Here is a 280,903-nt window from a genome sequence, read left to right on the forward strand (position 1 = left end):
CTAATCTAGTATCGGACAAACAGCAACACTGAATTTTCACTGATGGCCACTAGATGGTAATGAAGAGCAGACATCAGCTGTTGACAGGAAACTCTCAGAGAGCACAATACAGTTGTATTTTTCTTTAATTGATTTTTAAATTAAAGTATTTACAAAAATAAAAACAAACATTTAAGTCTAGTAAACAATCTTACAGTAACAGCTTCCTCAGAAGTATACACGTTTTTGTTTAGTTATAAATATAGCATACAATTTCAGTCCACATTAGTGGATAAAAAACGGTAATAAAAAACTAAGTATCAAGTTCTTTCAAGTGAAAACATAGAAATGCAACATGCCACAAAACTTAAATTAGCACATTTGTAAAGAGCAGCTCAATTTCTTTGAGTTTTGGGTCCCAGTGCTTCCAGCCACTCCAGCACAGTGTCCAGTTCACCCACTGCCTTCTGTGCTGCCCTGTTTGCTTGTAGCTGCTCAGCAGAAAGAGGAACAAGGGAAAAGTGAAAGAGTTAGATAAGAAAATAGATCTGAAAACAACACGTGTGTCTTTCAAGCAGGTGATACTCTTATCATATAAACTCAGATTTTATTCACAATAGAACACAGAAATAATATCAAAGGTTTAAGCTGAGAAAAAAATGAACTGATTTTGAATCTGAAGGTAACAACACACGTCGAAAAAGTCGAGACAGGGGCAACAAAAGGCTGAGAAAGTCAATAGAGGAACATTTTGCAACTAATTAAATTTATTGGCAGCATGTCAGTAGCGTGACTGGGTATAAAACGGGCCTCTTAGAGTGGCAGAGTTTCTCACAGCTAAAGATGGACAAAGATGAAACTATCTGCAAAAACATCGGCTAATTGTTGAATAATTTCAGAATAAAGTAAAACTGCTTTGATTATCTCGTCATCTGCAGGACACCAAGAATATAATATCATCAAAAGACTCAGAGAATCTATTGTGAATAAAATTTAGTTTACAAGATTTAGAAATCATTGCAGTTTTTGGCTGTTTTATTTGAAGTGAGTTATAGATTTAGGTATTTTCTCTGTGTGCTGTGTTTCTGTATAGTAACCCATTTGTGTTTGTTTCTTGTTGAAATCCAAGACAAAAAGTAACATTAATAAAGATATTATTGACATACAACAAAGTTTCACAGCTCACAACTTTTCCCTAACTAACTAGGTCATATTAGGAAAATTACAACAACTGATGTTGGGGCTTATTATTGAGCGTCTAAGACAGGAAGTCATTTTAGATTTTATTGTGTGTCTTACCTTGATAAACTCAGCATGCACTGAATCAATTGTTCTCTGGGTTTCTTCTCCACATTGGCAATGCTATACACAGAAAAGCACAATTATCATTACAATCTATGACAGCTTTTCATTAAAAGAAGAAGAAGAAGCACATTTTGAGACTGGAGAGCAAACTTACACATTTATGGATGTCTCTTCTGATGCTCACGAAAGCGTTGGCCAGAGCGCTGGAGCAGCGTTGTTGTTGTGGCTCAGATGAGGCATAGTTGCTGAACACTCTCTCAACATAGAAACGCAACACAAGACGCAGGAAACAGCATGTCTGACCGTCCTGAGGGGGACATGGCGAAAGTCAGATTCTAGCACCTTTCACAACCTATCTTCAGAATCCATATTCTGGTGATAGAGACTTAATATGTGGAAGACACTTGTCAAAAAAAGGGAAGCAAAAGTAAATCTAAAAAGCAAATCATCATGACTGAGTGGCAACACAACGCAAGAGCTCACCTGAACATTTTTCATCAGTGATCTATCCAGAAGTTTCATTCCGATCTCGTTGTCTTCTGAAATCTATCACAAAAGAAAAAGAAAAACAAAGGATCAGTTACAACGACTTTCTGCCACTTTAATCTGACGTTACACTTGTGCAAGCTCTTGCCAGAGGTTTTGATTGCATGACTGAACTCACCGCATTTGATCGTATGTGTGCGTAGTATTTGCGCAGCTCGTGTGTGTGAACACTGACAGAGCAGCTGTCCAGATGCAGAGTTCGGCTCTCAGCAGGTTCAGTCAGACAGCTGAGCAGCAGGAGGAGGAGGAAGGAAGCAGAGCAGCCGATAAGCATCTTCATCCTGATGATGGCGATCTGGTGAGAAAGCTAACAGAAGCGTTTCGGTTTGTAAGAATTGTGTATTGTGTAAAATTGTTGATTGTTGATTAATTTAGGAAAAAGGTTCATCACTGTTTCCTCAGATCATCAAAACAGATAAAAAACTTCAAATCCACAAATTAAAAAATACTTTATGAGCATTTATAGATTCATAAATGGATATTGGATCATTTAAAAAAAACTGTTTATAAACTACCAATATCCAGAATAAAGGAAACACTATGTCAAGTCCATCAGCTGCCATCATCATTGCCTGGAGAAGTATCACCTGTATTCAGACTCACCTGTGCGTGTGTCACTCAGAGGGAGAGTTCTGGTGAAGCTGTGTCTCTGGGCCCCCATCCTGTGTCCTCTTATAGTGTGGAGTAAGGGGATTTTTCTTTTCACCAGGTATTGAACAGGTTAAACATGCATGGGACTCCACAGGTGCATGCATGTGAATGGGTTTACAGGAGGAGGAAGTCTGGTGCAATTAAAGGAACTCCCGGTCATGTTTCAGTCTCTGATTGGAAGAATGGAAAAAAGAATTATTGCTGATTTCCTCCTCTTTGATGAGTAGTGCTGTCTTTGTGAAGAAAAACTTTCACTCTCAGTGATGCGTAATGTAAATAATGAATGAGTAATCATTGTTGCTAGATTAGAGTTTCATCATTTAAACTGAAGCTGCTGCAGCTTCCGCATTAAGACGTCACTCCCTGAATCATTTGCCTTACGAGCTTTTAAAGTCTGTGTTGTTTTAATGTGATTAATTTGTAAAAGGAAGTGTTTTGTGGCAATATCATTTTATTTCTTGTCTCTTTTAGATTTCAGATTGATTGGTATAGCTACTTCCAAATGTTGCATAACACTCTGGGTGTATACTGGAAATAAAGCCTCTCATTGACTTTTGTCTTTTTACTCGAAGGGCATTCTGACATCACTTCAGTCAACAGGTCCTGATTGGAAATACCTACCAGACCTGCTCGCCAGCCTGTTTTACCAGGGTGCTTTTGAAGTCTTCTAAAACTTCATTTGCAGCGGTAGGAAGCAAGAAAACCCAATGAAACTAGGAATAACCTGTAAATGAAGTCAATTAGAGCCAGTTAAAAAGCCTCGCATGCTTCTCTATTGTATTCTCAATTCCACCAGAGTTGCAGTCCTGCAGTACTACCTCTTTAATACAGAGCCTCGGGAACAAAGTGACTTTTTTTTACACTGAAACCGGAAACACAAAAAATTGACAAAATTGCCATCGTAGCCACTGTCAGTTTCTCTCAACCTTTTTTGAACAGTTATTCATTGAAAAAAGCTGAAATGTCAGCATGTTTCATTGAAATCGTTTTTAGACATCTTAAAAGGTAAAATCATCAAGCATTTTAGAAACAAGTGGATATTAAATATTTTCTTGCTAAGGTATCTTATGATGTATCTAATGAAAGTTTGGCTTAATCCGGTCATTCTTACATGCACATAGTTACTTCTGTTCGCGCAGTGTTGTGCAATTTTGCAGCCTTTAGTCACTTCTGCTTTCTTACATGTTAAACTGTCACAGTCAATAAACACAAAATGAAAAACCCTTTAATTCATTTGCGATTTAAACAAACACGCATGTCTTTGGACTGGGGGTGGAAATCAGAGCACCCACAAAAACACCACCCAGACCACAGGGTCAACATGGAAAGTGGTTCTCAAACTGCGGGGAAGGCCCCCACTGTTAGGACACAAAGGTACTCCCGGGGCCTCAGAAAATCAGGCAACAAAACAGTGAAGTGAAACTAAATGGAATGATTTTTTTTTTTAAATGAAGCATGAACCAAAGCAGTTTGCTAATGCTATTGTGATGATGTTTCATTTCTTTCTGAAAAGTTTGGTTGTCATATTTTTCATTTTACCAAATGTTTCCAGAGCCAGGCCCTTCAGGCTAGTTCAGCACGCAAACTTCTTTTTTTCAAAAGTCATGTTGTCCTAACTCGTTTAGCATGTGGTTAACTGCTGCCTTGCTAAATAAACAAGGGCCTCTCATGAAAAAATGTTTTCTGGATGCTAGCATATGTTACTTCAGTACCTGTGTATACTGTTCAGCATTAACGTGAGCTTGTGTACTAATGTACTACATCATAAATGCTGTCTTTTCGATGAGCTCAGGCTCACAGGACGTGGCACCATTTCTGGATCTTTTTCTTTGAATGTTGCAGCTTTAACTTGTATTTGTGACTCAAGCGTCAAACTGTGTTCAGTAACGGTGAGGCCATTCAGTGATTTACACAACTAGGTTCTTGTCTCTTTTTATTATGTCACCCTGAGAAACAAATCTTCAGATTATCTGAAATTTTACATTTAGAAATTGTTATTCTCAAATAGCCATGTATATATGAGTTTAAAATGAAGCCAGCGAGGAAGTGCACAAACCTTTGGTTCCTGCCACTTGAAGTTAGCTGCGAGAGGAAGTCGTGATGATAAAAAGCCAAACTTTAAAGCATTAAAAAAAGGCATTTTTAAGACCTGGTGGAAAAAGAAATGTATATAAATACCCACCTGGATTATTGAGTCAAGACTTTGGGTGGGTTCATTGACAGGTGTCCCAGCACAAGTAGCTGTGGCCCTTTAGCATCTACTAGACCTCACCTCTGCTAATTCAAGTCACTGGTATAGACCTCTCCCATGTTGGTGCTTCTGGAGCCTTTAATGGTCTTAAATGAGTAACTTGTATTCCTCTGTGGTGCAGACCAACACAGAATTTTGTGCTTCAGTTTTGGTGAGTCAATTATTAGTTTTTTACTTAGCACTAATTTGCCAAACCAAGCTTCACCTATATTTCAAATATGTTAACTTCAGTCTCCAAACAACCAACATGGCGTCAGCCAAAATGCCGACCTTGACGTTATGGTGCTACATCCGTCTTTTACGGTTCTTGCACACTTTCACAGACAGGCAACGCCCTTACCTCTAGCTTCTTTGGAATGTTCCTTTTATACCTTTTATGCTTTTTATTTGTTCTTGTTTCTAATGTCTCTGTAAAGCACTTTGAATCACCTTGTTGTTGAATTGTGCTATACAAATAAACTTGCCTTGCCTTGCCTTGCCTTATACCTGGTCAGTTACTAACATGTTGCTTTTATCCAAAGGCTCATATTATTGTGAAACAGGTCGGGTTGGTGTCGACTAAGCAGAGAGAGCAGTGAGGCATATTAGAAAAGAGAAATGAGGAAGAAAACTACATTTTTTATTTCAAACATCAAGCATTTTCAGATGATCAAGGAGAACTTTTATTTTCCATTGTTTGTACAAAGCTTCTTTATACAGAAGAATATTATACAAAAGATTAGGGATAACAAGAATAAAATGACATTTTTACAAAGAGTATCTTGAAAATCACAGGCACATTTGAAACTATTTTAACTACATGGAGCTAGTTATTTAAAGCTGGTTATCTCTTTTAACTTACACTGCATATTTATTCATTGCCTCTGACGGCTGCCCCACTCTGTTGACCTATTCTTGTGAACTTAACTACCGTTTATGTCTGTAGCATGTCTGTAAATGTCCCTGTGTTTTCAGGCTTTGCTCAAGCTATATTTTTCACTTTTTTCTTTACATGAAGTTTTGTAAACAAAAAACACTGATAAACTGCAACTACTGCAGAAACCTAACTCTAAATGTCAGCATAGCCACAGTTTATGCTGATTTGTAGTTTAATGTTGGGACTGTCCAAAAAATGGCAATAGTTAAATTTGTCATCACAATTAAAAAAGTTTGAACCATCCAAGTTTTGCAGTTATTTGCAGTCCCTCTCTCAGTATTACAGTTCCACAGCGTCTACTGCTGATAAACACCATACTTTGCAATGAAATGCACCTAGTACAAAGTGAGTCTATGTTTTCATGTGTGTGTGTGTGTGTGTGTGTGTGTGTGTGTGTGTGTGTGTGTGTGTCAGTAGTACTGTGCAAAAGTCTTGAGCCACCCCTCATTTCTTGTTGTTTTGGAGCCAGACTTTCTTTTAATTCTTTATAGCAGTGAGCAACAATTCTCCAAGATCTTAAAATCTTTTAAAAGTTTTTCTGAAAGTTATATTCAGAAGAAATAGGTCAAATAATCCAGCAAAGATCTGAAACATGACCTAAGAGATGCATCTGACCCTTCAGTTCGTTTACTGTTCACTGAAGCCTCATAAGAAATGGAAGAGTGGCTGTTAAGAAGTAAAATGGAGAAAATGTTAAGGTATGTCAAATTACACAAGAACTGGACCAAATATCAGTCCCAACGGGTCTTCTTTGAAACAAAAATTTGAATTTTTTAGTTCAAATTATAGTCAATAAGAAAGATGTAACACAGTTTGTGACTGCAGCCAAACATGGCCGAGGCCCTGTCATGGCTTGTGGCTACATTTCAGCGAGTGGTGTTGGGGATCTTGTCAAATCAATTGACATCAATACTACAGAAATGTACGGTCAGATTTTGATCCACCACGTGGTACCTTCTGCAAAGTATCTGATTAGAAGAAGCTTCAACTTTCAGTATGACAACGATCCCAAACACACTGCCAGAGCAGTAAAAGATACCAGGACAGAAAAACACCCAATTAAACACTGTCAGTCTTGGATTGGCCTCTCCAGATCCCAGACCTCAAAATTGCTGAAGCAGTGTGGGATCCTCTTGATAGGGAAGAGAACAAAAGGCAGCCAACATTCAAGGAAGAGCTTTGAATGTCTTTTAAGAAGCCCGGACAACAATTTCTGGAGACCACTTAAAGAAATGAGAAGAAAGCACATTTTTCACACTTTCCTAGCAAAATATAAAGAAATGCTGCGTAGCTCAAGACTTTTGCACAGTACTGCATGTGCAAGCCCCCATGCCTTTAGGCATGGTTTTCCTAAATGACAATAGAGTGAAGGAGCCTGAAGCACATGATGACATCCAGAGGGATGGGAGGGTTCAGGTGATTTCCATCCAAACGGAGATACCTGAAAACAACAGAGCAGGTATCTAATATGTCATTGGGATTTTAACTCTTTGAACTTGGCATTTCCAGACAAAATTCTTTTGTTCTTGTTTACTTCCTGTTAACACACAGGTCACGCAGCTCAGACAAGTTCATTATTTAGGTTAGTGCTGAGACACGCATTATGACATAATGTGAAATACCTTAGCTTGGGAACCTGGCTCATATCACTCGGGTCAGCTTGCACGCTGTATGGGCAGATCTGGGTGCCATTGATGTCTGTCAGGAAAATACACAGTCATGAAGATCTAGTCTTCAAGTGCTCACATGTGCATATAAATAAGAAAATATGCTATTTTAGATTTGACAGTTTTGTTTTTTTATTGTATAATTTATTTCATTATAGCAATTTACATACAGGAAGAGCAGGGTATAGCCTGATAATAGTCTGAGAAGATAATTATCTTAAATATTATGCATAATGTGAATTTTTTTATTTAAACATGCAATGCTTAGCATACATTTTCAGAAGAAATCTTTATTTTTTATGATGTTTTAACTTAGAAAATAGCATGAGAAATGTTTTTAGGAATATAAAAAAAAGGATACAAAAAAGACAGAAATATGAGTGTGTTTAAATGATACTGAAGTGGGTATATTTGAGAAAAAAACAAACACACCTTTAAACAGAGCTCAACTGTAAAATTGATTATACTTTATTGCAAAACACAAGTAGGTAAGTATTTTAAATCACATCACATCTGATTTTTCTCTGTAATGTGACACATACTCAGACATATAAGCGTTTCAAGTTGAAAATGTGCTGTTGTGTTACAGAGTCCACTAATATTAATGCATTTCTAACTGTGTAGTTATATGTAGTTATAACCCACAAAACAAAACAAAACCCAGCAGCATCCTTCTCTCACCCCAACCGGTCGCAGCAGATGGCCGCCCCTCCCTGAGCCTGGTTCTGCCGGAGGTTTCTTCATGTTAAAGGGAGTTTTTCCTTCCCACTGTCGCCAAAGTGCTTGCTCATAGGGGGGTCATATGATTGTTGGGTTTTTCTCTGTATCTATGAAGCGCCTTGAGGCGACTTTTGTTGTGATTTGGCGCTATATAAATAAAATTGAATTGAATTGAATTGAATTAACGGTCTGGAAGAAGATTGCATTGTGTAAGCCCTTAAATTATTGCATCAAAATAACTAAGAAACATATTTTTTAAAATAATTCCAAATACAATTGAACAGGAGGACACATCTCGTCATGATAATTAACTTCAGTGGAAGTTGAAAAAAAAAATGGCCTGAAGCCAAAGTAGTTTTGTAGTCATGACGCAGAAACAGGTATAACAGAATACCCTGAAAAAATACTTTCGGTTTGTGTTGCACGCTGATCAAATTACAGCTGTAGTGTCAACAGACTACACTGATCTGTCTTCATTAAAGTCGGCATAGGACACAAGACAATTGGGTATAATTAACCAAGATAATTTACAGCGGTTAATGCATAGGTTAAAAAGGGGGGGTTGAATCTACGACATATTATTTGTTTAGTTGCTACACCACCAGATCCAAACAGAAACAGGGAGACATGGACAACACTAAGACCACATTGAACTGAGAAGCTAAGGTGACCTGACACAGCTGCAAGTTGCTGGAAGTTACATGAAGAGCCCTGACATTCAGCCCAAGTTGAGACAAACTGTGGTTATGCTCCCTGATGTGAAGGCCTTGCTTTAGCACAGTGATGACCACTCACTGGGACAGACGTGGCTGCTGGTTACTTACTCTCAATGCTGTTGTGGTCGAGATGCAGGTGCTCCAGGTGACCGTTGAACAAAGGAATCGAAGCGAGCTGGTTGTGGGACAGTTGCAAGTCTAGCAGGCTGGAGACATTGAACACATTCTTGGGAACTCCTTTATCACTCAGCTGGTTGTAGTTCAGCCTCACAAAAGCCAGGTGAGCATGGTTGTCAAAGTAGTTTCTGAAAAAAGACAATAATAAAGATTCTTAGTGGGAATAATCAACTTTGGGACAATGCGTGCACCGTATACTTGCTTTGGGATGTCATCGATACGGTTCCTATCCAAGAAAAGCTGCACGAGGCTGGTTGGTATACTAGTAGGCATCTTCTTCAGCGTGTTATGAGCCAGGTTGAGCTGCACCAGGTTCGTAAGGCCCTTAAAGCTGTTCTTACCCAGGCCACTGTCACTCAGCTGACAGAAAAGACATCACATATTTGCTCCACAAACGCTAGAGATTTAGTTCTCCATACATGTCTAGATAGCACAGTGTTGTAACAGTGAGGTTCACCTGGTTGTGATACAGATCGAGCATAGTCAGGCTCCCCATGTTGTTGAAGGCCCCAGGTGGGATCTTGGAAATACGATTCCTACTAAGGCGGAGCTGTTCCAGAGTTTCTGGGAGGCCTGAAGGGACTTCATTAAGCTGGTTTCGTTGGGCGTAGAGATACAGAAGTGCTGGAAGCTTTTCAAACACCTGCGTGAGAGATAGATGCAAAGCAACCGTAGTAAAGTGATTCTATTTCTTTAAATCCTGAGCATTTATAGAGGTGAACTCCCTGACCTGCTTATCTATCTGATGAATACGGTTGTTTGCTAGATTGATCCAGCGGACCTCAGAGGCGTTGAGGAAGGGCTCTGAGGTTATCTCAGAGATGTAATTGTTCTGGAGATACAGGTAGTGAGTCCTGGATGGGATTGCTGGGATTACACGAATGTTCCGGTTCTCGCAGTTGAGCGCATTCGGGTAGCTTGGGGCGCAAAAACACTCCCGGGGGCAGTCAGGAAAGATGGAAGGTGGGCCCAGGATGGGTGGGGGGAAATCTGTTGGTTCCTTGGGCTCAGGCTGGGGTGGTACAGTTGGGAGACGAGCAGGAGGCTTTCTGGGGGTAGCTGGGCGCCTGGTGGGCTTCTTTGGCCGAGGCCTCTGTGTGAACACTGCCCCCAGTAGGAGGAGCAGAGTCAGTGCAGACAGGAGTCTTGCACCAGCCTTCATTGTCCTAGGAAAAGCATAAAGTGTAAGTAGTGATTTCTACTGACTCTGCAGTAATCAAAGTGAAAGGCATTAAGTTAAGGAAGAAAGATGCTTCAAAAAAACAAAAAGAAAAACTAAATAGTTTAATTCAGTACAATATGTCCTTTTGTGTCTGTGAAGGTTCTCAGTCATCCAGGTCATTGTAGTCTAAGGAGCTTGGAAAGAAAAGTGTCTGGACTTCTTTAAGTTGCTTGAAGACGTTTCACCTCTCATCCGAGAAGCTTCTTCAGTTCTAAGGTCAAATGGCGGAGAGTCCCAGATTTAAACCCAGTGGGAGTATCCCCCCAAAGCGGGACAAAAGGGCCCCCTGATGATCCTCTACCTAATCACATGAGCCAAGGTGTGAAAACGGGTGTGGGTCACAATCAGCCAGGGTTTCAGGTGAGCTCATTGTGAGCTGGGATGTCATGCTTTCTCCAAGCATACACAGTCTTTCGAGGATGCCAATGTTAACATCTTGGACAGAGAGGACAGATGGTTTGAAAGAGGAGTGAAAGAAGCCATGGATGTCCACTGTGAGCGACCATCTTTGAACAGAGGCGGTGGTTTGCGACACCAACTGTCTGCCAGCTATAATCCAGTTTTGAGTTCCCTCCCCAGACGTCTTAACGCCCATCCTGGGCCATCTGACCTCAGGAAATCGCATGATAGGGTGGGGCCAGGTTTCACAATGAGCTCACCCGAAACCCTGGCTGATTGTGACCCACACCCATTTTCACACCTTGGCTCATGTGATTAGGTAGAGGATTATCAGGGGGCCCTTTTGTCCCTCTTTGGGGGGAAACTCCCACTAGGTTTAAATCTGGGACTCCCCACCATTTGACCTTAGAACTGAAGAAGCTTCTTGGATGAGAGGTGAAACGTCTTCAAGCAACTTAAAGAAGTTCAGATGCTTTTCTTTCCAAGCTCCTTAGAATATGTCCTTTTGGTGCTTCTTTCTCCATGTGGGTGTAATGACTCAGCTGTGTACAAACCCTCCTTTTTTCCTACAAGGCTACGTGCAATGCAGGGCATTCATCTTATCTCTGATTTTACTAAAAATATCCGTTAGTTTGTATTTCCCTTTGGAAAGATTCCACTTTAAAGCTGGTTACTGTTCGACCCATTTTAAGAGGTAGTTTTCAGGGTTGAACTGAGTGAAACAGCATTACCAAGGCCTACATGAAGCAATGCTCACCTGACTCTATAAAAACATTGAGGTTTAATTTTATATACCAAGATTGTCCCCAGCCTACCTTAAGTATTGCTTCCACACTTCTATTGCAGTTTAAACTAATGTAAGATGGACATGTGTAGCTCGGTAACGTAATCTGTGTTTGAAGAGGTGGGATCATCTGAGGAGGAGCCATACATCCTTAATTTGATTAAATTCAAGAGAATGTAGGGCAGATACTAATACAGGAAATGAGCGCTTATGAAAGGATAAAGGCACTATTGTAAGCATGGGTCGAGAGGGGGGAGGTGTGTAGAGAAAGCAAGCCTGCAAGGTTAAAATATGTCAACAAAAGGGAGGCGCACTGGAATGAAGCTCTCATGAACTCAATATGTATTTACAGCATTTTATAATCAGTGTGTGTTTAAAATTTCACACCAGGAGGATTTGTTTTGTGTGTGCATGAGGAATTTTCCAAAGTTGCTTTGAAAAAGGAATTTCCATTTTGTATAGTTCATCACATTGATCATACAAGGAGTCATCTTAGGCACACCTATGAGCTTGCATTTCACAATGAGAGGACAGGGGAGGTGATTTTTACATGTTCTGTAACTGACGGGGTTTAAGAATATATAACAACTGTGAGCAAATCGGTTTAGCTACAGTGCTATGAAAAAGTATTTACCCCCACGCCCCATTTGTCACACTTGCATGTTTCAGATTATAAAACACATTTCAACATTAGACTCAAATAACCAGAGTAAATGCAAAATGCAGTTTTTAAATGATGATTGCATCTATTAAGGGAAAACAAAAAATAGCCAAACCTACCTGGCCTGGGAAAATATTCTGTGGACTAACAGGACTCGTTGCATCTGGTGTAAAACTAACATAGCCAAAAGTACATCATACCACCAGTCAAATATGGTGGTGTGATAGTCTGGGACTGCTTTGCTGCTGGACGACTTGCCGTAATTGATGGAACCATGATTCCTGCTCTCTACCAGAAAGTCCCGAAGAAGGTCCAGCTATCCGTTTGTGCCCTGAAGCTTAACCTCACTCGGGTTATTAAGCAGCACAATAGTCCAAAACACACCACAAGATCCACCTCTGAATGGCTCAGAAAAGTACAAAAAAAATGAAGATTTAGACCCTTGAATGTGTCTGGAACAATTCTGAAAAGAAGAGTGTGCTAAAATTACTCCACAGCAACGTAAGAGCATCATTGTCAGTTAGGGAAGGGAATCGAGAACCAGTTCTTGCAGAGAACTAGTTCCCAGTAGTTCAGTTTCTTGGAATTGTTGGTTTGCTTGCCTGTGGATCACTGTTATCAGTTGTAGCACTCAAACAACAATCAGCTGATTATCAGCTGATCTAAGTTCACATGCAGGAGGAGGAAAACAGTGGCACAGTCTGCAGCGTGGATATGGACTTTACTTTCAATTCATTGCATAATAGGACGAGAGCACGATGTTACAGTAGACAGAAACAGCTGCATTATGCTGCTAACACAGCTTCAGGTTTTTGCAAGCACCTGTACAGACAGCATGCTAATACTAAGCTAGCCAAAAACACAGAGAGATGTTATGAGTATATGCCCAAGCCCAGGAGTCAGACCCTTAACTTCAACAGGTAAAAAAAAATGATGAGCAGTTTTTACCTGTTCATGTTTCTACAGTAGAATCACTGTGGCAATCACTTTAAAGTCTCTTTTTGCTTGTGTTGTGTTGTCAGCATTGTGTTTGTGTTCATATGTCTGTCCTCATTAGGATCAAGATTTGCATTGGTGTGTAGGACTGTAGCCTGAAGGTGTATCTTGTTAAATGTTAATTATGAGGCAAAGCTTTTCAGCTCATTTTATGAAAAAAAAAAGAAAAAGTAACGAGTAAGTAACTAAGTAATGTACTGCATCACCTTTAATGAAAGTGTTCTGTGTAATATTTGTAATATTTACTTTTTTGAGTAATGACCCACCACTGAACACAACAAGGGGGAGAAATAACTCCACAACATGCACAAACATTTGACAAAGCACAAAGCAATTCATTTGCATGAATGTAATATTGACATGATGGTTAGAGATGGTGGTGACTCTCAAAACAAAGCCAGTGAGATCCCAGTGAGAATCGATAAGTAATACTAATAATGGAATCAGTTAATTCTTCTCAGTTCCCATCCCTGCCATCAGTTATGTTTGATTGCAGTTCTTGCTGCCAAGGGAGGCACAGCCAGTTATTAAAATTTGGGGGGCAATTACTTTTTCGCAGAGGGCCAGGTAGGTGTGGATAACTTTTTCTCTTATTGAGAGAAGCCATCATTTAAAAACTGTATTTTGGTATTAAAATCTGTTTGATGATCTGAAACATGAAAATGTGACAAATATGCAAAAACATTAATAAATCAGGAGGGAGAGGGATACTTTTTCTGTATGTGGACAATGAAATTATGTCACACTGAGACTGAAACACACACATACACGCTGTTGTTTGGCTTATCATTCCAGGTATTTACCCTTCAGTGAATCTAATTCACGTTTCAAAGTGAAATGATCTTTTTCAGGCCATGGTAACTATGGCTAAATCGTTATCCTCTATATCATGAGCAAAGGCCTGCAAATAAGTAAGATAAGATAAGATAAGATAGAACTTTATTAATCCCTCGGGTGGGTTCCTCTGGGAAATTGGGTTTCCAAAAGCACAGCACCGACAGAAGTTACAGTTACAGAATGTTATACACACACACACACACACACACACACACACACACACACACACACACACACACATATAAATACAGAGACAAATATAAATAAAATATACGAAGGGGATAAATAGAATAAATAGGAATAAAAATAAAAATACAAGTGAATTGCACATTTCAAGTATTGAGGTCTATTTGCACCATTTACTATTTACAAAAGTATTGCACAAAGGTATTGCACAGTGAGGTGAAGAGGCACTACAGCTTAGTTGTTCCCCCCTCCTTTGTCCTCCTGTTTCTCCTCCCTCTCCCCCCCAGAGAGGAGTTAAACAGTCTGATGGCGTGTGGGACAAAGGAGTTTTTAAGTCTGTTAGTTCTTGTCTTGGGGAGAAGCAACCTGTCACTGAACAGACTCTTCTGGTTGTTAATGGCCGTGTGCAGTATCACAAAGTATCACAAAGATTTAGAAAAACAAACTCTCATCACAGAGGCACCATTTGTTTCCAGTGCTCTTTCTCTTTGCCTTTGATCAGTTTGATATAAATCATGGCGCAGGAATGAGCCTCATATCTAAAATGCTTGAAATAACAAATCTGAACATTTCTCTGACAGCATTCCCTGGCACTGCCCTTCATTTTCCCTCTCAGAGCCTTGCAACCCCTCGTTTAAATCCAGAGCCAGATTTCCTTCCTGTCGTTCTGCTGTTATGACCAGAAGTTTGGCAAACAATTAAAGACTCAATATCCACAATGGCTGATTCACCAGTTTGTTATTTATGACCTCAATGAGTTAATCTGATCGTTATCAGCATGAGAACTATACTTAGGATGGTAGGACAGAGATCACTGCTAGTACATGACACAAACACTCTGTTGCAAAGCTTTAAAACAAACAAAATCTACTGTGACTTTGAACTGGATCTGCATATTTTAAACATCAGAGACTTTTGTCTTACTGGACTTGATGAAAACCATGTGGACCTACTAAGTGGTGGTATTACGTTCTCAACAGCTGTTTGCAAGGTTAAAAACATATATCCAAGTACTGGTGAGATAAAAGTTAAACATTACTAAAAAATAACACAATCTTACGTTACTGCTGATATTTTTCATGTGCAGCTATTAAACAGTTTGCTTTATATATATATTTAAAGTTTAGAATTATTTGGTTAAAGGAAAAGTAGAAAGTCTTAGGAATTAGTGTGAGTTTTAGGTTATATCTCAAAAATTTTCAGTTTCATAACGCCCTTTTCATCACTGATGATGAGCTCTTTCCAACCTTTTTTTTTTGGCAGAACAGCCCGTCGTTCCTTTACCAAAAAAAGAAAGAAAGAAAAAAACTAGTGTTTCATAAAACCACTTTTTAAAAAAAGTCATGATGAAAAGTTACATCATCCCCAGTCGACTTCACTCATCTGAGTCCTGTAACTGTGACTAAGCACAATAATCACAAAGGTTATGCCAAGATTTTCTCTAACATCTAGTGTATATTATATATATACATGTACAGATGTTTTCCATACATTTAGAAATACGAAAACTCCAACTAAGTGTGCTCTTTGATGCTCTAATAAAACATGAGAAATTTATTAAGAAGCCAAACGACAGTAGGTATAATGTCAACATAGCTGAGAGCAGAAGAACGAACATCAGAAATCTGGAAACTTTCATCCCCGCGTCTTTGTACACATCGCCATCAGCCAGCTCCAAAGTAGCTGCTGTTTTTCTTTTCAAACTCTTCACACACTTCACAAACCTTCTTATGTCAGCACATCATGTGATTGCACATTTTTTTCAGTGCATGCTTGTTTTTAAACCATTTCCAGAACGTTCCATTTCAGCTTCTTAAACTGTTAGTTTACACCCATGTAGGAACTGCATCCATCTGAATTCACCACAGAAGAAGCCAAAAATGTATTTGTGCACCGCCTTTAAAACCCCCGGGGATCCATCTGATTGCCAAAAGTGAGCAATATGGCATTTCTTTTGTAAAAAAAACAGCAGCTAAAGCTCTTCTAGTCTGCATATTTTCACTTGCACTGCAGTTGCAGCTCTCTCCACTCACTAATGGAAAAAGATGAAATCAAGGTGAGCGTGCAGCAGCACAGAAAAGCAGCAGAGTCACAGCGTGTGGCAGCTCCCTGGAGGACAGAGTACCACTTTGTATGGCAAACTGTTTCTATAGAAACTCGGCAGCATGGCCCAGCTGTGCCCGTGCCAGGATTCCCCTTCTGTCCACAAACACTTCCCTCACTGCCTCTCCTGGCTTCTCTGTTTCACACTCACACACACACATGCACAGAACTCTGTCTGCATTCTTACCTTTACTCATCAGGTCCCTTCAGTGGAAACAACAAATAAAGGGTCTTACCTGCCTCTGGTACCTGCCCTCTTTTGTCAAGTCACAAGTTTTGTGTCTTTTCTTCTCTCTGCCTCTCTCACTCTTCTCCTATCCCTCGCTCCCTCACTCCCTCTTGCTCTTCCTCTGTTCCTCTGGTCCCTAGCCCTCCCTTCCCTCTCTCTCCCCCTCTCGCTCTCCTTTGGTGGACAAGCCTGCCTGTTGGGTTTGTTCCCTGGCTTCTTTCCCTCTGAAGGTCACAGTGGTTCTTTTTTTCACCCCCTTAGCTTGGCTCAGAGCCACAGAGGTTTAATCTTAATTCCTTCTGGTAGACCACCGGCTCTTTTATGTGTCTGAACCGTTGTACAGTTTGTTATTATTTTGTTTTTGTCAACTATATGATGAGTGTGTAGGTCTGAAAAATTAAACAACTAAATACATAAACACCAGGGCACCATGATGTGTTTGCATGCCATATTTGCGTGTTTGCAACAAGCCTTAGTTTCTGTATCTGTAGTCTTTGAGAAACAAACACTGGACCTCTGTGAGGGAAAGCCCAGCTGTAACTGCATCTCCTCTTTGTCTCCCACCCACCCCGCCATTGTTTAGATGACTGCACTCAGATCCAGTCATGTGCTTTTCATTAGAAGCATCTCTCCGCTGACTCCATGGCATCTCTTCTGTGTCAGTTAAATATCCAGGCACGCTCTTTCTTTTTTCTTCCCCCCCTTCCCTCTAGTGTAAGTACACGAAAGCAGTCTGATTTTCGAAGTCCAAATGTGGAGTGGAGGGTGATGTGATGGGGCTCTCAGGAAGTGGGGCTGGTGGCATGAAGTAGGGTCTGTGTGTGTGTGTGTGTGCATGTGTGTGTGTTTAGCTAATATGTCACCAGGGGTTTGGAGGTGGACATGTGTTTGCTACCCTGCATTCCTGCAGAGTGAGCTGCAGCTGAATGATAATGAGGTGAACATATGTGGGGATACGTCTTTAAGACACATGTACACACATGCTTCCTTTTCCCGCCGCGCTCCTGTCTCCCACTCAGTCAGTGATTATGATACAGTCGGGTCAAACATCTGGACCAGACTGTTTCCAGCTAAGGAAGGAGAGCATACTTTAACAAACAGGTCGCAAAACGGGTGTGTGTAACAAATACGTCACCCCCCCCAATCTGCTCTGCTACCATTTACATGTGAGAGTTGTTTAGTGACTCAGCTCTAATCAGCGTCAGCGACTTAATTTCTGTGTAAGAGTTTTTCTCTCTCTTTTTTTGCAGCGTTCGAGGATGACATTATTGGAAACAGCTGCTCATTAGCAGCACCAGTCCAACATTTGTTTAATGTTTCATATATCATGGAAATAACACAATAACCAAGAAGTTTACACTGAACATCCACCCATCCATTTTCTCTCTCTTAACCAATTCATGGTTGCTGGCGTGGGGGTTGGGTTGGAGCCTATCCTAGCATTCTTAGTGTGAAAGGTGGGGTACACTCGGGACAGATCGCCAGTTTGTTGCAGAGTTTAAATTGAACAAATTCTAAATTAAATTAAAGGGTTTTTCTGAATGAGGTAGCCCGCCACAAATTTCTCTTGCTGCTGTTTGGCCCTAGACCCACACTAAATGTGACAAAACTGGTCTGTGGCTGCAGTGTTCTCTACACACAGGTGGGCATCTGTGAAAAAGGGAAAAATCTGGGTGTTAACTAGTCCTAATGTTGTAGGACTAATGTACTCATACCCTGCAATAGTGCAACAGATGAGAGAAACACAACAAAGAGAAATAGCAGCATGTTAAGACATCTATGTTTTAAGTATAAGGCAGAGTCAATAATTCTTTAGCTTTTTAACTTTCACCTGACTGGTTGGACAGTAACAAGAGAGCCACGTGATCCAATCCATTTTTATTTTTATTTTTTGTAGGCACTGATGAAAAAAACAGCACCAAATCGATAGAGAATACTGCAGAAAAGAGGGGTCAGAAATAGGAGACTGCATTCTGTGAACTGATCACCATTTAAACTGTGACTGCAATAAAGATTTGACTTGAACAGAATGAGTAGGAAAACCACTTCAGTTGATTCAGTTTTATTTATATAGCACCAATGCACAACAACAGTTGTCATAAGGTGATTTGTGTTTTACGGTAAAAATCCTACAATAAAGAGAAAGAAAGAAAGAAAACCCCAACAATCGCACAACACTCCCACCACCAGCAACACCACCCACTCATGAGCAAGAATTTGGTGACAGTGGTAAGGAAAAACTCCCCTTTAACAGGAAGAAACCTCAGGGAGAGTCAGACTTGGTGAGGGGCAGTCATCTGCTCTATCCGGTTGGGGGTGATGGGAAAGAAAAGTGGGCAGAGGGAGAGAGAGAGAGACAAGTGACATCGCCCCACTTTGATGTTTGCATTTTGATTTATGTTTAATAAGCTATCTTTGACTTAAGTAAACCTCTCATGTGGCTTCATGGCACCTACAGTACAGTTGTGAAGCACGTCATTCATTATCACCTTTTGTGTCTGAAATGGTGATTCTTGTATTTGCCACAATTTCACAACTGTGCTGATGCATGCTCACCATCTAAATACTGACATGTTTAGACACCATACATCTGCATCATTTCTTCTTGTGTGTATCAGAGCTTAAGCAGCCTTTGAGGATCAAACTGTGTGGTTTTGTTTTGCATGTGGAAACTGAGTCACATGGCCTGTGGAATGTAACTGCTTGGCCTTGCAGTGTTCAAGTACAGCCAGAGCCTGCACAGAGGTGAATGGATGTTAGGGCTCTCAGTTTTTCACAGCTGAATTCAACCTGCTGGTTCGAGAAGAGGGGCGTGTATAATGCCAGACCCTTGTCTTTACAGTAGGAAATCTTTAAGCAGTACTCCTTACCAGAGGTATCACATGCTGCAGCTGTTTTCTTAGCAAATGGATAGAGTGAAGCTGGCTCAGCCCCAAAATGACTTGGTGTGTGTAATAATGTGAGAACTTTCCAAGAACGGTCTGTTCTGTCATCTAGAGAGTGATTTGGATGATTGAACTATTTGGTTTAATGGAGTTGCATATTAGTTTTAGCCAGAAATGTTCCCAGAGGAAGTCCAGTGAGAGGAATACTAATATTCTCCCAAACATTTACAGACAACTTTCTTTTTGCTGCAACAGCAAGATAATATGAAATCCCTTAGGAGAGCGTGTTTGTATATTAAGCTCTGAAGGCCACACCCTCTCTCTTATTTTCAAAGCTCTCAGTCGCTTTATGCCTTTTTTTTGGCAAATGGCAAGAGTTTATAATAAAACAGGGGTTTTGTAGAAGTCTCTGTGTTCGACTTTAAAGGATTCATGCTAAGACAAATCTGGCGTCTCTTAGATCATTTTCTGATTGCACAAATTATTTTCTAATTACTCATAAATAAACAGTGTTATTGAAACAAAGTAATGTTTATAGAAATATGAAAGAAGGATTTTGGTCATAAACGCTGAACTCTCTGTGCTAAGTGTCTTCCTTTAGGGCTTTAACAGTAAAGCATGCAGTGGCAGTCTACCCTATAGGATAAAGTCCCAGCAGCTGTTCATCAGCTGGATCCTAAATGCACACAAAGAAATCGTGTTATATTATTGATAAACTCAGTCTTTTATTGCTAGTTAGGACAAATTCTGCATGGTCACGATAAAAGTGAAATAAAACACTCTGAGCACCATCAGTCTGGGTTCCAAAAGCACCCGATGAAGCATTTCATGATCTCAAAATGTATATGAAATCATGAAATGACATGTTTTGGCTGCTGTCACACAGTAATTTCCCAAAATTGAGGTCAGATCTGGTTTATGTTATCCTATGAATCATAGTACATAATACATTAATAGAAAAAGCGGTTCACAAGTATGACGTTAAATAAAGGATCCTCCTGCGCAGTTAAGATTTCCAAATCAAAGATCACGTTGCACTCAATCAAACATAGTCAGACTTCAACTCACAGTGTTCACTCCCATTCTGAATCAGTAAGTCATGTGTTAGCGATATTTTCCTTTAAATGTGACTAAAATATTTTGTTTGTGTCGCTTCTTTGAATATTTGAGCATTACTCTAAAATACGATGTATCTTTGGAGACTTCGATACCAGAAATTTGCCCTTGGGCTGTGGTAGAAGGAGAAGCGGGGTTATATAGAAGTCTTGATTAATCTATTAACTCTGTTAATATCTACAAAATGTTTATCGTCTGCCTTGACAAGTGGCTACAGCGTGAACATGCAGTGTCCTCGTGTAATCGAGCATAGAAAAAAGTGCATGTATAAATGTGTGAAGGAGGTATGCAGGACCTGAGGCTTTGAGTGCTCATGTGGAGTAGAAAAGCTCTATATAAGAACAATTCCATTTACCGTGTACAGTTTAAGCACACACACACACACACACACACACACACACACACACACACACACACACACACACACACACACACACAAACAGTATAGATGGTAGTGGTTGATCTGCTGAATTGGAGGTTTCAAAATGATTCTCCACAAAACCAGTGGGTGATGCCAGGGTGGCTATACAGTACTAGCCCTGTGACGCATGGGTCTGATCAGGTGTAATTCACAGCTGAGGGTGTTTAAATTCCTCAGCTAAACCAGTGACAGCTTTCATAAAAACAAGCAGCACTGTTCCATAGCTGCGGTTCAAGCATGTTATTCAGTCTTATCTCTGCTTTTTCACTTAGTTTTGGTTTTATGTGAATTTTTTTCAGTGCTCCATAATTGATCGCAGCACTTTTTGACAGAAACAAAGTACCTAGCGAATAATTAAATGTCAGTGTCTATCATATACTGCGTATTTTAATAGCACTTTATTTCCTCTAAAGCACTAAAACTCTACTTTCTAGTAAGAGCTTTTCATTCCTACACGTGCAGTTTAGATTGTAAACTGTGGAGGCTTACTAAGAATTGCCTGTCTTATGAGACAGAGATAGATGGAAGCAGGTTTCTCATATTCTGACTAATGAGCGTTTCTAAGCAGGCTGAAATGACAGCTAATCAAGCTGCTGTTAGTGTCGCTTATGTCTTTCTAGCTGGCGTGCGTTAAAGCAACAACACTGTGAAAGCCGATCCTGACATTGTGCATCGGTAGCCTTCACACTGACTAACATTATGCACACTGTCTCAACATGCTAAGAAATCTAAAGCTTGACACAGCTGTCATTGCTTGGACGCTTGCTCTGCTTGAACTTGTGGGCTGGCATGAACATGCTTAACGTCTGCATTTGACACCAATTTTGAATCACAGATGGATTCATTTAGATTAAAAAAGTGTTTATGAAGTGTAAGCGTGATACCGGTGCTAGAGCTATCTGCATGTTTGCACATGGCCTTACTGTGTTGGGTACGTTGCACGTGTTTCACATGTGAGGCTGCGTAGGTTAAATGAGGAATGTCTGATACACTTCCCATAAGAGTTCAAACTCTGCTCACACATAACACACGTATATCATATTCAACCTGGACCCTAAACCTCACATTTAACACCTTTACCCACTCAGACAAAGCAACCTCAACCCCCATTCCACCTACTGTCTCCCGTAATGTTTAGTCAAGACGATAATGAAAGTATCATTTAGGTAAATAAACAGGAAAACCACAATTGCTAAGTTTAATCTGAGTTGTACTGCATTACTAGTTGCCCAAACATGGGTCTCAGACAGGCGTAGGGATTGTGAGAAAACCTCAGGACCCCGAGTTATAAACAATACCTTTCAGTAATATGACAACTTTGAGGACTCTGATCAGTATAAATGCAATAAATCCATTAGAGCACACATTTTTCTGAAGCATCTTAAAAACAAAATAAATAAATAAAATACGCTGAGACTAAAATGCAAATTTGGCATTTGTTCGAGCAATGTGCTATTACTCATTTCTTTGGCTGAAGCTTCCAGGCTCACTAACAGAAACTTTATGAACATTATGCATTTCCCTCCATTTTGCTGAGGCTCATTACTGTAAGCTTATGGCCATTCCTATTTGTGAAAGTGTCTCAGTAAAAAGTAATTGCTGCCATAAGTAACAGAAGAAATTCTTACTGCGCTACATGCAATAGGAGGGACCCTTTAAGGAAGGACAAGACAGCACAATCAGCATCTGTGTGCAGTTTTATGTGTGTGTGTCTGTGTGTAATGAGAGGGCTGGAGGTCTTAGTCCTGCTTGTAAACAGGCCTGTAAATGTAACTAACGGCTTCCTCAGTCATCTCGCCAAAACCACCAGACCCATGCAAGTCTGCACTGGATTCCAAGCTACCATCTGTGCCTAGCAACAGACTCTTCACACAGCTGGGCGGTTCCCATCAGCTTTATATATAATTACTCTATTAGTCACTATAGGGGGCTGGCACATGAGCACATTCATAATTTTTCCTTAACTGTTTAATACAGATTTAAGGAAAAGTGGCTTTATGGGGGAATTGTGGGCAGAGACACAATTACCCAATTCACTATCCTGCAAGTACTTCACACACAACCTGCAGCGCAGCTATGGACACACAAGTCAGCCAGTCTTTTACCTTGAAGATAAATAAAGACAGAGATGCTGATATTTTGGCAACAATCCGGTTAATTCATTGCCACCAATCTCTGGCTTTTTCCGATTAAATATGGGGTTAATTCACTTCTCCAAAGCATCCCCTCACTGTTAAGACAAGACAAACAGGGAAGAGCTGTGAAACAAGTAGAAGAACATGTGACAGGATTTGTAACTTACCCCAAGATCTTTCAGATGAACTGGAAAGTCATTCATAAGCCAGAACTAATGGCCCAGTGAGTATTTAACCTTACTGATGTGCTGCTTTCTGAATGCACCGTGGCATGGCACTATAACTTAGTCAGCTATGTTAAACTGGCATTTAAATAACCCATAGCTTCTCTTCTTTCCTCATTCTCTTGTAGATGTGGACACAGCCACAGGAGGAGCTTTTACCTCATTTTCATCAGTTTGACAAAAAAAAGTATAACTTCAACAGAGGTACTTTCTAATTAGTTTATATTTTTATTTCTTTTTTTTTTTTAAATTCAGTTTAGTTTCAGATTCCAGAATGGATTTTCTTCTTTTACTTTCATTTTTATTGTTGTAAAATGTTTAGTTTTAGTTAATTTTTTTTATTACTATCAGCATTAGTTTTAGTCTTTTTATTTATTATTGTATGGAGGGCATATGCCAGAGGCAATATTTTTGAAACTCAGTACAGGTATTACAATAAAAACACTGAACTTTTTCAAAAGCAGATGACTCTGTTTGCAAGAGACGTCCATGAAACCTTCATCAGTGAGACATTTTTATTGATTTGTTTAAGTAGTTTAAGCGTTTTGCATTTTCAAAATTTAGCTAAAATGGTATTTCATATCTATCTATCTAATCTTATTTTTAGTTTAGTTTCAGTTAACCATAATAGCAATCGCGTGCAATGAACTGTGGTCTGAGCTGTCAGCTACAACACAGCAAGTGTTTAAATATTATCTGAAGAAGCAAGACAACATCCTGCGCTAATGCATTGCCATTTCTACCCACAGTTTCACCGCAACAACAAATAACAATAAGAGATAACATTAGTTTCCACATTGTTCACACATTAGCAAAAAGCCCCGTTATTACACTTCCTGCACACTTGATGCAACGCTGTCATTTATTTGAGTTTTTGACTGTGGAGTCCGATGACTCGAGTTCAATATTCACTCTCCTCGGCCAAATACGGGAGGGAGAAGTGTGCGTTTTTGGTGCTAATTTCTCAACTATTTCCGGTGTTCAGTTGTCATCTGTCTCTCTGTTGTTTGGCACTGAGAACGTGGTGTAATATGGGTTAGAGCCAGTGACAATGAACTAATACAGAAAAATCTGTGACTATAAAATCAACACAAACAATGTCATAAAACTCTGTAGCACTTTGAGAAATCTTGCTCCAAGGCTTCGGAGTCTGTTCCTACATTAACATATTTTTCTTAGCAGCTCAAAATCAAGAAGGAGAACAGATCAGGAAGCAGCTGGGAACCATCCAGAAATATTTGCGATGGTAAAACAGATCATTGACGGCAGTGAATTAAATCGGAGATTCAAAGAGGCGAGTTTTTCCAACACCTGACGGGACAGTTTTGCGGGCAGGGGGATGTGATATGTGAAGCGTCCTGAGCTCTGCAGTTCTTTATGTTGCTGTTATGACACCACAGGGAACTTCATAGCAGATTGTTTTGACTGGTGGTTTCCAAGGCACAGTTTAGTTCAGAGGAGAGGAATGGTGAGAGCCTTAACGATTTCACCAGCCAGAGTTTTGTTCTGCTGTAAAGATAATACTCCTGACTATGAATAAAGTCTAAACAAACATGAGCTTTCAGTCTCTTTACAAAATTTAATACTTATTCAAACATGAAACCGAAAAAAATGAATACACAGAGCTGCTTTCGTATTTTTCCAGATCCATTATGCAATCTTTCCACTTTGTTTAGGTCATCTTTTGAGCAAATCTGTGAGTCTGGAAGTAGAAAAGGCAAAAATTACACATTATTTTGCAGTGAAGGACATTTGCCACGTCAGTGACTTGCAGTCAGTGCACCAACAACAGCACCTTCAGTCGCTGATTCTTCTCTCAGTGGTGTTTCAAGCAGCCTTTAGGGCGTTAACTCGTGTCATCTGGCTCCACAGTGAGCTCTTCTGTATCTGGCAATCTCACAAACCAACACCTGCATCTAAGAAGGTGCAGGTGTTGGTTTAGAGACACTATTAATGGCTCACTCTAACAAAATATGCACCATATTTTAAATGTGGTTCCCCTTAAATTGCAGTTTCTTCCAATAAATACGTGGCTTATTTATGATCATCATGCTTCATGGTTCGGAAAATGAGGAATACATTAGAGGTCTGGTTTAAGTGTGGGAGGGCGAGTGATTTACAGAAAAAATAAGCTAAAAAAAGTAAAGATTATTACCGCAGTCGCTCTCCATAGGTCATTAGTGCAACCATGTTATTACATCTGCCAAGGAGGTTGCAGTATGTACAATACCATTTTGTCAGGTTACAAGCAAGAAGTTAAGGGAGAGGTGGAGCGTGGGCAAAAGAGGAAGCCTTTAATTCCTGTTGTCAGTGCATTAGGCACTCTAATCACGCACAGTGATTGCATAAAAAAGATATTTAACAATACACTGATTTTCCACTCTTTATTATTAGCACATTAGCAAATTCGTCATAGCTAATCATAGCTGCCAGATATGAAGTTAGGTGATACGTCACCAAGATCTCTATCAAAATCAGCTTTGATACACAGACTCAGAACCACATCTTAAAAACTCTTTATATCACCCACCATTTTTGCGGTATGAAGGAATATGTCAGAAAACAGTCGATTATTGGGTTCAGTGATGGTGTGCTCTCTCTGACTGCCTTTCAAGTTAAGACCTGTAAATACAGTGAACTGTATTATTCATATTATAATTATAATGCTTTATTTCCAAAGGTGAATCTAAGGTTATCTTATCACAGAGCCACCATGTTTACACAGGGAGGAGATTGGGCTAGATGGATGGGTCAGGTATGGCCATAGCAAGTCCTACATGTTTAAACCCAACTTTTGTGACAACAAAAAGAGGTAAAAAGATCAATATATTTTCTGCTGATTGTAGAACTGCTGACATCTTTAAAGTTTCACAGAAGATAAGATTATTTGACCTCCTCCTATGTTAACAGTATATATGTGGAAATTTGGGGAAATAAAGCTTTGATTTTTTTATAACAGAACGATGAGAGGACTGATGTCCCTTTAAATATGTTGATGAACTACGAAGCAAAAACAAGGGAAACAAGTGGAGACTATTAGCACAGCTCTGAAAAGACTGTTACTCAAAATAAGGAGGTGATCAAGCACGTTTCTGAAAATGTTAAACTGTTACTTTAAGACAGCATGATGTGGTTTTGTATTGTGTTTACAGTCCCTCAACAGCAACACAGAACCAGCAAGCTTTTTGCTTCACTTTGTCTCCTTCCACCATGACTTCATACGTAGCCAGCAGACTGCCGGCTGGTTGTCACTGGAACAAATTTGTACACTCTTTTATGGTTGATGCTCATCCCTCAAAGGAAGTCTGTGTGAGTGACTCCTGACTCTGGTAAAAGTGGGTCCAGACATTGGACAAGTATGTTCAGACCATCAAAAACATGCAGCGTTTGGAAGAAATTGCATCACTGGGAAAATATGGTAGTGGATTTAGTGAGAAAAAGAAAAACCCAAGTACTGTTTTTAAAGTTCTGAGTATCTGTATTTAAGTATTATAAACTTTAATAATGATTAAATGTTCATTTTATTCGCTTAAAGAAATCATGTCGTGTGCTGTTTTTGTTTTTTGGTCAAATCTAGTTCAGGTTTTCAAATCTTTGCTTATGCTAAGCGAATCTTTCCCGCTTATTTTACTGAATTAAATTGAATTTTCTTAAACTGATGACGCACCTATCTCAGAAATGATCTGTGTCACAATGATTGGAAAATGAGGGAAATTACGATTATGAGAGTTCTACCTGACTCTTATTAGAAAATACTTTTCCTTTATCTTAGATTATTAGTAATAGTTGTATTAATATTTGATAATAGTCAGCAGTATATAATTCACTGGGGAAATACCAAAATCGCAATTATACATACATTCAGTGCTGATTTGAGTCGATGGCCTTGTGTTTATCTTTACAAATGTAACTCCCACACAGTTCTCAGTATTCACTGCAGTCTGTGACAGAACTAGAAAATGAAAAGTATTATTGCACCCACTTTGTCAGTGCAAATAGAACACCAGCTGCCTCGAGACACTAGTTTTACACCTATCGGCATCTTTACATCTTTTCTTTCGCCTCACTGAAATCTATGCCAGTCAAGGTTATTCACCACCACCAGCTCTGATCAGCTGATTAGACGCATAATAAACAGGGAAATGACAACAGAGTGCAGAAATGTTGTGCACAAGTGGCAGTCTAATTGCAATAAGTACTTTCGAGGTATCGAGAAACAGCCCAAGGACTGTGGTCTTCACTGCATTTGTATTCTGTGTTTTCCTCATTAGGCTTTATTAGGTCTGACATCACTGTGGGGAGATTGAAAAGTTTAAATAGACAGTTTGTAGTTATTACATTGCTGACATGATGTAGCTGCATAAAAATTAAATCACAAATTTTATACATACTGAGTTTTTATTTTTTGCTTGTATATTTGAAAAAAAGACAGGTACGCATGTGATGTATATGTATATGTATATATTTTTTTATTTTATTTATCATGGAAATCAGTTGTTGACTTGAGATTTAAAGAATCTAACAATAAAGAGGTTTACAAAGTCAAAGCATGCTTCATGTTCATTTTCCACCCAGCTCCACATGGTGTGGTGTGGCTGTTAAACAGGGTGCAGCTAGCTGAGTCAGATCCGCTCCTGGGAAAGCTACTGAATTTTGCCATTCATACGTGCTTCCTTTGCCCAAGGGCAGCTCAGTTTAACCAGAGCACATCGTTCAGTAAACTCAAAAATGAGATGGGTTGTCACTGTTCCTATTCACTAATAACAAACAGATGTTTAAAACCTGATGATTCAGAACTTGGAAAAGAGAGAAAGCCACGAGGCTGCAGTGGCAGTATAAGAAAGGGTTTGATCAGAACCTCTGTCATTACCAATAAATAACACTGGTTTAGGGTTAAGTTCAAGCTTTGCTATCTTTTGAAGCTCAGTTTTCCTCTAACCACCACCACCTGGCTGCGTATCTACATATTTGAACACATAATCAGACTCTTCTCTGGTTTTAAGCTTTAAAGCTGGGCTGTTAGAGTTCACATTATGGATATTGAAATGCTGAGTCGTGGTTGGAGGTTTGATGGGTTGACAGTTACATAGAGCACCCCTGTGTTGGTTTTGTGTTCAAAAAGTAGAGTCAGACGTAAATGCGTTGAAGCACTCGCAGGCAGAACACCCAGTCAGGAGGCAGCTGATGGTAGGATATTTTGTTTCCATCCAATCGTAGAAACTTCATCTTGGAGTAAGACTGAGGTCCCACCTCTCTGCAGAAACTGGTCACATTGAACTCTGTGGTGAACAGACAGAAAGGTATTTTTATTTTCATAATCTCTATTCACCAGAGTCACAACCATGTGATTAATGCTGTCTTGCCAAGACATTATAGGTACCAAGCCAGTCTGGAGAGCTCTAGTTTCACATCATGTGCCACGTGTTTGTCACGTTCAGAGATCAAAGTTGAACTGTGCAATCTGCAGAAATCCGTCCTCTTCCCATAGAGTCTGCATTTACCATCTTACAGGTGCTGCAGTAAAGATGTAGACAGAGGAAACCACAACACCCTCTTCATATTTCTCTGAGCCATTTCAGTAGTAAAAAGTCTTTCAGGCCAGAGCGTGCGCTTTGGCAGCCAAAGACTGCAGTAGCAGTCAGGCTGCTTGCTAGACGATGAGGTGTATGTTATTGTGGAAGTATTTTGCTGTCTGTCTGTCTCGCTGGTACACAGCCCCACTGTCTGCTGCATCACACATTCAGAAATGAGAGCAAACTTGAACAGCTAAACCAAAACTGCGTGCCAGTTCTCTGCCGCTAAATGGTCATGTGAGTCAGGTTTTGGCTGAAAAGTCAAAAAAATCAAACTGATGGGGAGCAGACGGAGAGAGAGGAAAGCGGAGACTGAAGAGGGGAACAGCATGTGCTTCTGGCTCATCTGGCACTCTTACCTTCGAATCCATCACAGATGTTGCCATAGCACTCCCTTCACTTGTTTTTCACTAGCTCCACTTTCCACACGTCTAACCAATTAATATCCCCTCGTCTATTCTTACCTCCACCCTCCTTTCTCTCCTTTTCTTTCCTTGTCTCTCCTTCTGTCCCTCTGCCTTCATACTTGCCTCACCATCCAAACCCAGCCCCTCCCATGTCTGCATACAGCAAGGAGAGCCGCCCATTTTTAAACGGGATGGGCTGTGAAAGCTTTCCACATTTCTTCTCTATTACAGCAGGGCTTTGTGTTGTTGAATGGTAACATGTATGAAATATTAGGAGACGTGAAGTCAGTAACACCTCTACAATGTCTGTGCATGCTTTGCTGAACGTATAGTCCTCACCTTGTATTTTATTGGCCTCCAGGTAGAGGTACTGGAGGGTGGTGGGGACTGTGGGAATAGCAGTGAGTTTGTTATATGAAAGGTCCAGCTCCACCAAGCTGGAGTGGTTAAAGACCTGCGAGTGGACCTCACGGTTCTGCAGGCCACAGTGACTTAGGCGTAGATACTTAAGGTTGAGAAATCCCTCAAAACTGTCCACATCCAGTCCAGTGAGAGAGTTGTTTGACAGATAGAGCTGCTCAACGGAGGAAGGTAAGTGCCTGGGAATGGTTGAAAATGAATTCCCGCTGAGGTCCAACAGGTTCAGACTGATCAGACCTACATGACAGAAGTGATGCACACACACACAAACATGCAAAACATAACACCGATGCTAAAATAGATTTTAGGACAAAACATTTCCTAGTGAGATGAACACGTAAAAATATTCTTATCTTTCCTGGCAGTGTTTAGGTACAATACAATTTCTTTTAATTACCGAGTTGTTTTTCTGTTTGTTTTTTTGTCAGCAGTATCAGGCTGAGCTCTCTCTTATTTTCCAGCCATACGTGTTTAAAGTAAAGTGTGCATGAACAAACAAAAGGAAATGACACATTACGCTACCTCTGAGGTCTCCCTCTGTGATGGTATTCAGTCTGTTTCCCTGCAGCAGCAGCAGTGTTAGGCTATGCAAGTTCTGGAAAGCTTCTGGGTTGATGCTGCTGATTTGGTTGTAGGCCAGTCGCAGCTGTTTGAGTCCAGCTGGTAAAGCGCTGGGCACTGAACTCAGGTGGTTGTGGTTAGCAAAGAAGTACCACAGCTGGGTCTGGCTCTGCAAAGAGTCCTGCGTCAGGTTGTCGCTCTCCAGTTGGTTGTTGTCCAGAATGAGCCATCGAAGCCCAGTAACGTTGGCCAGCACGGAAGAGGACAGGGTTGAGATGTTGTTGCCCTGATAAGAATGCAATTCACTACCTGAGGAATTTTGTCATTTAATACTGATGAAAAGCATATAGAATATATTGTAGTGGAAACTGAGGAGAAACCTCAGTTGGTTTCCACTAGACCACTTTAAGATAACACATGCACACAGTGTTTGTCCTACCTGTAGAAACAGGTATTGAGTTCTGTCGGGCAGGCTGTCAGGGATGTGTGCTAAAGCTCTCTGGTCACAATAGAGTGCTGTGGGCCACTGGATGGGGCAGTCACACTCTTCAGGGCAGAGCTGCGGATTATTAGCCCGGAACCAGGCTGGATCCATTCGCCCCTGCAGACTCAGCACACTGGGCTCACCTAGCAGGCGGTTAATCCACAGAGGAACGCCTCCATAGTCCATATCAGCTACAAATGTGCCTGAAGCAGACTGAAAACCACTCAACAGAAACAGGAGGCCAGAGCACAAAAGAGCCATGGACATGGCTGGGGGGATGTGTGATGCTGTAAATGAAACATTAAGAAAAACCTGAACACCATCATAGATTTGACAAGTAGTTTTACAAGTCATGATCTGTACGACTGCTTAGAAAGGAACAATATGTCCATAAGCCAAACCTGTAAGTGTTAATTTTGAATGGTCTGCCAGGCATAAGAGCTCCATCATAGATTATAGGAGGAGGAGCTTCAACTATATAAGCTCCAAAGCATCTTTTTTTTTCACAATCATGTGAAAAAGAAAGTTTTCAAAGGACTCTATGCAGTAATCTGAAAAACTGAGCACACTCCATGAATCAGTAGCATTTTCTGTATGACCTCATGAGTCTCTCACAGTGTTGTTTACAGTGTTGCTTCAGTTCACTAAGATTTGCATGCATTAATTTATGCGGAGCTCTTGTGAGGTCCTGCCGCAGCATTTCAAGCTGAGGTCTGGACTTTTACTGCACCATTGCAACACTTTGGTTCTTTTCTATTTTGGGTGTTCTGTTGTAGATTTGCTGGTGTGCTTTGGATCATCATCCTGTTAAATGACCCAATTTGGGCCAGGCCTTAGCTGTCGGACAGATGGTCTCATGTTTGCTAGGTGCCCAATCCCTGTGGTTGCAAAACAAGTCCACATCATAAACCCTTCATGAGGTGTTTGTGCTGATATTTTGTGTCTGGTTTTTGCTGAATGCAGTGGTGGACTTTATGGCTAAACATCTACACGTTGGTGCTGTCTGCCAAAATGACATTGTTGCATAAATCCCTTCCAAAGAAACCTTGTTCAGTGTTTTTTTTGTTTTTTAATTTTGCAGTCATGAACTTTAGCATTTCACATACTAAGTCTGACATGTAGCTCTTGAGATTTTTGGAAGTTCTCCAACTATTGCAAGGTCAAATCGGGATGTGATGTGAACGTTACTTCCTAAACTGCACTGTTTTTATGAAGAGCCTCAAGGAGCCACTGGTGTGACAGTTCATGTTTAATCTTGTTCTATCTGTCTCTCTTAAATTCACCAAATTAATAGAAGTGTGTGAGTGTAAACCTCCTGAGTGTTTCTTTAAAAAGACTTGGACATGGAATGAATGAAATACCAATACTTGTTCACGTACTTAAGAATTTAGGTATCTGTGTTTTACTGGAATATTTGTTTTTCTGACACCTTTTTACTTTTATTTCGTTTGTAACAGAAATATCTCTACTGTTGGTATCCTTCACGGGTGCTTATTGCATATGAAGAAATGGGGGAAAAAAACAAAAACAAAAAAACAACATAATTTATGCATCTTTTACAGCACTGTATTCGGGGGATAATGTGGGTCGGAATGATCTAGACAGCATATCTGGTGTTGATATTTATATGCTGTGATCACAGTACCTCAGTATCATGAGCCTCACTTAAGATCAAGGAGCATAAATGGAGTAACATGGCAGTTATTTTGAAACGTAATTTTTCTATCAACTCAACAAACATCAGCAAATTTGATCTATATTTTGTGTTATTTAAAAGTTGCATGAACACACTGGGCAGTTTAGTGCAGGCTACGCTGGTTAGTGATGCATTGTGTTGCAGAGCAGCCATGGTGTTCATGGTCAGTGTTAAGGTATAACAAGGGTAGTAAACAGTAAATTGAACTGATGAAATTAACTCACTAATTTTCACCTTTACATCAGTTTTGTAGCATCTAGGGTTGGAAATCAGCCTCAATAGTTTGTGAAACATCTGCTGATATCTTGATGAACTCGGTTGTGTAAATCCACAAAAGTAGCAGCAACACTAAGCTAATCACAGTCTGCACACAAAGAAATTCTACTGGAGATCACAACATGAATTATTGTGATTTGTTTCTAAATGATTGTTTTCTCAGGTTCCACCACTGCAACTTAGCTTAGGGTTCCCACACCCACTGAATCCCACTTTAACTCTTGACTTTACTCATTTTTCTGTTTACACATGAAAGCAAAGTCACCCATCTACAATGAAGGCAAGAGCAAACAGAGCTAGTGTTTAAGCACATTCATTAGAATTAAAAGTTAGGTTGAAATAAAGTTTAAATTCCTATTTAATAATATCATTTTATTATTATCCTTATACAGCAGGAGCTTCAGTTTCCTTCGCAAAAATTAGCTGGCAGAAATATCGTCAACCTCAACTATTTTCATGTACTTTGATTATATTTCAAAGCCAGTACTTTTTCAATTTTACTTGAGTAAAGAAGCTCAATCAGTGCTTCTGCTGGAGTAAAATTATTTTTTAATGCATGCATCTGTACTTGTACTCAAGTGAAGCATGTGCTTCACTTCAATCTCTGATTACTGTTTAGTAATGTTCAATGTGAAAATGAATTACTTTTATCCAACTGAAGCTTCAAAAGTTAAACATAAATTTCTGTTTGAAATCGTCTGTGTGAATATTTTTCTTGCAGGATGAAATAAACTAAAATAGAATAAAATGAATGAAAAAGTATGTGACACGGTTTTCAGTCACCACGTGTGCAGATTGTTGCTTTTGCTTGCACATTTCTTCGAATTTAAACTGATTAAATCTGAGACAGAAGAACAAATTTTCCTACCTTCATATAAAGTGCACAAGAGGACAAACACACACACACACATATGCAGACACACCTACACATGCATGCGCAATTACACATCAAGTTACCGTATAAGATAGCAATTTGTAAGAAATGTTTGCAACATCAGGAAGTTTGACTTGATCTGCATGGTTGCAATGTTGCATTTGCATTCCACCCTTAGAGTCTTACAGTGCAGCATTGCCAAGAGATTTACTGTAACTAAACAAACACACAGTCTGATTTTCATCATTTCCAGTTTTGCCTTCAATGCAGAAAGAGGAAATGGGGTAAACTAGAAACTAACCACAAACTTACCTGTTTGTTTAGGAGATACAAACGGAGACGGGTTGTCCTAAATCCTCAGTGATGAAACCCTTGGGATCTTTGAATGAGTGTGTGTCCGGATGTGTGCATGTGTATATGTTTTCAGGCTACCGGCGGCATGTGCCCCGTCTGACACATTCCTCTGCTTCAAACGCTACCAGACCTCCTTCATAAACTTCCCACACTCACTTCTTCCATTCCTCTTGTATTAGCCCGCAGTAACAACGGTACATTTAGTGGAAACGTGTTTGCCTGCAGAGACGCACAAAAAGATCTGAGAAGGTACGCTAAAGAAGCACAAGGAGGGGGGAAATGAGAGGAAACTGGATTTGAATTGATCAGCATGCAAATTGTATATGTTATTGTTCCTCGAAAGAGAGTGTTTGTGTGTGTGTGCGTGTGTGCGTGTGTGTGTGTGTGTGGTGGTGGGGGTACAGTATGTGATCGGTCTAGAGGCAATTAAGCTACAAAGTACCTGGGGAGCCAAAGAGACCATTCTGTGTGTGCCTATGCGCGTGTGTGTGTAAATGTGTGTGTGTGTGTGTGTGTTTGAAGGAAAGAGCTTCTTGAAAACAGCTGACCAAAAGAGAAGAAAACGATCCCACATTCCTTTCCAGCAATATATTACTGCTGTGCTGAGAAAGAAGAGGCAGTGGGGAAGAAGCAGGCAAAATGATCTCCTGATCACATCATGCAAAGAGCTCCCTCTAGGATAAACCAGGGAGAATCACAATCCTTCATGTGGGCTTCAAAATGTATTAGAGGGGATGGATCATTTCACTTTAACCATGGAGAATTACAAGAACATGTTCTTTAACCAAAAACACCTCATCCAAACTTTATTTTGACTGTGTGGACAAGTGTAACAGATTTTAAGTGTTCATTCCGGTCACACCATTGTAAGCTTTTATTAAGTATAAATTACAATTAGCGACAAGACCAGTGGAAACGACGCTAGGTAGGAATACGACCGTCCACGTTCACTCTGCACTCAGCAGAAACTATCTATGATCGGAAGTGTTTGCCACGCAGCTGCTCTGAAAAGACCACAGCCACACAAGCACGATCAGTTTTGCCTCCTTACGACTTCCACTCAAGATGAAGGATTACATTTTGACACACCTCAGAGGAGAAACCCTGCTGAAAATGGTGCACAAGGAGGTGATTTTGAATGCGTTATTATAAAACCCTGGGTTCTAAGTTTTCTGCTGTTAATGTTTCGATCACATTTTGTGGATTACAGATGTTCACCTACCTATATTCACCTTTATTCTTTATTGCCTTTCATTTGTTTTTATATTTAGCTAGTCATTAGTGTTTCACTATTTGTCCCTGTTAATGTTGATATTTATTTACTATTGAGTGGTGGCTTTAATTTTATTCACTGTGTTTTAAAGTTTAAAAATCTTGTTTGCAGCTCTTTATGGACTCAGTATATTCCTCGGATTTCTGTTCTTGTCATTTTTGTTACTTTTGACATGCAGGTTGGTTCTAGTTAGTTCCCTTCTGTGTTCCTTGGTGTCCCAATGACATCAGCATTTGTCTTTTGTCTTCCCATATTGCCCTATCTGGTCCTTCTGTTTTCCTGTGTCGAAGCAGTTTTGTCTCCCCGTTCAGCTATGTCTCCCTTGCTGTTTCATTTTTTCATTTCCTCTGTCTTTGTGTTTGCGTTTGTATTCTATCTCTTGTTTCAGTTTTCATGCTTCTCCAGCGTCCCCCGTGCCTTCTTGTCAAGTCTTTGAATCTGTGAATCTGTGTTTATTTATTTCCTGTTTTATTTTGTTAGTCTCCCGTCTCTTGTGCCATGTGTGTAATTTTGCTTCCCTTGTCTTGCTTCCCCAATGAGTTCCAGCGGTGTTCCCTGGTGTTTCCCATCTTCCTAATTACCTGGTGTGTATTTATTGTCTCAGTCCTGTCTGTTTGTTGTTGTGTCTTCTCCACATGGTATGTGTTTCCTTGCACCGTGCTCCCTGTGTTTTTCTCCTAGAGTTTTGCTGTAAAGTAAAGCTGAGTTCGAAGTCTTATCTTCTAAGTCCTACACTGGGGTCCACTTCCTGCCTTCCAAACTGTGACAATAACACTGTGTAATCACAGTGCAAACATCCCCCCCCCAAAAAAAAAACCCCCAAAAAAACACAAGTTCAGCATATTTTTTAAATCTCCTTTCTTTTAGAAGAGTAGAAATGCTCACATTTCCATTTACACTCATTATATTTTAAGGATTCATGTGAGTATTTTTAAGTACTGACAATGGCTTTAATAAGATTAAATAGTAAGTGTTTTGAAATTTCACCTTGCTTAATGAAGTGCTCTTAAACTAGATACAAATAATGTCACACATTATTCATCATAATCCTAGATTATTATTATTGTTACTATCACTATTATTCAGACTGTATCACAGTTTTTTATGATGTGATGCAATGAGACAGTCAGATCAACAGTTGTCTGTTGTTTACAGTAGGATCATTACACGATTATTTATGAAACCACTGACAAAAGGTATAATGTCATCGTAGAAGTGTGACTCACTGGGAGTCTCTTGTTCAATTTCCTCATTAATGAGTCATTGTCTTTTGTCCCTGCCAGCTACCGTCCTGTTTGTGAGTAAATGTACGTTACCATGTCTGCGTAAGTCTCAAGGGGACTGAATGTACAATACAACACTGTGACTGATGTTTTTTGAACGTTTTCACTTTCTTCATTCTAAACTCGTAATGTTTTTTAACCTAGGTTGTGCAATTGTTTAACACTGTCTGCTTTACATGTTTATTTTAAAAGTGTTATCAGCTGACCAGAGCATAGTTTGAGCTGGAAGTTGTGATTCTGCTTTCCTCTTTCTCACCTTTCTCTTGGATTGTCTTCAACAGCTTCCTGAACACATCCTTAAATTTCCTATCACTTACACTAGAGGGCTCTCTTTCCTCACATATCAAAAGCACACATACCGCATTAATTCCACTAAATCAAATATAGGCCTATTTGAAAGATGTGATTTATTAGCAATGTGAAAAAAATAACCAACTCAAAGACTTCAGATGAATTATGATGTGGCAAAAACTCCTGGTTGTTCTTATAAGACATGTAACTTTCTTTTGGAGACATATTCTTTCTTTTAGTGTTACAATTTCCCCGCAGGTTTATGGGCCAAAGCACAGTGTTGGACTCCAGATGTTGCAGCTGGAGTCCAAGATGCAGGCAGCTATGCTGAGTCACCAGGACACCGTTCAGTGCAGATTCAACGCCTCTGTTCTCAGTGTAACTCAAAAAGATTTAACACTGGTTGAAAAAAAATTATGCCAAGATGTTAAGAAGTTAAATGTTTTTTGTTGGTTCTTTTTCTTTTTTTTTTTCTTCTATTTTTGCTCAAGCCCGTAATTATAACATACTTCCTTAAAGAGCTGTGCGTTTTATCCATATGAGAAAAGGCTGAGGATCCCGACATGGTGTAAATTTAAACATCTGTTTGTGATTTATGGTTTATGTGGAAGTGTGTGTGCATGCATGTATCTATATGTGTGTATGTGTGTGTATACATCTGCTTTCTATTGCATGGTTTTGCTGCCCCTGTGCCCTAGGGTGCCATGGTTCAAGTTACCTTAAGGAGTCCCTTTGTCCAAGTAGACCATAACACCTTGAAATTGAGAGTATTTTTATTAAGTGTAAATTTCCTTCAGTTATTATTTTATGCAGCATTTGGAACTGTGTGGAGGACAAGTTAGAAGCAGCTATATTTGGAGTGGAGTGCAGGGAGTGAGGAGATCAGGGATGCTTGAGAAGAGCTATTAATGCTGCTCGTGTGAGTGTGTGTATCATTAGGGATGAGGTGAAGCATGTAAAAGTTAAGGTTAGCGTCCAGGAAATGAGAAACACAGAGATGTGCAAACTATGCAGTTTAAGAAAAAAATGCATCACAAGTAGCAGTGAATTCTGTAGTGAATCTTTTATCGTCTCTACTGTTTTATTATCTTCTTCCATACTTTCTTTTTCAGGAACCCTAACATCACGTCTTATCAATTAAACACAGGATTTTTTTAAATTAGTGCAAATTTATGAGGGCCGCATGAATCTCTACCTCAGCCAGCAGGGAGAACATCTGACTGCCATACATATGTAACGGAGCACTTTGGCTCATTTTAAGCAACGTGCTGCAAACAAACTGCGTTTTTCCTGTTTGACTTCATGCTGGAGATAAAAGAAGTTAGTGTGTTGTCCGTGTGTATTTTTGCAGTTACTTCTGCCTGGCGTTTGGCTTGTCTGATATCTCTTTGTCAGTGTTTTGGTTTCTTGGTATTTCTTTGGTTTTTTGCACAAGAAGAAATTAGCAGGCATTCACAGTCTGCGCTAGAAGGGTTAAGTTCTAGCTCAGTGCCGCTCATGACCCAGTTTGGGGACGGGGGGACATGGGTGGGGGTTGGACATGTTGCTCCTCAAAGTCCAGATTACCCTTTTACTTTGAAGACCTTGAGTCATTTCCCTCACTTTCAAGGGTAGCTGCTGGTAACCTTGAGAATGTGTCACACCGTGGCACAGAAAGGTTATCTTTGTCTCATGCATGCACACAAAAGTCACACAACTTTATCTGCCTAACAATCTCATAAAAGCAGATTTCAGTATTTCAAGAGTTATTAACCTTATAACCTCATGTTAGGGTTTGACTGTTAATTATCGGTCTCTTGGTTCACTTCACAGGTGTTGAACACAACTCCTCAGATGTTTTAAGAGAAATATTTAAAATCAAATAAATACTAAAACATTTTACAGGAACAAATATGACTGCTTAAACATTTTGCCAATGCTACATCTGTCTGTGGATGCCTGCAGACAAAAAAGAAAGAGGGAAGAAACTTTTGGCTTAGATGTAATGCAATGTGGACATCTGGTCACCCTTTTCTTCCCTTTTTTTGATTCATAAAGCTTTTTACTGTCAGATGTCGGATGCAATGGCTACAGGAAGAACAGCCAACAGACTCTGGATGAGTCTCTAAAAGCTACATAAATGGATTGCAAAATTATCATTTTGGGAAATATGTTGACTTAAAAAGAGTCAGACTGAATGTGACAACATGTACAGATTGTTCAATAGTTGCTATGTTAGATGTGATACAAAACAAAGCTTATTCCTTGACTTGTTGCATTTATGGAGGTTGCTCGCTCTCATGACAGCCAGCTTAGTCAATTTACGTCTGTCGTTACAACAAATCACTGGTTCCACTCATGAACACGGAGGCCAGATTATATGTTGCTAGAAAACATCTAAATGAGTCGGCATCTGATTGTTAAGTGATGACGTGACGAATCCTACTTCCGGGCCTAAAGTAGTCTGCGTTTAATATGGCTTTTGTGTTGTTAACATGTTTAATGTTATGTATTTTCTTCTATTTAATGTTAAAAAGCTCCTAAAACAGTCAGTGATCACTGTTGACCTCCCTCGGCTTTTATTACCGCTAATCATTTATTTAAGCTCAGTTTTTAAAACCTTAGGATGTAACTACAGCCCAGCCCATGCACCACAGTGTTGCCAACTTAGCGACTTTGTCGCTATATTTAGCGAGTTTTCAGACCCCTTAGCGACTTTTTCTCTAAAAAAAAGTCGCTAAAAAAAGACGTGAAAGCGCGTATCGCTTTTACTCTCAACAAGCAGCGGGTGCTGTAACGCAGTCAGTTCTTCTTCTACTCTTATGCTGTTTTGTGGATCACAAGGTTTAGAACTACTTATAAACACACACACAAAGTAACTCCACCAGAGTGCCTATTTCGGGTCACTTTTGCCGGTCCAAGCCCAGGTAAAGGAGCAGGGTTGGAATTGTGACATTAAAAAAAACAATAATTGCTAAAAGAAATTTAATTTGTAGTTCTAAATAAACTCTAAATGCATTTAGGACGTTTTTTACTCACTTTATGTCTCTTCCACGAGGTTATTTCTCTCTCCAACAACATAGGTTACAGGTACATTAGCATGACCAATTATGCAAATTAGGCGATGACGTCATTTAGCGACTTCTAGCGACTTTTAGGACAACCAATCCGGTTGTTCAGTGATGACACGACGAATCCTACTTCCAGGCCTAAAGTAGTCTGCGTTTAATATGGCTTTTGTGTTGTTAACATGTTTAATGTTATGTATTTTCTTCTATTTGATCTCAAAAACCTCCTAAAACAGTCAGTGATCACTGTTGACCTCCCTCGGCTTTTATTACTGCTAATCATTTATTTAAGCTCAGTTTTTAAAACCTTAGGATGTAACTACAGCCCAGCCCATGCAGCAGTATATGAATGACTAACCTTGTATTATGGATGGATTATCTCAGTTGTTCTCCTGGCTGAAGTTTGGTCCTTTTACAGCATCCTGCCATGCGATTACATTTGTTCCTGACCACCGAGAACACTCACGTTAACTTTTATCGAGTGGGGAAAAAAAGTTAGCTTGTTTATATTATGCTAACATAGCTGTGTCGCTAGCGGTCACGTAGCACATCATTATATACCAGCTAGCCCAACTTCAGTAACCCTACAAATGTCACTGCTTTTTAGTTTTCTGTCTTCATTTATGCTGGAAGTGATAACAGAGCTGTACTTTTTAATTTGTTTCCAAAACCCTGCAGTCAGGACATGCTATATTGTATTTAGATAGAAGCTAGCGAGCTAACTCCCTGCTAACTTCTAACTCCGTTAAATGTCATAAATTTCGTTTTCATGGATGCCCGGATGTTAAACTCAATTGTTACACCTGGTAGAGCAGAACGCTGATCATTTTATTCAAGATGAAAGACTTTAGACAGTTTCAACTCTCAGTAATGCCATAGTGATCGTTTGATATATGGACCTGCAGCGGAGTTTAGGTCCAGACACGGCTAGTGACATCAGACTGAACAACCGGATAGCTCTGCAAACAAATCTATGGACAGATGAGACTATGATTAAGATCATTATCAGAATGATGGAAGGAGAAAAATCTGAAGAAGGAAATAATAGCTCATCACCCAAATCATACCACATTATATGTCAAACATGGCGGAGGCAGCGTTATAACGTCGATATAGCTACCAGTGGAACTGGGTCACTAGTTTTTATTGCTCATGTGACTGCTAATATAAGCAGCAGAATAATTTTGAAGTATACAACGCTATACTCTCAACTCAGATTGCGTCAAATTCTGCAAAACTGATTGGACAGAGCTCCACAGTGCAAATGGATAATGACCTGAAGCAAGCTGCAAGAAAAAACTTCATGCAAATCATCTGAAAAACCCTCCAAAGTAAAACTGAAAGCACGTTGACTGTGCGATCCAGTGTGGTGGTGAGCAGAGGCAAAACTACAGATATTTTGTCTTTCTCCCAACAAATATTGGACCTAACTGTTTATATTTTCATGTGTTTCCAAAAAATCTTTCCCTTCATATAGTTAAAGCTCAGAGATTTCATCACCATGTGTAAATATAATATTTTAGTGAAAAATTATAGATCTTCCAAGCTTACATCAAAGGAGGAGAGAAAAAGCGGGATAGAAAGAAGAGATAGAAGTTCAGAATAACCAATGATTGAAAAGATGTCGAGAGGGCAGAAAATGAGTAGAAACACTGGTTCTTATGGACGCTGAGTTGGAGAACATAGAGAAGCAGGAAGAGGCCCACATTGAAACCAGACAGACAACATAAAGAGACTGTCACACATGGTTTCATTTAACCCTTTACAAGATGTAAGCTTGTTGTAGACGAGAAAGAGTTGGGTCCACCCATGTAAAAAAAAAATGAAACAAAACTTATGTAGGTCGAAGGGCATCTAGGTTCTGTCTTAAGGTTATCTTATTATGTTTAATAATGTTTAAACCAACGCCTTACACGTTACAACACAACACAGGAAAAACACTTGTCAGCACACTGAAGCAACTACGAAAGAACAAAACAATCACATGCAAGGCGTAACAAGGTTTTTACCGTGTACTGTTACAACAAAACTGACCTGTGCTGTACTTCTTTCTCTGCATCGTTTCCCCACACAGATCACAATAAAAAACCCCGCAGGTGTGTGCTGATGAAGGTATGCTTGCTTTGAGTTATTCCAGCTGTAATGATGACCTCCTAAAAAAAGCAGCAAGAAGAAAAAAACACAACCAATTATCCAGCTTTTCATTATTCCAAATTACACAGTTGGCTGGTGAGTGTCTCACCTGCTAACAGCACACCTGCGATTTTATGTTTGTAGCTGCAATAAACTACGATAACAAAACTTCCACTTTCTTTGCAGTGCTACAGCTAAAGTATATGTAATATCAAGTTCTTACTCATTTTAGTCTTTCACAGGTATTTGCATTTGCACCATATGAACCAAAGTTGGATCATTTTATCATTGCCACTTATGTATGACTTTTATTTTTCTACCCTTTATTGTGAAGAAAGAGAGGGGGTCACTCGAAATGAGGAAACGGAGGGATTGAATGTGCTGCTCGCAGATGGGAACAATCCCTCAAAGCCACTGCGTCTCACATCATTCACACTGGAGGGGGAGAAAAAAGGCTTCAGAGTGGGCTGTGGGCCATTCCCGACCAAATGCAATGGGGTGCGGGCAACTGGACAAGGGGGTGGAAGTAATCAAAAGCACAAGAACAGACAGACGGGTGTGGAGGGGGCTAGCATGACGGAATGGAGAGCAGGGAGGGGAGAAAATACTTTTCATACAGTGTGTGTCAGAGCACCCTGCAGTCCTGAGCACACTCACTCAGAGAGAGAGCGGGGGACAAGAGGGCCAGTGCCTTTGATCGGGTAGGTGTGTGTGTTTGTGTGTGCATGCAAGTGTGTGAAATCTTTTTGTTTTCTTTTAAATTGAGATTTATACAAGGCTAAATGAGAAGTAAGGGTAGAATAATTTTGGAAAAATAATCACTGAATGTTTTACCTTAATTTTTAAGGTAACAGAGTGAATATTACAAAACTGGCATTCATGGAAGGTTTAAGAAAGCCAGGAAAGGCTTTTCTGAGTTTCCCTGTGGACTAAGACCAGTAAGAATGTGACTGCCTGCAGGCAGCAATATTTCCAAATGAAGTCCATGCCTGCACTGCACCTTAAACCTAAGTAGGACAGAAGAATAACAGATTTAGTTAAAGTTGGCAGTTATACTTCTGAAAGATTTTTTTGTTCTTTTAAATGTCAAATTTCACATGTTTGAGCATTTCAAAACGTTCTAAAACATCTGTAAGATTATAAATCTCGAACATTTTGGTGATTGTGAATAACTTTTTCTATTTTTTGGCCTTTTTAATACCACTGCATGTCCCTCTGTTCTCCCTGTGTTACATTACAGTTAGGATTTGAGTGACTTCCTTCCATCATGCGTCAGGTGATTTTCCTTTTGTCTGCCCTGATTCCCCTCGTTCTCTGCCATGGATGGAACTCCTGGACAAATTACTGGCAGAGCCAAGGATACTTTTATGGCTCCCAGTATGCAGACAGAGCATACAGTGTGTCGGCGTGTCCTGACGAGTGTGACTGCCCCTCTTCCTTCCCCGTTGCTATGTACTGTAATGGGCGAGGCCTTACCACCGTGCCACCGATTCCCTCCCATATCAAATACTTGTATCTTCAACACAATGCCATCACATCTTTGCCTGACTCGGCTCTAAGCAATGCAACCAATCTGGTGTGGCTTATGTTGCATTTCAACCAGCTGACATCTGAATCAATTGGCAAGAAGGTAAACACGTAGTCATAGGCACATCCAGACACACATCACTATAAATAGCGGTACAATGGCTGACAGGTGTCTAACAGCCCGAGTCGGTTTTCTTTTATTGCTGTCTGTTCTTAATCCTCAAGTTAATTTCCTGTGTTACCTGTTTTTTTAAAGAAAAGAAGAAACCAAAAGGGGGAAAAAACATGAATAAATATTGTGGTTAGTTTTCTGTCATCATATAATAAACTTGTTATAATTTGAAACATGTATGGGTAAAGCAGTGTGATCAGCAGAGCACATGCTCACACTAAACCAGACAGCAGCTTGCTACATCAGAGCCACAAACCTTGTGGTCTACAACCCTCAGCATAAAGTCTCTTTCTCCAGTGAAACACACTGAAAAACACATCACGCACATTCACGCACTGTAACCATCAGTTTGAATGCTAGTTGAAACTTAGCCGGTCGTTTGCAAACACATAAAAAGATGTAGTGTAATATCATTTCAATATCACAACCGACAATAATGCATCTGTGCTCTGAAAAGGCCCCTTTCATCATTTTTATTGTAAAACCACCACATAATTTAGGATGATTTTTCTTTTTGGGTTTTATACCTGCTCATCTTGATCATTTTGCAGGCATTTGTGAAGCTGGGGGAACTTGAGCGTTTATATCTACAATACAATAATTTGACCAGCATTCCTTCAAACCTTCCCCTCTGCCTGAGAGACCTGAGAATGGATAACAACATGATTGAGAAGGTAAATCTTCAAAAATTCACATTCACAGCCCTCCTGTTTTAGTCCAACATCAGTTGAGACATTACGATATGCTTTACGGCTATTGCCACTTTTACCTAGGTGTCACCTGCAGACCTAGAGGGAATGGATAACCTCACTATCCTGTACCTTCATGATAATGCTCTCTCAGAGGTGGGCTCATCACTGAAGGGGCTGAACTCCCTCACACTGCTTGACCTCAGTAGCAACAAGTTGACAAAGGTAATTGTTTATCTGTTTTTTTCTAAATGCATTATTAAGCAACCAAGGTAATCTCGTTCAGAGATGTTGTGTCACTGTCCCAGGTCCCAGCTCCGCTCCCTGCATACCTGCATCAGCTCTACCTGGAGTACAATGCCATCGACTCTATACCTGAGGGATTCCTGAGCCTCTTCTCTCAGCTACAGTATTTTAGGATGTCGCATAACCTGCTAACAAATAAAGGCATCCCCGCTAACATGTTTAACGTGTCTGGGCTGGTGGAGCTGGACCTGAGCTTCAACAAACTGGAGAGAATTCCTTCAGTTAGCACCACGCTGCAATACCTTTACCTGCAAGCCAATCAGATCAAAGGTGAGAGTTTCTTTGAAGAAATCATTTTTTTAATCGTCATGCTCTACATTACCATGCAGTTTTCTACCTTTAAGCCAGTTTTGTTGATTTCGTAATAAGAAAGTTCATGATCGTATATGTACTGCCACTTAGATTAAACGAGAACAAAAAGTTGTTTGCTGGATTTTGAGAAATGAGATGTTGGGCATGTCTTTTCCTGGGGTGATTTATACAGTTATACTGCCATTTTACAGTTTTGCATGAAAGTGAACTCATCGCTGTCTCCACTCTTTCTCTTGCCTGTAGAGTTTACTGTGGGTAGCTTCTGCAGTGTTGTGGACGTGACAAATTTCTCCAGACTCTTAATGGTGCGACTGGATGGAAACGAGCTCAGTCTTGTGGACATCCCCACCGACGTGAGCCATTGTCTGCGCCAGGTTCTCGACATTGAGATCTAAGCATGTGCACAACGCAGTCTGTGGCTCAGTTCACCACATGCACCTACGGAAGGACTATTTTTTTAAAAAAAAAAAAAAAGGTTACAGCAGATATAAGTTGATATCTACAGCAGGTAGTGAGTTAGTTATTAGTGATTGCAGAGAGCATCACTGTGAGCTTTACTAGAAATTCCTCCAGTTAAGAAAGAAAGAAAGAAAGAAAGAATGAAAGCCTGTTTTTTCTCGTGTATTGAAATTTCAGATTTACAAGGATAAAACGCCTTTAATCACAAAAAAACAACAGAACCTGAATGAAATTCAGGAATGGTTCTCTGACCTTCATCCTATTTACAGCATACTGTGCTGTAATGATTCTTCCTCCACGTGTCTTAATGCATGCGCAATCATCCATGTAGGGAAATCTCAAAAAGTTGATTTTGTTCATGTGGACGTAGCATTTTTAGTGGGAGAAACATTTTGTCACTCATTCAAGTGACTTCTTCAGTCTCATCTGGACGTAGCGTCACCAACCTGTTTATAAGGTTGGGGACGCTACGTCCAGATGAATAGAATCAACTTTTCGGGACTTCCTCCATGTGTTTTATTGCTTTGTATAATAAGGTGCTAAATAACGGTTTGTATACTGTGAAATATATAATTTCAAATATAGATCATATGTAGAATACTAAAACATTATTATGGTGTCTACTGCATGAGAATATGTTATTGCACTTGGTTATATTAGTTTATCTTTCTGAGAGAAAAATGCTGTGACAGCTTGATTCTGTTTAAGATTGTCTTTTTGCACAGTGAAATTTTCTTAGAGAAACAGAAAATGTCTCTGTTCCATGAGAAAAAAATAATATGGATATCGTACTGTAGTAAATCAGACATGCGTGGGGCTCGTGGTCTGTGAATTAGGATCTATGTAAACATTGCATGGATTAATTATTATCCTGACAAAGGGTTTTTGTTCATGAACCCATTGCAGAATAAATAAAGTTAATAAAGATCTGTGTTATTTTTGTCCTATATTGATCAGCCAGTGATGAAATGCAATACTGAGGTGATCAGTCAAAAGTATGAACTGTCTCTCTTTGATCTGGGATCCGAGGAGAAAGTTTTTGTAGCTATTCCTCAAATGGTTCCTTATAACAACTTAAATAATAAAAACTCAAGGTTTCCCAGACTTGATCAGTTATATTCACTTCACTGTTTCACGGTGCTTTAAGTGTTGTTTTTAAATAGTGTTTCATTTACAGGATACATTTTATTTGAGATAACAGGCTGCTGAGTTGTCACATATTGCTATAACAAACTTCCTCAGTAATTGAATAGAGAGGAACACAGTAAATAGACACTCAACCAATCAAAGAAGCTTTATTCCTGCAAGCTCCACCTGCAAAGTTTGTGCTCTTTGAAAATTACTACCCGGAGCAGGAACTTTGGGGGATTAAAATAATTTACCTAGCACTTAAGTTAGATCCGGGATGCTGGGGTCGAGCCACTTCAAGGTCTCTCTCGCATTTCCTCCTGCAATTTCAAACGTGGCTGAAAAGTGTCTTTGAAGTCTTTGAATTAAAGTTTATGTTGATCTTATCTCTCAATGTTAAATTCATACTTATTTCAAAGGTTTAATAACAGACATGAGCATGAAGCGAGTATCAGTCACCAGTGAGGGTTTTTAGGGCCTGATGCAAGGTTTCTACATAGTAATAGACAGGATAAAGAGGTGTTTCATTTATAGCTTATTTACACTTTTAACCCAAGGTGCCCACAGAAACCAGTTTCCTTGAGAAACCACAAGGAGTCAAAACTCTGAAGCTGCCCAATATAACACTGAGGAAAGCTCTTAAGGGGATACTGGCACAAAGAAGAGTCATTGGATTCCTTAAAATATTTATATTTTTTTTTAATTGTACCTCATTAACCCGAATTCTTGAGACTAATTGCTCCTCTAAACAGCTAAGGCGATTTTCTCATGGCTATAGAGATATTTATCAGGCTGGTTGGCTTTACTCGAGAGGGAAACTAAGACTCTTCTTTCTTCTCACGTTTCTCTTTAGTTCCTTTTAGCTCTATCTTAATAGCCTTCCATTGCAATTTAAGTGTATGTTTTTCTTTTTACATTTATTATGTCTGCTATGTTACAAATGAATATTTTTCTGGGATGGACTTGTAATGCTGATAATGTGAACGATGACGTGCTGTTGCATCAGGGCCTAACCCTCTAAGCGTCAGCTCACCAGATGTGGGATGGTCAGAGGACACATAATGTCTAAATTTAGGATGTTTTTCCACTGTAGTCTGTGGACAAACACCACAGGATCATCATCACAGTAAAATGTATATCAAATGACTTCTGTGGTTAACTTGTGGCTAAGGGTCAGTGACCAAAATAGCAGAGAACTCATGTAAAGACCATTGCAAACAGGTACAATGAGAAAAGAGAACAACTAAAGGTCTCACACTGTCTGAGTAACTGCCACTGGGCAATAATACTGTTTGCTCACAGCTTTAAACTCACAAGCTCTGCTTTCAATAAAAGAAGGATTTGTGTATAGTTATGGTGGAGAGTAGTAATGACAACATGTGGCTCACTTCCTGTTTCTTCCTGAGTACTGAGTAATTTCGAGGACATTTCATAGGAATTGTTGGGAACTTTATGCCTTTACGTCATACAGGGAGTGCAGAATTACAGGGAGTGCAGAATTATTAGGCAAGTTGTATTTTTGAGGAATAATTTTATTATTGAACAACAACAACCATGTTCTCAATGAACCCAAAAAACTCATTAATATCAAAGCTGAATGTTTTTGGAAGTAGTTTTTAGTTTGTTTTTAGTTTTAGCTATTTTAGGGGGATATTTGTGTGTGCAGGTGACTATTACTGTGCATAATTATTAGGCTACTTAACAAAAAACAAATATATACCCATTTCAATTATTTATTTTTACCAGTGAAACCAATATAACATCTCCACATTCACAAATATACATTTCTGACATTCAAAACCACACGCTTCTTGCAACCCTGTTGACTATTTTGAATGAAACGCTTGATTGTTCGATGATCACGCTTCAGAAGCTTTGCAATTTTGAGACTGCTGCATCCCTCTGCAAGATATCTCACTATTTTTGACTTTTCTGAGCCTGTCAAGTCCTTCTTTTGACCCATTTTTCCAAAGGAAAGGACGTTGCCTAATAATTATGCACACCTGATATAGGGTGTTGATGTCATTAGACCACACCCCTTCTCATTACAGCGATGCACATCACCTAATATGCTTAGTTGGTAGTAGGCTTTCGAGCCTATACAGCTTGGAGTAAGACAACATGCATGAAGAGGATGAAGTGGACAAAATACTCATTTGCCTAATAATTCTGCACTCCCTGTAGAAAACATGAGAAGAGAGAGAAGCAGAAACAGAAGACAAATGTTGAATTTGAAGCAGAGATGTTGCTACTGCTACTGTACCCATGCACAGCTATAAATCACTATAGGAGGATTTACAGTTCTTCCACAATTTGACAGTTTGCAAAAAAGACATTTGGGGTACTAGCATGGCCACTGACAACAAGCAGTCACTCACAAAGCAAGTTAACAGATCTCTGATTAGAAATTAGCATTAGCCAAGCCAGTAACCTAACTTTGTCCTTATAAAATAGGGCGATTACTCAGAGGTGGGACCAAGTCATTGTTTTGCAAGTCTCAAGTAAGTCTCAAGTCTTTATCCTCAAGTCTCAAGTCAAGTCTCAAGTAATGTCAGGCAAGTCAGAGTTGAGTCTCAAGTCACTGGTGTAAAAGTCCGAGTCAAGTCACAAGTCTGAAATTTTGAATTTCAAGTCCTTTCGAGTCGTTAAAAAAAACGAAAAAAAGCATGTTGCAGTTATATGCTAAATGTAAATATTAGACCATGTAATTTTAAAATCTGTGTTTTTCTCAACACATGACAAAATAGTGAACTTAGAAAATATACACAAATTGTGAAATTGCACCTCTTTAAAATGCAGCTCAATTAAACCTAGCTCCAAGAATAATTTTCACCGACAGTTCTGAGATAAGCTGCATGTTATTCTTGGATGCGGTTGTAGGACCGGCTTTAAAATCGCATGACAAAAATATCATACACATTAAAAAAAACTGTATCACCAACGTAGCCTGGACAACATTTGCTAGTTAGATGAAGTCAGCTATCTCATCGTAGCATATTTATATGCATATTTATAATCATACGGTTCTTGGAGTGAGTGCATACACTCATGAAGTTTAGTAACTTCCGGTCACTGCAACAAGCCCAGGTACAGTTTACCGACGGATGGGTGCAGGACCTTGAAACGCACCGTGTAGAACGAAAGACCATCGTACATATCATAAGTTTACCAGTCTCACAAATCGTCATCATAAATACACATTCGTTAACCGTTTATTAATAGGACCTTTGAGCTCAACGGTAATTAATTAGTAGTGGAAATAATTTCTGGTAGCGTCACAGAAATGTAGCAGTGACAATAATACTGTATGCTGTAATCGTACTGGGCAATTAGTGATACAAAAAACCTGTTTTATCCTGTGAATAAAAGTATATGTTTTTGTCAATGTACCATAATAACAGAAGCGAAACGCAATATTGTGTCAGGACAATTCACTATTTATGCACAATAAATAAAGGAGCATAGCGCGACAATTTCTGTTCAGCGCCAGACTTGCTTGTAACCTATATCACCAATTATGTTAAGAAAAATGACGCATTAACTACAACAGCAGACTGACCTTTGTGGAAATGCTTGGAGCAGACTAACCTGTGAGCTGGAGTGTTCTGGGACGTTATATTTGATCTTTGAATGGCTGCAATCCAGACCATCCGTCGCCTCTTTGTTACTTCGGAAACATGGCTCGAACAATTTCTCCTCAATGACGTAATCCGATAACAACCGATCTCTTTACCCGTCGGCTTCCCGTGGCTGTCATGCGACCGGCTATTTGCAGTTAATAATACAACAGCTTCTTGACATTTTTGTGTTTCTTTTTATCGCTGTGTGACTGATTTTAATTGAAAGCCTGCGTGCGCTAGTACCGCTTGCCACGAGTTCCCAGAATCCTTTGCGGTTCTACCCGTGAATGACGTCACATTTTCAATCTCTATATAATATGCATGTTAGATTTTATATTTGGGGTAAAATATCAAGTCTTTTCAAGTAAACCGGTTCAAGTCCAATTCAAGTCCCAAGTCATTGGTGTAAAAGTCCAAGTCAAGTCACAAGTCTTAGAACATTTTTTCAAGTCAAGTCTAAAGTCATAAAATTAATGACTCGAGTCTGACTCGAGTCCAAGTCATGTGACTCGAGTCCACACCTCTGCGATTACTCACCATAATGATCTACTTTTAACGGCTGCATTTTGATGCCAAATAACAGGCTGCACAAGCAATGACCTCACTCCATCAGAATCGTTCTCTGTAGTGATTTAATTGGCTCACAGCACCTTTGGAATATTTGAATAACCATGATTTGACTGACTGGCAACTGCCTTACTATTTAAAAAGCTGAACATTTCACTGCATGCAAGAAAAGGATCCATAATTTGGTCTTGTAAAGCACAATGTCACACCATTCAAAGTGAACAAGAGGTAAGAGTGTTAGCACCTCATGTTCAGCTTGACTACCTGAACCTGAAGCATGTGAATGCTCCCAAAAGTAAGATACATAGAGATAATGCGCATTTGTTCATAATCTCTTTCTTTTGTAGCAAACTATATAGTAAAGACTGGATTATCTGAGTAAAATCTGTTGCCCTGGCAAACACAAATAATTCATTAACCATCTCCACTTGTTTAACTCCTTTGACTCATAAAACCTGTGGAAAGAAGCTTGTCTAAGTCTAAAGAATGAACAGAATGTATAGAACTTGTTGGCTTGATAATTACATTTGACCTTTGGATATGACACAAAGTTCCACTGTTATTCTGGCATCTCTGTCAAACTCCATAATCCAGCATACACAAAGCAGGGGTCACAGGCAGCAAGCCAGCAAGGTGATGAGAGCAGACAGGGAGCAGGAAAAAAAGGCAAAAATGAGGGGCGAACAAAAAGGTTTTACATTTTTAATGTTCTTAAAGAATAAACAACACCAAAAAGGTTGTAATGCAGAATAACTGCAGACACAGAGACAATCTGGCAAGTGGAATAAGGTTTTAGGTGTACCCATACTGAGCTAAGTGTTTAGTTGATAGTTGAGTGAAAATGGACAAGAAACGAGGTAACCTGGAAGTACAGCCAACTTAAAACAATAGTTATAATAATAACCTCAGAAGACAAACATACACAAGTTGTTCGCTCAGAAGTGCAGATACTTGTGTTAATAAAGATTCTGGTGAAAACGAATGGCCAAAATCTTCATCTTCATGCTTTGCGCTCATGGTCCTTGCATATGTTTTGTTTTTCTCTTTCATCTCCATGTTTTTCAACATGCACAATATGAACACCAACATGTTCAAACTGGTTTGATGTTAGGAAGGCGCACAGCAAGAAGGAGAGAGCGACAACTACTTTCAGAAGGGGTCGCCACAGTGGGCAGCTCCACGTGTTTGATTTGACCCTCCTGACACAACCCCAAAGGGAATATGTGTCCCTGGCAGGAAATGAACCATTGACTGTGTTAGGCGAAAGTGTTAGTGAAACAAAATAACTAATATCCCCAATTAGATGTATGACAATTAAGTAGTAAGCTTTATTATTTTTGCACTTAGCATTAGCAAAACCATTAGTATTATTGAACAATAATACATGAGGCCAAACCATTTCCATGCATGTGGGTCAGAACCCTACAAACAACATCTGACTGGTAGTAATAATGTATTTTATTGGTCTCGTATGTCTGCTGTATGTTTCAAATGATGTAACGTCAAAACCAGGGCCCGTTCACAGGAACATTACAAAACACTTCATTTATCTTCTGAAAATGTTATATTTGATGACCAATGATGGTTCTGTCTCGCTGGAACGAGACAATCCTACTACAACAGCAAAAAGCATTGGACACCAACCAGAGCTCTTTGATCTCGTGCACGAGAGAGAGAGAACAGTGACAGCGCCGTTCCTTCGCTTGACCCCAGTTGCTCTCGTCTGCTTCCTCGTAACACTGCTCTTTATTAAGGTACATGAATATGCATAAATTCATTATGGCGTGTTACACAGACATATATGTGAACAAAGAATACCTTGTCTGTGTGTGTGGCCCAAAAGTGACCTTGTGAAGATTTCCCACAGCTGGTGCTAGGAGCGCAGCGGTCCACCTAAACAAAGGGCTTGTCACGGTACTGGGTCGTGTGACCCAGTGTTTGAGTTTTATGTATTTTTGTATTCATTTTCAATCTAGTTCATTTCTACGTTGCTGTTCAGACCTTATTTCTTAGTTATTTCTGTCATCTCCCCTTGTACCCGGTCTCCCTGGTTCCTGCGTCTATGTTTCATGTCTATGTGGTTATGTTAAGTTCATGTCATGTTTTATCTCCATGTCTATGCCTCCGTGTTTCCTGGTTTATTTTGTAAGAGTCTGGTGTTCTTTGTTCATTGTAGTTAGTGTTACTCTCCCCTGTATTGCCATTATGTTTCATTCGAGTCAGCTGTGTTCTCATGTGTCTCCACTTCCCCTGATCACCTCATGTGTGTATTTAAGTCCTCTGTTTTCTGAATGTTGTTGTCAGGTCGTCTGTTATCTCCACCATTGTCTTAGTCATTGTTATAGTCATAGAACTTCATAGTATTTGTTTCTTAGTGTTTTTTAGTTTGCTTAGGGTTCCATGTTTAACTCGTGCTATCATCCAAATAAAGGATCGCTTTCTGTTTAAACCTGCAACTCCTCGTCCACATCTGCTTTTGGGTCCTGTTTCAAAAAACACACCGGCGCACCCCGCCGTGACAGGGCTGTTATACTTATGTGGCATTCGGTTCCACTCAAATAGGCCAAAGGGAGTACAGAACGCAGTCTTGGGCCTATCGTCTTCCCTAACTGGGACCTGATTGTAGCCACTGGTTAAATCCATGGTGGAAAACCAACGGGCACCAGTCAGTGCATCTAGGGATTCCTCAGTGCGCAGCAGGGGGAATGCATCTTTCCTCGTCTTGTTGTTCAATTGCCGATAGTCAACACACATGCGTGGGCTGCCTCCTTTTTCTTAAAAAGCACAATGGGAGAAGCATAGGGGCTGCTACTCTCTCTAATCACCTTAGCCCCTAGTAACTGGTTAATATGCTCTTTCACAACATCATACTCCGAAGGGGGGATGCGCCTCTAACGCTGCCGCACCGGGATATCATCTAAGAGCGGAATGTCATGGGAGATCAAGTTAGTGCAACCCAAGTCAGTGTCATGAGCAGAAAAGACCGAGCTCTATGTCTTAAGGAGAGACCTCACCTGTCCCTGTTCCTCTGCTGATCCTGCACAGTAGGAGTGGCGGTGTGAGATGCCATTGTGGCTACACATTAAGGGGTATTTCTGTCACACCAGCAGGCAAACTGACCACGTGAACATCCTCCAGGGTCCCCATAACGGTCCTGGGATGAAGCAAAACTGCTGTGGTCCCTACGTTAACAACTGGTATGTATACAGTACCTCTAACCACTCGAACCAATGCAGGGGACGCTTAAGTCCAGCAGGCAAGTTAACATCATTGGGTTCAAATAACACTGTGGCACCTGAATATTGCTCAGAACAGGTGGCGGCCACTATTTTCATTACACCACCCGGAATGCAACATGCTCGCTTACCTCTCACTCTCACATGGCCAGACAAATCCTGTGGGGCTCTCATACTAACATCATGGCACTTTTGCAGCGTATGCACAAGGGGTTTAGGGGCCAGACTAAACAATGCTTCACCATGTTGCCCAAAAAGCTCATGGTAACACTTCCGAATCACATTCATCCCTAATATACCCGGAACCGTAGAAGGCCCTGCACCTGGAGGATCTTTAACGATCAACACGCCACACTGTGGAATGAACTTACCACAGAGACGTGGTTCAATAATAAAAACAGACAAATTATTATTTAAACCAGCATATAAAAACACGAGCATAAATATCAATATACAAATATTCTAAAAAAAGAATTCAGAGCCAAGGCTTACCGGTGGAGGGGCGGGGATGCCGCGCACAAAAACTCCTCAAAAAGAAAAGAAAACTCGTGCGACTGTCTGTGCAGTGTCTATTTGTGTCTGTCTACACGTTGGGTGAGTGCCGAGTATTTGGTTGTGCATATGGGCTGGGAATGCACGTTTGTGTCCGCGTGTGCCTGTTCGTCTGTGTCTATATGTCAGGTTGGGTCTTAGACTCAACCTCTCTGGGTACATCTCAGGCCCTCTAAAGTACGGAGGCCTATCTCCCCTCACCACACTCCCTGCCGGTGGCTGATGCCCTCAGACGTTGGTGTGTTGGTGGTCCTTGTCGTCTGGGGCTGGGCGCTCATGTATGTACCGGCTCACTCCTGGTGGCCGATTGGCGGGGCCGGGCGCCTGTGGCCCGGCTGGGCTCCTTCCAGGGGGTGGGATGCCCTCAGGCCTCTGGGCCTGAAGCTCGGTCCTCTCTGGCACAGCTGGCTGCCGGCAGAGCCCGCGGGCCTTTGCTCCGTAGCTGCGGGGTGACCCCTTGTTTGGGGCTCTACTCAGCTCTTCCCAGGAGGGTGGCACGGTTCCCCCCCCTTTGGTGGTCCTCCTCGGGTCCTTGTACTCTGGGGCCTCTGGATATCTGGGGCCTGGATCTCCTCCATACCTGCTTCATACCCTGGTGGACGGGGCTATGGCTCCCCACACTCCCTAGCAGATCGTTACATGGAGAAACCTTTGGAATACAAGCATGCTGATCCACACAGGTATGCACACAGGTGTACACACGGGTGTTCACAGACGCGGACTACAGCTTTCTTGGCTGCTGCCTCAAAGCACATTGTGCGCTGTCTATCTTGCGTGCGGCACAATATCGTTTAATATTTAGTATCTACTATTATCTACTGCTAGTGTTACGGGTCCCAGATGTGAAGACCACAATAACAAAAAGAATACAAATCTGTAAAAATAAAGGTAGAGTCTCAGAGAAAGAATCACAGGAGCACTCGTGTCTTTTCCCGAATTGCATCTCTTATTTCAGATCAACAAATATAATTTACATCCAGTGCTTTCACTTGTCAGATATGCTCAATAACTGTAAAAGGTAAATAAAAGGCATTTGGCAAATATATGCATCTATGGTCATTACATTTCTCCAGTTTACACTGTTAACCACACTATTCCTTCACTCATTTACATCAGCAGTGCAGATACCATATAATGCCTTAACTGTCTTATTGCTCTCTCACATATAGGGCAAACTCAAAATAGCTTATCCACAAATCCGATATACAGTGGGGCAAAAAAGTATTTAGTCAGCCACCGATTGTGCAAGTTCCCCCACCTAAAATGATGACAGAGGTCAGTAATTTGCACCAGAGGTACACTTCAACTGTGAGAGACAGAATGTGAAAAAAAAAATCCATGAATCCACATGGTAGGATTTGTAAAGAATTTATTCTTAAATCAGGGTGGAAAATAAGTATTTGGTCAATAACAAAAATACAACTCAATACTTTGTAACATAACCTTTGCTGGCAATAACAGAGGTCAAACGTTTACTATAGGTCTTTACCAGGTTTGCACACACAGTAGCTGGTATTTTGGCCCATTCCTCCATGCAGATCTTCTCGAGAGCAGTGATGTTTTGGGGCTGTCGCCGAGCAACACGGACTTTCAACTCCCGCCACAGATTTTCTATGGGGTTGAGGTCTGGAGACTGGCTAGGCCACTCCAGGACTTTCAAATGCTTCTTACGGAGCCACTCCTTTGTTGCCCGGGCGGTGTGTTTTGGATCATTGTCATGTTGGAAGACCCAGCCCCGTTTCATCTTCAAAGTTCTCACTGATGGAAGGAGGTTTTGGCTCAAAATCTCACGATACATGGCCCCATTCATTCTGTCCTTAACACGGATCAGTCGTCCTGTCCCCTTGGCAGAAAAACAGCCCCATAGCATGATGTTTCCACCCCCATGCTTCACAGTAGGTATGGTGTTCTTGGGATGCAACTCAGTATTCGTCTTCCTCCAAACACGACGAGTTGAGTTTATACCAAAAAGTTCTACTTTGGTTTCATCTGACCACATGACATTCTCCCAATCCTCTGCTGTATCATCCATGTGCTCTCTGGCAAACTTCAGACGGGCCTGGACATGCACTGGCTTCAGCAGCAGAACACGTCTGGCACTGCGGGATTTGATTCCCTGCCGTTGTAGTGTGTTACTGATGGTGACCTTTGTTACTTTGGTCCCAGCTCTCTGCAGGTCATTCACCAGGTCCCCCCATGTGGTTCTGGGATCTTTGCTCACCGTTCTCATGATCATTTTGACCCCACGGGATGAGATCTTGCGTGGAGCCCCAGATCGAGGGAGATTATCAGTGGTCTTGTATGTCTTCCATTTTCTGATGATTGCTCCCACCGCTGCGGTGCCGTGCTTCAGTAATTTTCAACTAAACCCCACTTGAGGTTACATCAGCGGTGTCAACATAACTCTCAGTAAACACCGAAGTAGAACAAGGCACAAAACCCTCATACACTGTATTTTTAAGACGATACTGACCTGTAAAAATAAAGGTAGAGTCTCAGAGAAAGAATCACAGGAGCACTCGTGTCTTTTCCCGAATTGCATCTGAGAGGACAGGAAGTTGGTCCGCTCTAGGCAACCGCGGGCGAACGACTACAGTGTCAACAGTTCCGCTTATTATTTCTCACTTTTACTCTCCTCAATTGTTATGAACTACACGTAATGAATGTAATAATGAAATAATAATGGATTGGATTTATATAGCGCTTTTCAAGGCACCCAAAGCGCTTTACAATGCCACTATTCATTCACTCTCACATTCATACACTGGTGGAGGCAAGCTACAGTTGTAGCCACAGCTGCCCTGGGGCAGACTGACAGAAGCGAGGCTGCCATATCGCGCCATCGGCCCCTCTGGCCAAGACCAGTAGGCAAGTAGGGTAAAGTGTCTTGCCCAGGGACACAACGACCAGGACAGAGAGCCCTGGGATTGAACCGGCGACCTTCCGGTTACATGTGCGATTCCCAACCCCCTGAGCCACGGTCGCCCATGTAAAATAATAATTGTCTTAATTGCTGACATATGTTTTTCTTAAAAATAATAAAATTTACCAAAATGTGGTAGCACATTTGTGTTCACCACACGCTCCCCAACAGCAAAAGTGGCTCCTGCCACTTAACTTGAATTATAAAAAAAACCTTTAAACTAACAAAGTCTCTTTACAGAAGTCCCTGGAATATTCCTCTTGCCCAGGTGTCCTTAGACTTCAGGCATTCTTCTTCCTGAGATTTCTGTTCGATTCAATAGCAAGGAACAACATATGAAACAGGTAAGTAAGGGCTAAGGGTGAGGGGAGAGGGGTAGGGGGGCTGGGAGTAGAGAAGAGGGTAGTAGAGGGAAGGATATGGAGAAGGCTGGACGTTGATGGTGTTCACCGCAGGATGAGCCTGATAGGCTGGTTGACCCAAGGATGGGTAGGTGAAGAATGTGGTGGGACGTCTCTGCCTGCTGGACTGCCTAGGATGAGATGGTGGCTCCGGATGGATGTCATCCCCTGGCTCCACCCTGGGTTCCGGCTCTGGGTCAGGAACCTCTACTGGATCAGGACTGGACTCAGTGACGTCAACTTCTTCTTGAACCTGAGGCATCTCCTGATTGTCACTTAGTTGAGGTAGGTCTGGGTCTCTTAACACAATTAGATCCTCTTCCGGAACCATGGCACTTTTTTTTCTAGGTTGGACATGAGCCCTTAAGACTTGTCCTAGTTCACTTGGACCGGAGCTCCTGTGTGACTGGAGAATGGCCCCCTCGAGGGTATCTGGGTACACCAAGCCAGTACAATGGCTCACCCTCTTCCGAGTCAGTTGTGTCAGGGTTCGGCTCTGGTGTCATTGGTCTTCCGGTGGACTTCTTGTTTCTCTTGTGTGGTCTTGTAGCCTGACTTTGGATAATGTCCACTGGCAAGTCATTTACTTGTAACAACAAGTTCCTGTGCAAGGTGCGAACAGGACGGCCTCCCGCCTCTGGACTCACTTTGTAGACGGGGTTGTCGCCCACTTGCTCCCTCACAATGTAGACCGTTTGCTCCCAGTAGGGTCTCAGTTTGCCAGGGCCCCCCCTTTCACTCAGGTTTCGTACCAGTACTCTGTCTCCTGCCTGTAGCATTACTCCTTTGCATCTTTTGTCATAGCTTGCTTTGCCTTTGGAACTTGACTGTTGACTGTTTGCATTTGCAATGCGGTATGCTTCTGTCATCTTCCCTTTCCATCTTTCTGCATACCCATGTGGTGTCTCAGTGTTGTTTTCTGCCATGAGACCAAAGAGAAGGTCTACTGGAAGACGAGGGTGTCGACCATACAAGAGGTAGTACGGAGAGAAGCCAGTCGATTCATGCTTGGTACAGTTGTAAGCATGGATAACATGGGGTAGATGTTCCTTCCAATTTTGTTTCTCCTTTTCTCCCAGTGTACGCAGCATCTGTAACAGGGTGCGATTCAGTCTTTCAGTAGGGTTGCATTGGGGATGGTAGGGGGATGTCCTTGAGTGACCAACACCTGCGAGTTCTCTTAGGGACTTGAATAACTGATTCTCCAACTCGCGACCCTGGTCGTGGTGGAGCTTGGAGGGGTAGCCGAATTTGGGAATGTAGTCATTGAAGGGGCGGTCTGCCGCGGTCTTTGCGGCCTTATTCTTGGTGGGATACGCTTGTGCGAACCTGGTAAAATGGTCTACAACAACCAGTATATATTCAAACCCACCTTTACAAGACTCTAAGTGCAGGAAGTCAATGCAAACAAGCTCAAGAGGGGAGCTGGATGTTATGCTACCCATGGGTGCTCTCTCGTGTGTCGTTGGCTTCTTCTGCTTGATGCACTGACACTTCCTTGTGACGTACTCTTCAATTTCTCTCTTCATGAAAGGCCAATAGAACCGCTCTCGAGCCAGGTTCAAGACTTTCTCCACGCCGACATGGCCCATGTTGTTGTGGAGGTGTGTGAGAGCTACCTGTCTGTAGAGAGTAGGTAGGACCAGCTGCTTGCGTCCTGTAGTCTTTCTATAGAGAAGGTCATTCTCCATGTGCAGCCGACTCCACTCTCTCAACAGTCTCTTTGTGTTAGTGTCAGCCTTGTCATCTTCTGTTGGTCTTATGTCCTTCTCTACCATGTCAATGACTTTTCCGATTGCTGGATCTGCTCTCTGCGATTGTACAAGTTGGTCATGACTGATTGACTGTAGGGGTTCTTTGACGGGTAGGTTTGGTGCGGTGAGGTTAAGGGCTGCAATCCATGCTACGTCTCCTTGCTTCGCTCTTCTGCTCCCTTCCCAAACTGCACATACGGCTTCCTCCGACAGTTCCTCTGAGCACTCTCCCATGAACCTCTCAATGTCAAGTGGGCAACGTGACAGCACATCTGCATCAATGTTTACTTTTCCCGGCCGGTATTTGATGTCGAAGTGGAAATCTGCCAATTGTCCGACCCAACGGTGTCCAACTGCGTTGAGCTTTGCTGTGCTGAGGGCATATGTCAAGGGATTGTTATCTGTAAAAATGGTGAAATGTGGAGCATAGTAGAGGTAATCCTTAAACTTGTCACAAACTGCCCACTTGAGGGCGAGAAACTCTAGTTTTCCGCTGTGGAAGTGGTAGTTTTGTTCAGCAGGTGTGAGCGTGCGAGACCCGTACCCAATCACTCTCATCTTGCCTTGTTGGTTCTGATATAGGACGGCACCAAGGCCCCTCTGGGATGCGTCCGTGTGCAATATAAAAGGGCGGGTGAAATCAGGGTACGCTAACACTGGTGGTTGAGTGAGCATGTCGATCAAGCGCTCAAGGATCTCTTGGTGTTCTTTGTTCCACTGTATCAGGGCTCGAGAAGGCTGCTGAGTGTGTTTTGCTCTGCCTCTAGTTGGCTTTGGTGGCAGTGTGTTGGACGGGACTTGGAGCAAGTCATACAACGGTTTGGCTATGCGGGAGAAGTCCTGCACATACGTCCGATAGTAGCTTAGGAATCCCAGAAGCTGCCTGACTTCTCCGACGGTCTGTGGCCTTTTGTGTTTGAGTGCCTGTACTGCCTCTGTATCTTTGGGGTCCACCTTTACTCCATCTGCAGATACCAATCGGCCAACATAGCGAACGTCTTTACGGAACAGCTCACACTTCTCGGGTTTTAGCTTTACACCATGCCGTTGTAGGGCTTGGAGGACTTTCTGTAGCACTTGGACATGTTCGTCAAACGACTTGGAAAAACAAAGCACGTCGTCAAGGTAAGGGATACAGCACTCGTCTCTGAGGGTGTCAAGCATTTCTTCCATGCTCCGTTGGAAGGCTGCTGGGGCATTAGACAGTCCAAAGGGTATCCTCACCCATTCATAGAGGCCCCACGGGGTAGTGAATGCCGTCAGGTACCTTGAGCCTTCTGCGATGAAACCTTGATGATAAGCTTTACCCTGATCCAGGATCGAGAACCAGCTGTAACCACCTAGCGAGTCTGTGAGATCCTGGATCCGGGGAAGTGGGTGTCGGTCTGGCACAGTCTTGTTGTTTAAGAGATGGTAATCGATGCACAAACGTAAAGACCCATCCTTCTTCCTTACGCAAATGACTGGAGCAGCATACGGCGACTGTGACTTCACTACCCATCCCTTGACAATCGGCTCTTGAATATACTCCTTTACTTCCCTGTAGAGGGGTTTAGGGATAGAAGCATAGGCCCTCTGGACTGGTGTATCATCTTTGAGCCTGATTTCCATTTGTAGTGAAGGGATACAGCCTATGTCTGTGCTGCTACGAGAGAACGCCTCACACTCTTCCCTTAACACCTTTTCAACTGACTTCTGTTGGTCCGGACTCAGGTGGCTAAAATCAACTGGGGGTAGCCATGACTCAGTGGACAGTTCAGAAACAGGGGTGGCTGCGCTTACCTCAGCTATGGTGATGGGGCTCTGTGTGGGTTGAGTCAGCTCTGATGTGTTTGTGGGTCGGTCTGCCTCAATAACTTTAGCGACATGTTGAATAGTACCCAGGGCTGTTCTCTTCGGTAGAATTATTTCGTGTTTGGAGTGGTTAGAGATGGGGACCTTAACAAATGGCCTTTGAGGGTTGTTGATCTCCAGGAGCCCTTCCCCAACACTCAGGTGTCTCAAGGCAGTGTTCTCGTCGGGTTCGTACAGCACCAGGGGGTCACAAATGTCAAAACTTTGGGGTACTCTGCACCACATTTGGACTGCTTTTCCAGCAGGAATGGTCACATTGCTCTTCCCAATTCTCACTGTGGCTGGGTCACATTCTGCTCTTTGTGGTACTTGTATGAAGTTTACCATAGCCATCACTTGCTCTTCGTCTGTACCAAAAGCTTTGCGTAGGAGACTATACAATAAAGCACTGGCCTCTCGGTCTGACTCTTGTGTTTGGATAATGGCGCCAAGCACGTTCGCTCCCAGGAGGGGCTGAGGGAGTGACAGCTTACTGACAAGGAAAGGGGCTTGCACAGTAAGATTGGGATCTTCGTGACCAGCAAGAGTGACTGTAAGTTCAACCCACCCATCATAAGGAACTGCTTGTCCGTTAACCGCATAAACTTCAAGTCCATCATTTAACAGCTCTTGGAGGGGTCTCACCTGATAGTTAGGAATAAACCGCTGAACCCACTGTCTGTCCACTAAACTCACTTGTGAGCCAGAATCAAATAACACTGTCACTGGATAGCCACCAATCAAACACTTGAGGAGGCTTTTCTTTCCAACTAGGGGGACTTTACAGCTGTTTGGTGTTAAACTTTGGCAAGAGGTTACCTGTTGCTTTCTCTGGTCTCGCTTTGGCTGCCTTCTTTTTAGCTTACTGCGACGTCTTGCACACTCAGTAGTAAGCTGTGCAGAGGAAGACCTTACTGGCTGGGACTGTGACTTTGCGCCGGCCTCTGGCTGTCCCTCAACAGAGACCGATTCCAGTTTCCCTGAGTTTTGGTCTGCTTTAAACATCCCACCGCTCGGTGTCCTGACTCGCAGCATACAAAGCAATGACTACAGTCCTGCAAGTTCTGTTCAGTACACTTTGGACAAAGGAACGCTTTCTTTTGAGGAGGTCTGTTGGGGTTGGCTGGGGTTTGGAAAAGCGGGTTGGGAGGTGGTTGTGGGGACAGCTGGCAAGGCTTTGCCTCCTGTTGTTTAATTAGGCTGGCGACCATGTTAGTTAGAGTCTCTACTTGGGCGGCAAGTTGTTTGATTGTTGGTGAGGATTGTTCTTTGGCTATCTTGTCGTTTGCTTCGATCCCAGCACTTTGGGCTTGTGCACTCTTTTGGCGGGCGACTTGGCCTAACCTTCGCAGCAGAGTGAAGCTGACCCCCCACCCACTTGAAACGTAAAGGCAAATAGGCGGAGCGGTTAGTGCTACGTTTGTGCAGATTTGTGCAGGTAAAATTAGCGTTTGTGCTGCTACGGTTTCCGAGATATTAAACTTTATTTTATAGGTCATTCAAAGGTCACCATCCCCCCAGACTGCTCCAAAACGGGCCAAAATGGTCTACTTTTTTAGTGCTACGTTTGTGCTGATTTGTGCAGGTAAAATTAGCGTTTGTGCTGCTACAGTATCTGAGATATTAAAAGTTATATTTTTTGCTGATGACATCACCATCCCCCCAGACTGCTCCAAAACAAACCAAAATGGTCTACTTTTTTAGTGCTACGTTTGTGCAGATTTGTGCAGGTAAAATTAGCGTTTGTGCTGCTACGGTTTCCGAGATATTAAACTTTATTTTATAGGTCATTCAAAGGTCACCATCCCCCCAGACTGCTCCAAAACGGGCCAAAATGGTCTACTTTTTTAGTGCTACGTTTGTGCTGGTTTGTGCAGGTAAAATTAGCATTTGTGCTGCTTCTGTTTTAAAGATATTAATGAAAATGTAAAGGTCAACCAGCCCCCCCACATTACCCAAATCCAACAAAAGTGGTATCAAACGTTTGTGCTACGTTTGTGCTGGTTTGTGCTGCAAAGATTTTCGTTTGTGCTGCTATCATTTTAAAGATATTAATAACAATTTCTAGAGGTCATCAGAGGTCAACCAGCCCCCCCACATTAATTAAATCAAACAAAATGGGTGTCAATCAACTGTGCTACGTTTGTGCTGGTTTGTGCTGCTAAAATTTTCGTTTGTGCTGCTTCTGTTTTAAAGATATTAATGAAAATGTAAAGGTCAAAAGGTCAACCAGCCCCCCCACATTACCCAAATCCAATAAAAGTGGTATCAAACGTTTGTGCTACGTTTGTGCTGGTTTGTGCTGCAGAAATTTTTGTTTGTGCCGTTATTATTTTAAAGATATTAACAAAAATTTCTAGAGGTCAACCAGCCCCCCCATATTAATGGAATCAAACAAAATGGATGTCAAACGTTTGTGCTGGTTTGTGCTGCAAAAATGTTTGTTTGTGCTGCTAACATTTTAAAATGTTTAATAAAATAACGTCTTGATGCGTGCTTAATCATCCAGGTAAGTAAATCCCAAAAGGTTGATTCTGTTCATCTGGACATTTTCAGTTGGAGAAACGTTTCGTCACTCATCCAAGTGAATCTCGAATAATCTGATGTCAGGGCCTTTACAGTTAAATTGGAGCACCACACACACATATTTGCTTGTTAAATGGAGTTTACCAAGTTTAAATACATCCCGCGGGCTGGCGAGCTCTCGCGGTAACTCTCGCGATAACTCGCGGTAACTCTCGCGAGACCTGGGGCTGCGCGGCTCGGCTTTACCACCGCTGCGGTGCCGTGCTTCAGTAATTTTCAACTAAACCCCACTTGAGGTTACATCAGCGGTGTCAACATAACTCTCAGTAAACACCGAAGTAGAACAAGGCACAAAACCCTCATACACTGTATTTTTAACACCACAATCAACACAAGTACTGCCAATTCAGGCTGAGGCAACAACGAAGTCAGGTGACCGAAAGGAGATAACAGGTACGCGATTCGGGGATGCTCAGATGGCCACTATTTATACTAGCGCCCCTTAATGCGCCTGACTGAAAGTGGGTTGAACCAAGACATAATATTCATCCTGCCACACTTAACCAGATACAGACTAGTTGTCCTTCCACAGTATAAATCAGTAGCAGAAGGTACGGCCTCTCTCATGACCCCAAGAGGTGTGTAAGCCAGAACACTTTACAGACTGCTAAGGATCAAACCTCTATCATTATGCAATCGATTATAAAACTCTAAGCATATATGAGTATATATTTCTAAGCATAAATGACAATCCAACAATATAAACCTTGCAACCAATGTCATAGTTATTCATAGTTGTTCTGTGTTGTTAAGAAAGTCTCCCTGTGATCTGGTTACTTTGTGTCCACAGAGCACTAGTTGGTAAAGTTACAGCTTACCGGCGTTACATATGTGCTTATACTATTAGCTTATGTGAATGAAATCAGTTTAACATCTGTGTTTTGGACTGTGTTGCATGTTGAATAATCTGAGCCATTTTTCATTCATCTCCTTTTGTCACCAGTCACCATCATGCGGGCACGCCATCTGTTATGACAAGTGACACAGACACACGCGGGTCATCCGTGCAGTCATTATGTGTAGATGTCACTGACCGAAATGAGTCCCATCCACGGTACATTACAGCAGTGGCATTAGGGTGGAGTGCTGAAGATAGAGATGCAGGCTTAGCGTCGCAACGCTGAGTCACCCACAACCTGGACGCTCGTAAACAGTGGGAGCTCCACTCTTTTTTTATTTATCAGTGTAAGCATGCTATCACTCCTCTCTACAGAAAGAAGTCATACATACTGTATTTTAGCACCATGATATTATACAGTGAACATGACTACCATCTAATAACAGCTCCACATAATTGCGTAAAGTGACCCTGACGTTATCAGACTGAGTGTCAGCAGTTGTGTCATTAATCTTAAAAAGAGGAAAACGTTCATCACTCATCTTTATGACCACTTTTTTAAGTTTAGAGTGGGAGTTGAGGTAATTGCATACAACTATCTCAGGGGGAGGGCTGAGGCAGATGATTGGAACACATCACTAGCTCCCCTTTAGAGAGGAGACTTTAAAACAGATGTAGTTAACTTCAAATTTCTTATTCTGTCCTAACAAGCAGGCGAACGAACATGAGGGAATACGGGTGGCAAAGTTTCAAGGGTTTCATCTTCAGAAATCCTGCTGTTGTCGACCAGGTAGGACTGCATAACTGACTGACCAGACTTTCACTGGATAACTTACAGCATAATAGTCTGCAGAAATAGACTGAGGAAGAAGACACTTGCCTGTATTTAAAGATCTGTATTTTGTTTTTGATGTAACTGTCACATATTTAGAAAAAAATATTTCAGCTGATAAATTAAACCACCTTTCTAGTACCGTATATAATTACTAATAACTAATAACTATTATAATGACTGATATCTTGTGTCCTGGTGTTGATTAATTAATATTTAAATTATGTACCATACCATTGTTCTACAACAGACTCTTCTTTCTAACATCTTTATTTTTTCTGAAAGTCCTGGTGCATCCAATAATTGCTTACATACGTCACAAGTTTTACAAGTTTACAAAAGTTTTGAACTTTTTAAATGAGCAGGATCCACGTGTGGACAATGGGGATGAGAATACTGAGCGTGGTAACTGGACCAGTAAGAAGGAGTACATTCTCTCTATGATCGGATATGCTGTTGGTCTGGGAAATATCTGGAGATTTCCGTATTTGGCATACAAGAATGGAGGGGGTAAATCAGCATTTATTTTCTAATCCATTATCCAAGATTCTATTTCAAAGCAACTATGTTTTTATAAGATTTGTTTTCCTCTTTACCACCAAATCCTTCATTTTGAGCAGGTGCCTTTCTTATCCCATATTTCGTGATGTTGGTGGTGGTTGGAATTCCTCTTTTCTTCTTGGAAAGTGCCTTGGGTCAATTCTGCAGCCAAGGTCCAGTTAATGTATGGAGTGCAGTGCCATTAATACAGGGTAATTTTAAGAGGTTTTTTTTTTTAAATAAAAGAAAATGTTATGAATTAATCAACATTCCAATAAATATAAATGTGCATTTTTTAATCACTAGGTTCTCTGGATTATTATTGGCTTTTCTTAAGAGCTGCTTGCAGGTCACATGAATTATGAACAGTACATTTAATGAGGCTTGTGGCCAATGCAGAGCTGTGTCACCATAAATCAGCCCTAAACTCTCCTTAATAAGGTTTTTGGTTAATGGTCAACTGTGTGACCAAAACTGACCCCAAACCCAATTTTGTTTTTTTTAATGGCAGCTTTAATGAGGATTACCAAATTGTTTTATGTTCTTCAAACAAAAAGAAGAACGCTGCAGTGTAATTAAAGAAACTGTAATAAGCAAAGTCGAGAGGACATTTTTAAATTACTACAGCAAAAAACAAAAACAGCATGCTTTTATGTATGATCAGTAAACTTAGACACACTTATTATGATTAGTTCAATCAAAAAACAGCTTTTGTCTGGTGAAGTTTCCGATAATATTTTTTTAATTTAATAGTGTCTTTTATGCCCTATCTATCCCTTCAGGTATTGGTGTTGCCATGGTTGTGGTGTCTGTAATAGTGTCTATTTATTACAACGTCATCATCGCCTACAGCCTGTACTACATGTTCGCCTCCATGCAGTGTCCTCTGCCGTGGTCCGGCTGTTCCAGCTGCGATGGCAGTAACTGCAGCACCACGCCTGAAGGTGCGTACATTATATTCTTGTATTCTTGTAAAGAGCAGCTCATTAAGTCTTCTGCTCTGTGGTATCTGCATCACCACATACACTGATTTAACATAAATTGATATCAGTCATAAAGATTATAAAGTATTTTGATGTGGTTTTAAATCTCAGTAACCTAAAATGTAAATATTCTGGAGAAATTAAAGCACCCACTACAGATCCAATCACAGGTACTTGTGTTGTGATAAATACTGATATAAGATTTATATTTTGGACACTCACAAGTCCTCTCTCTTTTTTTAGTGTCCTGTAATGTAAGCAGTGTTTTGGTTACCAACTGGACTCAGGAAAACAGCAGCTGCTCTTCGATACAGACTTCGAGTGAGCTGTACTGGGAGTAAGACTCAAACACTCGTGCACACAGGCATAAATAAAAGCACTTGTCACACTGTTTGTACAAATGCACGTCTTCTTCTTTGCAGTAATGTGGCTCTGCAGAGGTCCAGTGGTCTTGATGAAACGGGGCCAGTAGTTTGGCACTTGGCTCTCTGTCTGCTGCTGACCTCCATAATTGTTACTGCTGCGCTCATCAAAGGCATCAAATCATCAGGCAAAGTACGTCAAAATCCTCCGTGTAGATGGACTCCTGTTCCTTTGTCCAACATACAAATCCACACATCTATTTAGAATAATTTAGTTTGTGATATTAGCTGTTTAGTTTCACAAACTAACTAAAAAGTCTAATAAGCATATGATAAGTGAAGTCACTGTGGTGTTTTTTCTTATATCAGCAGGGTGTGACTCCCCCTGCTGATGACCTCATATATATCATACACATTCTCAAGGACTCAATTGCTAGATTTAAATTATGTTCATAACGTAATTTTTTAAATTATGGTCCCATCCCACTATTTTCTTCGACTTCACCAACTCAGGTGTCATAGGACAAAAGGTGCCCTAAATGTATATATATATAGGAGAACCCCAAGAGAAACTACATAGGCATCAAGACAACAAGCGAACTCCACACGTGGATTCAAAGGTGCTAATTACTGCACCGCCATGCTGCTCCAAATGTTTTTTCCCATTTAAAAAAACAAAAAATAAATAATAAAAAGACACCACATGCTTTATATTTTCTATTGTGCAGCCACGCCTCAGGCAGCTCCACACCTTGTTTCTGTTATCCAGTTTAAAAAAAACTCAGGATGGTTTTGAAACCTTTTATCAACAGTCTATAGTGCTGGTGTCCTTTTTTAGTTTTGAACGATTTTATAGTAATCTAACAAACTATTCCCTTAGTTTCATTATTAGCTGAATGTACTGAAACGGGACTGATATTCATCATCTCATCTAACTCGAAGCAACTATTAAAGTATTAAAGTGTTAAAGTATTATAAAAATTAGTAAACCAAGAACAACAAAATGACAGATTGCACTTTTCGTATGCGATGCTAAACTGTCAGTACTGAAATGCAGAAGGCCTGACAGATTTTAGAATTTAGGCTTAACAAATGTAACAAAATGCAGTCTTTTGCTTTTCCTGCAAAGTAACAAGTCTTTGTATCTCCAGGTTGTGTATTTCACTGCTACCTTCCCTTACGTGGTGATTGTGATCCTGCTGATCAGAGGTGTGACTCTAGAGGGAGCCAAAGATGGGATCGAGTTCTACATTGGTTCTCAGTCCAATCTGACCAAACTGACTGAAGTTCAGGTAGAAACTCTCACTGTTCATGTGCAAACTGTCACTGTTCATGTGCAATCCAATAAAGTCATTTGTTATCTGAGAAAAAAAACCTCTTAATGAGCTACAGTACAACTCTGTGTTTTAGGTGTGGAAAGATGCAGCAACTCAGACCTTCTACTCTCTCTCTATTGGCTGGGGTGGACTCATTGCTCTCGCTTCCTATAACAACTTTCACAACAACGTGTTCAAGGACTCGTTTGTTGTCACCCTTACTAATGCAGGTAGGGCCCTCTCTAACTAAATTCTAGAAAGAATGAAATTGTTTTTGCATTTCCTTTTATACATTTTCTGATTTGATCTCTTTCCAGGGACCAGTGTGCTTGCAGGCTTTGCCATATTTTCATTTTTGGGACATATGGCTCACGTCTACAAAACGCCAGTTTCAAAAGTGGTAAAGGAAGGTCAGACATACAACACCAACACACTCTCATCATTTGGTGTTAAATACTGCCATTCTGTCAGCTTTGTGCTTTCAGTTTTGCCTGTTTAAACAAAGAGTGTGACTAGGTTTCAGAAATTCATGGGATCCTTTACAAAGAGTGCAAGACTCATCTCATTGCTGAATATTGGCAGAATAAGCTGGATAAACCATGTTGGTTCCAAATGATGCTACCAGATGATTTTTCCCCTTTTATTTGTCTTTATGCAGGGTTTGGTCTGGCTTTCATAGCCTATCCAGATGCTCTGTCTAAGCTCCCCATCTCCCCGCTGTGGTCCATTTTGTTCTTCTTCATGCTTTTGACTGTTGGTTTGGACTCCCAGTTTGCAGGAATAGGTTCGATCTGAAGCTTCAGTTCAGTGTGATGTTTGCAGAACATTCAGCCCACTGCTGTTTGATCTACACAAACTAAAATCTCTCTTCTTGTCATTAGAGGTGATAACGACCTGCCTGCTTGACGCTTTCCCCACAGTCTTCAAATCCAAACATGTCTTATTAACTGTAACGTTATGTTCTGTCCTCTACCTCCTGGGTTTACCATGTGTCACAAGGGTAAGTCTGTCTTAGCACAACTTTCTGTGGCTGTTATAAAATAGTTAACTTGCTCAGTCTCTCTGTGTAAATGTATAATGTATAATGGTTTTGTGTGTTTTTCATGCATGTGTGTATCATAGGCAGGCATATACTGGGTAACCCTAATTGACCAGTTTATTGCCAGCTGGGTGCTGCTATTTTTGGTGCTTTTGGAGATTATTGCCATCTGCTACATTTATGGTAAGTACAACAATCTAAGTTTGTGCATATGAAAGGTGACTGATGGTCTTAAATTCCAGGATACTTATATTCTTCTTCCACCTTGCAGGGGGAAACCGTTTTATTAAAGACATTGAGATGATGATTGGAATGAAGACTTCCACATTTTGGCTGTGGTGGAGAGCATGTTGGTTCTTTATCACCCCCTGCATCGTAGTGGTGAGTACACAGTGCTGCCTTGTTTGCTGTACAAGAGAATTTAAAAGGCAAAAGCATTGTGTTAATTAAAAGTATCGACTTTTATTAACGTGCATAGGTGTACACAAATATCTTGTAGTTGTTTGTCTCTACCAGTAGTGAACTTTATGTTTTTTTTGTGACTTTTGTCTAGTTCCTCTTGATCTCGTCTCTGGTTTACTTTGAACCCCCTAACTATGGAGGTATCCCCTACCCAGACTGGGGCATGAATTTAGGCTGGTGCATGATTGCATTTGTCCTGATGTGGATCCCTGTTGCTGCTGGGTATAAGCTGATAAAGGCAAAAGGAAACCCCTGGAAGGTGTGTACTTGTGCAGTGGATTGACTGTGGATTATTCTTGTCTTTTTCTACATTTGAAAGATTGTAGTAGTTGTTGAACTGCTTGGATCTTTTTTTTCAGTCAGTCACACAAATGATTTGTGAGTATTAAAATAAATACACAGTACTAAAATTTACGCTTCTTATATTCTGCAGCGTCTGAAGTCACTGTGCTCGCCATCTGAGGAATGGCATCCCTATTTGGACGTCCATCGAGGGGAGCGCTACTCAGAAGAACGCTGCCGCCGTAGGAACAACAGCAAAATTAAAGCAGAAGTTAATCTGAATGTAATCTCCAGTTCGTGGCTATAATGAGGCTTCTCCTGCGTTTGCTCTATGAATACCTTGTTTTGAAAGTTCTGAAAGTTAAGTCATTTTTGACCTCTGGGAAGCAGAAAGCAGCCGAAATATAAACTCACAGCAGACGGCACAGAACTTACATGTAAACTTCCTGAAACCTGAGCGCTTTTTTGGGATGTATTTTTAATTTCTACAGTCTGTTTGGTAATAGTTGGATCAGCAATTTAAAAAAAAGAACTATGTCCTTCGACAGGCAGAATGGGTTTCTTTAAGAGCACAATGCAATCAAGTCACCATTGCAAACAAAGTGTGAACACTTTACTGAGCAGAATGATGTATATACTGCATAACAGCTGAGATCTAATGTTCCCAAATGAGGATGTGGACTCTTCTTACTATCTAAACATTTCTTCTTTCTTCTTTTAGAAGAAATGTCTGGGTCTTTTCCGCTGTTTTTATGACCCATTGTACACTGTATATGTCCTGCTGCAGCTTGTGTGAGTTCATGTGTTTACAGAAAAAGAGAAGACTCAATCACACAAACAAAGTTGACATGGAGAAAATATATATACCGTATATATATGTAATATATGTATTACTTGATAGGGCATTATTATCAGGTGATATTTTCTTGGCAGTTTTATGTTTTGTTTTGGGTTTTTTTTTATTTTGTTTTTTGTTTTTTTTGGTGGGGGGTAAATTATTCTTATATTAGGAGAGATTGAGTCTGTGTCATTAACTATGCTAGTCTTTAAAGCACAGTTCCTTTTCCTGTCACTTATATTCTGATATTTAAATGTAGTAAATAAAAATGCAACTGATATTTTTTACAGAATTTGTCATATTTCATAAGTAGGAAAAGGAAATAATCAGATGTTTTTATTTCAGTCTGTTTTTGTGTTTGGTTAGTTGGTTGGTTGTTTTATGTATATACACACACATATACAGTACACACATGTGTGTGTGTATGTTGAACAAAGGTGCAGGTGTATATATGTGTGTATATATATATATATATATATATATATATACATATATATGGTATATATATATAAACTGGTCCTTTGCAGACAGGTCTGTATTGTATAATCTTGCACCCTCCTTTGAAAAAATCTGACTTCCACCCTGAACAGAGACTGTGTGATTATGATGGCAACGAGCAATCATGTAAGATTTTGTCTCAGAAGCTTCTTAATCACAGTTTGCACTGATGTTTTCCATTAATAATAATACTGCTTGGGTGTGACCTGAGTGTGTCACAGTTGGGTATTTTCACATTCTCAGTGTAGCCGCTTCAAAAATTAGAAACACAAGAAATGGAAAAATGTGTCAAATGAATGCATTTTCACTTGCAAGCTACAATACAAAGCATTTTTCCCAATACCATTTCCAGTGGCTAAAAAGGAAAGAAAAAAAACACTCCAAAGCACTAATCACTAAAGCTGCTTTCTAGAAATAGGATCATGAATTACTTACAGCAGTACTAAAAACTCAAACCCACCTGCAGAATCCTTATGATACATGGAAACTGGTGAATGCTTTTCATTGCTGTGCTGATAGTATTTTCACCTGTGCCCCTGCACCTTTGTTCAACAACCCCAAAATCCACAAAGAAAACGTTTATCAAAGTTATCAAAGTTTATCTTATAACAATCCAGGAACCATTTTAGTTAGAGCTAAATTTTGTGGGTGATATCTTTCAGACAAATGCAATGACTCAGTTGCTCTCAACACATACTGTTTAAATCTAAGTATCACTGGTGAGGACCCAAACTCAAACATATCAAAACCTAATTGAAACATTTTTTTTTTAAATTCTTTTTAATTATTCACCAAATGCTCAAATGTTTCACATCAAGAAGGTGCAGGGTTTGAATGCAGTTTGGGGCCTTTCTGTGCAGAGTTTACATGCTCTCCCAGTTCCTGTGTGGGTTTTTCCAAGTGCTCCAGCAGCCTTCCACAGTACAAAAGCATGCATTGGGTTGGGTTAATTGATAACTGTAGGTGCTAATGTGAGTGTGAATGGTGGTCTGTCTTTTTGTGTCAGCTCCAGGGCACATTGGAGATCTGTCCAAAGTCTATGTTGCCTCTGCTCTGTAACCCTGAATTGGATAAGCAGAAAAAAAGGATAGATGGGTGAGTGGAAGCTTTGACAATTAAGGAACAAAGAAAATTTCTAACTATCACACATCAAAAACAATTTACATTAAAAAAAAAAACCCAAAAAACCATTCATTTTTACCTTTCTCCAAAGTACAGGGTTGGGATGGTGTTCAGGTTATCCTACTAAAATGACTGGTCATTCAAACCCAGACTATAAAGAGAAACGAAAACGCTGGTACCTCTGACGGCTGACTCTACATACTCAGTGCAGATATCCACACATTTTTATCCACTTTTCCAATTCAGGGTGGGAGTTGGTCTGGAGCCTATCTCAGCTGGGGTACATCCTAGACAGGTTTCCAGTCTGTCGCAGGGCAAACACAGGCAGACAACTATTCACGTTCACATTCACAACTAAAATTTAGAATCACCAATTAACCCAAATCACCAGTTAATGTGTTTGTTTGCATGTGTATGACTGCAAGTGTTGTTTTAATGTGGACATAATAAGAGCTGAGATATTTGAATAATCTGCTGAGAAATGATTTGTGCTGTGTTTCTAGTTTGTCTGTATCACCTGTTTTATCATCTCTGCTGGCCGTGACGTGCATCACACTGTTATTACAGCGGCTGCACGCTAAGCTTTGGTTAAGTATGTTTCTGACCTCAGCACACAAACTGAGGTCTGGTCAAGTGCCTTTAGTTTAAATCATCTTCTGGCCACTCACACTTAGTGTATTACAGCCTATGTTGCTGAAGGACTAAATAGCATACAATTGTACACCTCAGGACTTCCAGTGGATGCAAGAGGTGGTCATTTTGTGCTGTAAAATAAGTAAGATTTTGAACTTTGATTTATTGTAGTGCTAATATTCAGTGCTGTCACACCATAATAACAGAGCCATCTATGCCCCAGCTTCAGTACAATCTGTAACACTGGCAGTTAGTAATTGTAACTCCTAGTAAATAGTAAATTTTGCTGCTTTTTAAAGCTGCTGTCAAAGACGCCAGCTGCTTTGTAAAAAAAAAAAAATGCTAACAATACAAAAAAAATGACTACAACTTGTGCATCCTCCTAAATGTTACTTTTTTTGCATTAACACTGGTAACAAACAGAAATACATTGTATTTATTTTTCATAGTTTGATGCAGGCACTATACTAATAAAGACTCCAATGGAAAGCCACAAAAGAAAACAACAAATTTTAATGTAACAGTTTACCAAAAAGACTTAGAAATGAGTCACATTTGACAGTATAGGCTGAAAAACAATATAATTATGCAGTATAATTAAGGGTTTCACCTTTTCTTTTCTTTTCTTTTAACTTCAAGCAGCATCACCTACGGGCAAATCTGTCTCTGAAAGAAGTCACAGATGGTTTCGTTTCTTTGAGTCCAGACAGTCTTTTATGCAATTTGAATAAAGAAAGTGATGAACTAGTTTGTCTAAATATGACTCATATGACTGTTCTTGCTGGAAAGATGTTAACAAGCTGTAACTGGTTATGTAATTACTTTTTCGCATGTAACTAATTGTTTTTTGCAGTTTCAAAATGTTATGTTCTTTTCACTGTTAAAATAGCATATATCTATACATACGTTATATAAAATGTTTAATATACAACTACAACTTTCAGGAACTAATAAATCACCTAATATTTTGGGGAGAGTTTAATACAGTACACACACTAAACTTGTGCCAAATGTATATTTGTTTGAAATATGTTTACTGCATGAATTGATAACTTTTGCATCTCCAGGTTGTGTATTTCACAGCATCTCTCCTTATGTGTTGATTCTGTTCCAGTTGAGAGGCGTGACACTGGAGGGAGCTGAAGATGACTGAGAGTGCTACACTGGTGCCCGTTTAAGCTTGGCTAAGCTGGCTGAAGCACAGGTAGGGACCTTAATATACCCTTATACAACACAGTGGCCATGGACCATTTCTTGTGTTTTATTGTGTACAAGTTTATGCATTTGAGTGTGACGCCACATAAATTCACTGAATAACTGTTGAGACATTTGAGTCTGGGCCAAGTTTACAAAAATATCTGTTCTACTAGCAAAAACAGTTTTGTTGTTGTTCTTTTTGTTTTTGTTTTGTTTTTTAGGTCTGGATCGATGCAGCCACAAAGACCCTTTTTTTCATGTCTATTGTCTGGAGCATAGTTTCCACAACATATAACTAAGTAAGTTTATGATTCCACTATGGAAATTCCACTATATATAGGTTATATCTGTTATTAAACTAACTTTAGGCTACTGTGATATGGGTTGATAACCTCTGTTTCATACATGAAGCCACCTTAGATTTGTCTGTCTTCATCCTGGAAGCCTAAATATCTCTGATATGTGTGAAATAGAGCAAATCTCTACGGTCTCTGATGTTAATTTCATGTTAGTTTTATGCACTGTGCGTGCAGGATTTGGGTCAGTCACTTATTGTGTAGGTCTGGCTGAGCTTTATATTACCTTATTTTGGTCCATTTTGTTCTTCATGCTTTTTGACTGTTGCTTTTCATTTCCTTTATTTGTAAGAGCTAATGCCCTCAGCTTTGAACCCAGGCCTCTCCATTAGTCTGGTGACATATGGTTTGCCTGCTCTAACCAGTGAGCTAACTGGGTGCCCTTCAGTTCAAGCTTTCTTGTCATTAGAGGTGATCATCTTCTTCACCACCTCGCCTGCTGGATGCCTCTCCTGGCATTTGTAGGGATGAATGTCATTCTTGGACCTTCCATATGTAACAAGGGTACAGTCTGTCTGCTCTTTGCTGACTGATGTTATTACCCTGCTTTCCTGAAGTGTGTGTGTATTTCTGAGATAGGCAGGAATATACTGGGAAACTTTAATCAACTACTTTGTTGCTGGCTGGGTGATGCTTATCTCAGCCTATATAAATCTTAGCTGCGACGCATGAAAGGCTTTACATTTAAGAAACTAATCTTCACAAGCGGTTTTAAAGGCTTTCCTCTGTTTTTGTGCTATCTATATTTCCAGTCTAATGCAAAAATAACTAAAAAATAAATAAATAAAACTTGTTTTTCTATTACAATGTATTTTATGCAGCTTTTATCGTGTTCTGCTTGTATTTCTCTTTTGGATGCAGAAGAGTGAATAGATGAATAAATCAGTTGCTGATGTTTGAGGCTTTTTGTTATTTAAGAATAACTTGATATTGATTTATTGATTTGTGGACCCATGAAAACAACTTCACAAAACAGAGATTCAAAGATTCTTTAAATGCTTTATTTAGGTTAAATCAATGGCAGGTGTTACACAGCCATTCTCTGTGTTGGTGGGTTAGTGGATTGTTTACCCAGCTCATGGATTCATTCATTTCACTGAGAGCGGGTGCAGCATTTGCAGCTGTCATCAAACACCTGGCCGGCAGTGCAGTACTGGATGTTGGTTTGTCCTTGGTTGCACTTGTAGAATTTCTTCTTGTCGGTCGGGTCGGGGAAGAGTCCGTTCTGCTTGCCAGCACAGAAGCCAGATCCTGTGGTGCCTCCACTGGGCTGCTGGCTTGGTGCGACTGCAGGTGGGGGGTTAGGCTGAGCTTTGCAGGCTGAGGAGAAAAATTAAAGAGATTAACAAAAGGGAAAACTTTTACATGTCTATTCCCAGATGATATGTGGTTCACGCATACAAGATTAAGTTCCTAGTCCACTTTTTAGAGTGTTGATGAGTGGGTTTCGCCCCTGGCCGCAAAACATGCCGGTGAAGTCGTCCAAAGCCAAAGTCCATACCACAGCTCCACCAAAACCGTTCTGCTTCAACCACTCAGTCTGCAAAACAGAAAATAAACCAAGTGTTTAATCAGCTTAAGAAATTAAAATTAAATAATGTAAATAAATTTTTAAAAAAGATTACTTCACACCTTTGCCTGGAAGCTCTTAATATTGTCATATCCAACCCAGACTCCCTGGTTATAGGCATAGGGCACGTTCTGGGCGTTGTCCCAAGCCTGTGTGGCTCCTTCCTTCAGGAAGGTGCAGATCTGGCGGGAAGAAAAGATTTAAACTAACATGCATGAACTCTCCTGCCTAATGTATGCATTCACACAGATTAGGAAATAGACCTCGTAGTAGGCCAAGAATCCAGTCTGACGAGTGAAATGTCCAGCAGGTCCAGGTCCCCTGGCAGGAGCTCCCACAGTTGTGTTAGAGGAGGCCAGGTGGAAAGTGGGGCCAAAAGTGGGGAAACCAACTAGCAGCTTCTCAGCTGGGGCACCATTGTTCTTCCAGTAATTCATAGCATAGTCCTTAAAACAAGAGAATACAGAGCAGTTTGTCTAACTCCTCCACAATAGTTATTTTTATTAACGCAAAGCAGGAGTAAAAAAATGTTTAAGACCGAGGAATAATGACGCCTTCACTTACCACATTGTAGTAGATCATGGATCCCTGGTCACTAGGGCCCTTATAGAGAGGGCTGTTCTCTCCAACATTATGTTCCCACAAACCATGGAAGTCATAGGTCATAACATGGATGTAGTCCAGCACACTTACAAACAAACACAGGTGCTAATGTTTAGTAAAGGCTGCGTTCTGGATGACAAATGTGGAGGTATGTAATGTGTGCTCACGCTCCAATCTGGTATGCAGAGTCAATCGTCTCCTTTCGAGCAGAGACAGCAGCAGTCAGCAACAGACGAGGACGGTTTGTCTTCTTTCCCTCCTCCTCAAAGGCTCTCATCAACTCCTACAGACAGGCGAGGAACAAAAAGCAGTTACAGCTGGTACATGATTGTTTTTCTTTTAAACACTGAGAAAGCCTGAGGTCACACCGTAGGCCTGTTAAAGTATAGATCAGTCGGGTGGCTTGTTCATGTGTTGCTCTCATCGCTACAGTAACAACTGCACACATTAACATTTAAATGGCTCTCTGGGTTTGCAGTCACCCACGCTGAAACGTAAAGGATATCTGTGTGGATGTGGAAGTTATCAGAAGACCTGATAATAAAAACTGGAATCACTCAGTAGTCTAGATTAAGGGTGAAATTTCAGGAAGACAAGTGCAGCATTTTGGCAAGAGGTCATTGATGTGATGACTCACCTTCATCTCTGCATTTTGGAGATCATAATCTCTTCTTCTTTGACTTTTGATATAACAATTTCTAGCTCGCCATAACTGGCACGACAGACAGCATACCAACACAACTGACCTGTAGCAAGACCGTGAAACGCTCCTTATCCTGAGGTGGGGAGCCCCGAGAACCAGGGTACTCCTAGTCGATATCCAGACCATCAATCGTAGTGATGCAGGAAGGTGATAATACTTTTGATGAAGGTCTGACGATGGGCAGCAGTGGAAACCATGGTTGTGAACCTAGTAACAGGAAGATACGCAATTTCAACTCGAGATATAGTTTTATCTTGGCGACAGTAGTGAACCTCAGGTCATTACAACATACTTTTGGGTGCCAAGGTTCCATCCACCAATGGACAGCAGAGTCTTTAGGTTGCTGTTCCTGTGAGCAGTAACAACATCCATGTTAAACTCTCAAAATTTTCTCTGTGCTTCTGTATATAAATACCCACATATGCCTTTCAGTTTATCATCCCTATAAGCATTTGTGTGTACTGACTGGTTTTTCAAAGCCTGAAACTCTCCATAGAGTTTCTCATCGTTTCAATCGTAGGCTTTGATCATGTTGTGCTCCATTCCCGCAAAGGTGTAGATGAGATGGTCACAAAGACATGGGTCAGTGTTGGTAGGAAGATAGTTGCCTGCCCCCAGATGGCACTGTGCCCGGCTAGTAAAATAACAGGATAAGATGTACGATGTTCCTGCAAGACAAGGAATAGTTCTTACACTGTAACTGAAATGTGTCTACACACATCAGCCTAACACTGAGTGGATAAAAGACACAATTACCTAACTGCACATGTAGCAAGAGAGCCCGTCCTGCAGAGAAAGGAGATCAAAAAGGGTGAAGAAGGAGAAGGCAGGTTAACTACTCAGCATCAATTTGTATTAACCAGCTGAATAGAGATATTCTGTTTAAATGTAAGAAAGTTTTTGAAGTTCAACTTACCGGTGCAGATGAGTCTGTCCATGTTGCCTACTGTATCAGAGAAACATCAGGACACTAACGCTCTTTATATAGCCCTCACTTCTTCAACGTATGCGTAATATTTGTTAACTATAGCTGATTTGGCTAATCAGCAAATGCGGAAAACAAAAAACATATTTGTTTGCGCAACACGAGCGTTTCATGAGATTTCCAGGAAACGCTGATAACCTTCAGCATGCCTTTCGATAATGCGTTCGTAGGTTAAATCAGATCTCTTTGAAGTTACTAAAATGGGTTGTTCTGTACATCACACTCAATTTCTTAAATGTACTTTTCGCCTAAAAGGGAAAAAGTAACAGAGGCACAACCGGTCTCGCTTAAATCATTAGGAGCAAAAAATTGAGGCACTCAAGGCAGATTTGAAATAAAAAGCCTTCAGTTCAGTTAAAGAGGCACTGACACGTATCGCCATATATTTTGCCTTGCTTCCAATATCTAACTGTTTTTCGAGGGAAGCTCCTGTAAATTTCACTGAAGCACCATTTTCCAAGTACAGTTTGATAGTGGTGTTTATGTGGTTGTCCTCTCTGCTGCGCTCCTTATCATCCTCACACACGGTTCATGATCAGTTATTAATGTTGTTTTGTACTTTAGAAGGGACATACAGACTTTTTGCCCTCTTCTATACTTGGAAGTAGATCAGTTGTTTTGTAATTACAATGGCAGATTCATACAATGCCAGCCAGCTGGAGCCTTTTCGTGGGGGGGGGGGGGGGGGGGGGGGGTGTTGTTTTATACATTCTATCTAGTCTTGATTTTTTCCGACCTTGGAAATCTGCCTGCTTTTGGAGACTGGCTTTGGGCCCACACTTCACACCAACACAACAGTGTGTTCATTCCAGGTGCTCTGGTTTTTTCCTGCAGTCCAAAGACATGCATGTTCGGTTAAATGGTGATTCCACCTACTGACCTACGTTCAGTAGGTGTGATCATGATTGTGAATAGCTGTTTGTCTTTTTGTCTTAGCCCTGCACTAGACTGGCAATCTGTCCAGGGTGTACCCTGCCTCTCTGGGTACACCCTGGACAGGCTCTAGACTCTAGAGCCTGTCCATTGAAGTTGGTCTACTCTAGAGTCTAGAGTAGACCAACTGCAATGGATGGATCCTTAAGCTATTGTTTTATGCTTATAAAGCTTCATTAACAGATACTGACTTTTAGTGATTAAAGGAAAAAATGCCTTAAATATAAAGTTATCCACACATGAAACCAAAAAAATTATTCAATATGAACAGTCTTTACAAGTGTTACAAGTTATACATATGGGCCATAGCTATACTAAGTGACAAGTGGGGTGATGAGACAGGCAGTTTGCATGGCATGGATTCTGCCTTATATGAACTAAGTTTGAACTAAGTCTACTGTATGTGTCTGAGTTTGTCTCCGTTTGTTAGCCAATAATGAGCTATCTCAGGCTGAAGTAGCTCATCATTAAAGGGTATTGAAATTTCAGCCTGGACTGAAGTGGTGGATTGGCTGGCATTGTCATCCTGAGAGCCATTGCTAGGATAGAAACACAATCAACGCTGAGCCAGTATCTGAGATGTGCATCATCATACTGCAGTTTCCACACAATGCTGAGAAATATATTTTCAAAGACGCACATTATCACCTCCAAACAGCGGGTAGCCACTGCAGTTTCACCATTGCGCTATTCATTAAACTAACAGTGAAAGCTACACATTTTCCACTGATATATGTGGCTGCACCACCGTTGCTTCATTAATGGCAAGGACTGTGTATTTGATATTTTTCCAGTAAAAGAGAGAAAAACATAATTTTTTTCCCGTAAAAGTCTGAAATATCTTTTTTAGATTTTTAAAAGAGCAATAATTTATCTGACACCAGTCACCACAAGTTGTAATGGACTAGAAGAATGAGTGTATGTTTGGATAAAATGTGAAAAAAAAAATGCACCACATCGATAAGTGCGTGGGAAAAACATGAGCAGAGTATTAGATGCACTGCTTAATATCACCACCAGAGAGAGTCAATAAGCTGCGTAGCAGCTGGGTCCATTTTGTGTGAGCTGTTAAGCAACAACAGGCTGTTTATCCACTGATTGTTTCAGTTCCCTCTGCAGTGATGTCATTTGCTCTTTAAAATAGCCAGAACTTTTAAAAGTCAGAAGCACGCTGCAGGCAAAACAGGTCTCGACCCCTGAAACATCAGAGCTTTTTCTTTTTTGCTGTACAGATAAATTACATTGAACCTACTGAACTGCAAACTAAACTCTTTCCTCTCTCTCTCTGTCTCTCTCACCATGGCAACCATGCACAGGGAGCCAGGCAATGAACACAAACCTGTTGCCGTCTCCCACGCAATACACACAGCTGCATAAAGCGCACACACATACACAGACAGGCACACAGTGCTAGTTGACAGTAGAGTGACATGTGAAAATAGTGATTAATCCTGGTGGTGTTAATGTCGCTGTGTTGCACCTTCTGTTGGAGAGCAAGGACAGAGATGCTGAGCAGCTCCCATCTTCACTGGGGTTTAAAATGAAATAACTGTTAAGGTTATATTTGTATCTTCATGCCTTTGCAGCTGAGGAACTTATCAGATCATGTGAGCTTCTCAGATATGTGAGAGTGCATATTTAAAACAGAGGGAACAAATGGCGAGAACAAGACTTTTTCTTTTCAGTTTGAGCATGGACGAATGTGAAAAATGAGCAGTGACCTCCGGGGGATGTAAAAACGGAGCCAGAATGAAAGCTGCCAAAAACTGCAGTTCTTCTAATGGCCACTTGAGGCTGGCTCCAAAAGCAACTCAGTCCCGTGCTAAAATGTGCAGCTTTGCAGCAGTGCCTTCTGCTTTTTTACCCTTCTTGTTGCTGCTGCAAGTGGGATGCTTTTTGTTCAGTTTTTCATAGCTCACCCGTTTACATGTTAGTAAGAGTTAAATACAGGGGCAGGGGCACTTTGAGTGAATGGTGGATGATGGCACAGGAAGCTGTAAAACATAGCTAGTTCAAGGTCAGGCCAATGAACTCAGCCTCTTAACTGCGTCTTTGCTTTTGGTGTCTTCTGGAGTGTTTTTAAGGAAATCTAATAAATAATATGACCTGATGTGTGGTTACATGTCATGTTCAACCAAGAACCATGTTTCTTAAAGCTGTTTATCAGCCTGCAGCCGCCTTTTATTATACAGTGAGTGGTTAAAACTAGCAAATGTGTACTGAAAGAAAAAAAACAAGACGAAAATGTAAATACTGTAAAAAGTGTAAACACTGCTCTCTGGTCAGTTTTCAGAACTGATCTCATTCTCCACCCTCACCGCCTCCCCACCCACATAATTCAGGCTTTTCAACAGCCCGTTGCTATTAGATACTGCTGGGCCTATCACCATGGCAGCAAATGCTCAATAATTTTCCCTCAACTATGTTTCCGTGTGCAAGCTCTCGCACATACACAACCCTCCCACATCACATTTAGCTGTGCAGAAACGTCCTTGAGTGTTCCCAGGTCCAGTTGGGGAACAGCCCACCTGCAAACAGAATTCAGATGCTGTGACAGGATCGAGATGCTCTGCTGCACATTAGAAGATGACTTGTTTTAAAATCATTTTTCAGAAGCAGGCTGTTACAGCATGACATAACGTGTTGCTGAATTTTTTTGTGCCACCATTCGCCCTGTGCATGTGTGGTTTTTCTGACGAATCGATCTCATTTCTTCCTGAAGTTTACAGAGCGCTTGCTTCTGCTCAGATGTGCTGAGAACAAAGAGCCTGTTTTCTTAAAAATGTAAATGATGTGACTCAGGATTTCGGCTCACTGACAGCTGAAGACATACAGTACTTTCAAAATATTTGCAAGGTTGTGTCAAAACACTGTCACTACTGCTGCAGCAATGAGCCAAATTTGTATATATGCTGCCATACTTCTGTCTTTAGTGTGTGCGTGACGCAAATATATTAATTTTCCTGCACACATTTACACTTCGTCCTTGCACCTGATCTATCAAAACCATTTTACCTCCAGTGTGCTAATAAGAAACAACTGTAACAACGGCCGTGACTTGAATGTCCACATCATGTGTCCATGTCTCAGGAAGCTGATGTCAGCTCAGGGAAGATGAAATGAACAAACAGAGAAAAAGAAAGGTGAGGCAGGGAAAGGAGAATTGGGAGAGTGAGAGGAGAGTTGGTGGCGGTGGTTTGGGGTGGGGGGTTTAGGCAGAGCTGATTTTCTTTCTCCAATAAAAGCGACAACCCCTCCTTGTTGCTATGGCGACCCCCTCTCTCTCCCTTCCTTTCAGCGAGCTACCACTTATCCTTGCTGCCTTTCAGTCAGCAGGGCATGTGGGTGTGCGTGCTTTTGTGTGTTGGCTCTTGAATGAATCAAGCAAATGAAGGGGAGAGCCATTAGAGACCCAAGTCAGACTATGTGACATGCACACACACACACACACACACACACACACATGCATGAAGATATATGTACACGGACACACACACACACACACACACACACACACACACACACACACACACACGCATGAAGATATATGTACGCGGACACACACACACACACGCATGAAGATATATATATGCACACACACACACACTTACATGCGTGAATACACATGCACACACACACACACACACACACATGCATGCATTATTACACATTAGTAATCATCATTTTGCAAAAAAAAAAGCTTCATACTTTTCCGTTGGCTGACTTCTGAGTTCTTTTCTTTTTCTCACTCTTTTTTGGCACTTTCGTTATCACAGCATATTCTGCAGGAGCGACTTGCTATCATCTACTTTCTTACACAACCATCTGGCTGACTTTCAACCACAATGCACCCACTCAAATTATAATGATAAACACAGCACTATATAAATGTATTTAACTTTTACTTCCTCTTTTTTTAAAACAAGCAAATTATAAGTGATTGGAGGATAGCCTCAAATCCAACTTTCATGTCACCACTGGCTGTGTTAAAATGTACTTAGAGGTCTAATATCAGATTACAACACAGAGAAAAGCTTTGCGACTACTGTTCTAATCTTGTTACTCTTCACTTCCCACCTTTAATAACCTCTCTAAGTGCTAAAACAGAAAATGCACGTCCTCATGTTAGTTTTTAACGGCTCCCAGCAACGTTTGACCCAGCGCAGACTCAGGATGTCCCGTCCCTGAACTTTTAATATTTAAAGCATGCATCTAAAAACTGATGGATTTTGGTGTGAGTGGTCAGGGGGTAATCATTCTTCATTATATTTTCTGTAATATATATATAGTAAGTAGCTGTGCTATCTAATATACTTCCTGTAATATAATACTGTATATGGGGACTGCTATTAATCTGTGGTCTCCCAAAAGCATGATCTGACAGTAGAAGTAGTCTAAGAATCCACTAATGGATTGCCATAAATATGGATGATCCTTGCAGGATGAGATGGGTGCTCTGATCGTGCTGGTGGAATATTTGCATGTATCAGTACTGACTTTTTATTAAGTCGTGCATTTCTATTTGAACCCACTGTGTTTTGTACTCTGCATTTACACTAGTGGATATACATTAAAACTGATCTAAGTCACGCTATGTTTGGCTATGTTTTTTTTTTTTTGTCTCAGTTCTTGAAGAAACTTGTCTTTAGAAGCTAAATGCTGCTACATGTTCACCAGTTAGTCGCTAATTATGTCTGTCTGCTATTTGGTGCTTGTTAGGAAGGAAGCTGGGAGGTTTTTTTTGGCGGGTTCAGTGAAAACAGCTCCTGACAGAGACAGGAAACAAAGAAAGATAGTCATGGTCTGGAAAGAAATTGAAAAAGTGATGTCAAGAAATGTAATCTGCAAAGCTTCCAGTTTACAAAGTCTAAAATGGTTTGTCCACAATCTGGAAAAAGAGGGGCTTTCTGATTCCCTAGCTTAACTGGTAACTTAAATGATCTGCATAAACACTATACAAACACAGTATATAAACACTATTCTTAAAAACAGAAAACTCTTGAAATTTAATATGGAAACATTGTTTGTCTGGAAACGGGAAACAAGAAGACTTTTATTGAAAAATGTTTTTGATTACCTATCCATGCACCCTGACCTCCTTGCTGTTTGGACTTGGTAAGTGTTTGTCTCACCTCAGTTCTTTAATCATGTCATATTCACCCTAAAGGGTGCCCCATCAAACTCGTTTTACATCATGTGCTGCTTAAATCCCAATTTCAGCTCAAGCGGGCCAGACCAGTTAAGCTAAAGTCCAATAAACAATTTTTTTTAAAAACGCACCTGAAAATCTGATTTTACAGAAGGTTTACTAGAATTTGTTTACTTGAATTTCCTGCAGTGCACTTTCAAAAATATGTTTCAGTTTTTTCACATTATGAAGACGCGCTGCTGTAGTAATTTAAAGAAACTCATTAGCACGCTCCATTGGGCTTTCACTGTAAGAAATAAAGAAATTAATCCTCTAATTAAAAAGGTTTTTTATGTCTTTTACTGTTAAATTTAAAAAAAACTTAATTGTTATTTAATGGAATATCAACACTAAGAAATCAGTTTACTTTCTGGTGTATGACCATGTTTTGTGTCTTAATAAGAAAGATGACAGAAAAACTAAAAAAAAAAAAAAAGTGTCCCCTCCCTCTTTGAAATGCTCAGATTTTTTTAAAGCCATACCGTGGGCCAGACTGGATTCTCTGACAGGCTGATTCTGGCCCCTGGGCCTTATGTTTGACACTCCTGCTCTAGATGGTGCAACACACTAATTCTTCAGTGTCATCAGGGGGTGACCAGCCTCACTAAAGTATAGCAACATTTTTGACAGGTACAAGTACACAGCTTATAGCGCACAGCATGCATTTATACTTGTCACTCAAAACAGCAAGTGTGTGTATTTGACTTTAGACAACGCATCTGGCTGGATAATGAAAACTGCTCTCATTTTTTAACGTTATAGCTCCTTCTGTAATGAAATCTTATACTTAAACGCAGTACTGTCATGCCTGTGACTGTTTGCTGATACTCGTGCGTACCAGTGAAACCACAAATCCTGTTTACAGATTAATCCCAGTTTGACTCCTGAGGATGAGCTTTCACCTTTCCTGTTGTCGCTGGAGTCCGTGTTAATTTAAAATACATATTCTATGCCGAGATGTGATTAGGGACCAATATTAGACTCACTTAAGTCATGCTGTTTGAGCTGCATACCTCTCTGCTCATCAGCGCACTCCATTAATATGAAAGGCAGGTTTTGGTTTTCAAGTCACATTTACTGTCAGCACTCAAATGCATCTCACTGCTGTAACTGAGGGTGCTATATGCAAAAAAAGACGCCACTTCAGTCTCTGTCTGCTTTGATTTTAAACCATTTATATATGATATAATATACACTGCACACCTCATTTGTATTGCTGAAGCCTGGAACATGCTACAGAGTAAACATTTATACTCTACCCTCTTTTTTTAGTCTATAGCCATGCCAAGTATTAACATACATATACACACACATATATATACACATATATATACACATATACACATATACATATATATGTATATATATATATATATATACACATATACACACATATATGTATATACACACACATATATATGTATATACACACACATATATATATGTATATACACACACATATATATATGTATATACACACACATATATATATATATACACAAACATATATATATATATATACACACACACATATATATATACACACACACATATATATATATATATACACACATATATATATATATATACACACACACACACATATATATATATATATACACACACACATATATATATATACACACACATATATATATACACACACATATATATATATATATACACACACATATATATATATATATACACACACATATATATATATATATATATATATATAGATATATATATATATATATATATATATATATATATATATATATATATATATATATATATATATGTGTGTGTATATGTATGTTAATACTTGGCATGGCTATAGACTAAAAAAAGAGGGTAGAGTATAAATGTTTACTCTGTAGCATGTTCCAGGCTTCAGCAATACAAATGAGGTGTGCAGTGTATATTATATCATATATAAATGGTTTAAAATCAAATCAAAGCAGACAGACGTGCTAGTTAACGAGAGACACCCGGAATGGCTAACTGAAGGCCGGACGGTCCTGATCCCCAAGGACCCCAAGAAGGGACCGGTCCCCTCCAACTACCGACCAATAACCTGCCTCAGTACTACATGGAAGCTCCTGTCAGGCATCATATCAGCTAAGATGAACAGGCACATGGGTCAATACATGAGCGGGACACAGAAAGGAATTGGCAAGAATACCAGAGGCGCAAAACACCAGCTACTGGTAGACAGAACAATCAGCCGAGACTGCAAGACCAGACTGACCAACCTGTGCACTGCCTGGATTGATTACAAGAAGGCCTATGACTCAATGCCCCACAGCTGGATACTGGAATGCTTAGAATTGTACAAGATCAATGGGACCCTAAGAGCCTTCATCAGGAACTCAATGGGGATGTGGCGTACAACACTAGAGGCCAACTCCAAGCCCATAGCACAAGTCACCATCAAGTGCGGGATCTACCAAGGAGATGCTCTGTCCCCACTGCTGTTCTGCATAGGCCTGAACCCCCTCAGTGAGATCATTAACAAGACTGGCTACGGATACCGACTACAGAACGGAGCAGTTGTCAGCCACCTCCTGTACATGGATGACATCAAGCTGTATGCCAAGAGTGAACGAGACATCGATTCACTGATCCACACTACCAGGCTATACAGCAATGACATTGGAATGTCGTTCGGACTGGAGAAGTGTAGTCGGATGGTAACAAAGAGAGGGAAGGTAGTCAGAACTGAGGGGATTGAACTACCAGAAGGCAACATTGCAGACATAGAGGACAGTTACAAGTACCTGGGGATCCCGCAGGCGAATGGGAACCATGAAGAGGCCGCTAGAAAGGCTGCAACCACCAAGTACCTGCAGAGGGTCAGGCAAGTCCTGAGGAGTCAGCTGAATGGTAAGAACAAGATCCGGGCCATCAACACGTATGCCCTGCCCGTGATCAGGTACCCTGCTGGGGTAATAGGCTGGCCAAAGGAGGAGATAGAAGCCACTGACATAAAGACAAGAAAGCTCCTTACCATGCATGGAGGGTTTCACCCCAAATCCAGCACCCTGAGGCTGTACGCTAAGCGGAAGGAAGGGGGCCGGGGACTGGTGAGTGTCAGCACCACAGTCCAGGATGAGACAACGAACATCCAAGAATACATTAGGAAGATGGCCGAGTGCTCAGTGAATACCTCAGGCAGCAGAAACCCAAGAAAGAGGAGGGAGACGAGGAACCATCATGGAAGGACAGGCCCCTGCACGGTATGTACCACCGGCAGATAGAGGAGGTGGCTGATATCCAGAAATCCTACCAGTGGCTGGACAAAGCTGGACTGAAAGACAGCACAGAGGCACTAATCATGGCAGCACAAGAACAAGCTCTGAGCACAAGATCCATAGAGGCTGGGGTCTATCACACCAGGCAAGACCCCAGGTGCAGGCTGTGTAAAGATGCCCCAGAGACAATCCAGCACATAACAGCAGGGTGCAAGATGCTAGCAGGCAAGGCATACATGGAACGCCATAACCAAGTGGCCGGCATAGTGTACAGGAACATCTGTGCCGAGTATAACCTGGAAGTCCCGAGGTCAAAATGGGAGATGCCCCCAAGGGTGGTGGAGAATGACCGAGCTAAGATCCTGTGGGACTTCCAGATACAGACGGACAAAATGGTGGTGGCTAACCAACCGGACATAGTGGTGGTAGACAAACAGAAGAAGACGGCCGTAGTGATCGATGTAGCGGTTCCGAATGACAGCAATATCAGGAAGAAGGAACACGAGAAGCTGGAGAAATACCAAGGGCTCAGAGAAGAGCTCGAGAGGATGTGGAGGGTGAAGGTAACGGTGGTCCCCGTGGTAATCGGAGCACTAGGTGCGGTGACTCCCAAGCTAGGCGAGTGGCTCCAGCAGATCCCAGGAACAACATCGGAGATCTCTGTCCAGAAGAGCGCAGTCCTGGAAACAGCTAAGATACTGCGCAGGACCCTCAAGCTCCCAGGCTTCTGGTAGAGGACCCGAGCTTGAAGGATAAACCGCCCGCAGGGGCGTGCTGGGTGTTTTTTTATATATATATATATATATATATATATATATATATATATATACACACATATATATATACATATATATATATATACACACATATATATATACATATATATATATACATATATATATATATATATATATATATATATATATATATATATATATATATATATATATATATTCATACTGCAGTAAGTCTGAGAGCCTCTCAGTGTCTGCCTCCCTACTGGACTAAATTATTGTTCTTTCAGACATAAATTATCACCATAGCCACCCCCTGTCAATGTGACATTATACAGAAGCTGTTTACAGAGCCAGTTCAGAATCAGCCGTGTAAGGATCTGATACCAGAGCCATAAACACAGTAAATGATGCTTTTCTTTTCTGTCTGAATTAAAGATTTGTCCCCCCTGGTGTTTTATAACTTCCTGTGCATGACCTGACATTATAAACAGGTCTTTAATGCACACATGATGGCAGAAAACTAAAATGCAACTAGGGGCCAAAAAAAACTTCTCATCCAGAAAAAATGGAGCACATGTGGCTTTCTATCAGCTTGTGGAAAGAAAACGAGAACGAGAGAGAGTGAGGCAGGCAACAGAAAGAGAGGTGGAGAAATGAGAGGGGCAGAAGCACTGCTGCAGAACACCTCATCTCCTCTCTAGCTGGAGGGAGAGAGAGCGAGAGAGAGAGAGCGATAGAGAGAAGAGGAGAAAGATAGAAAAAGAGAGAGAGAGACTCAGTCTATGCCAATTTTCTCTTCAGCCCTTGTGATAGAGAGGGAGCTGGGGAAGTGATATTTCAGGAATCTTAAGAGCTCAACAAACGTGCGAGAGGGGGAACGACAGAAAACTCGGCATGTGAAGAATCTGCAGAAACAACGACTGAAAGCGAATGGAGAAGGGAAGAAACGACAGAGAATGAGAGAGATGTAGTCTGTGCTTCTGCTGCGGTAAGATAAAATATGTTGTATTTTCTGAGCAAACTGGACACTGTAGCACTCACAGAAGCATGTAGTTGCTCTTGCACACATGCAGCTGTGGTGGAGGCATGCATATTCACTCTGAATGAAAGCGGGATTGATTCAGTAGTCATGGGAGCAGGTGTGTGTGTGTGTGTGTGTGTGTGTGTGTGTGTGTGTGTGTGTGTGTGTGTGTGTGTGTGTGTGTGTGTGTGTGTGTGATGAAAAAGCTTGAGTGTCTCTGCAGGCAGAGAAGGAAAATAAATGATGAGTTTGTGTATATGGGTGTCTTAGTGCTGGAAAAGATTCAGCTGCAGAGCAATGCGTGTGTGTGTGTGTGTGTGTGTGTGTGTGTGTGTGTGTGTGTGTGTGTGTGTGTGTGTGTGTGTGTGTGTTTTTTAAAGTATCTGCATCCAGTACCTCTATCTCTGTCATACCACCCCTCTTTCCTGCTCTCTAAATCCTCTCTGTCTCTATTCAGCTCTGTTGCAGTGTCCCTGTGTCATATCTGCACTTACCAAGCAAGACGTATATGCAAAGACTATTTGACATGAGCATGTGTCTTTTCTTCATACAAATCACTCTTTGTCTTGCAGCTTCATTCAGTCTCTGCCTGGCTTCTCTCAAACTGGAGAGTCCAAAGGAGCCCAAAGGAGAGACGTGTTTGACTTTAACTCCCGGAGAAGCTTGAATGCGACTGATCTGATATACCCTGTCCTTTTAATCTATGTTCTTCTCCGTGAAAACTTTCAAAACACTGATTATTTGACAGTACCCTTAAAAGGAAAGGCAGCCCCTTGTAATTCAGAACCCCACATGCAAAAATTAGTTTTGTAATATGCTAAATTTTAATCTAGCATACCTCACTTTCTTTCATTGAGTTTGTGCGAACAAGTATGTGTCTACGCACATCTGCTTTTACATGTTCTTTTGCTAATTCTGCATTAGATTTAATACAAGTCTTGTTATTCAGGTAGACAAGTAAGAACTTAATTGCATGCAGATACTCGGGTGCAGAGTTTATTGCCTGTGCATCAAGCAAAACAAATACATGTGCTAACACAGTTTTCTTTAAAACTGCCGATACAAAACATTTTGTTTGCTTTTTGTGTGTCTGTGCGGGTTTTGTGAGTGCAACCATTTGCAGGAAGAATGGTAATGTGTACCATTAATTTGTTTTGGTGGGACATGGACAGATGTAATGCCAAGCTCCAAGCACATAAGCTTTATCTAACAATCCTGAAAAATACGCATCATTTTCTATTCTTTGAAGACTGGCGTGATTTGAAAGAGATTTTGAAAACTGTTGCAATAAAACTCATAAATACATAAATGGACAAATCCATAAGAGCTTCTACTGAGCCTGAGTCAATGCTTTTATTTCTATTAGGAGCAAATTTTGTAGAAAGCACCGATACCAAATAATAACTGCACTGGCATTTAAGTAATGATACAGCCAGAACAGACGACACATCAGACAATGAACTCCAGCCCTTTTTTTTGTTTTTGGCAATGTGTACTCATGACAAATGGTTATTAAAAGTAATCAGTGGGTTTTATTGTTTTGATTTTGCATCCCATGATCCTGAGCCAAGGACATAGTGTGCTCGTAGTCCCAAAAGGCAACCAGTAGCATAAGATATTCTTTGCAGGCGTGGTTAAACGGAAACTCCTCTGATTTTACAAATCGAAGTGTGTTTACAGGCCTTCAGGTGTTACACACCAGTAGTTTCACACATAAAGTCCAAATAAGCTGTACACAACCTTTTGTGCATTCAAGAAAAGCCAATCGCCTGTAGCTGGAAGAAAAAGCCTGATCATTATCTTGAAACTAGCAGCTCGAAGCTACAATAAATAGCTTTTGCACTTAAATGTTGAAGAAGAAGAAAGTATGGATTAAAAGTGGTATCTCTTCACCTGTGGTATTGATTGTGAGCATTTTTTTCACTGTCCAATTAAACTGGAGGAGCACTAATATTCTTTATGAATTAGTAGTGAGACAGCTTATGGTAAGGTGGTGCATGTACACATGTACACGGATTTTAATTCAAGTGTCAGTGCAGCTGTTTTTTGCGTTTTGTTTTTATTGCCCTTGTATAGTCGGGATACAGTTATATGTGGGGCTTAAATGTGAATCATAGGAGTGTACAGATCAATGATGAGCACTAAGAGATAAAGAGTGATAAAGAAAAGCCCACAGATTAGCGATGAACTACAGATGAAAAGCTTTTAGCACATATTGGTCCCTTTTGTTTGTTACGATACATGTATTGTGCAAGTCCCCGATAAATAAACAACAAATAGTGATTAAAAATTATTTATCCACAGTCAAAATTACAAGTCCTCACATCACGAGCCCTTTGTATACACCTATCAGCACGTTGTTCTGCTCTCCTGAAACTGCCAAAATTGCTATGAGCTTTTGAGAGCAAATGATAAAAAATGGAGGACATCAAAATTAAATGACAAATCCATTATTGAGCAGGTTGCTTGTAAAAAGATGAGAGAGTGGAGATGAAAGCGAATGGCTGATAGAAGCGTAAGAAGAGCCCCGGGAGGTGGGAACTGCTCCCGTCTCGTTAGCGTCTCAGCTCAGACACTGACTTACACTTTGCACCCACAACAATTGTTTCACAAATTTTCCATACATTTCAATAATATGGTGTTTGGATGCTTATAGCTTTCACTGTCGTCGTAACTGCTCTAAACAGAGGCAGACAATTAATTTTATTGCTTGATAGTAATTTGGCTGACAGACATCAGCTGTACATGATCTTCTGTTAAGTCAAGAGACTGAAGCCTGCAGCGGTTTTGATAGGAAAACTCTGCAACCGTGATGAAGGGGTATAAATTCATCTAAATATAAACAGTTTTATTATCACGCAGAACAGAAGTTCTTGTGTAGAACACCTTTAAGGCAGACGTAGCAGGGCTTTCATCTTTTTTAAAGTTTACTTTATGTGGCAAAGTTATAATGGCATCGTCTGGGTTTAGACCAGTAATCTGTGAGAATTGCTTTCACGTCAGTTTGGCAGTGGATGTGAAGTCTTCTGGGACAATGAAGGCATGATTGTACGACCAAAACAGGAGACGAATAGTGCTTTTGTTTTCCCCGGCAGCTATTTGTAATTTTCCCTAGGTAGCTGAAATGGTGGAAGGTGGATAAAATTGTGGAAACTCTGCTCATCAGAAGACAAAGAGCTGGGAGAAATAAGAGAAGGGGAAGAGGGCAAGTGACGGAAATGGAACGCAAAGCCTTGGACAGGCAATCACTTGATGGATTCACTCTGGAATTTAAGAGGGTTCAACAGCAGTAGTCCAACCTGTTGAATATGTTGTGCTCAATAGGACTTGGAACTAGTGATTGAGCCCACAAACCTGTCAGGAAAGTGTTGATCGAGGTCAAGTGAGCTCAGGACCATTTTACTAGAGATTTCGACACAAAATTCAGGATTCATCCTGCTGGCCAATAGAAAGATTGCAGGTTCAGGGTACTTTTGCACTGAATGTGTGGTTATCCGTTTCATAAAATACTTGGTGGCCTTTTCTGGAGTACAGTAATTTAGGAGACATGATTTGACATTCAGCTGATGTTACTTTCACTGGATCAGTGAAAGTAACATCAGTGGCCGACTTAGAGGTCAGTTTTGGCGATGTTGGAGAAAAGGTTATCCAGTGGCATCTCAATTCAAAGAACTTCCATCAAATCAATTTCTGCTGTGACCACCTCTGCTTCTTCAAAGCGCTCCATCACTCCATGGCGCTGAGATCTGCCACAGGCCTCAGTCAGAACTCTCTGACTCTATGTTTGAGGTTTCTGCCATGATGTAGATTAAAGCAATGAAAAAAAATCAGACATCTCCCTGATGGTGTTGCAAGCTGAACTAAAACTGCACATTGCCTCATTCCAGTAATTGTTGTCAATATACAGTGTATCCAAAGGAGTCATCATAACATGGGAGATTTGCAAAAATAAATCAACTATGTGGCTAGCCTTAGCTATTATAACTTAAAGGTAACTCCAGAATACTTTGTTCTGGTGAAAATAAAGATGTGAAATACCAGCCAGAGGGCGAAGTACACTGTGACGAGATATGCTTAGATCGGTATATAATATATAACATGCATATATGAATATGTAGTAATGTATTGATTAAAATGTTTGTGCGTCACGTTCATGTATGTTTGGAGCTTCCTACAACAAATCAGTGTAGTTGTTGTCTCTGCTAGAATAAATATACGGTAATGACTTTTGCTGGCTATTTTTATGCACACTGAAAGTAATTTTTCTGCGTTTTTTTAAATCTATTTGTTGTGGGGGGGTTTGTTGTTTTTGCATGTCTGCAGTTTTTTATGATTGTTAATATTGTTTGCATGGCGTACGACTGGCTACTTATTTTTACTGGTTCATTTATCACAGTGGGCAGTCACACTGTGTCAGTCAGGCAAAGCTAGTGATTAATGAAGCAATTTAAAGCTTAAGTTTGGGAGCTGATGTAGTCGTCCTCCATCAGTTGTAACAATGTTACAGACAGCAGGAAAATATTTTAGCTATACCTTGTCACCAAGGTTGTAATAAATAGTTAACTAAGGAGATATGAAAAAACATTTTACCTGAAATAAAATGTAAAAACACAAAGGAAATTTCCTCGCTCTCAGCTGCTGTCACATTTAACAACACAACCTGCCTGAAGAGGTTTTGTTTATTTACACTCAGGTTGTGTTTGTTTTGCAACATCTGTACCAAACTCCTCAGCCTTTGCCTTTGGCACATATCCTCCACATTATAGTAATTCAAGAGATTAAGCCTCTAAAACTAATGAAAGCTAAAAACACACATATAAACACACATCCACTCTGGAAAGTAATTACATCTAAAGTGAATTAAAAAAACAAAAAGTGAAAAGAAATAATAATTCTAATAATTATTATTTGAGCTTATCTCTTAGGCCTACAGCTTAGGTCATACTTTGCCTAGTTTAAAAAAAAAGTCTTTGGTGATTAAAACCAGATTTCTAGAAGCTGATATTTCTAAGGACAGCACATAATTTTTCCCACTGTAGGGTGCCTGCAGTTTTGGTCAGCTAATTACCGGCATGATGCTCTAAATGTTTGATGTGTTAGTGTGACGGTTTTGCACCATGAATACCGAGCAATAAGTCTCTTTGGTGTGTGTGTGTGTGTGTGTGTGTGTGTGTGTGTGTGTGTGTGTGTGTGTGTTTTTTAAAGTATCTGCATCCAGTACCTCTATCTCTGTCATACCACCCCTCTTTCCTGCTCTCTAAATCCTCTCTGTCTCTATTCAGCTCTGTTGCAGTGTCCCTGTGTCATATCTGCACTTGTGTGTGTGTGTGTGTGTGTGTGTGTGTGTGTGTGTGTGTGTGTGTGTGTGTGCATTACATTCACTGAGTCTTTCCCTTTATAATCTTAAATACAGAACACTGATATGAACATAAAAGAACCTTGGGGTCTTTTTAACTGTTACATAATGAATAACATTTGTGGGACGCTATGCTCTGACGGGCTCTGAATGTGAAGTACCAGCGTGAAATATTTATGTACATGCTACGTGATTTCATCATTCCTGCATATTTGCCCATTCTCCTGCCAGCTGAGATACTATTACAACAGAGCACAATCTTCTCCCTGCTTCGTCTCTTAGTTTTTAATCATCATTCTGTCCGTGTCTAACGGTAGAGTCGAGGCTAAATCTCACACTGAATAACAGACATTCTCATCTCGGACTTTTTACCCGTTCTCGTCCATCTTCTTTTCTTTATCTCCTCTCTATTCTGCTTTTAAAGTTCTGCCTGATTCTACCATGACCTTGCTATCGCACATGAGCAAAACTGTGCTATATTTAAAGTCTCACATGCAGCATTAACAGACTGTACAAAACAGTTTTTATGCTCCCTTTTCTCTGAATCCCTTTCTCTCTCTTTTGTTCTGTTTCTGACAAACAGAGATCCGCCGCACCCCGAGCTATGAGTCCTCCGCTTGTGGTCAGGATGTGAGACTGATGATGTGAAAGCAAAGGCCGTCATCAAGCTACAGCCGCTGTGCAGTCCCACTTCTACCACTGCAATCAAAGACGCACAATAACACTCTGGTTACAGTAGGGCCTCTGCAAGCTCAGCAAATGGGAAGAAACACATTTCAGCTTTTTAATTCTGTGTGAAACCACCGTTGATGTCTGTCAACATTATAGTCCCTCTTTAATTGGGTGCCACTTTGTGAATGATGACACTAAACCATCTGTCTGATATATACACATAGCTTGCGTGCCTGTTCACACTACAGATTTTCAAAAATTGCTGTCCAAATGATTGAACGCACATCTCCATAACAAACTCCTCTCCAGCTCGTCTAAATCACCTGTAAGGATTATGAGGCCGGCTTTAGTGCTTCTACAGTCACATTGTCTCTTGTGTGTGTTCGGTGGTATGTGTGTGCCCATTGTTATGGGCTCCCAACCTCCCGCACTACCATGGCATGTCTCGTGTCCCGCGAGGTGTGTGTGTCAGATCAAGCCATGGTTCTCCCTCGATTCCGTTTACCACGAAGCCCCCACTGTGGACTGCAATGATCTGCTGCTGACTAAGCTCCCATCACCAATACCCCTGGACACGCACACCTTGCACCTGCAGAGCAATCTCCTGTCAGTTCTGGACACTGCAGTGCTCCATGGACTCCCCAACCTCACCGACCTCGACCTCTCTCAGAACCGCTTCAGTCATGTCAGGACTATAACCGACCGTTTCTCCCTTCCCTCCCTTCTGTCTCTACACCTGGAGGAAAACCATCTCACTCACCTTCCTGAGGCTTCTTTTGCATCACTGCCAGCTTTGCAGGAGCTTTTTCTCAGTCACAACTACTTACATTCAATAGCACCTGGGGCCTTCATTGGTCTGGACTCGCTATTCCGTCTTCATATCAACAACAACAGACTCACCACTGTTAACCCTCAATGGTTCAAGGCTTTGCCTCGCTTGGAGGTTCTCATGCTTGGGGGTAATCCCGTCGAGTCGCTTCCTGAGCGTGGCTTTATTGCCCTGAAATCCCTCCGGAGTCTTGTCCTTGGCGGTATGGGTCTAAAAGGTTTGGCTGAAAAAGCACTAGAAGGCCTGGACAGCCTAGAGAGCCTCTCCTTCTATGATAATCTTCTGAGTAAAGTTCCAACTCAGGCCCTCAGGAGAGTACCAGGATTGAAGTTTCTTGACCTCAACAAGAACCGCATCAAACTGATTGGGACAGGAGACTTCCAAGACATGGTTCACCTGAAGGAGCTCGGTTTAAACAACATGGAGGAGCTGGTTTCCATTGATAGGGCCGCCCTGCAGAACCTTCCAGAGCTCACCAAGCTTGAGATCACAAACAACCCACGTCTGTCCTACATTCATCCACAGGCTTTCCTCAAGCTGAGCAGGCTTGAGAGTCTAATGCTCAACTCCAACTCACTGAGTGCTCTGCACCAGCACATCATGCTCTCCCTGCCAAATCTTCAAGAGGTCAGCTTACACTCCAACCCTCTGCGATGTGACTGCCTGTTTCACTGGGCAGCCAAGGAGGTTTCTCATCCCCAGAAAGACGCCGAAGCAGATGCGAAAACTCCCCGAGTAGTGCGTTTCATTCAACCCCAGGCGACCTTATGCTCAGAACCTCCAGAACTCAGAGCTCGCAGGGTGAGAGATGTGTCCTCAGGAGAGATGTCAGCCTTGTGTCTTCCCATGATTCCTGCCAGCTCTCTGCCTTCCTTCGTAGGGGTCCGTGAAGGCGGCAAACTGGTTTTGCACTGTCGAGCTCTTGCAGATCCACAGCCTGAATTATACTGGGTGACCCCCTCTGGTCTGAAACTTCATCCGGAACCGATGCATGCATCCAAAGCTTCTTCAGCTCCTCTCCCCTGCAAGAGCCGGAGGACTTCTGAAGAATTCAACCTCACATCTGAAGCCAATACCCCTCGCCAGCAGAATGAAGACAATATTCCCTGTCAGCTCCTCAAACACTACCGGGTACTGCCTGAAGGAACTCTGGAGATCAGCAAGATCAGCACCAGAGAGGCGGGATTGTATACATGTGTGGCTGAGAATGCATTAGGAGCAGATACACGCAGCGTTAATGTAGGTGTCCATAACAGAGAAAAGAGAAGAAACCGGGGGGCAGCTGCTAACCTGAAGAAGTTTCAATTACTGAGAGCAGATGCCAGGTTCGAGGTGAGAGAGATCAGAGAACATTATGCTATCCTGTCTTGGCAGAGTGGACACAACCTCCCCTCAACCCGCCTGTCCTGGCAAGCCATGTTCTCCAAGGCCCACTCGCCCACATACACCACACGCATCCTTGCTGGTACACAGAGCTTCAACCTGACTCACCTGCAGGCTGGGACATATTACAGAGTCTGTATGCATTTAGGAATCAGTGAGGGCACAAAGCATGCCAGCAGGAGATTAAGAGAGAGCAGAAAGCCTCAGTGCGTTTCATTCAGGACAAAGGATGCCCCTGAACCCCAGCCCAGCCTGCAGCTGAACCCACAGCTGACCTCCACAGCAGTCACACTACTGCTCCTCGCGATCATACTGCTGCTCGCAGGCCAGGGCTGGGACAGTGAGCCTGGTGAGGGAACAGGAAAGAACCATAATACCTCCCATCATGACATAAGGGGTTACAAAGCTCTGATCTTCAATCAAAAGGCAAAAGGAAGTGACGACCCTCAGCCAAAGCAGAGCGAAAAACTGCTACTACATCAGAACTGCTGAGATAATTGTACACACTTAAATGCAGTAACACTGACACACACACACACACACACAAAATGTCAGACACACACTTTGTTATTAAGAAGAGGGGAATCATAGATGAAAGCCGTAAAGCGAGAGAGAGATTTGTATTTATTTTATATACCGTATAAAGTATATATTGACATTGTTTCTGTGTTAAGATGTGTTGTAAATGTCTAACCCCTAACCAGGGAAATAAAACTGGACAATCAAACTCCTGCTGTACAGTGAGTGAGCACAGGAGAAACAAATGAGCCAGAGCTGCCGATGACCACTGGACCGAAAATAAACAGAGACTGATTCAAGCCAGAGACTTATATTTACCGACGGGAGCAGCTCAGACCTCCAGGGTTTTGTCATGTTTGCCGTCTATGTGTTCCACAGACTGAACTATGAGTTTCTCAAAGCAGATGAAAGTCTGCCTTAAGACTGACACTGAACAAAATCCCTGTTTTTTTTGGACTCTGTAAGTCAAAGTGATTGATGTAACAACCCTTCTGCTTAGCTTTCCAAATCTTGGACTGGGTTGTCCATCTTGCAGTACGCTACATGTACAGCATACTCATCTGGATTCCTCGCCTAACATCCTACATTCTGCTTCAAAATAAAAGTGATCTGAAAGTGATTGTGTTAAATTCTATTTTGAGCTACACACAATAAAATCTCTTTTCCATTTACTCGTTTTTACTCTTTCTTTTCATTTTCCAGACCTCAAAACAATTTCAAAAATACTGAAAATACACTATTTGATTAGGGTTCGAGGAAATACAGAAAAGTTCCTGCATCAATATCTTCTTACTGATTCATCTACAGATACAGCCCCTTCCTCATCTGCATGCAATTATCATTTCTCCACGGTAGAAATAGGTATAATAGCTCAGGATAGCTGGAACCTACCAAATTAACACAAGATGCAGTGTGTCCCCTGCTGGATAACAAGTGGAACTGAGCTAGGGTTTGCAGTGTCAGTCCCAAAAAGGCTGTCTCATTGTAAAAGTCGCAATCCTACATTTACATGTCTGTCCCTAGACTCAGGTTCTCTTTGAGTATTTTAAGTACCGCCTGCTCCAGTGACTCCAGTGTAAGAGCCTGGGCTCAGTTGTCAGCAGTGTGAATCAGATCAAGTATTTATCTTGCAAATTTATAGTTACTTCAGTGTGATAAAGTATGAGAAGTCTGTCTATGTTCATTGCAAGATCCAATCAAAATCAGCAGAGTATGTGGTCACAAATTTTTTTTACAGCGGAGTCCCTGCAGGAATATCTTTGAAGCCAAAGCATCCAATAACTCCATCAATACAATTTTACTGCTCGTAATCGCATAACCTCACCAAGAGACAAACATCGCCAATGAGTTGATGCAAGGCGAGGTGGAAGAGAGAGACTGAGCAGTCCACCTGGGGCAACTTTTACAACTTCTAATGACAATGACACCTTTAACTTGCCTCCCCCCGAGGATGCTGTGTCAAACAATTTGCAGCGACATGTCCTGTTTTATGGTAGTAATAACATTGCTTCTCTGACTTGGTGGAGCACCTTTAGGTTTATATAGCTTGGAGTATCTACTGGTCATAACTGCTTGTTGTTTCTTAGCTTACTTTGACTGGATGTTGCAGTGAACAAAGAGTTCAAACAAGAAAATCTTTAAAGCTAAAAAAAAAAAACCAATAAATCAACCAATATCATTTACCATGAATGTTACAGCCAGTCTTGCATTTTGAGAGATATTAATATGTGAATCTTAGACTACTTTTTATTATATGCTCTAATAAACTGCCCAATATTTTAATTTAGTCATATTTTATAAACACAAACCCCAGTTTCCCACCTAAAATAAAAAAACCCACTTTCATCAGTAGTTAGTTTGCATTTATTCACACAAAACATAATACATTTCTTCAATAAGGCAACACAATACTGTATATACATACAATGACTCATATGTATACCATGTTTTAAATTTATGTTACTTTGTCATTCTTTACTGTCACTACCAAGTGTAAATAAATAGTTTAGCAAGTCATGTAAAAGAGAGCCAGATGCAAAAACCTCAAAGTCAAACTGTACATCCAACGCAATGCTCCTTTACTTCCTGTAATATGTTGTCGTTGCCAACCTGTTTGAGCTGATTTCTGAACACAGCTTAATGGTCCATTTACTTTCTGAAATAAAAAAAAGTGTACGGAAGCCCAGAGAGCTCAAAATACTGCAACTTACTTTGGAGCAACTTTAGAAAATATTCATCAAATATTCAAATCTGACAGATTTAGCAAAAATAATAAAAATGATAGCAATTACTCATGCATTAGGATACACAGAGGCCGCTGCAAATACAATGAAAATCTTTTTAGGGATCATTAAATATTGATGAGCATACCGTAGCTTGTTGCTTTTGAAGGTGAAAGATGATGTTAGTGTCATTTAAGTTGTGTCACAGTTTCATATTCTGTTTATATCCAGGTTTCTGCATTTATTCTGACGGCATTTCAGCAGGTGGTTGTTTTCTCACATTGATAAATGCTGAAAAATCTTTTAGTAGTTTGCCTGCGTTCTTGCGTTTTCATTAGTTGCCTCGAATTGAACTCTTTGGCTCACCGTAACACTAACCAGCGAAATCAACCCGTTAATCCTTCAGCATCGGTCAAAAAACAACAAACAAAAAACAACAAGAAAAAATCTCAAATGTAAACCTCTTCACAAGCTGACATCATAAGAAGTTGCTGGAGTTGGTGTCCTAAATTATGTGATGTGTTTTCAGTGTGACGTGAACATGCTGAATGTACCCCACCCACTGACGTGAAGTGAAAATGCCACTGTTAGTTCCCATTCTCTTCAAGACTGACAAAATCGTACGATCAGTTACAAAAATATAATTCTACTCTGCATTAACAAATGACACAAGTAATTAGTTCTGGTTCAGAAGACAAAGTTTTGAACCAGAAACTATGTGGAAATTAGAAAATGACATCAAGCAACAATACTGTAATTATTACCACTGTGTACAAAGCACACACAATGCCGCACACTTCACTATGATATATGAGCAGTACTAGATGCCGCTCTGTTTTAGTCTCCTTCTGTGCACTTGATTGTGTTTTATGTCCTCTTGTTTTTCCTGCTTGCCTTTGCACTGCTTGATAAAAAGTTGGAAATCAAAGCTCCAAATGCTGATTAATTCATGACTTATATGTTCACACTTTTTTAACACTCTGTAGGATGAACTTTCCAAATAAAGTTCTTAATAACTGTATGTATTTACTGCATTAACAGTAAATCAATAAGCTATTTATAATAAATTATAATGGAGCTGTAGCTGATTTAAGTCAGTATGCAAGTGTTGACTAAAGTCTTTGTCACCAACTAGGAAACTGAAAACATTTTAGCAACACAGTATAACATAAGTGTTAGCCTAGATAATCCGATAGTTTCAACATAATACACACTAAATGTAAACAGTAATTGGAGGATTTATAATCCACTTTGTACAATACTGTTTGAAAGTCTTAGAGCACTCGTTTTTTTATATTGCAATATGGGAAAGAAGTGATTTAAAACCTGTGCAAACATACATGGAAATTCATCATGTAAGGCAAAAACAGGGTTTGTACAATTCTAACAAGCTTTAAAGTCAATATTTGGTATGATCACCTTTATTCTTTTACACTGTATGAAATCTCTTAGAAATTCTTACTGGTAATTTCTTTAAGTACGCTTCAGTAATAGTTCTCCAGGCTTCATGAAGGTAATTCAAAGTTCTGGTTGGATGTTGGCTGGTTTTTGTTTCATTATCTTTCACAATGATCCCACAGGGCTTTAATAATGCTGAGGTCCAGACTCTGGGTAGGCCAATCCATGACTGATAGTGTTTCACAGGGTTTTTTCCATTAAAGTTTTTTCCATCAAAGCTTTTACTGCATTGGCAGTGTGTTTGGGATCAATGTAATAATGAAAAATGAGTCAAATCAGGTACTTTCCAGATGGTACTGCATGGTGGATCAAAATCTGACGGTACTTTTCTCCACTCATGCTTCAGAATTTTTGGATAAGATCCCCAACACTTCACCCATACTCACTGTTGTGTCTTTGTTCTGACCTCAACCATATATAGTGACAAATATTTGAACCACCACTGATTTTCAGTCCAGTTCTTTGATAATTTGGCATGCCTCAACCTTTTCTCAGCTGCCGTTAAGTTGCTATTGAGGCTTCAGTGAACAGTAGATGGATCAATAGATGTGTGCGGTCTTTGCAGGACTAATTTTTTTAATCTTTATTTCTTACGGGCATGAGTTTCACACATTGTTGATCTGCTGTAGACAGTTTTGGGGTTTTTTTAGGCCTGCCCCTGCTGTTATCCAGTGTCCTTTTAAGAGCGCACACTGTACCATGCTGAAATATGCCAATTTTGGGGGCGAATAGCTTTTTGAGGATAAACATGTTTTTGATTTTTTTTGTTAAGCTGTCTGTTATATGTAGACACAATACTGGTTTATCCCTTGAGTTAGGACTTCGTTAATGTTTATGAGTAAATTATTAAAAAGTTGGTGTTAAGTGGCTTCACAAACAACAAGAAAACATTAATTTGAAAATGCTCACATGCAAGAACTGGACTGAAAATTAACAAAAAGACAAAGATAGAAAGGATGGAGAACTATTGCTCAAGACCACTTTAAAAATGACTAGCAAGTCTGGGTCCATATAAAGAAGTGAGGGATGGCTCAAGACTTTTGCACAGTATTGTAACTATTAACATATGTGGACATGAAATAGTATTAGAAGTGTGTTATATTGTGTCTATAAATAATTATTTGCTTATACAACACTTATGAACTCTTCATATGAGCAGATATATAAGCATATCTTAGTGTGTTGTAGTGTTTCATTATCAACATATGAGCGTATGATAAGGCAATGCAGTGACTATGATTGAAAAAAAGTTCACATGATTTATGTCTTTTAATTGTGTTTGATGTCAGGGCTTTGACCCCGACTTTAACAAGCAGCGTGACCTTAAATATAGAGATTTTGCCCTCAGTCTCTCAACATACAAAAACACACACAGACTTAAAAAATCTGCACACACAGACACACACTTACAGACACCTACATTTGGCAAGAAACACTTAAACAATTTCATTAATCCTTTATATGGTAGAGTACGTTCACACTGCGTAACAGGCCTATGAAAAGAGTGTAGTGGTGTGAAGAAAGAAGCAGCATCAATGCTACTCAGTTAACTGAAGCCACAACAGATATACGACTGTGTCATCATGTGTGGAGCTGAAATGGCTGGTTGAATAATTAATCACCCGACACCCTTAAGAAAAAGAAAATGCTTAAATGCAAATATTCCAACTTCCCAAATGTAACCACACGTCAGTTTTCTGGTCTTTTATAATAACATTTTTTAAATTTAGTTACACCTCACCATCTCTTTTCTATATTATCATTTGGACTCTGGAAAGCTATAATTCCTACTGATAAACGTTTTGTCCCATGTATGACAAACAAAACAAAGTGAATAAGGGAACATCGTTACACATTACCTGCTTCTGCGCTATACATCTTACATCTCAAGCTTTCTCACATGTCTAATCCTTTTTAAATTAATCCATTGCATATGAGATATATTAATATTAATAAGACCACGATGAGGAGCACGGTGTGGAAGTGATTACACTGTACTGTACATCTGTACACATGGAGTAGCAGGCAGTATCGGAGTGAACACAGTATTTAAAACTGGCTACTTCGTTCTTAGTTGCCGTGGAAACGGCAAGTGTCTCATGCTTCAAGTTGGACTAAAATGTAAACATTCATTTGTAGATTTTGATCTTTTCATCGGTGTTCATGTCCACCTTTATATGGCAAACAACAAGAAGAGAAAATCTGCAGTCTGCTTGAAACGCTCCGACAGATGAGATTCTCTCATTTCATCTCTTTCAGCTCTTCCGGGAGAACATTTCTCTACCAAACCCTGACTTCTGACCTCTCTATCAGGCGATAAAACATATCTTTCCTATCCAGCGTCACAAACAAGTAAAAGCCTCCAAGGTTCTGAAATGTTTAAAAAAAAAAAAAAAAAAAAAAAAATCAGCCTTTTCCACATATTCGCTAAATTCATCAAAAAATTGAGCATATTCGTCCTTGACAAACACATGCATGCATTGCAAACACGCACACACGCACGCACACACACATCTCAGCTGTAGTTGTAGGTGAAGTTATATGAGCTAGGCTCCTTTGGCACAGGAGGCGGCGCTTCCGGGATCGTGATGTTCTCAAGGTCGAGGAGGCGGAGCTTCATCTCCATGCTGATGAGAGTATCTAGGTCACTGCGTGTCAGGTCACTGCCCATCTCTCTGCCCAGCAGCGCACACAGCCCATCAGTCCAGATACAATACTGCACATATGGACACACAGAAACATGAAGGTGAAACACAGCCAAGTCTATATGAGGGAAAACATCCAAGGAGAGTTTTTTGGTTTTTTATATTAGCTGATTTCTGACAGCAGCTTTTAGACTTTTAGCTGAAAGTTATACAACGAACACCCGGACCAGCCTCTTACGCTACTTTTGAAATATTTTTTTTGTTTTACAATAATAAAAAAAACCTGCATTAACACCCATTTTATCACATTTTAAAGTCAATATAGACAATGTATTAGCAAACAGCTGACAGTTTACATAAGTGGCAAACACCGAACAACTTGGACTTCATTTGGAAGTGTTTCCATCCACCTGGCAAAAGTAAGTGCAATATTAACTCACATTCTGCTTTACACCAATTGCCAAGGGAAATATCTGGCTCTTTAGCTGCTGTGTTCACCAGCTGGTTGCTAACTTTATCTGTCTGCCGTTTAGTGCTGGGAAGGTAACATACAGCAAATCTGTCAGAGCTTATTCAGCTGCCTGCTGTCGCTGGAAATGAGGATGATGAGAGCTGTGAGACTAAGGCAAATCAGTAGATTTGCTGACTGTAAAACAAAGTAAAGAAGTTAATGATGCTAAAGTGTTCCACAAGGATGTGCAATTCAGGGGGAATTAAAGCTAATTCTTTCCAAGCCCGCCACACAAACAACCAGGTTTTAATAATAGAAATACTAATCAGTGCGGATTTAAGTTTTCACATGTGCCAAACAAAAGGAAGAACAGCTGTCGTGTTATCGTGCACATATGAGCTTACCTCGTATTTGTTGGGTGCAACAAAATTAAGTGTTTCATCGGGATCATAGAGGACAGAGAAGGCCAACTCCAGCACCTCCTGAGGGAATCAGCAGGTCAAACAGAGTTTCTACACCGAGCGGCAGCACAGAATTAAAGGGCAGCTATGAGACTAGAATGGCAATTAAAAAGAAAGAAAATGACACTACCTTGTTCTGTTTTAGAGCACTTTTCTCCTTCATATGAGGGCAGTCCTTCCCTGTCACCACAGACTTAATATCAGAGACGGGGACTGGGGAAAAACAGAAGAAACAAACACATAATCATATTCACCTATTAAGGTCAGCCTTGTGACGGACGCGGCGTGCTCCGCTGGTGACAGTGTCATTGTCTGTGTTATGACAGACTTATTATCAGGCAGATGGAACCACTATAGTGTCTTACTCTTGTCACTGAGTAGCTCAAAAGGCACTTCACCCTGAGGTGACTCATCCAAGTCCCCGTAGTGCAGCACTTTGTGATTCAGAGAGAGTCTGCAGAACCAAAACTTTTCTAGATAAAAGAAGGGGACAAGGTGCATAGTTTACAATCAGCGCTCATTCATAAGAGCAAAGCGATTGCTCTGATGCTGTACTGTACCTTGCCTTCGACGGTTGCCCAGTTTACGGAAGCAGCTTCCCTCGCACAGCCGGTTGAGTCGCTGTTGCTTGATGAGCTCTAAGATCTCGGGCTGAATTCTCTCCCGCAACTCACTGCAGCACAAAAACGCAAAGAACACAGTTCGGATATGATTTAAAACTCCTCAAATTCTAGCGACCACAGCCGAGTACACAAGCATCGTGGGAAAGTCCATGTTTTCGTGGGCCCAGTGGCACCTACTGTGACAAACATGGGTTTTAGGACAGAGAATGACTTAAGATTGGACAGTCAGAGCAGTGCAGCTATATGGGTCATGGGTCACTCTAAAACAGTGATCCATGCCTTTATCACAGCTCTGTCTTTGTACATTGGTGAGTGCTCCCTGTCTCGTTTCAAGCTGGTGCAACTGCTGAATTTTAACTGGAACACGGAAGAGTCAGCACATTACTCCTCTTTTATCTTCACTGCTCTGAGTTCATTTTAAAATGAAGCCTGTGCCTCCTTATTGAAGTTCAATAAGGAAGATCTGTAATCACTCATCTGCCTGCTTTCCTGGGTGTTCAGCTGCTAGTCTGTTCTTCATATCACTACCATTTTCCCACGCTATCAATCTCAATACAGACACCATTACTGCAGTCCAATCCTCTTCTTGCCGGGTCTTTCAGCCAATCAGCTTCCACTCTGTGCGTGGAGGTGTAGAGGGAACAAGCCTTTTGCAGGTGCAGCTTTCAAATTGTGGAGTTCGTTGCCACTACACATCGGACCGGCCTCTTCACTGGCCATTTTCAAATTTGCTCCTAAGACGCACCTCCTCTGCTCGGCTTCGAGCCAATTTTTTTCTCCATTTATTAAATATTTTATTATAATGTATTTTTATTCTTATGTTTAGCACTTCAGACAGTGGTTGCTGTTTTTAAAGTGCTTTATAAACAGAGTTGGCTTGTCCACCAGATAAAGACGAAAGAGATGCCTCTTCTGGGAAACACTATGCGAGTGAGGTTTACCTCCAGCACCCGCCTATTCTTGACCTTCATTTTGTCATCAGCAGCAACAATGTAAAGCTTCATGGTCATATCTTTAATGCTATCATGTTGACATGTGTCCTAAAATGTCCAAACATGTACACACAACCCAAAGAACTCAAAACTGCCTTCGCCCTGACTTTGCAGTAACGCCAAGTGCAGCAGGTGTTTCTAGGATCAGACACCACAACAGTCTGACAGACTTGCGAAGCAAAGGGGGAAAAAAAAAATTACAGCCACATTCTCAAGGCAGGTAATGAGAAAGAAAAGTAGTGTGGACACAAACTGACATGATGGGTGGAGACTGGAAATCATCCTGGCTCATTCGTTCTGACTGCCGCAGACGCAGAATCTCTGAATAGTTGAGGCCTCGCAGCTTAGTCTTCAGCTGGTCTATGGATGACGGTTTCATGGCCAGAGCTCTGGTGATCTGCTCACGGACCACTTGCATCACCTGGTGAGGGTTTAACCAAACATACACACAAAAGACGAGTAAGAAAAGATGACATACTCTCCCGAATGCTAACATGGGTACAGTACACAGTAGAGTAGTAACACTGGCTTTTAATGAACCCTCATTCCCCAGGGAAGAAGCTAAAACTGCTGACTCAAATATGTTTAAAAGGTATTAATATTTAAAGCACTCTATACACAAAACAGCTTTGTGTATCCCTGTTCATTTCATTAAATGTCTTTCGAGGTAGTAACTGTCATGCATTATTTAATAAACCGAAAACCTTTCAACTGTTTGCTCCAGTGAGCTGCTCGGTCACACATTACAGAACACAGCAGCTACAGTTTTGTGTGTCAGTGTTACGCCTGATGTTCCTCACAGTGATACCTGTCAAACACAGTCCGCTCTGGATGGATGGTGTATTTGGTAATGATGAGCACCTACTGTACTCAACATCACTGCACTTGGTATGACATTTGAGTGCTCGTGTTTACAATCGTACCGTCTCGTTAAATCATCATTTTAGTTAGGTTATGTCAGCGTGGTGACTTTTCCATAATTAGCACTTAATTATTTCAGATTACCACTTGAAAATTAGCTAATGAAGGAAAGTACAGCCGTGGCTCATAGACAGGTCTATGTTTTACAAACATTTTTTGCCGACATATTGTACAAAGTAAAATTCTTGACCTAATGATGGAGAGAGAAAAAACTGAGTTAAGGAACTGCCAAAATGATTCGCCAACAGAGAGGAATTCATGTGTTCTTCTGAAAAAAGAGAAAGTCGTGGGGATCACCAAAGTCATGAATATTCACTGTTTGGGTGAATCTGATTACAAAAATCAAAGCACACATTCCTGAACAATTTCTGTTTTTGAGGCAAACCAAGTAGTTAGCATCCACACCAACCACATGGATGAGAGCAGCATCAGCAGCCGAGTCCTGTGATCGACTGGTGGCGTGTACGAAAATGACCTGCTCCGACACTTTCCCATCTACCTCTACTGCTACTATCAAATAAAGACAAAACACAAACAGACATTCTGCTTCTTCTTTATTTCCCTCCATTGCTGAGTATTTCTAGCTTGAATGCAGTGCACCAGCACTTTGAAGTGACATTGTTCAAAACACAAACTCACTCAGTAGGGTTGACAACCAACACAATATTAATTATATTATATAACAAGACTGTGGTCAAGCTACTACGTTTTTATTATTGTAGAGAGCGATACAAAAAACACATTAATATTCTTATCTACCAACTTAATGTATTTGAATACGTATGACTGAATTAATCCAGTATTGTAACTTGAAGCTGTGTCGTGTAGAGCAGTGTCGGGTAACAGTGCAGAGTCCAAGGTGCATGATTACAGGTGAGGATGAGAGAGTGTGGAGTTACTCTACTTCAAAGAAAGTTTTACCATGAAAATAATCAGTCTAAAGGGACTGGAAATAGATCAGATTTCTCCCATATTAGTTTGCCTTCATTTTCACATGATCAGATCAAATGATCGGCACGGTGATATCTTAAAGACTTTACAATAACATATTAGCCAAAAGAAAGCACTCTAGTCTCAGAGCTCAGATTTACTTGTGTTTCTTTGAGTTTCTAGCAGTAGAATAGGAAATACAAATAGAAGGGGAGGCAGAGCCTCAGGAGTCACACACTCTCTCTACTCCACAACACAGATAAATAAAGTTAAATTTACGTAAATATAATTAAACATGTATTTTAAACTAAACCCAGAGAATTCCATTTCAATTATTCCCAGGAACTTCAAACAATCTGACTATATTATCTGTGTTTAGTTTAATTACACACAATTAACTATACTAATAGTTCACAGAGTTTGAAAAGGTAGTATTTGGGGTTTGTAATGGCTGTCATATAAGTGGCTCTACGAAAAGGCTTGCACCATTGCACCATCCATCTATAAACCAATCAATCAATCACATGGTCTAACATGTGGCAGTATGGTTTATACTATTTCAAATGATATAAAAGGTTGTCTAGGGTGGAAATGTTGACATGTAAATGTGTTGTGTATGTTAATATCTGACCTTGTTGAAGTCCTCAGCTGTGGCTCTCATCTCCTTCCAAGTTTTATTAAGCAGCTGGATGCAGACACAGAAAAACTCCTCCCATGCCCGGTCATGGGTGAAGAACATGGGATGATAATCGTTGCAGCCCTCATTAGCTACACAGAAGAAAAGATTTCTAAATGAAAAACATGAAGCATGAGGGAGACACACTTCTTCCATATCACACCATTTTGCAATCGAGGAGCAAGTTCAATATCAAATTTAACAAAAATGTAAAAAAAACATTAAGGGATAGAGTGACACTGAAATACAACAGCAACATATGCAAAGCTGCTTACGCAGTTCTCCAACTTGGAGTATCTCACACAGCATTCGAGTAAGTTCGATGGCACAGCGACCAAAAGGACACTCGTGTTTATCTTCTCGGCTGCTGTTCTCCAGAACAATCTGTCATGAGTAGGGAAACGTGTTAACGTGTTGTGGAAGACTTTGGTGGCTCTGTAAACTCGGCAAAGTCATGCATGAGACCAGCACTGACCCTGATGTACGTGTCCTGGTGAACTTTGGCTAGATACAGCATGTTGTCCAGAGCCAGCATCCCTGGTGGCGTCTGGGTAAAGTCCATAGCTGGGTTCACGTGGTTCTGCATTTTAAATAGAGATAATGTGAGTGAAGAGACAGAAAGAATTGCACCAAACTGGGTCGATTTCAACCTCCAGATCATTCCAGAAGAAACTGAAATCTCTAGCGGAGACTCACAGTGAAGCCCAGCATCTTGTAATCCTTGGTGTACATGGCCTTTCTTTTCTCTGTGCCAGTGGGGTCGTTTTCTCCATCGAAGGCAATTCTGCGTAGCTCAAAAATGATGTCTCTCTGAGCCTGTGAGAGAAAAAATAACATGTTTGGAGCATATTAGCATAAACAGGAACACACAGCTGCAAAGGAATGAAATGAAAAAGGCAAAAAGGCTAAGTCAATCGGCAGAGAGTGAATGGCTGTAAACAAGCAGTGGAAAAAAATACAGGAAAACTTTAATTTTCTGGTCCACTTGTTACACTTAAAGCAGCTCTGACAGTGCACACGTCACTGGTAGAAGGGTGTCTCTAATTACACTTTTTCAGGATCCTGCTGTTTCCATTCAGCTGAACATGTTGCTTCTTTAAACATGCTCCAGACGATCAGATTACTTTACATTCAAATCACACAAACCACTGCATAGCAACATGGAAATGAGCACAAAATTCATTATTCCACTTTTTTACCTGGTCATTGGGATCCATTTTTGTCATCATCCGTTCTTCCAAAAGGTTAAAAGTCAACACCTGCAGCACATATAACTGATGTGCCATTTCTGCTTTGATTGGTCGATTTCCTCTGATGACGTGCTGGAAAGGAGGAGCAGAGGGATTTTAGCTGAGCCTTTATGATGGCTGCAAATTTGTAAACAAGCAGCATATCATATGAAGCAGAACAAACCAAAGCTACTGATGGAATATAACAAAAATGAATTGTATTATTTTTCTAATTAGAAGCAAGATAAGCACCATGATTACAATTTGTCTGAAATAACAATAAAAAATAAAATAGCACAGACATTTATCTAGTGGATAACCAGGTCACACTAACAGTGCATGAAAGAGCACAATGGTGGAGCTGCTCTAGGACATTTCCTTATTCCAGGAGGCTTGAGTGCAGCACTTCCTAACTTGCAGCCATTTGCAGCCAGTTCAACCAGGCGCTTTCAGACAAATGCCAAAAGGAATCATTTTCAGAGGAGATTTTGTTCCACTTCATAGACTTGGCCCCATATCACATTTGCTGGTTCTGTGTCACAGCCCTGCAAGTGAGTAAAGCTTTCCAGTTTCCAAATTGTGACCAGCTCTTTGTTCAAGGGTCGAAACAATCACCAAACGCCAACACTGTAAAGTCTCAAAGGAGGATGAAAGCAAGTATTGTGTATCACCAAGGTTTTCGGGAGTTTTATTGGAAATAGTTCCTGACACTTTCAATGGGAATTGTTTAAAGTACTTGGAAAGCTTAACAGCCATCAAATGAAAGCTCTGCTACGTTTTAGTGTCTGAGTTTCAGACTTGATGACTTGATACTCACATTGAGGATGATGGAGCGCAGGTGTTTCTGAGCCAAAGAGCTTGCCATTTCCTGAGGGTAAAGACAGACATTACTCCACAAAAATCAATTTAGGAAAGATGATTTACTACAAACTAGAATCGCACCCAATGATAATTTTACTGACATCGACCTATGGATAAATGAGAAATAATCTAAAGCTAGATTTTGATCTATGCTTTAAACCATTTGCCTTCGCACCTTCTGTAAAATATCTCACAGTCGGTGACAAGTCTGTCTGCTGGTGCAGCAAGCTATGGTTCTGGCTTAATTTGAGGGTTTATGCAGCGGCTTTCCATGACACAGAAAGGATCAGACAGTGAAAGAGAGGTGGAAAAGATGATATGAGCTAAAGAGGGATGTGTACTCACGGTGAGGTGCTGCTCCAGCGGGTTAGTATACTCCTCCTACAGGTTCAGAGTGGGAGGAGTAGTGTGGGTGTAACAGTAATGGAAATAAAACGTGCACGCACATGGACCATGAGATACATCACCGTCACAGCATGCAACGAAATAAGAACATGAAACAGCATCAAATAAAAATCAGCAGTCACACATCACCTAATGCACCAGACGTAAAGTACGTTTATAAACCATCACCCACGGCAGGATTTATCAACCCACAGAGTAGCAGGATGATGCTTAGAACTACCGTTAAACATGCAAATCACTGAGGCTTACTGGCTGCTCTCATGTGTGTACTGTAAACATGTTAGTCTCTTCTGATTCCTCCCTGCCTCTCTTCTTTTATAAGAAAAAAGAAAAACATCGAAAACTGATGCGGAGAGATCTATATATCTAAAAGCTGAGGTGCTACTTTATGCGTATTTGCTAAATGAGGTGAAAACTGGCATTTAGACGGTAATTACTGTAATGCCACAGCGCGAGCTAAACACAGGATGCATTTCTGCTGTTTCTCTAAGTATAATCACTTCGCCCTCCAGTGGTCAACAACAGCAACTGGAGATAAATGAACATTAAAAGCCCTTTGCATACCGTTTCCTGTTACGGCAAAAACAAAACTGGTGCACTTCACAGTAAATTAAGGAAAATACTTTATCTTGAGATTAAATATAATTGAGTGTACACTTGAATTTTTTAGAACTTTAAAGCTGAATGAGGACTGAGGATTTTAGCACCTTTGCATTTGGGAAACTTTAAGTATAAACCAGGTGTTGCAAATCTGCAGCTGCACAGCCTTAGTAACAATTAAAATCACTAAATCTAAAAATAACTAAAAATGTAATATTAAAAAATGTAAGGTGTCATGTTTTGCTGTTGAAAAATCCTTTAAAAAATGTAAACAGATATAGTCGATTTGTGTAAATGGAGGGTTTGTACTAACAGAGGACAGCAACAAGTAATATTTTTTTTAGTTTTATCTAAATTCTTTGGCTTAGTTAAAACATTTTAATTGAGAGTTGTAACTCAGGAAGTAAAGCAAGTTGTTTAACTAATTGGAAGGCCTGAGGTGTGATCCCCAGCTCCTCTAGTATGCATCTCAAAGTACCCCAAATTGCCCAATTGAGTGTGTGACTGTTAGGTTAAGATCATGAATGCGTTTGTGAGACTGCCTGTAGTTAGAAAGTGTTTTGCTCAAACCGAGTAGAAAACGTCTACATACTGTAAGTACTACTACATTTATTATAGGACATTATTTCAAGAAATGTTGTGTTTTCTATGTTACAATACAATTTCTGGCATAAACTGCAAATCAAAGTTTACATGGAGAACAATAATTTAGAAAAGCACACAACTGCATGTAAGGTGTATTAAACAAGGTTAAACTCTGAAGCATGCTGGAGTTAGGAGAGAGAGGACGGATGGCGGTGACAGGTGGGACAGAAACACTTCCATCTTCGGTATTTGTACATTTATCTGAACAACAAAAATACTCGAGATTCAATTTGTTTTTGTTCGAATCTCCTTGAATCAACTTAAAAACTGAAAATAGAAATAGAAATGCAATGTAATGTGATGTGATATATTACACATGAATAACATTGGGAACAGTCCTTAAATGGAAAGAAGCTGCTTTCTTAAAACTCATTGTTTTCTGTTTTCTGCCTTCTTTTTCTAAAAGACGCAAACAACCATCAGTCGCTTGCAGATGGGTGGCCAGTTAACCTCACTGAGCTGCTCTGGAAAAACTACAGCAAAACAAATGTACAAACTTCAAAGGAAAGTATCTGGAGTGAGACTGTCATTGCAGCGATGGCTGAATCCACAGGGTGACAGCTGGCAGACAGACGTCTGTTCGTGAAATTAGCTTTAATTGGCCTACTGGTGCGCACATTAGAAACCACGGTGAGCCACTGTCATGAGGTCTCTGACACCACAAATGTTATGAATCAATGTCTATTATGTAGACATATGTTTCTTTAGGATGAAATATGAAGATTTAATATTAGTATATCAGTTAGGTCTGTTAGGTCGGTCCTTGTCTCTGTGCTGTTAGTGCAGTGCACCGACCTGCCGTCTGTCCTCTGGTGCCTTCAGGAAGAGAGCATTGATGAGAGCGATGGCGTACGTCTGGATCTCCTGGTTTGACCTGAAGGAATATCCAGCAGCGCAACAACCAGTTAGAAGTAGCATGCTCTGCAAATCTCCACACAGGAACAAAACTACAGGCTAACTGCATAAAAAAATAGTCTAATTACCATTAAAACAAACACCTGGGATGGGTGCAGGATTTTTAGAAGCGTCTTCTTTGCACCAGTCTTTAGTTTTGTTATGTGACATTTTTCTAAACTTTGGCTTTACTCCAATAAAAAGACCAAAACCAACTTTGAGTTTATCGTAACAGAAAATGCTTTTTGATCTTATACCTAATATTATTAGTGAGGCATATATGATGTGGATATGTACATAGGAGGGATAATGGATATACTGGACAAAGTATGATGACTATGGAGCTGCCAGGCAGGAGGAAAAGAGAAAGAGCACAGAGAAGATTCATGAAAGAAGTGAAGGAGGACATGCAGAGGGTTGGTGTGAGAGAGGAGGATGAGACAGGGGTGACATGGAGGCAGATGATGCGCCCCCTAAAGGCAGTATCCAAAAGAAGAAGATTCATTTTCATTATTTCATAGGGCTCCACTGTTGTTCATAACACAAAATGTATCATCATTATAACTAGCACAGAGATTTGATTTGATTTTGCGAGTGACTCATATGTAGTCGTGCTGCTGTGAAAACTCACCAGAGCAGGCATGTCAAACTCATTTTACATCGTGGGCCACATACAGCCCACTTTGATCCTAAATGGGCCAGAACAGTGAAATTCCCCATCCTGTCAGTGAAAATACGTTCATCTACACATTTAATCCCTGAGATATATGTAAGAAACAGAATTAAGCCCAAGTGTTTGGGGTTAAATTGTGAGAACAGTAATAATGGCCATGGAGCAGGTTTTTATCAGTAGGAAAAGCTGTAAAACATATGAAAATCTATGCTCTCTTTGCCTTCTTCTTAAGTGAAAGGTCTGCATCGGGACAATTCTGGGCCCCGGGCCTTATGTTTGACACTTGTACACTTGAGCAAACAGAGCAAATTAACTACTTAATGTCACCACTAACATTCACACCAGGCATTCCTTCATCTGATTATAACGAAACTGGCAGCCTGATACATGCAGTAAAAGTAGTTTCCATCACCACTATGCGTCAGGTTCTTGGTTAGGAGTTCTTTGAGTTTTGGTTAGTTTGGTTGGTTCATGGTGTTTTCAGCATTACTTACTGCGTGATTCTTCAGCTGTTTTCCTTCCTCTGTGTTCCCTGACCCCCTCCCCCAATTAGTCACCCTGCCCACCCTGTGTATTCAGGTTGTATGCTTTCTCCATGTCCTGTGTTCGACCCCCTTTTGGGGGGTTTTGTGTCCTCCTAACTTGTTGGTTTTGATCTTTTCATGGGAGTTCTCAGCAACAACAAAAATCTTATAACAGCAATGCTGTTTGATTGGAATCGCCTGTGCACCCATACCCATCCACATAAACAGAAACAGAAACAAAACTCACAGCAACTTTTTCTATCCAGTCACCCCACACTCCTATACCCTCCACTTTCCCCCATTTCAGAGCGCAGGAAGCCCCTGTGCGTGTGTGTGTGCTCACACTTGCAAGTGCCCGATGAGCTGTCCCACGGTGATCTCCTGTGCCACCCGATGGTAGAGGCTATGGCTGTTCAGAACCATGCTCTCGAGGATGGCCAAGGAGCGCTGCAGGATGGACACGTCCACCATCGGCTGGTTGACGTAGCCCGCAATCTAAGTGAGCACAGAGAAAACCCGTTAACACAGAGAAACAAATTTTGTTTCTTTGTTTCATTTCTTGGTTTATTTGGTGCATTTGGATAAAAATTTAGTAGAATATTTTTATCCAGTACAAAGACAACAAAATCAAGAGTTCTGCAAAATTCTCCCAAGTGGCTGCCAAGGCTTGGATGAAGTTTTCCAGAGAAAACTATTTACATAAACACAGAATGAGCTCCAAATTATGTGAGTAGTTGCTCAGCAACAGTACCCACACATTTCCGGCATTTGTGTAGAAAAAGAGGTCAAAGAAAGAAGAACTTGAAGTTTAGTTTTGTTTTCTTAAAGTGGAAAGTTGTACAGTGGTGTTTCACTGAAATGAAAAATGTGTCCTATGAATTGTTCTTTTGTTGGAAGAAGTACCTGCTTGATGAAGGACAATGAGATAAGGTCCCAGGACACAATGCCATGATCCATTAGTTCGAGGAAGGCAGTGAGAGTGAAGGCCAACATTTCACCAAAGCTGAAGGGAATGAAGTACAGTCAGGGCAGGCCTTTCAGATCACACGTTAACATTTAGATTAACTTTACAGAAATCCTGATACGAGGGCAGACTTTAAAAAGCCAAAACTTATCTTTTTGACTAAGTGGCTTTATTTGACCTCCACAAGTAATCCAACTGTAGTATATAAATAAAATCACTAAATGAATGTGAACTGAGCTTAAAAGTGCAAGTAGTGGATTTAGAGGGAAGCAGCAAAAGTAAAGGAAACTGATGTTCTTTAAAAATTGCTAATAGCCTTAGCAGTTTACAGCACTGCCATTAAGCAATGCCAAGCTTTGCAAATTCAACAAAGATGATACAACACACAGTCAGATGCACCTATGGTATCAATTTCAAAATCTTACATCACCTCCTTCACAAGTATCAAGTAGTATAAGCTTTTCAGAAAACCTGACCTCTGACCTTAAGAACAAGGTCACCAATGGTATCAGTTTGAATGGCTGAGGGGTAAAGAAACTCACTGAGTGCCGCTCTCCACAAGACGAGCCAGCGTCCCAATGCCTTCCATGTTGATGAACTCTGCAGCAAAGGTTGGATCTGCAGAGAGCTTGGCGAGCTCCTTCAGAGCCTCGAGGCGAGCATCGATGCCATGGGACTGGATCCTCTCCAGGAGCTGGCGAGCAGCACGAGCCTGTCAGAGACAAACACGATCAATCAGTGTCATGATACCTTCATCACCTTGTCCAGGTCACTGAATTTACTGTAAACATATATGGAGAAACTTATAGCCCATGTGGAATAATACATTTTAATAATTTTCTATTAGCTACAATAGCAAATGTTAATGTGATCTTTTATGAGACCAGTGTCTTATAAACTGCAAGATATATACACTAACCTTTTTTTTTTTTTTTTAGGTACACCTTGCTTTTATTATATAACTAAAGATCAGCGGTTTCTGAAATACTCAAAACAGGCCTGTCGAGCACCAACAACCACGCCTCATCCAAAGTCACTTAAATCATTTTTCTTCCCCATGCTGATGCTTCATTTGAACTTCAGCAGGTCATCTTCACCATGTCTACATGTGTGAATACACAGAGTTGCTGCCACGTGATTGGCTGATTTAATGTTTGTAGTAATGGCTATTATTGTTAACAGTGAGTGCACCTTATAAGACATGCAAAACATAAGCATTTAATATATTTTTGTATTTATTTTGTCACACAAGAGAGCGCTTCTCCAGCAAATGTATAGCTATGGCACTTTCAATGCCACATTTTTCACTTACAGGAGAAATTGCTAATCGAAGAATGGTCCCATTCTTGATGTCGCCACGACTCTGAAAGGATTACAACAGAGTTCAGTATCAATTCATAAAGTCCTCATCTCAAGGTTAGGAAGAAAACAATGAAGCTCACCTGCTCAGTGATATAAAGCTGAGGACCATCAGCATAACGCAGGGCAAACTGCTCTGAGCCAGACAAAGACCAGCTGGAGACAAAAGCAGAGAGAAAATGTTTGCTAAAGAATTAATATCCAATATCAGTTTTGAATACTAGGAAAATAAAGAAGAAAATTAGTAGAACACACTGTAGAAATGTAATGCAATGCAGCATACTCTGGTATGCATGAACAAAAGGTTGCTCGAAGTCAGATTGTTGCCTTCAGCAGTTGTATTTACACGAGCAGCAAACACGAGAGGCTGTGGAGGAGAATCACTCAGTGGGTGTTTACAGTAAAGTGCAAAGAATTTTCTGTTTCAGATGGTAAAAGGAGGCAGTGGGTAGATGGAGCCAGGCTAAGAGCTGGATGGGTGGGATAGAATCTGTAATAGCCATCACTTAGGTGCAAAAAAGTCCAAACACAACAATGGGGGTTAGAAAGAGGTGAGTCGGGTTATGTGTGGTGTTACAGCACTAAGTGTGGTCATCATAAGCATTTTCTCATGTTTAGCTTTTCCACATAGACTTTCATGACGCAGATCTAAGAGAATGACATGTCTCATCTTTTTTCTGGGCTTTCACTGCTTCTTACAGTTTAGTTAGTTAACTAATGTGCTCCTTAGATCTTCCATTTGATTGAGCTATCTGTAATAAAGCTTTCAGTATTATAATTACATTCTACTAATCACCAAAGTCTAGTTCATTATAGCTACCACTTTAGAAACTAAATAAATCTCAAATATTTTAAGTAATCCTGCAGAACATACCTTTGGAAACAATTAAAACATACAGGAGTAATACTTACCCATCACATACTTCCCGAATTATTGAGGACAAAGGTCTTTTCTGCAAAGAGGGGAAAGAAACTTACAGACTTGAAAAATTCAACATTAAAGGACTTAAAGGAATCATGAATCATCACTCCTCACATGGCACTATCTATCAAATCTGCCAGTTGGGGTACTTTCGTATTTTGCATACATGAAATTTTCACATTAAAGCCGCACATAATTTCCTCCCCTTTGTTATTCCCCTTCCTGTTATGCGCTTCGTTTATTCTTCACTCAACTCTTTACAGCCCACGCATGTTTATACACCTCTCTGCATTTAATCATTAGTTATTATAAATCTCTGGCTCTCTTCCAGTGTGTCTTTTGGCCCGTCTTCCTCCCCTCACCTCCCAACCACTCATGACACATGGCCACCCCTCCACGAGCCCAGTTCTGCTGGAAGTTTCTTCCTGTTAAAAATGAGTTTTTCCTTCCCACTATTGCCAAGTGCTTTCTCATAGGGAGTCATCTGATTGTTGGGATTCTCTCTCTGTTCCTGTAGGGTTTTTACATTATAACATAAAGAGCCTTGAGGCGACCCGTTGTTGTGGCACTACATAAATAAAACTGAACTGAATTGAATGATTCACTGTAATAGCTAGAGGAAGATAAGTTCTTAGAGGCATTGTGAGGATTTATGTCATTTGTCGTACTCATGCATACCTGGTCCATCTCTATTAGCTGAGCATTGGCACCAGGCCATTCAATAGCCACCTTCACGATGTCAGATGGGGGAGGCATGGCCGTGTTTTTGTTAGCACCCTGTAGAAAAAAAAGGAAAATAAATAACACCAGTCATTCAGAGACTTTCTGAACCACTACATTTAAATGTTACTCTTCAAATAAATGATGATTAAAAATACAAAGAACTGCCTTACTGAGCTATGTGGCTCAAGAGTCAGACAATGAGAATATTAGTATGAATCTAGGGTTGTACATCACCTAACTGATAACTGTTGAAAGCGTCAGTCGCTGTCACAGCTCTGCTGCATAAACCTCTGTGTCAGCTCCCCTGTGAACATAGAAAAACACAGCCTGGTCATGCAGACCCAAAAGCTCAATTCGCTCAGTTGCTGCATTTTCTCTTCAGTGAACTGAATCTGTCAGAGAACAGATCAATAAGCATGACTGTTTCACAAAACCACCCACACAAACACACACACACAGTCACATAAATATCTCGGCTGGGTCAAGCTTTCTGCCAGCTGAGTCTGGTCTGCTGAATTATGTTGCCCTTGACATATCTGCATATTATTTGCAAAGCATAACCTAATTACCTTCATTTCCAGCTCGCTCTGCACCCTCTATGCAAAAACATTATTACACCGGTAAATTATTACAGTTTAGTTATTACTGAAAACGTCTCTTTTATTTCCTTTTCACATTTTGTATTTTGGCAATGAAGAAGTAAAGATAAATAGAGCTTGTACGAATCCAAAAACTGTGTGGAAAATGGTTATTAATTGGAACAATATGGGCTGTTACCTTCTGGCCATCTGCTCCGTTTGAACTCAAATTCCTTTATAACGCTCACTCTCGTGTAGCCTAATTCAGTTTTTATAACTGTTCTGACTTTTATTTGCACTCTTGTTTAGTCAGGCCTCACCTTTAACACCTAATTTCAGCAGAACACCGACGTTTATTAAACATATTTTTCACGATCTGCAACAGAAAAAGCTTGACGATACAAAAGCAGGAAGAGCACAGCAGGGACCGGTCTTTGGCAACACACCGATATCCCCCTCTGCTCAGACACGAGGCGAGCAGGAAAAGCCGTCTGATTGGGAGACAGCTGTAAAGAAAAGAAACACTGCTGTTTCCCAAATGGCTCTTTGCATTCAGGGTGCTTTCAGGATACAAAGCGCTTTGTAAAGCTCAGCTACTCATTTGCGAAGTAAAGCACTGCCCTACTGTTACACGGGAGACAAACCTTTGTGAAACGAACTGAACCAACAACTGTATTCCCTAGAGATTTACCAGCATAGTGATATTTCCAGCACAGTCTTTCTGAAGAGTTTGAATGTTTGTTCTATAAATACGTTTGCCTGCCATTTTATATGATCAGTGGATGTGATGTCTGACACCGTGCTCCTTTGATCAGTCACGAAATAAAGCAGTTTGTTCTTGAGTTTAAGTTCATTCTTTAGAGAATGCAGCCTGAGCTGTCAGTATATCATTGCACCGCAGATGCCAGTTTCTCCTGATCAAAGTTGGGATAAAGATTTAAGCTCTTGTACTTTAAATAATTAGCATGCACAAATCCTTTCATCTTTGGACCAGGGGATCACTCAACTGTGATAGTGTCAGAACACAGCTTAACAGACTGATGCACAGCATTAACATTTACATCAAGTAAACAAGTTATCAGTGGAGTCTGAAAATACCACTGAGTGAATTATGCCTAAAATAAATATTGATTATGATGAAGAAAGAGGAAAAATTAATAATACATGACAGAATACTGGTTTTGCAGACTGTCCATTATATAATCTCTGATCTCTAATATCTGCTAAAAGGCCTGTTCTCTTACAAAGAAAATATAGTAAAAACATTTTCCACATGTTCTTGTACTGATGTACAGCACTAGAGTTGGACCAGTAATCTGGCATACCGGGCATTTTCCTGGTGGGCCGACGCACTTTTGGGATGCGCCGACAACAATCCATTTGTTCATTTTTATTACTGACACTGGATCTCCCAGTCAAATCTCTTAACACGACCAGCTCTTCCCCTACTGTCGCTGTGTGCTCACGCAGCTTGTAGAAAAAGTTTTGTGTGGAAGAAGTGGCGATGGTGGAGCTGAGAGAAGACAATAAAAAGAAACTAATAATAGATACAGCAAATTAACTGCTGCTAGCACCAGCTGTGGAGAAGTGAGGAAGAGACAAGGAAAATTCAATTAACGTGGTAAGAAAATACATAGAGGGACATATTTAGAAAGGGAGAGACTCAAGGATTCGGATAAAATGACCATGAGCCACTACTAATAGCTAAAGCGTAGCTTTTAATTATTGTCACATGCTGCAATACGACTGCTTCAATATCCATAATCAAACTTATGCCATCGGCCAGGGATGATTTTTTGTCCCAGTCCAGCCTCCAGCCCTATTCAGCAATGACATGTGGCTAAATATCTGCACAAACAAAAAGTATCTGTTACTATAAACCAGGGGTCTCAAACTTGTGGCCCGCATATTGACGTTATCTATGACCACATCTCAAAAGTGCTCTATTGGACTGAGACTGTGGAGGCCATTTGAGTAAAGTGGGCTCATTCTCATGTTCAAGAAACCGGTTTCTTGAACTGCTTCTAGTTTATCCTGCTTGAAGCAGTCATCAGTATGTGGATACACTGTGGTGATAAAGTGATGGACATGGTCACCAACAATTCTCAAGTAGGCAAAAAATATCTCCCATTCTATCACACCAGCTTGAACTGTTGATACACAGCAGGATGGATCCCGGCTTTCATGTTGTTTATGCCATTTCTGACCCTACGACCTGAATGTTGCAACAGAAATTATCAGACCAGGCAATGTTTTCCCATCTTCAATTGTTCAATTTTCGTGTGAATTGTAGCGTTAGTTTTCTGTCCTTAGCTGACTGAAGGGGCACTCAGTGTGGTCTTCTGCTGCCAGAACCCATCTGCTTGAAAGTTTGACATGTTGTGTTGCCGTTCAAAGACATTATTCTGCATCTTTACTGTACTTTTAACGAGTTGTAAGTAAGTTACTATTACCTTCCTATCAGCTCAAAACAGTCTGGCCATTCTCCTCTCACATCTAAACTTAATAAAGCATTTTTACCCAGAGAGCTGCCATTCTCTGTAAGCCGCCAGAGATTTTTGTGTAGGACAATTCCAGTATATCAGCAGTTTCTGAGCATTGTTGGTGTCATATGGGCTGTCTGACACCAACAACGCTCAAAGTTGTTCACATTTCTTCCCCATTCTCATCCTTGGTTTGAACTTCAGCAGCTCATCTTGACCATGTATACATGTCTAACTGCATGGAGACGCTGCAATGTGATTGGCCAATTAGATATTTATGTAAATAAACAGCTAGGTCAAAAACTGAAACCACAGCCAGTGATGAAACACAACAGAAACATGAGCAATAATGGTTAGTAAAAGAGTCATTTATCATTTTGTAAAAGTAAAATGAGTAATATTTGTTCTTATTTGCTTGTTCCCTGAAAGACAAAGATTACTGTAACTAACCAACTGATATCAGGCATATTTCAGGATACATTTCTGTAAATGTAAGAAGTTACAATGCATTTTTTCAGCCAGAATTTAAAATCAGGTATCCCTTGTGCTTTTCTTACTAAACATATCCAATTATATTCTGTAGACAAGGTTTGTGTTTTTAGTAAATAATCTCCATTGGTGGACAATTGTTATTAATAAGCTCTCTATGAATAGTCTATAGATCTGCGTAACTTAGTCATTCAAGCGAACCAGAGGTGCACTAGAGGTAGGCAGCTTGGTCCAAAAAGTATCAATACCAACACTGGTATTGGTATTGAATTAATAATAGCACAATAGCATCAATACTTTGTTTTTAACCTCTATGTTCAGTATTTTGCCCGCTGAACTGTGTTAAATACATTATTTTGGGGATATTATAAAATATGTCACGGTTTTTGTGTCGAATGTCACATCTATTTTATTTATAGCCCATAGGACATTTAGACATCAGAAGTTGAACCAAAGTCCTTTAGAAACAGACACGTTTACATCACAGGTCCTCATAAAAAATGAAGTGTGTTTTATTTTTTTAACTAATTATTGCAGAAAGTAAAAATCACAGTGGTGATTAAAATGTGCTCAGAATTTGCAAACTGATGGTGATTCACCTCATAAGTGATGACACGTTGCTCTTCCCTACATAAGCTGCATTTCTAAGTTAAAAGTATCGGTATCGGCAGTACTGGCACTGTATTTACTTGTGATCGATACCCTTTACTTTATCCCACAGGACTATGCAGTGACTACACCTGTGTTTCTCCTTCCTCGACATTTCAAAATACCTTCTGGTTTTGTCCATTTCTGGTGACTGTGCACAGAGCAGACATACTGATGAAAAGCGATGGGAACTATTTTCTTTCCACTTTCTGCGGGCCTGTCATCTGGCTGGTGTGACTGGATTCGCGGCTGCCGCGCGCACTGGGAGCTTTTTATTTGGCTGCACGCGCTGTGGTGGTAGCTTAGCAACTACTGCTAAGAAGCTCAAGCCTGAAAAGAAACCCAACAGTGTGGTCGGAGCCTAAATTCAAAAGACTCCCAACTTTTTGTATCCCCCCGGCGCCACCAGCTACTTCTCACCGCGACCCGGATGTTTCTGACGCCATTTTACTGTGGTTTTAAATGTGGTTCGGGGCTCCCATCCAGGCCGGTGGGCATTAAAAAACGGGTTCACACATGAAAAACTGAGAAGCGCCTAACTTTGATGACAGCTAGTTGCCTACTTGATCGTGCGCAGTGGCGCCCCTTCTGGTTATACGATAGCTGCTGTCTCAGGAAAAAAAACAGCCTTGGTAATTTTTCTTAAAAAAACAAAAACAAAAAACAATTAAGGCAAATTTATCTTCTGGTAGCCCAGAGTGCGATAACAGTCATCCTCTGGCAATTGAGAAGGCTGATGTCTTCTTAGCAGCTCATTCTCAGCCATCATTAATATAACCATCCACGCTTGTTTAATCAGAAACTTAAACTTAAAATGTTTAAAGCGTAATTGTTGGTGATCGATTAGTCAGGATCAGAGCTGTGGTTAACTGAAGCCCACCGACTGGTGCATTGAAAGGCTGCATTTGCAACCTTGTGATGTTTAGCGTAATCAATCACAACTCATGATCGTGTCGTTTCTTTAATTAAACAGCAGCTAACGTCTCTTGCTGTTCTCTGCCTCAGATTAATAGCAAACTTACTCGCTATTACAGTGAGCACCACCGTTATTCCTCAGAAGGCGGCTAGTGTTATTCAATCATCCAGCCCAGCCTGTCCCCGTCTCCTCCTCCATTGCAGTCAGGATACAGCCCGTCACCCGAGCAGAAGATGCTCACCGGCTTCGCCGGAGGGTTTTAACGAGGGGTACTTATCTGCTAATGTCATACTTGGTGCTACTCACCCCGTGTCCTGGCCATCGATGGTGCTCTCGGTATCTCCCTCTGTCCCCAGTGAAATCCTCGTGAAAAGGAGACGCGGTTCCACGCCTTGTAGGCGGGACACCATGTCACCGTCTGCAAATGAGGCAGGCTCCTCATCATTTGTGCACTCTCTATCTGGCGTCTCACTTTAACCCTTACATACTGTTCATATTTCACTGTGTGGTCCGGATAGCTACCGAATGGTTAATTACAGATCAATTTAGAAAAGGATAAATGGTCTGGCTTTAATAAATACATTATAAATCTTTAATAGTAGTTTCAGAGAGCGGGGAGAATGTTTTAAAACCTAAAAGATCCAATTATTCTTGGAGAAGACCATCTGTTTTTACACAACGTCATGCCCTGTTTTACCCAAGACACGGAAAAAAAACAGCCATAATGATTTAAATGGATTTCATTAAAAGTGAAAATAGGAGGAACTTTCTGGAATTGTTGGGATATTTACTTTAAACAAGTACTACAATCTTTAAATGCCATCCTCACTGCTATATCATCAAATCATTTTTTTAATTCAACATTAACCAACACAAAACATAAAAAAAGATGCTTATTGCAAACTCAGTAGCAGTGGTAAGAAAGTGGCAGGATTTGCACATTTCATCACTCACTGAAGGCACCTCAGATGCTTTAACAATCTTATGACCTCACCAACTCCTTTTTCCATCTGTTTTGATCTTAGCAGTCAGCTCAGAGTAAATGTGTCCTAATTTCTTTAAACTATCAGTTTATTTTTACATTGATTTCAGTTATATTGCACGTGCAAATGTAATGTTTGCTTTCATATAGCACTTCTAATCTTACCAGAAAACTTTATACATTCACACATTTACTTCAAGGATTTATACACCTCACCTTCAGCTAATTTAGAATCACCAATTAACCTTAAAATCTATGTCTCTGGAGGAATGAAGGAAGCTGGAAAACCTCAAATAACCCACCTAGGCACAAGTGAGAACATGCAAACACCACACAGACAAGGAGTTGAACTCTCTTGCTGTAGGTCTTTCTACGAGTGTAGAGGAATCCTAGATCTCTGTTCCTCTTGTGCACCATGTATGTTCACGCTTCTGCTGTTTCACGGTTTTGAATGTCTCCCATGACCGCTCAAAGCACATCTGTGTCTGCAGCAACCTGGACAAATGTGATGGTAACATAGTTGTCATGACAGTGCAAAGATCCTCCTTGAACTCTGTCACCTCCACTACCGTCCATCCATCTATCCACACAATCAACAGAAGACTGCACCACAAAAGCATTCACAACACATTTTTTTCTTTAATTTTACACAGAAACATGTGTACAGGAGAAATATCCAGAGCCTTGGGGGAGGGGGTACGGTAACACTGGCTCACCTCAGGATGTCTGCTGGTGAAACTTGAAGGGTCAAGCAGACGACTGCACTTAAATTCACTTAGGAAACAACTGAATGTTTTTAGCATCACATAACATCTCATGCATGACATCAATTTCTGACATAATTATTAGTTTAGTCAACAAACACAGACATACCCATTCTCAAGTTATCCACAGGCACAGAAAATGAGCAGAACTGCTGCTCTGGAAAGTTCAGAATTTGACTCACTTCATGTGGCAAAAAATACAATCAGTTCTTTTAAAAAAAGAGAAAAATATATTTTAAGTCATTTAAATGCATTTTGATAACAAACAAATTCTGCAAATCATCCAAAAATCAATTACTAGTAACCCCAGCAAGAGATTCACTAAAAGAAAAACTATGGTATATCAGGACTAAACAGTTTAGATACAGTGAGAGCAGATCAAAAAGAATTTATCCATTTACTGGCAGTCAGTTTTATGCCATAATAAAGTTAAAAATAATAATAAAACAGTTGACATACTTCAGTAATACAGGGAAAAGTTGAGGGTAACAGTGAATCATTTGACGTTATCTGACATATACACAAGTAAAGTGGCACCAGTATCAACAGAAAGCAAACACAGCTGTTTAAGGCTTTGATCACATGACCAGACATGAACACGACTGCAGAGGTTTAGCAACACAAATCTTCCAGGAGTGATTATTAATTTTTTTTTTTCTTTACAGCACCGCATTATCACTGAAAACAGACTGACACTGTAGACTCATATTTGCTGCTTTACTGTTACACTACCAGTGGTGATAAGGTCTACAATAAAACAGTGCTAAAGAATGAAGAAAAATAAAATAAAACATGTTCACTAAATTAACCCAGGCAGTAAAGCAAAGACTTCTTAGAGGTAGGAAAATGGTAATGGAGCATTTATTCTTCAATAATCAATCAGCTAAGTGTTCGTGTCCAATGAGGACTGTCTGCAGAAGTAAACTATTGGCCAATAAAAGCACCAGGAAATGCAAATCAATCATGTTACTTTTGATATTAGCAAAACCTGAAGTTGTAATTGGTTTAGTGACATTAAACTAGTGTTGTATGAGGAGATTTTTTGCATGAAAAGCAACAAATTTACAGGGTTACAGGAAATGAAAGGCCACATAAGAAATTAGCTGATGCAAAATTGCCCTATACTTCAACCCAGACACCTTACTAGAGCCCAATTTTACACTGATTACATTTCCGCTTGTTGTAACCATGAACTTTTCAAAAATGCATTTGCATCTCTGATGAACAACGTGAGCACAGCTGCCATTTAATCTGACCGAGGGATGCACTAGGTTGATTAAATTAATTCATAACAAGCATTTGAGAGCTATGACCATCAAAGCATCCAGCATATAATGAGCCTCATTAGCATTACCCCGCAATTCAGATGTTAATACAGTGTAGAGATATCGGTGACACAGAATCTTCGTAATATAAACAACGACCACAGTGCAACAACACTCGACACAGAGATGCTTCGTATGAGATAAAATCTACAATGACCTGTCACCAGCTATGGTCACGAGCTGATAATAAAACAGTCTAAAAATCCAAACTTGTGTCCAATTAATGACACACAACCATCACCCTTGCATACAGTACACAGAGTATAACCAGCAAAGAGGACCTCTCGTGTGAAATTATCTACAATAAACTGTATATCATCTTTAGACATGACTTATTAAAAATTTCACAATATGTCTCTTGAAAACAAAACTAGAAATCTTTAAATACATTTTCTTTTGTTTAATAATATGAGTGATTACTCTTATTTATTCATTCATTAATAAGAGAACTTGATCAAAACACCTGGTCCAACCTGAGCCCAGTCTAAACCACATTGCAAGTGAATGCAGCCAGATCTGATTGCATGAACTCTAATGGGAAAGTTCATTCTGTTTCAAGTCACTTCAAACAGCTCTGAGGTCAGAATGAGAGAAAAACACACAATATTGCAATACCACCCCCATTCTATTCTAGCATTGGCAGGTATTCCGGGCATATTTATTTAGCAGTTTAATTTAAGCAGTGAAGCAAATAAAAAAAACAATGTTGCAACATAAAGCAACACTACTTGAAAGGATGTGTAACAAAAAATAAAATAAAATATGATGTTGGATGTGCTTAAAAGAACATTTTAGTGTGAATTGGGCCTACAGACAGGTTGTGCTGACTGAAAGTTAACTCATCCAACCAATCAAAGGGCTTAAAAAGCTCGCAAATGCAAAACGGGGGTCAAATTCAATGAAAATTTGATTTCAAGTTGGATTTACCCTAAAGCAGCCGTTTTAGCAGAATGGCAGTTACTAACTTTTAGACATGCCAAACTTCAAAGCGTTCTGTTGCCTTCGCCTATCTGCACTTTTGCTGGTGCAGATAACATGACAGTGTTGTATCTGCAGGTCTCTACTGGGAAGATGGAAAGAAAGGGAAAAAAAAGCTACTTGCTCATTAAAATGAAATTAATTAATACCATGAGGGAGATTTATTCTCAACTCATTATACATCAGATCATTTTATTTAAACTGTACGTGACCAAAGAGATTTTGATTAATGGTAAACACGAGGTGGAATGAACTTTATTATGTGAAAAAGTATTTTTGATCCATTTTACAAAACAGAGATGAAAATGTTTAAGGGGCCAAACCTGATTAAACACAGAACATAAAGTTGTTAGTGTTTAGATGGTGATACTGTATTTACAAGGGTTCAAATTTACAACATCAGATTTTCTCTTTCATGCTTTGTTTTTTAATACGGAAATTAAACCTGCGATCCAGTATGAACACTGGCTTCTTAACCTTTAAGAGTATTAGGTCCAGGCAGTACATTATGGTCTGATTTAGCTCAATTCCCTTTAATAAGGACGATTTACAATAATATACAGGACTGATATTCAGTAAAGTTATGAATAGTCGTCTCATGATGAGCTCAACTCATCCCTGGGCTTCATTCTTTTGCTTCTAGGATAATAAATATATTTTAAATGCATTAACAGGATCAAAGCTAATGGAGCTTTCCCTGTAAGTGCCGTTGAGATGAACAGAGAGAGTCAGAGGGAAAAATGCCAGAGTAGGAAAAAAGGTAAGAAGATGTAGATTTGTGAGGTCACTACCAGTCTGCGTTCTCCCAGGTTTCCTCAGCAGGTTTCGTGGGACTCTTCTTTGTCTTACCATCTGCATTCTCCCAGTTGTTGTCCCAAGCCTCCCAGCTCTCTTCTGTGCTGTGTTTGTTGTTGGATGCTGCTTCAGAGCCCCAATTGTCCCAACTGTCAGAGCTCTTCTTGGCAGAATTATCTGCAATGGTCCAGCTGTCACTGCTGGGAGATTTCTTAGCCTTTAAGGAGCTGTTGCTGCCAAAGGTCTCCCAGAAGTCCCTTGCAACAGGCTGGCTAGAACTACCCTGATATCCCTCAGTGGCATCCATGTTTTGGTAGCTCTCACCAGCAGACCTGAACATAAAGAAATGCTTTTACAGGCCATAGCTTACAGCATTGCATCACAAAGTGCTTAGGATTCTGAATATGAAACATTTCATTTATTGTGTATTAAGCTTTTTTTTTTTATTACCCATCTTCTTGTTTTCCAGAGAACAGATTAGTCAGCTTTGACCCAGCTCCCTGAACCTAAGGAGGAAATAAACTATTTATTTAAGTGTACCTGTACATGTAAAATACCTTATTTTTCATTCATTCAAAGGTCAAAGAATAACGTAATAAAAAATAATAAGTCCTAACAAGTCCATTACGACAAATCAGTTTTTACTACACAATCAAACAAATTAGTTTTAGCAAGGCAGTAATATTAAAATGACACAAAAACACATTTTCTAACTCTTTTACATCATGTACTCACCACCACAACAAAATGGCAGCAAGAAAAACAAGAAATTAAATGTAATTAGTATAGTTCAAACTTAACGGCACTGCAAAACCAGTCTCCTTGGAGGACTAAAGCGTATAGTGTATCGGGGGGCTCCGGCAGTTTTGGATACTGTTTGCAATAGCAGTGCCAGGGCTACTGCTCCTCACTTGGGAGACTGGTTTTGCATCAGCACAGTGTGGCAGATGTCTGCCATTCCTACCTTGTTTGCCAGCCCAGTGATGCTGACTGCCATTTCATCTAGCAATTTGCCATCTTTCACCTGGACGAGCCAAATTATTGTTAAAAACTAATAAAAACAACAGTCTAATGAAATGCGTGGTGAAGAGCTCATTTTTGATTGTGGAAAAAAAACAATACAGTTTTTTTGTTTATTTTTTTAAACAGCACAGATGATTTAAAAGAAGAGGAAGAAGAAGAAAGACAGTAAAGAGTGTTTAAAAAAAAAGCACAGACTACAGATACATTAAATTAATATTGCCAACACTACATTAAAAGACAAAAGCATTTTGTTTCTGTCGGTCCACTCAAAGAGAATAAATCACTACAAAGCATGGTAAAAAGAGGCACCCTTCTATGTGTAACAGTTAAGATTGAAAAGTCAATTACCCTGCTGATGCTGGAATTGAATTAAAAAAAAAAAATTTAAAAAAAAGGAAAAATACTTTTGTTTTCTTTTCTTTTTTTTCTTTTTTTTTTTTAAAAAGATGACATCCAGGAGCTGCTCACTTGGCAGTTAAATCTGTTAAGCAGAAGCATTGTGTCAAAAACACTTACTATTACTGCAAAAATGGTAACATGTGTTCTAATATTACATGATGTCAAAAGAAAGAGAAAAAAAACAACAACAACAAAGCTCAGACACACCAAATCCCCAAAGGTAACGAGCTGTGGCTTTCAAATGAAGAGCTCCAGGATGCATCACGTCTTGTTTACTGTGAGCAGACAGCCGGTGGTTTTGAGATTGCATTTTGACCTGAATGCAACCAAAACCAGCTCAAGCGTAACAGCTTTGAGCCTTAACAGCACTCAGAAAACAAGCCACGAATTTTCAGGAAGCTTATGGTACAAAATAAATAAATAAATAGTCTGTTGCCTACAGAATCTATGCATGCTGCTGTCTGTTTATAGGGAATTCACTGCGGCTGTCACTGATTCAAGAACATAAAAATGGCTCCAGTAAAGCAACACCAAAACCTAGTAGAATAGTCGTGATGTCATTTTGTGCACTGAAAGCTGGAGACTTTGAACTCAGACATGACGTGAACAAAGAGTTTGGCTGTTAAAAATGTTTGTGCTATAGGCTTGATCCAGTGACAGTTCACACTGACTCACACACGTTCCCAAATAAACAGCTCACAGTCGTACGCTTCTGCAAATCCCACAGCTGAGTCACTGACAGAGAGAGAGACAAAGCTTTGTGTTTACCCCCCCCTTCCATCTTTGAAACTACAGGTCTGTCGTTTAATGTTAGTTGGCATACAGCAGATAAACTGGCACAGACAGGCAGCGGAGAAAATAGCACATTCACATCTGAAGCTGTTTCGTGTCTAAAAGCACTGCATCCCACCACCAAATCAACAACTTCAAACATCAATGTTACCTTTTCTTGAGTAGGTTTGATAACATTCTCATTTAATGTCTGTCCTAACTCAGTGGCCTAGTTGGAAGTCAGAGAGGAGAGTTCACTTGAATGAAACAGTTTAACATTCACAGTACTGCAAGACACTGAGCTGCTTGTTCTGCAGTAGCATGCAGCCTGAGCATTCCCATCCACCATGACACTGAACAAGCACTAGAGGGTGTAATGGTTCAAGACACTGGCAGCATGGCACATCTATAACCCCAAATATTACGATATTTTTGCTTCTTACTCTGTGTGTTCAATTCTACAGAATAGCATCAAGGACTCCCCACGTTTTTTCACAGAAACCAATCAGGTGTTTGCATACCATTGTCCCTCTTCAGCGCTGTTAGCAGTAAACACAAACACTGGCATGCATAAAAAGGATAACCCATAATCAGTGGATGTGAGTGAACAGTGCTTCTGTTCACTCCTATTCCATTTGTCCTAAAGGTTATCCATATATTCCAAATTCAAATATGAGAAGAGACAAAATGCCTTGTGTTTAACCAAACAGAAGCACATGGAGACGACAATTCTGACAACATTTTTTGTTAAAGGTTTCTTTAAAAGTGTTAAAAAAAATAACTAAAAAGCAGACAATAATTCTGAAAAAACAAAAATGGTAGATACATATTAAAAAAAAAAAAAAAGATATAAAAGAAGCACCATGCATTTACAAACTGCTTTACCGGTTCTGGGGGCGCTTTATAGCCCCTTAACTAGATCCACAGAAGGCAAAGAGATAGTAAAGTAGTAATACAGTTATTGCTTGTAGGTTTATATTATTAAAATATTTACAAGCAAATGGCATACGCATGCTTATACCATCAAAAGAAAGAGGAGACTACTTAATACAGTCTGTAGAAGAGTCAAAAACCTTTATTAACAGGAGCAATAACTGGCTACTCGAGATGCGATAGACTTACCTTTAAGGTTGCTTGGTTTGCAAGTTTAGTTGTCTGCATGAGAGGGACAAAAATAATCACCATTTAAAGTTTTGTTTTTTTAAATACACAAGTTAAATGCCCAACATAAATTCTATGAAAATAAAACATCTTTGTGTGGATCAGATTTATAGTTTTTCTATTTTCAGTTTTTAATTTTTTGGCATTATTAGTTTCCGGTAATGTCCAGAGTGTACTGGCTTGTTTTGGTTTAGCTTTTAAAATGTTCTGTTAGTTGGAAAAATGTTCATTTTTACTCTTGCTAAATTATTATGCTATGGACTCTATTTCTCAGGGCCAGATTTAAGATGTTCAGTACAGAGGCCTGTACTGCAAAGCAGGTTTTTGTTTTATCCAGGCAAGTTCAGGGTTAACCCTGGGGAAGGAGGGTTAACTTCTTTCTAGGGTATATCACCATAGTAACTTAGGCTGCAGACCTAACCTGCCTCAGAGCAGGTTGGGTTTCAGATTAGAGGTCAACAGGTATGAAATCCTACTGGCCAATCACTTCTCCAGGAAATAGCATCACTAATCCTGGCAGGTCTTTTGGACTTCAATAGGCAGACAGTAGGAGGCTCTAAAGTTATACTTTTGTTTTGTTTTTTTGGTTCGTTTGTTTTTCTCTGACAATTACACACCAATGGGTTTACACAGCTGAAAATGATTAAAACTAAAACTGTCACATGCACATTTAACCATTAATTTAATAGAATAATCTATCAGATTACAATGGGCAGTGTCTTAATGATAAAGTTGTGATACTGATAAGTGTGTTAACTTCTTAGACAGTCAGCGCTGTTGATGGCTTTCCTTCAATGCCTTCAAATAGTTTAACCTTCATAGTAATTTTTTCCAGTCTAACTGATCAAAACATTTAAATAAACACTTTCACACAGTGCATTTCCTCTTACTTTCACTCAAACCACTGCTTTTTCTGCAGGAGCTGTGTTAATTTCTGCCTCTTCATGTTTTTCCAGAATTATAGTTTGCCATCCAGCCATGTGTGACCACTTAGCCTGACATCAGCAATCAGGTTAAGACAACCCAGGGTAGAGCCCAGCTATTACAATACAAACACCTCACTTAAAATAGTGTAGACATCTTGCTCTCAATAAGCTTATGCAAAAATGCCTGCTTTTGTTGATTTTGGTATCACATTGAGAAAAACAAAATGAATACATTTCCTATTCAGTTTATTATTAAATTGAATGAGTTAACCTTTGTTTGAAGTCACTTACATTATCTTTGGCAATAGAGGCAAACTTGCTAGCTCCAACAGTAAAACTGCTCCAACCCTGTTAATAAAATGTTTAAAAGTTAAGTTATATTAAGAAAGAAAAAAAATTAAAATACAGTTCAGCCCACCCCCCCAAAAAAGTGTGTCTTGACTTACTGAATAAATAGAGGACATGGCATTGTTCAGGAAGTCCTCTTCTTTCTTCTCTGGGGTCACTGTGTTGCCAAATCCAACGTACCGGTTCTCTTGATTCCCACTGTAACCACCTCCACTGAAAAAGCAGGAAAGATTTTTTTTATTTTGAATGTACACAAGCCAATAGAACAAAGATTCATAAAGGAAACTTAAATGTACAATTAGCAAAATTTCAGATATTAGACAAGGGCAACAACATTTCAAACGTCACTCATTACTTTGGATTTTATCCATTTCCAGAAAGGTTGTGTACATGAGAGACAATAAATCAAGATACAGTCATAAATATGAAGTCAAGCTGGCATTTTTAAATAATTATGAATTATCTCTCAAAGTCTCCACACTGTAGTTTGCGATATAGCTTTAACGTTCATGTTTTTCCTTGTATGCGCAAATGAAGTTACACCAATAATTACAGGAATGACACCTTATTCTCTGCCAAAGATGTCACTGATATACACTATGTATCTCTGCATAGCAAATAGTCATTTGCTGCCATATTAATGTTTATAGAAAACTTTAGAAACCTACCTCTGATAAGAGTTAACATCATCACTCAGCCAGTCTTCAAAAGCTTTATCACTGGATTTCGCCGAGTTCTGTCCAGATCCTCCAGAACTAAATTTTACATTACAGAAATATCAATTTGCTGTTTTGATGCCTGCTGTTCTCTATCTAGTATCAGACCCAGCATTAGTAAGTTTAAAATCTCCTTCATTCATACCGATGAGAGGATGAAAGAGTGCTTTTGGGTTGAGGGGACGTCCAGTTTCTTGCAGGGGAGGTCTCAATGGACCACTCCTTTCCCTCTGCTAATGTTGCGACCTGTCAATGCAGTGATGAACAAGGGTGAAGATGTTAGCGCAAACTGGAAAGCATTATATCTAAACATATCAAGCTAAATATATCTCATTACTGAGGATATACATTTATAATTTAAACCACAATTTCGTTGTACATGTACAATGACAATAAAGGGCTATTCTATTCCATTATGTTTTATCCGGTCCTCTGTGAGTGGGTTACTGGAAGAAAAAAAGCATCAGGAATAATTAAGAACTGAGTGTGAAGCTTACCTTGTCCCTGAAGAGTGCAGCAGCTCTGCTGTTGTATTTCTCCTGCAGAGTCCAGTTTGGATCATAATCATCTTGCAATTCAAGAAACAAGCGGAATTTTCCATTTCCACCTGCTTTCATTTTCTCCAGTTCAATATCTTTCCACTTGTCCATGGTGACCGAGCGCACAAAACTGCAGACGGGGAAGGAAAGATAAAACTGCATATTATCAGGCTGTAACAATTTCTTTGTGATCATTTGAAGGAATACACAGACTACTCTGGACTGTTGCTTGTAAACAATGTTCTTCCAATAATGTAACATATTCACAAAACCAATCCATATATACACTAGAGCATTTGATTAAAATGTATTTTTTTGACTAATAACTGTATGTTATTTTACTATAGTAAACTTATCTCAAAGTTTAACATGTCTTTGTAGTTTGCCAAATGTCACAAAAATGTGACTAAAGTTAAGAGACACCATGACTCATCACATTGTTACCTGAGATGTACTCCCAGGCCCCTGTGCTTGCCAGAGCACTCGAGACAAATCCAGATGCCATATGTCACACTAACCCACTGAGGGTTAAAAGCTCCACACTCAAAACACAGCTGAAAAAAAACCAAAAAAAAAAAAACAGATGAATATAAGCAGGTAAAAAAACACAACAACAACAACACACTTCATATTCAATGATATACCCTGGAGTTCTTCATTTGATTTTCTCCAGCAAAAAGCCAACTAATGCTCTTACAAACAAACTCTGATACAGTTTTTCCTAATGTGTGATCTGAATATTAGAAATAACCTTCTCTAATTAAACTAGAATGTGTGCCCTCTTGTGATTCATTTATTTGGGGCCATTTAGAGGACGATAGTGCAAAAGTGCAACCTCTCAAGGAGCTGCTATCTTCTCTGTAAAGTAGAATAAAAACGTTCCGGTGGGCTGAGATTATTTTGGTTAAGAACTGAAGTTAAGCCACATGGATCAGAAGCTTTAAGGACTTACATTATTCTCATCCTGAGTTCTCACTTCCTTCAGAACTCTTCTGGTCCTTGGACTCGCCATGATGACTCACACTGAAACAAAATTGCAGAGGATCATCTTAAAGACAACTACTGGAACAAAAATACTAATACAAACCCCTGAGAATTAATACTCATCAACCCAACTTCATGTTGCTAAGCAACTAATTAAATGCCACCAATACCCATCATCTGTTTCCCACACTGAAATCACACAGTCTCACTGGAGTATCACTTTATTTTTGTATTCTATTATAGAGGGCAGGTTTAATTTGTGAAACTGAACCAACATATCCAAAGGCTGGACAGCAATCAGAGGAAATGTTTAGATGATGAACTTTAAAGGACCTGAACCTGCTCCACAGGCTGCAGCCATGAAACACACACAGAAAAAAGCTGCAGTAAGAGGTCAAAATTCAACCAAATATTCATCAAACCACGAGTTACTGCTGACAAACTGTAAAAGTTTATATGAAAAATGTTATAAATGTAACTTTTTAAATGCTTTTTGTTCACAGGAAGAATGAATCTAACATTTTATTGTGAATTCAAATTAAAGCATTAATGAATTATCAAATATTCACCTGATTTTCTGCTGCATCTGGCAGTAAGTATGCACAATGTGGGAGGCTACTGCAGGTAATTTAGCCACACCATTTTACAATCATGAAACCCCTACAGCTTCTTTGTTTTCACGTTTTTATCTTTGACCACGGCACAGAGACAGCATCAAACTAGACCCCTGCCCAACATGCACCAAGCAGCAATCACAATGATTCTTATAGCTTCTCTCCACAACCTCAAACAAACTTAATAGATTTATGTAGTAATTACCATCAGTGAACACAAAATGTATTGTTTAAACTGCAGTGCTCCGCCATATCAGGTCATCATTTAACCATTTATAATGTCATTCATTGCACTTTTGGTACCCATTTTTAAAGATTAACACTTTCATAAATATTAATGGAAATAGGACAAAGTAAGTGGAATTGTTTTTTGTTTTTCCAACTGATTAGTTTACTAATAAAAGAAAAGTATGAGTATTATGATATTTGAGAAGCTGAAACCAGTGAATCAGTGAATGCCATTTAGGGTATTCACTGATCCGCCCTCCCCAGACGTTTTAGCCAGAACCAACGGAAATTCCCAACCACTGAGTAAACCACTTCAAAACAAGCATATCATCTGTTTTCTTTATCAGAAAAAATGCATCATTTTCTGTCAGATACAGTAGCAAATAAACACCAAATGCCTTTACTGTATGCAGACCAGACATGCCTATGTATTTAAATACAACCCTGCCTTTGTTTCCTTGTTACACATTAATAAAGGTCATGAAGATTAATGAGCTGTAAAAAATAAAAAATGCTGACAATAAGTCTACTTGACTGGCTAATCCACTGCCTATCTAATCTGTTCAATAATAAAAGATGCTGATATTACATAACAGGGTAAACCAGACATCTGAGTTTTACCTGAAGCAACATCTACCAAGTCTTGCACATGTTTAGCAAAAAAAAAAAAAAAGATATCCTACAAAGCCTGAGTATTTTCAAATAACAACTGGCAATGCTTTTGGCTATTCACTGGCTGGCAGACGGCTTGCAAATATAATCTGGTTTCATTAAACAGGATTACGCTGACAACTCATCATATACACTTTGTTCCCATGCTCACTCACTCTATGTACCCCTCTCAGCAATTGATTGCCTTATCAGTATATTCTCATACTCGAGTACTCCTCAAAATTATTATATTCTCTCATAACAAAATACTGTTATACCCAAGTCTTCTGAAAATCCTAAATCCTTTTAAAAACTGAAATAGGTGTAACATTTCATTTTTAAACATTTCCCTTCATTATAACTATTTTTTCCCCTTTAACTTTCACCCCTTACTTTAGTGCAGGAAGGTCAAACTCATTTTACATCGTGGGCTGCACACAGCCCACTTCCATCAGTGAAACTTTTCTTTTTGTCAGTGTAAAGAAGTTTAACTACACTTTTAATCTCTGAGATATGTTAATAATTCGACAGCATCCATAAACCTTTCTGCGTGATAAGGAAATGTTGCTGTAGTAAATGAAAAATCTGTCAACAGGACTTTTTGGGCTTAAACTGTGAGAAATACATTTGTATAATTACAGAAAAAAAATGGTAGCTCCTGCAATTATAGATGTTTTATCAAGTCATAGAAAACATGTTATTGATTTGTACTGTAGTCCCATTGTAAGAAGGAAAAACAAAACAAAACACTGAACCATCTATAGAAGACAGTAATAAAATGTAAAAAACAAACAAACAACAACAAAAAAAAAAACAGGCACATTTCTGTCACTTAAGAGCTTAGGTACACAATGAATAAACATATGGGAGGACCTTATCAGGAAGAAAAGCTATAAAACTTGGTTCAAGAGTTACGCCCTCCTTTACTTGTTCAGATGGTCCAGAGATCCAAATTGGGAGTCTGCTGGGTCACTTCTGGCCTCCTGGACCTCATGTTTGCCACCAATGCACTTATTTTACCATGACCTTTACCAAGTCTGAAGTTTGGTTCTTGTGGTGATTTCTGCCACATCTCTAGATTCTAATTTCCTCGCCTTCAGCCCTGGTTAGCTGTGCTTTGGGGGCAGATTGTGGGGCAGTGGTTTCGGTGTAAATAAATGTAGTGTTCCTCGAGTGTGTAGTTCCACTCGGTGACTTAAATGCCACATTGTTACCGTGCTTGCTTACTGAAAATGGTGCTCCTACTTCAGCAGGACCCGATCTTCCACCGTCACTCCAGAACATTTTGCCCTTTCTTTTTCTTTCAGCATTAGTCTCTTTCTGTCAGCATTATGTCTGTGACATTAACATATTCCCCCTCACGCTTGTTTAACTGATCAATACGCGACTGCGATCTGAATGAAAAAAAGGCAGACATCTACGATAACTGGCAAACAAGCTGCTTAATTATAAACCATAAACATACGTCATTATACGCTGTTACATTGCTCTCCCTATAAAGCATAAAAGCAAGCAGCAGTCTAGTTAACAGTCAAATTACGAGTTACATGACAATTAAGTTTTAGCTGAGGTGCAGACGTGTCAAAGCTCTGGGAGACACAAAAACTACCGCCCCCATGCAGGGGCTTAATGTGTGTGTTTCACAGCACAGGTATAAAAGTATACTGGTGTGTTTTCCACGTCTTGCTTTGACTAATGATTCACAGTCCGTCTCCAAAAGGAGATGACAGCGATGATAACATTTAAATGAACTGACGAGATTAGCAGCACTGGTAGCGTTAGCTTCACCGGGAGCTAGCTAACTGACCCGTTACCTGTCTGTGACCGACGAAGAAGCGAGGAGCTGTTTCCAAAGTCTACTGATAAACTCCGACCTTTCTCCTGTCGCGGAGGATCAGCAAAAGCTGGTGTATCACAGACTATGTCGGTCAGGGAGAAGATAATTTTTCAAGAATGCTGATGTTAAACACCGGTAGCCATGTTCCTGTTTGCATACGTTGGCAATGCAATGCATTATGGGAGTGATTCTTCTTCTTCTTTTGCATTTTATTGGCGCCTTTAACCTGCTCATTGCTGCTTGTTACTGGACTGGAGTGTGTGGGGGTTTGAGGTTTTTTTTCTTTTTGAGTCACAGTCCACAACCACGACGACGACAATACACTTTGTAAATAAATAAATAAATAAGGTCACATTTCAGCACTCTGCTATCATTGTCTGATTTATCAAGCAGCAAACTTAGAAACTCATATTAAAAAACACTTAAAAACTGCACACCAAATTCTTGAAATACTTGAAATAATATCCCAAAATTCAATGTGAGTCTTTCTGATTAACTGAACTTCAATTTCAGTGATAAATGCGAGTTTGTGCTCCACATGGAATTAGGTTTATAATAACAAAATATGTGAATGGCTTCTTTCTCATTGCTTTCTACTGAATCCACAATAAATATCAGAAACAGACTTTCTGCTACAGTGAACAGCTGCATGTAAAACAGGAGTAATTAATTGATATTATGATGTTATATATCTCCTGTCATACTCCAGAATAGCTTACATTGAGAAATACTGCTTTGTCTTACTATGATCTAACTGATTGTTTTCTAATGTTGATCAGAGAATTCCTCTTTTTGCTTCAGACACAACACATATTCCTAATGCTGAACAGGTTCAGTGTGATAACAGTTTGTCATTCCTGTTATTCCAGCTGTTAATTAGGTGTTTAGTAGTATCACATCCCAAGACTGAAAAATTGTGAATTTTCATATTTGAAATAAAATCTGGAATTTTTAAACTAAGGATGACATCATATACATATACAATAATAGTAACCATAATGACATATAGAAAATTAAATATAGATTATTATTATAATATTATTATAATATAATATAATATTATAATATTTAAATATTAAATACCACCACTTTCTTTTCTTACATTCTTATTTTTATTGCACTTAATTTTCCCCCAAAAAAACGATTTACACAGTTAACAATGCCCACAGTGACTGCTTTAAATGGCTGTGCTGTATTTAAGTGATAAAAGTGTGACAGTTCATGATTGTGTCACCTTCCCACTCTGTCATGTAAAACTATTTGAATTGTATCTATATTTAAAAAGTGCCAGCCACACTGTGCCTCCTAACTCTAATTAATGATGCCCATTATTATCCATTGCTGAAATTAAAACACTCATCTAAAATTCATCAATAGCAGCAATAGCAGAAAGATGTTTTTTCCACCATAGATCAACAGCACAGGCCCTTAATTCATTACAAGCTGTACATTGGCTTCTATGCATTTAGCTACACTGGATTGCCTGTAAAGATTATTTGCATTATTAACTATTCGATATCCTGAAACTTTAAATTCATCACTTTTGCCATCGGGTCATGTACATTTGTCATTTTAATCTATAAACCACAATGTTCCTGCCATCAGAATTAATAACAAAAAAATGACATTGTGATACTTAACTTGATTTTAATATCTGTTTCTTTTTTCCGCATGATTAGTTTAAAATAAAGACATTTAATACCAATCAGAACTTGTTACGGAAAACCACAGGGGGAGAGATAAGCTCAGTTGTGAGCAGTGAGGGATTAAAGTACATTGTTCTCTCGAGTTGTTAAATAACAATCCACTATTAAATAACTGCATTGCATGTGTTCACTCTCTTTAACCAATGCCTTTATCTGCTCTTATCTGATCTTTAAAAAAAAAGAGAAAAGTACAAAAGGGGTGTTGCTGTAGCAAGAGGAGTCGCAGTCTGGATACTGAGCATCAACATGAAGGACTCAGTGAGTTTGAAAGTGAGCCTGCCAGTGTTTGTGTTAGTGTTTGAGGTGATCATCATAGCTCTTTATGCTGTCTTTGTCACTTATGATGACGATACCAACGCAAAGCTGCAAAACAATGAGACCAGCCCCATGGAGAACTCCCTCTATCGCGACTACCCCTACTTTGCTGATGTGCAAGTGATGATCTTCATAGGCTTCGGTTGCCTGCTGGCTTTTTTCAGATTCTACGGCTTTGGCGGGATGGTCTTCAACTTTCTCACAGCTACATTTGCAATCCAGTGGGCAATCCTGATGCAAGGGTTCTTCCAGTTTTACTATGATGGGAAAATTCACCTGGGGGTGATCAACCTGGTGAATGCAGAGTTTGCCTGTGCTGTGGTGCTCATCTCCTTCGGGGCTGTGCTTGGGAAGACCAGTCCCGTTCAGCTACTGGTCATGGCTTCTCTTGAGATTCCTATATTTGCTGTGACAGAGTGGGCTGTACTCCAATACATTAGGATCAATGATGCAGGCGGCACTATTCTTATCCACATATTTGCCTGCTATTTTGGTCTAGGAGTGACATTTATGCTCTATCGGCCAAGTTTGAATGATGGACATGCTAAAGAGATCACTAGTTATCATTCAGATATCCTGTCTGTAATGGGAACCCTGTTCCTCTGGGTATTCTGGCCTTCATTCAACTCTGCGCTTACATTTAAAGGCGATGATCAGCACAGAGCAATACTCCACACCTTCATAGGTCTCTCCTCATCCACTATCACTGCCTTTGCACTCTCTGCACTATTCAATAAGAGAGGCAAGCTCACGATGGCTGATATCCAAAATGTGACTCTAGCAGGCGGTGTGACAGTTGGAGCTTCTGTGGACATGATGATTTCACCTGTAGCTGCATATGCACTGGGCGTCATGGGCTGTACTGCCTGTTTCTTTGGTTACAAGTACCTGACCCCCTTTATGGCTTATCGCATGAGGATCCAAGACCAGTGTGGTATTCACAACCTGCACGGACTGACTGGCATCATATCGGCCACAGCAGGGATCTGCGCCATCCTTCTCGCCACTGAGGAAACCTACGGGCCCAGCATGTACCAGATCTTTTCCCACCGTGCTCCACCCGAAGGAGATCCACAGCTGCTAGAACTGCAGAAGGTGATTCCTGGACTGAAGCCAGGCTTGGGACGCACTGCACGGGAGCAAGCGCTGTACCAGGTTGCGGCTGTCTTTACCACCATCGGAGCCTCTACAGTTGGTGGTCTGCTCACTGGGCTGGTCATGAAGTTTCCCTCCTTGGCATCTCCATCTGATAAGAACTGCTTCAATGATGAGCTTTTCTTTGAGCTGCCATCTGACTTTTCCAGTGTAGAAGCCCCCTTAACCTATGAGGAAAAAGGGCAAATGAACCCCATGGACACCAAAGTCTGAGCTCTTGTACCTTATATTTTTTAACTTGTACTGAACTGTTTCCATAAATCTCACTTAGCATTTGCATACAAAAAAGCAATGGAAAAGTAACAGGCTGAAATATGAACTTTTTTGCAATATAATGTATTTAAAATAAACAGTTTAATAAAACATGATTCATTTTATCATTATTGTTATTTAAAAATGTGTGGAATCCAATTTCTTGCAAAAGGTATATGCTTAAATAAATCATTTGTCAAAATGAAATTAATTTAAACATTTGATTTTTTTTAAAATTTAGAATTAATGTGTGATCAACAATAAGCCAGGGCATATTTGACACACATCGTCCCTTTAGAAATAGATATAAAATAATTTGTTAACTCACTGAAGTGTTACAAATACGACAGGAATAAAATAGAAGCCTAAACATGACATTTTCATAACACGACCATGATAGTGGAATCTGTACTAAAATCTGACATAGTTTTACGGTGTCAGATTTAACTCTAGATTGCCTCAAGGATACAAAAGTCCTGTCTATATAACAATCTCACTGTGCTTTACAATCACCAGACCAAAGTATGGCCCATGGTTCAGTCAATGACAACAAGCAACAACGCAGTTTGTGTTGTCATGTCTGCATTACATGCTGTTTCCAGAATTCACCGAACAAATTAGCTTATATGAAAACATAATCTCCTTTAATGGAAATTCATCATCATCATTATCATCAAGGTAACATATGTCATTCAGCATTTTTAACATCACCATCTAGTGCTACTTCATCGTTTTACAAATATTTTCAAATTTCATGTATTTCACATGTTTTGTGATATTTAAAAAATCATCTCTACTTTGAAAAACTATTGTCTGGACAAGTGAAATAGCCTCTATAAAAGCATAAAGAATATATGAGTTTATGTTATCAGCTGGACTTTTGACATCTGGGACTTCTTAATATACATGCATGGTTTATAAGCAAGTTTTGTCACGCTGTTCCGCAACTTTTTATCTGGGCATCATGGGCCTAAGTTGGAAGTGACCAATGTGAAATAATATATCTGCTGCATATAAGGTATCATCTCATTCAAGATAAGACAAGATAACTGAGGATGTAAACAAGCACTTTAAACTTGGCTCTACGAGAAGAGAAGATCATAATATAAAGGTAAAGTGAGTTTCCATGTCCTGCTTTGATTACATGTATGAATGGGTATGCCACTGTTACAAAGGTTAAAGACATCACCAATCTTTTATGAACTGATAGGTTTGACACAATTCTTTATCTAATCATCAACTGTTCTCAAAAGTTGCTATGTGCTCTGATTTTTATCAAGCACACAATGCTGGTGCATGCTTTTATGTTGAGTGGATCACCTTCTTTATGGAAAAAGGGCAGTGTCTCTTGCGGAGGCTGCCCAAGTCTCCAGCGGTGATGGCAACGCTGTTCCGGAGGCCGGCGACGCTGGTCTGGCAGTCGGCCACCTGGCCCCCCCGGCGTCCGTTGTTCCAGGACAGCTCGCATATAGCTCTCGGCCCCAGGTCATGCAGGTGCCACTGACAAGGGGACCAGAGATGACTTTTTAAGTAATGGTTTAAGTATTGCCAGCTTGAAGGCCTGTGGTACATAGCAGATTATTAGAGATAGGTTGATCATATTTCAGAATGAAGCAGTAATTAATGGTAGGGCATCTTTGGGCAATCCTCTGCATGTTTGCTATATCATCCTTTGCTATATCTATTAATCTCTTTTCAGTCTTGCCTCTGCATCTTTGCCTCCAAGTCGCTCAACCTTAGTTGTCCCTTTGATATACTCGCTGGCCATTCCGGTCAATCCCAACTGAAATCTTAACACCTTTACCTCCAGCTCTGCTTCATGTCTTTTTGTCAGTGCTCCTGTGTCCAAAAAGTACATTATAGCAGGTCTCACTAGCATCTTGTAAACATTCCTTTTCACACTTGCTGCTATCCTCAAATCGTCCCCTTATCACGAATCATCCCTGATACTTGTCCCCGCCTAGATTTGTTGATATTCTTGGGATCAACTGTCCATGATCTCACCTTTGACTCAAGAATACCTTGGTATACGGAAGCGTTCATAGTCGACTGGCTGAAAAAACAAGTCAAAATCATCACCACTATCACCAATGTGGTGACAGTTATGTCACGTTCCTGGGTCTTTTGACCGAGCATTTTAAGTTTTAGTTTATTTTGAAGTTGACTAGGTCAGCTAAGTTCATTTGTTTATTAGATTCCCCTTGTGTTTACTACCCATGTATTTAAGTTTCCCTCACCCTTTGTTTCATGTTTGCATGTTTTATGTTAGCAAGTTTGTGTTGTCATGTCTGCATTCCATGCTGTTTCCTGTTTTATTGTGAAAGTCCTTGTCCTATGTGCAGTGTGTCTAATGTGTGTGTGAATGGGTGGATGACTGGATATGTAAAGCGCTTTGGGGTCCTTAGGGACTAGTAAAGCGCTATATAAATACAGGCCATTTACCATTTTTGTTTTTATACCTTTTTATCAGCCTAATTAAACGGCTCACTTTTTGTTCCTATTAAGTTGGTTTCCACACGTTGGTTTGTCTGCACCTGGGTCCACTACTTGCACTCCACACAGTTTGACTTTGCACACTGTGAGAAGTTAATGTGAGGATTTGGTGTTGACATGCTGTGTTTGGGTTTCTCCAAATGTGGCGCTATGCATTAAGTATCTAACATTGTTCCACAAGTCTTGTGGTTTGTTCAGATGCAGCTTTGCAAAGCTAAGCAACTTGGCTGCTGCATTGTTTTTATAAACAGGAAGCTTTTACCTGTAGAGTGACATGCAGGTTCTCTGAAGCTTGCACAGTCTGACCGCGTTGTGAGTTTGATGGGATGTCCACTCCTGGGAAGATTATGTTATCACAAACCTGAATGTTCTAGACCAGCACATTTTCATAGCATTTGTTTTTATAGAGGTAGCCCCACTAGCTGATGGTCAGTGAAAACACTACATTTGATGAGCAGCACCTACTTAAAATAAATGGAAGCCGTGAGGCTCACTCTTATGGATGATAATTTTTCAACTGTACTGCAATTACCATTAGCTCTTAGAAACTCTTATCTCAAGCATTGATTGTTCAAAGGGTAAATGCTACCACTGCCTTAAATAAGGCTCTCCGATAAATGCAAAGTACAGACCTAAGTGACCTTTAATCCAAGAAGCCTAATGTCGCAACCAAAGGACTTTAAAGAAATTAAGTGATGGTAACTGATATTAATTCTTGGTTTACACAAAGTAAAATTTCTTTTGCATTTTATTTCTGTGTTGTTGTTGTTTTTATGCTGCTTTAGGTCTTTTCAGTGACCCATTCATTTCACAGGGTTAAACATTGACACAGCAGAAGAAAGTTGTTTTAAAAGAATTCTTACCAAGTTAAAAGCAAAGAGAAGAAAAGGGATTTATTACACAATATTAAATGTGCTATGACTTGAAAAGCAAGTGTCAAAAACTACTTACTCACTTATTATAAGTGGAATATATTGTTAAGCATACAAAAGCTTGTCTGGAGCACTCTTAGATAATCATTTATTTTATTAGAGCAAATATTACAAAATTAATTACTGTGTCATTTTGTAAAAACAAAAAAACAAAAATAGAGATGTTGTACTTAATTAGCTTTCAAATGCACCATCAAAAAACAGGTCCACCAAAAAATGTCATTGAAATGTTACATAAAATACACATTTTATGTTAAAACTTTCACATTCAGGAGAGCAGTGATTCTCAAACTGTCGGGGAGTTAAAAGAACATGAATTTTCTTTTCTTTTTAATTTAACAAACCCAAAAAGAGTTTGTGAATGCTATTACTCTGAGCTTTATTTAAGTAAAAATCCACTCGGATCCTGTTTATTATTAATAATTGTTTGAAATTGTGGGTCCCGTCCTCTTGTTAGCTAGTTAACTAGTTTGAGAGCCAATGAATCAGAGAAGTGCAGCACTTCTCTACTTCACAACTGCACAGACGCGTTTCCATTTTTCATATAATAATAAACACTGACATCCTGTGGTGACAGATTGGGCCTGAAAAAAAAAACAGCCATTTGAGTCATCTCAGCATCAGCAGCTGTGCACGTCTCAGAGATGGTTGGCATAGCCTTCCTCATTGTCTGCAGAGTCAATGGTTTTTGTTCGCTGAGTTTGCACGGAAGCATACAGATCAGACACGGTGGAGAGGGCGTCCGTGTTACCGTCATCCTCCTTCTCTGACTCCGGTGGCTCCCCTAACTGCATTACATCTGAGTACTGTATCTGCGGACAGCTGTGACCAGCCTGCAGCCTGGGGCCCTTTAAGGTCAGGTTGGCATAGCAGTCGTGGTTTTTGGACTGGAAGAAGAAACAAAAAACAATGTAAACATGATCACACTTCAATGCAATGAACTAGTAAAACTCTCCTTTCTGTCTGTGAAAAGACTTTTAACTAACTAAATTTAATGCTTGCGATGTTTTAATATAAGAAAAAGAAGTGTAATTTCAACAGTACATCTCAATTTTCTTATGTGATAAAGAAATGCTGCTTTAGTAGATGAAAGAAATCTGTGAGTGCAACTCTATGCTTTTAAATTGTAAGAAATACATATGTGCTTTTCCTCATCTTTTAAAAAAATTTTTTGCTGTGGACCCACTGTAAAAAACAACAACAACAGAAATTTCCTTAGTAGATATTTTAAAATAATAATATTTTTTTCATCGTTTAATCGTTTAGCTATTATTTAATTACTTTGGTTTAATTGGTTTATTATCACTGGCACTGGAGAAGCCTTTATTGGCATGAAAAAGTATAAAACTGAGAGTTAAAAATTAAATAACAATTAAAAATAATAAAGCTATGCCCTTCTTCACATTGGGCCAGGCGGCCAGTTTGGAGTCTTTTCTGGGCCAATTCTGGATCCCAGGCCTTATGTTTGACACCCATGGGTTAGTAGGTCTAGACTGACCTATGCTAGAGGACCACTTTTCATGTTCCTACTATTACCTAATCTAATATCATACAGCTGTATTTTACTTTTTCTGGAGAGATATTGTCATGAAGGTTTAATAACCTGTATGAACAGACAGAGAGCCCAAAGTCAAGCCAGAATAAACGATCTCAAACCAAAGAGTTTCAAAGAATCTACCTGTAAGTCTGATCTGACTCTCCGCTGATACTTCCCATTTGAAGAGCTGAGTGATGAGTGAGGGGGATTGTCTTCTGTTAACAAAGTTACGCCTGTGGAGAAATATCATCACGCTATAATCTGATACAAGTGTACTAAAGCATGTGCACAGCCAGACGCACGACCGCTTGCACCTACTTGTTTGCAGGTAGCTTACGTTTCCATAAATAGGATTTTCTTCCATCTGCCTCAAGCTCTGACTAAAATTGGGAACACAGAAAGGAAAACGGAGTTCTTCACATGCAGATCTGTTTTACTGTAATTTGTTAACAATAAAAACCACGCTACACACCTTTGCCGTCTTCTCAGTGGACATCTCCATTTTCCTAATACAAGATAAAGATGAATATATTCACAACTGGATTGTTTTCAGGGGGGTTTGTGTTAATTCCCATAAAATGCTGACTTTAACTTGCATTTGGATTTCTGATGTATTTTTGTTACAGGTAAAATGTAAAAATGTTACATTTAATTAAATCTGGTCAAATCAAATGTATTTGATTGATATGCATTCAGTTTATACAAGCACTTTTTTTTTTAAATAATTGAGTATTAGAATAAACAACTCTTTGATAATATATTTCAGTTGCATTTTACTCAAACTATAGTGTCATGTTTACTGTGGGTGAAGAATCTTTTTTTTTTTTTTTTGAGTGAGGATAGAGTAAATAATGTCATTACCTGAGCCAAATTTTGATACACAACAAAAAATATTCCATGCCAGTGAGATGATCAGCGCTGCACTGAGAACTCCTAAGGTCGCTTGTAATTCCTTAGATAAATAACCCAACTGTGAAGCTAGAAAAAAGAAAAACAAATATGAGTCACTTTAAATTAATAAACTATGTTTGAGCAACACTCACTGACCTCATAGTTAATCTCATGCATGAAGACAGAAAACTGCTATGTATGTTTTTAAAAAATCAAAAGACAGTTTTTTTTACATAGCTGTGTCTTTAACTTTCTGTCCATCCATCCACTGCCTACCATTTACACATGTGCTCATTGTAGAGCTCACAATCAACTTAATGCAATGTGTATGAATTGTGAATTGAATGTGGGAAGAAATGGAAGCACTGTGAGAAAATGACTTAGCTTCACACAGAAATACCCTACTCACAAAGTGAGTGCTGTGCTTCATCACTGCACCACGCAACACAGAAAGCTAATTTTAGCAATTTGGGACGCCTTTTTTTCCCTCTTTAGTTCACATTTTAAACAGATATTAAATAAGTGACTACTACTGATAATAACAATATTAATGAAGAATAACCATCCATGCATCATGTAAAGTTTTTAAAATATGAATAAACAAAATAAAAATTGTTTTTTTTATATATCTCTTTAAAAAATGCAGAACTAGAGGTACATGCTTGAAAGTGGATTGTTCAAACAATGCTGAAGGAAATTGGGCAATAAAGCAAAATGTGAAAACATGCACAGCATCAGAGTCCTTGAGCAATACATCTACACCAGCACTGAGCAGCAGAAAATGTGGTTTTGCTGAGAAACCTGCATGCATGGATGTGTGATGTGTGCAATGTTTGCTGCAGGAATACAGACCGAGCAAAAGCATCTTGGGCGCATTTCCTACCCCAGAAACCATTTGCAGTGCTTTTTGATATACTATGTTTAACATGTTCCTGAAGCCTCATCGATCTCTAGTGAGTTAAAACATTCAGTCGACACACTGTTGGTTTTTGGTTTGCCACTGAATCACATAAAAAGCCTGACTGTAACTGTAACTCTTAACTGTGTAGCTGTGGTGTGCAATATCTCGTATAACTTTCAGCTGAATTTTGCTCATCTTCACCGTGAACGAAGGAGCACTTTAACGTGTTTGGACTCTGCAGTGGTGGAAATGGGTCCACATTCTGCCCGAGTAATATCTGGTGCATAGGATCTCTGTTACAAATCTAAATAAATAATTTAGCTTTGGTAATGCATCGCCTCATTAAAATGAGACACATTCTACGATCTTACACAGTATTGCTTTTTGCCTTTGGGCAAACTGCACCGTCCTAATTAAACTGATGCCTTGTGTACAGACTCACAGCATTCTGTTTAATCAGAATGCTGTGAGTCTGTACACAACAGACACTTCACTTGTCAGCTGTGAAGGCGTGGGAGAAGCTGTGTATAAAAGAAACCTACCTTTTAGTAAGCTCAGTTTTGGGGGATTTTCTTTGTTTGTTTTTGGTTGCTGTGATCAGTTATTTAAAGCACTATTCACTGATTTACAAAACAAAGTTGGAAACATTTTTATCATCCAGCTCCTGCCCCCTTGGCTGAAGTCCTACTGACTCTAATTTTGGATATGTTTCTCTCTCCGGCAGCATCTCAGGCAGGGGTGGGCGGTTAGTTTTCCCAAGGTGCCACATGAGAAACTGCAACTGCTAGGGAACCAACAAGCTGAACAGTTCTGCGCTATATTAATTACATCTCTTTATAAGCTTATTGGTGTGCCCAGTGTAGTTTAATTCCTGGAATGATCTTTGTCACATTGTGCCAGACAGCATACAGTTTATTTTTCAGCACTTTATTTTTTCAAAACTTTAAAATTACATCTGGAAAGTACTGAGATTCTGTTAAACGTCTGTTAGAGCAATAACAGAAAAGATGGGGAAGTCCCACAAAAGCTGCTAATCAAAATGCAATCTGATATGAAAATCAACCTTTTTTACTCCCTCTAAAGTCAAACCAGTAAAGCTTAATTCAATATAAAAGCAACATAAGAAGCATCACAAGCACTAACACTAACCATCTTTATTTATAAATAATGTAAAACCTGATCTAACTCTAAGGAAAACTCTTGGCTTACATTACTGTGAAATCTAACGATGTTTGTATCTTCATTCAAGACTTACCTTGCTGAGTGGAGCTGCAATTTTCTGCCATGGCAGTGAAGTTTAACCAAGGACAATCCAAACTATACTCTGAAAACAAACGTCTACTAAATCTTTTACACCTGTACTCTGTCTTTGACAAGCAGTTCTACAGAACTCGCTGCATGTTTGTGCTCACGCAGTATGATGTGACACCAGCGTGTTTGCTTTTTTTTCTTAAAGGACTGTTACAGGATGTGTGCTTTTGCAGAAAACCACAAACTTTTTTTAGACTACAAGACAGATCAGGTACCAAGGCTGAAGACCTGCCCTTTCAGTGTTAAGGAATACGACATGAACACGTTTGATTTAAGGGGATATATCCTTTTTACTTTAAATATCCTGAAAAAGACATTTAATTATCTTTGAGGCACTAAATATAATCCTTTAATTATTTCACACAACATCTGGATACTATGTGACAACATATTAAGAATGAGAGCAAATTCTCTCCGTGGAGATAAAAACATTTCTAGTGGGGACAAATATTTGTAACTACTACAGCACAAACTCCAGTGGTTATGATTTTTACACATGTATGCATACAGATAAAAGAATCCATGAAAAGCAGTGATTTGTATATGAAAAATAAATAATAATAAAATGAGATTTAAAAAATAAAAATGCTAACTACGACCTTTAAGAAAGAAAAGTGTTTAATAAGTGCAAACGACTAGGAAATTTAGACATATGAGGTAACAGATGTCAGTGATGGAACTTGGAAGCATCCTGTCAAAGTAATGGATCAAGTCATAAACCAAAATAAATGGTATCTTTGTTGTAATCCTGCAGATGTCTTTATATATCTTTAAAGTCAGTCGTGAGCTGCTGGGTCAAAAATATGCCAGTGGCCATGACAGAAAGTGAGGTTAACCAATTATTCTGGTAACAGTCTGACACATTCAGCACATGGTGGTGTTCACTGATTTAAATTTTTCATGCTGACCTCTTTACTTGGCAACACACACCTTAAATTAGTGGTTCATATTTCATAGCTGCAACATCAGACAACAGGAATTAGAGCAGCAAGAAGGTGTTAATGGATGTGTTTACAAACCAGAGGCCCAGTTTTTTAAGTCACATCCTAGTTTTGGTCACTTTGGGGGTAAAATATGAGTTTTTAGCTCTCTTAGCATCTTATTCTCATATCATCCAGATAAATCTGTTGGTATTTGGCTTTCGGTTTGTTCAAATCACTGTCAGACGTAAGACGAATATTTGCATACATTCTGGGAATTAATTTCACCCGGTTCAGCAATCATTCTTCAGGATTCATTTATAGTGCTGAACTGCAGCTCCTAAATCTTCTGCATACAAACGTGCAGGAGCTGGCAGCCTGCTGATCAGCCCCATCTGTGTCAGCAGGCTGAACACTAGTTCAGGATGAGAGGAGCAAATGATAAGACTCTCACGGTCCATTTACTGAAGGAAGCGTGGGTTGAACACGCAGACAGCAGTGCAGTCATTTATTTGCCTTCTTCTGTGTATAAAGTGTCACATTTTGAATATTAAATTAAACCAGATGTGGGAAGGATTGTTCCAATCATCCTTTTGGGCATCTGAGTTATTTTCGGTTTAAACATTGATTCAAAAGTTACTGGTGCTGACATCTGACATGGATGAAAATTCAGTAAAGAGTGGCTCAAGACATTTAGGCTGTCTTAGCTATCCCACCAAACACTGGGTGAGTTATTCTTCTGCAAGGAGTGTGGGCTATAGGTTAAAGCATGTCCACCTTTATACCACTGCACTCAAGCAGATATTTAAAGTCATGGATCTGCTCAACCAGGCAAATCCAAAATGTGAGATCTTTTCATAATTTGTTAAAAGGAATGGCGCAGAAAGAGCTGTTACACTGTTAATTAAATGGACTAACTGAAGCGCTGCTCATCACACTGTATGTATAATATCCTAGCTGTGTTACTCCATCCCGCTGCTTATATTCTCCACCTATAGGATCATTCTAATGCTACAGTGTATTTATTAATAGGAACAAATAAGACGAAGGAAACTAAAACTGACAGTTGTGGGAATGCTTGTGTTATAGTTAGGTACACCGGTCAAAAACACATAAAGCCACATTAACCACAGTGCGTCAGAAACTTTCCGTTGTAAACAACTGCAGAGGTTTTCACTTGTATTAAGAGAGTTTTTGAGATACCACCATGCTATCTGCTATGCAGACATTAATTTATTTATTTTTTTTATCTTCTGGTTTGTCTACCTTTGGCTACCCTCTTGTCACTCAGTGTGGTTTATCAAAGTCAGTCCCAGTGTTAGAAATTGATGTAGAAATCTATGTACATGTCTTGTGCAACACCGCTTCCAAAAAAGTTAGGACCCTGCGAAAAATGTAAGTAACAACAGAATGCCAACATCTGCAGATCTCATGAACCTATATTACGACAAAACAGAAAACATCAAATGTTTAAACTGATACAATTTCATGAAAAATATTTTCATTTTGAATTTGATGGCAGCAACACATCCCACAAAAGTTAGGACAGGAGCAAGAAAAGGGCGGAAACGTAAATGTTGGGACTAAAGATGGGCAGAGGTTCAACAGTTTGCAGAGAACTGTGTCTACAAAATGTGGAACAGTTTCAAAATAAAGTGCATAAAATGTTCATCATAAAATGAGAAGACTGAATACCTCCTAATCTACAGTCCACAACATCATCAAAAGATTCACATAATCTGGAGACCTCGCAAAGAACAAGGCTGAAAATCAGTAATGCATATTTCAACAAGACAATTTACATTTACATTTATTTACATTTTACACAGGGTCACAACTGTTGTGCAGCCTCATGTGCAACACAGACATGTCACGGTGTAGCCTGTCATATACTGTCATATACATTAAGCTTTTGGATTATATTTAGCCTTAATGCGAATCAAGGGATTTTAATGCCTCACCCACCTCCATTCGTGTGCCCCTGGCCCTTCATAAAAACATGGTGATTCAACTTAATGTTCCTGTTATTAACGTTTTAGATGCTGGTGCAAAATAAAAAGCCCTGAAAACAAACAGCTGTTATACACAGTCTACTTCACATCCACATCCAGCCCAACGACGGTGTTAAAGATGGACGACGTGGCTCCACTTCATCCACGCTACAAAGTTTGTTTGTTTGTTTTTCCTCTAGGTGGCGGTAATGCACCACTAAGCTCTACGCATGCGCCATGAAACATGGAGAAGAAGAAGAACTCCTCTTACCCCGCCCCCTCCTCAGCTCCCGTCCTCTACTCCTCAAACTGCTGATGTGGTACTAACTTCAGCCTCCACCTCTGCAAACATGTTCAACTTCACATCAAAACTTTTGCTGCTTTTTCTCCTGGCCTTCCCCTGCGGTCTGATATCAGTTGGTAAGCATTTATTTATGTATTTATTTCACTTGAAAGCAGGCAGATACATTTGTAGCCTCACTCCGCTGCTGGTCAGAAGTTTTTCGCCTAACATATTGACGTGGCACAGTCACGGGGCGATCCGACAGCTTTCTCCACAGCTGGGTCAGCTGCTAACGTGAATATAAGGCAGGTTTTATTCTTAAACATCTAGAGATATACAATAGTCTGTCGCTTTTGTTGTGAATTAAAGAAAAAGCGGTCTTTTTCTTCGTAAGAAGAAATATATACACGTCACGCAAAGTTTAGTTTCCCTTTGGAGCCACAGAGCAGCTTTTTAATACGAATGTATGAAGTGGCCGAGGATGTAAGAGCAGCTGGAGGCTCCCTCTCTTTTCTGGGACACGTCACCATAGATAAGATGTTCGTACTGTTTGGCTCTGCTGGTTTCTGCCCTGCTGACACACATTCAAGTGTCTTTGCTCCTGTTTCATTGAAATTGGAGGCAAGGTTGCCAGATTTATTACAACCGCTTTTTATTTGATTTTTCCTTGCTTAAGTGTATATTAGATTTTCGCCCACATTTCCATTGCTTTTCTTCTTTAAATAACCATCTATCACTTCATCACGTGACTTGATACAGACATAATCTGACATAAATTGCTATGAAATAAATAAATACTGTCTGTGTGACGATGATGGCCAAATGCAGCATTTTCTTGTCTGTTTTACACACTGAATTAACAAAGATTACAAGCTCAGATTGTCATATGAAAACTGCTAAAACATTTTTCATGTGTGTTAACCAGCATCATTCCCGTAATCCATTCATGTCTTCACTGTGGCTTCTGACTCGCAGGCCACGTTTATGCCGACTCAGACTCGGCCGAGGACATTGTCGAGGACTCAGATGCTGCAGTAGATGAAGAGGAAGATGATGAAGATGTCCTTGTTGAAGAGGATCAGATGCAAACCTCGGTATGTACAGTGATGGCGCAGCACGATTAAGCATACTAGTGGTGGTTTTACAATGTAAAGTTGTGTGTGTCATCAGGAAGGACACGAAGATGACTCCGACGAAGCGGCGGACAAACTGTTAGCTTCTCACCCTGATGCCGACACGACGATCATCTTCACCACGGGAGAAGGTTGGTCTTGCTGGTTTTGTTAATAATTGCTAGAAAACTAAAGCAAAAAGCTTAATTAGTTGTTTCATGGTGTAGAAGCCAGTTTTGTGGCCGTGTTAAACACATGGTATCTTCACATTTGTGTTTTTACTTTTATTCATTATTTACTTCTGGTCATGACACTTTTAGAGTTTCCTGCCAATGAAATTGTGCGGTTCCTGGTGGGTTTCTCCAACAAGGGTAGTCAGGAGTTCACCGTTCAGTCATTGGAGGCCTCCTTTCGTTATCCCCAGGACTTCCAGTTCTTCATCCAAAATGTAAGTGACACAATGTGCCGCATATCCTGCTGTAAAATGTTAATGTAAAAAGTTCATAACTAAAGAGATTTAGCTATGAAATTAAATGTTATTGGCTGCCTTTAAGGCCGCTCATGGTGTACATCTTCCATCTCTAACTACCACATGCACCAGTATATAAAATGTAAGAGGTGAGATGGGGCTGTTCGATATAACGATATATATCGGATGACGATATAAAAACGTCTATCGTTTCATTTTACGCTATCGTTTGTTTCATGGTGTCGCAAAATAAACTGTTTACGGCAATATTTTTTAATCGTTTTGATGGTCACTGTAGTGGGTATATTAATTTCTTAAAGTTCTCTCTTTCTCTTATATTTAATATAACCACACTACAGACAGACAAGCGCCTGTTTTTATGCGTTGTCGTTAGCAACAGCAACGGTAAAACCATCGCATGTCCGCTTGTTTATGTTCCACATAAACCTTTCATAATAAAGCTCAACATCCTGTTGAGACTTTTCAAAATAAACTGAATCACGTATTAACGGATGAGGAGCAAAAAGAGCCGCCAGGTGCTAAAAAATAAACCTTAGACTCAAACGTTAGAACAGGCTTTTCCCCGCAGCACGCCGTGTAATAAATGCTCACAAAGAAAACAGCGGCCGTTACAACTTATGTCTAAAAATGTATAGTTTCAATTAAAACACTCAACTCCAGGTACATGACACGCAGCTGGAAACATTTCACGCAAGTCGAGCTGCCTGCGATTCACAGAATTTACAGAAAATGTTAAATTTTTGTGATTTATATCGTTATCAGACGATAGATGTCTTATATCGGGATATGAGATTTTGGTCATATCGCACAGCCCTAAGGTGAGAGCATTTGCACTGAGCGCCTCATAACTCTGGAACAACCTGGTTGACATGGTTGGTCACTTTTTTTAAGTCATGCCTTTAAACCTTTAAACATACTTTTATGGCAAGACTTTCCCTGAGTTTATATCAGGGTTTAGGTTTCTTTGAATTCTCTTTTTATTTCCTATGTTCATTACTTCTGTTTTATTCTCTTGAATGTTGAGAAATGCTGAAAAAATACATATAAACACTCTCTATTCCTTTCATGTCTTAATGAAAAATAAAGTAAAAAAAATGTTAAGGGTGGGATTGTACATCCATCCTTTCTTCCATTTATCCAGTTCAGGATCGTGGCAGGGGCAGGAGTCTATCCCAGCTACCACAGGGCGACAGACTGGTGACCTCTTGGGCCGGTCGCCAGTCTGTTGCAGGGCTAAAACACGCAGACAGCCATTCACACTCACATTCACACCTATGGGCAATTTATAATCCCCAGTTAACCGAACCCCACTAACTCCCACATGTCTTTGGACTGTGGGTGGAGGCCACAGTACTCTGAGAAAACCCACACAGACTCAGGGAAGAACATGAACTCCACACTGAATTGTGTAACAGAACAACTTAAATATCTGAATGATGCAGAAACATTAAAGTAAAATGATGTTTATTATATTTGTGCACATGCTCTCTTCATTTGTGAATTTCCCATTTCTGGGACTAGCAAAGGCTACTTTGTTTAGCTTTAATGAAACCTCAGAAATGGCAGCACGGTGTTAGAGATCAGCACTGTTGCTTCAAAGCAAGAGGGTTCCAGGTTCCCGGAGCGTTTCGTGTGGTGTTTGCACATTCTCCCCGGATTCTCTCCGGGTACCCCAGCTTTGTCTAAAGACGCTGATGTTAGGTTAACTGAGGAAACCAAACTAGCTCATGTCATACTTTCAGAAAATGATTTCTTAGTGTTTTGTGTGTTTATAGTTCACAGCTTTGCCCCTGAACACTGTCGTCAAACCACAAGCTCAGGCCTCCTTCGAGTACTCCTTCATCCCAGCACAGCCAATGGCCGGTCGCCCATTTGGACTTGTAATCCTGCTCAACTATCAAGACACTGAGGTAAAATAAGTGTTATTGTTTTAAAAGTTTATTTATTTATTGTTTTTACTGAGAGAAGGTGGGAGGGGGTAGAATGTGAAGATATCAGGCAGTAACTGTCAGGAATATTTTTCACAGCACACCTAATGATTATTCATGATTCATGAATATTAAAAGCCTTGAAGAAATCTTCATCAGCACTACATTTTGTTAGCAACTTTTTTTTTTTCTCACTCTCTCTCTCCCATAATTTGGATTTCCAGGAGGGTCCTTACTGTCATCATTTCCCCCTGCTGAGCTTTGACTGCTTTTTTCTGCACTATTAACAAATACTGAGTCATTTTAATGACACGTTTTAAAGAGAAGCTCCTAAATTTTGTTTTCCCTGTTTGTCTTTTGACTTCTCTTTTGTAAAAAATAAATTTAGGGCAGCGTGTTCCAGACTGCCGTTTACAACCAGACTGTCACCATCACTGAACGAGAAGAGGGACTGGATGGAGAAACGTAAGCTTTTCTGCTTTTTATTATGTAAAGGCAAAATTGAAAACGCAAATGAAGTGTTTTGTGTCTTTTTAATTCCACTGGAGAAAAAGAAAAATGGAAATGTCCAAAATTGTATTTGTCACGTCGTTTTGGCACATCCGGCTCTCTGCAGCTCTCCCAGAAGATTGCACTACATGTACAAACCTGCAAAAGGAGGTGTGAAATTGTCACAAAGAGACTCGCAGCCAGGATTGTGCTGCTGGTGTAAGACGTGCAAACTGTTGGCAGAAATATTAGTCGAGCTGAAGACGGCGTATTCCTTCTGGGAAAAAAAATCGAACATAAAATTTGCAATCGAGGTTGATAAATGGAGAAATCTGGCTTCTTCTTGTTTTTTGTGCTCTTGTGTATTTGTAACTTGGAGTTTTTGCTTTTATTTGCAGAATGTTTATGTACGTGTTCCTGGCGGGACTGGTATCCCTGCTGCTCTTCGGGATGTACCAGGTCCTGGACTCGAGGACGGTATGTGCTCGTCATCCCTGGCTTTTCTGTTTTTATCTAAGGATATTTTGTCTGCCTATTAGATGAAATGAGGCGCATCTTTGTAAATCAGTGTAAATGTGAAGAAATGTTTCTGGTAAAGTTAGCATGATGGTGAATAAATTGGATTTAACATGACATAATGTGGTCTTTCTACCTTTGTGTGTGTTCTGCAGAAAAAGAGGCTTTCTGTGAAAATAGAAAAGGGCACTGCTGGAATAAATGATGTGGACATCAGCTGGATTCCTCAGGAGACTCTTAATGCCATGAGTAAGTTCATTTTGCCCAGCTGTTATGATTACACTGCTCCACTCACCCTCTGCTTTGTTTTGTTTTCTTACTGTAATTTTGATTTCTGAGTATTTGATCTTTACTTCCTGTGTTTCAGACAAGGCTTCCCCTAAAGCATCCCCCCGGAAACGAACCAAGAGGGCGGCTGGGACAGACCAATAAACGTGCTGGCTTCCCTTTGTCGTTATAATCTTGATCAAACTTTCAGAACACCTCGCAACAATAACTCAGTTCAAATTTACAAAGAATGCAAATGTCTGGAATTCAGTTTTTGAAGCAGATTTTTTTTTATGTTTGAGAATCGGAGCTCGATACAGTCTCAAGGTATTACATACTGAGAGGATCCTGTGCTCTCATTGGACCATGACCATTTAAACACTAAGAAGACTGAACTGTGGCTCATTTTAAAGGGACTTTTGTATCTGTGTGTGTGTGTGTGTGTGTGTGTGTGTGTGTGTGTGTGTGTGTGTGTGTGTGTGTGTGTGTGTGTGTGTGTGTGTGTGTGTGTGTGTGTGTGTGTGTGTGTGTGTGTGTGTGTGTGAGAGAGAGAGAAAGAAAGAGATGTAATGGGAAAAATAAGATAATCGGTAATTAAGATTACAAGGGCTGGCTTGAACTGCCTTCTTGAAGAGGGTTGAATTTGAGTTTATTGCCACTCCTTTTTTTTTATTTATTTTTTTTTTATTTTATTTCCGATAATAACAATGAAAATATCACAGTCTTCTCTATCATCAAACCCTTCTCTGCCTTATCTGGTCTCTTGCAAAAAATGCCGGGTTTTTTTTTTTGTTTTTTTTTTAATTACCACACATGATTCACAGATAACGTCCATTAATGATTTTATGTTTTTTAAAGTGGTACAGTGGCAGCTGCAAGTGCAAATGTCGAAACCATGTGTCTCAGTGTCTGTGCAAGTCAATTTTGCCGCCTTACTCCTGAGCAGAGCATTCAGTCAGTGTTAGTGATGCGGTCTGTCACGCTGTATGTCAGTATTTGTGATGCAACGCCTTCTGAAAAACAATAAAAGGCTGTATTTACTCAGATTATCTTTGTGTAATATTAAAAATTTGTTTGATTGTGAAAGTGTGCAGAAAGAAAGAAAAAATCAGGGAAAAGACAAATGCTACATGTTTCCACAGCATTCCACAACCTTTCCACATTTTCCCTGTGGAACAAAGTAAATATTTATTTTCCCAACCTCAGATATGTGATTGAGGGAATATGTGTATATATGTGTAAAAGCTGAGATCCTGTGATGACATCCTGTGTGAGGTGTCTAACAAAAGCATAAAAGCACCGGGTGATGAAGCAGGGCCGTGGTTCCTGCTCGGGGAGGTGAGAACTGTCCGGTGCTGAAGGGGGGAAGATGAGCTCAGCGCGCGCCGGGGGGCAGGTAACGTCAGCAGTCGGCCGGAGCAAGGAAAGACTGTGAATACACACCTACCAAGTGTTTATCGGCGCTCAATCACTGATACACATCGACTCACATTAATGATGGGCAGCTAATCACCTCCGTGTGACTCAGAGACGCTTTTTATCTTTTTTATTTCGGCGCCTCAGCAGCATCCCGCGCCCTCCGCTCGGCTTGAAATGGGATGATATGGGATTTTTCATGTCGACGAAGATCGGATGGATTGTTGCCTTTGCCACCGGTACGGTATCTCAATCTCAGTCGCTTTATGGTGGGAGCCAGTTGGGATGGTTTGGAACAGAAAGCTGTCTTTTTTTTCTCTTCTTTTAATCTTCCTGCAGCAGAATGTAGGTGCTGTGACCGTAAGCTTATTTATCTCCATCAGTGTTGCATGATGGTTATCAGACCTGTACCAGTGCCAACTGCTTGTAGCGGCGGTAGATAGCCTACTGGGTGTTGTATCTATACTTAGTGTGCAAGCTTTCTTACATGAAACGCTTACCTAAAGGCAAAAACTCACGGAATGGTTTCTTCTTCTTTTTTCACTCAACTGTCACTTTTACTAAAATACAGAAATATGCACTTTATAATCAGTACAGTTTATTATTGACAAAGCGAGCTTTGGGCTGCGGTGGTCAGGAATGTTTTCCTTCCACCACATTACATCTGTCTAGAGCAGTTGCTCCAAAACTGTGGGGCTGGACGACCAGGAAGAGCATGAGCCGAATGAATGTGATCTTTTGGTAGGCAAAATAAACAAAAGTTTTCTGATGCTGACCTTTATTTAACTTGGATCCCTTTTTTTTTTTTCACTCTTAATTATTGATAAGAAATATGGAGTGTGGGGTGGGGTTTTCCAGCTTCTGAAGTGAAAGTTTGACAACCTGTCACATAGTTTTTCTGATCAAATTAAATTATCAAATTAAATAAGAGTGATAGTATTTATTATTATAAATGTAATAGAGAGGTCTTTGCTTAAAGGTTGTATATTCGTAAGTGAAGTCTGAAAGTAGTCTGAAATCTTAAGCCAGACACTTAGCAAGAAAGAAATTTGATTTATGTGCACTTACAGTGGATGCTGATTTGTCTCTCATGGTTATTTGTAGCTTGTCAGTGTACAAAGCATCACAAAAGCGGTAAAGAAAGCTGTCTCCTGTATCTGTTTTTTCAGTAGTTCTGTCCTTAGCGGTGCCAGGAGACTCTGTCGATGTGAAGTGTGAGAACATTTATAAGGACTTCTCCGAATGTGTCCTGGAGCTGGGAGAGAGCATGGACAACTACCAGGAGAACGTGACCAGTGAGAGGGGAGTGGCAGCTGTGTGCAGGTGATAATTACTTTACCGGCGAGTGCACGAGCAGCAGCGAGACATTCCTTGTAGAGTTTTGTGAGCTTGAGCTCTCATCACTCTTTGTGAGTAGAGCTTTCATATGCACTAAGATACAAATGATAACCTCAGCAGAGAGAACAAGAAATGCAGAGAGAAACCAGCTTTCATGGGTCGATTAAGAAACCCATTGGTGCACAAAATTGTCTTTCAGTTCAATTAGGATCAAATAAGGCGTAATTGAGAGCAATAATATAGACATATACAGGATGAAATATTCATCTCATAACAAAATACTGGAGAGAAAGGGAGCAGATGCCACAATCCTAGAGAAGAGGAGACTAGAGAAATGAATGGTGCTGAGACACTGAGCCATTGTGCTAAATAATGTATGACCTCGCTGCAGCAGTAATGAAATTCGGGGGAAGTTCTTTGTCACTGTTACTGCATGCACTCCACAACCCCAACACAGTGCACTGAAGACAAAGATTTACACTCAATCCTTTGGTTGAAAATTGCCCACTTGCAATATCATCTGTGATATTGTTTCACTCTCTCATACAGTTGCCATGGTAATTAAAGCACAGCTTGACTTACTTGCATCCTTCGTAGCCGTGTGAGTGATAGATTTTTGGCAAGCAAATTAATCGGGCACAGCCAGTGCATGTCTGCATGCTGTTGTGGGAATGACTTCCGAGTGAAATGTCAGACACAGTGCTGAACTGATGATCCTTTTATTTGCCACAGCCACTGGGAAGCTTTCCACACTTGTGCGCTCACGGCGCTGTCCGACTGTCAGGAGGAAGTCAGCTCCATCTGGGAGACTCTGAGGCAGGACTCCAGGAAGATACGCTTCCAGGGAAGTCTGTTTGATCTGTGCAGTCCCAGCTCCTCTCCCAGTCTAAGTTCACCTAGCGCTGTCCTCATCTTGCCGCTGATGCTGGCCTTGACTGGGCCCGCCTGGGCTTCTGCATAGATGGAGCAGGGGTTGGGTGAGGAGGACGCCGTATTCGCCGTGCTTCGGTCCTCCAGAGTTTAAACTTAAAGCCAAGGATTTAAGAGCACAAATGTTTCAAAGGATTATTTTGACCTAGAGTCGCTGATGTCTGTGATGAATGAGGTTTGAAATTCTCTCAAATACTCCAGCTTTGGGTGGAGTGGCAGAAAGAATTGCATTATAAACAGATTAAAAGCACACACTCTCGTGGATTTCACATTCAATTTGGTCAGCTCATTCTACTATCAGACACCTGTGGCTCTGGGTTACTAACACTGTACAAGGAGCAGGCACATTGCCGCATATATCTGTACAATGTCGTGCAGTAAAACACAGCTTGCAATAGTTTACCTGTGTGAAAATATAACGTCTAATTTTTGTAGTTTTTAAGCCCAAATAACTTTTTATTCATCGCTCACATTTTTGTATATAAGATAGTTATTGCATCCATGGTGTGTTTTGTGTAAAGTCTGATTTCACCATGCTCCTTAAAGAAAAAGTTTGATTTTACAATAAGTAAATTAGAAAACTGACCCCACTTTAAGATCTCACCAGTAAATATGAAAGGCATAGCAACCAGTTTTAGCTTAGCTTGTCATTAAATATATATATTTTTCACTTTTGTGTAATTTGAAGAAATGATTTATAAAATGTTTGTGAATGATCTGTGCTGGCAGTTCTGCCCCACCCTCTTATTTCCAGTTTTTAAGCTAACCAGCTGCTGCTTGTAGTACAGACGATGGGGCTGTCAGACTACTACAATGCCAGTCTGCCTCTTTAATTATGAGCTACAGCATAAACCTTTTGACCTCCACTGAGTTTGTATAAACACAGCTTTGCTCTGTGAAAACACTAAAGAGACACGTCATGAAGAATAACATCTTACCGCTTTTAAGTTCCTTACAAACTTGGTACGAAAACCAAGGAAATTATTGTTTGGTTGGTTGTCCTCTGTTGTAACAATGCTTCATGTTAAATATTATACTACTGGAAAGCCTGTTAATTTCTCCTTACATGCTGCCACATTTGTAAGGAAAACACATTTTTGGGTTGAGCAGCAGAGTTGAGTATGTGGGTTGCACCCATGAAAACCTTGCCAAATCTTCAGCTTATTTTGCTACTGACTCTTGTTTGGTGCTTATTGGATTGGACGATCGAAGTCTGAAGAAACAAAGTATATTGGCAATTTAACAATGACAAACCAGACAAGTTTGACAAGTTTTTCAGGGGTGCAGTTCTCATACTCAGATTTATTGCCGAGACATATTGTTACAACATAGAAATTATCGACCAAACGCACATTTCTGTACTTTTTGTTTATTTAAGGTTGTTACCGATCAAACAAAGAGCCAAATCAGACTCGACATGACTAAACAACATTTGTATGCACTATAGAGGTGAATTCACTCTTTAACTTGTTTTGAAGTGTAGAAAATGTTGTAGTAAGGTGACAATCAAGCAGTTCGTACACAACTTTGGATTCCCTTTCTCCTTATAAGCTTTCAGCCCATCAGGGCTGATGTTGCATAGCTGCTATAAAGACACCAAAAAATAGGGGATGTATATTGCACATGATCCATGTTAAACCTTTAGTTAAACCACGGCTCCTTTTAATTTTCCAACCCACTGATCGTTGTGTAAAAACAAGATTTTTGTTTTTGTGACTTTCTGTGAGAAAATGCTCACTTGCTATTAACATCCTATTACTAACCTTGTGCATTAAAGTAGTCTGCATACTCCAGTAGATGACAGAATACACGTGGGTGGCTTTTCAAAGACAAATCTGCCATAAAGTTCTACTGATTACATCATTGATATGTGTTTGATATATCAAACAATGTTCTCCTCTTCTAAAAAATTTTTTTTATCTGTTAAGTCAAATTGTGAGAATAATAACAAACTTCAGAAACAGAAAGATTAATGTGTAATAACTTGCATCTATTTAGCACAAAAGTCTATGAGATGTCATGAGTAGTAATTGTCTTTTGTGATTAATATTTTGGTGAATGTGTCATGGAAAAAAAACGGTGTTTATTCTTAAAACAGCATCAAGCCCTTTGGTTCGGAGTAAATTCAAATGTTGGAGAAATAGTGTTTCTCTTTTGTTTGTTTTGCCCAAACTGTGTCCATATATACATATTTGCTTTAAAAATGATCTTAACAAAGTTGGATCATTCAGTCGTTTATGTTATCACAAGTGCATGGTGATTTTTGTGACAGTGCTTCAGAAAAATGGACAGATTGTTAATTTTACCTCGGAGATGGCGTACAGTGGTCTTGATCTGTGCATGAAGTTACGCTAGCTCCTCAGTGTGCCTGCATCCTTTGTTATGCAGATGTATTATCCTCACCCCCATACCTACCTAGACTCCATCAGCATGTTTGCTCTGTTTCTATTTCTTTCATCTTTCAAAGTGCAATCCCTTTTCCAAAAAAGGTGGGAAGAGCCAAATAAAACAGAATGTTTGGATTTGGAAATCATGTAAACCCCTATTTAAAATAAATATAACACACCATACTAAATATAATGAGATGGATAGTTACAAATGTCACATCTCAAAAGCACTTGAGATAAGAGCGTGTTCATCACTTCTTGAAACAACACTCCACAAGCATTTCGAAGCTGAGAAAACCAAATGTAGTTCTGAAATCAATTTTTTCCCAATTTATGCTCGTTAACCTGCTCAACAGTTCAGTTGTTCTCTGCAGAAGATGCCACCATACGTTCTTTTAAAGCCTGTTTAACATTAATGATGCCTGGATGGACAAAAGTATTGGGCCACCCACATGTTACACCTACAGGAGCTGCTCGGTTATGGAAAGTCGTGCCACGAAGCTACTAGTGGACAGTTTTTGTGCTGATGTTAATGCAAGAGGAGGCTTTCTGCAGTTACTAAGACAGCAGAGCGTTGGCAGCTTTTACGCACTATGCACCTCAGCGCTCGCCAGCTCTGCTCTGTATCTTTATGTGACCACTCGTTGGCTGAGTTGTTGTGGTTCCTAAACGCTTCCACTTTGCAATAATACCACTGACTCTTGATTTAGACTTCTGCAGGGAATCTTTGTAGAGCCTACAACGTAACGTACGTAAGTGGCTGATGTCATTTGTGCTTGCGCTGGTGTATTATGTGTGGTCATGTCTCAGTGTTTTATATGCGGTGCCAGGTGATAGGAATAAATAAACTGCAGGGATTTTTTTCCTCCTCTTATTGAAGTCAGTTTTTTTGAGGGTCCAAACATATTTGTTACTCTGGGGGAGAACAGCTTAAGCAGTTTTCTCCACTACAATAGCTTAAGCAATTTTCCTCCAGGAATTTGCTGACATTTATGAGTCTTCATATAGATATGATTATTTTTCCTTTTAATGAGGTAATGATTGTTATTCTCACATGGATAAATTCAAAAGGAAAAATCAACAGGACTGAACAGGCCAGTCACAATAGCTGACATGTAGTCAAATCACGTTATGGCTCAGGGTTTAAGGGGGATTTGTGGTTGCGACAATTAGAGCATAGATCAAAAAGCATAAACCCAAAGTAACAACTAATGTTGTAACAACGACATCCTACTACAGGGCAGCACTTAAGTTCTCAAGAACTCAGCGAGTTCTTGAGAACAACCCATTCTTTCACAAGCAGACTGCAGGTGTGGCTACGTGCTTGATTTGATACACCTAAATTCAAACATTAAGAGGTGTGGCCTAATACTTTTGTCTTGTATAGTATATCTGCAATTTACCATACCATACATACTAATGCTTCCCATATCATGGTTGCTAGTATGTAGGTGGTAAGATTTAATAGTTTATGCAACTACCAGAGAAGACAACATATCAGGATGTTTCTTTATTTTTGTTTGTTTTAATTTATTCTTATGGATGACAAGACAAACCTGTTCTCTGACAGTGGTCCTGAGTCGCTATACTGATCTTTACAACATAATCATGTCTATTTCTAATGCAGTGCTACGTGAGGGCGCACCTTCAACATTGGCTTTTAGCCGTTTCACTTGCATACAGAGATTTCTTTGGATTTTCTCTGAACCTTTCAGTGATATTATGCACCATCCTTACTTCTGACATAGTTTTCTGGGACGCTTTCTTTACTAAGAGTCATTTTACTCGCCTGTCCAGTAGTTTAACAGCATCATCTTTAAAACGAGAACATATTTAAAAATAACAAAGTTAAAGAATGTTTATTTTGGACTACTTTCATGAATTACGGGGTTTAAATTTTTTGCAAAACAATGCACTCTGTTTTTATTGATATTTTTGCCTAATGCCACAGCTTTTTTAGAAAGAGGTTTGTACTGCTGTTACGTCATCCACTGTGTACCTGGGGGTAACAATACAAAAAAAAAAAAAGTTGTGATGTCCTCAAAGCATGAGCAATACAATAGTCACTTCTTAAGAGGGGACTTTTTTCCCTGCTGTTGAACAAAGCATGATGATACCATAGTAATCCTAATAATGACAGCTCAAACATGGAAAGAACTCCTGAATGTAAAACCAAGTTCAGTATCCATGTGAGGGTTTGGTTTTTTCAGTTTAATACACAATTTACAAGACTGTATAAAGCAATATATGGAAAAGTAATGTGTTTATAATAATAAAGCACAATGTTTAAAACCTAAGTGTGTGCTCACTGGCTTCAGGAGAGTAACAGCACTAAGATGGAAACCGGTGGTACATTTACTGATTGCAGCCGATCCTTTTTAACCCATCTATTACAGTTTCTGTTTTTAGTCATCCCCGGAGCAAAGTGGGGGTAAGGACGACTGCAACCAGCGTTTTTCAACTCGTTAGTGCTCTCCCATCTGCTGCTTTCCACCTGGACACTTCCTGCAGCGAGGGATCAAGGCCCAGGGCAGAAAAGGTTTGGAGAAGTAAAGACATGCATGTGGAAATACCCTCATTAGAGAAGCCATGTTTGATGTCTGAAGCATGATGGCCAATGTTTGTTTTTGCTTTTTTGTTTTTCCACCTGCAGTTTCCTCTCCAAGACTTTACCCTTTTAATATAATCAACATGAGATGTGCAGACATTTAAATCTCCAGAAAGGAGAAATTTCTTTTTCTCCCCAAGGAATTTAATGATGTGAATAGATCTATCCAGAGTTTGTATATTGAATTACATTACCAAAAAAATCTAAGATACAAAAGGTGATGTGAACACTTTCAGAGGTTCCACTGCTAGATAACAAAGTAGCAACTTAGAAAGAGTAGTCACGAGTTTGTACAAAGTAAAAAAAAAGTAATTTGTGGAGATTTCGGGAAACAGTTGTTCACCTTTTTGTAAGAGTCGGCTCACTCTTATATAGAGCAGGGGTGTAAAACATAAGGCCCAGGAGCCAGAATCGGTCGGGTCGGGTGAAGACCCCAATCCGGCCGATTGGATGGCTTTGAAAGTGAAGGAGGACATAAATGTTAAACTTTTTACAGTTTTTTTTCCCCACAAGTTTTACATCTTTTCCAACTGATAAGACCTCCCCCGCTGCCATTCACAATACACCAAAGTAATTAAGTTACAGACTCCTGTATTTTACACATTTACTTCTTACAGTGAAGCCCAACAGGTTGCACTGACAGGTTTTCTTTCATTTACAATAGCGCTGCATTTCTTTGTCATGTAAAAAAAACCAAGTCATACTGTTAAAATTGCACTTTTATCTTACATTAAGATGAAATGTGTACACGGACAGAAACTGGAGTTTTACTGGTTCGGCCCACATAAGATCAAAGTGGACTTTAAGCCTGACATCTCTTCTGTGGAGTAAATATGAAGCTACTGCTTAAATGGGAGGATGGGAAGAAATCCTGACACTTTTCACTTCTTGCTTACTAGCAGCTCAGGCAAGACCTCCCTCATTATAATATTATGCATATTTAAGACAACAAGTCATCGATATACCACGCTAATTACCTTGAGAGGTGATGGATTACATTCTTTGGACAGGCTAGCTTTTTCTGTTCCTACTCAAAGCAGCTTGAATGGGAGCTGCTTTCCAATTTGAGGCTGCACCTTCCAATATCGCCCCCTGCATCATAATTATAAACTCATTTCACACCTTAGGAAAACGTGACTGCAAAACAAGACACTGCATCATCCGCACCATCAAAGCTGCAAAGGTTTTAAACTGATAGTCTAAAGAAGAGCATCTCGAGCGTGTGTAGCATGAGCTGTAACACATTAAAGACAAAAAGTCAATTCTGTTAAGAGTTTAAACGTCACCAGCGAAATGAGCAGTCTGACACTGCTCCAAAAAGGAGGAAAAAAAAAAGACATCAGAGCCGCACATTTTAGGACTTTCCCCATCACATCCTCCCCGAACAGCAATTTTTCAGAAGCACAGACAAAGCCAGCTGTCAGAACGCAGCTGGTGGCTGACAAACTGTCCCCGAAGTGGCCAAACGGTTTGCATAATACATCATGCCATAAAGAGACAGAACCCAACAATGCTTGCTGTGCAAAATGTGGTACAGACTCAAAAAGAAAAGCATTTAACAAGGATTAGGAGGCTGAATGTAGGAAACATCAAATTGAGCCTGGTTTTTATTACTTTGGACCACTTATTGAGCTCGAATTATGACGCATAAAATCTTTCCTATATTTGGATTTACATGATGACCTACTGATTAGCATACAGTGCTTAACAAATTTATTAGACCACCAGTGTAAGATTTATGCCACAGCTGCCCTAAATTACCAATAAAAATAATTTTTTATTTTTCTGTAATGGTTAATCCACCAGTATGTGCAGCTGAAACGATATTTTTAGTACTAAAATATAATTATTATCAATTATTTTCAAATTTACAGTTTTACCAAAGAAAAGAGCTAAAATGGTGCAAAAGCACTTTTTCTTTATTAAGGTGCCAAATTACAGTTGTTGTTTTACATCCATTACAGATTTGAAACATTTGTTTTTGTAGGTGAAGTTTTTTGACAGATTTCTAAAATATTTGTCTTTGTGACAGATGATCTAATAAATCTGCTAAGCACTGTACCTTTTTGTTGTCTAAAAACACATTTCTCCCCATATTTAACGTTTAAAAGCAGCTTTAAGAAGCAGTAACTAAAACTTTGATGTCATCTTTAAAGTGCTGTTAGGACAGAGCTTTTTAATTTGCGTATGTGTATGTCTGCTAAATTTAACAACAATCAGAAAAAAAAGTCTTAAAATTAAGGAATGAAAATAATGAATTTCAACATAAAAACTTACTTAAAAAACATTTGTAGTCATTTAGTTTAGAGGAGGATGTAAACTGGCATGTGCTTTCAAAAGACTTAAAACAGGTGTCTTAATATGCTACAAATTTGCACTGTCCAATATTTAATGTGCAGCTATGAATAAATAGATCAGGTCCGGGAGGGTGAACCACTTGATGGAAACAGACAAAGCACGAAAATCCGACATGCGTGCTGACAGAGGTTCATGTTCTTTTTCTTTTCCAAGAGTGGAGGGTGGAAAAAAACCCTCCTCAGTGAGTCCCTCAAGAATTACCCTTCACAATCTTTCAGCCCGTCACCAAAGAAAATTCACAGATTAGATTTCGGTCCAGTGTTGACTGGAATTGCCCTGAGCTCAGTCCGCATGCACAGGTACTCTCCAATTACAGCCATCAACGCCATGCAAGCTATGTTGACGAGCCACCAGGACAAGGCAGCTGGAAGATGAGCGTTATATATCCAGCAGCCGATCATGTGGAAGAAGTGCACGGTGACCGTGAAGTCCAGGCACTGTTTCCCTCGGCGGATGAAGAACCACAGACCGAGGGCGCTGCAGGAACAGTGACACGGAAAAGATGCCAAAGTTTGAGTATCACTGTACATTAAATGTCGACCATTTTCTACGTAAACATTTAAAATTTTCAACCTTTACACTTAACGAAATGTGTAACTGCACAGCTGTAAATAAGGTCTAAACACCCTTTTATAATGAATGCCTCATGGGATGCTTGAAAAACAGGATGCTGTTTGGCTGTCACACAAATCTCATCCATTTATGATGTATAGAAAAAAGACTGATGATATTTCTCACCAGGTAAGAGAATTCAAGATGAATGCCATCATTGAGAGCCTGCCTTGCACGGTTGCAAAACCGAGAGCCTATCAAAGCAAAGAAAACATTTAACATTTACAGTTTTAAGAGAGCGAATATGCGACACAAAAATGCATACGCACGCATATCTTAAAACTTACTTGATAGCTGAAGATCTGGTCCAATGACCGACTACTCTGCACAAGGCTGTCCACTCCAGCCAACCACAGGCCCAAAAAGCTGTAGTAGATGCACTGCATCAGCACGATCTGGCACACGATGAGGACCGGGTCCCAGATGTAGCTACGGAAATGAGTGGCCATTGCTGGCTGACGTTCCACGTACAGACACAAAGGACGTTAACAACTGCTAACAACTGTTAACTGCTGGCCCATCAGATGTGACTTGTGGGTGTGATCTAAAAAATAAATAAAAATAAAAAATCTGAAACACAGAAAGTTACATTGGGAAAAAAAGGATTAGATTAGTACAAAGCTTGGTTTTAAATCCTGCTTTAATATATTTATTAGACAGAAATAGGGAAGATTATAGCTACAGCCAGCTGCTTTGCACTTAAGTAGAAAATAAACAGATGTTCGGAACAAAGTGTTTAGTACACTTCGGGCACTTAACACGGTTAGTCCGGTTGACTTAAGCTTTCGCAAAAGTCAGTCTAGGTAAACTATGTGCTTGCATTCATAGTTCCTGTACAAATGGGGGGTAAAAAGGCAGGAGATGAGATGAAATGTGTGAGGAGTAAAGTGTAGAAGTTTATGTTGTTATCGGTTTACACAACAGAGGATAAAGCAGTCCTCATGACCTTTGCACCCACATCAGCAGCAGTTAATAATCACTAAAAACAGGTCAGCAGATCACTACAGTGTTGTCTTATCTTTCATCTTTGTGCATGTGTAAGCATTTATTTCCATCTCAATTCACCGTAGATCTTCTGCTTGACCAGCTCATATTTCCCAAAAAATGTTATGGTCCAAAGCTTGGACATATATAATGGTTGCTAGGGCTGGGCCATATCATACCATTCATGGTAATACCGGTATAATTTTGGGCAACAATAAAAAAATGAAATATGAGATACTTTTTAGTTTTTTCCATACATTAAAAAAATGAGGAAATATTTGAACATGAAAAACCACTGAAGATAAACGCCTGAGCTTTGTACTAGTATCTGTAATTTGAGAGAGATACATCAAAAAATGTTGAGTATTGGCTAGTTCAGAAGGAAAGAAAGACAGACAAAAAAAACATCAAGCAGCCCAATAAAGTTGCACATTTGAGCAAAAGCTTTACATTGCAAAAGACAATTAGTGATCATTTGCGAACTGCAGATTGAATTGAATTGTAGATGATGTCCAAAAGAATGCTAAATTAATGCCATTTACATCCAATTTTCGTGCTGGATTACACAAACATGTTAAGTTTTATCACAAAAACAGTCTATTCCGGACAAAACACAGTTCTAAAGTTTCCAGATGGCTTTCTAAATATAACAGAGATAATAAATTGTGTTAAATATATGAAATATTTCATTTTCATTGATCCATTTCACTAGAGTAGCCTTGCAAGACCAGGATGTGATGCACATGAGGTGTGACTAATAGTGCATTGTAAGACCCTAACCCGAATCCCGGACTGCTAATACTTGATATATGAGGGTAAAATTTCATAGCAATCATTACATGTGTCCAAACTTTGGACAAAGTTCTGGCAAATCGGGCATGGTCGAGCAGAAAATGTTGAACAAAGCTGATGATGTGAGATGGAGTGACACACCAAGTCACATTTAGCGATTTTAATGGCATGACCACTAATGGCTTTAAGAATTAATCCAATAATATATCCAACTTGTCTTCAGGTGAACACACCAATGCTGACATTTTTGACCTGAAACTTCCACAACAGCATCGAGGCTTTAATGAAGACATCCGCTTCTGCTTTAACTCGGATCTCAGTTAAATCACACCCACAATATCCTGCTTTAAATAAACACCGAGGTAGCTCAGTAACAATCGGGGTTGTAATGTTATGGTGATGGTAGGTTAGGGTTAGGTGAACACAGAGAAACCCGATAGCACAGGTAGCTTAGCCGTCGACCAACACATACTCGCAGATTAGCAAAAGCCAATGTAATATCATGTGATCGCTCACAGGCGGGAGACTAAATGGCTCAAATCTATTTATTTATATTAAGCTCAACTAAACATAAAAACGAAGGCTAACTCGCGAAGGCTTTTATCTCCCAGCCTAAAACCTGTAAACATTACAGAGGGTGAGTCGGCGGTAAGTTAAAGCTTCATTGTGTTTGAAGGAGAGCGGTCTGGAAGTGATACGGACCTGCCCGCGGGTCAGAAAGTCTTAAGGATGCTGGATCAACGATAATCCCTATGGCTCTTCAAAGTTCCCCAAATTCTGTCGTTACTTAACCGGGCCTCATCGTACACTACATTGGACTAGCTAAACCCTGTTAACAACACGGAAGTCAGAACAGTTTGCCCGGAAAGAAAACTTCATGACCAACTAGTCACTGCCAAAGTAAAATACTTCCGTTCTATTCCTGAAAACCCATGTACTGTCACTCCTGCGACATTAATTATTTGCCAACAGTGTGTAATAAAAATGTCTCGTAATTCATCAAAAAGCAACGTCTATAATTGTTTTGTTCATAATAGGTTATTTTTCGTTTCGGAATTTTTTTTTTTGATGAACTAGCTACATTTATTTTGAAAATCTACCAAGTTAAAACTTCCAAACGGTTGTAAAAAATTATGAATTTTACTTTTTGCATATCTAAATCGATAAAGAAATAAAATGATAAACGTTTAAATAATAATTAATAAGAAGCTGTTAAAATATCCAGACAGACAAAGGAGGAAGGGCATATTAACATGTTGGGTTTTTTTTAAATTGTTTTCATTGGGTTTTTTTCCTCCTTTCCTTTTTTTTTTGTCTTTTTACTATTGATATTAAAAATTACTACCTTATTGTGGTGGAGGGGTTTGTGTCTCCCAGGGGCTATGTTTTCATGGAGGTGAGGGGGTTGCCCCCCTGGTAGGGTTTTCCATGGCAAATTGGTCCTGGTTTGGGTTGCCAACTTTTTAATTATCAAATAAGGGACACTCTGGAGTGCCAGAAGCACAATGCACAACCAGCTGGGCATAGTGTAAATATGCACTATATGTGACATTGCATGTAATGATCATACATAACATAACATTTAAAGTAGAATAAGGGATGAACCAATTTTGCTGATTATACGGGATGTCCCTGCTAAAACAGGACAGTTGCCAACCCTAGTCCTTGGTCAGGGACCAGACAAGACCATTTTAAAAACACCTACAAGTAGAAGTTCTAGAAAACAGTTCATCCTGCCTGGGATAGGGTTACCAGGGCCCTTCCCTGGTGCAGAGTGACTGCCCAAGGGTGAGCACTTGGTCGCCAGTCTTTAATCCATGGCTTCACAGACACCTCCCTGAGGGAGTTGGGCTGCATTACCTGTGTCTGCTGCGTTTTCTATGTTGATTAATTCAGAATGTGTATTTATTTGACCAGTTATTTGTCTGCTTTGCTAATCCAGCCAGAGTTAGGGCTCCGTTTAAACCTGGGGTCTCTCATTGGATTGTGGAGCCATCTCCCTGGCTTACAGCACCAAAAGTCTGAAGACGAGCGGGGACAAGTCGTCCATCACCGAGAAAGAGGTCACTGTGGCAGTTAAGCGATTCCTTGGTGACATATGGATAGGTTCTGTGGCTGCAGTGATGTGGATGCTGTACCAGTCCATTGTGGTGAAGAGAGAGCTGGGCTTAAAAGCGAAGCTCTCGATTTACCGGTTGATCTATGTCCCTACTCTTATCTATGGTCACAAGCTTTGGGTAGTGAAAGAATGAGAAAGAATGAGATTGCAGATACAAGCAGCGGAAATGAGCATCCTCCGAAGGGTGGCTGACCTTTCCCTTAAAGATAGGTTGTGGAGTCTGGCCATCCGGAAAGGGCTCAGGGTAGAGCGACTACTCCTCCACATCAAAAAAAGCCAGTTGAGGTGGTTCAGGCATCTGACAAGGATGCCTCCTGGGCAGTGTTGGTCAAGTTACTTAAAAAAAGTAATCAGTAACTAATAGGGGTGCAACGATATTCGTATCGATATTGAACCGTTCGATACAGTGCTTTCGGTTCGGTACGCATATGTATCGAACAATACAACATTTGTAATTTATTTTATCAATTTTCCTTCTGACGATGCTGTCTGTGTTGAGCGCTCAGTGAATCTGTGTTCGACTACTCCGCCTAGGCTGCACTGTCGAGCGCAGATCCACTGAGCGCTCAACACAGACAGCATAGTCAGAAGGAAGAGCGCAGGGCAAGCTAGTGAGACAGAAGTTAAGCTCTACTTGCAACAGGCAAATTGAACCTCATTCAGATCTGGCGTTTGGAATTATTTTGGTTTTCATGTGACGTATGACCCTGAAGGTAAGCGAGTCATGGACTAAAGTAAAACAGTATGTTGGATGTGCCATGCAATGCTCAATTACATTGGTGTGAACTAGTGTGTTAGCGCAGTTAGCTCGTTAACGTGTTGGCCGTCTAGCCCCATGCACGGAGCAATCGGTGGTAGCTCGTTAACGGAGATTTGCGGTGTTGTGGCGTTAAGGTCATTTCAACGAGATTAACCTGAAAGCACTAGTGGGAACACAACGAATATGACTGCACATTTACGCCGACATCATCCTAGTGCAAAGACAAGTGGAAGCAAACAAAAAAAAGCAAGCATGCTACTAACTTTAGCCGAGTCATTTAGACAGCTGTTAGCACATGATTCTCCTTATGCTGCTGAGAATATAGCCCAGAAGAAGCGGATAGTATAGCTTTTATTTTGGAAAGAGCCATTTCTCTGTAATAAACTCTCTTTTCCAAAGATGAGTGATTCCTCAATCAGATACAGGACTTGCAATATCGCTAGCCCGACGTCCTGGAGCTAGCGATTTTTTTCAGTAGGGCTACCAAAATCTATCTCTTCCCTGCCCGTCGGGCTATTGTAGGAAAAATATATGTCAATGCTTTTGCATTCTTTCAGAAATGTAGCTGGGTAATTATGTCATTGGCATCGGTGAGCCACTGTCAATATGTGACATATTGAAGTCGCGTTTGAATTTGCGCTTGTTTTTTTGCTTTCACTTTGCAATCGTGCGAACTGTGTATAGAGAGCGACAGCACTGATCTGTGAGTGATGATAATTTGTGCACCAATTCCTCTGACATCGTATTATTAATCGTTAGCTTACTATGCAAACATGACAAGTGAAATCTCCCGCAGCTTACACATGTGAGAGGTTGATCGCGCAGAGAATCGCTGAGCTTATGTGAGTGCGTGTGTAAAAGCATTTCAGTTCTGCTGAGCCAAATAAGACAGGTCAGGGTGAAGAAGTGACAGCCAAAGAAAAGCTTACCACAAAACGGAGAAGTTATGACAAATCAGACTATAAGGCAAAAAGAAAGTGCAGCTTTATGGTTTCATGGACAAAAGAATTTCTGTGGCTGCGATTAGAGCAGGGCGATATGGCCAAAAATATTTATCATGATATACATTTGAAAATTTGCGATAACGATATAACTGACGATATAATTGATGCGAGACAAAATACTCCACAACATTACTAGCGCAAAAAGACAACCTTCCATTAATTTTCACTTAAACAAGAAGCTGGTTTTTATGTACATTAAAGCTTTATAAAAATGTAACAGTGCAAATGCAAATTCCTTGCTGAAAGTTTAACCAAAAGGCATTTCCAGTAGAAATGGGCTGACATATCCTGAGCATAACCATGTATAATATCCACTGAAGTTAAAAAGAGGTGCTTTGCAACATTAAACTGTAGTGTGCAGTACGTATTTTTTGGACCATAAGGCACATTGAGCTAAACAAAGCAGTTAGATAAATCAAACTTTATTAAACTCATTCTTCTTGCTTCCTCCACTTCTGTACCATTGATTCATTGATGTTGAATTCTCTGGCAGCTGCTCTATTCCCATGTTGTTGCAGTATATTAATGACTAGCCTTGTATTGTGGATGGATTATCTCAGTTGCTCTCCTGACTGACGTTTGGTCCGTTTACAGCATCCTGCCATGCGATTGCATTTGTCTCTAACCATGAGGAACCTTAGTGTTCATCCTCCAGCTTAGGGTTGCCAACCGTCCCTTAAAATACGGAATCGTCCCGTATTTCGAAACAAAAGTACACGTCCCGTATTGAGCTAATAAGGGACGCACTTTGTCCCGTAATACAGTGAGAATCAAAAGTAGTCTATAAATGTTTATGGAATTAACACTTTGTTTGAAAACATAATTCCCAGCCCCTCTCCTGCTTTGTGACCAATGAGCTGACAGCACACTTATGACAATTCGAGTATGACAATTCAGATTACCGCTCATCTCATTGGTCGAGGAAAGGTCGCTTGCGGAGAAAATACCGGAAGACAACAGATGACCACAACAAGAAGCATGGCCAACAGGGGAACAAACGCCGACTCTGCGGTGCAAGTCTCGGATGACAGTACACCTAAAGCTGGGCAGACACTGTGCGATTTTTTTCAGTCACGTTATTCAGCTCCTGCTCAAACTGCACGATTGACTCGCAGGGGTTAGAAGTTGGTAGGTCACGATGCAGGGTCTCACACTATACCGCCCGATGCTCTGATGCGACCTGAGTGCTCACACTGTGCCTCCATAACATGAAGGTTATAACAGAAAATCTGTCGCTCGCTCTCTCTGTCTTTCACTCACACAGACACACCACCACCATCAACTTTGCTAAATTGCTAATGAAAAACATTGATCAGGCAGCTGTGATTGAGCAGCAGTGTAAATCCAACTATTTTCACGGTTGTTGTGGTCGTGATCATTTTGTGATGCCACATCGAAAAGGCTCGGATGAGCTTTCCAAAGTTCTACAAGTTCTACACACGCTGCACAGCCGTGCTGCGCCGTCTTTTTCACCAACGTTTACGTTTGCGCGTGAGCAGTGTGAGCGCCTGTGGTGACACCCTCACGAGCGATTGATGATCGGGAGCTGGTCGTGAGGTGTTAATCACTTCTCGTTACCCCACGTATACTACACGACGCACAATGAAGGCCAAAATCGGTCCGATCACTCAAAAATCGGCTCAAAATGGGCCAAAAATCGCACAGTGTGAGCCCAGCATTAGAGCAGCAATGTTTGTTCCCCTCAGAGAAAGGGAAGAATGGGAAAAGGAAAACACCTGGCTGGAAAACGTTAATATGGGCATGTGCAATGAATATCAGCGCTTTGTGGCCAGAAGTGTGATAATATAATTTATTTTGTGTAATAAACAACTGCAAGGATAGATGATTACAACAAATTGATGACTAATACATAAAAGTAATACATAGATGAATAATGATGATGAGTTATGATGCGTAATCATGGGAACAAGTGGGTTTACAAACAGGAGCAGCTGATTAGCATTAGAAAAGCTGAAATAATACCTCAACTGAAGCCAATTGTACTAAATGCACTAAATGTGCACTGTTACAAGAATATTTTTCTTTCTATTGTTTTCTATTATTTTAAGTTAAGCAGGACAGAGTTCTTTTAAAGAAAGATTTACTTATATTCTCAAAAGTTAAGCATGACAGGCTTCTGTTTAAGAAGGAGACCTGTTTTACTGTGTTAATGTTGTCATTTTGAGCTAAAAATAAATGGCTAAATGATCATTTGTTTCACATGTGTTCATATCACAAAGAATAGAATATGCATCTACTTAAATCAACTTCAAGTCAAATGGTTAAAAAAATAATTTCACACACAAAAAAGAGCTAGAAAATTCACCACACTGGGAAGGGTGAAGACAACTGGGTCGCCCGGCCCTGGCCACGAGGTGTCCCTTATTTATTTTTCAGGGAGTTGGCAACCCTACTCCAGCTTCACTGTTTATGTTATGCTAACATAGCTGTGTCGCTAGCGATCACGTAGCACATCATTATATACCAGCTAGCCCAACTTCAGTAACCCTACAAACGTCACTGCTGTTTAGTTTCCTGCCTTCATTTATGTTGGAAGTGATAGCAGAGCTGTACGTTTGAATTTTTTCAGAAATCTCTCAGTCAGAACATGCTATATCATGCTTAGGTAACTAGCGAAACTAGCGAGCTAACTTCCGCTAGCTTCCTGCTAACTTCTAACTCCGTTAAATGTAATAAATTTTGTTTTCATGGATGCCTGGAAGTTAAACTGAATTGTTACACCTGGTAAAGCAGCAATGCTGATCGTTTTATTAAAGATGAAAGAATTTAGACAGTTAACTCTCAGTGATGCTGCAGTGTTTGTTTGACCTGAAGTGTACTGAGTTTAGGACCCAGATTACTCCCAGATTTAAGAGCATCTTAGTCCGACAAATACGACAATAACGACGGCCGCTTGCATGTTCTGCAAAAAAAATGTGCTTTGTTGTGTATCTGACGGACAAACACCAAACCAGTTCCACATCACTGAAGTTGCACCATTTTTACAAACCAATTCTGGTTCATCTGTTTCACTCAACAATCGGCCATGTGCGTATGAAAACAAAGGCACTGCGCATGCGCGTTTTACTCATATTCTATCGCGATATTTCATTTTCCTATCGTTGCCTAACATTATACCGGTATTACCGTGAACGGTATAATATGGCCCAGCCCTAGCTGCGATATGATGAGCTAAATAACCAGGGCTGCACATAAGTGGTCCGCAGGTGCGCATTCGCTGTCAAAATAAAAAACACGCACAAGGGTTAGGGTTAAATTTAAAAACTGTACTTTTGAGTTAAAATATATATTTATAATTTTAATAAATGACAAATTAAAAATGCATGAACATTTTTTTGTATCGAAAAAATATCGAACCGTGACACCAAAGTATCGAACCGAACCGAACCGTGAATTTTGTGTATCGTTGCACCCCTAGTAACTAATTACTGATTACTTCCCCCAAAAAGTAATCCCATTACTTTACTGATTACTTATTTTCAAAAGTAATTAATTATTTAGTTACTTAGTTACTTTGTAAAAACACGATTTACAACCTGAATAGATGATAAAGCGATAGAGCTTTCAGCCCAATTCTACTTTTTCTACATAATCCATCATACAAAATGTAATCAAATGGAAAAGTCTCTTTTTTTAACTTGTTTTATCAGTTTTAATCTTTTAACTTTATGCATCAAGCAAAAATTTAATTATATGCAACATTCTCTGACTTGAATAAATTAGCTTAACATTTAAACCTATTTTCTGCACATTCCAGCACATAAAATAAAATATTTTTTGTGTTTACACTCAGTCTTTCAAATAGATGCAAGTAAAACACAGCAGTAAATAAATAAAGTCAAAGACTCAGCGGTCCTGTTGCTCTATTTTCACCTGTAAAGCAGGACTGAGGTAGACGGAGGTTTACCCTGGTGCAGGTGTGCCGCGGTCAGTTGAAGAATCCGCGAGTTTCTCTGTGAATTTCCCATTACGTCGTTGCGCACTCAGTACTTGCTTGGAAGTTTAGGGGGTTTTTTTCGCTGTAAAAAGAAGTTTTCTTCCCACACACGATGGACACTAATGTTTTTGTCACTTTTTATGGAATCAAACTCAAAGTAAGGTCAGTACTTCCACGCTTTAAACGCTGCACGCTCATACTCTCTCCCGCAATCAATATGTGATCCATTGTTGATCTGCACACAGCTGTTGTCACTAATGGCGCACTCACTTACGTCACTGTCGTGAGACATTCTCGCAAAAAATCACGGTTTTAGTAACGCAGTAACGCAGCGTTCCTACGGGAAAGTAACGGTAATCTAATTGCCGTTTTTGCAATAGTAATCCCTTACTTTACTCGTTACTTGAAAAAAGTAATCAGATTACAGTAACGTGTTACTGCCCATCTCTGCTCAGAAATACTGTATTTCACTAATAATAAAGTTTTCTTATTTAAAATAGGAGGAAATGGACAATTCAGTCTGGTATCAAGTAAAAAGTCTTTTTTTCTGGAACTTATCAGGCTATAAGAGGATTTATTTTTTTCTGGTTGGGGTCAAGTTGAACCACTTTCAGGCTCGTCGATGTGTGAAGCTTTTGGGAGGTGAGTTCTGAGCTTTAGAAAGGACTGACTTCGTGATTAATGATTTTAAAAAGAAAACATTATACAACCCATGGTGACCAGATCTGGCACGCCCCCCTTGCCAGGTGTTCCTGATTTTTTTAACTTAAAGTTAGCCTTTTTCTTAGTCGGAGCTTTGTGTGCACTGGTTGCCGCTGCGTTTGTAAGGTAATGTTGTTTGGCCTTGCTTTTTTAAATATATACACATATATATATATATGCACATCCCGAACATGCTCAATGGGTGACATGTCCGGTGAGTATGCTGGCCATGCAAGAACTGGGACATTCTCAGCTGCCATCTGCCCTGAACAATGTGAACCATGATTCATCCGTGAAGCGCACACCTCTCCAACGTGCCAGACGCCATCAAATGTGAGCATTTGCCCACACAAGTCTGTTACGGCGACGAGCTGGAGTCAGGTCAAGACCCCGATGAGGACGACGGGCATGCAGTTGAGCGTCCCTGAGACGGTTTCTGACAGTTTTTGCAGAAATTGTTTGGTTGTGCAAACCAATTGTTCCAGCAGCTGTCTGGGTGGCTGGTCTCAGACGATCTTGGAGGTGAACCTGCTGGATGTGGAGGTCCTGGGCTGGTGTGGTTACACGAGGTCTGCGGTTGTGAGGCCGGTTGGATGTGCTGCCATATTCTCTGAAACGCCTGTGGAGACGGCTTATGGTTGAGAAATGAACATTCAATGCACGGGCGACAGATCTGGTTGACATTCCTGCTGTCAGCATGCCAATTGCACGCTCCCTCATTGCTTGTGGCATCTGTGGCATTTTTGCTGTGAGACAAAACTGCACATTCCAGGGTGGCCTTTTGTTGTGGGCAGTCTGAGGTACACCTGTGCACTACTCATGATGTCAGATCAGCATCCTGATGTGGCACACCTGTGAGGTGGGATGGATTATCTCAATATAGCAGTTGTGCCCACTACCACACATTTGGACTGATTTGTGACCACTGTTTGGGAGGGATGGTTATATTGTGTATCTGGAATGAATTTTAGGTCTCTACGTCCATCCCATGGGGAATGGGAGCAGTAACAAAGGTGTTGCGTTTATATTTTTGTTCAGTGTATATATATATATATATATATATATATATATATATTTTTTTTTTTTTTTTTTTTTTTTTTAAAAAGCAAGGCCAAACAACATTACCTTACAAACGCAGCGGCAACCATATATATATATATGTGTGTATGTATATATATATATATATATATATATATATATATATATATATAGTATATCGAGTTAATCTGTATGTGAAACGGTTCCTCTGCTTGGGCAAAGGGTTCACAAGTTAAAGATTTGCAGTTGGGGGATATGGGACGAGCGTTTGTGCAGCTGCAACCGACCACCTGAACATCCACTTTTCACCTTGCGAAAGCTTTTCACTTTTATTGACGGTTTCCAGGCTTATTGCTCCAGTTTTATTTTTCCAAATACCTTTCAGAGGTAATTATGTCATTTTATTTTCCTTTTTTTTCTTTTTGCAGATTCATACTTTATGCTAAAATAATTATTAAACACAGCGAAAAAGTATAATTTAGTATTTTTCCCCCCTGGTGAAAATTGAGGCTTTGTACCTTAATATTGTGCACATGTACTCTATACTCAGTGAAATTGGATTCAGTTTTATACGATTCTTTAAAAAAAAAATCTGCTTCCATTAACACATCTGAGTATGGCGTTATCAGGTTAAGATACAGTACTGTGCAAAAATCTCGAGCCAGCCCACGTTTTATATTTTATTTCAATCCAGCTTTTAAATTTTGGTTCAAATTGTTAGAGGAGGTCAAGAGAGCGGTACAACAGCGAGTGTCTGCAGTCATCTGTAAAACAAGCTGGGGACTATGTCGTGGTTTAGGGATGAATTTCAGGAAGGGGTGGGGAGAACTTGTTAAAATTGAAGGAATTATGAATGTCGAAATGTGCTGTCAGCCTTAGCCAGTCAGAAAGCATGTGATTGGCAACAGCTACATTTTTCAGCAGTGATCACAAACACACTGCCAGTTCAGTAAAAACACACCTGGAAAGAAAACACAATGTAGCAGTCATGGATTAGCCTCCAAAGGCAGCCAATATCCAAAGAGGAGCTTTGCATGTCCTTCAAGAAGCCTGGAGAACTATTCCTGAAGACTACTTCAAGAAATGACTGTGTTGGAGAATATTGACGTTCACGCTCATTAGATTGGTATAAACTCAGCTTTTGCTTCATATTTCTGTATAAGTTTGCATGTTTTAGTAAATCACTGCACCTATTTCCCAGTTTTCCTTAGAAAATGTATAGAAGTGATGGGTGGATCAAGACTAGCTTGACACTCACGGGAAATAGTCACATGTGGGTGAAACCTGAACGTATGGTGGATGATTCTGATCATGAATTCAGAACTCAAGTTAAACAGTAATTGTAACAGCATTATTAATTCACATTAGTAAGGCAGACTTAAAAGAAATCCAAGTTACAAAGCTTTGCAGTTCTTTGTTTTTTTTTTTTTTTTAAAAATACAGTGCACATGTGAAAAGGACAAAGGTCTAAGGTTAATCTCTAACACAAGAGCAAGTCTTAGACAGAACCTGACAGCAGAGCATGCTGTCCAACCTTGGATTAGTTGTAGTTATTGATATTTAACCCTTTACTTTGATTTTAAGTGTTTTAGTATTTGATATTTACTTTGTGTTTATAGTGTCAAGAAAGACCATAATGTTTAGGGCACATATGAGTGTGACAAGAATATGGCAGCTCATAGAAAAGAGGATGATGTCCGTGCATCAGTGTGCGTGGGAAACTGCCCGGGCTTCAGCGTGCTGTTGGTAAGAATAATATTTGAGGGTCTTTTTTTTTTTAAATATCAAAGATGATCAGTATCATTTTTTTCAATCTGTACATGCCTGAAGAGTGTCTGTATCAGAAGTTCTCGGTTTTATTTGTATGTGTGTGTATATATATGTTTGTTTGTTTTTTAACAGGTGAAGTTCGGAGGAAGAGCAGCTTTAGACAAAGCCCTTTGCTGTCAGCCGCTCCTGTTCGTGCGCTCATAGATGAACAGATCAGCATTAAAGGGCGTTTCCTGTCTCAAAATTATCCTGTCACAGTATGCGCACAAATGCACAGTGAGGAGGGAGATCTGTGGGAGGCGTTTGCTCATTATACAACAAATGCGAGCAGGAGCATCAACTGTGAGTGAAATACTCTTAAGTGCTGTTGGGTGACATAGTAGACAGTTTCTGTAATATATAGATGTCCACATAAATAAAAGCAGCTGGCATGTGGGACATATAAGCAGGGCAATAATGTTGAGATGCTCACTGTGCCAGTGGCAGGGTTTGACTTTTTTTATTGTATTTAAAAACAAAATGGAGCAAAAAACAAACATGCTGAAATTAAATTGAACAAAGTGTTTGTCATTTTAATCTGCAAGCTGCAAGTAATTATTGATAAAAGTCACAGGTTAATATTTAATGTGTTTACTGTGGAGACATCCCGTGGCAGTCATGTTATATTAATTCACTTCAGTTCAATTTTATTTTATTTATATCGTGCACGCCATTTCTTATCAACAGTAGCTTCAAGGCACTTTATATTGTAGAAAGAAAATAATCAGACTCCGTTTTAACAAGGAGACAGTAAAGATTGTGTGAAGAGATATTAACCAGGCTTTTATGCAGGCAGTGTTTCATTTTATTTTTGTCTCTGTTCTTACCTGAATAGTGACCAGCGATCATTCAGTTGGAGGTTCTTATTTAGGCTGTGAGCCGATGGGACTCTTCTGGGCTTTGGAACCTGCACTCAGAAGCAGAGAAGGTTTGAGGCAGGTTTCAAATCCAGCTGCCTCTTATGTTGCGCACTTAAAAATACAGCTAAAGGATTCTTTCATTCATTCTACATTTCTGGCTTCACTGACTGCTTCTTTCTCTGTGTAAATATAAATGCTGATCACAGGCTTAGGAAAAGAAACGTGGAGACGCCATACATAGTGAACATCTCCTTACTGGAGGGCCACACTTCACCCAGTGAGGGGCAGAGCACTGAGCTGGCAGCTGTAACCGTTGAGCGCTGGTACATGGCGCCAGGAGTGAGGAGAATAGAGATTCGTCAGAACAAAATTGTAGGAACATTATTCTTACCCCCTGGTGAGCGTTCACTGAAGTGGCATTTATTGGCAGTGCCTTAGTCAGCAGTCACTGAACTTCACATGCTGATTTCCTGCAGGCCCGGGCCCTTTTCCTGCTATGCTGGATCTGTGGGGAATGGGTGGAGGACTGTCGGAGTACCGCTCTGCACTTTTTGCCTCCAGGGGATTCGCGAGTCTTTCTGTTGCCTACATGGGGCACAAAGACTTACCTGGACCACCAGACATAATGAGTGTTGCCGATTTGTATTTCAAAGTAGGATAACTTTGTCCGAGTTTCAGTGTATAAGCACTGGATTTAACCTAACAGCCTTGTATTTGTTTGTAATGTTTTTGTCACTCTCTTAAAATGTTTTGTTTGGTCAGTCAGCCTTCCAGTTACTTCAAGATCACTGTCAGGTCGATGCAGACAGAATTGGGGTCATTGGCCTCTCCTTTGGAGTCTGTCTGACCCTTCGCATCGCCACTAGGATTGGTGTTAAAGTGCGTCCCAAACTCACCTGTTTTGAAATCTGCCGTATGATCATCACATTGTTATTTGCATATGAAAAATACAAATCTGATAGACAGGCAATTATGAATGACGTTAACATTCATTTGTTCCCCTTTCCAGCCATCATGTTTGATTTGTATTAACGGGCCAGTAGGAAGCCCGCTGTTAGATGAAGATGGCAAGACCAAAACGATTGAGAGGTAATGGCTGGTTACTTTAGATTCTACTCTCAAATCAAATCAAATCAAATCACTTTTATTGTCACATCACATGTGCAGGCACACTGGCACAGCACATGCGAGTGAAATTCTTGTGTGCGAGCCCCACAAGCAACAGAGATGTGCAAACACAACAACACAAACGAGCAAAATACAAGAATGGCCAACCTGAAACTAATAAATATATGTACAATATATAATAGTGTATGCATTTCTGGATGTGTATACTAAATATTTTCCTACGTGTGTGTGTGTGTGTGTGTGTGTGTGTGTGTGTGTGTGTGTGTGTGTGTGTGTGTGTGTGTATACACATTTTTACAAATTAAATAGTAAAAAAAAATAATAATAATAATAATAAAATATATAAAATATACAGAGTTGAATATGTGCAAAACAAGTGGCATTTATATACAGTGTGGAGTGCATAATGTTCAAGTTCCAGTAGTGAAGCTGAGGTGTCTATGACGTGTTCAGCAGTCTGATGGCCTGATGGAAAAAGCTGTCTCTCAGTCTGCTGGTACGGGACCGGATCCAGTCTATTTGAACCGTTCACTTCTGGTGTCACTTATAAGTACAGAGTACTTATAGATATTTCTTATTTTAATGTTGGTTTTGATTTCTGGACAGTGATGCTTTTTATTTTGATAGCGTGGCCTCTGTACACCTCTCCAGTGGATTTTTAACAAAATCCCACATTAAGATGGGCAGTCTAACAAATTTTAAACATAAGGACTGATTATAATAGTGTACTTTGTGGCTCTCTTTTAATCTGGATAAATCATGGTGGTAACTTATGGTGAACCTGATTGGGGCAAGGTTATGTTGAGTTTCAGTGAAATTATGTGTTTACAGTATGCTTTAAGTGCAATATACAGCCCCAATTCCAAAACAGTTGGTGCAATGATTTGCACATTTCATAAACTCCTACTTTAGTCACAATGGAGCAAAGAAAATCTCTAAACTGACAAAAATATGAAGTCTGCTTGAATTTGATAGCAGCGCTGTGTCTCAAATGTTAGGAAAGGGCTCATATTAGGAAAATTACTCTGCTACATTTGTGGGGTATTTATTGACAATCATTTGAAATCAGTTAAACTAATTTGGCTTTGCTGTGGCAACAAACTAACAAGCACCCAACAAACTCTTTATTGGGTGTGTGGAGTGTGTCAGACCTGGGTAACATTTAATTACAGATGATATGTTGTGCTTAATTTCATGACCTTTTTCCTTTTCCTTGCCATGCTTTTCTTTCCCAGTCATTCTGGTACAGAATAATCTTGACCCATAAAAGCCATCTGCTGATTGCACGCATTAACGGTGATACGACTGTATCTGTCGAGTGATCTTGACTTGGTTAGGTGTTGTGAAGTTCTTTTTTTTTTAACCATGGAAATAATTCTGTGATGCACTTTAGCTGCAGGTTTTTGCTACCTCTCTCATAAATTTGTTTTGATTTTATTAATGAAATGCTCTCGTAAAACCTAATGAATTCTACTTGAAAGTCTTAACTTCAATCATATTGAGTCTTTAAACTCCAGTTTGGTGATGTACCTTACAAAAGTATATTGTGGTCCAAAAACATAATTGTAACCTGGACTTTTATCTAGTTCAGGGTCCTCCGTCTACTCCAGGGCTGACATAGTAATCGCTGTTTTTAAGATTTTCACGAGTAGATGTTAACAAACAGTACCATCTCTGTCCTGTTCTGCTCTTTAAGTGACCAGAAACATTGGGAGCTCGATGATCGAGGCCGTGTGAGTTTCAGACATGTCTCTCTGCCGGATAATCTGCCCGCTGAGAACAAACAGAAGGTTCTTCTCTGCCCATCACACATGCATAGAGAAGCACATGTGTATAGAGCTCAGTAATCTCTGCTCTTTATTGGTTTTTTTTTTGTTTGTTTTGTTTTCTCTTATTTTCTTTTTGTAGGTAAAGAACATCACCTGTCCTCTCATGTACATAGTGGGTGAAGACGATCTGTGTGCTGCAAGCACAGAGAATGCAGATGTGGTAAATTAACTTATTTTACTTTAATTACAATTACAGATTACATTTTAAATGTTATGTTGTCCTGTATATATTATTTGGAGACTCTTGATGTCTACTGAAATGTATTAAAACACTCTAAGAATACAACAGTCATTTATAGTCACCTGAATGCAGTTTTGTATATTGTCTGTGTGGACTGACTGCACACTGTTTCATTGTTTACTCTGATCGCTGGTCATCAGATTGAGGAGGCCCTGAGGTCTGCAGGTAAATCCCAGCTGTTTACCCGCTTGTCATATCCCGGTGCCGGTCACCTGATCGAGCCACCCTACGCACCGTGTGCAAGAGTGTCTCTATGGAGAGCCAAACCAGAGAAATGTGAGCTTAAGTTTTCCTCTCATTGTATTTTATTAAGAATACAATATATAATGGTAAATAAATTTGCAGTTGGTTGTTTTTGGGTTTTTTTGTTTGTTTGTTTTTCTTCCCTGCAGTATTCACTCTGTGGGGAGGTCACCCCGCACCCCACGCTGCTGCTCAAGAAGATTCCTGGAAGAGGATCCTAGAGTTTATGGAAACCCATCTGAGGCGGTGAATCTCCACATGGACAATAATCCATCGTTAACATGATTCTGAAATCCTGCATTTGTTTGAGCTGTGAAAGATGTCCTACGACTGGTGTGCAACTTGGGTTTTAAAAAATAAATAAATAAATAAATAAAACTCATTTAAAAACTATTTGGGCCACAAGAGGTCGCTGTTTGGTTGCTATCAAAACAGCCAGTTCAGTATGAGTCAGTCTGCACCGTACAAAGGAAAAGAAAGCTTTCAGCAGTTTAGACCCACAGATGTTGGGCTGTCAGGTACAGCTGTGCCTATACTACTCAACAAGTAGTATAGGTGTTAATTTTCTTAGCTGGACTGCATTACATGTACACACACGTCTGTTATTTGTCTTTCTAAAAGATGGAACCAGTCAGCTTGGCCTTTCCTCCTATTTCTCAGTTTGTGTATCCTCGTTTCCTTTCCTCACCTTTTTGACTCCTCACAAGGGGAGAGAGGAGTGTGTAATCAAAACAAAAAAAAGACGTCCTTGCTTCAGAGGGCATGTTGTGAAGCAGCATCTGTTAAACATGTCCCAGTACTGCTGTAGCTTATCGATTCTGTCAGATGAGCATAAATGTTTAGTAATGACAGACAAATATGTGGAAGTATCATACGTTTATATATTTTTGTTTCTCAAATACATATTCCACACATGCTATATTAGAAACTCACCAGCCATTTTATTAGGTATACATTGGTGGTGTCCGTTTGGACCCTCTTTTGCCTTCATTACTACATTAATTCTTTGAAAGAGATTCAACAAGGTGCTGGAAACATGTCTCAGAGATCTTGATATGATAGTGCCACACAGTTGCTGCAGATTTGTTGGCTGCACATCCATGATGCAAATTTTGTGTTCCACCACATCCCAAAGGTGGATTGAGGTTGGGTGACTGTGGAGGCCTTTTGAGGACACTGAACTCATGTTCAAGATTCTAGTCTGAGACAATCTGCGCTTTATGACATTTTGTTTTCCTCCTACAAGCAGCCATCAGGAGATGGGTACACAGCAGTCATAAAGGGATCGACAGGTTCGGCAACAATACACTGGTATGCTGTAGTGTTTAAACCCAATTGGTACTAAATAGCCAAAACTGTGCCAAAAAATATCCCCCACACTATTTCACCACCACCAGCCTGAACTGCAGGATCCATAGATCTAAAAGTTCATCTTGCTTACATCACATTCGGACTCTACCGTCCAAATGTCACAGTTGAAATCTACTCTCATCAGATCAGGCAACATTTTTCAGTCTTCCATTGTGGCCTCAGCTGATAGGAGTAGTCGTCTGCTGCTGTAGTTTATCTGCTTCAAGGTTTGAGGTTTCATTTTGTGCCTTGAGAGATGCTGTGCTTTGGTTGTAAAGAGGGAGTTACTGCTGCCTTCCTGTTAGCGCAAATCAATCTGGCCATTCTTCTCTGACAGAACTTAAAAGGTCAATGTCTACATATTTAAATCTGTTGAGTTGCTGCCTTGTGATTGGCTTATTAGATATTTGTGTTAATGAGCAGCTGAATAGGTGTACCTAATAAAGTGACTGGTAAGTGTATTCAGCAAACATTTCCATACTAACAAAAAGTATCAAACTGCATGACTAATAAGAGTCTCCCAGTCTCACAAAAAACAAAACATACTTTCTTTAAATGAGTAATTCATGTGCATGCAAACTATTTCTGTTGCTTTGGAATAAACAGTTCATTGCAAGCAGAGGTGACCATGGCGATGAGGGCAATGAACTCTTTGAAGTCGATCTCCAAATCTCCGTTCTGGTCGAGGTCAGCGAAGAGTTTATCCAGTGTGTCCTTCTCCTTGATTTTCTGTTTAGCAGGAAAATTGCATTAAAGTTCATCATTAGTAGTAAATGGACAGTATATTTAATAACACTGATAAATCTGTAGCATCACCACTAACTCTACTAGGCTTAAATCTTAATTACACCGGAATAGAAGGAAAATTGTTAGTTATCTAATATATTTTTAATATCTCTGAGACTCAGCTGTGCAGCGTGTCAACGCTTGAAAAGGAAGCAAATAAAAATCCACTACAGCCCCAAGCAACCTTAGTCAGTTGTACATGCTTTGCTCGTATAAATTTTAAATCCATCAATAATGTTTGTGAAATTCTGTGCAGTTTTTTTCTTATTTAAATACACACTGTGCTGCGTGCCAACAAATTGATGCATGCTTATTATTGTTGTCATAAACACACCCGCTTTGCAGAAGATATCTTACCACTATGAAATTATTCATCTCATTGTTGATAAGTTCTTTAAGGTCTGCTTTCTTCAGATTGCACTTCTGACCCGAGTATTGGTGGAAAGTTTTGATAATAGTGATCATGCTGCTCTCCAGGGCTGACATAGCATCCTTTGTGGCCTGAGACAAACAATTTGAATCAGTTCCCGTTCTTTTGTCTCGCCACACAAAGAAGTTAATTGTCCGTCTGTTGGATTTTCTTCATTAAATACACTATAAGCATGCATTAATAACAGCATATTTGTATCCTGATCTTGTAGGACAACATTTAAAGAAAAATCTGTTTTGCATAGGGAGCATTTTGTCTTTCTTACCTCCATCTGTAGAACCTCCTCTGTCTTCCAGGGATCTTCAGTGTGACTGAAGGCTTTTCGAGCTGCGACTTCTCTGCCTCGCTCAAATTACCTCGCACACTAAACTGTATTGATCAATCGTCTCACACTCACCATGTAATGCACAACTAATGGATCCTAGTGGTCAAAGCTTCAACCAAGAACCATTTGCCTGTAAAGTGTGTGTGCAGTAGTCTTTATGTGAGCAATATACTGTATGCATTTTTATTTATTTATTTATTTATTTCAGCACTTAGCTTAACATGAGGCTTAAATGAAGGCTAACCTCAGATGAGCACATAATGGATACTTTGCTGAGAACCATGAGGTCACAAGTAACAGAAAGTCAAGAACTACAAGAGACTTTAAAAGTGTTAAATATCTGCAGATCTGCATCTCAGTGAGATTTCTTTGAGCTCAAATGAAGGCCAGTAATATCTGACAGTGTCTGATAAGAGTAAATAATTATTAGTCACCAAGCAAGATTTTGTCCTTATGCAAAAGAGAGAATTCAGTTGCTTTATGTGATGTAATCTAATTTACAGATGCAACTATTTGCATTTGTCTTAAGGCTCTAAAGCAGTTGTGAAAAACCGATCCCAGTGAACTGCCATACGTGTCACATGGAGATAGTACAGTAAGAGCTTCAGTTGTATTCTTAACTCAGTACTGTGTTTGGGGTCTTAACAGGAAGAGATGCTGGAATTGCCTGTGCCTTCCCATTAAAGGAGCTCTAAAGAGTTCAAATGGAAATCCATTTCATTACAGTAAGAATATGGCTATACGATACAGCATAAAAAAAAAGCATGACAGAGAACTAATGTGCTCCACAAAGGCAGATGGGGTGGTGGGGGCGAGTTTCTTATAAATTAGACATGATTACTGGGGGCATTGCTGGGGCTTAATCAATAAATTGCATTATATTGTAGCGAATATGGTCTGGAAATGTACAACATGCTTTTCCTATCAGTATATTAGTATAATTAGTATATCAGTATGATTTTCCACCCTTGTACCTCCTGGAAGAAAAAACAAGGTCCAGATTATTCACATGTTGAATACACTCAGCGAATTAGTCAGTAATATAAAAATATTAATTTAAAACAGAAGCATTTTATGTTCATAAACAGTGTAGTTTCAGTTCATTTCTAATGACCTGGATTCAACATAACCTCGTTTCACATTATTTAAGAAATATCATTAAAAAAAACAAGAACGTCCTCAAGAAGATGTTTAAATAAAGCTCCATTATCAATACCTATCACATGCAAATTGAGTACCTCTTTTTCAACAATACTTGTCCAAAAATACACAAAGGACAACTTACAGTGCTGTGAACAATTCTTGAGTCATTCCTCATTTCTTTATATTTTGCTTCCACGGAGCAGTTTTTTAAATTGGTCTTGAGCAATAATTCTTCAAGTTTTCTGGAGGCCTTTCGAAGTCTTTGCACGCTGGCTGATTTTTCCGACCACTGTCAGAGGACTCTTTGTTTTGTTTTGTTTTTTCTTAAGCCACTTAACCCTCACTTATGTGTCATTCCAGAATAAAAAAGACGAAAATCAAGGGATGAAACGAAAGAATCAGTTTTAAATTGTAAAAATTGACCCGGTTTGAGGTGTTGATTTCAGATTTTTGTTTTTTAGTTTTACTCGTATTTATTTGTGGCTTGTATTGCATTGATACTTTTATTTTGTATTGGAATTTGAAATCGATTTATTATACATTATTTATTTATTTTCATTTTATTTCTTTGTTCAGCAGTTGGTCAGAGCGTAGGTTGCTCATCCATCGTATTTTTGATTTATACAGTATTACATTTTCTTTGTAGAACTCTGGTTTGCGGTTTTGACATGCATTTATGATTCCCGAAATATGATCTCGAGTTTTACATTTGCACTTGAACGCACCGCTCCCCCCCCCCCCAACTTGTTGTCCGCTCCTTGAAAACCCTACACGCCGTGCGTCACGTAGCTGCGCGCATGTCTGAACCTTGTATTTGTCAGCCTAGATGTGAGGGTGCCGTCCGCCCTTCTTCGATCGGAAACTCGCACTGACGTAAAGAAGCCAGAGCAGGCAGTTCTACGGGTTAATTAAGAGCTTTAAAACCGTAATTTACACCAAGTCCACGCCTTTTTTTTTTTCGTTTTTGCTTCTTGTCTCCTGGAAACATCCTCATTTGGTGACTGGAGCACTAACAAAAAAAACCCCCACAGGTAATGAGAAGAGGGACACACGAGAGGAAAAGAGGCAGTTTTTAACCTGGTGTTTAGTAGGCTTTCATTTATTCCACTCTAGTTTTTCTTCGCATTCGTATTCCTTTGCTCGTAAATACCTCGTTAAACCTCAGCTGACCTTTTTGGCAGCGGTTTATCGGAGAGCTCTGTACAATTATATTTATTTGTAAATATTTATATAATTGAGCTTAAACTGATGCTTTTTTTCCCCATATCCGGAAAAGAGGCTGTCTTGCTGTTTAAGATTACTAATAGCATTCAAAGGTGTCTTATTGGCACTGAGTAGTGATTAATGCAGACCTAATTGCTGCTTTTTGGTATTTCCCTCCTAAGACTGTGACTAAGATGGTGACTGTTGATTTTTTTTTTTTTTTTTTTTTTTTTTTTTGTGGTGGTGGTGTTTTTGTTTTTTGTTGTTGTTGTTTTTTATTAAGTGTTTCATACTTTCAAAGTCGTAATCTGCAGATTTGGCCTTATTATCCCTGAAACTTGCTGCATAGTCACATCACTCTCTCACACTCACTTCTTTCAGAAGTGCCCTGTTTTCATTTTGAGTCTATAATTAGCCTAGTGTGCAAGCTGTGACCGCCCTCATCTCTTTTTCTCTCCCACACTCGTACACACACTTTCCTTCTTTTGGTCGGTTTCACTGAACTCTCTGCTCTTCTTTCTCTGTTCAGGCATGGCTGATCTGCTGAGGCTGCTGCTCAAGGTGGCTGAAAAGGCTGCTAACGTGGCTCGGGTCTGCAGGCAGGAGGCTCCCCTCTTCCAGCTCCTTGTGCAAGAAAAGACCGGAGATGACAAGAACAAGAAGTTCGTCCAAGACTTCAAGACGCTCGCCGATGTGGTGATTCAGGAGATGATCCGGCATGATGTTGGCGCTCAGGTAAGGACAAGTCTTTGTGAAGCCGGCCAAGATCAGACCGCATGTTGCATTGTAATTGTGTCATTTTTCTTTTGTCCAGTTCCCTGACATGGCTGAATTCATTCATGGCGAGGAGTCTAACAAGTTTGAAAACGGGCTTGGTAATTTCTTAATATTATACATAACACACTACACCCTGGGCCAAGAACAACAGCTTTTGCTCTAGGGCACTTTTGTAGTCTAATTTGAGCATCACTAATGCCTCTTTTCACCTGCCAGATCTAGAACTCCTTCCCTACATTAGATAGAGTTACTTAAAGCTGGGCTGGGCACCTTAAAATTCCCAAAATTGGAACCACTGATGTCTACAAGTTGTTAAAAAATAATAATATTTGTTTCTAAAAAGCATTTTAAGAGCAACAGTGTCTACTTCAGGACAATCTGATCCAATGCTGTGCTGTTACAGATGTGCACACCTTGAATCCTCCATGCACTCTAATGAGTCCTGTGTATGAGTTTGTCAGGTGTGCCTCAGGATTATTCTGGGGGAGCCCCAGCTGTGCTTTTGTCTCAGGAGTGCAGATTCATAAATATAACATCCAGCATTAAGATGTGCTGTGTAATAATAACCATGATGATAATCAGCCTACCTTCATATTAAAATCTAGAGGAGCTAAATATACACTTGGCAAATGATCTTTACTTTAATCTATGAGTACATAGTGAAGACATTAATATGTTGCTGTCTAAATATTTACCATGGCTGCACCTTGCACATTAGAAACATTTGAAGTGGTTTGTTGTAAAGTAATCAAAGTCTCTGTCTCTGCCACCAGGAGAGAGTGTGATAGTCACGGTTTGTAGCACAGCGGAGGAGACGGCGGCGTTGCTGGCCACCGTGCTTGACGGTGACCACACAGCAGCTTCTCTGCTGGCTAAAGCCATCCACCAAGACCCGGCGACCGTCGAGGCAAACACTGATGGCCTGACTGTTTCCCTCAGCCCCTCTGAGCTCGGCATCTGGATCGATCCCATAGGTGAAGAGCTCACCTCTTACCACAATCCCATTCAGCATTCATGTCGGAGCTCAGTTTGTCTTTATTGTGCTTTTTTTTTTTTTTTTTTTTTTTTTTTTTTTTTTTTTTTTTTTTTTAAATACTCTAGATGCTACCAGCCAGTACATACAGGGCCGAGAGAAGGAGCTGGAGGAAGGCCGCTTGTCTCCATCGGGTCTGCACTGTGCGTTGGTTCTCATCGGCGTTTACCTGCGGAGCACAGGCGAGCCCATCATGGGCGTCATCAATCAGCCGTTTCACCACAAAGATCCAGCAGGCGGGGGGTGAGTAATAGGGATGGGTATTGATAAGATTTTCACGATTCTGATTCCATTTTCGATTCTGTTTAACGATTCGATTCTTTATCGATTCTCTTATTGATTCTTTTTTTAAAAAGGAGAACACTAAGGTCGATTAGCTTAGAACTTTGTTTTATATCTTCTCTTTGAACAAGATAGAAATTGAGTAACATGGCCTTACAAACCCAACAGTGAGATCTTAAGAGATCCACAGGCTACGGCTCTTCAATGAGGTGTCACAGGGTCCCCAAGAAAAAAAATTGTAAATGTAAAATAATAAAATAAATATTCTTCTGTAGCAATATCAAAGTATAACATAAATTATTCTGTAGCAATTACACAAGAATATCCAGTAATGTCCCTGCCTACAATTAAACACATTCACTTACCGAAAATCAGGGGCATCTGCTGCAAATGGGTGCAAGCCTTTTACCACAAACTTAGTCACTGCTCGGTGACATTCGTCTATCCTGGCCTGAAAGGAGACGCTACCGGTAGACTGCAGTGAGAACTGCCAGCATCTGAGCCAGACTCTGTCTCTCTCATCATGGTCACCTAAATGCACAGTAATAGCAGGTTTTGTAATAAGGTAGATCGCGCTAACATAATATGCACTGTTAGTTGATTATTTACCTGCCGCATTAACGGGAGAGGACGTGCAAACGTTACCGCTGCTGCTGGGTTGAGATTCACGAGTCCGGAGCGGAATTAAAAACACGACATTCATTTAAGGTTATCACGTGTTTTGTGAGCAAATGCTTTTGCATATTTGTAGTGGTTCCTCCCTTAAATGAAATATCTACTTTGCAAGTATTGCAAGTTGCCCTGTTGTCATCTGTTCTCGATAAGTATAACCAAACTTTTGAGCGTTTGAGCCGCCATGTTTCCTGCCAGGTAAATGACGCTCCGCAACGTGGTGACGTCATTCGGGGCGACTGGAATCGATAAAGGAATCGTTTGCAAAAATGGCAAACAATTCCAAGGAATTGAAACAGTGGGAACCGGTTCTCAACAAGAACCGGTTTTCGATACTCATCCCTAGTGAGTAATCACTAAAAAGTGATGCATGCTCACACACCCTGGTAAGGAAGTTAATGTTGTTTTTGGTTGCTGGTGATGGTCGTTCTCTTTACCCATAAATGGCCTCCTTGACTCCGTGCTCAAACCAGCGTTCCTCCCTGTCTGCGATGTGCACTTCCTCATCATTTAAAGAGTGGTCTCTGGACTGTAGGTGTAAATAGACTGCCGAGTTCAGGCCTGATTAGGTAGGATTGGACTAAGTGGATGGCACAACACAGCTCTCCCGTGTTGTGCCATCCACTTAGTCGACAATCCTCCTGGCACTTCACCACGTATACTATATTACTCGAGTCACAGCAATGTTTCTTCTTCTATCTCCACTTTGGCAGGGTTAAACATTAAGTTGCTACATTTTGCTGGACTTTATATTATCTATGCAACAACCTCTGGAGGTGAAAAGCCAGTAAATATTAAAACGCCCAAGTTAAGAAAAAAAAAAAAGTATCTTTACGGGCTCTTACAATAAATTAATTTGATCTCTATAATTCCCCCTGCTACAGCAGCTGTATTGCTGTAGAAAGCTCACCTCTTTAAATTTCACCAAAGCTTGCATGATGCAGAATTCAGAGGAATTCGATTCAACAAAATAAAATTCACGTAGAATGATGGTAGAAACGGGGAAATGCATGAGTCTTTAGTTTCCTGTGCACACAGAATGCACAGGAAATGCCGTCCTGTAACCTGCATAGTTTGAGGTTTAAACATTTTTATTCTATCCCACATAAGCATAATCTTCCCTACATTTCCATCCCTCTCTATGAAGGTTATTTTCTACATTTACCTTTTACTTTCTTCAGCAGATTAGACGATTACAGAAAAACTACACATTTCATATTAACCTCACCCTACTGCAGCTAAATATTAACAGATTGACGGGTTTGAGCAGATGCCATGCATGTCACAGGAAACTTCACACTGTGTTTAGGTGATGGTGTGACATGATGAAGCTTCTGAGCCTCAAAGTAAGATATTCTCACTTTACTCCCGATTCTCTGCAGGTGGAAGGGAAGGCATTTCTGGGGCGTGTCCTGGGACGGCATTAACATCTGCTCTGTGTCCCAGCCGAAAGATGGAGAGGATCGAGGGCTGTCTGTGGTGCTGAGCTCCAGTGAGAAGCAGGTGGTAAAAGGTGTGCTAGCCTTGCTCTGCAGCTCTGACAAGCTGATGTACGCCTCTGGAGCCGGCTACAAGATCCTGTGTGTCATTGAGGGCCTGGCTGATGTTTACATCCTCTCAGAGGGAAGCACCTTTAAGTGGGACTCCTGCGCTCCTCACGCCCTGCTCCGAGCACTCGGTGGGGGGGTGGTGGACTTGACTAAGCGTCTACAGATGACCAGTGAAGGACAGGATCACACAGCAGAACTGACCTATCATGAGCCTGACACTGAGTGCAAAGGAGCTGACCGCTGGGCTAACCGTGGCGGCCTGGTGGCTTATCGAGACTGTTCAAAGCTCAACACTGTCATCGCAGCTCTGAAGGGCAAGCTGTAGATGATGGAAGAGCAGATGTAGCCGGCACGATCTGAAGCATTTATACACATGATCATGTTTTCGATATTAGGCAAGGAAAATTATGGGTGTAGAGGTTGAAATATTTAATTCATAAATGATACAGTCTTCTTCTTAACCAGATGCTTATGCAGTCGTGTGTGTGTGTGTGTATATATATATATCGCAAAGTGACAATCAGCTTTGAGCCAAATTATATTTGCAAATGTTTGAATTTCAGTCAAAGATGGAGCTGAGACTGATTCCAACTTTTGTAAAGGAAAATAAAGTTTGGATTAAAAGCTCCAAACATTTAGTTTCCAGGCATCTTTATGATGTCATCAAAGGTTGATTAAGCTGGTGCTTGAGAATAAAGAAGCTCCACCTGCCTACTGTTCAAACCTTCTATTTGTGAGGACCAGCCAATCAGGATAAAGTTGGCTTAAAGGGAAAGGAGCTAATTTGGCTTGTTTGACAGTGAATACAACATAAACGAGGTTTATTTCAGACTGTTAACTTTGAACTGAAAATAAACACAGGGGTGAAAGAAGCAAGAGGGACACGATCCTTGCAGGACAATTGGCACTTGGGTTATGAAAAAGGAGAAAGCAAAACAAATGTGATGTTTATGAATCAATCAGGTAAATGGAAGAAAATAACATGCTGGCAATTAAGGTAGTTGACAATTTATCAAAAGATCCATGTAGGGTAGTTATTTTATGTCAAAACCACAAAGGTAATACTATTATCAATTAATGAAATGCACTGAATTTATATATTCTAGAATGGGCTGCCCGTTATTATCTTTTTTTTTTCTTTAGAATAGCCCCCTCAGGTTCATTGAGTGCAATAGACGGAGGATGATGAGCAACAATCAGTTTTGATGCGTCATTCCGGGCTAAATATTTGTAAATGTGATGTAGCTCAGACATGCATTGATTAAGTTTTGCATTTAGAGTGTTTAATATAGTTGCGAGGAGCTTGAGTGCTCACTGCTGGGCAGCTGAGGAACACTCCAGGAAAGGTAATGGTAATCGCAGGGTCGCTTCTGAAAACAAGATTTTTCTTTGCTTTAATGAGGCAAGTGAGATCTACTTTTTTTTTCTTCTTTCATCGTTATTTCATATCTAACAGGCTATAAATGAGCGAATCAGACTACAGTTGAGTGGCATGCGGTTATCTGCACCTCTCTGAAATGATTCCTTGTAAGGCCCCTCTTTTTCGTAGCCATAACAGGGGTAAAGGTCAGAGAGTGGGAAAGCCATATGAGGTAAAACCCACAGAGTCCTTCTCGGTGTGGGTTTACAATAAAATTAAATATTAAGCCAGTCAGAAAGACGGGATCTGTGCCGGCTTGCAAGCAGCAGATTCTTATCAATATGTCTGCCATACAGAGCCGTGTAACCTCACTTTGTTTATGTTTAAAGTGATATAACGGTGATATGCATTGTATCTGAGGTGTAATTAAAGTTTAATAAACAGGGAACAGAACAGACATTGTGCATATAGGAAATCCTCTTTATTTTGGAAACCAGAGAAAGCGGCAGGGGGAGTGGGGGGGAAGAAACCCAAAAGTGATATTTTAAAACCAGCCAGGGAACTCGCCTCCGTAGTCCCTACAAAAAACCCTGATGATTGTCTGATATTTTTTGCAATAATTCTGCATATTCTGTTAAAAAACTTTAAGGAAAAGATAATTAAAAAAGGTCATTGTGTTGACTCTCTCTTTAACTTGTTGGACTTTGAACTGCTACCTTTAACACACGTCACAGCACGTTCTCAAATCAAGCATGAAGCGGTCACAGCTGTGGATCCAGTTTCCTGAACAGGAACTGAAGCAAATCCCCAATTCAGCTGGAATCTGTTTTTATTTTCTCACTTTAACCAGGACCAGATTTGTTTTCAACTGGGACCAAGAAAAAGGAAGGGACACTTTAGATAGACACTCATTTACTCCCATGTCCAGGAAACTGGTCAAATACATATAACAAAAAAAACTATTTGACACATGAAGTAAACATGGCAAACGCATCGTCCTGGTTGAGCTCAAACTATATTTGCAACACAGACTTCTTTCAAGCTTCCAGGCGAACACACGCCTTGCATCACAAAAAGCATTCACATACTTTGTCAAGAGGGTAACGGATGTGCAATCAAATGTCACTCATTTAACTTTCAGATTCTACAAAAATAATAATAATATAATAAATCTTGATTTGTAGATGAGCTGTTAGCTTAGTGAGCTACACCTCCTACTCAGCTGCAGCTGGAGCCTTGCTGGCTGGACTAAACCACTGATGACAGTTCAAAATCCCTCTCATGTTATTACAGTGGTGGGTGTGCAAATGAACACAAAGGGAAAAAAATAAAATCACCAACAATGGACGTACTCAATGGACGTGATCAACTGTCAATGTTAAAAAGAAATGCTTTTATCAGATGCCTCATAGCATACAATTGCCATATCACTACACAATCTTCATGTCAGGTGTAAACAATAACAACGGTTTTCTTTCATTAAGCTTTGACAAAAGTTAAAGTGTTATTTCTGACCATGAAACATGTCAACAACAAACCAAACAACAAAATGCAACTAACTGGGATTTTTCTGACACCTTCTTGTTTTTACACAGTAATACCGTGGGGATTAAAAGGACATCAGTCGTTTAGAGTCTGATTAGAGGTTACGTGAACCTCGTCCGACACAACTATGAAAACCCGTCAGGAGTCGCTGAGATGACGGCGCACCCTGAAACAAGCAGACATAAGAGCAGTCGCTTTGGACTAGAATCAGATCTGACGTGTCCTGAGCTGGGCGGCGGCTATAAGATGCTCTGTAACAGCACGACTGGCTCAAAAACTGCCACTGAACAAGTAGGTCCAGAATGAAAGACCAGGCAAAGTAATTACTTGCAATAGTGAGATATTGTCTAGTGTTACATCAGTTATAGCCAAAATAAGGTCCAACGGTGCTGAAGGAAAAAGAGACTTTGCAATGGACAAAAAGTAGAACCATTTTTACTTAGAATCAAGCAGCTGTTAAATGTTCGGTTGTGCGATTAGCTTAATAAAGTCAATTACAAATTTTTTATTTCCTCTTTGAGATGTTACTTTCACATTTTTAGAAAGTGGTCTAAACAGTGTGAACCATGGTGTGAATCTACGTGGCTGTGCTACATTTCCACACATCCTGCAGTATCTGCATATTGCAACGTTACCACTTCAGAAAGCTCAGGGTAAAAAACTTTTTAAGGGGTGAGGTGCATCTCTATAATTATCATGCTAAGATATTTTTGTCTTTTCTTTCTGTTTTTTTGTTTTACAAATCAGACACAGAACCACAGCTTGGCCTTTGATTTCAATGGAAAAGCAGATTAGCAGTTGTTTAGACCTGCTTATAAAACAACATGACTTCTCACTAAAGAAATACTTAAATGTGCTGCTTTGGTGAGTTAAAACCACTCCCCATTTTATAAATAATTAAGCTCAGATGTGTTAGGTTAGATTCCTTTCTGAAATATTGTGGGCGATGTGCAGCTTCAGTAGTAGAGCCACATGCCTCTAATATCAATAACACTAAAGACTGTGAAGCTGGCCAGATTAGTATCTTCATTTTTCAATCACAGTGATGCATGTACACACCGGCTTTAACCCTCCTAAAAAGCCGATTTCTTAAGCTAACTTTATATAAAACGTTAACAAAAGTGAGAGAACTGAAGTGTTAAAATGCAGGTAAAAACATCATGCAGTGAAGGATTTGGCAGGACGTGATTAAAAAAAGAAAAAGGTTTAATTACGGCATCCTGATAAGAACTTCAATGCCAAGGCTACAGTCGTCTTTAAGACCAAAATGACAAAAACAACAAAAAAAAAAGTAAGGTGGATTAAGAGGTAAAGCACCATCACTGCAACCTCCTTCAGAACCTCCTTCAATACTTGTATTCAGTTGACAGACTCCTCTTCGTGATCCAGTCTCTCTCTGCTCTGGCTGATCTGACCCCCTTGAATCTTCTCCAGTTCAGATCTTGGCATGCCAACAGGCAGGCGAGAGACAAACATGGCCATTATATTTTGTATCCCTGTGTTGCTGTTTTCATACACTAATAAGTCGGCGAACTTCACCTCTGGAAGGGTTTGCGGACCTTCTTCCTCCTCCTGGGGGGTTTGCCACTTTCAGCCCACGTCTCGCTGGACTCGGGCCGGTGACCTCCCGACATGTAAAAACCTGTCTGACTTGGAGGAGGGGAGAAGGGAGGCGCTCCAGCACCAGGTGGGTGATGAGGCGAACCTGAGTGGAAGAAGCTTCCATTGGCAGCCATGTCATTAGGAGGTCCTCCCTTAAAGATTCGGTTGAAGAAGTCCTGCAAATCAGCTGGGTTGGTCGGACCTGCCGCTTGCTCCGACGGCGTCCTGAAAGATAAGATGGAAATTTAAGTTTGTCGAGGGAAATAATGTCGTTGCATGGAGAGGAACCTTTTTGACTATAATTGAAATGAATAGTACAGCTTTCTTTATTGTAAACGTTGTTATTTCCGCAATACACAAGGGGGAGCTCCTTCTATGCCATACACAGCCAGATGCATGTAAAATACACACCAACATAATGCAGATCGCAGACTAAGAAAGAAATAAAAAGAACTAATATCAAACATGTTTACATTAATCTAATTTGAGCAAAGTCAGACATTTTAAAGCTTATTTGTTTAAATTTCTTCTCTAGTGCCAAAACGTTTGCATTTTCCCCTCTCTGCACATTTAAAAGGAAAACTCTCAGTCTGCCGTTGGCAAAGGGCAGATGTTTAAAAACAAGCGGGATAAACCTGAGCCTTTGTGTGGTTTGTTTGTTCAGATCGCACTCAGGTGCAGACCAAAACAACCACAAAAAGACACTTTAGTGGTGTCAGTAGTTCCAAATGAACTCCAGATCAGCTCGTTTATGTTGTGAACATGATCCAAGCTCGAGTCGAACCAACGACCAGGTGTACATTGCAAGTTTGAGCTAAAAAAACTTCCCATAGCCATGCATGCTTTAAATTCTTGAGTGTGACAAGGTACTATTGACAAGAAAAGGTCTGCTTTACATCATAAATATTAGATACAGTATCCAAACGTTCACCCAGAGGGATGTACCTGTGTCGTGTGGCATTGCTGTTGTTCTTTGAACCAAAGGAGATGTGATACGGGACCCGGTGTGTATCAGGAGAAATTCCAATTCTCTGGCAACCTGCCCACTCTGAAAACAAGATAGTATCATAAAAGGTCACATGACTGAGAGTAAAATGATCAGCAAGAAAAACCCGTACCTTTTCAGTAGCCTGTCGAAATATCAACAAAGATTGTTGGTAAACACAAACTCTGAGATGCACTACTGGTTTGTTACTAACGAGCCGGACAGGTAAACAACAGCTGATGCTCACCTGTAATATCATACACCTTGCCATCCATACAGGCAAAGTATGTGATGCGTAGGCCCAGCATGCTCGATTCAGCCCACAGGTCCCCTTCCTCGGCGCTATGGCAACGATTGCATTCAGCACAGAACCGGGCCTCAGCGGGTTCACGATCCATCTCGAAGCGCCTTCATACACACACAGGAAACAAATAAAACACACCTGTGCTGAAAGCCTACAACACAAGATTACAAGATTAGCTACAGTTTTATAGCTGTATGATGTGATGGCGATGCTGGATGTGTAACACCATACTTGTGTTTGCCTTCACACTTGGTACACATCATAGTATTCATGGCTTCCTTCAGGTCATCCTGCAGTTTAGTGAGAAACTCGTTCATGGACTTTGAGAGCTCAGTCGCTGCCATGCGCTTCCTGCATGAGAACGAGTAAGAGAAGTTGTTGATCGGAGATAATGAGTGAAATGTACAGTTATTTATCAAACTGTACTTGAGTGGGTTTTGTTGTTTTACCAATAAGAACTTACAGAAATAACTTAAGAAAAATCATTGCATTAAAATAATTGACAAGATGATTTAAAATACAATAAATAATTGTGATTAAAATATTTCTTTCTTTTGTAACTTTGTTGATTTTTTTTCCCCGTGCACTTACAACTCGTACTCTCGTCGTGTCTCCGGATTACTGACAATATCCCATGCAGCCCTGAGCACTTTGAACGCCTCTCCAGCTCGTGGGTGTTTATTCTTGTCTGGATGGACCTGAAAGAGAACGGACAGAGGAAAAGGTTGCATGAGTAAAGAATCAAAATTAGTCACTACAGCAGCCATGTAATAGTAAAAATTGAAGTATTTCTGATTCTCACACCTGGACAGCCAACTGTCTGTAAGCCTTCTTCAGCTCAGTGTCAGTGGCATGCACCTCAACACCGAGAACTGTAAAGGGATCGAGCTCATCCTCTGGTACCTCAACCAGTGCTAGCAGTCTCTCCAACTCCTGGCCCGGTTGAGCTCTTCCTGCTCTGCCAGGTGACCCCGGTGCGGATGGCGGTACATGACCATCCCTCCTGAATAGGCTTCGGGCTTTCTCCAGCAAGGACATTATCCTTTTCCAAATGCGTGTCTCCTGAAAAGCCGTCCAATAGTGCTTTCCCCTATCCCCACCAATACGAAGGAAAACCCCCTTGGCCCACTGCAATCCCAGAATAGCCAAAGCACAGAAAAATGTGAAACAAGATAAGGCAACTGTCTTTATCCACTTTACTGACCTAACAGTTTTATCCACCACACAAGCTCCTTTGCACTTTGCCCACTTCAGAATCCGGATCGCATCTGCCTTCATTGCAGGAACATCAGTGATCTTCACAAGGAGCTGCTGCCCAAGGTTGTAAAGTTTTACAACTCCAGTCTCCACTCCAACTCCACAGTTGTGAGTTAAAGTGACAATAATCTCAATCATCATGTGGATGCAGGAGATGCACCAGAAGCTCAGGCACTCTGACAGCATCTCCTTAAACGCTAAGATGAGCTGGTTTCCTGTCCTCCGCCGGCCCCGGTTCTGCTGATAGTGGTGGTGGTTACGTCTGCGGGTCTGCTTGTGCCGACCGCCACTTGACATAACATTGCCTCTCTGAATCTGCTCTAAAACTGACCCACTGCTCCTCAGTTTGCACTTCCTTCCACTTCCTATGTTCCTCCAACCAGACTCCCCATTCATGTGCTGCTCCTTTGCGGCATCATCCTCTTCTTGGTTTATAACCTGTGAGTTCTCATTTTCTGTAGTCTTGTCATGCTCAAACTCTTCTGAAACCTCCTCAATATCATCTTTGGCCTCTGCTTCACCAGCCCCAACGTCTTGTAGAGTGGCTGGGTTTGGGGTTTCCTGAGATTTGAGATAGGCTATTTTGTCCTCCTGCTCGCACTCATCCTCAACCTCACACTGACTTGAACTGGTCACTGAGGCCGAAACACCATCAGGGAACTCCTCGTCAGTGTCCACAACATCCATCTCTTTCTTAGACGCTTCTCTTTCCATGTTCCTTACAGCAATTTGACTGAAGCGCTGTAAAATCTGACTTTCACTAAATCCAGAATTTGAGGCCACATTTTCCCCAGGCTCTCATAAAAAAGCGAGACTGGGGGTTCCCGTGGGTCAAGTTCAGGTGCACCGCATCAGCAGCCACTTGTACGTATCAAAAGGCTTTTGCACAACTCACATGATGCACTGGAGCTCCTGAAAAGCAACAGATATGAATCAATCTCCAGGTTTTGATATCACAACAAGTCTGTGTCACCCTACTTAATATAAGTGAATCCTTGTTCCTGTTATTTTTGGCTTTCTGATTTAATATATAGCCATAAACCATGTCTCTCTAGCTCACACTATCCCTAGAATCCCTAACATCCACTTTCCGTCCTCTGCACATCTCCACTTTGTCTCTCTAACTTTGTTTCCAAGTGATTTTTTTTAATGTGTTGGGTTAAATGCAGGAAAAATCCTTAGACGTTCCAGACAACTGAAAAGTAAGAGCATTACTTTAAGACAAATGCTTTGACACCAGAGCGCATGATAACTGCTAAACTATAAGTTTTAAAAGAAACAAAAGGGGGTAACTATAAATTAACGAGTTACGTAGTCAGTGAGCAATGTAGCTGCACGACTTCATCGGTACAACTGTATAAGTATCAAGTAGTTACAAATACCCTCTTTGAAGCTACTTTTACGCGTATTTACACAGATGTGAAAACACAGACTACATGCAGTTACCCTGCTTTGTTGTTTGCTAATCCAGTTAGCCAAACAAGAACGCAGTGTGTGTAAAACCCGACCTTTAATAAACAACCTTTTAACCTTTCACAGTAAATAAAAAAGTATAAAGAAGTCAGTCAGACCCTTAACATGTTAACTGTGTTCAAATCACCAGATGTTTTAAAAGGCGGACAATGTTAGCAGGCAGCCCTGGTGTTAGCATGAGGAAGCAGCCAAGCAGGATGACAGACAGGCGCTACGGGGGCTAAAATTAGCTTGCCTCTGGATAGTTAACCTGGCAACATTTCGACTAAATAAGGCCACAAACGAAGACAAAACAGGCGACTGTTTATGCTTTTAGCGAGCCAGCAGTGAACTATTAGCTACTAGCAGGACTAACTGAAATATAAACGCCTGTTTCCCCTTCCTGTGTGGTTGGTTTGGCTACTAACGCAAAGACGTGTTTAAAAACCGGGACGTCCAGTGCAACAAAGAAGGCAAATAATTCTGCGTTTTGTATTAAAACAAATGAAATGTCATATATACCTCTCGGATAACTGTATAACCTTGTTTGTTAACAGACATCCAAGTGTCGGTGTTGTTTTGTTTTTTTTTTAAGCCACTTCTTCTTCTTCTGCGGCTCCTTTTCCCACTTTATTTCTACTTCCTCTTCCGCCTCCAGCTCCCTCTTCGCGGTTTGCGCGCGGTTAAAACACAACAGCGGGACTCTGCTGCCATCTAATGTTTCGGGAAAAGCTGACCGTAAGCGGCTAACTTTAGAAATTCGGGCTAAGAAACCCAGCAACCCCACGCCGAGGTGTTTTTACGTGAGTTTTTAGTTCATAGTAGCCTGCTAATCAAATTCGGGGGGAAATGGATAACACATTTTCCTTAATACTAAGATTTGTTAGAAGCCCACGCTTAATGACCACGATGCTTCGGTCTGGCTTATTTTTTCAGACTCCATCTTTTGCTCACACTAAAAGGGTAATTGGGTTGTTATTTGTAACATATGAATAAATCCCTTATTTCTAAAGTGCGTGGTGTAGATGTACCTAAAGGCCACTTAAAACTGGAAATGGATAGGCACGCAATACATATCTTACAGGCCATCACTGTACAATAGAACAATCACATAAAATGTGGCAAAAAAAGGATTGGAGATGCTGGTGTTGGACTTTGAACTTCTTTGGAGATACTGTTAGTGAATTTAAAGCCACGGTTTGGTGACTTGGTCCTTTACTCTTTCAAACAAAACAAAACAAAATGCAATTCTAGCATTTAAAAACTGCTGGAGCTTCACCCACTCTACCACCTCCTACATCAAATGGGGGGAAATAACAGAACTGGTCTTCAGTAAAAATCCACATCTGTCACGTCAGTTTATTATCTATAGAGGTTTGCATAGTGTATAGCTGGCTGCTTGTTTTGGGAGTCTCTGACATAGTAAAACGGTGGGAACCCCCTAAAGCTTCTGCATAAAGGACTAATCTTGAAGACGCAGAGGGTTAATTTCAAGCCCCCACCACCACCACCCACATCTCCAATTTGAAAGCCGCCTCTCTACCGGGAGAGGAAGGCTCTTTTTCGGTCAGATGGCGTGCTGCAGTCCGCCCCCGTCATTCTCCAGCCCACACAGACAGCAAAAAGGCAGCCAGCAACCAATACGGTGCGCCGGAGGAGGATTTCTGCCAGTGATTTCAGACGAGGTAAGATACGCAAAGGGGATTTACTACGCCAATCTGCGCCGAGGAAGCTGTCGGCAATAGGTAAGACGGTAAGAAACGAATGGGATAATAACTGCGTCGTCTTCGGGTGCTCGCCTCTTAACATCTGGATAGTAAACAATTACCTCCAGTCGATGGCTTTATTTGAAATGGAGCCAAAAAACGAGTGTTTTCACTTTAGTGCAGTCTGAATGCGGTTCTGTCTGCGATCAGGAGATTTTAGTTTTATTTCTTTTGTCAGTATTGCTCTGGCAGATCCGACCCGTGACATCGGTGGCTGGAGCGACACCCTTGCTAAATCACGCCGGTTTCCTCTTTACACATCTGTAAACCTGACCTAAAGAAGGTAAGAAAAAAGCGATTTATGTGTATTCAAAGATTAAGTCATGAAACATATAATGAGTAGATAGGAGCTTATTCTGCCCCAAGGGATGCTTAAACTTGCTTTTAACTGTTTATCAGTTTTTATTATTTGACTATATTTGTATTTTGTATTCTGTATATACTAGGTGTGGTCCAGATGCCAAAGTCTTTATCTAAATAATTAACTTGTACAGGATTTCTCCATCTGCAGGTTCATGTCTTTCCTTTCTCCTGCCTAAACTTTCCAGTGCTGTGTGCCATGTCTCTGCCACGCACACTTGGTGAGTTGCAGCTGTATCGGGTCCTCCAGAGGGCCAACCTGCTGGCCTACTATGAAACCTTTATCCAGCAGGGTGGTGACGATGTCCAGCAGCTCTGCGAGGCAGCGGAGGAGGAGTTCCTGGAGATCATGGCACTAGTTGGCATGGCCACCAAGCCACTGCATGTGCGTAGGCTGCAAAAGGCCCTCCGAGACTGGGCGGCGAACCCTGCCCTTTTCAGCCAGCCTGTTGCTAATGTTCCTCTTGGGGGCATCCCGCTCTTTAAAGTTGATGGCACTGGCACAAGTGGATCAGCTGGCGGGCCCAGAAAGTCTGTGAGTAATGGGCAGCCAGGATCCCCCTGTGAGAGAGAGGATCGGATGTGTCTTACACCAATGCACAGCGGGAGTCCAAGAAGCCCCTGTTCCCAGGCCTCTCCACAGCCCCCAGACACACACTACAGGGAAAAACTTTCTCCTATGGATCCACACTGGCTCAGCCCAGAGCATGATGGGAACTGCACTTTGGGTTCTGCACCTGGAACAGAAGAGGAGCCATCCAGCCCACCTCTACTGTCAACATGTCCTCCCGGTCCTTCCACATCTCCGAGCCCCTCTGCATCTTTCACCCCGGCAGCTCCGTCTGCCTGGCCCGGAGGACAGCTGGATGGAGAGACAGCGAGGGCCGTGGTGGAGACTGTGGAGAGGCTCCTCACGACCCTGCCTAGGTCAGATCCTGCAGAGGTGAAGACTTTGCTGAGGATGAATAAGAAGATGGCAAAGACTGTGGGACACATCTTCAGAATGGGGTCCCAGGACGTGAACAAGGAAGAGGAGATCCGGAAATACAGTCTTATTTATGGGCGCTTTGACTCCAAGAGGAGGGAAGGCAAGCAACTCACACATCATGAGGTAAAAGCATCAAATCGAAGAAGATTTTAATGCATCGCAACACATTTTATACCTGATTAAAGCTGCACTTCATACCAGAGTGCAGCTTTAATCAGATGTCAATCAGTGTCCATCCCTTCTTCACTCAGTGTTTTTCCTTCTCAGCTGATCATCAATGAAGCTGCAGCCCAGTTCTGCATGCGTGACAATGCCCTTTTGCTGAGACGGGTGGAGCTCTTTTCTCTGGCTCGGCAGGTGGCGAGAAAATGTGCCTACACCTCCACACTAAAGCATGCAAGGTAAGAAGATGCCTGCAGAGAAGAGCAAAACACCTCACGCCTGCTGTGTTTTAATGGAGCTTGTGTACCAAGAAAGAAAAAGAACTGTTACAGAATCAGGAGTGTAGCTTGAAAGATCCATAAAGACCAGATCATTCGCAGCAGTGAATACAATGGTTATTTCAGACAGGAGACAGGAGCATCATGTGAAAAAACTTGAATGAAATGATTTTATAGTTTGTGTTTAGCATGTTCAACAGGTGATTTATGTGAGTCATCAACCAACCAGTGGATTCATTTTCAGAGTGAACCTAGTTCACGTCTCAGTGGGAATCAAACTCCGACCTCTGTACTGTTAGTTAAATGAGCCAACTTTTGAGCCGTTGCAAGAGTACACAAATACTACTTGTGTTTGTTAACCTGCACAGAACATTTACATACGTTTCTCGTGCGGGGCAAACAGAATGAGTCAGTGTACACAAACCATAACTAAACAGGAGTAGTTTTGTAATTATATTTCAGTTTTTCAGCATCATAATTTATTATACTCGATTGTTGATGATTGAAAAATAGATACCAAGTTCACAGTCTGCTCATCTAACAATAGACACCTTTTACTTACACATAAAAATAATTTTTTTTTACTTATTCACAGTGAAAAAAATCCTTTGTCTTGATTTTGCAGTGATCATTTATTAGCTTTCTCTGTGGGTAGAACCCTCACCTCTGTGAGGGGTGAAACCATGTGCTTTTCACACTCATTTGCCGCCACTGTGTCCCCCCCACTGCAGGACGAACCCGGACGAGAGCAGCCTTTTGCCCCAGAAGAGAGCGAGGCTCGAGGTGAGTGTCGGGTGCACTGGCAGTCATCTGAAGTGGTTCATCAGCACCGAACTGACAGTGTTGCTTGTGTGATGTATCTTAGGGAGTCGTGCCCGAGAGTGTGTCATCACTCCTCGGAGTGGAGGGATCCGAGAGTTTGACTCAGAGGGCAGATGACGACAGCTTATCTGCAGAAAGCCTGGACAGTGTATCACATGGTAAAAAACAGAAGAATCAGACTGATGTTAGCAAAATAAATTGTAAAGTAATAAAACCTGTTTGTTTTGCGGGGTTTTTGCACTGATCTGTCAAAGTGTTTTTGTTTTTATAAAAACTCTTTAAAGGCAGCAATAAAACCCAGATCTGTCTGTTCTGGTAGACATGGGCTCCCAGTGCAACCAGTCTCCATCTCCCCGTCCTCACACTGAAACCTCCAACCCCGCCAGCTGGAGTCGCCACCTCATACAGCAAACGCTCATGGACGAAGGGCTGAGACTGGCTCGCATGGTGTCACATGACCGGGCGGGAAAGATCAGCCTAGGTTCAGACGGAGCTCACGCCACAGGTGACAATTCAAGTAATGACCTACAAGTATTATGTATTTGAAACTGCACAGAGAATAAAGGAAATTTTGTGATATTTGCCCAGTTTTGTACCAGTTAAAGAGGAGATTGACATTTTGAGTGACACATTTATTTACTTTCTTCCTTTTTTTTTTTTTTTAAATTAATCCACTCTCATGTGGCGAGCAGGAAGGTATGGGTGCCAGTTAGCACATTCACCAATTAATTTGTTTTTGTCCTGTTTGCTCATTTATATTCATCACAGAGAGGTGAGAGAGGCATCTACATGTTCCTCTAAGTATAAACCAAAACATTAAATTAAAAAATAAATAAAATGCCAAACTCCTGCTTGATCTTGTGAGTACACAGACAATAAAATAAAAAACAGAAGATGATGGTGGTGGTGGGGTTGAATTGAAAATGACAGACAGAGACTCCGTAACCTCTCCTAACAATGAATATTTTAAAGCTCTACAGTTTGAACTCTAGTGAGTCACAATCTCTCCGAGGTGCCTCCCACCATGCGCATCTGAACTTCAGCAGACTGTAAATTAGAGAGGATAGAAGTTAGAAGGGGAAACAGAAGGAGGTGGAGAGCGATATATAGAGAGGAAAAGAGTCGGAGGGGGGAAGCTGGTTGGGGGGGCTGCTACACTGTTATAGCACTTCTTTAATACCCTGTTAGTGAAGCGTTTTTTCTGATGCATCACAGTTTCTCGCAGAAAAAGAAAAGAAGGAGGGAAAAAAAGTGATCTGGGCAAGTTAGTCATTCTGGGCTGTGATAGCCAGCTGAAGAGATGAGGCGAGGAGAAGGAAGCCAGTAAAGACATGAGGGGGCGGGGAGGGGGGGAGGGGAGGGGGGGGGGATAGGAAGTACTCTGTGGGCGGCAGAATCGGACCCCCCCCTGACTCTCAGCAGCTGCTGACGTCAGAGTGTGTTAGGTGCGTGGGCTGAAGGGCGGGATGGATGGGGCGTGGGGGCGAAAGAGTGGGAGGTAATTGGAGGGGCGTTGCATTGACTCACCAAGCGACAGTGTACAAAAATAAAAACCTGTGGGCAGGGAAATGGCACAGTCTTTTTTATACATCTTCTCCCTCTACCAAAAGGACTGCGGAAACAAAAAAAAAATGACATATGTTTCATCTCTGGCACAGATCTCACTCACTTTGTCGTTTTTCTCTCTCTCTCCCTGTCGCTCGCTCACTCGTCCAAGTTTCCTTCTTGTGTTTCGCTCATTAATCAGAACTTTCTCTCACTTCCCCTCAACGTCACTGGCTCCTTTCTGCTTTCTTATCTTTTGCTGTCGTCTTATCTAGTCAGGATATGGGTTCACATACTCCATTACATGTATATAATTTATTTTTAAATCCTCACGATGATACAATGTTTTACTGATGGTGTGATTTTTTTTTTCTCTCTCATATTAAAAATAATGCTGTTTATGTCTTATGCAGACATGCACACACACTCCGAGGAGCAAGTAAATGAAATAGATTTACGAGTGTGTTTACGTCGTCGGCTCGCTACAAAAACACGGTGATCATCGGCCTCTTCTGTTTTTATTTCTTCATGTCTTTTCTGTCTTGCTCACTTGATTTGCTGACTTCATCGCTGCTTTATTACCAGCCAAAAAATAATAATTCAGCTCAGTCTATCTCTGTCTGTGCAACTCTGGAGACATTTTGTTATTGAGCTGCTCGGTCATACAAATCGTGATGACTTCACTCCATGTGGGAGAACTTCTTGGTGAATTCCCCAAACGGCTTTTTAAACGCCCTTAATCACTAGTTGAATCTTGATTGCTGTGCAGTCCTAACTCATACTCATCCGTGTGACGTCTGCCTGTCTTTTGTTAAAGTGATGTGCTGTTGATTCTAACCGAGCCTCAACCTTTACGTCAATCAGGAAAATTCAGGCAATCTGAATAAATCTAATCCTCCAAAAACCAACTGTTTTGGATTGGAGTTGTTTTTAACGCTCTGTGCTTTTTATGTACTTGCTGATCAGCAAGGGCATTAAAACTGGGAAAACATCCCTGATCCGTCACAGTGTGAACCTGTAGGAGTATCATGTGGAGTCAAGAGCTGTGACTTAAGCAGCAGGTTTGTTTGGATCCAGTGGGTTTCCCCCATGAATCATGTGTTTTTCCCATGAATGCTCAGTTAGATTGGAATCTGTGGAGTATGGCTATCAGACCAGCACCTCTGAGTTTTTCCTATAGTAATTCCTGATCCCTTTTTACAGCGTGTTGGGTTCGGGGTGTCACACTTGGTCTGCATCACTGTTTAGTCAGTCGGTGCTTGTCAAAGTAGCATCTACATGAATGCTTAGACACAAAAGTTTTCCAGCAGATCACCAGATTGTATTGACGTGATCACTGGTATTCACTTCACCTGTCAGAGGTTATTTAATGTTGGGGCTGACTGGTGTACTTTCCTCTCTTCAAATTTGCATCTCTCCACAGACCATGACATTAAAGTGGAGAGGCAGAGCTCGATAGCAACGTGCAGGAGCAGTAGCCCTTGTGTCACCAAAGATGACTCCAACCACCGAGGGAAATGAAACCTTCAGGAGCTTATCAGGGAACTCAAACGTTGCCCTGCCACTGAGCTCCAATCAGAGACTTGTAAACAGGCCACGTTTACTTCACTGACATCTGATGGAGAGGAAGACGCTTACTGACTTCAAGCCAGTACAGGAAATGTGAGAAATTACCAGCAACTGATATTATAAATCTGCAGTGACTTCTGAATCCTGAGGTTGTGAATGAAGTTGAAAATGTTTTTGATTTTATATTCAGTGAATACACAGGGAAGAGACTCCTTTTGTTGTTTTATTTTTTAACACATGGACAAAATGTCCCACAGATTTGAGCTGATATAAGAAAAAAAATGCTCAAAAAAAGAACTGAATTACTTTGTTGTGATCATTGCTGTGTGTTGGATGTGCCACCTGCTTGAGACAAAACGGGCTCACCACAGCAGGGGGCACTGCAACTTTGGAAACTAATCCTCCAGTTCCTCCGCACTGAGCGACTCGTTGTAGTTGTGTTTAGCAGAGGTACTTAATAACACTTGCAGCAAGTTAGAGCATAAAAGCAGTAGGATTAACCCCCCCTGAAGCTCCTCACTCTCAGGAAACAGACGGATGTTCTGGTGTTAAAGACAGAATATTTTTAAGAGAGACTTTGGGGGAACATGTTTTCATCCAGATTGCATGCAGGCAAACCCAGCTATGAGGACGAGATACCTTTTGTCTTTTGCTGCATCAGCTTACATCCCATCAGATTTAAAAAACAAACAAAAAATAAAAACACACCTCGCTCACAACTTTCTCTTGCACACATGGTTGAAGTGATGATGGTGCAACATTTCGTCCTCTTTCGTTATGTGAAAGTGTACACAGAGCACTGTTTCTAAGCTGCGTGGCATGAAACAGGAGCAGTGTAGACTGTGAAATCAGCTTTCAGGGTTGGTTACAGCGTCTCGCTCGAGGTTCCTTCAGCGGGGGGAAGAATTCGGCTTTGAGCTCAGCTACTCCTCTCTGTCATCTGCAGTTTAATCTCGTGCACTAAAGGCACCATTGTATAGCCTTTGAAAAACCTACATTCAAAACTAAGTTGTAAGATTTATAATTTTTTTTATGGATTGGATTTTTTTTGTAGGTGTACTGGAAACACACTATGGCAGTTTGTCTTTGGGATGATATTTTTTGTAGTCATAGATTAACGAGGTGAACCGTATGTCAGTTCTTCTGTGATCTGAGGCACATACCTAATCTCACATTAGGAGAATTAAAACACAGGCAGGAATTTACGGAGAGAAATCTACTGGAGCTTGAGCATCTCGTACAAGCGAAATCAACCTCTGGGCCCCACACAGGGTGTTAAAATGTGTAACAGTCTTATGATTTTGTATTCTAATCTCAGAGTAGAGGGAGGCCGCTGTGCATCATTACACCTGCTCGTCTCTTCAGCATTAGTAACCTCCTCAGTTCATTGTTGCAAACAGATTATTTATTTTGTTAGATCTCAATAAATGTTATTTTACTGATTAAGGCTACAGTGTGTTGCATCATTTTCCACAAAGACTCAGTTGTTTCTTGGCAGCTCTTGTTTGAGCAAGAGGCTGCGGGAGCTGCGTCACAAAGCCAGCAACACCTCTGCTGTCGTCTTGTTAGCTGCACTGACGCTCCGCATCAAGCCTCGATGCCGGCATGACTCACCTGTGCCAGTGATGTCAACACTGCTCCTCCACGCGGCTGTTTTTCACCAGAGACCACACAGACACAAGAATCAGACCACCTGGAGGGATCAGCTTCGCTATTTTCAATTATTTTGAGGTTCATTGCTGTAACAAAAATCAAAAGAATTTGCAGTTTTAATATGTTGAACTGAGCTTTACTGTGCAGGGACTCATTCAGTTGGTTATCCAGACTGAAATATACTCACCTGTCAGTTTATTAGGTGCACCTTGCTAATAGACATGAGAGCATCCCACAGTTACTGCAAACCCCCCACCCATGAATAGAAGCTCCTGCTCCACCACATCCCAAAGGTGCTCTACCAGATTGACATCTGGTCACAGTGGAGGTCATTTGAGTACAGGGAACTCATTGCCATTCTCAAGAAACTATTTTGAGATGATCCGAGCCTTGTGACATGGCATGTTTCTCTTTATGAAGCAGAAATCAGACAATGGGTGCACTGTGGTCATAAAGGTGTGGAAATGGTTAGCAACAGTACTCAGGTAGACTTATTAAATTAATCTGAATGCTGCAGCGGAATTGGAGACCTGGCCACATTTTTCCCATCTTCTTTTGGTGACTTTGTATGAATTGTAGCTTCAGTTTCCTGTTCTTAGCTAGCAGGAAGAGCACCTGCTCCTGTGTGCTGCTGCTTTACTCTATGAAGGTTTGATGTGTTGCACATTCAGAGATGCTCTTCTGCATACTTTGGTTTGCAGTAAGTGGTTGTTTGAGTTACTGTTGTCTTCCTGACAGCTCAAAGCAGTTTTTCTATTCTTCTCTGACATCCACAAGGCATTTCAACCAGAGAAATGCTGCTCAATGGATATTTTCTCTTTTGCAAATGATTTTCTGTTGACCCTAGGTCATGGTTATGGAGGGAAATCCCAGCAGATCAGCACAGGCCAACCTATCTGGGACTAAAAACCATTCCTCATTTAAAGTTTAGACCATGTCTACATTCATAAATGCTGCTGTATGATTGGATGATTATATATTTCTATTAACCAGCTGTTTATCAGATGTACCTAATGAAGTGGCCAGTGAATCCATGTCTACACAGTAATGAAATTGACCTCAAGACATCCATGTTCCTCATAGGATGAATTGCCTCCATCTGATCAAATGATCTGTTTATCCAGCACTTATGTTCATGACATTCCCATCAGCCACAGCTGCTCTGTGGTTTACTGCTAAATAGCAAATATTATCATGGTAACACACTCAGAGGATGAACATGGCTTGGATTACACTGAGCATGCTAGAGTGCTGACATTCAAAGCACAGCTACAGTCTTGTTATTGAATTACAATCCCTCTACCATTTGGACCACTTCTAAAGTAGTAAATAGTGATTTTTTATGTTAAAAAAAATGCATTTAGCTTTTTAAAAGATAGCAATTACATCCAAGTTAGTGTGTGATTATGAGAGACAGTCAATGTGGCAACAGATGAAGGGAGCTGCATCATCAATCAGCTGTCAGCACCATTAATTAGGGAGTTAAATCTTTAGGCTATTCTTAGATCTGTCTTTTTTCCTCTGTTACTCGGCTTAGCAACAGACAGCTGATCCGATTAAAGGCATAAAATAATTGCAGATTGTCTGTTAAAAGTTAAAAGACTTCACATTATCAGCATTCACATTTTTTGCGACGTGATGATTAGTAGAATAGTTCTGATGAGCCATTTCTGCATATCATGTTTATTTGGCAACATCACAAAGTTCCAAATAAACATGTGGTTCCAAAGAATAACCAAGAAAACTTCATATCAATCATCAGTACCTTTTTTATTAATGGATATCATTTACACATCCAGGCTTAAAAAGATTGTTTAAAATAGTGGCATATTTTTAGGAATAAGAATTAAGAAAAAATAATACATTTCCATCCAGAACGGATGTATGTAAAATTAGCATCACATAACCAGCAGACAATAAACCATCAGCTGGTTAGTCACCCATCTAAACAGGTTTGCTTTAGATTAGAAGAGGATGACACCATGTGGAGAGTTACTTGCTTTTTTTCTAGCCGTTACTTGAGATCATGAACAACACAGGGTTTTATTTTCCATACGTGCCTTCATCAGCAATGCAAAAATTAAATAACCAACAAAAGTAGATAAACATGAATTTGTGAACCCATGATTTTATTATTTTATATATTTTATATATTTATTATTTTATTTATTGGTAAAGGTTAGCTTTTAGGACTGGGAGAAACCTTAATTGAAAATGGGCTATTCTATCTTTTTTCTGGGTCCTATTCCCCTGAACACTTAGATTTATTTAGAATAAAATCCAGTGGATTCTTTTATTTGGCAAAAGTTTGTGTTTTCTAGCTGCATTAAAACATCACAGAATACAAGAAGACCAGCTGCCTTAAATTGACTTTGACGCTACATAGCCTAAAGAAAAGACGCTACTGGTGTCTTGTCAGAAACACAGAGAGCTTAGGTGTAATGTACCCATGATTAATAGCGAGTGATAAAGTCTATGGACTTTACAGACTGCTTCTACTGAATGCTCTGAACAGATAAATAGAGATTATATAGAAGTTTTTGAGAAAATGTTGCCACGTTGCTTGATTTAAGACTTCGGTAAACACTTGCCTCACATTATGTTCGTTTCATGATTTATGGTCTCATTTAGAGTAAAACAGACAGTGAAGCGGGGTTTGTGTAAGTCGGTATCATTGGTGTGCACTGTCCTCAGTTTTTCAGTAAGACCCACCTGGGGGATCCCAGATGGTGACAGCCAAAATGCTCAATGAGGCTTCAACAGTCCACAGACTGAATGGGTGAGTGAGTGATGTCATGGTGGTTTTATTATAGTAGGTTCCAGGAAGAGGCTGATAAAAATCAAAACGCAAACCCGATATAAATTTGACTGATCTCCCCCTCAGGGTCAGTTCTTGGGCATCTTCAGACAGCTTCCATCACAGCTGCTTTTTAAAAAAGTCACTCTGTGGACCACCAACATCATGCGTACTGCAGTTTAACCAGGGCAAATTTGCTCATTTAAATCAGATGAAGTTATGTATTTAATATGCCCATTCCCAGAACTTTGTGATAATTTAAGCTCTAAAGTCTATTTCTGCCTTTCATTTTAGACGAAAGAGACCGAAAAGCTGTATCAGCATCTGCACAGTTCATTCAGAGACAAAAAGCTAAACTGCAGGTTTCAATCCTGGGATCAGACTGATTGGTTTATGCATGCACCATCAAAGACTATCATATTAACACATACTGTCAGTCATACGTCAAGAGGAAACTTCATTTAATCTAGGTGACGTGAGTGTTCAGATGTCGTAGGAACTCTCCTCTTGTAGTTGTGTGTCCAGGGAAAACTGCCTGGCAAAACTCACAAATATGAGACTGCAGAGCCACGTCCGACAACATCGCCCCACCAGATCCACCTTGGAAGTCATTAATCAGGGTGCAGCAGTCCATCACAGGCATCTAACAGAACCACAGAGAAGATGTATGTGAAGAGCGCAGTAAATCAGAGTCACAGTGTAAATATCTACAGTCGTGGCTCGTCTTTTACCCTGATTGTGCGTAGAGTTCTGTCTCCAGCAGGATGATTTTGCTTTGAATTTCTGGATTCATTGTAAGAGGCTCCATGGCACGCCAAGGAGTCCAGTGGTAGCAACAATGGGAATTTGTTCTCCGCCTTAACACTTTCCTTTCTTTGAGAGGGCACATCAACGCAGAGCTTGGTCATATCATCAGCAAGGAGATCGGGGAAGGTCTTTGTATTTCTTGAATGGTAATCAGCGCCACACTGTGCTGCAGGGATTTGTGTCACGGATGTTAATGTTTGAGGTTTCTCAAGGAGATATGTAGGGATTTCATGGGTAAACTGAACAGGAACGGACATCACATTACTTAATTCTCCATTAGGAATAGATGCACCTGCACAAAAATAGTTGTTTAAGGTTTGAAGCATTACGACTGAGAAGCTGTTTTAGAGCATTAGTGTTTTTTCATATGCAGACCTTGCTGTTTCTGCAGGGCTGTTGTGAGTTGCTGCAGCAGAGCTGCCTGTTTCAGACAAAGTGACCTCAGGCGAAGAAACTGCTGGTAGAGCTCATTGTAAGCTTCCTCCATCTCACCAGCTCCAGGAAGTGCATGTAGTGAATTGCACAGAAGGGTTAAGTCTGAGCTGTAATGGACATGTATACAAATCTTAAATAGGCTGTTGAGAAGAGATGCAAACTACAGAAATAAACATGTGAGTTTCACATCACAGTGCTTTGAGTAAAAGTACTCTAATCTAAGGCTGATGCAAAGCAGGAAAACCTGCTATGATAATAAAGTTGGGGTAGGCTGATCACCGTGATTTACAATGTTAGGATGATTGCTAATTAGCACTCAAGACAAAATAAAGCTGAAGCTAATGGGAATGACATGAATCATACATATGAAGGATTGAAAACTTATGTGGAAAAAAAATGCAGCAGCTCTAATTCACTAGATAATTTTGCTCTGACCTGTCAACCTCTAAAGAAGTTATAACGTTTGATAAAAATGACACTCCAACAAAAAGAAGAAACGAGCATGCGACAGACGAGATTAGTCCGGTTACAGGTCAGGTGTCATCTGCTAACAAAAAGATGAGAGCTGAGGTCGAGGTCACTGACATTTGAACTCGTCCGAGATTTTTAGTAGACGATTTCAAAATCCTAGGTGACTTCCTTCTTGAGTTTTCACATTCACGAGATTTTCCGAAAACTTGACCTCTGACCTTGAGGTTGAGGTCACTGAGATTTGAACTCGTCCAAAATTTTTTGTAGATGCATCTACGGTATCAAGTTCAAATGTCGCCTTGTTCTCAAGTTATCATATTCAAAAACTTGGGTGTCCATGCCACCAATACCCTATCAGCCTTTTATGGCTGAGGGGTTAAAAAAAGGTCTGGGAGGAAACTCTATGCTATATATTTTTATGTTAATTTGCTGAACACTGAAGTAATGTCTTGACTTGTTTCACTTTTTTAAACCCAGCATGCAAAATACAGGAAAGAAAGAGACACAACAGTAAAGGTAACTTCTTAATTCTGATCTTTTCTGAACCTTGATACAATGTGATATAATTCCTAATAGAGTTATACTGCATTTACAACTTATTATATTGGTTTGCTTACCCCTCTGCAGTCTCTCTTCTAGCAATTCAGGAGTTGTTATGTAAAGCTACATCCAGATTTTCCTCGGCAGTTTTCCATGTGATACAGGCCCCCTGTTTCATGTTCAAAGAATCAGACACTGTCTCACCATTTACATCAATCCTCAAAGCCCATTTACTAAGCACAGATGACGCAGCACCACAGGTATGATAAGAGTCTAATGTATATTATGCTCAGCAAGTCTAACAACATATAGATTGCCTGAGAACTGCTAAACATAAGGAAGTAACTGTTAAAAAAAAAAGGAGGAAGTGAAACCTCCTGGGTATATAAGGAACTTCAACATTTCAGTGTTACATGAGTGGCTGTAAAGTAGTTTTAAATAAAGACTGAGGAAAGAGGAAAGAGACAAGCTGCATTTTGTGCATAAAGAAGCACGAGAACAGCTTTGCTATCAGCTGATTGTTTGGCTGGCTCTGAAAAAGAAAAACCTGTCTGATCAATTCCTTCTTGAGCACTGAGAACATAACCGGCCTGGAGCAAAACTGAGAAAATAAAACAAAAGGGTTTTCTTTTTTACATTTTCCAATAGGTCCCTGAGAAGTCGGTTTTTCAGGTATGTTTATAAACAACTTCTGCACTGGATGAATTATAATTGTGTAACTTGATTATAGAAACTAAATACATGCAAGTCTAAATCTAATTCCGCTTTAACCCCCGATAATCGCAAATCACGTAACGATAGTTTATGAATTACATTTGAAATTGAACCTTACTTGCACATAAAGCGATCGGCCATTCCAGACAGGAAGTTCACACACAAATGTTGATGTCAGGAGAAGTAGGCAAGATCCGCATTTCTCTCTCTCTCTCTCTCTCTCTCTCTCTCTCTCTCTCTCTCTCTCTCTCTCTCTGCGCAATGACGTCACTGCACTCACCTGCGCAAATCGCCCGTGAACCTTCCACTACAACCTGACGCGTCCAACCAGGTTGCCTTCAAAATAAAAGACATGGAAACGCTCTGGACGGCTTTTATTTTGAAATACTCCTAAAGTTTGTGTTATCAAAAAAAAAACATTTACTGTACAAGTTTGCACAACACGAAACAATGAACCATCGGGGAAAATTTTAATTATTACTCGTCGACAGTTATGTAATAGCAAACTATCATTTTGACTTGATGTTGGTACTAGATTAAGTCCAGGGGGTCAACAAGGTCATTACACCATCTCCTCCTGGATATTGTTCATTCTTGTGCAAGCCGTTGTTGTAACTCACCTAACACAAATGTCAGTCTGAACAACAATAAAGCTACTTTCAGCTGCTTCCTTATTCACAAGAGGTCACCACAGCCGGTAGCTCTGCATATTTGATTTAGTTCATTTTTGATGCCCTTCCTGATACAACCCCAAAGGCATAGTTTTTTTTTTTTCAGTCTGAATCACAATAATACAAAATTTAAAAAAAATTGTCCAGCTGATAAGAGCTGCATCATTACTGTTCAGGACCAGCATTACGCTGAGAGCTCTGTAATAGCTTTGTCATGTCTCTGTTTCTCCAGGTCTATTCTGAACGTGTGTGTTTGGCATTTGAGATGTTCAGCCATCTGTTGAATGTGGCTGATATCAATTTAAAAATAGATCCACATTAAGACAGCAGAGTCCTGGAAGCAGACTACCTTCCTTACTGCCCATCCAGTTATGAGGAGCGGCGAGAGCTTGCCCTTAGAGTCAGCTCCTGACAGCCGACTTTACGGTCAGCAGCTTGTGATCTTAGAGAGGTGCCAACTAACTCAGACTTCAGACTTCTTATGTAACCCTGCGTGAGGGCCAAGGGACTCGCATCGCTATGAGAATCATGTCTTTGTCATGTCACTTCGGCTCCAGGAAGATTTTGTTGCCCTTTTTTAGCTTTTATTTTGCATTTGCCCAGCTTATCTAGTGTTTGCTGTGTGTCATCTAAGACCACTTTAGATGCCCTAACTTTCCCCACAAAAATCTCGATTTCATATTTCACTTTAAAAAGGAAATGCTTTTGGATACAGGCTGTTATTTTTCCCCATTTCCAGTCTGGGTGTAGTGTCTGAGATGGTTAAAAAGTGATGCATGGCTATCGATCACTGCACGACTAAAATGGTAAAAGAGCTCGTCGTACTCACTGGAACACTAACCAGTCATGGAAATTTGTTGTTTGCATAAAAATAAATGATCCAGGAAAGAAAATTACTCCAGCAGCAGTTTTCAGGCCAAAATAAATAAATAAATAAAAAGATGACAGTGCTGGGCAGTGAGAAGCACACTGTGCAAATGTGAAGAATGTCCAGGCTCCACTTACACTGTATGAAGGGCTATATGTTATTTATGTTTGGCAGCTTTTCGCGTTTCTGAGGACACATGAGATACTTCATCACTTCTGAAGCTATTAACCCTAGAACACTATCGCTAAAAATAGTAACACCATCACTAACGCCGGGTGATTTTTACCCAATATAATATACCCAACAAAAAGTACTTGTCATCAAAATATATAAAATATATGACAACACATGACAAATTAGAGGGGTTTTCTTTTATTTTCAGCTGTGCCATATCTAACAAAATGGAAAAAAAAAAGTTTCATGGGGGGACCCTAAAAAATGCTCCAAAATTTCTGGAAAATTAGCAGTTGGAGAACAAAACAAATCCTAAACAAAAATATAATGATGCTGGAAACTTGGTCTTTGGTCCACCCATTCCTGGGATATTTGAGTCTTCCCTGGTGAAGGCACAGTCTCCTTGACACGCGAACAGCTGCAGGAGAGAGAAACAAAAAATGGCATTTTTTGAGTGGGTAAAAATGACCAGTTGACTAAAATATTTGTTTTTACCATATGAATTCCCTTGGAAATCACCACTTGTTGATAGTTATTCATAACCACTGCACTAAATAAGGATAACATGCAAATTCCAGGACCACTCTTACTTACCTATTCCTTACATGCAGTCAGTACACACAGGGTAGTAATGGCGTGGACACACCGGTCGACGGCAGACATGGCACCTGTATCGCGTCTTCCTGTCCAAGCCTGTGGGGCACACCTCACTAAGGGACCACTGCTTTCTGCTGCCACTGGTCGTGCCTCACCTTCAAGAGTGCCAGGGGTAGGGATGTCGAGCACGCTACAGATCAGGACTCTGAGTTGACGTGACAGATTTGAAGAGGGGAGCCTCTGCTCTGCCCATGGTTTGATGAGTGCCAATGCCAAAGCCTGCATATAAGGCCTCCTCTGCATTTGGTTTTCATTGCATTCTCATTGTGAATGATCCATGAGTTTATCACATCAGCATTGATCATGCCATAGAACACGCAAAGGGGCCATCTCTTGGTTTTTCTTCCACAACCATAGTGAGCGCACATCTGGTCAAAAGTATCGACACCTCCCTTTGTTTTGTTGTCAAATTCAATCACTTCGGGCCTACGAGTGGGTCCTATGCTTGGTTGTGTATGCATGGATGACAGGAGCAGTACAACCTTCTTTTTTGAAGCTTTGTCAGGGAGGAAGGACACCAAGGTTAGTTCTTTGGTAAAGGGAAATGCACTGGAGCCTGGCGTGTGATTTTCTTTAACTTTCATCACTTGTGGGATCTGCCTTTTGTTTGCTTTTATTGTTCCCACTAAGGTCATGCCACAGCTAGCTACATAACATAGCTTTTAGATTAAAAAAAAAGAAAAGAAAAAGAAATCTAATCAGCTAATAATTGCCAAGTTAAACAAACCTTACCTCTGTGTTACTCACTAGCTGAGATGCCAAAGACACTAAACCTGCAACAGGGTGACAGCTGTAGTTGAAGAGGGACAGTAAATATGGTGAGCCTGAATGTTGTCACCCTTGAAATGCGGCAAGATCACCTGATTTTATACACTAACACTATCACCAGGTGAAATCCACCCAAAACCTACTTTACCCTCTATCACCCGAACACATGCCTGTAGGAAAAAGCGGGATTTGGGGTAGGGAAACACCCACGCCTTCAAAGACGTCAAAGACAATGCTGAAGCTACCCAGAGACCCACCACACTCAGACAAACGCAACATATTGAAAATTATGTAAATACATTTGCTCGGGTGAAAATCACCCGGCGATAGTGTTCTAGGGTTAATATGAAAGCATTCAAAACAGTCCAATAAATCAATAATTTTAAAACAGACTAACAGTTAGGCACTGCTTTTCCATCAGGCAGCCAAATGTTGATTGATGCAGTTGTTAAATGCTGGTCAGGTATACCCAACTGTCTGTGTGAGTGTGTGTGTTTTCAGGTTTGCACTGTGCTTGTTCTGACCTTGACACACACACACCACACCCTTTCATTTTCTACCACCTCCTCCTCCTTCACAACTACTTGATCTACAAGTTGGGACTCTCTGAAGTGTGTGTGTGTGTGTGTGGGGGGGGGGTCTTGCTGTGAATAACTTCCAGGCAGGCAGCCAGGAACTGTCATCTGCCAGTGCAACACTATCCATCCTGTCAATCTTGTTTTATAATTGTAACATTCTCATATTCTCCGGCTGAGCAGAGAGAAGTTTCCAACATAGACACACGCATACACACACAAAGGCACACACTTCTTCGCTAAATGTGTTTCTCCACAACATTCACATCTTATTCGTCATTTATTAGCATAAGTATTTAAAATAGCTCTATTTTAAATGTAGTAGTAATGTGCTTATATTCATTGATTTGTCTCCAACAGTACAGTAAGTCTGACGTATTCTCATAAAGCTTCTTTTTGTGAGAAAGAACAACATTTTTTTTGACAGCCTGTTTTTCATCACAGTCCCCTTTTTGGCACTGCAGTGCAGTAATTGAAGAGCTTCTGCTGGTGCTGATGGAGTCAGTTTTTCTTAAATCTCATTGCAAATCATCAGCAACCATCATAAAAGAAAGACATCTACCCTTTAAACTCTTTTATTTAACAATAATTCAAACTAAATCTGTCCTTTCATGATTAGGCAGAAAGGCCATTTAAACCTTTACCAAGATGATTCTGTGTTGCTTTCAGTTTCCTTTATAGTAACAAAAAAATTGAGCACATTAGTTTCAGTTTATTATATTAAGTCCATCAAGGATCTCATCAGTCTTTCACCTTTATTAAGTTGCCACCCAGCAAAGTTAATACCCAAGGACACAGCAACAAATACACAGAGGAAGAAGGTTTCCACCGTCTCTTCTTTTCACATGCTTCAGAATGATAATTCAGCCGGCTCACCAATCAGTTACGATTTTAATCCAGCCGCGACTAAGAGCTTTAGAGCGGTGATGTGGAGCATACAGTTATCACAGAGATGGCATGAGCAATGACGTCTGCCACCACATTTATCACTGGACACTCTTAGTGAGGGAGACCAGATCCAATTACAGAGGTCTCTATGGGCTCAACAATGGTCTGCTAAAAATACACCCAGAGAGGCTTTTCCACACTCAGCAGCACACCCACACACAACCTGATACTGTTTAACAATATACATGTATGTATATCTTCGCTTGGAGTGTTTATTTTTGTCACTATCGGAGGTAAGACTAAGAGATTCTGCTCCGTTCTGAGACTCTTTAGAAAATGTGCAGAAATGTGGCGAGTGACGCGTGCACCTGTGTGTAGGCGTGTGTACATGAACAGGTATAGAATAAAAGGAAGAACGCCGAAGGAAGCACACAGGGGCCCCCGTGGAGCACTGAATAGAAAGTTATTTACAGCTCAGTCCATCAATAAACGACAGGTGCAGCATCCTCACAAACAGACGTATTAGCTTTCCTCCCGCTGGAACAATATCATCTCTAGCAGCCGGCCGCTGTCTCCCTCTCTCACACACTCACTCTCTCAAACATCTCTATGACAGCAATGCAACCAAGTCATGTTACTGCTGGATTTTATAATGACATTAAAAAAAGAGAATGCAAGTTAATTCCTGTTTTTATTTGATTCATTCGTTGACTTTTTCTTCCAGCAGTTCCAGGAGTAATTCAAGCTTTTTGGAGCTTTTTCAATGGTTTATCTGACAAATAATATGGTTTCCTCTAATATAGATCATTAAATATGCTTGTGTTATGATTTCTTTTTGGTGAGAGAAATTCTAGAATTTATTTAGTATGGCAGCAACTCAGTGTATTTAGGCATGTAGACATGGTCAAAAACCTGATGAAGCATCAGAATGAGGAAGAAACATGTTTTAATGCTCATAGGTGCCAGACAGGCTGGTCTGAGTATTTCAGAAACTGCTGATCTGCTGGGATTTTCCCACACAATCATCTGTACGATTTACAGAAAATCGTCCAAAAACAGACAGTGAGCGGCAGTTCTCGGGGTGAAAACACCTTCTTGAGGTCAGAGGAGAATGGCTAGGCAGCTTTGAGTTTGAGTAACAGCAAACCTTGAAGCAGTGCAGACGACCAGTTGAATAGTAACATCTAATTTTGTATAAACAGCATGAGAGTAAGTCACTAAGAACAATAAACTAAACTAAACACTGCTCAAGTATCGATCCATGTCCTTAGGTACACCTGTTCAACTGCTTGTTTATGGAAAGATCTAATTGCCAATCATATGGCAGCAACTCAGTGCCTTTAGGTGTATAGATATGGTCTACACTACCTGCTAAAAGGCAAACCGAGCATCAGAATGGGGAAGAAAGGTGATTTAAGTGACTTTGAACGCAGCATGGTTGTTGGACGATTCATCTGACGAACCTTGTATTCTGCTGCAACATTCAGATAGGTCAGAGTTTGTTGTAAAAAGCATAAAAGCATAGATCCATCCTGCCTTGTATCAAACGTTCAGGTTGCTTGTGGTGTAATGGTCTGGGGGAAATGTTCTTCACATACTTCCAGCCACTTAATACTGACTGAGCATTGTTTAAGCACGACAGCTTACTTGAGAATTGTTGCCAACCATGTCCACCCCGTTATGACCACAGTGTACCGATCTATTGATGGCTGCTTCCAGCAGCATAACACACCATGTCACAGACTCAAATAATCTCAAAGTGGCTTCTTGAACATGACCAAAATCATCAGAGCTTAGTCTTAGTGAATGTTTTCAGCACTTTGTTGAATCTGTGTCACAAAGGATTAAGGCAGTTCTGACGGCAAGCAGAAACTAGCAATTTATAACAAAGCTGCCAGTGAGTGGATATGGATTTCTGATTGGGGGGGGGGGGGGGGGGGGGGGGGGGGGGGGTGCAATTAGCTTATAAATAAACCAGTGGTTATAGTCTGATATGGACAAGGACAGCCGTAGACACCAAGGACGAGTTGTCATTTCTTTTTCTTTTTTTTTTCTTTTCTTTTTTTTTTTGTGTCCCGTTTGGATCTTTAGCCATCAGAATTGTTGTCTTAAGGCCAAGAAAGCTGCCAAGCAGATTTATTTTACCAAGTGGATCATCATGGCCTTGCCATATTGGTCCATTTGATTGATCTTTATTATAATTATGAATTTATTTTATTTTCAGTTGCTACAAACGGGACAGACATGACTGGGGGATGGACAGGGAGAAAGAATGAAAGAAAGAGAGGGAGAGAAAGAAAACCAAAGGGGAGAAGAGACGGTGAGAAGGGGGGGAAGAAAGAAAAAAAAAGAAAGAAAAACAAACAAAACACCTGGATCACCTGTATGGAGAAAAAAAACAGAAGAGAAAGCAAACAACAAAGAGCAACATAATAATAAAAAAAAAACAGCACCATCACAATAAAGCTAGCAGTGGATAACAGTAGATACTAAATAATAAACGATATTGTGCCGCACGCAAGATAGACAGCGCACAATGTGCTTTGAGGCAGCAGCCAAGAAAGCTGTAGTCCGCGTCTGTGAACACCCGTGTGTACACCTGTGTGCATACCTGTGTGGATCAGCATGCTTGTATTCCAAAGGTTTCTCCATGTAACGATCTGCTAGGGAGTGTGGGGAGCCATAGCCCCGTCCACCAGGGTATGAGGCAGGTATGGAGGAGATCCAGGCCCCAGATATCCAGAGGTCCCAGAGTACAAGGACCCGAGGAGGACCACCAAAGGGGGGGGAACTGTGCCACCCTCCTGGGAAGAGCTGAGTAGAGCCCCAAAGGAGAGGTCACCCCGCAGCTACGGAGCAGAGGCCAGAGGGGGTTGCAGTGGCGTGCCCGCGGGCTCTGCCGGCAGCCAGCTGTGCCAGAGAGGACCGAGCTTAAGGCCCAGAGGCCAGAGGCCTGAGGGCATCCCACCCCCTGGAAGGAGCCCAGCCGGGCCACAGGCGCCCGGCCCCGCCAATTGGCCACCAGGAGTGAGCCGGTACATACATGAGCGCCCAGCCCCAGACGACAAGGACCACCAACACACCAACGTCTGAGGGCATCAGCCACCGGCAGGGAGTGTGGTGAGGGGAGATAGGCCTCCGTACTTTAGAGGGCCTGAGATGTACCCAGAGAGGTTGAGTCTAAGACCCAACCTGACATATAGACACAGACGAACAGGCGCACACAGACACAGACGTGCATTCCCACCCCATATGCACAACCAAATACTCGGCACTCACCCAACGTGTAGACAGACACAAATAGACACTGCACAGACAGTCGCACTCCCCAAACATACTCTATATCAACAGGTCCAGGTACCCCCACCTAGACCCTCCTTATCTGCAGTAGCAGGGAGGCCCCGCATCCCAGACCCCAATCTGATGGCCAGCACCTCCTCCCAGCCCCCCAGCCCTGACGGCTAACAGAACCGGGGTGAGTGAAGACCTCAAACCTCCCTACACCCGCTCATATGTAGTGTTGCTATGTGCTGTTCTAAAGTGCATTTAAAACTCAGGAGAGCATGGTACTAGCTTCCTCTCAAAGAGCAGCACGGCTCTTCCCGAAAACCCTTAGTGTCTAAATGCATTTAAAGTTGAGGGTAGGGCACCAGCGCCAGAGGTGGGTTGGAGTACACCGATCATCCTCTGGATGCTGTAAAACGTGCCCACCCCCAAGGCCCTATATGTATGTGTTATGTGAGAGTGTGAGTAATGTGGATGTCTAGGTTGCAGAATAAAATTGGGGCACAGGCGGCCAGAAGGGGACAGAGGGGGAGTGCCTCCCCTGCACCCTGGTGACATACCTGCACCCCAAGCCCTGCGTGTGTGGGTGGGTGTGGTAGAGCGGGAATAGGGAGGCAGCTGAGGATGGGGAGGGAAGAAAGGGAGGGGCAAGCGGCCCCTCCCTGGGGCCAGCTCCCCCGCTGACCCCAGTAGGCACCCCCACACTCTGGAACCCACCAGGGCAAGGGGGCCCAGGCCCATCCGGACCGGGGCCCGCAGCAGCAGCACCGCCCAGCCCCACAGAGTCCGGGGCAGCCCACCCGACTCCACCCCAGAGAAAACTGCGCCCACCCCATCATCCAATCATCTCCCAAACTACACAAGACAATAGACACCCAGGTTGAGTTCATTCTCCACCTCTCCTATATCTCTCCCCCCACCTGCAGAGTGAGCTCCTGTAGTGAGGAGACCACCTGCAAAGATATAACAACCTCCCCACCAGTTAGAGAGCCCCTAGTAGGGCCGATGCACCAGAGGTCCCCTGCACTGGGGCTGAGCCCCCCTGCACCCACCCGCCCACTGCTCTGGCAACACAACAGCCAGGACCCAAGCCCCCAAGGCCCGGCCAGCACCCCAGACCGGGGGGCGGAGCACCCCCAGACCCCCAAGCCTCCACGCCCGTCCCGGACCCTCCCAGGGGCAGCCAGGCTACCAGGCCAGTAACCAACGTCCGCCAGCACAGACCCTCCCCCATCTCCGCTGTACGCAGCCGGTTGTCGAGTGACGAGTTGTCATCTCTGTTAAACTCATTTGAAATCCACCTGAATGCTGCACATACAGTTGGTCCATTGTAATTTAAAGTTTCCACAGACTTATAGGCACACGGTGTCCACACATAGCCTCTTCCTCACCATCTGATGACAAAATTTATGTTATGTGGCCAAGCAAACTGAAAGACTCTTTAAAGACTGAAAGACTTTACTCTCTCGACTAAACACGGTCCTTTCTGACTCCAAAAATGTATTTGGCAGCAGCCTAAGCTTTAATGTTGAGCTTTCAAAAGCTAAAGTCCAGAACAGCAGGAGACTTCCCAGTGCCTTTGTGCATTACTTATATGGAGACGATGGCTACTGAAAAAAATAGATACAAATTAACTCTCCATTTTTAAGTAAAAAATTTAATCTGTCCAAAATCTTTTAAACTAAGTCTTTCCTAACTTTGCTAATTGGCAATGGTATAATGAGCTAAGATGGCAAGTATTATAAATAGCAGACTATACCTGATTTCTTTATTATGCAAAATTAGTCATAGTATGAAACAGAAGGTAGTATGGCAAAATGTAGTTCTTTGTGCCACTGACAATAAGCCACGGGCCAAATTTATCTAAAGAAAACTTCAGCATGTGGCCACAGCTATACAGTAGTTATATGTCTGCAAAGTAACTATCAGGTTATTGAATGGATATACTCAAAATTAAATTGCCATGAAAAAAGCTTATGCAAGACCATTCTGGACAATAACGCATGTCACGTATCAAGAAAAAGGCCTTTCGTCTGCAGAAGATGCAGAAGCAAAAGTGAAGAAGGTTTTTGGAGTTTGGCACCCATATAGCAAATCACCATGACAAGGGTGTGTGAGGGGCAGAAGGCAGAGGCTGAAGGCGGCGTTTAGTCTGTCAGGTCAAAAGTTAAGGAGCAAATAGCATCTCCAAAGGGTAGCTTTCCACTTTTGGAAAAAGGTGGTGTCAAGAAACACTGAGATATATTCACAGGAGGATATCTTTTCAACATGGGTTAGAGTAATCTGAAGGGACAGCATGCCTGAGTCAACATGGACATGTGACCAGTCAAACTGAAAAGAAACACTGAAAGTCAAAACAGATTATCAAGTCAGATAAAAGGATTATACTTTTCGTAACAGTTAAAGGAACTCTCAGAGCCGCCGCGTTTGTCTGAGTTCTCCTTATGAAACGAATCGCCTGCTGCTCTCATTACGCCTGACTTGGGCAGCACGTTTGCCATTTTGTAACATAATGAACACTTCTTGCCCCCTCCTCTTTTCTTCCCTTGTCACTTTTTTTCCACTGTGTCTGCCAACACCAAAATCCAGCTGACCAGTACGTGGTGTACAGTAGGATCAGGTGTCGACTGGCTGAATGCAGCTGCGGCTACAGATCGCTGTGGCTGAGAGCGCCGCGGTGTCGTCTTCCTCCCATCAAGGGTGCTGCCAACATTAACACCATGTATGACAAAACAACATAGACTTGGTGAAAAGGACTTTGTTTAGTCACTTTTCATCACATCATTAATATGTAGCAAGCAGCAGCACAGTGGACAGTGCCTTAAATAAAGTCTAAGCGCTGTTTCTTGCACTGAAACCACCAACTAGACAGTTTTGTTCTTATAGCACAACAACATTGAATCTACTTAAATGTCTGTCATACTTTTTTTAAATACACAGCTCTGAGAGGCTCGATTTAGACACACTTATGCTTTGAAGTTAATGCTAACAGCAGCTTGCTAACTTATCAACAGTGTTGGCATGCTAGCATTCAGTCCTGGAGGTCCCCGCCGTGCTGTTCTAAAAATGCAACAAGGGCAACCTGGCAGAGTCAGCGAGGAGGCCGCCACGTACTGGTACAACAAGAACTAATGTGTAATTCTTAATTTTACTGCATCAAATTTGAGGTTTTGAACCTTTGAGTCATAACCCTGTTATTTGTTCTAATTTCCATTTCAGTGAGGGAGGAAAGCATTTTGCTTACATTTTTTAAATCTCGTTCGGGCCTCTCTTTCTCAAGTGTCTCTTTAATGGGCCTCAATGCTTATGGTTTCACAGCTACTGCATGACTTTTGGTTGCTATTTTAAGGTGGAAATTTTCAATGTACATTGAAGGAAAGAGATCTCAACCATGCTAGCAATCTTAGTGTAACCTAAAAGCCATTTTTGGCTGCTCCCTTAGTCACATGGGATCATCAGTGTAGGTAGCTCTGCATATTTGACTTGGCAGATTTTTACACCGGATACCTTTCCTGATGGAGCCACTAAGAGATTCATGTCTCCTGCCAGGATCAAACCGGGGACCTTTTGCTGTTAAGTAAATGTGTAACCCACCACAGCATAGAGCTCTTACTCGTTCATCTTACTTTAGCATATGATGAGGAATAAAGAAAGGAACCCACAATTATTAATTAATTATAATTGACTGTCAATATCCTGATAGTCCATGTGACACAAACAAACCCATCATTTAAAAAATAGCTAAGAACTGTTAGAAACTACCTTCCTAATTATTTTTGTGGTCATTTTTAAGCCTTTTCAATAAGTATAACTGTTTATTCCTGGGCTGTCTTTAGGCTTAAAAGTTACTTTTGGCTGCTCCCTTATTCACAAGAAGTCACCACAGCACAGTAGCTCCACACTTTTGATGTGGCAAATTTTAACATCACATGCTCTTCTTAACACAATCCCATTTGCTTCTCGTGGAATAAACGGCAGATGTATTGCTTTTTAGGTGAACGTGAAAACTGCTAAATTATCTTTCAACCATTTTTTAGATAATTGTAGAAACTCTAATCTGTGCAGTTACCTATTTCCTAACATTTAAACAAAGTCAATTCAAGGTGATTTCCAAAAGATTCAATATCAAGTATTCGCTGCCTTTTAATTTTTTTTTTTTTTGCACCATTTTACAAAAGGCCTGGCATTATTTTGCACGCACACAAACTCATACAGAAGAAGTACTTTTCATACCATTTGAACACTCAAGTGCTCGTAGCTGCTCACGTCATCACGTTTCACCGTGATTCCTTAAGAATTTTCTTTCGGTCATTTTGAAATCAAAATATAAATCCAACATGTATATAAAAAAACAACCAAAACAAAACTGCACAATTCTGAAAAATATGGAAGACAGGTGGAGAGATTTACAGTCACAGAATTGAGGTCCACAACATGTAATGTATCTGATGCCTAAGACAAGAAATATGTCTGCCTGCGAATTTGAATTTTCTGGCATTAATTTATACAAATCATACAAGACTCGATCTGGACGGCGCCACCGTGGTTCTAACGTTCAGTGCCTCTGTAACAGAACAATTTAATTTTACATGTCTTAAACAGCCTGTCACAACTTAATGACCTTCCAGTTTAAACAGTGTGACGTACTGGACACTCTTTGACATACTGCATTAACACTAGCAACACTAACACTTGAATTCTGAGAGTGACTCATGCCTGTGATAAAAGGGCTTTGCTATATGTGATGTTTGGAATAAAGGTTCACTTAGTGTGGTTGATGGAGTGAGGTTTTATGAAAAGGCACTTTGTATTTTCACTTAGCAAGTCAATTTTCATTCTTACATAAAGCCCGAGAAGCCTGTCGTCACAGGTGTATGCAGTTTAACAGGAGAGCCGCCTGAATCAGCCTTTAAAAGGTGCTGAAAAGTGACAGGCGAAGTGATATGGCAGATTTTTTTCTTCAGCTTAAGGCAATTAGGTTTTTAACTGGTAGTATCAAAATAAAAACTTTGGTAAACTTTGGTCCAAGACCTTCCACATGAGCATGTTTAGTACTGCGGCTATAGTTTCCATAGAAAGATATAAGTAAGTATTTTATTGTGGAAAAGTGGGACTCTTTCACAGCTGCCTGTCATCTCCAATCTCGGCCTCTGAGTGGGCCAATCAAGCAATTCTGAAAACATGCTTTAAAAAAATTAGTGTGTTTCTGAGTATTTAACACTGCATGGCATCTACCATGATATCCATGTGTTATAGGCTGCATAGCAGGACAGGATTCACAAATAGCACTGCAAAAAAGTCACCTTTACCAATGCACACGAAATATATATAAACAGTGTCATGAAATATCAATCTTTTACAGCATTCACACAGGTACTATATTTAATAGCACTTAAAGATAAAAAAAATAATGGTCTCTTTAACTATGCTAGCACACCTCCGTATGCTAGAAGGAGGTTTAGTAGAGTGGAGTGAAAAACCTCACGTTTGATGCTTTTGAACTCTTTTGTTCATTTTAAAACGGCAGCGTATCCATAAAGATTTTCTCCACTATCGGAGGAGGAGGCACCAGGTCCTCCAGTTTCAGGTAGAAGATGCGCTGCAGGCCTTGTGTGCACAGAGTCCTCAGTTCAGGCAGTTTGCCCAGAAGGCGAGACTGATAGTTGGGTTGCGTCCGGCTCAGTTCTGATCCATTTCCACTCACGTGTTCCCTTAGACAAGCGATGAGGTGACTTTGAAAGTCCTCGACCCGCTTGGGCTCTTTGAGGCCGTGACGATCTAAGGGCAAAAGAAGTTTCCATGAGAAACCCCAAATATAACGACAACCTTGAAATGCGATGAAATTCACTAAAAGCAGACAAAGCTTCTTTACCGGTGATGATGACGAGGGCTGCGAGGCAGGAAAACAAGTAGACGTCTAAGTTCAAGCGGCGAAGGCTGTGCGAGAAATCCATTATGGAGTCGATCCAGTCACCGAAACTGCGAGCGCACTGTAGTCGGTGGAGCACCACGCCATCGCAGAAGATCAGCTCATTCTTTTCTGGATCTGACCTGAATTATTTTAAACCATTACGTCAGTGAGAGCATTGACCAACGTGAAGGAATGTAGCAAAATATTAGTGAACCACACTTTTTTTTTAACAGCAGAAGAAAGAACACTGACCTGTAAGCCAGGCGGAGGATAAAGAGTTCAACAAAAGCAGATTCGAGGAGCAGCTCCTGGTCTTCTGTGCAGAAGTCCGTGAATCCTGGGATGGCTTGAGCCCATTTCCTTATCACATCCAAGGAACCAGTCAGTAAATCATAGAACTGCTGGATATCACCAGCATCCTCCTTCTCTTTCGAGCTGTCTGCTGTCTCCTGGTACTGAGGAGGGGAAAAAAGGGTTAGTTAGCTAAAGAGATTTTCAGAGGGCTATTTAGTGCTGTTGGTTTGACTCTACATTGTCACCAGTGTAAATTCAGATGAAGAAGACATGGGTTAGCTACAAGTTTTGAGTTACCTTGGAATAGTCAAGCTTTCCGATGGTTGGGCTTGAGTCTAGATGAGCCCTGACAAGCGAAGCTATGATGTTGACACTGGGGGTCGTGGATGAAGCCTCAACTGGGATCTTGGGCTTGGAGGGCAGGCGACCTCTGCGACCTTTAAGGCTGTCCGTACGAACAACTAAAAGAGGACAAGGCGAGGAACATGTTTATGACTCCTACATGACTCTTTCGGCATTTGAAAAACAAAAGCTGTATCAGCTGACGTTTCCCTTTTTCTTCAACTGTCAATGTAAAGCTCTGGTTACATATGTCTCTGAGCTTCCTGGCTTTGCTGCTGCAAAACTGTCATTACGAACCCCGATTTGTGGCTGTCATGCATTAGCCACTGCGAGCTTTGAAAGAGTATCACATTGCATTACCTTCTTTGACCATTCCCACTGCAAGACATTTCTGGAAACGACAGAACTGGCATCGGTTTCTCCTCCTCTTGTCTACTGGACAGTCTTTATTGGCAAGGCACACATACTTTGCATTTTTCTGGACAGTTCGCTGTCAAACACACAAAGAAAACACATTAATATGGAATCATAATGTGGCAAACATATACGACTGCAAGTGACTGAAATGCACAAGTCTTATTTTTGTTTATAGCATCAATTTCTGATCACCAGCAACCCTGACTTGGATGAGTGGTTAAGAAAACAGATTGATGGATTTCTGCTCAATCAACTGTGAGCCTCTCTTAAACAAAGATACAGTGATAACTGGTACATTACTGCTCAGTATAAGTGCTAAAAATATTTTTAAAACAATGTAATAATTTTATTATTTGCCAATACTGAAGCTGTGCACTTGTGTCTTACGTTAGCACACACAAACTCACTTTATAAATATATTTCTGAAGAATTATCGCCGTGATTGCACAGTTTAAAAAATATAACATGACTGCTCTCTGGTGGATGTGGTTTGCTCACTTTGTCAGTGAATCTAAATCATCTTAAATATATGAAACATATGTGCACACATGCATAATTACTGCAGTTTTTTTGTTACTTGTTGCATACATGACACACACACTGAGATATCAGCTATGACTGCAGGTTTATTCTCCTTGATGACTGCAGCATCATGTACTCAGTCAAACAAATCTGTAATCTTAAAGCTGCTAAATATCTTCTTTTCTTTTTTTTACCTTGAAAAAACCTTTGCATCCCTCACAGGTACGGACTCCATAGTGCTGGCAGGAAGCGTTATCACCACAAACTGCACAGCGACTCTCGTTGGATCCTGGGTTTTGCGTTTTAGGAGACATCATGGCACCCTCCGCTGTCTTGGGGCTTTCTAGAAGTCTATGCTCCAGAGAAACTGGGGGGCAGTGAAGTGGGGAAACATGCTGCTGAGGAGACAGGAAGAAGTGGTCTTCCTGGCTTGGCTGAGCATCCTGGTGCTGCTGCCCCATGGGGGAGTGTTGTTCTGGTGCAGAGCTGAAGGTGAAAAAGGAAAGCTGCTGAGCTATGGCAGCCTTGTCAGCCACAGAGGTCAGGGGGGCTGAGGGGTAGGGGCTGAAAGGGGAATCCCAGACAGGTGCAGACTCTGTCTGAAAGCTTGGTGTTGGAGGAGAAGCAGTGGCATAGACTGGGCTGCCATAGTAGTCAGAGCTGCATGACGAAAGCGTTTCGTCAAGGCAGTTGAGTGCAAAGGATCCTGGGTAGCAGCCATACACCTGGAGATCATCCAGCTTGAAGGCCTGGCTGTGCATCTGAGAGCTGGTGCTTTCAGCTACTCCTGTGTGGCTGAATGAAACCGTAGAGGCAGGAGGAGAGGTGGTAATCTTACAGGAATATGCATCAAACTCCCCGACATAGCCATTTCCAACCAAAGTGTTGATGCTGGGCAATGAAGATGTGGACAGCTGGTCCTTTTGGCCACTGAAGTCCATCACCAGTGTGGCACTGAGGTCAGGATTCAAGAACTCAGAGCTGAAGTAGTTGTCATGGGGCAGGGATGCATACTGGGTTTGTACACAGGGCATTGCTAGGAAAGAGAAAACCAACATTTAAAACAACTAAAATAAATCCTTAAAGATAAATACTGATTCATTTCTGGGTAACAAACACGACTTTATTAAATTCTCTATCTGAACACTGCATCTTTGTGAGGTAGATTTAAAGCAACACAGTCTAAGTCAGATATTCCCATCTCAAATTAGTGCAGTAAATATGACTTTGTGATCATTTTTCGAAATAAAACCAAGTGAGTTAAATCACTCGAGACAAATGGCCCCAGTAATGAGCTGACTCTTTAAACATGTGTTAGAAACTAGATATTGCTACTGGATATATAATGGTCAGCATTTCTTAATGCTTCCTCTATAACAATCTAAACAGAGGGCAACATTAACACCTGAAATGTCCATCTCATTTCCCCAACATGCCTCTAACTTTATCAAGGGGCCTATTCGTCCCCTTGAAAAAAATGCAGAGGGTGGTCCAGCGGAGCAGTCAGGTATTGTCAGATATTGTGTTACTGGCTGTTAACGCTCTAAAAACCTCCTTCAGTAGAGGGCAACCCCTCTTTCACAACACCTGTACTGGGGTGTGTTGCAGATTGTATGTCGGGGTGGGCTGACTGCCAGCTGAAATGGGAATAGTGGCAAAGTCTGTTTATGTGCATGGGTGGATGGGCGTGTATCTACAAGTGTCCTTACTTCTTCATTTTATAGCTTTTTATTTTTTTTCTCAATACAGAAGCTGAAGCATGTTCTTTGAAAGTTGAACTTAAATTTGCACAGCTATATTTGAATCGTGTGGAAACAAAACTGCCGAAGGGCCCAAATAGTTTTCAGCATGTAAATGCAAACAATTTTATGAATCTTCTCATTTCCCAACAGTGTTATAGAGCATGAAGGCCATTAACACAAGCACATACTGACAACAGAGGACATAATTTGAACAAATGGAAATAGTAGAATCACAGCAGTCATATTAGTACTTGCAGATACCGTAAAATGTCCACGTTAATATCAAAATACACTCCCATAATTCACTTCATCATATTATAAGAATTAGAAAAATATCAGTCTGCACTGTTTAAGTTTATTATGGCTAAATATAACACTCATATCCCTTCTTTTATACCAGCGAGGGTCTAGCCAAATCAAGTGGACACTTAAAATCATGACCTCCGGCAGGTAGTTGAACTAGAGCAAATATGACACCATTAAAAAATTAGTTTTTATATTAGTAAGTAAACTGATGCAAACCTCAAGCTACTGATAACCATTTTGCCTTATGAGCTTAAGCTATGACAGAGATACTTATTTAGAAGTAAAGATGCAAACATGCGCATCTAACAGCAGCAGTAATAAATAAAAAACAATAACAACTCACTAAAAGTCCACTTTTTACTCACCTGGTTTATGCAAATATCCCGAATTTGACGTTTTTCATTTATTCCAAATTAGAGAAAAAAAGATAAATGTCACCTCGGTTAGCTTCTGTCAGCACACACACTCATTCAGGCACATTCACACACAACACACTCCGGGTCAGACCGAGGCAGACGGGCTCCACTCCGCTACACTCTTGTTTTATTTTGGGCTGCATCGACAAAAAGGCGTGCCTGTGCCCAAACATGGTTTTGGGGCGGTGGAACGTTCCGGGTCGGCAGCCAATCAGCTCTGGGCTCGACGCAGACGTTCTTCCGTGTGACGCACGCACGGGATTCCATTGACGCAAGATCCGAGGGAGCGTACCTGCTAAAAATACACCGCAACGAAAGCGGCGTTCACGTGGGGCTATTACTGGATGAAAAATTCTAAAAATAACCGCAATTTGGAGGCGCAGACGTTTTTTGGCTGGAAATGTAGATATTATACAAGTTTACACCAGCGGGGTGTGTTATCAGGTATCAGACCGGGAAACACCTGCATATTTTTTTCAATTTTTCAGAAAATAGAAAGTCTCTACTGTTTCGCAACTAAACGCTTTGGGGGGGAAATCATCACAAGCACTTTTAAACGTTTTAACTGGAAATATACTTTTTACTTGTTATGTTTTTATATTTACTTCATACTTTTACTCGCATTTTTAATTGCTGAAATTATTCAAGAGCGTGGTCCATTACAATTTTTAATTACAAATGCAAAATTAATAATAATTATTAATAAGACTGAGTGGCAGCTGGGTGAAGAAGGATAGGTGAGGCTAATCAGGGATGAGGATACAAAGGAAAAGTAAATATAAAAAACATGAGACAATGACTAACATATTCAAATGTTGCGTACAAGAACATTGGGGGGCAAGCTAGGAAAAATAATACAAGCAAACGTACTAAAATAAATAACTGGAATACAAATGGGAATACACTGAAACAAAGTGCTAAAGGCTCGAAATATAAAGAAGGAAGTAAAAAGTATTAGGAACCAAACAGAACATCAGATAGCAAGACTTCAGTCAGAAGACTCAAAACTCCATGTCCAAACCCGGGACTATGAAACACATTTCCAAATATGTCAGTGACTTCTGAAGCATATTGACTGTTAACTCTGTAAACTTCTTTGGAGCTGTCAGTTAACTCTACAGATATGTAATATTCAAACAGAAATTTGTTTAGATTTGTTTTTGTAATTGATGTTTCTGAGATCAAAAATGACCTTTAAATCTCTTCGTCTGTGCTTATTAAGCACTTCTGTTACAAGAATATAAATACCCCGAGTCCTGTATAAACTATTGTCAAAACCAACAATTTAAACTTACATTTACTTTGTAAATTTGTCAGCATTAGTTTAAACATCACTTAATACCCGCCCACTGCAAACCAGCACGCTCTTGAACACTTGAACCCTCTCTGGGGATACTTGGGCATGATCCAGCTTGTGTAAAGAAAGTGAGGGGGCTTGTTCAAGCAACTGAGACCGGAGACCTGACGCTGACGCAGCTGTAGATGCTGCCTGCAGTTACCAGAGATAATTACGGGGGTTTGTGTTTTATCTTTCACGGTGGAAAACACACACGCGAATAAAAAGGGAGAGTATCACATCCAGTGTTAGTTTTCTGAATCCTTTACGTAGCATGCTTAATAGGTTTCATTAAAAATGAACTTTTTTTTCTCGTTTGCCAGATTTTGTGAAAATAAATACGATAAATAGTGACTGCTGCTGTGCTTTCGATGAATTTTTGTTGAACTGTTAACGCGAGCCAGCAGCGTTAAATCATCTCTGTGTATTCAAATAAAGTCAAAGAGGATTTCATATCTAAATATAAGATTACTGCTCGTATCATTTGTAATTGCGAACATGTTTTTAAAATGGCTTAATGGCAAAAAAAAAATTATTTAATCTTTCATACCCGCTATCTTCCTCTCTGGTAGCGCCTGACGCTTCCTGCCCAAACATGCCAAACAGGTCACACCAAACTTCCGCTGTTGCCCTTTTTTTTTCTCCACCAAACCTACGTAGCCTACCTTGGGATTAGTCCTCGTGCTCTTCCTCCCACGCCAACGCAAAATCTGCCCCACTCCAGGCTGACCTGTTTTAGTACAAGGGAAATGCTCCATAGTCATGCCTATTAGGTAAATAAATGTGTGAATTAATATAACAATAACAGGTAGCAGATTCCATATCTCAATTAACCTCCCATTTACAATAAGAATAAAGAGATTTTTCTTTTGTATCTTCAGAAAATTATTGCAAGACCTTCATGGGGAGACATTATAGTGTAGACACACATCCAAAGGACAGAAAACAAAAAGTATTTGTTGAATAGACTTAAACAACCACACACATATGTCTCATCAGCCAATCAGATGGCAGCAACTCAGTGCATTTAGACATGATCAAGACATACTGCTCAAGTTCATACTGAGAACTGAGCAACTTTTAATATTGTTGGTGCCAGTCTGAATATTTCAGAAACTGCTGCTTACTGGAATTTTCCCACACAATCATCTGGTGAGTAAAATGAGTATCCAGTGAGCAGCAGTCCTCTGGGTTAAAAAGCCTTGTTGATGTCGGAGGTCAAAGGAGAGTGGCCAGTGGCTTGGAACACTTTGGACCTCTTAGTACCAACTGAACATCGTTTAAACACCACAGCCTACCTGAGTTTTGTTGCTAATCCATTTACAACCACAATGTATTCATCTTTCACAGTGAACATCCCTCATCACAACGTTCAAATAATCACAAACCGGTTTCCCAAACATGACAATGAGTTCACTCATGTGGTCTCAGCAGTCACCAGATTTAAATTCAGTAGAGCACCTTAGAGACATGGTGTAACGGGAAACTCATGTCATGGATGTGCAGCTGATAAATCTGCAGCAACTGTGATGCTATCATGTCAGCATGGACCGAATTCTCTGAGAAATATTTCCAGCAACTTGTTGAATCAGTTCCAAGAAGAATTTAGGCATTTTTGAAAGAAAAAGTGTTTGCAGCCCAGTACAAGCACATTACAAGTGTAAACAAGTACACTCAATATCCAACACAAGACTACTGAAAGTTGAAAACACATTGCCAAAACAATATCTTAGCTTTAAACTTTATTTATTCAATCACAAAGTAGAATACTTTGGCTAGCTTCCACCCAATGTTAGCATGACCTCATCAGTCATGTCTGTGTGTTTGAGAAGCTTTTTCAGTGCGAAGGAGTCTAATAAAAGTGTTGACACAAAGAATTAAATTGACAAAGTGAGGTTACAGGACAAAATTGGTAAAGAAGCTAACATTAAATATGATTTCAGGTATGTACACCGGGCATATTAGACACAGTGGAATGCTGCTGCCATTAAACTCGTTAAATATGGGAGGGCTGTATTGAATGCCTCTCTCTTTATCACTTTCATAACTCAAAAAAACCCAAAAAAACACATATTCAGTTACATTCAATCAAGAGTTCCTTGCATTATTCTATCAACAGTTCTTTAAGAAACAGTCAAAACATTCACATGAATATCTTCTTATCTATCTTATTGTCTCTCAACTGGATGAACACTGGCAATGAAATACATGTCAACACACAGGACAGTTTATTTGGTGAACTGCTTTTTGTCACAAGCTGCACAAGGAAGTACAGATACTACTGTAAATATGATTTAGCACAACAAAACATCACAACATAAAATACAGCTAGTACATGCATGTTCCTTGTGCTTATACTGTAGGTACACAATGTGCTCTGATCCTTTATCTATAGAAACATAATGCATTGCATGAAAATTGGCACACAAAAGCAGCAGTCAAACTTGTCAAGTTTGCACTTTTGATATTGGTTTGTCAGTGTGGCATCTCTCTATGAAAGCAGTATCTTAAAATGATGTCAGGAACTGGGGGCAAAGGAAGTAAACAATGACAACACACGGTTACACACTCAATCCAACGCTGGTGAGCTGCAGTGATCCTCAGAGGGCCAGAGGACGTAGGAGCCACGACTCTATTTGAGGTGAAAGAAGCTGGATGGTTTGGTAGGTGGAGCCATTAGCATGCTAGCTTGGTTCTTGTGAGTTATGTGGATCTAAAATTCATAAAAGATGCAATTTAGGTTAGTTTAGGTTAGCCACAGAGCTCCTTCTTTGTTGCTGGGTAACTATTCATTTGCCCAGCTGTCAGTAGATACTATGTGGCTCATATCAAGTTATTTTTTAATTTGTCTTTGGATATGAACGCACAGAAACCATTCCCATTGCTCTTTAACTGTCTACATTTTAGCAGAAGTCACTAAACCAATCATTAATACTCTCATTACAGACTTATCCAGCTGTGCTAGGACACCCCTGTCCCCAAGGGGACACAGTCTTTTTGTGAACAGGGCAAATTGCACTTCAAATATTGGCCCACAAAATCCAAAACATGTCTCCAAAAAGGAAACAGTTTGGAACATCCCCATAATACTTGCACATGATTGCCTCTTTCTGTCTTACCCACATAACAATTGTGAGGTGGTCTGAAAGTAGCGCTGCCACTCAGTTCTAAGCGAGAGCCAATGATCTTGTGTTAATATCTGCTGGTCAGTAAAGATGGACACTTGGACTTGACCTCCAAATTGCTTCAAGTATCTCTTTTAAGTTATATTAATCACAATCAATTCTGGTTATACTTGCTGTAGAAGTAACATGATTCAATTTCTGATCAAAAGACATTTATAAATGTTTTAGATTGCATTATGTTGCCGTTGTCTCTTCTCTTCCCCCTCATCATATTATTTAATAATGCTTACAGTACAAGGAGGCTGCATCCAGGGCTCACCATCGATCTGCATTGGAAATGCTTTAGATGTCCTGCACATAGGGAGCAATAACAGCAATGTGTAATTATACTGCACTACATATACACACACTGTATGGTACTGAAAAATATTCCTGTTGTTTAGTAGGTAAAGTTCACAACCTAATGGTAATCTGGGAGGTCTGTGCCAGTCTGTGCCCAGCGCTCTTCAGCCCAGTATAGATTTGTCCCATCTCTATAACCCCTTCAAGCCCGACCACCTCCAATCGTTTATCGCTTATATCTGAGGAGTTGTTAAAAAGCAGAGTAATTTAACAGTGTTTGTAAATGTCAAATCAGGACTACAATCTATGACAATGATATGTGAGGATTCAGGAGTGTAAACAGCTGAGTCTCACCTTGGGAAACTATTTTCAGAGCTTCAGGGTCAGTGATAACCTCACTCTGCTCCAGCCCTGCCACGCCATCAGACTTCTTAGACTCACCCCAGAGGTTGGAGCCTCCGTGCATGCTGGGTATGTTGAGGACAGCTATGCCCTCTAGAGAGACACGAGTCAGGTCCAGAGGTTTTCCGCAGCACTGGTGTTGCAAATACAAAACAAAACAAAATAAAAACATTTCAGCATTATTCACAAATATGCATAGTTCTGGTAAAACAGCCTGACTGTGGCAGAAATTCCGACCTCAATCGTTAGACAGTCCTTCAGCCTCTTACAGGACGATGAGAGGGTCTCCGAAGTGGCAAATTCAAAATACTTAAGTTTGTTCTTCATTCTTAAAACGACAGAGAACAAGAATTTGACCAAAAACAAACACACAAATAAAAAAGCCATGAATTTATTTGTGAAGTAGACTGAGCTCTGTTACACCTCTTATGAGAAAAGGTTCAGACTGCTAACATAAATTCGTACCTGCTGTTGAACCTCTGGGGATGTTTCTCTCTCATGGAGTGGAAACGATGAGCAATAGAAGCATCCTGCACACAAGGATGAAAGTGCAATCACATGAAAAACGATCATGAATCATATTTCATGCAATGCATTCATTTTTCTGATGAATGCACAAACTCCCTGTAGAGTTCGTGACTCACCACTCCAATGGAAAAGTAGTTGTTAATGATCTCATTGGGCACAGGGTCTCCTGCCTCATGAGGGTCATTCGGTATCACTTGGATACTCCAGCGGTCCATGGGGACCAACTCACTCCCTTCAATCTCTTTCATGATTTCTTTCAAATCTGACCCGTCGTATCCTTTCATGGGATTATGATAGAAACAGCTTAAATATGTAACTGACATCTGACACTTTCATTAAAGTTCCTGTTTTGATTGTTGTTACCTCCTCCCCAGCGTAGGCAGCGAGCCAGGTCATTCCCAGTGCCCAGAGGCAGCACAGCTACAGAAGGATTCACCTGGAGGTTTTCTTTGTCTAAAATCACAAGAGATGTTATTTAGTGCTTCAGACGGTTAGCTCAACCTGCTGTCTGAAACTCAGCAGGACACGCATTACCTAAAGCATCCAGAAGCCACCCAACGGTGCCGTCTCCTCCACACACCAAGATCCTGTAGTCGCACAGATTACGAAAGAAGTGCAGACTGAAAGACAGAGTCAGCATTAACATAAATATACTCAAATGACATGTGCATTTGAAATCCTATAGAGTCCTATAATGTGTTTAATGTGCACTGCTGTACCCTGGAGCAGGGCCTCCATCGGACAGATTGTATACTTGGCGTGGATTCAACAGGTACTGAAACTTCCTGAGCACTCTGCAAAGACAAAGCAAAAGCTGTTATAAACTGCCAATGACACAGTATTATCCTATGTATTGATATGGAAGCAAGCATCTCCAAAATGTCAGATTTTTTAGTATGGAGCGTGAAACTTCTGATCCCATAGGACTGTGCTGCCTACCGTTCGCCTTGTTTTCCTCCACTTTTTGGGTTTACAAACACCAGCAGAGGGTGGGTACGAGGAACAGGAACAATCTGAAAAAATCCCACAGATTAGGATCCATTAGATTATGTAAATCATCTGCAAAATACACAGACATTGAGTTATATGTTTTATATACATATAATAGCTCTGGTGGCTCTAAATTCAGTTTATTTAGTGAGATTTGATATTGGGAGACCTGCAGGATGTGGCCATCAAGAGTGACATTCAACAGGCTGGTGTCCTCCTCCTGCCAGAAACAAAAACTTAGTGACCAGCTCACAGACAGATGGCCTAAAAATCTACATTCATAGAGTAATTTAGAGTCATTTTACCTTTGAGACAGCGTAAATGGCCCACGGAGGCAGTATATGAGCTTTCAGCGGCCCGCAGTCACAGTTCGATAAGCCACGCAAAACACATTCATCGTGACGCTTAAAAAAACAAAACAATACTCAGTAAATTAAAAATGGTAATCTGTTCTTACTCATTCAGCTATATAGACAGAGCAATACTTTTCAGCCAATTACACACATTCATACAAGCACCGTTTTCCATGCCTGAGTGCACACACACACTCTCGCACTCCAATGGAGTCATCATACTTCGACATACTGACTGGAGGAGCCAGCTGGTAGCCACCCAGTTGGTGGAGGACCCCACTCTACCTCCGATTCCACAGTGATATGATACTAAGCAGGCCCGATCACATGCAATCTCTGTATTCACTAACGTACTCACCAACTCCTGGCACCACACGCAGCGCTTCCCGGCCAAAGTTTTGATCTTTTTATTGCAGACATCACACTTGCTGGCACCGCAATCAGCTCTGATCCAGTCATGAGCTGGTATCTGAGATGCAGAGGAGGCACGAAACAGGCATTATGCACAAACTGCCACTTAGCACCAGCGGTAACGTTGTCTGGTATTGTTTTCACATTGTGAGTCATGAATATTTACAGAAAGTGAATACTCAGTTTTAAAGGTGGATAAGTTCAACCAGCAGATGCGGGTGAACCAAAGAGCCTACCTGCTTTAATCTAGTGTATAAACATCACAGAAGAAATCACTGGGATCACTTTTTTTCTTTTTTGAAATCTGGAAAAAACAACTAATTTGACAGCATGGATGGGTAGCGCTATGTTCACATATTCATTCATTCATTCATGCTGGCTTGTTCGAGCCGACTTATGTGGCAACCCATCCCTGCATGGCTGCAGGAAAAATTATGTTATAGCTGACTTTAAAGGACTCAGTACAGAATACACCCTGCTCCTAAGCAGCTGTGGAAAATAGCTGCAGATTTATGGCTTCATGATTGAACTGAACTGGCAGATCGAATAAAAACAAACCAGTTCCACCTCCCACAGCAGCTCATTACTGATTTTTTTTTTTACTGTGTCTGCTGCTGCAGGAAAGAAAGTGACCAGGCCACTATCTGTGCTTGTGCAAAAGTGGGACGTTTAACAGATGTACAGAGCAGATTGTGCAGGCAGTAATCCTCATTTTTTTTAAAAACAGTGAAAAAAACAGAGGCTGCACTTACTGACTAATGCACTCTAAAGTTCCCTGTTCTTAATGTGCTTGTGGTCATTGCCGTTTGGTTTTTAAAAAGAGAACAGGTGAAGAGAGAAGATGCGACTATATCCCCATAAACGCACTGAAAATAGCATTTTGCATAAAACGTAAGTGCTGTTGTAAATGTAACCGGATATCTAAAAGCAGAAATATACATAAACCAAAGGGAAATTAAAAGCAATCATTGTGTTCCTTACACCAATTTCCTGTTTAGATTTGACAAAGGTACGAGCGCAGGGCTCGGGATTCTTGTTGGCACACTGGCTGTGGACGATGTACTTGCAGCCTAGAAGGAGAAAATGCAGTGGGTGAGAAAGGTTCTTAACGTTTAATATCAGAAACTGCAGCGATGCTGATAGAAAGCAGAGTGTACAGGTGTCACTGTAAAATGCACGTCTCCACCAGTTCATTTATACAGTGTAAGAGGAGCTTGGCTTCCCCCTGGTGGCGGTTGTGAGCTCTTACAGTTGCAGCTGAGTCCTTGCTTCCCAAGGCCGAGCAGCATGCTCTCACACACGCTGCAGTAGGTTGGCTTGTTAAAATGCTTCATCGTCCATATGTGCTGCCCATCCTTTTCCGTCATCTTTTGGGAATAAGAGAAAATAACAGCAGTTGGTCAGATCTTTTAGTTAAGTCAAGGCAGTTTAACAAAGAAAGGAAGGATTGCATAAAATGTTGGTTTTTTTTCACCTTCAGCCCCAGCAGAACAAGTAAAGGTGCATTGTTCATGCCTCCCTTCAGCCACTCCTCCAGAGTGACGGTGCCACTATCATCCACATCAATCGCTGTCATCATGTCTTTGAGCACCTGTTCCATCACAAAACACCAGAAATTTATACGAATCTTCTGTCACACCCTCAGCCTGTGTTTTCAGGTGCCACACTTTATGTGGGCTGGTAAACAAAAAAGTTCAAAAGCCATGCAGAATAAGAAGAAGAAACAAACAGAAAAAAAGACTCATACTGGTCTGAGTTCAGTCACGTCCCAGCCCAGATAATCAGCGGCACGCATCATTTGAGTGATTATACGATCCACTTCCTGAAAGAGAGACAAAAGAGTTCTGGTGAGATTGGGTGTAACTGTATCCATCCAAACTAGCGCGCAAAAGTAATCTAAGACAGTCAGCGAGGCGCCAAGTGCAATGCACTTAAAACATCGCAAAATTAAAACATTATGTATGCTACAGCCAGAGAAGTTATATATGCGAAGAACTGGCCAAAACTGAGTCCACATGTACAGATATAAGTCTAACTCTAGAGAGATGAATTTCAGTACCTTAATTTTTTCAACATGAATCAACAGGTTTTTTTACACTATACACATAGATCTATATCTATCCCCTTGTCAGTAATTTTGAGTAACTTACAGAGCTGTCCAGGAGTCCGTTGCCATCTTTGTCGTAAAGTTTGAATGTAACTAGAACCAAACAAAGTCAGTTAGTCAGTTAGCTAACCGTGGGTTTTACAGTCGCATATCCTCAATTTTAAGACCTCAGCAATAAATGTGGATTAAATGCAGCTGCAACTACAATAAAAACTCCCAATATGATCAAAAGATAAGTCAAACCAACATTTGAGCTTCTCCCGCGGCTGTTCTTTCTCCAACACTGAGAAGTAACAGGACACATCACGAAGAAAGACTCCACCTGAAAAACAAGAAACGAACACAGTCCTCAGATTTAGTGAGGTTTTTTTAAAAAAAACAGCAGATGAAAATTGGTGGGATATCAAAGTAAGTATTTTATCATAGTTTTGTTGCTGGACCAGGTGCACTAATCTGCAAAGTTCGGCCTTCAGCGTCATTACTGTGACCAGACAGCAAGATATGAAAAAAATAATAAGCACACAAACAGGTGGTCACTGAAAAAATACTACCTTAGCAGATCAGTCTTTCTTTTGATAGTTTTCTGGGAGTTTTGTGCAGCGTTTCCAGCCACATCCAGGACTGAATAGGAGTGCAAAGAACATTTTTCCCCCAAACTCTGTGCTGCACAGTTTTGTTAAAGGACAACAAAGTCAGAATATAAAAAGTCTTTACCTTCTTTGGGCTGAGGGCTCTTCAAGGAGCCGTTTTGCTCCACGTTTTGGAAATAACGAAAAAGCCGCTGGCAGAAATCTGCAGGGAAGTCGTCCACTTCTAAGTAGGTCTTGAGAAAGAGACAGAAGCCCTCGGCATCGACGCACTAAAGAGAGAAGTTGAAGTTATTTCCAAATGAGACAAAAGGATAAAACATTTACATTCAGAGCAACAGTCTGACTACGATTTTTAGAAAATGTCATAAAAAAGTGGTAGAAAGCTTCCTAAAAAGACCGTGTGCGTTTTTAATCAAGCACATTGTTAAAAATAGAGGTAAAGCAAACTTTTACAACTAATAATACAAATGAATAAATTCATGTTTGATTTGTTTGTAATAAGTAGAGTATTAGGAACATTTGACACGGGAAATATAGTATATGATTGCCTAAAAAAGTTACCTCTCCAAAGCTGTGCTGAGAGAATCGACCGCCTGGATGAAACTCCTTAATCACATCTTTCACCCTCAAATTGCTCTCTGCAGGGAGAAGATCAGAGAGGTCAAAACGTAGCTGTAGATGTGGATACACTGTGACTGTCAGTCATTAAATCTGGGTTTGGGCCTTGCAGTGTGAGGTAATGCACACACTACCTTTCCCAGGTCTGGAGAGGAGCAAGTGTAATTATCCATTCATCCATTATCCAGCGTGCAAACACTAAAAGCCTACAGACCCATTTCATTTCTTCTAAAGCCTTTGAGTGGACAGTGGATTATTTTCAGCCCTTTAGCACACACTTTTTTGTCAACACGTGCATGTAATTCTGCGTTCGCTCCAGCCCCAGCGAAGGGGCAGCATGCACTTATGTTTGGGAGTTGCCGCTTGTGATTTTGGGTGGCTGCTGAATGAGTAGCATTAAAGTAAGGCAGTGATACCGACTGCAATTTTAACTGAAATGTTTCCGCCTACATGCAGGAGCAGAGTGCACATGTGTTGCAGGTTAGGATCTACAAAGTTAACTTTTCATATTTTTGTTGGACTTTGCCTGCGACACTCCCGTCTCCACTTATCTTGCTTTTTTTTTCACTGCCTTCATAAATCGTTCTGAAGACTTCCGATATTTATTCTGACATTATCCAGTGCTCAGATGTTTAATTCATTAAAAAGGAGTGAAACAAAAGTGTAAAGTAAAGTAAAAATTACACTTTTTTGTAAATGTGTGATGTGGTTTCCAGTGTCTGTGCAGCCAAGAAGAGTGTTAGTGTTAGTGTTAGATTAGATGGAAGACAGTTACACAGATCGAGAGCGGAGCTATCATAACACATCTGGCCAGTTCATCCTCAGAAAGGTGAAAGCCTGAATTCAGTGTACATGGATGGAGTTTTTAAAAAATACATTTACAGTCATAAACTGACACTGTGAAATAAATGGCATATTGAGCTACCGCTGCTTTATTAATTTAACAGAGAAATTTGCCAGAGTATTGAGTTACACTGCATTTTGTTAGTGAGAATGCACTTGAGACTTGCGTGGCTCTAATTACAGTTTTAATGCACGCATTGTTTTTATATTCTGTCCTGGACGCTGTCGTCTTTGGCCTCAGTAATCACTCATTGCTTTAGTTTTATGCCTTTGATACAAACACAACAGTGTATCTTGTGTGCATCAAGTGCTTGGTGTAAAGGGATTTGTATATACATTTTTAATCTGTAATAAACGTGTCAACTTTATTATTATTACGATTATTGTTCCAGTTTACTTTACTTACAGGTTAAAAAACAATGTAGAAAATGGAAACTTACCTTCCATGTAGTGCTGCAGCTGGATAAAATCCACAGGAGTCAGAGACCCTTCTGTATCATCAGAGGAGGCCATCCTGGTCTGCTCCCTGAAGAATGAGGGAACAGTGACTGGACATTCACAGAGGTGTCAATAACACCCAGATAAAGCACTAACCTGGCCAAGGAGACTGCAGAAACTAGGAGGCAGCCATACATGTAACATGTTTTACGTCATGTTTTGTGTTTTGTGTCAGCAGAACTGGTTTGCCTCCATTCCTGGGACTGCCACTAATGAACAGAGCATACTTTTCTTAACGGATACCAATCTAAAAACTTGCTATTAAAACAACATTGCTTCACTGACCACTGCTGATTTTAAGGAAAGAGTAGTGAAAATCAGATTGTATCATCCTGTAAACATGGAGCTGAGGAGTAACAAGTAATAACATCAAGAGCTCCAGATTGTGACTACTGACGATCAACTGCCAGCAGCAGAGAAGCGGAGGAGTAGATGTAACACTGGCCTGTAGATTTTCTGGTTGTGCAGGTGTACCTGTCCGGCTAAAACCACTTTTTAACTTCCCATCAGTTTAATGAGCAAAGCAGCAATTAAGACCCCTTTTAAAAGGGGGCATCCGTCAAACAGGATTATAATGTGAAGCCAGGATGTCAGCCTGGCTGACACACACACACACCACACACAAAGGCACACATTTACATAATATTTTAACTTGTTCGGCTCTCGAAGTGCTGCACAGGTGCTCGGACAGAAGGAGGAGGGCTCGTGAACTCTAACAGGCTTCTTACCTTGACTCTCTCTCCTGGGACGGAGGATGGGGGGAAATAAAGTCTCTCGTAGCTTCTCCAGCAGCATACACCGCTGCTATGCTGTTTGATGGCAGCTGGTGGTTGTGGGTGAATGTCTACTGCGGTATTAGCGGATAAGGGATTAAGAATGGGCGGAGGAGGAGCTTTTAGCGACATAATTACAGATAGTGGCACCGCCTAGCGCGTGCACGCACAGAAAGGCGCACGCGCGCACACTCGTTAGCGCTATTGTGCCCTTACAACAGGTCAACACAATTATCTAAACACTGCGGCTCTCAGCCTGGACGCTGGAATGTAGCGGAATGCATGAACAGGTGCGAATGAATGAAAACTCAGAGTACGAACCGGTGAAGCGGCTTTCACGTGTCGTTTTTTAGTTAGTCCCACTTGTGCGTGGACTCTTCACAGTATACTGGTTTTCCACCCTGAATGTTCTTTTGACTTTTTGTCGTAAATTATGACTTCTGGTGCAAAACATGACTTTTTATCGTAAGTCGGGACTTCTGGTGCAAAACGTGACTGTTGCCTCTCACATGTAGACATTATGCCACAGACAGACGTTGGTGGGGTCGAGAGATCTTTTTATTGAGGGGGACAGCTGTTTAACTGTTAAATGTCCTTGGCTTCAATTGTGTTCTTTTTTCGTTGGTGTTACCAGTGGGTTTTTGAGTCAATGCCAATATTTAGAGAATAATAAAATCCTTATACATAATACAAGGAAGGCTGGATCCATGCTTTCAGATTATTTACACCAAATTTTGACCATACCATGTCTGGATACCTAAGTGTATTGAGTTGTTGCCATGTGATTGCATGATTACATATTTGTTTAAAAGAGCAGTAGTGCAGTGAATGGGTGAGTATATAAATTTATATATTTATATTTATTATATTTATACAGTTTGTTAAAGTTATATTGAAAAGATGACAGAGGCATTGTTTTTACATTCTAGCAATGAATTTCACAGTGCTAGTTATTTAGTGAAGATGCCTCTCCACCACCATGTGATTGGTTGATGCTATTCTGCTACATGTACTGCAGATACTGCTGAAATTATTGTTTTTCACAATGTGCTCTGTAAAGGAGTACTTGACAATTATCAGCCATTCTGAAATATCAGTCCTGCTCTGATTGACTCAAAGGTTGGTACAGACACTCATGGTACCTCAGGATGAATTAAACAGGTGCCCTCATGAAGCCAACAAAATAAAGTTGCGTGGTTCTTTTCAGGTTTGCAAACTGAGGAAAATCTATTCCTTGGTAGCATCGTGATGCAGAACACTCTATTCTGTATAAACATATGTAAATCTCCACATAAGCACATTTCCAGTATTTCTCCTTTTCAGTCTAAAAAAAAAGCTCAATTTGAAATGAGTATGTGGGGAAAAAGACGTTACTAGAGACATTTAGAAACTGCCTAAAAAATTGCCTAACGTGTGGATAAGGGAAAAGCCAAACTAAATTTAAATTTGTGCACCCAATTCTTGTTTTTGAAAGCCGGATAAGGAGGTGTAGCACCCCATTTTCTATGTTGCTTATATTCTGGATAGAAAATAAAACGTTTCTAGATTTTTGAAAGCTTGAACACCAACAACTTGGATTTCCTACTTGGAAAGTCAGAGCAGCCTTAGCAAGCCTAATTTAACAATCCAAGATGAAAGATGAAAGTAAATAGTTGTAAAACTGTAAAACGTTTAATCTGTACTGCCAGTATTGTGTATTTGTCATATGTCGAGCATTGTCCTGGCTCTATCCAAGTATATGCTGCAGTATAATGCTGCTGATACCTGAATGACTCTACCTTGGTAACACCAAAACAAATCCTGTTTTTCCTTACTATTTCTGAAAACTGCTAACTTGGGAGTGACATTAATTCCTGAGATTCCTGACATTCAAGTTCCAAGGTGCCTGGAACATGGCATATATAAGCTGTTTTCCTTCCAAGAAGGCTCTCCTCGCCTAGGAAGGCTGGTGCCTTTCAGGCAGCTAACTTGGTGTTCTTTTCATTGTGTCATAGTTTTTCCTATTTTAAGTCTATAGGTTAGCACCTAGCTTTCTTATATTCATCTTCTCTCAGGCTATGATTAATAAATTGGCTTAGTAAAAATTTCTAATTTGTTTGTCTCTTCTTTGTTATGTCTTCAATGAGCCCGGTATAACACGGTTAAACCTTGTGTTTCAAGGAGGCCGCTATCTTACAACTAGGCTGTTATGTATTCTAATGTAAACTCACTGAATTTACAACCAGTTTTCAAGAGCTTTTGTTTGGTTTTTATTTCCAATTTCCCTAATAGGTTTTGGCCCTTCTGGTACCGCCCTGGAAACGCTTCTGTCTGATGTTCTCAGCTGAAGCGGTAGGTGGCGAAGAGTCACTTCCGTTACAGATGATAGCGCAGTTAATGAGCAGAAGAAGAATTGCTTCACGCAGATGTTTACGTTCTCCTACTTCCGTAGCTACCTAAAGCGGAGTAACGTTACCAGTCTGACGCTAAAGCGGACATTTCACCAGAAAATCTCGGTCATGTTTAGTTTTCTTTACCTCAGTATTAGAGCGGCTTAGCGGATCAACATGATTCAGGCCATGTGTCTCCCGCTGTAGGCGCTGCATCGCGAGTTTTTCTCACCATTCATCGCAGGCAAAGCAAAGCTAAAGCTAGCGCCGTGTTAGCAGCTGGTCAGAGGCAGTTGGCTCAATTTAATAAAGGATCTTTCGATCCGCACTCTGCCCCCTTGTTAATTTAGATTATCACGCAAGGCAGTCATGGCCACTAGGCGTCTGACAGATGCCTTCTTGTTAATGCGGAACAATGCAATCCAAAACCGGCAGATATTGGCTGAGCAAGTGAGTACATACGACCCCCGTCTGAGTACACGTAGCAATGCTGCGGTGAGTGGTCTGCATCGTTTTGACATTTTACTGTGTGTGTTTGCGTATAGCCAGTCACCGATCCCTGTTAGCTAGATCCAGGTGTGTGATAGCTGTAGCTGCTGTTAGTTATTATCCTGGATGACCTCCACGACGTTAGTGTTTCAGTGGTTCACAGTGATGTGACTCAGTGGGGCGATGATGGAGGATGAAGAAGTGTTGCAGGCATGCTTTTAGCTAGTTAATGTCTATAACCGCCCGTTTTTTAATGACAAGAATATATATTTTATATATATATATATATATTTAGGTCAAGGTTAACTGAGGGTTATGGTTGATTTCATTTTCTTCGCATCCTCTCGTGTGCCTCACTGTAAAAAAACAAAAACAAAAAAAACCCCTGCTGTGGCCTTTCAAAAGCCCGCATCATACTGAGTCGTGACCTGTAACTGATCTAGAGTGTAGCTGATTCTCTTCTGCAGTTATTAAAAATAAATATAGTAATTTGAAAAGCAAAGGCAATGAAAATGCTCGTAAAGCTTCCTGGAAACTGTTTGTCACTAAGAAATACTACCTATCCTTTAATTGTTAAATTATATGGACAGAAGTACTGGGCCACCCGCATGTCACAGTAGCTGTTATAACACCCCATTCTAAATTGTTCGCCACACTTTTCCATTTCAACACGTGGATTTTTTTTTTTTTTTTGCCCATTTAAACAGAAGGCCACTTGTGCCGTCCGAGGCTGATGTTGGTTGCTTGCAGTCTCTCTTCTTGTTCAGTGTGCTCTGTGTTGGTGGACGAGTGAGGTTCTTTCTCACCAAACTCATCCAACCATGCTTTGTGCACTAGGGCACAATCATACTGAAACAGAAAATGAACTTTACCACGCTGCACAATTCCAAGCTTCCAACTTGGATTTTTCCAATTAATGATAAGATGGGGCATTCAGATTTCCCTAAGAGTAAGAGTTCAGGACCAAAGCACATAAAAGCAATGATTAAGAAATGTGGCCAGATACTTTTGTCTATATAATGCAGATATAATTAAAAACAAGCGAGCTTTTTAGTGATCACGATACAAGAAGAATATATTTATATGTTCCTCTATAGCAGAGCTGTTCTTTCTGATAGTGATTTCCGTGACACTGAATAATGATTTAGTTTCTTTTTTCTAAAAACAGCAGTCGCTGCATGGAGCTTATTGCTGGAGAGCTAAAACATCAAATGCTGGCATGTTTTGTTTTGTTTTTACTAGCAGTGATAAAACCCTGAATTTAATGTTGATGCAGAAAAAAACAAAAAGAAAGAAATTAAAATCCTGCCATGACCTACTTATATTTTTAGGTTAAACTCCACCACAGTACAAAAGTTATTACTTTCCCTGACACAGTTTTGAAGCTTCTTCAAGCGGGCAGGTGTATGCCACACGTGAATATTCACACTCTGCTGTGAACATTTTATCGTGCTACCTGCACGCTGGTGTAGATTAGTTTCTTCCCGCTGGAAGCCCAGAGATCATGAACTTTTAAGGTTAACACATTCTGCATTTGTTTGGGGAAAATTCTTAGTAACAAAACCGGCCTTTGTTACTTAGCTGCCACTCCTCATGGCGCTGAACGAAGTGGAAATGCCGATCTCTCCACACGTACCCGGGTATTTTTGAAAACGCAGATTTTTCTATGCGTTTGCGCCTTTCGTCCACACGTAAACGGCGTTTTCGGTCACTGAAAATGGAGATTTCTAAAAAACGCCTGCCAGGGTGGATATTTTCGAAAACTCAGTTTTTGCATTTATGTGTGGACAGAAACAGCGGAGAAAACGCGGGGTCAAAGGTGTGCTCCTTTTTTGACGTCACACTGTGCGCCACTTTATTGTTTCGGTGAAATGAATTTCTACAACACTGTTACTTGTACTCTCTGCAGTGTTTAAATGCTTACATATACACACACAGCTACTGTCCCTCCACACATACGACTGGGTTCTGCTTCTATGCCCCATCTTTGTTTGTTTACTATTTCCCGCCGAGACTTCTAGACTTCTGATTGGCCAACATTTCTACACGGTTAGGAATATATCGCCACCTGTTGCTTTGGCATGTTCCTAGCAGCGTTTTTCTTCATTTCTGCGTTTACGTGTGGATGGGATTGTTTTTTAAAACGAAAACGGAAAATCTCCGTTTTCAAAAATACCCGTGTACGTGTGGACGTATCCTCAGTAACACAAGTGATTTCTTCAGGCACATCTACAGAGTGGAGCCCTTTAAATGGCTGTGGCTCCTGGAACAACACTACCTCTCTGTAAGAGTGTCCTGTTTGGGTTTAGATCAGGATCAACAGCGAGCAAGCTCAGAGTGAGGAAGATAGAAGCATTGCTGTGGCTTCATTTTTTGGGAGGGTGATTCATGCCTAATAGGGCACATGAGCTAGTCATACACTGTCTGTTATTTTTCCTTCCAAGAACCAAAACAAAAAAAAAAGATTACTCAGTCGGTTCTTGGCATTTTGTTTCATCTACAGAACAGCTGGTGTAAAAGAGCCCAGAAATTTGGCTTTGGATAGTTACACTCCCCACATGTGTTGGGTCATACACTGATAAAAAAATTTTGATACCAATTCCATCATTGATTCTTATTATATATTCATTCCTTATTAATTTTCTGCTTGAAAAATCTCTTGAGTCCAAACACAGTGTAGAAACAGACTAATGGAAACCCTCCAGCCCAATGACTTTGCTGTCAGCTGTCAGAAAAACATGTCAGCATTAATGAAAGGCATTGTTAAGCTCTGAGGCACAAGATTCCAGGGGAATAGAAAATTTGATAGTGGTTCTCAACTGGAACGGTTCCCATCCCAACCCTACCTCCTCTGCATGTCTGCACACCTTTTTTTTGACTTTATCTCTGTGTCCATCATCTCTTCTCAGATAGATTTAGTTCCCTGTTAACTATTCACAGTGAAAATGTTGTAATGAGTGTTTTACCTAGCAGGATATTAGCTGCCAGTGAAGAACAGTAAAGAAATGAGTGAAATCTTGGAACAGAATCGAAATTCTGGATTTACAAACGATCTCTTGTGCCCAAATGAGCATCTTCTCAATATCTGTTCAAATTGTTTAGTCTCTTCTTCAATGAAACTGTTCCAACCACTTTATCTTATGTCTGAAATGGCTAAAAAATACAGGTAGAAGTGTGAAGTGCAGGTTCAGTCTCCTTCTTGTACTGTAACAAACGTCTGTTTGACACTGGCGTCGTGTTACGCTTCATCAATATAGGGGATAAACACAGTTGATTTAAATGTCTCACAGGCTTGGTCATTAAAATTATGAGGGGCTAAACTGATTAGACCAGTCGGCCGTTATCAAGCCATCACGTTGAAGCTGTTAGAATATTTGGCTCAGGTGGTTTTTAGTTGCTTTGTTGCAGCAGGACCATTAAGTTGCTTAGAGCTGCGTCTAAAATTGCGTTAGCTGTTAGAAACGAAGAACATTTTGCTGCTGGCTGAACACTCAGGTTTGAAATAAGAAGGCAGCAGACCAAGTCGCCTCTCGCTTTTTTACTGACAAATCAATCACTGAAGAAGACAAAGCAACTAACAATGAACTCTATTTAATCTAAAACTCTTAAACTCATTTTCCTTTTCTTAGACTCACAGGTTTCTGCTCTCTCTGTTCTCACACTGTTTCCTCCTTGTAATCATTTGATTTAAAGTAAAATGATTTGGAAAAGGTTTCTGGACGATATTTTTCTATATTTAGTTTAACTGTACACTGAATGTACAATGAATGTCAACAGCCTCTTTTACAGTGATTATTATTCCTAATTCAAAGTAATTTAACAGTGGGAGTGGATGGATATTTATATTTCATGGGCCTCACTTTCTATTCCTTTTTTTCTCCTTTTGCTTGTTTTCGGTTGGATGGGACCGCTCTGATATCTGCCAATCATATTAGGAGCTTGATGAGGTACTATCATTTCTCTTACTAAAAGACGGAACACCGTCATCTTCACCCTCTATCACGTAAAACGTTTTAATGGATCCTCTTGTGTCTTTAAGTTGGCCGATGATCGGATGGCCCTGGTTTCAGGGATCAGTTTGGATCCCGAAGCCGCGATTGGGGTCACCAAGAAACTGCCCCCCAAATGGGTAGATGGAGTAGATGAGGTAAACTGAAACTGTAGTAGAAATTTGCAGCTACTTCAGTGTCTCTTTAAAGTGAAATTCAGCAAATAAATTAATACATTTTGTCTTCAGATCCAGTATGAAATCACAAGGATCCAGCAGAAGATGAAGGAACTGGCCTTGCTTCATGACAAGCACATGAATCGTCCCACACTGGATGACAGCAGCGAAGAAGAGCACGCCATAGAAATCACAACTCAGGAGATCACGCAGGTGAGATAATTTAGCAGCACTGTGCATATGTATGCTGCCTATTTTTAGACTTGAAATGCTGATTCTTTTCTTTCAGCTGAAAATCTGCGTGGATATGTTTTAGCTGTTGTTTTTATTTGAACATAAGTATTTATGTGAGAGCACGCTCTAGTATGGAGCCTGAAGTGAATTTAGAAATGAAACAAGTAGAGTCGTTGTTGTTTTTGCAGATGTTCCATCGATGCCAGCGAGCCGTGACTGGTTTGCAGTCTCGCTGTGGTCACTGCACAGAGCAGGAGGAGCGACTCTTGAGAAACGTGGTCTCCTCTCTGGCACAGAGCCTGCAGGAGCTGTCAACCAATTTTAGGCACACACAGTCCAGCTATTTAAAACGTAAGGACTGCATGGCATGTTACATGTTTGGGTTTTTTAACTGTTATTAAGTATTTTTGTCCTCATGATGTTTTAATGCCGTCTAAGCATTGTGCCATTGGCTTGTCTGACAGGTATGAAGAATCGAGAGGAGAGATCAAAGCACTTTTTTGACTCGGGGCCCTTAATGGAAGAGGATGAAGATTTAGCTCTATATGACAAGGTGAGGACAGCATGTTTAGAGCTGGGGTGTCCACAGAGAGCTGCTCTTAAGTTTAAATGGAACACACCGGTAAAACGGGTGCAAAATAATCATAACAAACAAACCAAACGCCTTTTCCAGATGATGAGCAGTTTAAGAAAACAGCTTTTTTAACAGTGTTTCTTCATTATAAGCAGTAAATCAAAGAAACCCATCAGCACGTCTCAGTCCAGCAAACCAGACTGAGTTGTTTTTTTATTTTTTGGGTTATCTGTTCCTTATTTTCTTTGGTGTTTCCTGGCAGGATGCCTGATGCGTTTGTCAATAAGAAGGCTCTAAAATTGATTCTGGCTCAGATAAAGTCACCAGTTCAGAGTTTTAGGATATTTTAAAACAAAACACAGTAATTGAGATAAATCCAGTGGTTGTTGGCCTACATCTCTGAACACAATGCATGTATGCTGACACTGTGTACACAGCTGCTCTGTGTATACAGTGAACCAAAAGCAGAAGTATCCATGACTATCAGTACCATTAAGATTTAAAAAAACAAAAAAATAATCAGTACATCTACCAATGTTTACACATTTAACTCCCAATTTGTACTAAAAATAGTTACATTGAGTTTAGGTACTTCTTAACGGACAGGAAATGGCCTCAGTGGAGGAATTAAATAAATGCTTTGTTTATAAAATGGGTGGTCCTGGGTTTAAAGTCACCCATTTCTGTGTGGAGTCTCTACAAAAGATGCGCATGTTGTTGGTTATATTGGAGACTCTAAACTGACTGTAGGTGTGAATGTGAGTGGGAATGGTTGTCGGCCTCTGTGTGTTGGCCATGCAACACATTGGCTACACCACACTACTGTAAAATCTTCTGTGTTATTGAAATGGAAATTGGTCTGAATAAAACAAAAACAGCTCATTACCCTGCCGCTGTCCATCTAGTCTGTAACATTTGTATATTCAGCCTTGTTCTTGAATCTGTCATTTTTCAGGGGTTCACGGACGATCAGTTGATGCTGGTGGAGCAGAACACAGTCATGGTTGAAGAACGAGAGCGGGAGATCCGACAGATAGTGCAGTCTATCTCAGATCTGAATGAGATTTTCCGGGACTTGGCAGGAATGGTGGTGGAGCAGGTATTTGAAGCAAATTCACTGAGCTACCACAGGAAAAACGTGCCCACACAGGCTTCAGCCACATGTGAAAATGGAAAAAAGATCAGTTTTATCAATCATTAATAACAAAAAGGAGCTAAGTTAAGCTCATTCTGATCCTATTCGGCAGGAGCTTTCAGATTACTTTTGTTTGTATAAATAGTATTTGAACAAAATAACTTAAGATGTTATTTTTAAAAAACACTTTGAACTGATCTTTAAGGAAGAGTATACATAGACTTGTGAGGAGTTTTGCTACAAAACTGCAAACACGATCTACAATTATAATGAGTTTCTTCCCTTAAACCAAAAAAACACTCTTTTTGTCCTTCCAGGGCACCGTTCTTGATAGAATCGACTTCAATGTGGAGCAGGCTTGTGTTAAAACAGAAGACGGATTGAAACAGTTACAAAAGGTAAACACTAAATTTCTTTATTTAGTGTCTTGTTTTTTTTTTTTTCAGGCAATTTCATTTTTTTAAGTAATTCTAAACATTTTTTGGCTTATGGAATGAAAACTGTAAATAATGACCAAAGTGAAATAATAGGTATTATAATTATTTGTAGCGGTATTAGTAGTAGAAATTATTTTAAAGACTTGTTTAAATTTCTTATGAAAGCCAAGCTGTGATTTGTTCATACACATGCTCAGAGGCACTTCTAAATGTATTTATAAAGTACAAAAAAATGAATCTATTGTTTTGTGCCTGAAACATTCATGCGTGTGATATACACAGTGTTAGCAAATGAGGGTCAGTGTTCTTTTGGACAGACTAAGGTGGAGATGTTTGACCATAATGGCAAAAAACAAACACAGCATATCGGCACAAACACTTCATACCAGCTGTCAGCACGATGGAGAAGAGGTCCTGGATTTGGGCACCTTGCAAGCACTAAATTGACCATGAACTCTTCTGTATGCCAAAGTATTCTAGACTCAAATGTGAGGTCATCTGTCCAACAGCTAAAGTATGGTTAATACTGGGTTAGGGCTGTGCGATGAGACCAAAATCTCATATCCCGATATAAGACATCTATCGTCCAACCTGGAGTTGAGTGTTTGAGCTGATGCATGAAACTATATATTTTTAGACATAAGTTGTAACGGCCGCCGTTTTCTTTGTGAGTATTTATTACACGGCGTGCTGCGAGAAAAAAACAGTTCTAACGAGTGAGTCCAAGGTTTATTTTTTAGCACCTGACGGCTCTTTTTTTGCTTCTCATCCATAAATACTCTGCATCCTCTTTCACGTGATTCAGTTTATTTTGAAAAGTCTCAACAGGATCTTGAGCTTTATTGTCAAAGGTTTATGTGGAAACTAAACCAGCGGACACGCGATGGTTTTACCGTCGTTGTTGCTAACGACAACGCATAAAAACAGGCGCTTGTCCGTCCGTAGTGTGGTTATATTAAATATAAGAGAAAGAGAGAACTTTAAGAAATTGATATAGCCACTACAGTGACCATCAAAACCATGAAAAAATATTGCCGTAAACGTTTATTTTGCGACACCATGAAACAAACGATAGCGTAAAATGAAAATGTCGTCATCCGCTATATATTGTTATATCGAACAGCCCTATACTGGGTTATGCAACAGGACAGCGATCCTAATCAAGGTATTGCAATGACACAATCACAGTCCAGACCTCAGCCTGACTGAAAGAGAGCTGTGCAGAGACAGGCTTGCTAATCTCAAAGAACTGAAACAACGTTGCAAAGAAAAGTGAAGCAAAATTGATCCACATCTATGTGAGACACTGATAGAGTCATACAGAAAACGATTACTTCCAAGTTGCTGCTCAAGGTCGTTCTACAAGCTGTTGGATGTTTTGTTATGTAATGTTTCAGGAAATTTTAGAGCCTGTTGACCAGATGTTTTTTCTGTCCTGTGGTGTAAAAAGACCCCATCTGTACTTATTCATTAAAAGTGAATGGTGTTATGTAAAATTATTCTTATTTTCTTTTCAGGCAGAACAGTATCAGAAGAAAAACCGAAAGATGCTGGTCATTTTGATCCTTTTCATCATAGTCATTGTTCTAATTATTATTCTTTTTGGAACAAAGTTCTAATCACTCATTCCTCCGTTTTTGTTTTCTGTCTGGGTGTTTGTTGTGCAACTGTGTGGACTTGGACTTGATTCTACCGTCTTTCACACCAACCGGGAAATGCTAAGAAGAAATCTTTGTGGGGACACTGTGGGTTAGTGGAGATGGGGGTTTTTTTAATGGGAGAGTTAGATTTTTTTGTTTTGTTTTTTTCTGTTATTTTTGACGGATTTGAATGAAAAAAGCAAAACAATCAACAGTGTCTATTTTTCCTAAGTGACTTTGACAGAGGTTTGTTCAACCGGACATTTTCATCTTAGCATTATATTTACATCCCAGCTCAGTATTTTACTGTGAAAGACTTGAGAACTTTTTTTTTTTTTTTTAAATGAGGGCAGTACCATTTAAGATCAGAACAGCCATTCAGTACCAAAGGACCATCTGTTTTTTATCAGTTTATTCCTCACTTTAGAATAATAATACTAAGGTCCTTGTTACCACACGGTTGGCCTGAGGAGGGTTTATGCAGCCATACATCTCCTCCACTTCATTTTAACTTCATACCTGTTGAACACTTGCTGCGCTCTAATGAAGTGCTCATGTTAAAAACACTCGTTTTTGTTCTCCATGGTCTTTGCATAAAGTGCTACCTTTTTTTAAGAAACCCTTGCAGTTTGCACATATTGAGCCCTGAGGGGTAGGAATGGGTCGGGGTGTCGTGGATGTAATACTACTGTCATTTGTATGATAAGCAAATTATTTATTTTCAAGTAACTTCATATAACCCAGAGATTTTTTTTTGTTTTCTGTCAGGTTTGCTGTAAATTGAATAGAGTGTATGTGTAGTCTGAGCACAACAGTTAATAATCACTCCACTGAGGAAATGGATGTAGTACAACACAATGAAGAGACATTTGAAGACCGCATTGTGATTTTTTTTTTCTCCCCGTTTCTTCTTTGTTCAGATTTACACATTACATTTCATTTGGCTGTCTGATGAGCTGAAACAATGGAGCGCTTTTTTAAAATATATGTACTCAACTCTACACTTTACATGTAAAATCATCTTTGTCATTGATGTGAAATTGTATGTAAAAAAGAAGAAGTCCAAGTGGTACTTTACTTAAGTATTGATTTTGGAAACCAAACGGGTGAGGAGACAGCAGCTTAATTTTTAAAAAAATAAACCTGGAACATGAGTCGGTGCGTATCTGTGTATTCACGTCTTGCACAAATGGTACTAACTGCAAACAAAGGTCACATTACACTAAAAACTATTAATTTAAACATCTGTTCCATGAAAAATCACCTACCTAACACGATTTTTTTTTCTTTTTAAAACTTTAGCGCATTTAATGAAGCCATGAAAATTTTGACCTCACACTAAAATTCCAGAGTTGCAGGTGCCCAAAATCCCACTCAAGGGATTTAATAATGCACTGCTCTATTTTCAGTTTGATTTTGGAAGAGCTTTTCCCATGTGCATGTAGGGTTTGCTTGGGGATAATTCCCAACATGTGGGATTTGGTCATCCCCGACTCATTACTGTGAGTAGTCTTGTCTCTCAAAACACAATTTGGGGGAGAAACCAAAATTAACATTCCTCTATCAAACACAACCAACCTTGGAAAAAGGCACCGCAGCTTTGGAGAAAATGACTTCTGTAAGAATGCCATGACAACCTGACTGGTATAGTGTCATGGATAAGTTGCAGGGCAATAAGTCCCTGATATAAACGCCATGGAAAGCATGGCATGACAGACAGACATCGCAATCCTCCTCCACAGACTCAGGAGCATCTCCGGGTGGCACTGACTGATAAGTGGGCTGAGGTCCCACAGGATGATTTTCAGAGCTTGTGCTTGTCCATGAGGAAGACACTTACTTCCATAATCAGTGAAGATCGGGGGGACACTACCCTGCAGTTTTATCGCTTCACCAGTGTATGGTGATTATGCTTGTTGACATTTTTGTTGGTTTTGATATTCAATAAAAGGTGATGAGATGCAATATATCAGTGGTAATTTGCATACAAGTAAAACTACACCACTCTATTTACAAACCAGTTTAGTGGGATGTTATTAAATTCCTGGAGTGTACACATGAATGGGTTGAAATTTTGTGATATTCAAATTATTTTTTTAACTGCATTCTTGAGCCACATGTATGTTCAGGACTGAAAAACATCTAAACTCTGTTAAAAACTTCAACCAACCGCTCAGATCTCGAGTTCAGGGGTCAAGCTTTCTGGAGATGTGACTGCAATAACTTGAGATACCACACAGGATTTTGAAACTGATGTCCTAGTTCTGTTTGGGGGGGGGGGGGGTAACACTGGTTTTTGCTGGTATTTAATTTAATGTCCGTGGCACAGTGTACTGATATCCTGGATACTTGGAAAGAAAATGTTTTGGATAAACGTATGCGGAATAGTGGCTGAATAAAACAAAATATAATAAGATGTTAAGATTTTCATACAGTGGATATGACAGTCCACAGAGAATATTCACTATTTGTGGATGTGGCAAAGAAGGATATGCAGAGGGTTGGTGTGACAGAGAAGGATGGCAGGGATAGGGTCAGATCGAGGCAGATGATCTGCTGTGCTGAGCCTTAAAAAGAGAAAAAAAAAGAAAGAAGAAGAATTAATTGATGATATAAATAACTGCTGGATGCAGCCATAGCTTTACTAGAGACCAGTGACCAAAGGATTTTTCGTGATGAGAAGGAAACAAGCTAACAAACAAAGAAACAATCCTGTAGTGTATTATCCAGTCATGATACTGTCAACAACATTTATTTTCCTTTAACAATATCAACAAGCTGACATGTAGAAGTATAAAAATGAAAATAATGAAATATCTGATAAAATAATAAGTATTAATTCACTATTTAAAAGCAAAAATAATGTATAATTTGAATATATTTAAGATTGTTTTATACCCGCTGCATTTCAGACCGCAATCTCTGATGTGCACCTCTTTTGGCATATGCGTGTTACATTTCAAAGTAAAAGCCTCTCGTAGTCTTACATCTATAGTACTACTAGCTTGATACAACATGAAAAAAACACTTTAGTTTTCTTGTGGGTTTTTTTGTGAAGTTACGAATTTTATGTTTTTTATTTTTCTGTTGCGATAAATAAAAAATGAGAAGAAGTAAATAAAATAAATATTTTATTTTAAAATATTTAACATTAATACTAAAACATTTTAACAACATTTTTATGGTGTCTATGACAAAAACAAAACATTATTACTTGACCGGAAGTTAAAAGCAGCTGCCCACCCGCATCGAGAACATCCGGTTTTCTTACCAACAATAATAGACTTTAGCGCCAATAAACATGTCTCACACCGAGGACGAAGACGACCCGTTTCCTGTAGATGACTGTCTGTTCACGGAAACGTTTTCTCTGGAGTCCGTGTACACGCTGATGGGAGAGGAGGTGAAGATCAGACAGCTGTTCGGTGCGGACCTCGGCGTGGCTGCACCGGTCTGGGAGGCTGTAAGGAGCAGACAGGCACTCACTTTATTTAGATGATCTTCGTAAACCTGGGCTTTGTGCAGTGATGAAATCTATGTGTGTGTCTGTGTACACACGCAGGCGTTACACCTATGCCGTTACTTGGAGGATCAGTCTGTGGAGCTGAGGGGAAAGCGGCTCATAGAGCTCGGAGCAGGCACCGGTGTGGTCGGTATTGTGGCAGCTCGCTTGGGTAAATTTGGAGTTTGTAAAATAACTCGTGTAACTAATATTAAATACAAACTAACTACTAACTAATGTGTCTCTGAGTGGGATTCTCCTGTGGCTCAGTGTCACATTATACCCCCACACATGTGCAGCTGCTTCTGAACCACATGGTGTTCACTATCAAGTTCACTTACTCATGTGTTTATTTTTTGTGTATATAAATAGATATAGCGTTTTCTGCTGTGTAAAACATGATTGAATCCATAACAACTCCTGCCTGCAGCGATGTTGTCGCCGAAATAGCTCAGTTGGGAGAGCGTTAGACTGAAGATCTAAAGGTCCCTGGTTCGATCCCGGGTTTCGGCAGTGTGAAAGGTTGTTTTCCCTCAGTTTCGTTCTATACCGACAATAAGAGGCAATGCTATTCTAATAAATATTTTTTTAAAGCATTGTTTGGTGGGAAATTAAAACAAAACAAAACAAATAAACTCCTAGCCCAATAAATAAAAAGTCACACAGTACTTCTTTGGGTCACCTCTAACTTTAATGCCCACGTTGTTATTATTCAAAGCATTCTGAAAGGGGTAAATGAATCTGTGAAAACATCTTTCCTGCTTCCTGCACCACTTTTCCACAGTCTGAGCCCATACAGTCTTCTTGGAATATGCCCTTGCCCTTGAAGAAAAAAACCTGGTCATTAAGTATATTTAGCTGGTCAACTCATCTAATTTTTCACTCAATATAATCCTGATCAAGTGAAGCAAACACCTGATCATAACACTGTCAAAACTGGCTGGTACAGTAGACACTAGGCCTGTTGATGCACCACCTTATCCACCTGTCTTCTTATTATGTTGCAGCCATCAAATCTGGACTCATCAGACCACATGACCCTTTTCAGTTGCTCCATTGTGCGGATAGAAATGCTTTTACTTTAACTATTAAACATAGTTATGAAATTTCACCAAATGTGTAAGTGATCTCTATTTAAACTCAGAACCCACTTATCAGTTAAGGTTAAATACCCTCTTGCAAGCCCATATTAATCACAGAAATAATGCTCCAAAGGAAGGCTCCTTATCTATCTCTTAGCTTAGTTAAATCCAAGTCATTACTCTTTTGGGGGGCAGGCAGTGTTTTGATTACAGCTACACATCAGTAGCTTTTAATTTGTAGTCAGAAAACTGACTACAGAAAACAAACAATTAGTTTGTTGTTTGTTCCATGTCTGTTATTTCACATGCTCATGTTTTTAATTTCTTCTGATCTTAATTTAAGACTTTGATCAGCAGCATGTGGGATCAGGCTTTCATCCCTCTTCTTTCAGGAGCAGAGGTGACTCTCACAGACCTTCCTTTGGCTCTTCCACAGCTTGATGCTAATGTCTCTGCTAACAAGCCTTCCAGCGGGTGGCCTTCTCTCCCTCCCACTGTCCTCCCTCTGTCCTGGGGTGAGGATCACATGAACTTCTCCTCTGACTGGGACTTGGTGCTCTGTGCTGATATCATTTACCTGCCAGAGACATACCTCCCGCTAGTGGAGACACTAGCTCACCTGTGTGGTAAAGGAGCCGCAGCGTATCTCTCATCCAAAATGCGAGATGAGCACGAAACGGCAGCTTTCTATGAGAAGCATCTACCGAGCAGATTCAATGTGGAGCTTGTGCACCGAGACGACAAACAAAACAATAATATCTACAGGGCGTCTTTAAGAACAGGCCAGTGACGACAGGAGGGACGGCCTACTGCTTTTTTATAAATAAATAAAATTATGAGTTTGTCTGTTATTTAAATTATTTTGAGTTTCACATCCCACTAACTGTAGAACCTATAAAAGCTAAAGCTATTTTAAATGAATTTAAATGTAATCATATTATTTTTATTTATCTCTAAACAGTTACACATGTCATTTGTCTTTAATTAAAAGCGAATGTATTCAGAATGTGTCCTGTGATTTTTGAGATTTGGGAAGAAAATGAACTTCAGAACTTTAATGACATACAAGCACAAACATACACACACTATGAATGCATTTTATAAGACAAAACAGCATGATTTTATATAAATCAGCCTTGAGTTTTGTCTGATTGGAAATTCAGTCATTGGACTAAAGTGTTTTCACCATGTTTACCGTGAGATGAAGATCAGGTCTAAAGTTACAGTTCTTCTTTTTAACCTTTACCCACTGCAGGCGTCACGCATCACCAAGATGAGCTTGAAGGTGCGTTTCCAGAACTGTTTTTTCAAAAATTCGTATTTGTTTTCAATATTTCTGATTATCCTCTGGTTGGAAAACACTTTGATCTCTCATGTTGTCAGTACAGGGTGCACAGCAGCATCTTTACCTTGAAAACAGTCACAGATTTAAAATCCCTGAAAACCATGTTTGTTTATAGAGTGCTTACTATTATTGATTTTGACATGAATTAATATCTTCTGCCAGAGTAATTCTTTCCTTGAGACATTTTGGTAATTAAAAGTTTGAATGTATGTATTAAATGGTTAAATTGTCGTTAAGTTTAGATTTTTATCACACCTTTAATTTTAATAGTTGCTGATTTAGTCATGAATATTCTGTATGGTTATAACAGAAAAGTCAAAAAAACTTTAAACCAGCTATCACATCCCTCTCTCCCAGTGCAGTGGATAAAAAAATCTTTCATATACCATAAAATCTCCAAAAGCAACATCTGTTCATGAAAACCTACTTTCACTCCCCCTTCATTAGGTATATCTTACTAGTACTGACTTGGACCCCCTTTTGTTTTACGAACAGGGTGCTGGAAACAGTCCTCAGAGATTTGGGTCCACATTAACATGATAGCATCACACAGTGGCTGCAGATTTGTTGGCCTCCATGATGTGAATTTCCAATTCCACCACATCCGAAAGCCTCTCTATTAGATTGAGGTCTGGAGACCTTGGCAGTTATTTGAATACATTGAATTGTTTATCATGTTAAGGAAACCAGTTTGAGATTATTTGAGTTTTGTGACATAACGCATGATGGGTACACTGTCATGAAGGGATGGACAGGATGTTGTTGGTATCTTACTGTCATTTTAATTACTATTAACATGTTTTCTGTATAATTTTGTTGCAATAAAGAAGGTCTTAACTGGGCATGGAAACATTCACCATGTGACATATGATTGTTGACAATAAATAGAACATTGGTTTTATTGAATCCAAAATAAATCTCACTCCAAGCTATTCTGTTAAAGCCCGCCCTTCCCGCAGCCTGCTGTCTGCCCGTCTTTCATCCCCTCTCTGCTGCACTCTGCTGATGTACAGATTTTCTGTTCAGGAAAGGAAAGCCTGTTTGTTACGCTGGAGAGTTTCAATAAAAGGGAGACGGCCGAACGGCTGCCCGTCCCTCTCTGTGCCACAATTCAGCCGACAAAACAACAGATCCCTATCTCCATGCAGAGTCTGCTCGCCCTCACGCCCCAGCACCTCCCACGCGACTGTGCACATAGCTGGGTTTGGTTGATATTGACTGTTGCAAGAAACCTGCGTGCTGCAAGGAAGTGATGATGTAGAGACACATAAGAAAATGTGCGATCTGCATAAGATCTGAATTAGTCCATGGGAACTTTATTGTCCACCTCATTTTTCATTAAAAGTAGATGAAGCCACTATATGTCAGCACTGGCTGTTGTCAGTCAGTCACTGTTAATAAGGTAAAATAATATTAAAAGTATTTTAACCTGATGCTTGTATTCAATTTGTGAAGCAATAGCATTAAATTTTACAAGCTTTACACCCAAATACATGTTAATTAAAGACACTTTTGAAAATTGTGACGCACACTTTGCCTTCCCTTTAAATTTGAGTGAGTTTAGAGAGAAAATGATTGAGCCAGAGATTCTAGTTCTTCTAAAGCAGCTGATTAAAAACTTCCTCAGTGGTATTTAAACTGTGTGTTGGCTGGATGAAAAGAGGACGGGCTTTCAGTGGCAATGGTGTGTGTGTGTGTGTGTGTGTGTGTGTGTGTGTGTGTGTGTGTGTGTGTGTGTGTGTGTGTGTGTGTGTGTGTGTGTGTGTGTGTGTGTGTGTGGTAGAAGAGTGGGAGGGGGTGCTGGAAACCACTGTCCTCTTAAAACAAGTTGTCCTGTTTGGACTTCATTAGACCTTGTGTCACTCATGAGCAGCCAGGACAAGAATTTCAAAACAGTAGCTGGAGGTACGTGTTTACATGCTTTTAATCCTTTCATTTAAGGCGATCTAAGTAAATGCATTTTTAAGTTGTTTTTTGTTTTTTAAGTTTCATGCTTCAGATCTGTGGATGAGACCAAATGATGGAGTTCTGGCCTGAGAATCAGGGGCAGTCCAATCTGTACTCCAAATATGGTACCGTTCCTGGGAGAAACTATACACAGAAGTGAGTTGGATGCTATGAAAATTGCTTGGGCCAGTATAATCTTTGCATTTATCACTGCTTGTTTGGCAAGTTTACATTTGAGGTGCACAAAAATGATAGTTAACTTCCGGCTGACACAAAGTATTTGCTTTGCCTGCTCTCTCCAAGATTATCCAGCTCTCCACTACCTCTGACACTCTGCAAAAAGCTCTGAAAAGATGGGAATATTGTTCCACATAATCCTGCAGAACGTTTTGTGTTATCTATTAAATGTAACCATGTAGACTAATTTAAAATGGTCTGTGAAATTATGTAATCTTGCTAAATTTTGCTATCATTTCTCTACTATTCTACTCCCAGCTATCACGACAGACATCAGCCAACCCATTATCCACTGTACTATGGTGAGCAGCAGGATCAAAGCAGGGAGTCCACATACTGGACTGTACCAGGATCAAGATCAGCAGGAGCTCTACAAGAGTACACCAACTGGACAGACCCAGAGCTCAGTGCCCCTCCTCCTTCTTCCCATTTCCCTTTCATTCTGCGACGCCACACTCAGCACCACCAAGATCTGGGAGAGTACCAGCTCCAAGAAGCCAGAGACAGAGAGTGGAAAGCAACCCATCGACCCGTGAGGGATCATGAGAGAGGATTTCTAAGGGAGGGGTGGCAGAGGAGGTGGGACACCTGTAGCCCTGTCCGCTACAACAGAGAAGTTTCTACCAAGAGGAGCGACAGCAGCTATCGAGAGCTGGAGGCCTGGGCGGCTCGCTACAGTCACTCCCTGCCAAGAAGAAGGCGTATAGAAGCAGAATTAAGGGGAGCCTCTCAGGGGCTGGTGGAGAGCACCAGGATAGGTTTGGATCCCCAACATGTCAAACAACCTGGAATGTGGGACAGAGGAGGCAGACAGCAAACTCCCACCTACTATCCATCACAAGCTCCTGCTCCTGACGCAAGCAACGTGCTGGACATGAAGGAAAATGCAAGCTACCAAAGGAAGATATATAACCAACCTCCTGGCTATATTGCTCCTCCTCCCTACAACAGCCCACATAAACCTTCACCTGTGACACACAGCAGTGACACGGTCTGGGAGCAGGACACCAAGAAGCAACACTGCTACTCGCAGCCCACACGCAGAAAGCAGCATGTGTCTGCAGAGCTGCAAGATAAGAGCAAGGGAGAAAAAGAAGAACTGACAAATTTGTGTGAAAGTAAAACCTGCCCAAAGTTTGAAGGATTGAAACGCCAAAGATTTGAAGCAGATGCTTTACAGGCGGTTTGCCCCATCAGTGTCCAGCAGACACTCATACAGGATGATGGCACACTGCATCTGCAACATCCACAAGTGTTTCAGAATTCAGAAATAAACAGGGAAACCTCCTCAAAGGTCATAGAAGGAAGGAAATTCAGGCTAAGCAAAAAGACAGGAGGGATGACAATATTCTGTTTGGTTTCTCGAATAGCCGGCCCCACCGAGACCCCATCTCTGCCCGTTTGCACCTCCAAAATGAACATTGAACACACAGACGTAAGAGAGGCTTCTAAACTTCTGGGAGCCACGACTGAGGCTACTCAAAAACTTCCAGACGAAGTGGACTTCAAATCGCCAACTCTCACAGAGCAGTCAGACAACGGTGCTGGAAGGAAACAGAGGGAGACGCCACCCTGCACAGAGAAGGACATGGTTGAAAATAATCAAGCAAAGAAAGCACAGGCCGATGTTGTTCCCCCCCAAAAAGAAAATGCAAATGATGTCTGCAGACAGGGAGGTCAGTCAGTGCAGCCGGTGTCAATAAAATATCCTTCATGGAGGGAGCCTAGTTTCACAAGCAAAGCTGAAACTGAGAGTCCCCCCACATGCTGTTTGAAAGGAAACCGTGAGGATAAACTGTCAGACGATTGTGTTAATGTAAGCAGTCCTCCAGTAGATACTGAAGTAATGCAGCTGGACAACCAGGAGAATGCTGAGGACATTAAAAGCATGCTGGTTGTCGACACAACCTGCGTTGTTGTGAAAATGGAACAGATTCCTTCGCCTACAAAAGAGCGGGTTCACTTTTTAAGCACTGCAGCACTCGCTGAAGAGAGTCAGCTCGATGCTCAAGTGAATATTTCTCCTGAACTAAACTTTCAGCTAAATCAAGATGTCACAACTGATGAAAGCACAGAAGAAGCCTCCTCCTGCAAGACTGAAAAACCCGAGACCGATGTGGACTCAACACTTTTGGAGGAAGAGGAAGGCAAACAAGAAAGTTTAATCTCTTTGCCTTGCTTACTGTCATCTCATGTTTCTGAAAGAGAAACCTTAGAGGCGCGTGCAGAACGTATACTAGGGATCCCTCTACACGACTGCATCACTGAACCTGAAACTGGCATGCCATTGGTCAAGTCGTCTGCAGAGGACCAGGATGAGGGGGGTGAGCCTTCTCCACTTAAAACAGATACTGAAGACGCTTTTAAACAAACTCCAGAGGACGCAGCAGAGGACGAACCGTACCAGAATCCCTTGGAGGATCACCAAACCAAGGACAGCGTAACTTTAAACGACCACAGTGACTCCAGAGATCAGGTAGCAAGTGAAGATGGTGGTGACTTTATGGGATCTCAGGACCAAGCATCAGACAGGCATGAAAGGAGTGACACAGATGTCCCGCTCGAAACAGGCAACAAAACTTTAAGTGAAACTGAAAAGACTGAGGATGCCCTGCTTGAATCCACTGATGAAAAGGGTACAAGTGAACATGGTCGGGAAGACGATCGTGAGACTCAGCCTCCTAAACCCTCTGACCTTCTTTCACTAATACCTTCTGATCATCATTCTCCCTCAAATATCTCAGAGTCAAACGCAGAGGCAGAGCCTGATCCTGAGTCGGCTGCTCTTAATACTGCAGATATTGCACTTCCTCCTGCAACTTCATCCCCTTCTCCTTTGCAACAGCTGCCATCTTTTTCACTGGATGGTGAGTCTTCCTCACTATCCAGTCCCCACGCAGATTCCCAGTGTCTTCTTCCTCCTCTTGTTTTAACTGATCAACCAGCTGTAGAAACATCTCGCCCAGAGGAGGAAGAGGCACAAACATTACATGTAACTCAAAGTGACCTCATTAATGAGCCGGAGGTGCTGATGTCACAGGAACAGCATGAATGTGGTCAACTGGATGATGATGCCTGCGTCAATGATGAGCAACAAAATAATCGAGCTGACGAGGAGTCGATCAAGCCTTTGGAAGAAAACGACATCAACAGTTTGCAGCAAAATCTTGAAAGTGTCCAAACGGAGGGTGTTTTGTGCTTAAAGGAGAGTCATGTGAGTGAAGAACAACCTGAAGCAGGCCTTCCAGCAGAGTCGTCTGAAGTAGATGAAGAATGTGAGGAAAATGCAGGTCAAACAGAGGCCGAAGTCCTTCAACAACTTGATTGTGGCCAAGATGAGGATGTTTTTTGTATAAAAGAGAGTCACATGACTGAAAATGAGTTACAGACAAACTCAGATGAACTTACTGTAGAGATTAGGGAACAGATATTGTGCAAAAACAACTCTTCAGACTCTCAAAGTGAAACACAGATTGAAATTTTGCAGGATGTTGACCCACAGACTGATCTGTCTAATTCTTCTCCTCCCTTGGCTGCAGACTGTGAGGTGTCTCTGTTACCTTTAGATGAGCTCTTCCTCCCTCAGCTTCCCTCTCCTCATCAGTCAACGTTTGAGTGCGAGTGTGTTTGTCTTTTGGATACTTCACCCTTACATCCTGACACTGCTGCTACTGGTGCCATCCCCGAAACTCTCCCTCCTCCAGTTTCCCCAGAGGCTTCACCCTCCTCTTTCTCTGAATCACCCCCTGTACTGCCTCCCAGCTCTACTCCTCCTTACGAAGAGGAAAGTTTTACTCTATCCCCTGACTTTCTCCAATCTGAGGCACACAAACAAGCGTTACAGTATCCAAAATCGCTGTGGGATGTGGTAAATCGCATTAGAAAGCACACAGCACCTGACTCCGAGAATGAAGAGGAAGAGGTGACCGAGTTGTGGGATCCAGAGAACTTAGGATCCCACAATGTGGCAGCAGACACGACCTCTGAAAAGACTGCTTTTGATGAAGTCGAGCAACAGGTTTCAGAGGAGTGTGCAGAGGTGGGAGACATCCAGCATGATCACAAAGAGGTACGAGGAGACATAGAGGAAGACACACTGTCCTGCAGCAGCACCAGCAGCCACGGCTCTGGCGACACTGTTATTGGAGCAGATGAGAACGAGGCGGAGGAAGCAGCACGTGACGCAGAGATGGAGCAAAGAACCGAGAAGGAGAGCGAGGTGTTTAAGACAGCTGAAGCAGAGCTGCATTACTCTAGTGAAGTAAACGTCGAGGCTGAGGGAGGAGAAGAGGAGGAGGAAGATGAGGCAGACATAAATGAGCCTTTTTTGAGTTCGGAGTGTGCACCAGAGATCATGGAAAAGGAGGTCGAGTGTGAGGTTATAGAGCTCTGACATGACAGTACGGTAATCAAAGAGCTGGTCCAGTGTGTTAAACACTCAAACATGAATCCGTATTTCCATGGCACTTCACAGCACATATTTTCAGAAACAGATGGGTTTTTTTCTTTATTTCGACATCAGCTTGGAGATTTTAGCTTGGATGTCTGAGGAGCAAAAAGGACCACTGTTACAGAGACTTCTCTATTTGACAATAATATTTAAAAGCTCTTTATTTAGGCTATTTTACTACAGTTTACCTTTAAACGATTAGTACATTTTATTGTACTTTTCCTTGTCTGTTTCTATTTCCATGGCTTTGTGCAGTTGTGAGATAATGAAAATAGTCATAAGCAAAGACGGTAATATTTGGTGATTTAAAAGGAGTGGTTTTATGGTAATAATAGAGTCATAACAGAGGTGTGTATTGAATGTAAATAGACACTGGAGTGCATAAAAAACTAACATGTTCAGATTGTTTCCTTTAAAGATTTCGCAGATCTTTAATGGAAGACAGCGAAGAGGAGAAGAACTTTTCCTTCCTGAAATGGGATGAAAAAAAAATACTTTTCTAGAGTTACAAAATCATAAATAAATTCAAACCTTTGCATGTTTACTGCAACTAGACAAACTTGTGAAGTATGATTGTGTGATATGAATAAAATTTCTGAAACAGCTGCTAAATGGATCGACTGATTACTTTTTTCCCCAGGTCAAAAAATCTTTCATGATCTTTATTCAGGTTTATATTCCAAGGATATTTACCGGAGCCATTTTTAACCACTAATTGTTAAATATTCGTTTTACATTTTGTGTAATAGTTAACATACATGTTAGCAAGTGCTGATCCCGGGAGGAGACACAAATCTCTGATGTAGTTAGAACCTGATAAAGACAAACAGGTTTTAGACTGGCAGTCACTGAAACTACATTTAAAAGTGTGTCTGTGTGGGTTTTTTGTAATTATAGGCATCAAAACTTTAAATAATAATAGCTGCTTTTAAAACAAAAACAAAAAAGACAAATAGTTCAGGAACTGCTTTTATGGTTAATTGTGTGTTCCCAAATTTCAACACTATTTAAGCTCAAACTGTATGTGGATTATATGGAGTCAAACAGATGATTATCATCAAAATTCAAGAGAAAATTAAGGATAAGATCATCCTTGAAACAAAGTAGATGTTGGAAGGATCGAGTAGTGCTGATGTTATTAAGAAAAACAAACAAAACCAAACATTTCCATTGACTGAAGACAAAGCAGAGTCAGAAAATGTACAAATTTTATATTAAAAAGACATCTCAGGAGAATGATCACAAAACGGAAAATTCATTTTCACACAATAACACCAAAAATACTTCCTGATCTTTCTACTGTGGCTGTACTGGTGTGCTCGCACTGCTGCCTACAGCACACTCTGGTGGGGTTACGCAGGAGGTCAGTTTTATTACAAAGCCAGGAAATCTAAACTTTGCTACAATCTCGATTCTCGAGCTCAAGTAAATCGCAGCTGGTTTCGGTAGTGTTTAACTCGGAGGTAATGTGAAATAATGAGCAAAGAAGTTTTGTGTGCGCGAGTTTAGGCTCCAACATGTGAGGATAATTGTTGTGCTCTGTCAGCAGCATGTGAGAGGTTTAACTTGAGAAGATGCAGGCAGTTTATTTAGCAGTAGGAGTGTTTTAAAGTCACTGGAGGTTAAACAGTAAATTAATGCACAGGAATGTGGATACTAATTGTGCAAATGTTGTGTACTAAGCACTTTAACACCTGAAGACATTTCTGGTTATAATCCAACAGTTTAGGAACATGAGTCTTTTAGCCAAATTTATTTAGGATAAATAAAGCATACTGCTGAGAGCACGTCGCTGCTGTTGGAGGGGGTAAACTACCTGGGAAATTTTGTTTGGTGATGAAGGCACGTTATCGTTCGAACTACACTGAAACCCTATCTGAAGTTATTTTTACACGATGTACTTTTAAAACCGAGGCCCTCAACTTTTCGTTTTACCTGAACGAGTATCTCATGGGGGAATATAAGAAGGAGAATCAAGCTGGTATCAGTTAATCCTGTGATCATGGGCAGTTAAATAAATACTGACGAGCATGAAAAAACTCTTCTAAAGCTTGAACTTGAAAGTCACACTTATCATTATATAGCGGTGTAATTCAAGAGCAGGCCAACTTCTTTCAGCATCACTTTGATTCGACCTCAGGAATTTTTCCATCATGCGTGAATGAGGGCTCGAAGGACCACCCAACCAAATTTAGCCTCCGCATAAAGTCCAAATTCATTTTTACAGTTTCACAGTTTATATCCAGAGACCAATAAGAGCCTTTTTAATAACTTACAGTGTCACATAAAATGAGATATTACTCCCCAAAAGGGAAAAAAAAAAAAAAAAAAAAAAAGAGTAGCAGAGTAGTCCTCAAAGTGTCCATGATCACAGGAGTAATGCTTTTTGTTTTTATTTCTTATCATAAGGATTTTTATACAGATTGTCCCACTGCCCTGACACAAACAGGTGATAAGTGGCAATAGAAAACACTACAGCACCCAGAAGTCTCCATTTGAGCTGAGGAGAGACAGTCGCTATGGTGAGAGGATATCAAAGCTCATCATGGGTCATTTTTAGAGCGTGGTCACAGAGGTCTGCGGGACACACAGCACAGAAACAACACGGTGAATTAACAGCTGAACGCATGGGGAACATCAGAACAGAAAGAAATGTTTGCATTTTGATGCATTTGGCCTCAACCTACCTGTCCTTTTGCTGCACAGTTTGTCTTTAACGTTGTCCGTTTCGTGAGCGAAGAATTCGATGATTTCATCCTCGTGCTGTTCCACTATTGTTTCACACTGAACAAAAAAGGAAAAATACACACTTAAACCACATCCTTTTTTTTGTGCTCCTCCTTGGGGTGTGCTGGAGGTCTAAGCGGGAAAAACTATACTCACCGCAAACTTCATGCTGGCTGTAACCCTTGAATCCAGCGAGGCCTCCAACAGGTCCATGGCCTCGCCGCTCCGAGACTTGATCCTGACGTACGATTTCCTGTTTGTGGAGGGATCCGTGCGCTCGCCGTAGTCCCCCATCCTCTCGCATATGCTCTCCATGAGCTCCAGGAGGTTTCCTTCTGAGCGTGCCAGAGGAACCTGGTGGTGTCAGAGTTCAGAAGTTCTTTTTATTGCCAACCCACTGAAACTAACTGATATCTTTAAAATGAGATAATGACCTTCAGAGGCAGGCAATGCTTTCTATAAAAGTATGGCCCTGTTTTGTGGTCAACACTGTGTACTTATGATGCAGTCTACAGTGGGGGCTGAACCCAGACTACAACGTGGCTATGCTACTGCAGCCTCACCTCTCTGATGGACTGACTCCCATCTGGATTGATCCTGAAAGATCCCGTCTGGATCATTTTCTTCGGGTCTATCTGGGAAATGGCCCACTCCATCTCGTCTACCAGAGCCCTGCAGGCTGAGGAGGGGAGGGGAGGTGCAGCAGAGGTCAGACACCGATTACATTAGGACTTTTCTTTGTGCGTGCGGCCGAGGCTGCGCGTCAAATCGGTTACTCACCTCCACATCTGAGGTCCTGTCCTTGTCTGGCCGCCTGGCTGGAGCTCAGGAGGAGACACACAAGCAGGCAGTGTGTGAGCAGGAGAGCAGCTTCCCTCATTTTGCCTCTAAACGCGCACATTTTAGCATCACACAGGAAAACAAACAAAAAAACAAAAACATTCAAGTAAGTCGGCCGGAAGGCTCTCAGCCACCGTTTGCTATAAAACCCTCTGCAGCTCAGCAGCCGGGTTACTAATACTGACGCAGAGATGCACTTTATTCCACTTTTCATTCAACTTACTGTTTCTGTGGGCCGCCAGGAGAACACCTTTACGCTTTTCCACGCTGTTGCATCGTATTCGGTGAAATGTGGTGACGTAGCAACCGGGTACGTGGAGCGCGAGACAGCTCGTGCAGCGCCCCCACGTGGGCGGGAAGATCCCTGCTGGCTCCCTCTGCAGCCAGGGTCATTTGTGTTGGAGCAAGAGTGTCAAACATAAGGCCCGGGGCCCAAAATCGGCCCGGTAGACTCCTATCTGGAGGTTTTTGGAATATATGAAGGAAGTGTTATATTTTTGACATTTAACTATGTTTTCAGAAGTTTTACAGCTTGTCCTGCTGTTTTGACTTCCATCAATGCCATACATACTATGCCAAAGTATTTAATTAATAGATAAACAATAACAATTAAAACCCAATAAAATTCCTATTTTTTTTTTTTTTTTTACTGGTTACAATCTGCTTGTTAAGTCTGATGTTACGGGTGACATAGCTGACATTTCCGGGTCCAAATGCTCTTGAATAAACAACGATGGGTTAGGAGTAAGCTAGCTAACGGATGATTAAACATGATATGTCCTGTACTGGCTGATGCATTTCATAAAACACGCATGCATACAGCACTGCTATAACAGTGGAAGTAAACCAAGATGGAAATCTACAAAACAGGGAGATTTTGGAGAGTTAGTTATGTTAGCCTAGTTGAGATTATCTTCCTGCCCATTGGCTAGCTACAGGGGTACTGGTACACACAGCAGCACTTCTGGTGTTTGTTAGAATGTTTGGGGTAAGCATTAATTTGCTTTCAATATGGGTGCATGTTGAGGGTCAGTCAGTGAGGTTCAGCTCCCGTGAGTGTCTGATTGGCAAAGATAAGTGCCATTATATCGCAATGTTGATTTAGGTGGAACATGTGTGAAAGCAAAAGAAATTGCTGAGATGACGCCATCAACTACACA

The 280,903-nt window shown here is 40.5% G+C and overlaps 26 protein-coding genes and 1 non-coding gene across 59 annotated transcripts in view; 13 read left to right on the plus strand and 14 right to left on the minus strand.

The window, feature by feature from the left end:
• The window catches only part of il19l (interleukin 19 like), a 3,990-nt gene extending 500 nt beyond the window's left edge, over nt 1-3,490 (minus strand). Inside the window, exons 1-6 of the mRNA XM_004545365.3 lie at nt 2,434-3,490; nt 1,949-2,137; nt 1,768-1,830; nt 1,439-1,591; nt 1,279-1,341; nt 1-470 (exon numbers count right to left, since the gene is read on the minus strand). The exon at nt 1-470 is cut by the window's left edge and continues 500 nt beyond it. Of these exons, the coding sequence (XP_004545422.1) occupies nt 375-470; nt 1,279-1,341; nt 1,439-1,591; nt 1,768-1,830; nt 1,949-2,110 (537 nt within the window). The 5' untranslated portion in view covers nt 2,111-2,137; nt 2,434-3,490 and the 3' untranslated portion in view covers nt 1-374. The remainder of the gene's footprint in view (nt 471-1,278; nt 1,342-1,438; nt 1,592-1,767; nt 1,831-1,948; nt 2,138-2,433) is intronic.
• Nucleotides 3,491-5,330: 1,840 nt separating this feature from the next.
• On the minus strand, nt 5,331-16,501 carry prelp (proline/arginine-rich end leucine-rich repeat protein). Of its 2 annotated transcripts, none has more exons than XM_004545068.4 (7): nt 16,353-16,501; nt 9,659-10,094; nt 9,386-9,571; nt 9,131-9,288; nt 8,860-9,056; nt 7,271-7,346; nt 5,331-7,089 (listed from the first exon to the last, which is right to left on the minus strand). In XM_004545068.4, exons 2-7 carry the CDS (start codon nt 10,088-10,090, stop codon nt 6,999-7,001), a joined length of 1,140 nt encoding a protein of 379 aa, XP_004545125.1. In that variant the 5' UTR covers nt 10,091-10,094; nt 16,353-16,501; the 3' UTR covers nt 5,331-6,998. The 2 variants fall into 2 exon arrangements, with proteins under 2 accessions (XP_004545125.1, XP_076740045.1); XM_076883930.1 differs by lacking the exon at nt 16,353-16,501 and adding an exon at nt 12,114-13,991.
• Nucleotides 16,502-27,572: 11,071 nt separating this feature from the next.
• zgc:113307 (lumican) lies at nt 27,573-57,006 on the minus strand. Of its 2 annotated transcripts, XM_076883931.1 has the most exons (6): nt 56,840-57,006; nt 41,700-41,818; nt 30,527-30,858; nt 30,049-30,373; nt 29,446-29,763; nt 27,573-28,405 (listed from the first exon to the last, which is right to left on the minus strand). In XM_076883931.1, exons 2-6 carry the CDS (start codon nt 41,722-41,724, stop codon nt 28,254-28,256), a joined length of 1,152 nt encoding a protein of 383 aa, XP_076740046.1. In that variant the 5' UTR covers nt 41,725-41,818; nt 56,840-57,006; the 3' UTR covers nt 27,573-28,253. The 2 variants fall into 2 exon arrangements, with proteins under 2 accessions (XP_076740046.1, XP_004545123.3); XM_004545066.4 differs by lacking the exons at nt 41,700-41,818; nt 56,840-57,006 and adding an exon at nt 33,730-34,277.
• On the plus strand, nt 42,366-46,197 carry fmoda (fibromodulin a). Its single transcript, XM_004545067.2, has 6 exons — nt 42,366-42,499; nt 43,039-43,428; nt 44,049-44,171; nt 44,271-44,411; nt 44,495-44,762; nt 45,048-46,197. The coding sequence occupies exons 2-6, from the start codon at nt 43,066-43,068 to the stop codon at nt 45,197-45,199; spliced, it is 1,047 nt and encodes a 348-aa protein (XP_004545124.1). The 5' UTR covers nt 42,366-42,499; nt 43,039-43,065; the 3' UTR covers nt 45,200-46,197.
• Nucleotides 57,007-65,381: 8,375 nt separating the features above from the next.
• slc6a14 (solute carrier family 6 member 14) lies at nt 65,382-71,635 on the plus strand. Its single transcript, XM_023154483.3, has 15 exons — nt 65,382-65,491; nt 65,899-66,043; nt 66,154-66,285; nt 66,856-67,017; nt 67,300-67,393; nt 67,479-67,611; nt 68,570-68,710; nt 68,829-68,964; nt 69,052-69,144; nt 69,393-69,518; nt 69,616-69,734; nt 69,857-69,956; nt 70,045-70,154; nt 70,327-70,494; nt 70,669-71,635. Exons 1-15 carry the CDS (start codon nt 65,426-65,428, stop codon nt 70,822-70,824), a joined length of 1,881 nt encoding a protein of 626 aa, XP_023010251.2. The 5' UTR covers nt 65,382-65,425; the 3' UTR covers nt 70,825-71,635.
• Nucleotides 71,636-76,180: 4,545 nt separating this feature from the next.
• Nucleotides 76,181-78,234, minus strand: LOC101474375 (acidic mammalian chitinase-like). The gene is given in 8 exon segments (XM_076884458.1): nt 76,181-76,481; nt 76,563-76,701; nt 76,794-76,913; nt 76,995-77,177; nt 77,296-77,419; nt 77,502-77,617; nt 78,081-78,165; nt 78,167-78,234. Coding segments are annotated over 8 exon segments (1,062 nt in total). The 3' UTR covers nt 76,181-76,254.
• An 11,572-nt stretch (nt 78,235-89,806) lies between these two features.
• On the plus strand, nt 89,807-99,588 carry LOC101469800 (leucine-rich repeat neuronal protein 2). Its single transcript, XM_024802441.2, has 2 exons — nt 89,807-90,125; nt 96,098-99,588. The coding sequence occupies exon 2, from the start codon at nt 96,521-96,523 to the stop codon at nt 98,888-98,890; it is 2,370 nt and encodes a 789-aa protein (XP_024658209.2). The 5' UTR covers nt 89,807-90,125; nt 96,098-96,520; the 3' UTR covers nt 98,891-99,588.
• A 1,176-nt stretch (nt 99,589-100,764) lies between these two features.
• LOC101468934 (engulfment and cell motility protein 2) lies at nt 100,765-125,647 on the minus strand. Of its 7 annotated transcripts, none has more exons than XM_076883935.1 (23): nt 125,516-125,647; nt 120,335-120,399; nt 120,051-120,149; nt 119,363-119,403; nt 118,534-118,606; nt 118,404-118,454; nt 117,634-117,803; nt 117,031-117,130; nt 116,471-116,622; nt 114,832-114,910; nt 112,732-112,767; nt 112,343-112,393; nt 111,496-111,618; nt 110,993-111,112; nt 110,772-110,876; nt 110,572-110,680; nt 110,252-110,388; nt 108,027-108,190; nt 106,715-106,827; nt 106,520-106,627; nt 106,285-106,367; nt 106,098-106,175; nt 100,765-105,313 (listed from the first exon to the last, which is right to left on the minus strand). In XM_076883935.1, exons 3-23 carry the CDS (start codon nt 120,126-120,128, stop codon nt 105,113-105,115), a joined length of 2,172 nt encoding a protein of 723 aa, XP_076740050.1. In that variant the 5' UTR covers nt 120,129-120,149; nt 120,335-120,399; nt 125,516-125,647; the 3' UTR covers nt 100,765-105,112. The 7 variants fall into 7 exon arrangements, with proteins under 7 accessions (XP_076740050.1, XP_076740051.1, XP_076740047.1 ...); XM_076883936.1 differs by having other exon boundaries at nt 116,477-116,622; nt 120,330-120,399; XM_076883932.1 differs by having other exon boundaries at nt 120,330-120,399.
• A 1,163-nt stretch (nt 125,648-126,810) lies between these two features.
• On the minus strand, nt 126,811-140,429 carry arfgap1 (ADP-ribosylation factor GTPase activating protein 1). 5 transcript variants are annotated; one of them, XM_004545053.3, is made up of 13 exons: nt 140,228-140,429; nt 136,889-136,959; nt 136,381-136,490; nt 135,895-136,066; nt 135,543-135,643; nt 135,350-135,436; nt 134,780-134,894; nt 134,625-134,681; nt 133,369-133,401; nt 132,419-132,475; nt 131,018-131,077; nt 130,504-130,559; nt 126,811-130,385 (listed from the first exon to the last, which is right to left on the minus strand). In XM_004545053.3, the coding sequence occupies exons 2-13, from the start codon at nt 136,946-136,948 to the stop codon at nt 130,046-130,048; spliced, it is 1,248 nt and encodes a 415-aa protein (XP_004545110.1). In that variant the 5' UTR covers nt 136,949-136,959; nt 140,228-140,429; the 3' UTR covers nt 126,811-130,045. The 5 variants fall into 5 exon arrangements, with proteins under 5 accessions (XP_004545110.1, XP_004545112.1, XP_004545113.1 ...); XM_004545055.3 differs by lacking the exon at nt 132,419-132,475; XM_004545056.3 differs by lacking the exon at nt 131,018-131,077 and having other exon boundaries at nt 130,504-130,553.
• Nucleotides 140,430-142,202: 1,773 nt separating this feature from the next.
• On the plus strand, nt 142,203-143,639 carry rh50 (Rh50-like protein). The gene has a single exon (XM_004545363.3). The coding sequence runs from the start codon at nt 142,203-142,205 to the stop codon at nt 143,637-143,639; it is 1,437 nt and encodes a 478-aa protein (XP_004545420.3).
• A 3,535-nt stretch (nt 143,640-147,174) lies between these two features.
• Nucleotides 147,175-151,834, minus strand: LOC101468637 (uncharacterized). 3 transcript variants are annotated; one of them, XM_076884459.1, is made up of 6 exons: nt 151,688-151,834; nt 149,502-149,618; nt 149,113-149,146; nt 148,978-149,020; nt 148,782-148,873; nt 147,175-147,990 (listed from the first exon to the last, which is right to left on the minus strand). In XM_076884459.1, the coding sequence occupies exons 2-6, from the start codon at nt 149,537-149,539 to the stop codon at nt 147,742-147,744; spliced, it is 456 nt and encodes a 151-aa protein (XP_076740574.1). In that variant the 5' UTR covers nt 149,540-149,618; nt 151,688-151,834; the 3' UTR covers nt 147,175-147,741. The 3 variants fall into 3 exon arrangements, with proteins under 3 accessions (XP_076740574.1, XP_004545116.3, XP_076740575.1); XM_004545059.4 differs by having other exon boundaries at nt 148,959-149,020; XM_076884460.1 differs by lacking the exon at nt 151,688-151,834 and adding an exon at nt 150,975-151,175.
• Nucleotides 151,835-154,921: 3,087 nt separating this feature from the next.
• On the plus strand, nt 154,922-160,785 carry LOC101466691 (translocon-associated protein subunit alpha). Its single transcript, XM_004545050.5, has 9 exons — nt 154,922-155,074; nt 155,913-156,031; nt 156,108-156,201; nt 156,370-156,497; nt 158,315-158,449; nt 158,856-158,932; nt 159,355-159,433; nt 159,628-159,721; nt 159,840-160,785. Exons 1-9 carry the CDS (start codon nt 155,005-155,007, stop codon nt 159,902-159,904), a joined length of 861 nt encoding a protein of 286 aa, XP_004545107.1. The 5' UTR covers nt 154,922-155,004; the 3' UTR covers nt 159,905-160,785.
• A 296-nt stretch (nt 160,786-161,081) lies between these two features.
• On the plus strand, nt 161,082-168,101 carry LOC101466210 (neuritin). 2 transcript variants are annotated; one of them, XM_076883940.1, is made up of 3 exons: nt 161,082-161,394; nt 162,328-162,478; nt 163,226-168,101. In XM_076883940.1, exons 1-3 carry the CDS (start codon nt 161,343-161,345, stop codon nt 163,452-163,454), a joined length of 432 nt encoding a protein of 143 aa, XP_076740055.1. In that variant the 5' UTR covers nt 161,082-161,342; the 3' UTR covers nt 163,455-168,101. The 2 variants fall into 2 exon arrangements, with proteins under 2 accessions (XP_076740055.1, XP_076740054.1); XM_076883939.1 differs by having other exon boundaries at nt 161,086-161,394; nt 162,325-162,478.
• Nucleotides 168,102-168,992: 891 nt separating this feature from the next.
• Nucleotides 168,993-174,037, minus strand: sys1 (SYS1 golgi trafficking protein). Of its 2 annotated transcripts, none has more exons than XM_004545047.4 (4): nt 173,867-174,037; nt 171,676-171,958; nt 171,515-171,582; nt 168,993-171,253 (listed from the first exon to the last, which is right to left on the minus strand). In XM_004545047.4, exons 2-4 carry the CDS (start codon nt 171,835-171,837, stop codon nt 171,013-171,015), a joined length of 471 nt encoding a protein of 156 aa, XP_004545104.1. In that variant the 5' UTR covers nt 171,838-171,958; nt 173,867-174,037; the 3' UTR covers nt 168,993-171,012. The 2 variants fall into 2 exon arrangements, with proteins under 2 accessions (XP_004545104.1, XP_004545103.1); XM_004545046.4 differs by having other exon boundaries at nt 171,676-171,932; nt 173,867-174,036.
• A 7,591-nt stretch (nt 174,038-181,628) lies between these two features.
• On the plus strand, nt 181,629-189,248 carry LOC101465433 (peroxisomal succinyl-coenzyme A thioesterase). 6 transcript variants are annotated; one of them, XM_076883946.1, is made up of 11 exons: nt 181,629-181,647; nt 184,365-184,491; nt 184,648-184,857; nt 185,390-185,489; nt 185,621-185,811; nt 185,891-186,066; nt 186,177-186,293; nt 186,424-186,503; nt 188,239-188,332; nt 188,451-188,531; nt 188,753-189,248. In XM_076883946.1, the coding sequence occupies exons 3-11, from the start codon at nt 184,785-184,787 to the stop codon at nt 189,074-189,076; spliced, it is 1,236 nt and encodes a 411-aa protein (XP_076740061.1). In that variant the 5' UTR covers nt 181,629-181,647; nt 184,365-184,491; nt 184,648-184,784; the 3' UTR covers nt 189,077-189,248. The 6 variants fall into 6 exon arrangements, with proteins under 6 accessions (XP_076740061.1, XP_076740060.1, XP_076740062.1 ...); XM_076883945.1 differs by lacking the exon at nt 181,629-181,647 and adding an exon at nt 181,796-181,833; XM_076883947.1 differs by lacking the exon at nt 181,629-181,647 and adding an exon at nt 183,043-183,132.
• A 173-nt stretch (nt 189,249-189,421) lies between these two features.
• Nucleotides 189,422-193,661, minus strand: LOC101465144 (protein S100-B). The gene is made up of 3 exons (XM_004545044.3): nt 191,687-193,661; nt 191,349-191,492; nt 189,422-190,934 (listed from the first exon to the last, which is right to left on the minus strand). Exons 1-3 carry the CDS (start codon nt 191,690-191,692, stop codon nt 190,785-190,787), a joined length of 300 nt encoding a protein of 99 aa, XP_004545101.2. The 5' UTR covers nt 191,693-193,661; the 3' UTR covers nt 189,422-190,784.
• Nucleotides 193,662-193,701: 40 nt separating this feature from the next.
• Nucleotides 193,702-200,459, plus strand: inpp1 (inositol polyphosphate-1-phosphatase). Its single transcript, XM_004545041.4, has 6 exons — nt 193,702-193,920; nt 194,622-194,827; nt 194,907-194,967; nt 195,643-195,843; nt 195,971-196,145; nt 198,239-200,459. The coding sequence occupies exons 2-6, from the start codon at nt 194,624-194,626 to the stop codon at nt 198,729-198,731; spliced, it is 1,134 nt and encodes a 377-aa protein (XP_004545098.1). The 5' UTR covers nt 193,702-193,920; nt 194,622-194,623; the 3' UTR covers nt 198,732-200,459.
• Nucleotides 200,226-207,573, minus strand: dnajc14 (DnaJ (Hsp40) homolog, subfamily C, member 14). The gene is made up of 7 exons (XM_004545043.3): nt 207,434-207,573; nt 205,007-206,371; nt 204,794-204,900; nt 204,434-204,553; nt 204,146-204,306; nt 203,859-203,961; nt 200,226-203,138 (listed from the first exon to the last, which is right to left on the minus strand). The coding sequence occupies exons 2-7, from the start codon at nt 206,171-206,173 to the stop codon at nt 202,847-202,849; spliced, it is 1,950 nt and encodes a 649-aa protein (XP_004545100.1). The 5' UTR covers nt 206,174-206,371; nt 207,434-207,573; the 3' UTR covers nt 200,226-202,846.
• A 32-nt stretch (nt 207,574-207,605) lies between these two features.
• Nucleotides 207,606-215,843, plus strand: nab2 (NGFI-A binding protein 2 (EGR1 binding protein 2)). 7 transcript variants are annotated; one of them, XM_012917425.2, is made up of 8 exons: nt 207,606-207,714; nt 208,856-208,960; nt 209,189-210,148; nt 210,293-210,426; nt 211,197-211,248; nt 211,331-211,445; nt 211,607-211,804; nt 214,256-215,843. In XM_012917425.2, exons 3-8 carry the CDS (start codon nt 209,237-209,239, stop codon nt 214,351-214,353), a joined length of 1,509 nt encoding a protein of 502 aa, XP_012772879.1. In that variant the 5' UTR covers nt 207,606-207,714; nt 208,856-208,960; nt 209,189-209,236; the 3' UTR covers nt 214,354-215,843. The 7 variants fall into 7 exon arrangements, with proteins under 7 accessions (XP_012772879.1, XP_012772878.1, XP_012772875.1 ...); XM_012917424.3 differs by lacking the exon at nt 207,606-207,714 and adding an exon at nt 207,722-208,664; XM_012917421.3 differs by lacking the exon at nt 207,606-207,714 and adding an exon at nt 207,722-208,656.
• Nucleotides 215,844-217,805: 1,962 nt separating this feature from the next.
• zgc:113184 (uncharacterized) lies at nt 217,806-222,027 on the minus strand. The gene is made up of 5 exons (XM_004545040.3): nt 221,937-222,027; nt 221,182-221,273; nt 220,034-220,200; nt 219,583-219,950; nt 217,806-219,494 (listed from the first exon to the last, which is right to left on the minus strand). The coding sequence occupies exons 3-5, from the start codon at nt 220,143-220,145 to the stop codon at nt 219,318-219,320; spliced, it is 657 nt and encodes a 218-aa protein (XP_004545097.2). The 5' UTR covers nt 220,146-220,200; nt 221,182-221,273; nt 221,937-222,027; the 3' UTR covers nt 217,806-219,317.
• Nucleotides 222,028-233,822: 11,795 nt separating this feature from the next.
• On the minus strand, nt 233,823-239,770 carry LOC101463795 (putative nuclear hormone receptor HR38). Its single transcript, XM_004545039.5, has 7 exons — nt 239,604-239,770; nt 237,385-238,226; nt 236,612-236,741; nt 236,207-236,370; nt 235,868-236,070; nt 235,577-235,755; nt 233,823-235,482 (listed from the first exon to the last, which is right to left on the minus strand). The coding sequence occupies exons 2-7, from the start codon at nt 238,222-238,224 to the stop codon at nt 235,220-235,222; spliced, it is 1,779 nt and encodes a 592-aa protein (XP_004545096.1). The 5' UTR covers nt 238,225-238,226; nt 239,604-239,770; the 3' UTR covers nt 233,823-235,219.
• Nucleotides 239,771-242,717: 2,947 nt separating this feature from the next.
• On the minus strand, nt 242,718-252,658 carry dgkab (diacylglycerol kinase, alpha b). 2 transcript variants are annotated; one of them, XM_004545037.5, is made up of 24 exons: nt 252,526-252,658; nt 251,740-251,825; nt 250,400-250,476; nt 249,963-250,107; nt 249,496-249,570; nt 249,292-249,341; nt 248,889-248,963; nt 248,616-248,732; nt 248,391-248,508; nt 248,123-248,211; nt 247,089-247,199; nt 246,683-246,781; nt 246,547-246,597; nt 246,327-246,400; nt 246,107-246,181; nt 245,922-246,007; nt 245,751-245,840; nt 245,504-245,664; nt 245,325-245,389; nt 245,097-245,187; nt 244,812-244,992; nt 244,576-244,696; nt 244,406-244,466; nt 242,718-243,703 (listed from the first exon to the last, which is right to left on the minus strand). In XM_004545037.5, exons 2-24 carry the CDS (start codon nt 251,810-251,812, stop codon nt 243,623-243,625), a joined length of 2,166 nt encoding a protein of 721 aa, XP_004545094.1. In that variant the 5' UTR covers nt 251,813-251,825; nt 252,526-252,658; the 3' UTR covers nt 242,718-243,622. The 2 variants fall into 2 exon arrangements, with proteins under 2 accessions (XP_004545094.1, XP_076740064.1); XM_076883949.1 differs by lacking the exon at nt 252,526-252,658 and adding an exon at nt 251,894-252,104.
• Nucleotides 252,659-254,931: 2,273 nt separating this feature from the next.
• Nucleotides 254,932-264,767, plus strand: stx16 (syntaxin 16). 4 transcript variants are annotated; one of them, XM_004545033.4, is made up of 9 exons: nt 254,932-255,434; nt 259,364-259,375; nt 259,468-259,575; nt 259,666-259,806; nt 260,016-260,178; nt 260,292-260,380; nt 261,357-261,500; nt 261,854-261,934; nt 263,491-264,767. In XM_004545033.4, exons 1-9 carry the CDS (start codon nt 255,309-255,311, stop codon nt 263,590-263,592), a joined length of 966 nt encoding a protein of 321 aa, XP_004545090.1. In that variant the 5' UTR covers nt 254,932-255,308; the 3' UTR covers nt 263,593-264,767. The 4 variants fall into 4 exon arrangements, with proteins under 4 accessions (XP_004545090.1, XP_004545092.1, XP_004545091.1 ...); XM_004545035.4 differs by having other exon boundaries at nt 254,932-255,389; XM_004545034.4 differs by lacking the exon at nt 259,364-259,375.
• A 2,086-nt stretch (nt 264,768-266,853) lies between these two features.
• eef1akmt3 (EEF1A lysine methyltransferase 3) lies at nt 266,854-269,178 on the plus strand. 2 transcript variants are annotated; one of them, XM_004545031.5, is made up of 3 exons: nt 266,854-267,076; nt 267,176-267,287; nt 268,590-269,178. In XM_004545031.5, exons 1-3 carry the CDS (start codon nt 266,915-266,917, stop codon nt 268,985-268,987), a joined length of 672 nt encoding a protein of 223 aa, XP_004545088.1. In that variant the 5' UTR covers nt 266,854-266,914; the 3' UTR covers nt 268,988-269,178. The 2 variants fall into 2 exon arrangements, with proteins under 2 accessions (XP_004545088.1, XP_012772925.1); XM_012917471.3 differs by having other exon boundaries at nt 268,634-268,723.
• On the plus strand, nt 267,556-267,628 carry trnaf-gaa (transfer RNA phenylalanine (anticodon GAA)). Its single transcript has one exon. It is a non-coding gene; the product is annotated as a tRNA-Phe (tRNA).
• Nucleotides 269,179-271,343: 2,165 nt separating the features above from the next.
• LOC143418611 (uncharacterized) lies at nt 271,344-276,770 on the plus strand. The gene is made up of 3 exons (XM_076883950.1): nt 271,344-271,447; nt 271,529-271,645; nt 271,985-276,770. The coding sequence occupies exons 2-3, from the start codon at nt 271,560-271,562 to the stop codon at nt 276,117-276,119; spliced, it is 4,221 nt and encodes a 1,406-aa protein (XP_076740065.1). The 5' UTR covers nt 271,344-271,447; nt 271,529-271,559; the 3' UTR covers nt 276,120-276,770.
• A 447-nt stretch (nt 276,771-277,217) lies between these two features.
• cnpy2 (canopy FGF signaling regulator 2) lies at nt 277,218-280,121 on the minus strand. Its single transcript, XM_004545029.3, has 6 exons — nt 279,967-280,121; nt 279,684-279,790; nt 279,467-279,582; nt 279,060-279,257; nt 278,864-278,960; nt 277,218-278,753 (listed from the first exon to the last, which is right to left on the minus strand). Exons 2-6 carry the CDS (start codon nt 279,781-279,783, stop codon nt 278,710-278,712), a joined length of 555 nt encoding a protein of 184 aa, XP_004545086.2. The 5' UTR covers nt 279,784-279,790; nt 279,967-280,121; the 3' UTR covers nt 277,218-278,709.
• Between the last annotated feature and the right edge of the window lie 782 nt (nt 280,122-280,903).

This window comes from Maylandia zebra, linkage group LG5, assembly GCF_041146795.1.
Source record: "Maylandia zebra isolate NMK-2024a linkage group LG5, Mzebra_GT3a, whole genome shotgun sequence".
In the NCBI taxonomy this organism is placed as follows: domain Eukaryota; kingdom Metazoa; phylum Chordata; class Actinopteri; order Cichliformes; family Cichlidae; genus Maylandia; species Maylandia zebra.

Coding starts and splice junctions, on each gene's coding strand:
- prelp (XM_076883930.1), bottom strand. CDS start 12,175: ATGTTAGTTTTACACCAGATGCAACGAGTCCTGTTAGTCCACAGAATA. Junction 10,095..12,113: donor AGAATATTTTCCCAGGCCAG/GTAGGTTTGGCT, acceptor TGCTTTTCCTAG/GACAATGAAGGCTGGTGCAA. Junction 7,090..7,270: donor AGCCAGGTTCCCAAGCTAAG/GTATTTCACATT, acceptor TGTTGTTTTCAG/GTATCTCCGTTTGGATGGAA.
- zgc:113307 (XM_076883931.1), bottom strand. CDS start 41,724: ATGCAGAGAAAGAAGTACAGCACAG. Junction 30,859..41,699: donor GAGAAAGAAGTACAGCACAG/GTCAGTTTTGTT, acceptor TTTCATTTACAG/CATCACACATCCCCCCAGCC. Junction 29,764..30,048: donor CACAGAGGGAGACCTCAGAG/GTAGCGTAATGT, acceptor TCTGTCATGTAG/GTCTGATCAGTCTGAACCTG.
- fmoda (XM_004545067.2), top strand. CDS start 43,066: ATGCGTCAGGTGATTTTCCTTTTGTCTGCCCTGATTCCCCTCGTTCTC. Junction 44,172..44,270: donor ATAACAACATGATTGAGAAG/GTAAATCTTCAA, acceptor ACTTTTACCTAG/GTGTCACCTGCAGACCTAGA. Junction 44,412..44,494: donor GTAGCAACAAGTTGACAAAG/GTAATTGTTTAT, acceptor TCACTGTCCCAG/GTCCCAGCTCCGCTCCCTGC.
- slc6a14 (XM_023154483.3), top strand. CDS start 65,426: ATGAGGGAATACGGGTGGCAAAGTTTCAAGGGTTTCATCTTCAGAAAT. Junction 67,018..67,299: donor CTGCAGCACCACGCCTGAAG/GTGCGTACATTA, acceptor CTCTTTTTTTAG/TGTCCTGTAATGTAAGCAGT. Junction 69,145..69,392: donor TTCAAAAGTGGTAAAGGAAG/GTCAGACATACA, acceptor GTCTTTATGCAG/GGTTTGGTCTGGCTTTCATA.
- LOC101469800 (XM_024802441.2), top strand. CDS start 96,521: ATGAGGCCGGCTTTAGTGCTTCTACAGTCACATTGTCTCTTGTGTGTG.
- LOC101468934 (XM_076883935.1), bottom strand. CDS start 120,128: ATGCCTCCCCCATCTGACATCGTGAAGGTGGCTATTGAATGGCCTGGT. Junction 117,804..118,403: donor TTCGATTAGCAATTTCTCCT/GTAAGTGAAAAA, acceptor TGTCTCTGACAG/GCTCGTGCTGCTCGCCAGCT. Junction 108,191..110,251: donor CAGCTGAGGACTTCAACAAG/GTCAGATATTAA, acceptor AACCCTCACCAG/GTGATGCAAGTGGTCCGTGA.
- arfgap1 (XM_004545053.3), bottom strand. CDS start 136,948: ATGGCGAGTCCAAGGACCAGAAGAGTTCTGAAGGAAGTGAGAACTCAG. Junction 135,644..135,894: donor CTGCACTCTTCAGGGACAAG/GTAAGCTTCACA, acceptor CTGCATTGACAG/GTCGCAACATTAGCAGAGGG. Junction 135,437..135,542: donor ACTCTTTCATCCTCTCATCG/GTATGAATGAAG, acceptor TGTAAAATTTAG/TTCTGGAGGATCTGGACAGA.
- rh50 (XM_004545363.3), top strand. CDS start 142,203: ATGAAGGACTCAGTGAGTTTGAAAGTGAGCCTGCCAGTGTTTGTGTTA.
- LOC101468637 (XM_004545059.4), bottom strand. CDS start 151,718: ATGGCAGAAAATTGCAGCTCCACTCAGCAAG. Junction 149,147..149,501: donor TGTATCAAAATTTGGCTCAG/GTAATGACATTA, acceptor ATCTTGTATTAG/GAAAATGGAGATGTCCACTG. Junction 148,874..148,958: donor CGTAAGCTACCTGCAAACAA/GTAGGTGCAAGC, acceptor ATTTCTCCACAG/GCGTAACTTTGTTAACAGAA.
- LOC101466691 (XM_004545050.5), top strand. CDS start 155,005: ATGTTCAACTTCACATCAAAACTTTTGCTGCTTTTTCTCCTGGCCTTC. Junction 155,075..155,912: donor CTGCGGTCTGATATCAGTTG/GTAAGCATTTAT, acceptor TCTGACTCGCAG/GCCACGTTTATGCCGACTCA. Junction 159,434..159,627: donor AGGTCCTGGACTCGAGGACG/GTATGTGCTCGT, acceptor TGTGTTCTGCAG/AAAAAGAGGCTTTCTGTGAA.
- LOC101466210 (XM_076883939.1), top strand. CDS start 161,343: ATGGGATTTTTCATGTCGACGAAGATCGGATGGATTGTTGCCTTTGCC. Junction 161,395..162,324: donor GATTGTTGCCTTTGCCACCG/GTACGGTATCTC, acceptor CTGTTTTTTCAG/TAGTTCTGTCCTTAGCGGTG. Junction 162,479..163,225: donor GGAGTGGCAGCTGTGTGCAG/GTGATAATTACT, acceptor TATTTGCCACAG/CCACTGGGAAGCTTTCCACA.
- sys1 (XM_004545047.4), bottom strand. CDS start 171,837: ATGGCCACTCATTTCCGTAGCTACATCTGGGACCCGGTCCTCATCGTG. Junction 171,583..171,675: donor ACCAGATCTTCAGCTATCAA/GTAAGTTTTAAG, acceptor TTGCTTTGATAG/GCTCTCGGTTTTGCAACCGT. Junction 171,254..171,514: donor ATCTTGAATTCTCTTACCTG/GTGAGAAATATC, acceptor CTGTTCCTGCAG/CGCCCTCGGTCTGTGGTTCT.
- LOC101465433 (XM_076883942.1), top strand. CDS start 184,536: ATGATCAGTATCATTTTTTTCAATCTGTACATGCCTGAAGAGTGTCTG. Junction 186,067..186,176: donor TTGCCGATTTGTATTTCAAA/GTAGGATAACTT, acceptor TTGTTTGGTCAG/TCAGCCTTCCAGTTACTTCA. Junction 186,294..186,423: donor CCACTAGGATTGGTGTTAAA/GTGCGTCCCAAA, acceptor TCCCCTTTCCAG/CCATCATGTTTGATTTGTAT.
- LOC101465144 (XM_004545044.3), bottom strand. Junction 190,935..191,348: donor AGATGAATAATTTCATAGTG/GTAAGATATCTT, acceptor CCTGCTAAACAG/AAAATCAAGGAGAAGGACAC.
- inpp1 (XM_004545041.4), top strand. CDS start 194,624: ATGGCTGATCTGCTGAGGCTGCTGCTCAAGGTGGCTGAAAAGGCTGCT. Junction 194,968..195,642: donor CAAGTTTGAAAACGGGCTTG/GTAATTTCTTAA, acceptor CTCTGCCACCAG/GAGAGAGTGTGATAGTCACG. Junction 195,844..195,970: donor CATCTGGATCGATCCCATAG/GTGAAGAGCTCA, acceptor TAAATACTCTAG/ATGCTACCAGCCAGTACATA.
- dnajc14 (XM_004545043.3), bottom strand. CDS start 206,173: ATGGAAAGAGAAGCGTCTAAGAAAGAGATGGATGTTGTGGACACTGAC. Junction 204,307..204,433: donor AAGTGTGAAGGCAAACACAA/GTATGGTGTTAC, acceptor GTGTGTATGAAG/GCGCTTCGAGATGGATCGTG. Junction 203,962..204,145: donor CAAGGTGTATGATATTACAG/GTGAGCATCAGC, acceptor TCTTGTTTTCAG/AGTGGGCAGGTTGCCAGAGA.
- nab2 (XM_012917425.2), top strand. CDS start 209,237: ATGTCTCTGCCACGCACACTTGGTGAGTTGCAGCTGTATCGGGTCCTC. Junction 210,149..210,292: donor AGCAACTCACACATCATGAG/GTAAAAGCATCA, acceptor TTTCCTTCTCAG/CTGATCATCAATGAAGCTGC. Junction 211,805..214,255: donor CGCCACAGGTGACAATTCAA/GTAATGACCTAC, acceptor ATCTCTCCACAG/ACCATGACATTAAAGTGGAG.
- zgc:113184 (XM_004545040.3), bottom strand. CDS start 220,145: ATGGAGGAAGCTTACAATGAGCTCTACCAGCAGTTTCTTCGCCTGAGG. Junction 219,951..220,033: donor AGCCCTGCAGAAACAGCAAG/GTCTGCATATGA, acceptor ATTTTTGTGCAG/GTGCATCTATTCCTAATGGA. Junction 219,495..219,582: donor GAACTCTACGCACAATCAGG/GTAAAAGACGAG, acceptor TGGTTCTGTTAG/ATGCCTGTGATGGACTGCTG.
- LOC101463795 (XM_004545039.5), bottom strand. CDS start 238,224: ATGCCCTGTGTACAAACCCAGTATGCATCCCTGCCCCATGACAACTAC. Junction 236,742..237,384: donor GATGCAAAGGTTTTTTCAAG/GTAAAAAAAAGA, acceptor TGTGTTTGACAG/CGAACTGTCCAGAAAAATGC. Junction 235,756..235,867: donor ATCCTCCGCCTGGCTTACAG/GTCAGTGTTCTT, acceptor AAAATAATTCAG/GTCAGATCCAGAAAAGAATG.
- dgkab (XM_076883949.1), bottom strand. CDS start 251,934: ATGTATGGCTGCCTCCTAGTTTCTGCAGTCTCCTTGGCCAG. Junction 251,826..251,893: donor TCTGCAGTCTCCTTGGCCAG/GTTAGTGCTTTA, acceptor CTCATTCTTCAG/GGAGCAGACCAGGATGGCCT. Junction 243,704..244,405: donor GGATGCAGCCTCCTTGTACT/GTAAGCATTATT, acceptor TATGAATTTTAG/ATCCACATAACTCACAAGAA.
- stx16 (XM_004545033.4), top strand. CDS start 255,309: ATGGCCACTAGGCGTCTGACAGATGCCTTCTTGTTAATGCGGAACAAT. Junction 260,381..261,356: donor ATTTAGCTCTATATGACAAG/GTGAGGACAGCA, acceptor GTCATTTTTCAG/GGGTTCACGGACGATCAGTT. Junction 261,501..261,853: donor CAGGAATGGTGGTGGAGCAG/GTATTTGAAGCA, acceptor TTGTCCTTCCAG/GGCACCGTTCTTGATAGAAT.
- eef1akmt3 (XM_004545031.5), top strand. CDS start 266,915: ATGTCTCACACCGAGGACGAAGACGACCCGTTTCCTGTAGATGACTGT. Junction 267,077..267,175: donor CTGCACCGGTCTGGGAGGCT/GTAAGGAGCAGA, acceptor GTACACACGCAG/GCGTTACACCTATGCCGTTA. Junction 267,288..268,589: donor TATTGTGGCAGCTCGCTTGG/GTAAATTTGGAG, acceptor CTCTTCTTTCAG/GAGCAGAGGTGACTCTCACA.
- LOC143418611 (XM_076883950.1), top strand. CDS start 271,560: ATGATGGAGTTCTGGCCTGAGAATCAGGGGCAGTCCAATCTGTACTCC. Junction 271,646..271,984: donor GGGAGAAACTATACACAGAA/GTGAGTTGGATG, acceptor TTCTACTCCCAG/CTATCACGACAGACATCAGC.
- cnpy2 (XM_004545029.3), bottom strand. CDS start 279,783: ATGAGGGAAGCTGCTCTCCTGCTCACACACTGCCTGCTTGTGTGTCTC. Junction 279,583..279,683: donor ACAGGACCTCAGATGTGGAG/GTGAGTAACCGA, acceptor TCCCCTCCTCAG/CCTGCAGGGCTCTGGTAGAC. Junction 278,961..279,059: donor CAGCCAGCATGAAGTTTGCG/GTGAGTATAGTT, acceptor TTTTTTGTTCAG/TGTGAAACAATAGTGGAACA.